General features: G+C 39.2%; 2 protein-coding genes across 6 annotated transcripts; both read left to right on the forward strand.

Annotated features, from left to right (window-relative positions):
* Positions 1–42531: 42531 nt before the first annotated feature.
* KLHL2 (kelch like family member 2) lies at positions 42532–174476 on the forward strand. Of its 5 annotated transcripts, none has more exons than XM_060114462.1 (15): positions 42532–42667; positions 54371–54496; positions 69019–69125; positions 85551–85672; positions 115062–115224; positions 146489–146598; positions 151188–151304; positions 152490–152639; positions 157601–157718; positions 165968–166165; positions 166542–166643; positions 167812–167940; positions 168577–168717; positions 172028–172171; positions 173367–174476. In XM_060114462.1, exons 1-15 carry the CDS (start codon positions 42642–42644, stop codon positions 173393–173395), a joined length of 1782 nt encoding a protein of 593 aa, XP_059970445.1. In that variant the 5' UTR covers positions 42532–42641; the 3' UTR covers positions 173396–174476. The 5 variants fall into 5 exon arrangements, with proteins under 5 accessions (XP_059970445.1, XP_059970456.1, XP_059970465.1 ...); XM_060114473.1 differs by having other exon boundaries at positions 151188–151265; XM_060114482.1 differs by lacking the exons at positions 172028–172171; positions 173367–174476 and adding an exon at positions 171676–171986.
* A 4477-nt stretch (positions 174477–178953) lies between these two features.
* Positions 178954–202245, forward strand: MSMO1 (methylsterol monooxygenase 1). Its single transcript, XM_060093582.1, has 6 exons — positions 178954–179047; positions 184526–184811; positions 190327–190475; positions 191410–191536; positions 193173–193327; positions 201307–202245. The coding sequence occupies exons 2-6, from the start codon at positions 184557–184559 to the stop codon at positions 201500–201502; spliced, it is 882 nt and encodes a 293-aa protein (XP_059949565.1). The 5' UTR covers positions 178954–179047; positions 184526–184556; the 3' UTR covers positions 201503–202245.
* The last annotated feature ends 21232 nt before the right edge of the window (positions 202246–223477 follow it).

Raw genomic sequence — 223477 nt, forward strand, 5'->3', positions numbered from 1 at the left:
CATTAACATGAACTCATCATCTGTTCTTCTTAGCAGATTACTGCTGTTAGCACAGTAATTGGAGAAGTGTGTTCCCTGATGTCATTCAACCTCCTTCCAGCAGTCATGTGAACAATAAACAGTATGTAAAATACGTTCCAGTGCCCTAATTTGTTTTTTTTTCCTCCACTATCGTTCTCTTTTAAAAGGAACCATGAGTTTTCAAAACATCTGATCCTGTGTCTTGCAGCAGGAAAAGTCAAGTTGAGCCTGCAAATTTCTTTTTCCAGAAAGCAAAGACACTTCCAGAGGCACCTGTGGTTCATTGGGTAAGGAGGCTAGCGGGAAGAAAGGGAAGCAACAAGCACCATCAGTTACCATGCATCCTAATTACCATGTTGTTCCCTAAGATTTTGAATCCTTACAATTATTTTATTTTTTGATCTTCAGCCCAGGCATTCTGGAATTGCTTCCAACATATGCAGGTCCAGAAGAGCCTTCCTCAGGAAAAAAACCACAAATCTAACATAGGCAGACAGTATGATGAGTGGAATCAATAGACACGTAATTAAAGATAATAGCATCAGATACGCAAATTATTGGTTTCCCAAGTTATTTCTCTTAAACAATCCTTCTGTAACTTTCTGCTTTTGAACTGATTTTTCTTTATATACATGCTACTGTTTGTTTATTCATCTATTTTAAGGCAGTTTTAGGGCTGAGTTCCAATTCCATAAGCTAAGTTTAGTAGAAGAACCTTGACTCTGTTGATAGTCAAAAAGACCAAGATAACACACAGCATGCTACAAGATCATTGCAATGTAGGCATATTTCCAATATCGTCTACAAAAAAGGCTGAGGACTGAACAATCCAAATTATGTGATTTTTTTAACCTCCAGGTTAAACCTACAAATGTGAGCTTCTTTCCTTAAGTGGATAAAAATGTGTAAAGGTAAGTGTAAAAAGAGAGAATATACTATAGAAAGAGGGACAATGCTAAATGTATGGAACTGAACAGAAAACTAGCTAAGACACTATGTATATTTATCGTTAAGCCAAAGATTGACTCTAACTCTGGTAAAACCAAACTCAAGGTAGCTCTTGGTCAGAAAACTAAGACACCATTAAACTGAGAAAAATATGTTAGAGAATGGAAAAGAAATCTAAATAAAAGATAAGGAGAAAAAGTTAAATATCATGTAAATCCAAAAGAGATCCTCTTGCACAAAGAGAGAAAATTTAGTAATTATGTCAAATAAATAAATTTAGGAATTAGTGGTAGAACAAGCTAAATGATAGAAATAAAACTGACAGTAAAACATTTGAGTACGAATATAGTATTTTAGAAATAAATGTACTTAACTACTGAGGAAAAACAGTGAGAAAAGAGAAATACAACAAGGCTTACTGCAGAGAAGGCACTCTGAGCTTCCTAAGCCCGCCTAGAACCACATTCCCGGAGCCTCTGTGAGCTGGTCCCCGCAGCCCTGTGGGCCAACCACAGGGGACCTGGTGTGGAGAGGCGGGAGGGAAGCCAGCAGTTCTTCATAACTGCTGAAGCTAAAAGCCGAAGAAAGAAAGAAAAGAGAAAATCTAGTCTTGAACATGTGAACGTGATAAAAATCAGAAACATAAAAATGTTTGTTCTGAAGTCTGGCTGCAGAGTGTCGACACCTCCACTCCATTTAGCGTCACACCGAGGCAGTGGTCCGTTACAATGATTCTCCAAATGTTAAGACTCAGTTCAATTTAATTGCCTTTTCCATGTAATTCTAACCATTCTTTTCATTTTTATAACTAGTATAACACACATATTATCACATGACTATTAAATACCTAAGAGAAGTAATTTTTATAAACAATTGGTTGATAAAATGCATATTTAAAATCAATCTGTGTATGACTCCCACCCTCCTCCTTGACAATAAAGTCCCACTTGTCCATGCTGTATTTGGAGTTGAGTTCAACCTCTCTCCCCCACTGTAAAATCCCATTGTAGTGGTACCCATACCTATCACAATGGTCCTGAATAAAATCTGCCTTAACATAAAAAAATAAATAAAATAAAATCAATCTGTGTAAATTAGTCACCATATCGTATTTTAGAAAGTACTTTTTTATCCCAGTTATTTTGGGGGGTTTGGTTTACCTGAACAATGCTCTAAGCCTCCGCTCTGCCTGTGTAGGTGGTCTGAGGCAGACTACTGAAAGCGCAGGTGAAGGTAAACTTCATAGCAATTAGTACGCCCTGTTCTCATTTGAACGAGTACAAACCAAATATCACTGCTCCAATTCACTGATCTCTGGCTGGATTTCTTGCATAAAAAATAATAACAGAAGGCAATTAAACACATGAACAGACTGAGTAAAATTGTAGTGTGTTAACCCTGAAAGAGAATACACCTAAATGCCATTCTCCTGATTGTGCTATTTCATAACGCGTCTGTTCTCAAAAGGTATTGCAGATGTGTGTCTTGCAGAAAAACTGGTTTAATTTCATAAACATACATAAGCTATCTATGTATATATAAATTTCAAGAATACAGTCACAAAATTGAGGCATCTTTTCATTCTTCTCCTTCTAATTAGGGTACTTTTTCCTTTTGTATTATTCTTGGTTGATTATTGAGTAAACTCAACAGAGATTTTGCTATTTGTTTAACTGAGATAACATTGATTTATAACATTATGTGAGTGTCACATGTACAACATTATCTATCTACTTCTGTATACCCTACAGCATGCTCACACCAAAAATTTAGTTTCCATGCATCACTATACAGTTAATCCCCTTCACCCATTTCGCCCTCCTGCCAACCCCTTCCCCTCTGGTAATCACTACTCTGTTCTCTGTATCTACATGTTTATTTTTGTTTTGTTTGATTTGTTCATTTATTTTGTTTTTGTTTGTTTATTAGCTTTTTAGATTCCACATATAAGTGAGATCATACAGTATTGGTCTTTCTCTGACTTATTTCATTTCGCATATATCCTCAAGGTCTATACATGTTGTCACAAATGGAAGGATTTCATCTTTTTATGACTGAGTAATATCCTATTGTGTATATATACCACATCTTCTTTATCAAGATTTTACTATTTTTAATTATTACATAAACAATTTACCTAGCTTTAAGAGCCAGGAAAATCAGGGTTGTAGACCAGTCATATGATCTTGTATATTTTAACAACTAAGTTGTATGAAAGTTAAGAGGCTTGGGACCTTGAAGGCTCAGAGGGACAGAGACCCAGTGCAAGTACAGTTGGAAGCCTGGGCAGAGCCTAGACAGGACTGAGCTTCCCAACACGCCCAGCCTCAGTGCTTTACACCCATCTAGATTCTGAAATTTATTTTTCAGAAATAAAATGGGACTAAAGGAATATATGTCCCCTCTCCCACCTCTTATGCAGAAGACTGGCAAATATTATGTGGCGTACACTTCAATTTTAAATGTTGTAAACAGGTAAGTCTATAATTTTAGTTGTGGTTGTATCTTCTTATCCAACCAAGATTTTAGTTTTTCAAACAAACCAAAATATGCTTACCGCTGCCCACTACTGGTCTACTTCATATGGGTTTCCGTTTATACAACTGTTTTACTGAACTGGTATATTTTGTCAACACATCAGTAAAGATCTTAAAGCACATATTTTACTTTAATCCTTTGTAGAGTAACCATGTGCTTTAATGTGATTATCAAGGTTGGAATAAATCTAGCTTCAAAAACAATAATAAAATAGAGGATTCTCTGTATGTTTATATTTCTCTTTCCAGATACTTTCTGTTTGGAAGTAGATGTTGTCTGGAGACAACATATAGAGAAATTAAGAGGTAAGGATAGTAAGGGGATAATGAGGTATTCTATATTTGGAAAAATGACTTTTTTCTTTTAAGATAGAGTTTTGAAAGAGTGTATTGTTTCAGGGAAGAACTAAGATCACCTGGAATCTGAAGAGCTGCTATGAATAGATTATCCAGAACTATTTTATTTGCCAAGTTGATACGATTTCTCTTTTTCCCCTGGGTTATTTTCATCCCAATTCTTTACTTTTTCTTTTTGGTAAAAGCAGATTTTTTTTCTTCAGGCATAGAACACTCATTTTGTTATTTTGAACTATCAGAGACTTGGTTTATAGGAATAATAATGCAAAAGTTTTCATTAAGATTTTTTGTTGGGGTGTGGGGAATGTTGCCCAAATATGTGATAAAGGCAAATATTTTCAGTGAACAAATTACATATATTTTTATGATGCAAACATTTAACTTAACATATCTACTCCCCAGACTCTGAGCAAGTAAAAGCATATTGAGAAAGCATGAATTTAAGCATTTATAGTTAGTGATAATTAGCATATTTATAGTAACTGTCACTCCACTTATAAAGATCTAGGTTTTACCAACCATTTGCATCACTACACACACCCATCAGCTCTAGCCCTCCTATCCAAAGCAGACCCAGAACCAATGGAAAATCAAATTTGACCATTCCAAAGTTCTTAAAAAGTAGTGGATTCTGTATTTCTAAAAAATCTGAACTACATGTTTTGGTTTTCTTAATGCCCTTATGATCACTCAATCCACATCTTCTTACTGCAACACGTTTAGAGCTGTTTGTTAGAGGTGGTTATAGTTTTTCTAAGGGTTTAAAATGAGATTAAACACCTCTGACTCCATTTAACACTGCTGCTTCCACCGTTTTTCAGCCCAAGATCACCACCACACTGCCTTTCGAACTTGCTTAATATTTATGATATGCCAAGAGCTATATGGAAGACAAAATATCTTCCCTTGGGATAACAACTTAAAGAACCACATTACTTTCATCTTTCATCTGTGGGTGTTTGGGGAGCATTTTTCTCTAACAAGGATTTATGTATTATGGTATCTGTCCGAGCATGGAAAATTTTATGAGTATACTCGACAAGCTAATTGTGAAAGGGCTGGTGAGCAAGGGCTGTTGCTCCCAGTCTGCAGTGCTGGACTTGACTCTGGTAAGACACTGGCAGAAACGAGACAACGGGAATGTGAAAGGGCCATGGAAGGAGGACGGAAAAGGGCAAAAAACTGACGTCCACGAGTGAGAAAGGAAAAAGCAACCCTTCACAGCTGAGAGCAGGCCTCATCCTACCAGTTGGCCTTGGGGTTGACAGCACTCGCCGCTGGCCCTGCTGCTCTGTTGAACCCATGCAGGCTGTTGGAGCACCAACACTGGGTAAGGTGGATCGGCGTCCGTGATGCAGGGAAAAAGGCGCAAGACCACTCAGTAATCGCCTCTGAGCTCAACAACAAACAAGGTCACTGTGCAGTCATAAAACTGGTCAAATGCCCTCTGTCCCAGCAGAGTAATTACTGCTTCTTTACCAGTTGCAACTTTAGCCCCTCCTTTCTCCTGCCTCCTAGACAAAAATGATTATGATACCCCATCATAGAACTGTTCTTACTTCCAGACAACACCTAATCTGTGGCAAAGGCCTGCTTTTTGAGCCTTCCCCCAAAACGTGTCACAGAAGCCAAATTCCCATAAAAATCCCTTCTAACTCTTTCTTGATGAGAGACCCCATAGTTCCCCGCAGTGTGCGGTCTCCATGGTTGCAATGAGCCCAACCAATAAACCCCAATTCGTTTGACTTCAGGTGTATTACTGGTGGTTTTTGGCGGCAGTGCATGAACAAGAATCAGGCTTAGATTTTAAATTTCTAAATATTTCATTTTCAAAATGTGTCAGAATCACTTGAGCCTGTTTCTTAAAAATGAAGATTCCTGGGCTCAATCCTACATCACCTGAGCCTCAGCTGAAGCCCAGGATCTGCAGTTCACAAGCTCCCCAGGTGATTCTTATGTGCATGAAAGAGTGTGAACAACTCCATCTATTTCCACGCATGTTGAAGAAGAGTCCATCCAAGTAAAGCCAGCAGGGGACTGTGCACCTCACCCATTCGGGTACCTCTGCTTTGGAGGTCACTTCCAAAGCCTTGCAAGCTTAAAAATATAATTTTGTAAATACAGTTGATCCTCATTATTTGCAGATTCCACATCTGTGAATTCCCCTACTTGCTAAAATTCATTTGTAACTCCCAAATCCATACTTGTGGCCCTTTGAGGTCATTTACAGACTTGTGCAGAACCTCGAAAAATCTGAGTGGCACACATTCCCAGCCGAGGTGGAAGCAGGTGCTCCCCGCCTTGTTCCAGCTCCTATGGTGAGAGGACCACAAGGTGCAGGCGGTAGGGCAGGGTCGCGCACAAGGCTGCCGTGCTGGGGCCAGCTGGAGGGGGCTTTAATCCGTACCCTGGCATCTGTTAGTGACGCAGCCTCGGGCAAGTCACCTAAGGCTTCTGAACCTTTGGTTCTCTGTCTCTGTCTCTGTCTCTCTGTGTTTGTGTGTGTCTCTCTCAATTTTTTTTTTTATTGTGATGAAATAGATATAACACATTTTAACCATTTTAAAGTATACAATTCTCTGGTGTTAAGTACATTCACAATGTTCTATGATCATGATTGCCATCCATTTCCAGACCTCTTTCATCACCCTAAACAGAAGCTCTGTATCCATTAAACAATAACATCCATCTCTTTCTGCCCCCAGCCCCTGGTAACTTCTATTCTACTTTCTGTCTCTATAAATTTGCCTATTCTAGCAAATTTATACAAGTAAAATTATAAAAACAGTTGTCCTTTTGTGTCTGGTTTATTTCACTTAGCATAATATTTTCAGATTTCATCCACATTGTATGGATGAGAATACATATGTATGTATGTATTAGAATTTCATTCCTCCTTACAGACAAATAATATTCCATTGTACATATGTACCACATTTTGTTTATCCATTCACATGGACATTTGAGCTATTTCCAACTTTTGCATATTGTGAATAACACTACCATGAACACTCACATACAAGTATATGTTTGAGTACCTGTTTTCCTACACACCTAGGAGCGGAATTACTGGGTCATACCATACTTCTATGTTTAACTTCTTGAGGAACCGCCAAACAGTTTGCCACAGCAGCTGCAACATTTTACAATCTCACCAGCAGTGCACAAGGTTTCCATTTTCTCCACATTCTCACCAACACTAATTCCCCCCTCCTCTTTAAAAAAAAAAATCGCCATCCTAATGGGTGCAAAGTAGTTTTATTTTTTGTAAAATAAAGAAAATAGGATCTACTAGGGTGAGTTGTTTTCAGATTTGAAGATTGTAATTTGTGAAATATATATATATATATATATATATATATAAAATTATATATATATAAATAATTTGCTTCCATACCCTCTCAAAGCATATTACCCTTTTAGCCCTGTGATATATCCACCAACCCAGAAGCTCTCTGAACTCTTTGTTCAATAATTTTTATAGAGCTCAATCTCTAATGCCTCCTTCTTCCCTCCCCTAGGTCTGTGTGGGCCCGAGAGCTCCAACCCTCTAATCACTTGGTCCTTCTGGTGACCAGCCTCATCTTAAGGCTATCTAGGATCCCCATTCTAAGTCACTTCATTAACATGAACTCATGTGTGCTCTGAAAGGACTCCTCGTGAATACCTAAAAACACTCCCATCACTCAGGAAATTCCAAGGTTTTAGGGGCTCTGTGCCAGGAACCAGGGACAAAAGATCTAATATTTCTTATACCACAACCTCAAAACTGATCCATTTAGTGCTAGTGAACATTTGGGAGGTTTCCAGTTTTTCACCATTACAAGCAACGTTGTAATAAATATCCTTGAACACATCTTCTGATGCATGTGTACAAGAATTTCTTTAGGACATTCTCTCTAGAGATGAAACTGAAGGGTCATCCAGATTATGCACATTTTCAACTTTACTAAAAATTGGCAAATTATTCTCCAATGTGCTGGTTGTGCTTATTTGTACTCATACCAATGCTTGGGATTGTCAAATTTTCTCCCATCCCCAATTCCTTCTTTTGTGCCTCAGTGTATACAAAAGGATGTAGGAAAGAAGGAAAACTAACATTTATTGAGTTGCCTACTTTGTGTGCTAAGTAAGTATTACTGGGGTTCAGGACACACTACCCCAAAATATAGCACTTTGGTATATTAAATATCTTAAGCTGAAGGAGCTTGAGAAAATGGTAGGAGCAGGAAGGTCACTCTGAACCACCCCTCACCTTCTGTCCTGAAAGCAGAAGACAAACCTCCCCTGTGAAATGTACCCTCCCTGTACCAGGAAGGTGGAAGGTAGCCTTACTACCAGAGAGGGAATTTAGGGCCAAGAAGTCTACGTAAACAAACCTGTTACTTCTTCACCATTATGCTGCTCATAAGCCAAACCCCTTTTTCTTGTCAATTCTTCACAAATTTATTGTTTCTTTGTCTAAATGGTATAAAAGCTTCCTGCTTTGGTCACTTCTTTGAGTCTCATATATTTGTGGGGCTCCTGTAAATACACATGAAGTTAAATTTGCTTTTTTTTCCTATAAATCTGTCTTTTTACTACAGAGGGGTCTGGAAGGGTAGAGGGAAAATTATTTTCCTCCCATACAGTGTTCACTGTCTGTTTTCATATGTGCTATTTCATTTCATTTGACCCTTCCTTGTTCTGTTTATTCCCCTTTATCCTCATTTTCTACACCTATTCTCCACCCTCCTCCCATATCCCTACAACTTTTCTACTGTGTTTAAGGTATATCCTTCTATTTGTATGAGAATATGTGTTTTGCATGTATGTATTTTTTTATTCACATAATAGTAAGTGTGATATATCTCATTCTGTTTCCTGCTGTTTGTAGTCAGCACCGGTTGTTGGGATAATCCCCACTGCTACTTGTTCTCTGGTCCTTTCCTTCTAACTGCTATACTTCAAGCTATGTATCCACCTTAGTTTGCTGATCTCTTCCTCCAGTGACACATACTCAGATGGCTTCCAACCACCTCCACCACCATCACTACTACAATGAGAACAGTTATACACACCCCCACAGAGAAAGTGTGAGAAGGTCTATGGGGTATACACCCAGGAGGGAGATTGTTGGGCCACCGATTATTAGTGTACTTAAGTTAACTAAGTACTCAAGGTATGATTCTGAAGATTGATTTACATCCCATCCACAGTGCAGGAGTGAGTGCTTTTTTATCCTACAACATCTTCTGATCAACATTCCCAGATCACTAGGAAGAAAGGAAACTCAGAATTTCTGTGCCTTGCTTTTTAAATTTTCTTAACCATGTTTTTTAATGATAAAAAGTTTTAAATTATGATGAAGAGCAGAAGCAAGAAGAACTACAATCCTGCAGCCTGTGGAACAACAACCACATTCACTGCAAGATAGACAAGATGAAAAGGCAGAGGGCTATGTACCAGTTGAAGGAACAAGATAAAACCCCAGAAAAACAACTAACTGAAGTGGAGATAGGCAACCTTCCAGAAAAAGAATTCAGAATAATGATAGTGAAGATGATCCAGGACCTCGGAAAAAGAATAGAGGCAAAGATCCAGAAGATGCAAGAAATGTTTAATGAAGACCTAGAAGAATTAAAGAACAAACAAAGAGAGATGAACAATACAATAAGTGAAATGAAAACTGCACTAGAAGGAATCAATAGCAAATAACTGAGGCAGAAAAAAGGATAAGTGACCTGGAAGACAGAATGGTGGAATTCACTGCTGTGGAACAGAATAAAGAAAAAAGAATGAAAAGAAATGAAGACAGCCTAAGAGGCCTCTGGGACAACATTAAACACAACAACATTTGCATTACAGGGGTCCCAGAAGGAGAAGAGAGAGAGAAAGGACCCGAGAAAATATTTGAAGAGATTATAGTTGAAAACTTCCCTAACATGGGAAAGGAAATAGCCACCCAAGTCCAGGAAACGCAGAGAGTCCCATACAGGATAAACCCAAGGAGAAACACGCTGAGACACATAGTAATCAAATTGGAAAGAATTAAAGATAAACAAAAATGATTGAAAGCAGGAAGGGAAAAATGACAAATAACATAAAACGGAACTCCCATAAGGTTAACAGCTGATTTCTCAGCAGAAACTCTACAAGTCAGAAGGGAGTGGCATGATATACTTAAAGTGATGAAAGAGAAGAACCTACAACCAAGATTACTCTACCCAGCAAGGATCTCATTCAGATTCGATGGAGAAATCAAAAGCTTTACAGACAAGCAAAAGCTAGGAGAATTCAGCACCACCAAACCAGCGCTACAACAAATACTAAAGGAACTTCTCTAAGTGGGAAACACAAGAGAAGACAAGGACCTACAAAACAAACGCAAAACAATTAAGAAAATGGTCATAGGAACATACATATTGATAATTACCTTAAACGTGAAGGGATTAAATGCTCCAACCAAAAGACACGGGCTTGCTGAATGGATACAACAACAAGACCCATCCATATGCTGTCTACAAGAGACCCACTTCAGACCCAGGGACACATACAGACTGAAAGTGAGGGGATGGAAAAAGATATTCCATGCAAATGGAAATCAAAAGAAAGCTGGAGTAGCAATACTCATATCAGATAAAATAGACTTTAAAATAAAGAATGTTACAAGAGACAAGGAAGGACACTACATAATGATCAAGGGATCAATCCAAGGAGAAGATATAACAATTATAAATATATATACATCCAATATAGGAGCACCTCAATACATAAGGCAACTGCTAACAGCTATAAAAGAGGAAACTGACAGTAACACAATAATAGTGGGGGACTTTAACACCTCACTTATACCAATGGACAGATCATGCAAAATGAAAATAAATAAGGAAACAGAAGTTTTAAATGACACAACAGACCAGATAGATTTAATTGATATCTATAGGACATTCCATCCAAAACCAGCAGATTACACTTTCTTCTCAAGTGCACATGGAACATTCTCCAGTATACATCACATCTTGGGTCACAAATCAAGCTTCAGTAAATTTAAGAAAATTGAAATCATATCAAGCATCTTTTCTCAACACAACGCTATGAGATTAGAAATGAATTACAGGGGAAAAAATGTAAAAAACACAGACACGCAGAGGCTTAACACTATGTTACTAAATAACCAAGAGATCACTGAAGAAATCAAAGAGGAAATCAAAAAATACCTAGAGAGAAGTGACAATGAAAACATGACAATCCAGAACCTATGGGATGCAGCAAAAGCAGTTCTAAGAGGGAAGTTTATAGCTATAGAAACCTACCTCAAGAAACAAGAAAAATCCCAAATAAATAATCTAACCTTACACCTAAAGGAACTAAAGGAAGAAAAACAAACAAAACCCTAAGTTAGCAGAAGGAAAGAAATCATAAGGATCAGAGCAGAAATAAAGGAAATAGAAATAAAGGAAACAATAGCAAAGATCAATAAAACTAAAAGTTGGTTCTTTCAGAAGATAAAATTGATAAACCATTAGCCAGACTCATCAAGAAAAAGAGGGAGAGGACTCAAATCAATAAAATTAGAAATGAAAAAGGAGAAGTTACAACAAACACTGCAGAAATACAAAGCAACCTAAGAGACTACTACAAGCAACTCTATGCCAATATAATGGACAGCCTGGAAGAAATGGACAAATTCTTAGAAAAGTATAAACTTCCAACATGGAACCAGGAAGAAATAGAAAATATGAAAAGACCAATCACAAGTCATGAAATTGAAACTGTGATTTAAAATCTTCCAACAGGGCTTCCCTGGTGACGCAGTGGTTGAGAGTCTGCCTGCCGATGCAAGGGACACGAGTTCGTGCCCCAGTCCGGGAAGATCCCACATGCCACAGAGTGGCTGGGCCAGTCAGCCATGGCCTCTGAGCCTGCGCATCCAGAGCCTGTGCTCTGCAACGGGAGAGGCCACAACAGTGAGAGGCCCGCGTACCGCAAAAAAAAAAAAAAGCAGAAGTAAAACTGTCACTGTTTGCAGATGACATGATACTATACATAGAGAATCCTAAAGATGCCACCAGAAAACTACTAAAGGTAATCAATGAATTTGGTAAACTTTCAGGATACAAAATTAATGCACAGAAATCTCTTGCATTCCCATACACTAATGATGAAAAATCTGAAAGAGAAATTAAGAAAACACTCCCATTTACCACTGCAACAAAAAGAATAAAATACCTAGGAATAAACCTACCTAGGGAGACAAAAGACCTATATGCAGAAAACTATGACACTGATGAAAGAAGTTAAAGGTGATACCAACAGATGAAGAGATATACCATGTTCTTGGATTGAAAGAATCAATATTGTGAAAACGACTATACTACCCAAAGCAATCTACAGATTCAATGAAATCCCTATCAAATTACCAATGGCATTTTTTAAGGAAGTAGAACAAAAAATCTTAAAATTTATATGGAGACACAAAAGACCCCGAATATCCAAAGCAGTCTTGAGGGAAAAAAACAGAGCTCGAGGAATCAGGCTCGCTGACTTCAGACTATACTACAAAGCTACAGTAATCAAGACAATATGGAACTGGCACAAAAACAGAAACATAGATCAATGGAACAAGATACAAGTCCAGAGGTAAACCCACGCACCTATGGTCAACTAATCTATGACAAAGGAGGCAAGGATATACAATGGAGGAAAGACAGTCTCTTCAATAAGTGGTGCTGGGCCTAAAGCAATTAGAGAAAGAAGAACAAAAAACCCCCAAAGTTAGCAGAAGGAAAGAAATCATAAAGATCAGATCAGAAATAAATGAAAAAGAAATGAAGGAAATGATAGCAAAGATCAATAAAACTAAAAGCTGGTTCTTTGAGAAGATAAACAAAATTGATAAACCATTAGCCAGACTCATCAAGAAAAAAAGGGAGAAAACTCAAATCAATAGAATTAGAAATGAAAACGGAGAAGTAACAACTGACACTGCAGAAATACAAAAGATCATGAGAGATTACTACAAGAAACTCTATGCTAATATAATGGACAACCTGGAAGAAATGAACAAATTCTTAGAAATGCACAACCTGCCAAGACTGAATCAGGAAGAAATAGAAAATATGAATAGACCAATCACAAGCACTGAAATTGAAACTGTGATAAAAAATCTTCCAACAAACAAAAGCCCAGGACCAGATGGCTTCACAGGCGAATTCTATCAAACATTTAGAGAAGAGCTAACATCTATCCTTCTCAAACTCTTCCAAAATATAGCAGAGGAAGGAGCACTCCCAAACTCATTCTACGAGGCCACCATCACCTTGATACCAAAACCAGGCAAGGATGTCACAAAGAAAGAAAACTACAGGCCAATATCACTGATGAACATAGATGCAAAAATCCTCAATAAAATACTAGCAAACAGAATCCAACAGCACATTAAAAGGATCATACACCATGATCAAGGGAGGTTTATTCCAGGAATGCAAGGATTCTTCAATATATGCAAATCAATCAACATGATACACCATATTAACAAATTGAAGAAGAAAAACCATATGATCATCTCAATAGATGCAGAGAAAGCTTTTGACAAAATTCAACACCCATTTCTGATAAAAACCCTGCAGAAAGTAGGCATAGAGGGAACTTTCCTCAACATAATAAAGGCCATATATGACAAACCCACAGCCAACATCGTTCTCAATGGTGAAAAACTGAAACCATTTCCACTAAGATCAGGAACAAGACAAGGCTGCCCACTCTCACTACTCTTATTCAACATAATTTTGGAAGTTTTAGCCCCAGCAATCAAAGAAGAAAAGGAAATAATAGGAATTCATATTGGAAAAGAAGAAGTAAAGCTGTCACTGTTTGCAGATGACATGATACTATACATAGAGAATCCTAAAGATGCTACCAGAAAACTACTAGAGCTAATCAATGAATTTGGTAAAGTAGCAGGACACAAAATTAATGCACAGAAATCTCTGGCATTCCTGTACACTAATGATGAAAAATCTGAAAGTGAAATCAAGGAAACACTCCCATTTACCATTGCAACAAAAAGAATAAAATATCTAGGAATAAACCTACCTAAGGAGACAAAAGACCTGTATGCAGAAAATTATAAGACACTGATGAAAGAAATTAAAGATGATACAAACAGATGGAGAGATATACCATGCTCCTGGATTGGAAGAATCAATATTGTGAAAATGACTCTACTACCCAAAGCAATCTACAGATTCAATGCAATCCCTATCAAACTACCACTGGCATTTTTCACAGAACTAGAACAAAAAATTTCAAAATTTGTTTGGAAAAACAAAAGACCCCGAATAGCCAAAGCAATCTTGAGAACAAAACACGGAGCTGGAGGAATCAGGCTCCCTGGCTTCAGACTATACTACAAAGCTACAGTAATCAAGACAGTGTGGTACTGGCACAAAAACAGAAAGATAGATCAATGGAACAGGATAGAAAGCCCAGAGATAAACCCACGGACATATGGTCACCTTATCTTTGATAAAGGAGGCAGGAATGTACAGTGGAGAAAGGACAGCCTCTTCAATAAGTGGTGCTGGGAAAACTGGACAGGGACATGTAAAAGTATGAGATTAGATCATTCCCTAACACCATACACAAAAATAAGCTCAAAATGTATTAAAGACCTAAATGTAAGGCCAGACACTATCAAACTCTTAGAGGAAAACATAGGCAGAACACTCTATGACATAAATCACAGCAAGATCCTTTTGGACCCACCTCCTAGAGAAATGGAAATAAAAACAAAGATAAACAAATGGGACCTAATGAAACTTCAAAGCTTTTGCACAGCAAAGGAAACCATAAACAAGACCAAAAGACAACCCTCAGAATGGGCGGAAATATTTGCAAATGAAGCAACTGACAAAGGATTAATCTCCAAATTTTATAAGCAGCTCATGCAGCTCAATATAAAAAAAACAAACAACCCAATCCAAAAATGGGCAGAAGACTTAAATAGGCATTTCTCCAGAGAAGATGTACAGACTGCCAACAAACACATGAAAGAATGCTCAATATCATTAATCATTAGAGAAATGCAAATCAAAACTACAATGAGATATCATCTCACACCAGTCAGAATGGCCATCATCAAGAAATCTAGAAATCTAGAAACAATAAATGGAGAGGGTGTGGAGAAAAGGGAACACTCTTGCACTGCTGGTGGGAATGTGATTTGGTACAGCCGCTATGGAGAACAGTATGGAGGTTCCTTAAGAAACTAAAAATAGAACTACCATATGACCCAGCAATCCCACTAGTAGGCATATACCCTGAGAAAACCATAATTCAAAAAGAGACATGTACCAAAATGTTCATTGCAGCTCTATTCACAATAGCCCAGAGATGGAAACAACCTAAGTGTCCATCATCAGATGAATGGATAAAGAAGATGTGGCACATACATACAATGGAATATTTCTCAGCCATAAAAAGAAATGAAACTGAGCTATTTGTAATGAAGTGGATAGACCTAGAGTCTGTCATACAGAGTGAAGTAAGTCAGAAAGAGAAAGACAAATACCGTATGCTAACACATATATATGGATTTTAAGGGAAAAAAATGTCATGAAGAACCTAGGGGTAAAACAGGAATAAAGACACAGACCTACTGACAATGGACTTGAGGATATGGTGGGGGGGAGGGTAAGCTGTGACAAAGCGAAAGAGAGGCATGGACATATATACACTACCAAACGTAAGGTAGATAGCTAGTGGGAAGCAGCCGCATAGCACAGGGAGATCAGCTCGGTGCTTTGTGACCGCTTGGAGGGGTGGGATAGGGAGGGTGGGAGGGAGGGAGACGCAAGAGGGAAGGGATGTGGGAACAGATGTATATGTATGACTGATTCACTTTGTTATAAAGAAGAAACTAATAAAAAAATTTAAAAAAAAGAGGTGCTGGGAAAACTGGACAGCTACATGTAAAAGAATGAAATTAGAACACTCCCCAACACCATACACAAAAATAAACTCAAAAATGGATTAGAGACCTAATTGTAAGACTGGACACTATCAAACTCTTAGAGGAAAACATAGGAAGAACACTCTTTGACATAAATCACAGCAAGATCTTTTATGATCCACCTCCTAGAGTAATCGAAATAAAAGAAATAAATAAACAAATGGGACCTAATGAAATTTAAAAGCTTTTGCACAGCAAAGGAAACCATAAACAAGATGAAAAGCCAACCCTCAGAATGGGAGAAAATATTTGCAAACAAGTCAATGGACAAAGGTTTAATCTCCAAAATATATAAACAGCTCATGCAGCTCAATATTAAAGGAACAAACAACCCAATCCAAAAATGGGCAGAAGACATAAATAGACATTTCTCCAATGAAGACATACAGATGGCCAAGAAGCACATGAAAAGCTGCTCAACATCAATAATTATTAGAGAAATGCAAATCAAAACTACATTGAGGTATCACCTCACACCAGTTAGAATGGGCTTCATCAGAAAATCTACAAACAACAAATGCTGGAGAGGGTGTAGAGAAAAGGGAACCCTGTTGCACTGTTAGTGGGAATGTAAACTGATAGAACCACTATGGAGAACAGTATGCAGGTTCCTCAAAAAACTAAAAATAGAATTACCATATGATCCAGCAATCCCACTACTGGGCATATACCCAGAGAAAACCACAATTCAAAAAGACATATGCACCCCAATATTCATTGCAGCACTATTTACAATAGCCAGGTCATGAAAGCAACCTAAATGCCCATCAACAGACGAATGGATAAAGAAGATGTGGGGCATATGTACAATGGAGTATTACTCAGCCATAAAAAGGAACGAAATTGAGTCACTTGTTGAGATGTGGATGGATCTTGAGACTGTCATACAGAGTGAAGTAAGTCAGAAAGAGAAAAATAAATATCGTATATTAACGCATATATGTGGAACCTAGAAAAGTGGTACAGATGAACCGGTTTGCAGGGCAGAAATTGAGACACAGATGTAGAGAACAAACGTATGGACAACAAGGGGGGAAAGCCGCAGGGGGGTGGGGATGGTGGTGTAATGAATTGGGTGATTGGGATTGACATGTATACACTGATGTGTATAAAACTGATGACTAATAAGAACCTGCTGTTTAAAAAAAATAGAAAAAACCTCTTTATTAAAAAATAAAAAAATAAATAATAATAAAAAAAATTATGATGAAGTCCAGTTTATCAATTTCTTCTTTTATGGTTTGTACTTTGACCTTGCCTAACTCAAGATCACCAAGGTTCTCTCCTGCTTTCTTCCAGAAGTTTTAGCTTTTACATTAATTCAAGTTAATATTTGTTTATGTGTATAAAGTTCATTTTTTTGCCATACAGAAGTCCAATTGTTCCAGTAATGTTTGTTGAAAAGACAATTCTTTCTTAATTGGCCTCGACATCTTTATTGACAATCACTTGATCATATTTGTGTGGGTCTATTTCTAGACTTAGAGTTTCTATTCTGTTCCACTAATCTATATCTATGTCTCACCTTATTTCAATACCCTATTCTCTTGATTACTATAGCATTATAATAAGTCTTAAAATCACTTAGTGTAAATCCTTAACTTTGTTCTTCAAACCATTAAGCTTTCATGAGTAAAAACTGATTATTAGGTAATTTGAGAAACAGACACTCTTCCCTTTCTATGAGCCTCTAAACATCTCTGTGTTTCTCCCCATCACTGAGCTTCACTGAGTTCAGTGGGGTTAGGAAGGAGTGAGGAGAGGGATGATGGAGCTGACGCTGTTTGGCTGACCCAACTTGAACCACAGCCCTGATCTTCCCAGCCAGCCTCCTCCAGGTAGGTTATCCATGGGACCCACTTCTGGCTAATGAGAAATGATATTTCAGCTGTCACATCTGTCACACAAATATTGCTTTTATGAGAAAATCTTGGCAAGAAAGTGGTAATAGGTCAGTACAGACATCTTCACCCTTGAAGACATATTTTGTAACAATTTTCCCCTCTGGGAGACTTGTTATCATAATAAATGTTCCAGCTACCACTTATTAGATTGATTACCAGGAACTCCATCTCTCTTTTTTGTTTAACTAATAGATTCCAGGTATATTGGACTAGGACATGTCGAGCCCTACATAATTATTATTAAACCACTACTACTAGTAGTGGTAGAAGTGTTAGTAGTATAGTACTTACTGTTTATAAAATACAAGCACTTGCCATGTGTTTTTTCTTTCTCCAAACAAATCTGTAAGGCAGGTACCCCGCCCTAACAACTATTAGGTAATATAACCCTTTAAAATGGTATTTCAAAAACTAAATCCAAGTTTCTTGAAGGCAATTTAGCTGAATCTACATTGATTGCAGGTGAGGGCAAACACGGAGGTATAATTTTTCCTGTGTGAGAATTGAAATCAGTGCAACTGCAACCTATAGAACTATAATTTCCAAATTAGTCAGTGTTCATTAACATACCCTCCTAAATTCAGAGTTAAGTATTAAACACAGACTTGAATACATTTTCCTACAAGTTCCCTAGACAAGACTCTGACTGAATATGTAAAACAACAGGACCCTTTAGACAACAACAGCAGAAGGATAACTTGGGTCTTGACTGGTGACTCTCACGAGTTGATGTGATCTTCCAGGGATGGTGGGGAGGACCAGGTGCCTCAGGACGGATCCGAGGTCTGACGACAGGGACCGTAGCCTTCCCAAGAAGGGACACAGCCTGGAGAAAATGTTCATGGATTAGAGCACCATTCTCTGTCAAACATATCTGGTCCTCCCACCTCTCCTCTTTCTTTTACCCTCTGCAGATCCTTCCCACACCTCCACCTGCCAACCCACTCCCAACAGATTTGTCCTTACCCTTGTCATAATAGCAGTAAGACACAGAAGGTCAGCTGGATTTGTGCAAATGTGTTTTAAGTTTATATCTTCAAAAATATAAAGCCCTTTGTTATCAAAATTTCATAGATCAGGAAAATTAAACTATTGTTCAGTAGTGCAGGTCTATGGTTGGGGGTTGGGAAGCTCATACATGTCTCAATCTGAGTTAATCGAGACTTTTAGAGTGTTCTTTTTTCTTCTTGCCCCAGAGCTTCAGTTTTTAACAGGGGTCTTCAAAATTCCTAGGCTAGCCTTTGGAAAGAGTGGAAAAATGGAGTAAATAATTGCTTCCTATCTGTGGTTTCACTTCAATACCTTTCAGTCATATAATTCTTTTCTTAAATAACAACTTTATTGAGACGTAATTCACATATAATGAAATTCAGTCTTTCAAAGTGTACAATCAGTGATATTTAGTATATTCAGAGTTGTGCAACCATCACCACTATTTAATGTCAGAGCATTTTCATCACCCTAAAAAGAAACCTTGTACCCATTAGTAGTCACCCCCCATTCCCACCAGTCCCTGTCAACCACTAATCTACATTCTGTCTCTAAGGATTTGCCAGTTCTGGAATTTCATATGAATGGAATCATACAATATGTGGCCTTTTGTGACTGGCTTCTTTCACTTATAATATTTTTTGATTTTCATCCATGTTGTAGCATGTATCAGTACTTTATTCCTTTTTCTTGCTGAATAATATTCCATCGTATGAATATACCACACTTTGTTTATCTAGTCATCAACTGGTAGACACTTGGGTTGTTTCCTGTTTGGGGCTATTATGAATAATGCTATGAACATTTGTGTACATGTTTTTGTGTGGCCATATGCTTACATTCTCTTGGGTATGTACCTGTGACTTCAAAATTTTAATGTAATTAAACTATTGTTTAAGCAAATTCATATAGACAGTTTCACTCTCTAGGACTGAATTCACATGTGAGAGTAGTTCCATTTTATGACACAGACATTATTTTAAATGAGTTGACTTTGAATTTACTACTTAGAATAGGACCAAAAAAAAAAAAATGATGGGACTGTTAAGACACATTGCTTACAATCAAATTGTAAACGCAAAGATAATCTTGCATATCTTGAACAGAATCCAGAAAATATATTAAAAGACTGATACTTCATGACCAAGTGGGATATATTCCAGAAATGCAAATGTGGCTTATAGCTTTTTATAAAACTATGAATATAATTCACCATATGTATATTAATAAATCAAAGGATTTATGGAAATAAACATCCATTTCCAATGAAAATACTTAGTAAGTAGAATTAGATGAATATTTTCTTAACTCTTTAAAATCAGGAATAAAATAGTGGTGTTGTTTATATATCAAGGAATCAAATAAGAGCTGGAATGGAAGCAGCAAAGCTATCATTATTGTAGGTGATTTAAAATTATATATATAAAATTAGTAGTTGGCTTATATTTTAAAAATATCTAGTCAGAAAATATATTGACAGACAACACCAATTTCGATAGCAACAAGAATGTAAAATAAATTAAAAAAAACTTTAACAAGAAGTGCTATATGAAGAAAATGATCAGACTTTATTGAGGTATGTTTGACTCCAAATACAATGCTTTAATCACTATTCTAGATGTATCCATACATTTCTCTCTTTTTTTTTTTTGGCTGTGGAGGGGCTAAGATGCAGCACGCGGGATCTTCATTGCCTCATGCAGAATCTTCGTTGCGGCATGCGGGATCTTTAGTTGCGACAGGTGGGATCTAGTTCCTTGACCAGGGATGGAACCCGGGCCCCCTGCATTGGGAGCACAGAGTCCCAACCACTGGACCACACAGGGAAGTATCCATACATATTAACTTATATAATAAAGTTAGCATTTCAAATAAGTAGACCATTCAGTAAGGGTTTGGACAGCAGGTCAATCATCTGGAAAAAGCAAAACAGACCAAGATTTCAACTCCTTACATGCTAATACCTTCCAGATGGATCACAGATGTAAGTGTGACAGATGGAATGTCGGAAGCACTAGAAGAAAACATGAATAACTATTTCCCCCTTTGGAATACGGCAAAACTATGTCCTGAAAAATCAGGAACCAAAAAAGGCTAAAATTGATAACTTTGACTTTTTAAAGTTCTGTGTTGCAAACAACCAAACAAAAAACAAACTCACTACTTATGCTACAGAGAAAGATAGATGACAAATTGGGAAAATGTTTTGCAACATGATGCAAAACAGAGGGCTAAGAATAAAAGTATATAAATTACACATATGTAGGAGGAAAAAAGACAAAAGAAAGATGACAAAAGAACAGGAAATTTACAAAAAGAAGAAATCCAGATGACCAATAAAGCATATAAGATATTTAACCTTACTAGGTAGGATCAAAACTAGCCAATAAAATATCAATGAAATATCACTTTTTGGCCCAATTGACAAATATTAAAAGGTTAATGATATTCAGAGTTGGAGATGGTTTCAGGAAATGGATACTTTTATGTCCTATTGGTGGGAATGTAAGTTGATACAATGTTGCTAGAGGATAGTTTGTCAATATGCATAAAAATGACCAAAAAACCTCATATATAGGAATTTATTCAAAAGAAATAAATGAATAAGTGAGAACAGATGTCACCAAGGGATACTCATTGTGGCTTTGTTTATAGTAGTAGAAATTCAGAAACAGCCTAGATAATTAAGTAAATTATGGTACATGGATTCAAAGGAATATACTGCAGCCTGTCAGACGAGAAAGTAGCTCTGTATTGTTGGGTATGGAAGAATGTCTGGGACAAATGGCTGACTGAAAAGAAGTGTGTTTCAGAATAGCCGGTACAGTGTGATTTCCTTTATGTAAGATAGTATTTGTCTGCAAATGTGTAGATATGCATAGAGAAACATTGGAGGGTGTCACCACACTGTGAGATGCTTTCTCTGGGAATTTTGGTATATTTTTATTTTCTTCTTTGTACCTTTCTGTCATGTTAGAATTTTGTTCATAATGAGCATGTATCATATTTTAAAAACAATAAGCTAGTTTTCATATATTGACTGTAAAGGCAGCTCCTTTCAGCGTGGCAATGCATGTGTTAGCAATGTGGCACAGATATGGGAGCAGTGATCATGTCAAGGACATTTCTCCTTTAAAACACCCTCAGTCTAAAGAAAAGTATAAAAAAGCTCAGAGTGTAGAAGAGATATTGGGAGGGATTTAGTATAGGGTGATTTGTACGGAGTCAGATAACTCTGTACCCAACAGTTTGGCCTCAAAGAGTTCACCTACCATCTGTGTATCCCATTAAAACAGCCTGCCAGCAAAATTTATACTCAAATATACCACATTTATACTCAAAAGTGACATTCACTGTTCAAATTAAATCTCTTGAATTGGTACATACTCCTGTGGTGAAATACCTAAAAGCAAGGTCAGGAAAGCCATCACTGACTCTCATGAAGGAAGCTTACATTTGCAGTCAGAGGACAAACATATCAAAGGACAAAAAAATAGTGTCAGGCAATAGTATTGGGCAAAGCCAAATACATAGCACATCATTGCCAGAAACAAGGGTTGGTAATGGAACTATCAAATATATTTCAAGAGGATATTATGTTCCAGAGGAAATGGAATAGATTTAGAAGTAGATTTGGTCTTCCCTTCCCTGACCTGAAGCATTTCTGAGCACCAGCAACTATTAGGCAAGATCTCCATACTATTGGAATCAATAAACGTGTGCTTTATGTTTCATAAATACTTATTTAGGATTTATTTTTTTTCATGTAATTATGCCAACAGGCAACCTCTAAAGAAAATGCTGTCTTTAATAAGCTTCCTTGACACTGTAGATTGAGTCAAATTTCGTATTCTACTACAACCTTGAGAAGTTCTAGGTTCTGCTGTCTTGAATTCTATTTCCAGTTGCAGCACTATTTTGCTGTTACGTTTGGACAAACTCTTGTATTTCTAAGATTTGGTCAGCCCAATTTGAAAAACAAAGAGAGCAAGAGCATCTCCTTACTTCACAGGGGGTCAGTAAAAGTTAATGAGATAATATTGATAACCATTTTTAGGAAAAAGGGAGAAAATGCTATGCATATGTTTATTGCATATCGATAACTAAAAGGAAAAATATAGTCCCACAAATAAAAAGCATGTGTAAACTTTAATACCTTCAATGTTTCAAATTCATAGATAAATTCAGTCTCTATGCTTTGCCAAGAAGGTTAAAAAACAAAAACCAAAAAACCCTCAGCTTTAGAAACACCAAAGTTCCCAAGGTCATATAAATGCTAAGAAGGCAAGGTTTCCACATTGTTCCACTGTTGCTCAGCCTTATCCCTTAGTCACTAACTTCTGGCTCTCATTTTTTCAGGAATGTGCATAAGCTAGTTTGGTATAAAAACTGAAATGCAGAACTACGTATTCTGGAAAATGGGATTGAAAATAGAAAACTCTTTCAGACTAATCAAAGAGTTCTTTAAATTCTGTTTTGCACGATGGGAAACACAAGGATTATCGTGGGCTGCTAGTTTTTATTAGTTACAAAATCGAAAGTCATTACTGCAGGGTTCTAGAACCAACTGTAGAACCTCTAAGAAACCTGAACATTTTCCCCAGGGACCAATTAAGTTCCTATTTTATAAGTGAAGCTCTCTGTTTAATGCAGTTTGGGATATCTACAACAACTTTCTCTTTAGAATTTCTTTTTCAATTTTGGCAGATTTACTAACCAAGCTCCAGGGAGCAGTACAGTTGCACCAGTGATTCTCAAGCGGGACCATGTGGGAGGGTCGACAGTCAATCCCCACCTTCCTCACTCAGGGTTGGCTGAGAATCTCTAGGTGTATGTAAGTGGGAAAAAAAATTCAATTATAACTTTACATTTTGGGGGAAATACTCTTACTTTTGTAATGACGAGAGAAGGTAAAAACTCTGGGAAAAAAATAGGTGTACAGGTTAAAAAGCTTGAGCATTAATAAATACTGAACATTATTGTAAAAGAAGGAGGGTTAAAAAGACCTGGTCATTTAGCTGGGATCTGAAGAAAATTTTCTTAGTAAAAGGGGTGACAGAGGGACGGGGAGATCTCCAGCACCCAGTGTTCCAGTTTCCTCCCTTCCCACGCCTGTCTGCTCACAGCAAGCTGTGAATTTGGAAGACAGAGCTGCAACTTGATTAGCTTCATTAAAGGCCAACTTCAGTTGAAATCATGGGCACTGCATTTCAGAACTGAAACAAGTGGCAATTACAAAAGGTTAAGGGTTTTGATTGAGCCTAACGGTGACTGGGAAAGTAAAGATAACAAAATAAGGAGAGGGAGGGAGGGGGACAGAGAGACGGAGAGAGAGACAAAGAGAATCAGAAAGAGACTGGGTGGGGGTGGGGAGAACCGTGTGGAAGAGAGCCCAAGCAAGCTCTAGAAGAGAGGGAGAGAGAAAACTAAGAAAACGTTTTCTTGAATTTTAAGTTTATGAAGAAACACAGACTCTCTAACGATAGATCATCATACAATTAAGTGTATAGTAATCAATAAAAAATGCTGTTCACTACAATGTACAGGGATTTAGCATTTTAAGGTAACAAGTCTACTGCTGCCAAAAGCTAGAATTACAAGTAGTGTTCAAAAGCATGTATTATTTGGAGGCAAGTAGCGTAGCAGGCACACACACATTTTCATACTCTAACCATTTGCTGCACAGTAATTACTCTAAACTGCTAGAGAAATACAGAGAGCCCCTGGAGAACAAATAGGGACACTCCACCTATATCCCATGGAAGAAGACATTTTAAGAGTCACTTCTGGAAGGAGAATGCTTGTATCTTTTGGGTTTCTCATGACCTTTCTTTGCAGGCCATGTGGTACAACTGGGTCACTGTGCAGTGAAGCCTGTCAGGGTTGACTTATCTGGGTTAAAATATGGTCCGTTACAAGTCATCCATAGGTGGGTAAAGTTACTTACCACAATTATTCAGAATTATTGTCTGGAAGACCCAAGTGAATCAAAGTTTGATTTATAAAGTTCTTTTTGAGATCTACAAGTTTGTGTTTTAAAGGTCCCCTGGAATATGGGCTAATTCCCGCAAAACTTCCAAGGAGAGCGTCTTTGGGACCTTTTTAACAGACAGATAAAAATCATTTTTAATTTGTTATCATTTACATGCAAATAAATGCTGCCACAGAATTTCAAGGGTGCTGGAATGGTCTTCTTGAGGAAGGCTAATAGTCCCCTCTGGATTCTTTTTCATTAATAATTTACTTAGTAAACACCTTCTTCCAAAAAATACAAAGGTGGTGATCTTACCATTGTAGAACTATCCCATCTTCTTAAACACTAAGTTTCTTTAATGAGAAATTACTGGTATCCTCCTATTACCTTTATCACACAAGAATGGTAATTGTGTCATGTGTATCAACCTGTGGAAAACAGTCCAGATGGCAGTTCCCTATGGTTTGATTAGCTATTTCTAGAATATTCATTTCAACATTAAACAAGATTTGGGAAAATTCTGTGGATTTATTTAGCTAATAAATATTTATCTGAATCTTTTTCCACATGAGCAATGTGTTGGGAGATGGTGTAGACAAAGGTAAAGATCCAAAACATTCTTTGAATGTGATAATGAGAACAAAGTAGAACCTAGTAACTTTGGAGGGGGAAGCAGAACCACCCAGCAAAGCCAGGCTGGAGCAGCTCCCCCAGAAGCTTGTGGAGTTGAGAATTAATGTCATGAGGCACTGAACTGTGGCTAGTTTCTATGCAGCATCCTCATAGCAGTGCTGACAAATATACTTACATAAGCTGTGATCATTTCATTATTAACTTAAAGAGGATAAATGGGAGCAAATGGAGGAAGACAAAAAGTGGCATAAAAGGGAAGGCGAGTGGGAAAAATCTTGGTCAAGATCCAGAGTTCAGCTGGAATCTGAGCAGCATGCAGGAACAAGAGCTGAGCTGGGGGAAAACTTCTACACCCTCCAGTCCTTGCTTTTAGAGAGGAAGATACTGGATCTCGGGGAAGCAGAGTCACAAGCTCACACCATGGCAGAAGCAGGTCTTTTATCTCTCACCATCCATTATTGCTGGGTGGAAACCCTACCCATCCTTCAAGGCTCAAGTCAAAAGCCACCCCTTCCTCATTTCTCTTAACTAAAAGTTGTCTCTTTCGCCTCTGAATTTCTACAGATTCCTGAACTCTGTCTGATTTAAAAGAGCAACAGTTTTGTGTTGCTCTGTGTTGCTTGTCCTGGTGTGCTATCCTTTCTTTTCTTGTCCTGGGCTGCTTCTCAGCTGAGGCCTGCTGGTGCTGGAGGAGAGAGGCTTACATCTCCTTCAGGACACTACTCATGTGTGTGCAGGCGGGAAGGCTGTTTTACATAGAGGGTTGTCTTGCTGGAGGGAAGAACAGAAAAATAAGGAAATGTGCCTGGCCCCATCCCGTCATCCCTTCTTTTCAGTAAATGACCTTCATAAATTCTGTTTTATGTCTTCCTATTCCTATGAACCCAGGCGCTAGCTTATTTAAGGTTTCCCCTCAGAGCATTCTATTAGCTCTATGCTATGATCCAAAAAGAAAAAAAAAAAACAAAAAACAGAAATCCCAGGACCTGTGGGAGACCAGAAGCCAGATGACTTCAGCTTTTCTCTGTTTCCACTTTGCGTGACAGGTAGTAGCAGACATGGCATGACATTGTTGGTGTCACAGGGCCACAGTGGTCATGTGTCAGATTTAAAAGAGCAACAGTTTTGTGTTGCTCTGTGTTGCTTGACTGACAGGGAATTTAAAAGTAAGAAAGAAGCATCTATAACTTTTGCTATTATTATGCTAAAAGAGAGCTCATTATGTATCATGTTTGAAGAGAAGACGGTTTATACCTAAAGGAGGAATTAACAGCTCGAAAAAGAGAGATGTCATCTCTTGTCAGTGAGCTTTTGTGAATTTAGAAACCCTGATGAGTGAGTCACTGAAAAGCCCCAACGGGTAACATTGTTAATCTGTCTCTTCTTCTCCAGAGAAATCAGATACAAGAGACTTGAAATAAAAACTAAAGTCCACCACCCATCACATATCTGAAGAAACTAGTGGCAGCACAGTGATAGACTAAAACAAAATAAAACAAATAAGCAGACCCAATTCCAAGAAATAGGGAGAGTGTGCTTTAGTTGCTGCAAAGTCCTGGAAAGCAAAGCAGATAGTCAAATTATCACTGCCTTGGGGAAGAAGCTGTGTTTTGTTCACCGGTGAATTCCCTGTTCACTCAGCAGCACAGAGGAGCAGCTCAGTAGATGTCTGGTGCATTAAAAACTTTTAGGCACACTTGGTCTAGGAAAGGTCAGCTCATGCCTGTGTTCTCTCCCGGAGTGAGCCAATCTTTTCTGTTCTGTGCACTTCACTAAATTGGTGACAGGAAAGCAGATGCCCTCAATCTTTTGTACTATCTGTTCCAAGCCTGGGTCTCACAGTAATTTATTTCCCTTTCTTTCTGCTGAGTGAAAATTGATGACTTTTCTAGTAAACGATGTACGTCTCCATTGCCACTAAAAGTGACAAATCAGAAGGCCAGCAGGGCCCCTATTTTTCATGCCTAGACACTATTATTTGTTGGAATGTGGTCCTTGAGTTTAAGGGTTTCATTCCCAAACCCTGGGGCACCGGGTGTCAGGGCAGCGTCCCCTGAACTAAGTACTCACCCCTCCGGTTGCTGCTGTGGACTTCTCTGCCTTTCACACCAGCAGAGCCAGACAGCTCTGTCCAGAGAGCCTATTACTTTTTAAAAAATAAAGTATTCATGATCAGAAAATCAATATATTTTACTGTTAAAAGTGATGGTAGAGAACTGTATGGAGTAAAAAGAAAGAGCTCCAACCCTTTGCCATTCTGTCATCAATCCATTCACTTGAGGTCACAACAGAAATGTCTTGAAAGATTCAGACAGATTATGTCAGGGTCAATGTGGGAAGGAAGAAAAACCTTGCATTCAAAATCATTCTGTCTACAAGGCTTCCAATCACTCATCTTACAGCTCTGTTAAACCCTGATCAGGTACTCTAGAGGATCTTTAACTGATGATGCCCGGCACACCCGTGTGGGGTACATCCCACCCATGTACACCTTGTACTCCTCTCCCCACTCCTGGATCCCTGGGAGCGGGTGTGTGGTGTGGGCGTGCTTCGTGTGCTTGACATCTATAAATACACTCAGAGCTGCTCAGAGCCTCTCACTGGTATTTCAGCACATTCACTCTACCCGGTTTTTACATACATCCGCACCCTCACAAAAAGGAGAAAGGCAGAACTTTATTTCTGCTATGATGACCATGACTCCAGATAAATTGCTACGAAACCAGATACCGCTTTTAAGTGTACCTCATTTGTCTGCAGCCACACAGAGCACACTCTGCTCTCACTCTGTTGCCTCCACCTCTCTCAGTGCCGGCTTCCATTTATGCCTCCACCTGCCTCTACAGTTTAGTTCAGGGTTTATTTTTCTCCGAGCCTGTAGCTCTGACTCTATTTCTTGGCTAAAGCTTTATTCTCTCCTTTTCCCAGGAATCCCACCCACAAGTCCTCTACCTGCTGCTGCCCAGACCTGATGTCACAGTCTACACTGACCTGCAGAGCGTTCCGGGCCTGTCACTCTCTGTCCCTTCTCACCCTCTGGACTCGCTGCCTGGTTCCTCCTCAGTCTCTGGAGCTGGACTGGGTCCAGGCCTTGGCTTTGCCTCCTGCTGGGTATGGGCTACTCAACACGTGTTGGCTTCAGTTTCCTCATCTGAAAAATGGGGATATTAATAGGGCCTACCTCTCGGGGTTTTTATGAAGACTGTGGTAGATTGCTGAAGTACTGGCAAACCCAGTGAGTCATGCCTCCCTGAACACATGCCCTTGGGAGATCCCCTCCCACATCGATTTTTTTGCTTGGCCGTGTGGTCTCTTTGGCCAGTGGCAGAAGCAGAGGCTTGATCAGTGCCTGCACATTGAGTTTTTACACTCTCTCGCTTGCTGCTGTTTTGAACCCAGCCACCACCCAAAGAAGCCTGGGTAGACCTCCTGGATGATGAGAGACACCTGTTCAGCTGACCCCACCCTACCCCACCTCCCCTTGGTCAACTACTAGACATGTGAATGAGGCCACTTGGGACTAATCAGCCCGGCTAACTTGCCAAGTAAATGCAAAAACATGAATGATTCCAGCTGACACTAAATGGAGCAGAGATGAATTTTACCAACTAAATCCAAATTGCCAACCCACAGAATCTTCAGCAATTAAGTGGTGATTGAGTCATTAATTTTTGGAGTGGTTTGTTATGTGGCAATAGTTAGCTGATACAAGACAAATGAGTTTTTCTATGGTACATGAAAGGTATTTAGAAAAGTGTCTGGCACTGTCGGTAGCTGTTTGTTATTCTTTAGCAATGGTTCCAGCCATAATGGTGATCTTGGAGACCTGTGAATATGCTGAGCCTTCTTATATTCCTGTACCTTTGCACATGACTAAAACTTTCATGTCTGCATTCATTGACTGCCTACCTCCTCCTTGTCCCTTGAGCAGGGGGATATTAAAAATATTTAAGAACTGGTATGGCATGGGCAGCAAGCAATCAAATGTGAATGACCTGAATGGCATGCCTGTCTTTGAGTCTCAGTTCAAGCATCCTCCTGCCTGGATTATTAGAACACCTCATATGATTTCCCTGCTTCTGCTCTCACACTCCCCATCCCATAGTTTGTTCTCAACATAATTATCTTTTAAAATATAAATGATCAGTTAAAAACATACGTCAGATTATGCACCCTCTCTCAAAACTGTGCAGTGGTTCTCGGGTTCACTCCAAGTAAAATCTAAGGCCCTTAAAATGGTCTGAGCCCTCTGTTCCCGCCCCTTACCTCTCCCACCTCCTCTCATCTGCTTGCCCCTCTTACACTCTGCAACAGCCACACTGGCCCCTTTCTTCAAAGCTCCCTACCTTAGGGACTTTGTTCTAGCAGTTCTTTCTGCCTGGAACGACTGTCCCAAAGGAAGACTTGCGTCCCTGCCTCACCTCTGCCAAGTCTGCTCAGATCTCACTTTCTCAATGAAGCCTAAGCTGACTCTCTTATTTAATACTGCAACCTGCTCTCTCCTGCCACGTTACACTCTCACTCACCCCCGTACCCTATCATCTTTGGTATCAGTCAGGGATCCACTAGAGAAACAGAACTAGAAGGAGATCTATATCTAAGAAGCTGGCTTCTGCAGCTGTGGGGTCTGGCTAGGCAAGTCCAAAACCCACAGGGCAGGCTGTCAGGAAGGGGCAGGCTAGCACTTGTCCACAAGAGTCAAAGCTGCAATCCACAGGGGGAATTTCTTGTTCTTAGGAAAGCCTTAGTTCTACTCTTCAGGTCTTTCACCTGATTGAATCAGGCCTTCCCAGATTATCTAGGATAACCTTCCCAAGAACACTTAAATTAGTGTTTGATTGGATAACTAAGGACTATACCCTAGCCAATAGGCACATAAAATTGACCATCATACCTTCTAACATCCTGTATAATTTTCTAATTTTTACAACAGTTGTCTGTCTCTTCTACTAAAAATAAGTCTCATGAAGTTTGGAGGCCTTTGTTTTGCTTGCCGATGTATTCCACAGTAAACATTCAACAGGTACTCATTGGACGAAATAACATCACACCCTCAAGAAGTCTTCTCTAACTATCCACTGTTCCCCCAAGAGACACCCACATCTGCCAAGTTAGGTGCTGCTCTTCTTCTCATTTACCTAAAGTTAGTTAAATCCACTCACTTCAATCAGACCGATCTAATCTTACAGGATAGAGCACCAGAAATAACTAAATATCTCATATTTAATTTGTTTCACTTTTCTCTTTGCTCACATTAGTCTCTTATTTTGCATCTATTCCTTTAGCTTTCTTCTGATTCCTTCCCCTACTCTACTTTGACGGGTTGGGAAAAATACAAGGAAGGATTGTTACAGTTAAATGTACATATATAAAGATCCCTTATGCACAAGGCCAAAGGCAGTGTCAAGTTGTGAGACATCTTCACCTGCAGAAATAGTCTTTCAATTTAGCCGCATGCACCACAGTTTTACCAGCATTTACTAAGCACCAAATATGTCAGACATTGTATAAAACATTGAGACCACAGAGAGAAAAGTCAAGGTCTCTGCCTTCAAGTTGTTTATAGTCTAGTGCAGAATGATGAAGTGATGTCCTGGGGATTGGATCTAGCCCTTATTCATTATTATCAACGGTTCAACTCACATATTGTTGGTCTATGTGGTATTTGATATTTTAATTAGTTATTAACATTGGAAAATTAGAAGATTTCACATAAAATTCAGACTTTCGGGCTTCCCTTGAAATATGAGAGGATCTAGCATCATTGGCCCTAGCTGCCCAGATCCAAGGAGGAGCTGCTCATGGAGCATGACTGCTCCATCTCTAGTTCCCCATCTTCCCTACCAGTGCTTTCCCAACATCACGAGCAGATGCCAGTTGCTGTCTGTCATCTTACACCTGGCCTGATCTGGTCATTTAGGTTACCTTCCCGGTTGCTTGTGGGCATCTGGGTTATTTTAGATCTCTAGACTAGTGAGTTGCATTTGATAATACACTACTAAAACACTATTTAACTCTGCAAAATAATTCTGCTTCTATGATATTATTTGATATTCATAGTAAATGTCAGACTTAGGCCAAGTATTAGTTCCATTTTTCACAAGAGGTGATGAAACTTTGGAGAGGTTAATTTACTAGTCTGGACTATAGAGCTGATTCTAGAAATCAAATTTCCTGGTGAGTCATCCTAAGTCTGAGGAGTATTGCAAAGGGATCTCACCCCTTCCTCAACTGTCTTCCCTACAAGACTTCAGACTGAAGTAGTCAAAGATTGGGGAGGGAGAGAAAAATTAACACAAAGTTAAGTTTGGAATTTTGACTATTACTTAAGACTGAGTTGTGGCTTGTTAGGACTATAATTGGCTGAAGGACTTTTTATTATCTAAGGGTGATGGGCCTGTTTGACACTTCACCTTAGGGCAGGAAAAGGTAACACCAATGAATGCATATTTAAAAGGACAAAAATTGCATTTTCTATACATTTAAATTGTGTCATATTTGTTTAACTTACCCGTTATACACAGACATGCACACGCACACACACACACACACTTTCCTCCTTGTACATGACTAGATCATACCATACAGAATATTTTGTTACTCCCTTTTTTCTTCCAACGGTATCATCTTTTTGTGATGTTAAGTAGTCTTATCATGTAACAATTTTAATATAATATGATGATATTATAATAATATTTCTCCAGTCACCTTTTGGTCAATTTAAATTTCCAATTTATTATTGTATGAATATACTGATTTACTATTCTGACAGCTGACTTATTATGTGCATCTATGATTACTTCTTTAGGATAAATTCCTAGAAGTGGAATTCCTAGAAGATGTGTCCTGTCACAGGACACATCTAGCTTTTAAAATTTTTGATGCATATGTAATGTCTCCTCTATCAATGTCCTTCCTTCTAAAATCGCCCAACAAGGCTGTCCATTTCAGCCAGATAAATCTCATCAAAGTCACACTTGCATATTTTACTCCCTTGTTAAAGAGCCTCAGTGTCTTCTAGCTTATTAGATTAATTTCAAACCACCACTCACTCAGGCTTTGGGGTTCTCCTGGCAAAACACCTTGCCTACCTGTCCAACCTCACTTATTACTTTTCAATTCCAGTTAAGGCAGATCTATCATTTCTCCCAGGTGAGCCATTTGTTTTTTCCTTCCCTGTATGAGGAAACTGCTCCCTTTCTTCTCCACTAATGTAGATCCTATATGTCTCCCAAAGCCCAGATCAAATTAGACCTCTTCCAGAAAGGGTTTCTGGGATAATCCCACCCCAAAATTATCTTTTCACTCATGAATCATATTCCCCTATAATTTTAGGTATGTATATCTCATTTCCTCAGGGTGGGCAAGCTGTTCCCAGGCAGGTTGTTTTTTGAATCTGTCTCCAAAGCAAACACAGAGCTAGGTGCTGAACCTTAAAAAGGACTGTAAAAGTGTGGATTGAGTTGCTGGAGAAAGTTCTGAAATCTTCCCCAAATGCCTTTAGAATTGGTCATACTCCCATATGAAATTGGGTGAATAAACTGGATGAGTTTTCAGAGTGGCTTCAGGCATCCTTTTCTAATAACATGACTATAAAATTTTTGATGAAATATAAATATTTTTTAGCTAGTCATTTGAAAGACACTTTTGCTTACTTACAAAAATTATTTGGCATGAAGTTCAGTATATGAGAAAAAAAACCTCTCAAAAATGATTTAATCACCACAATTACAAAGTAGTTAGTGGTGGCCATATGACACAGATTTTGAAAACCACATTAGTGTGATTCCATTGTGTAAAGATGTTTTTATTCACAGATCATAATATAAAATAGAAACAATTAATTTTAAAATTACCCTAGACACTGAACATTAAAAAAACTTTAGTTCATTTAAAAATACATAAATTATTTTCATTCCACCCCTCCAAAAGTATGGTACTTCACTGTTCCAAAAATACTACATATTCAAATAAACTGTAATTATGAATATATATAGCTTCTCACAGTTAGAACTTTAAAAGTGGATTGTGCTAAATAAAATGCATGTTACTGAAATATTTATACATGCTTTAAAGTAAATCATTATAAATAGGCATGTAATTACTACAGTTTTAGGAAGGTTTAATCAGGAACTAAAACACTAAAGAATAAAATTTCAGCAGCTCTTGACCAACAAAAAATGCACAGATATTCTTCAAGACCTTCCTCACACCCTGAGTTTCAAAGAGAAAGCCTTCTTCTTAGATGAGGTAATTGGAATAAAAAATTATGGAGAGAAAAAGTACAGACTGAAACAAAAGATATGAAAAAAACAGAAATAGAGAATCTAGAAATACTAAGGACTTCTGGAAATGTAAGTTCAATGAAAAAAAAACTAATTTATACTGGGGAAGCAGTGACTTTGAATCTTGCTCCCTCAGGATTAGAGTAAAAATAAGATTTACAAAAGAGTATGTGTGTTTTGGTGAGAGGGGAGGGAAAAATTGTCTGTGGCACTAAGATGCAGTGGAGTATCTATTTGGCAGGGTACTGTTTAATGTAATGCATCAGCCAAATTTCTGATGTTCAGAATCTTCCCTGAAATTAGCATCAGTTAAAATCCTGGATGCACTGGCAGCTGGCAGCTCAGCTCCCCCTGACTGGGTCCCGCAGCTACAGCAAATTGGCAGTAAGGCTTCCTTAGCAGTTACTAACAGGCTAATGGTACCACACAGCATGATTCCTCTTAGGTAAAGCAAACAAATACAAACTCTTGTATTTATATATGTACCACACATGTATGTAATTGTGTAGAACAATATTTGAAAAGACACACATAAAACCATTAAAATGTGTAATCTCTGTTTACACAGAGGGGATTGGAAGAGAGGCTGATGGATACTTTCATTCTATGGTATGAATTTTTACTATAAGAAAGTAAGCATGTAGTTTTGCACAATTTTAGAACTTAAAATTAAGAAAACAACACTGGGATGCCAACCTATGTAGAGAGAAATGTGAAGAACATACAGGAGGCTTTTTAAAAAAATTAGTTAATTAATTTGGCTGCGTTGGGTCTGAGTTGCTGCCCACGGGCTTTCTCTAGTTGCAGTGAGCGGGGGCTACTCTTCCATGCTGTGTGCAGGCTTCTCATTGTTGTGGCTTCTCTTGTTGTGGAGCATGGGCTCTAGGTGTGCGGGCTTCAGTAGTTGTGGCACGCGGGCTCAGTAGTTGTGGTGCATGGGCTTAGTTGCTCCACAGCATGTGGGATCTTCCTGGGCCAGGGCACGAACCCGTGTCCCCTGCCTTGGCAGGTGGATTCCTAACCACTGCACCACCAGGGAAGTCCCCATACAGGAGAGTTTGCATCTCTTTTTTTTTTTTTTTTTGTGGTATGCGGGCCTCTCACTGTTGTGGCCTCTCCCGTTGCGGAGCACAGGCTCCGGATGCGCAGGCCCAGCGGCCATGGCTCACGGGCCCAGCCGCTCCGCGGCATATGGGATCCTCCCAGACCGGGGCACGAACCCGTATCCCCTGCATCGGCAGGCGGACTCTTAACCATTGCGCCACCAGGGAGGCCCTGCATCTCTTTTTTTTGAGGTTACATCTTGTAACAAAGAAACTCCCCACAGAAAGTTGCCCTACCAGTTTCTTTAAGGGTCAATAATTTTATGAGTGATTCTATCTTTGTACCAAGTATCCTTGTCCTGGCTTATCTACAATTTCTTGCTGGACATTTCGCTTGGATATCTTGCCATTACTGACAACTTGGCAGGTCTAAAACCACACACATCCTCATCTACCTCATGTGACTTTCTTCTTCTTTTTTTTTTTTTTTTGCTGTACGCGGGCCTCTCACTGTTGTGGCCTCTCCCGTTGCAGAGCACAGGCTCCAGATGCGCAGGCTCAGCAGCCATGGCTCACGGGCCCAGCCGCTCTGCGGCATGTGGGATCTTCCCGGACCGGGGCACGAACCCATGTCCCCTGCATCGGCAGGCGGACTCTCAACCACTGCGCCACCAGGGAAGCCCGACTTTCTTCTTTTTATCAATTCTGTCTCCATAGTCTCAGGTTGAAAACCTTAGGATATTTGACTACCTTACCTTCTTTGCCCCCATTTCAAATTAGTTATCATTCTTATTTCATCTTTGCCATTTGGCCATTCCTTTTCATTTATAGCACGCTATTCTACTTCAAGTTTTATCTTCTCGTGCATGAAATCTTGCAGTTGTTTCCCAACTAATCTCTCCTACCTGTCATTAATTTTGCACACCCATGCCAGATGAAAAGTCTTAACAGTAGAGTTTGTTTATTCTGCCTGCGCAAACACACACACACACACACACTCACACACAGACACACTCACACACAGGCATACTCCTCCAATACTTGACTATTACTCCACATAAAGCCTAACATCCATTCAAGGATCCCCAGGATCTGACATTAACATTAACATCTTGGCTTTTTCTTATTACCCCACCCTTGGAATCGTTTGTCTAAAGTCTCCTTTACTGTCCACTGAACATGCTCTCTTTTCCTACTATATGCCTTTCTCTTTCTTACGTGCTCAAGTCAGCATTCATCTTATTTGTGAAGACTTTCTTGTCTGATATTTTTGTTTAATTAATTTGGTTTAAGCATTGAACTTACTTCTTGTATCTCAAGTTAGTTACAAATTTCTTAAAGGTAGAATCCTTGCCTTAAGCTTTTTCTTATTTATATCACCCCCTACTACCCACCTATCACAGTGTATTCATCAAAGAAATCATTCAGCAAATGTTGGCCGATTGACTGACTGAAATCAAAGAAAGTTTCTCTGTGTCTTCCTTATTTCCGGGGAGCATTGGTTTTATGCTTCCAAAAGTAAAAAGAAATGAAAACTAACATATAGATGTAGTTTATATCTGTTAAAATGCACATTGCATGAACTTGAGTTAAAACGTATGTTTCTGGAGGTTAACTTTTTGGTTGGTGTACACAATAAATCATGCCAGTTTGTTCATCCAACAGTATTGCTGTGGGCATACTATTTGCAGTACTTTCTAGGCCCTGAGGGTATGGCAGTGACTAATCAGACAAAATCCATGCTTTCATAGAGTTTACATTCCAAGGGAGAAGATAGACAATAAATGAAAAAATAAGTAGAACCCATAGTTTGTCAAGTTGTGATAAGAGCTTTGGGGAAACATAAGTCAGGAAAGGAGTTTAGGGAGTGCTGGGGGTGCAGAGGTAGCTGCAACTTGAAATAGGGCTGCCAGTATTTCCCCTATCTGGCATAAAAAAGGTTGATATAATACCTAAGTATAATACAATACAATTAAGATTGGCTTGAATCAGGTTGCTTCAGAAAATATGACTAGGAATATTTTTCTCATGATTTACTTTTAGTTGGCTTTTAACAAGGACTTCAAAATGGCAGCTTAGGTTCATTTTTAGTTCAATGTAGAATAGTTCTCATACATATGCAGTCTGGATTCAATCCTTTTCTTGGGTTGGATTATTACCAAGATCTTAACAAGAAAAATGAAGAGATATGGATGCCTCAAGAATTGACTAACCACTTATATCCTGCATTAAACGTGCTCCTCTGCATCCAGAAGCTGATTTTTAGTACCAGATTGGGAATGAGAAAGGATTTCTTGGCAAAGTATCTTTATTTGCAAAAATAATTCCAAGACTTGGGCTGAGCTCAAATTTTAGGATTTATGTGGAAACTCAAGACTTATCTTTTCACATTACCATGTGATCAATTTGAACAAATAATACAAAATCCTAGAGGTTTGGTCTCAAAAGGTCTAGACTTTAAGAAGAATATTTTTCATCTTTCTCAGCCTGGTCCTTTATTAAAGCATTCCTTTGACAGTGTTATACAGAAATACCTCTATTAATGAAAAAGACACATTTCAACATCACACTTAGTTGTCAAAAATGTTGTGATTGAAATAATACAGAAGGCATTGGAATGCACTTCAGGAGGAAGGAGAATAGGGGATAGGGTATGAAGATATTATTTGGCTAAAATAATAGCATGAAATAATACCAGTATTACCCATTGTATTATAGTGTAATCCACTAATCATTCTAACTGATATTAGATAATTTCTAAGTTTGATTAGGGATGAAGAGAGGACAGTGGAGTCCTGCGGATGGTGAGGGTCAGAGGTGATAGATATATCAACACCATAAGGAAAAAAGTGAACACTGGGGGAAAGGAGAATGGCAAAAAAACCCTTATTTCACAATTTAGCTTAGGGTCCATGCTATTAACAGTCATCGGTGATGAACAAACAGAAACTGTGGGTAGAAGTGTGTATGTGTGTGCGTAACCTGAGATGAATGACACCAAGCTCATAATGATTTGCATAAGTTATCAAGATCTTTTACTTGCTTTTTCTTCTCCTGGCATTGTTGACTGTGTAGATAGATGTTTAGTCCTAGATAATTCTATAATGGGGTATTACATCACCAGACTACATAAATAGATACCATATAACTATATACAAGTAAAAATAGATTAAGTAAATTTCCTTTTGTTAAAAAAGCACAGAGAAATTGCTTACCTGATATACTGAAGTCTATATGGGGATACTTCCAACAGATTTCCAATTGAACTTTGCACTAAACAATTTGCTTTCATCTTTCCAGGAACCTCTGATACAGGATAATGGGCAGCTGTGTTGTGCTGGATGTAAGGTTTGTATCTTAAAGGTTACAGAAACAAGGAAGCAACTTTTGTAGAGTAAACTGGACTCATAGAAATGAAAGATTCCTTCAATTAAAGATTTTCTACTGGTCTGAAGCAGAAGACTCACATCACCCCCATTTAACACCACAAAGCCTGTAATAAATACCTTCGTGTATTGACAAGTCCGTTTGCTAAATAGCAGTCTCACAAGAATAATTTGAAATGCTTCATAATATATTACATACACTAAGCTGCTTCCAAATCAAAAGAATAAAAGCAAAAACCTTGATTTAAAGTTAGAAAAGCAACTCAAGTAATGCATTTTAGACTAACTCTTTAGGATAGAAACTAAGGCTTTTTAGACGGTCTCCACCTTCTTTAATGTGATTTTTTTTTCTTTTTTGCCACGCAGCTTGAGGGATCTTAGTTCCCTGACCAGGGATTGAAGCTGGTCCTAATCACTGGACACCCAGGGAATTCCCTAATATCCCATTTTTGAATGAGTGATGCTTTTCATCCTTGCTACCTTTACACTGGATGGAATCACAAAACAGACTCTTTACCATTTTATATATTCTTTGGTGAAATTGTCTTCTCTTTACAGGAGCAATTCTCAGTTCCCAGATTCTTGCCATGTGTTATGTTTGTGCTTGCCATGTCATGTCATTAGTTCTACTGCACCATCTGATTTTGACTCAATTAAGTAATTTTTGCTACCAGCTACTGTCACAGACTTGTTCCTCTGCATGGTTGCATCTTCTTTACCAGTGATATAGTCCAGCTACTTAACTTAGCCTTAGGTTATGGTCACTAATACAGCCAAGGAATTGTTCTACTTCAACAGTATAACAAATGAATGGACTTCTGTAATATTTCATCCCTCTTTGGGGAATTGAAGAGCTCATCTAAAGAAGAATTGGTAGGTGGTCGGAGCTAATAACCTGAACAGGGAGAGGTCAAACACATCAGCATGGCTAGTTAGTTCTTAGGCCAATGGAAATGGAGACAGGAAGTCCTTGGTGGCCGTGGGTAGCTACTCCTAATCTTTTAATTCAGAATATGGTGAAACTGACATACAAAGGAAGACATATTAAACGTTTTTTTTTTCCCCACAGATGGATTTGTGTTCATCCTATCAAGGTTTTTTGTTTATTTTTCTTGTGTTTGGTGAGACAGGGTTAACTGTTGAGGCTATATCTGGCCAAGGACCAGTTTTGTGAAGTTACTTGGCCCACACAAAGATGAAAATGGAAACTCTGGCCTCATAAATTGCTACTGCTCTTAAGCAGGTCTGCCTATGTCTGAAAGCTAAAGGTCCCATCACCGTCTTTTCAGAAAACAACAAAGGCTCAGTGTAAATTAACATTTTCAAATTGCTTCAAGATTCACAGATGAGATGTTGACCTGTGGACCTAGTTCTTCCTCTTCTCTGCATGGAGTGGGGTCAGGGCAGAGAACTGAATTAGGAACACGAATGTCTTCAAATCTACCTGGTGGTCACCACACTAGGATACCAGAGCTTGTGGGGTTGACATTTAACTCCTAGCAAGGTTGAGGGTAAAAAAGTACCCTTTCCCAGGCCTACAAATTTAGGGATGTGTGTGAAAAAGAAAAAGTTTGAGTAGATATTTAGCATGCTAGCTGAACTGGATCCCTTAAGAAGCAGAGAATTGTACCAGACAAAACCAATCCAGGAGAGGATGTGAAAGGGGCTATGGTTTGGAGTTGTGTGCCTATTTGTCATATTGATATAAGCCTCACTTTTCAGTATTCACTTGCACCTATAACACTATTTGGGGTGGGAAGACACAAAAGCATTAGAATTTTATGTTTTTGTTTTGTTTTGTCCTGAAAGATCTGCTGAAATGGCTGATTGAACAGTCCTGCTCACTCTGCTTGCATGCAGAAGGTCAGGCCAAAGGATTGATCAAACCTAAGTTAGTGTGTATCTCTTGGGTTTAGAACTTAATCTCAATTCCTAGCTGAGTCAAGTAAAACTGATGGTCATGGAAATATGCAGAAATAACGAAAGCAATAAACATTTATTGTTTCTCTTATACACTTAGTGCTATATGCTTTACTTTTTTTACTTTTTATTTTTTGAATTTTATTTATTTTTGGCTGCATTGGGTCTTTGTTGCTGCCCGTGGGTTTTTTCTAGTTGAGGTGAGCGAGGGGCGGGGGGGACTACTCTTCGTTGTGGTACACGGGCTTCTCATTGTGGTGGCTTCTCTTGTTGTGGAGCATGAGCTCTAGGGCACGTGGGCTTCAGTAGTTGTGGCATGTGGGCTCAGTAGTTGTGGCTCACAGGCTCTGGAGCGCAGGCTCAGTAGTTGTGGCGCACGGGTTTAGCTGCTCCGTGGCATGTGGGATCTTCCTAGACCAGGGATCGAACCCATGTCCCCTGCATCGGCAGGCAGATTCTTAACCACTGCACCACCAGGGAAGTCCGTTATATGTTTTAAATAGATTATTTTATTTAATTCTTACAATGACCTTATAAAGTAGGAAGTTTTATTATGGATCTGAACAAAATCACCACTAACACTTGAGAAATAACTCAATCAGGTATGCCCTCCTCATGGGGGGTCAATAATGCCAGGAGGTTATGGAAGGGTGAGTTCATGCTAAGGCTTACTAGATCCAGCCTTTTCCTGGAACACATCAGTAGGCTACCAAGATATTTCTCCTACTTCACTACTGCTCCCTTTTCTGTCTCCTTTGCTGAACCCTCCTTATATTATTGTTTTAGTGTTGGAGTGCCCCAGGGCTCACTTCTTGGTCTCTTGTTTACTCTAGTTACATTATCTAGTTGATCTCAACCAGTCCTTAAATGCCACCTGTATGCTGCCAACCCACACATTTATGTCCACCCCGATACCTAATTGTCTACACTTATCTTCACATGGATGTTTAACAGACACCTCAGACGTAACTATGTCTAAATCAGAACTGGCAAATACGCTCCTTGCCCCACCAAATCTGTTTCTTCTCTATTTCCTCAATCTCAGTAAATGTCAACTCCACTCTCCCAAGAGCCCAGACAAAAACCCTTGGGATGATCTTTCACTCTAGTCTTTCTCTTATATCTAATCTATCAGCAACTCTCATCTGCTATATCTTCTCTCCATCACTCTGATCATCCCAGCCAGGTAACTCCTTGTTTGCTTTCTTGCTTCCCTATATCTATGGCTCATATAGCAACATAAAAATCAGTTTTTATTATGAACCTTTTAAAACATACACATAAATACACATAAATGACTACCCCCATGCACTCATCGCTCAGCATCAAAAATTAACATTTTGCCCATCTTCTTTCTTCTATTCCCTATCCTCCCTTTTTTTGAGGAGGATTTTAAAACAAATCCCAGCAAAGTCATCCTTTTAATGATCAGATCACGTTGCTCACAACTTTTCATTGTTCCTCTTCTCAGTAAAAGCCAAAACCTTTTTGATGGCCTACCACGCCTGTGTGATCTGTCACTATTCCCCGAGACCAACTCCTCCAACTGTCTCCTGTCCTGACTCTGCTTCAGTTACCGCAGAGGTTCTTAAACCTTAGCGGGCACCAGCATCCTCTGGAGGGCTTGTCACAGCACAGGCTGCTGGGCCTCACCTCCAGAACTTCTGATTGAGATCTGAAGTGGGCCTCGAGAATTTGCATTTCTAACAAGTTCCCAGATGCTACCGCTGCCCAGCGGCATACTTGGGGAACCATCAGCCACACTGTACTCTTCCCGCTCTTCGATGGCCAGGAGTCTCTGCACTGCTCTTCCCTCTGCCCTGAGAACTCTGATTTACTCAAGATTCGCTTTCTTCCATCTCTTTTAAATGACACGTTTTGAGAGGCCTTCCTTGACTACCATTTAGCATCCTGTCTCCTCGCCTTGATTATTTGGTATTTTCACGGCAGCCATCGTCGTTCTTCTGTTCCTCTTGTCACGTCCAGATGGACAGGTGCGCGGGCACGGAGACCTGGTTTTGCTCTGCATCCCATCCCAGCGCCGAGACCTCACCCAGCAGGTGCAACGAGCGGATCACTGCCTGAGCAGGGAGGCTGCAGTTCCTGCTTGGGACCCTGGACAGGCGAGTCATTTCTTCTTGCCTCAGTTTCACCATCCGTAGAGGAAGGATCGGCTACGCCCACCCCTCCCGCCTCCCTGGCCGCTGGCTGGGAAAGGACAGAGCGAACGCGCCTGTGGAGCGAGACAGTCAGGGAACGCGGAGCGGAGGTACGCCGCGCTTTCCGGCGAGACCGCACCCTTACGTCTCCAGCCCCAGCGTTTGGGCCGGCGGACCCACCCAGTACTTCGCGGTTGCAGGAAGGGGCGGGGCGGGGCGGGGCCTCGAGGGCCCGTCACACCCGGAAGTGCCCGCCTGCAGCCCCGCCCCCAGCAGCGCCGGCAGGCAGAGCGAGCCAGCCGAGCGGGGCTGGCGGAGTTGGGCCACCTCGGGGGCGGGTGTGGGTGCGGCGCGGGTGAGGGGCGGCGGGCGGGTGCCCGGGCGGATGGGACGCGGCGCGGCGCGGCGGGCGGGCTGGGCAGGCGTCCGCAGCTGGAATGGTGCTGGCGGCGGCGGGCGCCCGCGAGCTGAAGCCTGAGAGGAGCCGCCATGGAGATGCCGCCGCGGCCTCCCGCGTGAGTGAGCTGACGGGCGGCGGGCGGGGCCGCTGCGGCCGGGCAGGGCCGGCGGCGGGCCGGGCGGCGGGCGGAACCCAGCCTGGCTGGCGGGCGGGGCGTCACCGCGCGGTGTGCGGGGAGGTTCCTCCGCCGGTGAGCGGGAGTCTCGGGAGGGCCGGGCGTCCGCGGGATGGAGACAGGATGCGCGCGAGGCCGTCGGAAAAGGAAGCTGCAAAGTACAGACGCCGGTGCCGAGAGGAATTCCTCTCAGCTTGCCTGCTTCTCCGAATTCCTAGCAAAATTCTGTCCGAGGAGCTTGCACATCACTCGGAACGAGCCGAGCCGCGGCTGTACAGGGCATGTGACCTCTTTTACCTGGCACTGCAGAAAATCATATCCAGAAATCACAGCATCTTCTGTTTCTTTGGCACCCTGGGCGAATTAGTGTACGACCTGTCAGGCACAGGTGTCTCTTTCCTTGGTACCCAAGTACAGTCAAGACCACCTGCGACAAAATTGCTTCCAGAAATAAGCTGAACAGTTATGTGGGAGACATTGAAGATATTGCATTATTCAATACAAGATTTTTTTTAAGCATTTTGTTAAAAGTGGACTATAAATCCCCAGGAATTTTGAACATTTCAATTTTGATTTGCTTTCCTTAGTTTAACCTTTATGAAGTAACAAGAGCCCTTTGAATCTGACTTTTCAAACCGCCAAAAAATCTCATTCTAAGAACCGTGTACCTTTTCATGACAGCTCATTCTTGGAGCATTATTGTTTTTCACTTAGATTTGGCCAGCTTCACTCCAGGGCAGTTGTATCACACCAGCCTCTTGTGGCTATTTGGCAGAATACCAGCCAAAATATAAATATTTGGCTTGGGCTGAAAATTTTTTTGATGTTGAGTCTTTTTAGGAGCGCTCATAGGATTCTGGCACTTTTTAAAAGTGCCTTACAGAAATTTTAGCTTGAGTGGAACAGGTCATGGAAATCTAAGGGAGTACCTACGACTCTTGAATTGACCCTCCTGGGCTGGTAGGAATAAGAGCTCAGTTGCTTGGTGATGGCTGTCGCTTTGAAGACTTTGTCACCTGGTCATGTTCTTCAGCAGGTTTGGGAAGGCTCCTGAAGCTCTAGGAAACATGATGGTGGATTGTTAGCATCATGTGTGAGCACAGCATCAGCACATGAGTTCTGCCCAGGCTCAGAGGCACGCAAGGCAGGAAATGCTACTTGTGTATAGACAACACATAGTATAGAGGGTGTCCCACATAGGATGATATTTGTCGTAAACCTGCCCCCTTTATGTCAGTTCTCTGCAGTCCCTGTTTTGCTTCTGGAGCAAAGGGAGCTAAAGGAAAGAAAAGGGGGACCTTAGAATGCAGGTGAGAAAAGGGTGTGGAAAAGCAGGCTCTGGAGGGAGGGAGGAGAGATATTAAAAATCATTTAAATAGAGATAGTTAAAATGAAATAAATGTGTGCATGCAAATATTGATAAACTGAATCTAAGACATCAACTAATCAGAATTTTGGTGTTCAGCGCAGTTCTTTGCTATTGAGACTTCATCAGTAGTGCTGGAACAATGAGAGGCTGAGATGTAATGGAAAGCCTGAATGCCAACAGGGATGAAAGAATAGTCAAAGAAAACCAAAACCCAAAAAACTCTGTTCAGCCATGGGTGGCTGAAGTTGGTGAGACTTTTGTTTCTGTTCATTTAATGGTAAATACAAACAGGTTTTATTTTCATTTGGTCTATCTAGGAGGAGCCCTAATTCCAGAACTATAGTGTTTTTTTACCTTTCTGTGCATCAGAATAGTTTTTCTTCCCACCCCTTGACCTATTTGCTTCTACTCCCAATAATTTTTTTTCCTTCCACACTGAATCATGGGTGCTGGATTTGAGAAATGGCAGTTCTTAGGGAAGGAGCTCTGTCAGGCCTCACTGTGCTAAAGCTTAGCTAGGTCAGAGGCCAGTGCAAGTTATTGGGCGGGCTCAGCTTTTCATAAGGTTAGATTTTTAGCTTGAGCTTAAAGGCAAAGAACGTTGTTTGAGGTGGACTTAAAGTGCCTTGGATGATGTGGTTGGAAGCAGGGACTCAGATCCTCTTTGCATAAATGTCTGTTTATTCATTCCTTCTGCAAATGTTTGCATGCTAGTCTCTCCCTGGCACTGAGTGTGATACTTTTGCTTGCCCTTCTCTTTTAACAGCCAGTTTTGCATCATTTTCAAATCCCACCTTGCTCCCTTTCAGCCTGTTAGACATTGTCTTGGAGGGATGCAGGTGACTACTAGTCCAGGCTCCCTAGTTCCTTCAGATGGGCATGTTGAGATTAGGTTTTTAAAATTTCTTCTGCTCTTTTTACTCCTTGCCTTCACATTCTTATCCTTTTTCATTCTCATGTTGATTGCCATGGGCTTTATATCTCTATTATTTTTTGCATCCTTGAGTGTATGTGGCTTTTAGATTCTCCTGCATTTTCGGATCTGGGTGATATTAAGACCATGGAACATTTATTTGCCTGATTGAACCTGAAAAGTGTTCAACTAAAATTATATGTAGGTTAGCAAAGGAGTTGTCTCAGGCAATAAACTGAGATGTGTGAAAGGAATTGTAAACTGATCAGACCTGACCTCAGGAATGTTTTATACATTCTAGCTTTTACAGTTATTTTTGTAAAGGATTTTCATAATTACTAAGTTGAAGGAAGACTGTGAGTATGGGACAGAGTGCATCCCTTTGACCTCACTGAAAAGTTTTCTTGGCCTTCATTTTCCTACTGGCCCTCTTTCACAAGTTGGCTTTCTCCCTGTAGGCCTTGCTTTTTTGCTTTCCAAACATGCCTCAGATATACAGCCATGTCTTTTATTCAGTGCATTCCACATCACTGGAAGCTCTTGAGCGTTAGAGATGTTCAGCATAGGCAGACAAACATCTTGTTGATTGTGTTTCTGAGGGATTTAGGCAGCAGAAAATTAGTTGGATTAGAGCAGAGATTCTCATAGTTTTGGATTTCACTGACTGTATAATTAAAAAAAAACTGAAGTCCAACATAGAATTGCTAAGTTTTTTGTTTTGCCAAGTTAAAAAAAAAAAGATAAAATTATCAACTATCATCATCTTTTTGTAAAAGAAAGGACATTTTAGTGCCCCTCCCCAAATACAGAGAAGTACATAATCTCAGGCCAAAGGATAGTTCTCAAAGTGAATACATTTAATTTTATGAAAACTTACTACATTGTCCTCATTTTGTCACAGATCAATAAAAAGTTCATTGAAACCTGATGTTTGCGATCCACTGGACCAGATGACCTTTAATGTTCATTCTAATTCTAAGATTTAATTACTATGAATTTGGAACCTTGGCATGGGTTACCCCAGTATTCATTTGTTTGCCTTTTACAACCCTTTGGAATGTATTCTTGTTTTTGTTTAACTAGTCCTAAGTGTAAATTGGGCATCTCTCAGATCATAAGCCAATCTCCTTAATGACAGACAAAGACGTTTAAAATATTCAGGAACGATAATGGCCCACATGGTGATGTTCAAAGAAGACGTGTGCATCAACATGTGTTGAAGTGTCATATATAAGGAAAATTTTGAGGTGCATTTGGGAACTTGAGAAGTGGATTCTGAAAATAGGTAGCATTTATGTAGTAGTCTCTGATTCTGGGAAATCACTCCTCCCCCTCCCACCAAATAGTCCTAAACCTCTTGTTTCTAATTTACATTTTCTTATGCACATAGTAGGCATCAGTAAATATTAGTAAGTGTGCTTTTGTGAAGGTGATTGTACATCTACTCAGCTGTGGTTGTTACGGAACTGCACAAAGAGTGTTTACGAAAGCAAGTGAAATTCTTTCTTAAGATCAGGTGGAAAGTCCTTTCGAGGTGATACAGAGAATGGAAATTGCCTTTCAGATGCTGTTCTATAGAATTCTACCAAATTCCAGATGTATTTACTGTTTATAATGAGGGAGTTCAGGTTTTTTATTCATATTTATTGGGTGCCTTCGGTGACCAGGCTTTGGGAATATCTCAGAAAACAAAACAAAGTCCTTCTCCTCATGGTTGAAACTGACAGTAAACAAATACATGTTACTGTAGTGGGTGGGTCTGTGTACTTTGTGTTGTGTGCTTTTCTGTCTCGCATTTCAGGCTATGGGCATTTGCTAAAGTATTTTTTGACCAGTTCTTTTCACTGATCCTGCCTTGAAAAACAGGCCCTTGCTTGCCATGACACTACTTTTTCTTGGTTTCCTGCTCTAGTTTTTAGGTGGTTAAAGGTGATTTACTTTATTTATATTTTAGTACTTTATCTCATTTAATCTTGTCAACAACCTACCTTATGAAGTGTAGGTCTCTTATTATTACTAATTTTCAGAGGTTAAGTTACATTCCCAAGCTTATCAAGTAGAGGAGAAACTGGGACTCTAATCTCTCTTGTTGATCGCTTTTTTGGCTTACATGGCTTCTGTTCGTTGGCAGTAGCTGTTTCTTCCAGATGCAGGCCTTGGCCAGTTCTTCTTTTCAATCGACTATTAATCACTAAGTTGTGGCTCCATCTGTATCTTAAACCTGGGCTCTAGATCTGTGCCTCAGTTTTGAATTTTGAGCTTCTTACGGAACATCTACCCTTAGCTTATACATCAGATTCAACATGTCTAAAACTGAGTTTTCATAATGTTTGTTCTCAAACTGACTTCCCTTTATAACATCTCCACTTAGTGGAATAATCATTCTTCTGGTCCTGGATACACAAAGCCTTGGAATGGTCTTTGATTTCTCTTTCTTTCATCATCCTCCACATTTCATCAGCTCCCAGGAACTGTACAGTGTTGATTTCAAGTGTCCATTCTGATTGCTGATACTCTGATGATACTCAAGTTTTTATCCCTTGATACCTGGATTATTTCTCCTGTTGAACTCTTAGGTATTCTCTCATCACCTTTCAGTCCACCTATTGTTTTGACATCCCCCCCCCCGCCACAACATCGAGTCAAGTCACACACTTAACAAAACCAGATATCTCAGCCAGGAAGTCTCAGTCCTCCATCATTTTGGCCTTATATGTTCAAAATCATTATGTGCCTTAACCTCCCAAGGTAAATTATACCTTATCACAAGCCAGGAGTCTCCAGCCTTTTCCTATCCTGTCCTCGGTTAAAACAACTTAGAATTCCTCCAAGGCCCAGTGGAGCCCCATCCCCTTCACAGAGTCTTCCCTGCATACATCAACTCATTCTAGCTCCTCTTTGCAATTCCTATACTATTTATAATTGGTAGCGCATAATCTTGCACTTGTGTGTGGACTTCGTGCCATTCCCTGGTGGTTTCTGAAGTGCCTCCTCACTTGGCTGGTAACTGGAGAAGGTTTCTGTGTTCAGCATCCTAAGCCCTCACCCTGCTTAGTATAGGGCAGCAGTGGGCTAGGCAGTGCTTACCTACTTGATTTATTAACAGTGGTGGTGGTCTGGAGTATTGCCAATAACTTTTAATTTAGTGTTGCAATTAAAAATGAAGAAGGCCAAGAAAATCCATAAAAATGTATCTCTATGTTCAGTTTAGCTCCTAACCCCAACATTTTTCTTCTTAACTGTGTTTACATTCACATAGTGTTTAGTGCTTATATAGCTCCTGAGGCAAGTAGGTGAGGTGTCACTATCTTTGACTTTCATATTACATTTCCTATTAGACATATCTGTGGAATAACAAAAACCTTATTTTATAAGTACACAGTCTGAAGCCCAGAGAGGCTAAGGGACTAATCCAAGGTCACTTGGTTAGTATCTACAGGCTAGGATTGCAGCTCATGTCTTCCAGCTGATTTTGCTCCTCTTCCAGTGCCTTTTCATTAAATGCGGGAAAATGTAGCCCAGTCAACTGAGTGTGTCAAGTCAAGGTGCTGCCCCCTTACCAGCCAAGTGATGGTAATAGGAAAAGTGGCAAAAGAAAGGTCAGGAATGAGAGTGATAGAAGACATGGAAACGTTTGAAATGGATGTCAATCTTCTCCTCCCTATTTTAGCACCTCACAGGTATCCCACTCTGACAATGCTGTGTTAATTGTTTATAACATATCCTTTAAAATAAGACTGATCTTGCATAAGACATGCTTTTACCCTGGTCGCTTTCCTGGTAGTAGTCACTATCAGGGACAAAAAGTGCCAGGTTGTCCTCTGTCTGTCACGTAGGTGAGAGGAAGCGGGGTTGACCTGAAGCAGAGCATTTTACAGCTCTGTTGTTCTAGCATCAGAGAGCTTCGTCACCTCTGCACCTCAGAGTCCCAGCTACCTCCACCTGCCGGTGTTTCTCTCGAAGGCCACGTCCTGGTCCTGGGGGAGGACAGGGCGAAGGCCCCCCTCCATCCTCCGGAAGGTTCAGCACTCTGCTTTAAGTGCTAAGCCGTTTTAGTAAAATTGAGCATGGCCAGCTTTTCTAGACTTTTCCTTTCCAGCTCTGGGAAATTGGAAACATAACTTTTAGCAATACTTGTACTATACTAATGTATTCAGTGGCATTGTTATGATGTTGTCGGTATGGTGTTCTGTGACTGGAGAGGAGTTTTTTTATCTCACAAGATGCTTCACATTCAGTTCCAATATGTCATATTAGGTCATATTTGGTAATATGACCATATGTTCATTGATTACAGTTAGTCTGCTGGGTCTGTACCTAATAAAAGTGTAAGTTCCAAGCACTTGAAAAAAATTTGCAGAGCAGGTCTTTTTGCATGTAGCTAATTGCAAAAACTGAAAGCACAACTCTACCACGAAGCAAAATGTTTCCAGTGGAGAAAGCCTCCCACTTTTACAACTCTAAGTAATACGATGGTTACTTGGGTGAGGTGAAGAATGTGAGTGTATTTTGTTAGGGAACTGTAGAGTGGCACAACAAGTATTAAAGTATGAGTTATGGTTGAATCTCTACTTTTTATATCCTGGACTTGTTATGGGAGCAATGTTCTTATGATAATCAGTTTCCAAATGCAAGTTTAGCTCAGAAGACAGCAGAGAAAATAGAAGAGATATAAAGTAATGGAGAACTTCATAGCAGTATAGCATGGATGGTGACTTTGAAAACGTCAGCTGCTGACGTGAACTTGACAGAAATTTATAAGTAATGGTGGGTGACTCATTGCAAGCAGGGGAGTCTTGTAGCTTTTGAGGTGAACAGGCAAAGGGGAGAGTAGAGATGGTGGCCACCCAGGGGCTGAGTATTTGTCCTGAATGTGAAAATGTCTGGTCCCCTGTTCAATTTTTCAGCTGCATCATTCACATGACTTACAGCATTATTTCCACCAGAAAACCTTGAAAACATAAACAACCTATTTCCTAAAGTGTTCGTTCTCGATCTGAGATGATTGTCCTGTGGTGGGAGGTAAGTGGGTGGTGGGGCATATTACATCATCCTCTTTTTAAAAAAATCATACACAGCTGTCTTTCCCCCCTACTCCTGGAGATGCTGTCATTCTGATATGCCTAGACCTGTAAAAAGGGCTTGCCTGAATCTTCACATGAAGAGTGAGGGTTATGGGTAGTTTAGAAAAATTGCTTGGGTCATGTGGTTGTTCTGTCCATCGGAAATCACTATTCCAGAGCAAATAATATGCATCTAAAGAAACTGTATGTTATTTCTAAGATGTTCTCAGAATTTTTGCAGGAGGTTTAAACCTTTGGTTGGTTATGGAATCTTGACTGTTGGAAGGAGACAGCCCTTATTAGAGTCTTTGCCTCCTCCCTTGAGAATTCAGTTATTGGCAGTAGTGTGTTCTTAGGCAGAGTTAGAAAGTTACCCGGTCTGAGAAGCCAACCTTGCCTACAGCTGGGAATTTGTAGAAGAGTCAGTCGTGGAAGGAAGCCTGTCGGATTATCTGTTAGCAGTGTTCTGGGATCCAAACCCTTGAACTCTCAACTATTGTAGAATACGTGTTGTAACAACAGGCTGTTGGGTAGTTTTAACACTGGTTTATGGGATGTAGAGTTGGGGGAAAGACTTAAAAATGAAAGAACCTTGAAAAAGTATCTCCTCCAGATAGTTTAAAGAATATGGTTCTCATAGTGAGGAGCTTTTCTGGAAAAGGCTAGCCCTTCGCTTCACAAGGGAAGCAGGGAGGTGTAACTGTGCTTAATGGTGTAACTTAAAAGGTAAACCTTTCCCTCCCACTTGGTTGCTTTCTAGTGGATGTTCATCTTCCACATCTGTAATTTTAGATATGATGTATCATTTTCTGTTACTCAGTCCTGCTTCTGAACGAGAGACCATCTGACACAAAACCATATAGGAAATAGAAAATTGTGGAAAGGACTTTAGTGTTGAAAATGTAGACCTGTGGCAGGGTGCTGCATTTGTAAGGGGCTCTCAGTACAGACAGCCCTTAAAAGAATGCGGTGTTGGGCTTCCCTGGTGGCGCAGTGGTTGAAAGTCCGCCTGCCAATGCAGGGGACGCGGGTTCGTGCCCCGGTCTGGGAAGATCCCACATGCTGCGGAGCGGCTGGGCCCGTGAGCCATGGCCGCTGAGCCTGCGCGTCCGGAGCCTGTGCTCCGCAACGGGAGAGGCCACAACAGTGAGAGGCCTGCGTACCGCAAAAAAAAAAAAAAAAGAATGTGGTGTTATTTCTTATTTGTTCCTTTAAGCCTTCAAATGGAATCTTTTCTTTGCAGAGTTTCTGGAGTATTAGAGAAGTGGGAGCTAAAAATATTTAGCTTTAAGAAAGAAAGCAGCAATATAAACATTGGTTGTTGTATGGTATCTGTCTTAAAGTTAATTCTTTCATGCAGGAAGTTTTAATTCCCAGTTTCTTAAGCAAATATAAACACTCTTGACTCTTTAGTGATATTCTTTGTAGGGCAGAGTTGCTTTTGTTTCCATTCTGAGCATTGAAAGGCCTTCTATGATAGTTTTGCCAGTCCTCGATATTATATTTTCCCTCTGTTGTAAACTTAAGTAATTAAATTTGAAGCAGATATAAATATCATTAACTTGCTACATACGTGGATATTTGGTGTTACATGGTCAGAAAGTTTGTGTCGGTTGCATATACCTACATAATTTCCCCTTTTCCTACGGTTTTCTTAATGAAAAGGTGGTGGAAATGGCATTACGAGAATACATCTTATACTAAAGAGTGTGTCCCCACTTCCCTCTGCCAGATCCGGATGTTCTTTCTTTCCTGGCTTCTAGCTCTTTTTCTTAGGCCGGGTGTAACTCACCCCTCTACGTGTGTGTGCATGCGCACGCAGTCACAAGTAGAGTGCACCATCCTATACTCCCTTCCCCTCCAGCTGTGGACTCACCCACTGGAGGCAGCAGTAGCACGAATCCGTCTGTAAGGTCCCTGTAGAAACGCGGTTGGTGGGGTCGCAGCTCTGATGTCCACTCCAGTGGGTGAGCCCTCAAAGGATCAGGCATCCCTCCACAAGTGTTGATTCTGGGGGAGGGGGAACAAGCAAGGATAACTTCTGTGGTTAATGCTGGGTTATCTTAATGGTCAAGTACCCAAGTTTCATGGCTTCATGTACCACATTTCTGTCTCCAGCTAGATTTTTTTTCTCTCAAACTCTAGACTCCTGTAATCATCTGCCAATTTGAGAACATCTTCACTTGGAAGTCTGATATCTTAAAACCAACATGTGTAAAAACGGAGCCCTTGATCTTCCAACTTCCAGACTGGTTCTCTCTGCAGCCTCCTCCATTCAATTAATGGAAAGTCAATGCTTCTAGCTACGCAGGCCAAAAAACTTGGAGTTATTCAGACTTCACTGACATGGCACGTGCCTTCTGTCAACAGGTCTTATTAGCACTCCTTTAAAATATATCCAGAACTCAGGCACTTCTCATCACTGCTCCTGCCTCCACTGCTGCTACGCTGTTCTGAGCCACTGTCACCTCCTCCTGCGTTACCCTTCTCAGTAGCTTCCCTCTTTTCATCTTTGACCCATAGAGACTATTCTCAACCAGCAGCCAAAATGATCCTTTGAAAACATAAGTTGGGTTGTGTCACTGTTCTGCAGTACCTTGCCATTTCACTCAGGGTAAAAGCTAGTGTACCCAAATTGTTTTCTGCCTCAATCTCTTTATCTGTTATATGGGGATAAGAATAGTAATTAGCTCACTCAGGGTAAAAGCTAGTGTCCTACATGATCTGTACTCCCCTCTCCAGCCCTGCTCTCATGTCCTGGAACACACGAGGTGCATACTGGCCTTTGCTCTAGTTATTCCTTCTGTCGGGGCCTTCTCCCACCTCCTGGTCCTCATTCTAATCTCAGTTCTCAATTTGGCCTGCCCTGATCACCCTGTTTAATACTGCAAGTTCCATCACTCCATCACCATCACCCCCATACTCCTCACTTGCTTTACCCGGCTCTCTTTCTTTTTTCCGTAGTTCTTAATTTCTAACGTGCCACTTACTCTACTGGTCTGTTGTGTGTATTGTCGATGCCCCCCACCCCCGCCTGCCCCCCGACTCCAAGCTCCCTGAGGACAGGGATTTTTATTTTGTTTATTGATGTATTCCTTGTGCCTAGAATAGTGCTTGGTACATAGTTGGCACTCAAAAATTATTTGCTGAATTAATAAAATAATATTTAAAGAATGAATTATCCTTTCAGAAATGAGTCAGGAAAGGAAGAGGTGTGAAAAGAAATGGTGCAATAAATATGATTTTTGCCTTATGTTCTTTGTGTGATGTATATACAAATATGATTTTTTAGACTTAATTTGGTATCCTAATTTATTAAACTTTAATAACTTTATTAAGGTATAATTTACATACCATAAAATTCACCCATTATAATTGTGATCGTGGTAAGTTTCTAGAGTTGTGCAACCATCTCCTCAAAAAGTTCCTTTTGTCCGTCCATATGCAGTTAACCCTCCCCACCATGGCACCCTGATTTCATTTGTTAATTTTTTCGCTCCCAGATTTCGAAAGAATAATTTATACAGCAATACTAACATAGCTTTGTACTCCTAAAAATTACACATTTAAATATGATATTAACTATCCATTGCTTAATGTAGGAAATGGTGTTGAACATTAGTGAAAAGAATGGCCTTGAAGGTCAGACTAGCTGCACTCTTATCAGCTCTACCATTTACCCAGATTGTTTTCTGCCTCAATCTCTTTATCTGTTACATGGGGATAATAATAGTAATTAGCTCACAGAGCTGTTGTGAGGATTAAACAAACAATGAAAGAAAATTTAGTACAGTGTCTGCCTTAAAGTTAGTACTCAGTGAACAGTTAAAGTAGGTCCAAAGTATATGGGGTAAATAAACTTGCAGGTAGAAAACAAAATTCAAATCAGATTCTAAACTTCTGAAGTGTGTGTAAAATACAACCGAGTTCCTGTCTTGGTTTGTAAATAGGCCCACTGCAGAATGTAAAAGCAGGTTAATTTCTAACAGAGAAAATCATTTCTCAGCATTTCTTTTGAAGGTATCTGCTAAACCATGTTTACTGAATTTTCTGTGCCCATCTTTGAGAGATCTTTGAAACCAGGGAGGTAATTATCTACTTTTTTGTTAAAACCACAGTGACCATCAGAAAGTGTTCTGAATTGTGTTTTAGTCTTGGGTTGAAAAATGCTGTGAGACTTCCTCTAAATGAGTAGGGGAGGAGGGCATTCATTGTATCTCTTGTAGCCTGGTAAGTCTGAACTAAACTATCTTTAATAAGATCTTTTTCTGTGTTTTGTTATTTTCTTCTATGTACAGATGCACAAAGCAGGGTCATCAGAAGCCTCTCGATTCAAAAGATGATAATACCGAAAAACACTGCCCGGTGACAGTGAATCCTTGGCATATGAAGAAAGCCTTTAAAGTCATGAATGAATTAAGAAGGTATTATTACGTTAACATGCCTTTATTTTTCACTATAAAGTGACTATATTCCCCACCCCTCATTTTTGCTTTGTTTGACACAGAGAACATTTAAAGGTTTTTCTGCAAGTTTTTTAAAGGAAGGAAGAGAGCAAAAAACTTTTTCAGAAGTGTGAATGGTATAAGGCTGCTCTGTCCACTATGGTAGCCACTAGCCACATGTGGCTAGTCTGAATTGAGGTGCTCTGTAAGTGGAGAATACATAATGGATTTTCAAGACTAACTACAAAAAAAAAGTAAAATATTTATGAATAAGTTTTAAAAATAATACACTTTGAAATGATATCGATTATTCTAATATTGGATATTTTGGGTTAAATAGAATTTTACTTAATTCTATTAAATTAATTTCACTTGTTTTTATTTTTAAATGGGATTACTAGAGAATTCTGACTTGCATTATATTTCTATTGGACTGGCTGGTCTAGGGTTTCTAACTTATCATCGCAAAGCATATGAAAACTTTTATTAAAATTTTTTTTATTGAATAGTTAATTTAAACATCATATTAGTTTCAGGTGTACAACATAGAGACTCAACATTTTTATAGATTATACTCCACTTAAAGTCACCACAAAATAATGCGTATATATCCTTGTGGCCTATCCATTTTATACATAGTAGTTTGTACCTCTCAGTCAAATCCACTACCCCATCCTGTCTCTCCCGTTCTTCTCCCACTGGTAACCACTTGTGAGTCTGTTTCTGTTTTGTTATATTCACTAGTTTGTTTTCTTTTTTAGATTCCACATATGAGTTATAACATAGAATATTTTTCTTTCTCTGACTTATTTCATTTAGCATAATACCCTCTAGGTCCATCCATGTTGTTGCCAATGGCAGAATCTCATTCTTTTTTATGGCTGAGTAATAGTCCATTGTGTATATATACCACATCTTCTCTATTCATTCAACTGTTGATGGACAGTTAGGTTGCTTCTACATCTTGGCTATTGTAAATAATGCTGCTCTGTACATTCAGATGCATGTATCTTTTCGAATTAGTGTTTTCATTTTCTTCAGATGTATACCCAGGATTAGAATTGCTGGTAGTTCTATTTTCAGTTTTTTGAGAAACCTCCATAGTGTTTTCTGTAGTGGCTGTACCAAGTTATATTCCCACCAACAGTGTAAGAGTGTTTCCTTTTCTCCACATCTTTGTCAACATTGGTTATTTGTAGATTTTTTGATGATAGCCATTCTGACAGGTGTGAGGTGATATCTCATTGTGGTTTTGATTTGCTTTTCTATGAAAATGGCAGATGTTGAGCATCTTTTCATGTGTCTGGCCATTTCTATGTCTTCTTTGGAAAATGTCTGTTCAGGTCCTCTGCCTATTTTTTAATCAGATTGTGTTTTTGATATTGAATTGTATGAACTGTTTGTGTATTTTGGATATTAACAGCTTATCAGACATATCATTTGCAAATATTTTCTCCCATTTAGTAGGTTGTCTTATCATTTTGTCAATGATTTCCTTTGCTGTGCAAAAGCTTTTAAGTATAATTAGATCCCATTTGTTTATTTTTGCTTTTGTTTGTTTTGCCTTAGGAGACAAAAAAAATATTGCTACGATTTGTGTCAAAGAGTGTTCTGCCTATGTTTTTTTCTAGGTTCTTTATGGTTTCGGGTCTCTATTTAGGTCTTTAATCCATTTTGAGTTTATTTTTGTATATGGTTTGAGAAAATGTTCTACTTTCATTCTTTACATGTAACTGTTCAGTTTTCCCAGCACAACTTGTTGAAGAGACAGTCTTGTCTCCATTGTATATTCCTGCCTCCTTTGTTGTACATTAATTGACCATAGATGGGCAATTCTTTATGCTGTTCCACTGATCTATGTTTCTGTTTTTGTGCCAGTACCATGCTGCCTTGATTATGGTACTTTTTAGTCAGGGAGTGTGATACCTCCAGCTTTGTTCTTTTTTTCTCAAGACTGCTTTGGCTGTGCAGGGTCTTTTGTGGTTCCATATAAATTTTAGGATTATTTGTTCTAGTTCTGTGAAAAATGTCATGGGTATTTTGATAAGGATTGCATTAAATTTATAGATTGCTTTGGGTAGTGTGGACATTTTAACAATATTAATTCTTCTTATCTATGTACATGGGATATCTTTTCATTTCTTTGTATCATCTTCTTTTCCTTCGTCAATATTTTATATTTTCAGAGTGTAGGTCTTTCACCTCCTTGGTTAAGTTTATTCTTAGGTATTTTATTTTTTTTTGGTGTGATTTTGAATGGGATTGTTTTCTTACTTTTTCTGATAATTCATTATTAGTATATAGAAAAGCAACAGACTTCCATATATTAGTTTTGTCTCCTGCAAATTTACTAAATTCATTTGTTAGTTTAATATTTTATTGGTGGAGACTGTTAGGGTTTTCTATATATAGTATCATGTCATCTGCAAGTAGTTAGTAACAGTTTTACTTCTTCCCTTCCAATTTAGATTCCTTTTATTTCTCTTTCTTTTCTGATTGCTCTGGCTAGGACTTCCAATACTATGTTAAATAGAAGTGGGAAGAGTGAGCATCCTTGTCTTGTTCCTGATTTTAGAAGAAAAGCTTTCAGCTTTAATCGTTGAGTATTATGTTGGCTAACGGTTTATCATAAATGGCCTTAATTATGTTGAGATATGTTTCCTCTGTACCCACTTTGGTGAGAGTTTTTATCATGACTGGATGTTGAATTTGTTGAATACTTCTTTTGCATCTATTGAGGTGATCATGTGATTTTTATCCTTCCTTTTGTTAATGTGGTATATCACATTGATTTATGGGTGTTGGACCATCCTTGCATCCCTGAAATAAATTCCACTTGATCGTGGTATAAGATCCTATTTATATATTGTTGAATTCGGCTTCGTAATATTTTGTTGAGGATTTTTGCATCTGTATTCATCAGATATATTGGCCTGTAATTTTCTTTTTTTGTAATATCTTTTTCTGGTTTTGGTATCAGGGTAATTAATGGTGGCCTTGTAGAATGAATTTGGGAGTGTTCAATCCTCTTTAATTTTTTGGAATAGTTTGAGAAAGATAGGTATTAGCTCTTCTTTATATGTTTGGTAGAACTACCCTGTGAAGCCATCCTGTCCTGGACTTTTGTTTGCTGAGAGGTTTTTTTTATTACAGATTTAATTTCATTACTAGTGATTGGTCTGTTCAAATTGTCTGATTCTTCTTGATTCAGTCTTGGCAGTTTGTATGTTCCTGGAAATTTGTCGGTTTCTACTAGGTTGTCTAATTTGTTAGCATATAACTGTTTGTAGTATTCTCTTATGATTTTTTTGTATCTCTGTGGTACAGGTTGTTATTTCTCCTCTTTCAGTTTTTATTTTATTTGAGTCCTCTCTTCTTGCTGGTGAGCCTGGCTGAAAGTTTTATCAATTTTGTTTATCTTTTAAAAAAGCTCTTGGTTTCATTGTTTTTTGTTTGCTTTCTTTTTTGTTTGTTTAGTCTCTGTTTTACTTATTTTCTCTTTGATCTTTATTATTTCCTCCCTTCTGATGACTTTGGGCTTTGTTAGTTCTTCTTTTTTTAAATTTCTTTAGATGAAGATTAGGTTGTTTGAGATTTTTCTTTTGTCTTGAGGAAGGCCTGTATCACTATAAACTTCCCTCTTAAAACTGCTTTTGCTGCATTCCATAGATTTTGGAAAGTTGTGTTTCCATTTTCATTTGTCTTGAGGTATTTTCTGATTTTCTCTTTGATTTCTTTATTGACCCATTGGTTTTTTTAGTAGCATGTTTAGTCTCCATGTGTTTGTGCTTTTCCCATTTTTCTTTTTGTATTTGATTTCTTGTTTCATACTGTTGTGGTTGGAAAAAATGCTTGATATAATTGTGTCTTCTCAAATTTGTTGAGACTTGTCTTGTGGCTTAGCATGTGATCTATCCTGGAGAACATTCCATGTGTACTTGAAAAGAAAGTACATTCTGCTGTTTTGGATGGAATGTCTTGTAGATATCTTTTAAGCCCAACTGGTCCAATGTGGTGTTTAAGACAACTGTTTCCTTATTGATTTTTTGTCTGGATGATCTGTCCATTGATGTCAGTGGGGTGTTAAAGTCCCCTCCTATTATTGTATTGTCAACATCTCCCTTTATGTCTGTTAATATTTGCTTTGTATATTTAGGTGCTCCTGTATTAGGTGCATATATGTTAATGAGTGTTACATCCTCTTCTTGTATTGATCTCTTTATTTATAATGTCCTTCTTTGTCTTTTGTTATAGACTTTGTTTTAAAGTCTGGTTTGTCTGATATGAGTATTTCTACTCCTGCTTTCTTGTGATTTCCATTTGCATGAAATATAAGAAAACTTTTAGACAGAGAAAAATGTAAATCTCTCTTTGGTGGTGGTGGTGGTGGTAGTGTTAGTAATTTGGGGAAGTAGTGACCTGCCCATTGCTAAGTACTTCTCAAATATGTTAAGAGTCACTGCAATGAAAGAGTGACTTTAAAAGCTGATTGAAAAATGAGTAGGTTTTTTTTTGTGTGTGTGTGGTACGTGGGCCTCTCACTGTTGTGGCCTCTCCCGTTGCGGAGCACAGGCTCTGGACACGCAGGCTCAGCAGCCATGGCTCACAGGCCCAGCCGCTCCACGGCATGTGGGATCTTCCCAGACCGGGGCACGAACCCGCGTCCCCTGCATTGGCAGATGGACTTTCAACCACTGCACCACCAGGGAAGCCCCCGAGTAGCTTTTTTTTAATTAAAAGACTAATGTGTGTATTAACAGGCTTGGTTTTATTTTCTTAGCATTTTGTGAAAGACATATATTTTCCCATCATTCCCTTTGTGAAAGTACATATATTTAAAAGCTTGGGCTAAGAAGGAAGTGACTTAAACTTTCCTTTCATCTCTCTATGCTATATCTTCCTGAAAGCCCATCCTTTTTTTTTTGTTCCATCATTTGTTTGTTTCTTCTTTAATTAAAGATTCAGTAAATATTCATCTGCTGGGTGCTGGAGATACAATGGTAAGCCAAAACAGACATGGCTGCTACCCTCATGGGGCTTATGATTGACTGCAGGAAGCAGGCATTAATCAAAGAATCACACAAATAATTTACTGTAAATTTTAATTTTAAAATTTTAAATTTTAACTGCTACAGGGAGGGCTATGAAGTTAGATAACAGTGGTCAGGGAAAGCTTCCCTGAGAAGATAAGAATAATTGTGCTGAGATCAAAAGGAAAAGAGAAGTAAGGAAATGAAGTCAGGCATAGGGAATGGCAGTGTTCAAGTCTTGTGGTGGGAGTGAGCTATCCTCCTGGAGGAGCTGAGGGGTAGCTGGAGTGCAGATGGCTGGAGGGTCATGGCAAGAGAGGAGGCTGAGTGAGTAGGTGAGGGCCAGCATTCTTAGAGCCTTCTGCATTTTGGTCTTTATCAGGAGTTGCCGTGGGAGAAGCCATTGGAGAGTTTTAAGCAGGGATGTGACATGATCAGATCAGATTTGTATTTTGAAAAGAACACACTGGCTGCTGGGTGGAGCGTGGATTGGAGAGAGAGAGATAAGAGAAAATTAAACTAAATAATAGATATTAGATTTGTTTCCTAGTGCTGTTCTGACATCAGTTTCAGTAAGTAGGTTTTCATTTAGTTTTTGGGAGAAAATATAGCTGGGGTAATCCAGCAGGTCTGCCCATGCTGTTTCAGTTAATCTCGTTGCAAAAGTAGTTATTAGAATGTAAAATGCAATGGTTATTAAGTGACACTGAAGGAAAAGTAAGAAAAATAGTCTGGTTATTTTGAGACATTTTCTTTTTCTTTGAAAAATCTAGAAAGACTGACTTTTAATAGGCCTATTCATGTTACTTTTCCCCCCACTCCCATGGGGCTGGTAGCCAGACCTTCCACTGATGTGTGAGTGGGCCCCTGTTGACGAAGGTCTCAGTCACTAAACTACAGGGAGTGCCACACCTAGCTCTCCTTCCTGAGGTGAATGACCCGAGTTTTCGGACAAACTCTTTGGCCTTGGGCCAGTTGTTTTACTTTTTTGAGCCTTAACTATAAAATGAGGGGAGCGGATGGAATGCAGTCTAAGGTTCATTGCTGCTCTGACGTTCTTTTAGCCTGTGAGGTTTTTTCCTGCTTCCCTGCGTGTGGTGCACCTTGTCTCATCCTGGGATTACTTAGCTGTAGCCGTCATTCAGCTGTTGGTACCATTTTGGGGGTGAACTGTATGGCTGTGGAACAGTATGTTTTTGATCTTTGTGTTGCACCATTTCAGTAGCTAGCATGTAACCAGGCTGATAGTTGATGTTGATTTTCAGAACGAAGCATGACCTTTGAATAGCTGAGTCTTGGCTGCCACATCCACAACAAGGATTGTTTTAATGAAGTCAACGACTGCTAGTTTTAAAAAATGAGCTCTCTTTGAGGCTCATCAGCACTTTTTTTTAAAAATGTCATTCCCTTTTCTCTTACCCCTTATTGCCAATTTTATGTAATTCTGTTTTTTAAAAAATAAATTTATTTATTTATTTTTGGCTGTGTTGGGTCTTCGTTGCTGTGCGCAGGCTTTTCTCTCGTCACGGTTAGTGGGGGCTACTCTTTGTTGCAGTGCGTGGGCTTCTCATTGCAGTGGCTTCTCTTGTTGCGGAGCATGGGCTCTAGGAGTGTGGGCTCCGTAGTTGTGGCTTGTGGGTTCTAGAGCGCAAGCTCGGTAGTTGTGGCACATGGGCTCAGTTGCTCCGTGGCATGTGGGATCTTCCCAGACCAGGGATTGAACCCGTGTCCCCTGCATTGGCAGGCGGATTCCTAATCACTGCACCACCAGGCAAGTCCCAGTAATTCTTAAAAAAAACAAAACAAAAATAAATCTCTCAAGAAACCTACTCCTTGTACAGCTGAAAATCTTTTGTCATTTCCTGTCCTTGCATCAACTTCCTGCTGCCAGAAATAGGAGCTGAGAGTGGCTTCCTGACTTCTGGGAAGGGAGAACTTCCTTGTTCTCTCCATTCTGCTCTTGGGCTGTCACCTCTAATAGGTAGAATATCAGCTATACCCTAGAGAGTGTTGTTATTAACCTTTGGCTAGTGAAAGAGAAATTTTAGAGGTAAAAGTCACTTTTCTTCCAATTATACTTGGTGTAAGGTATGGTTATGGGAATAGGAGGACAGGAGTTTTGTAAAGTTTAAGTTATAGAATTTTTTTTAATATAAATTTTATTTATTTATTTATTTATTTTTGGCTGCGTTGGGTCTTCGTTGCTGCACACGGGCTTTCTCTAGTTGCAGCGAGCGGGGTCTACTTTTCGTTGCAGTGAGTGGGCTTCTCATTGCGGTGGCTTCTCTTGTTGCAGAGCACGGGCTCTAGGCGTGCGGGCTTCGATAGTTGTGGCCCATGGGCTTCAGTAGTTGTGGCTTGAGGGCTTTAGAGCGCAGGCTCAGTAGTTGTGGCGCACGGGCTTAGTTGTTCCTCGGGATGTGGGATCTTCCCAGACCAGGGCTTGAACCCATGTCCCCTGCATTGGCAGGCAGATTCTTAACCACTGTGCTGCCAGGGAAGCCCCAAGTTATAGAATTATAACTTGAGTTTAACTTAAGAATTATAATTTAAATTTATAAAAATGGAATGTTACATTTTCTTTAAACTAGTTCTTCATTTCTTTTAGACAGGAGGCCCAGATATAGCTCTATGCCTCAGTCCAATACGAGTTTGAATAACTTGCAATTATTGGTTTTAAAAACCCTGTGGTCACTTCTAAACGGTGTAGTCAGCAAGTATTTATAAGTACCTGGTTCTCCTTTGAAGTCAGCTAGCACACCCAGAGGCTGTGTGGGAGCCAGAGCCAGTGTCTGATGTGGCCCCTGCCTTTCGAGTGACCTGATTGTGCAGGAGATGTAGAGAAGAGGATGAGGTGGTGGAATATCGTGTGCAAAATGTGGGTCCTGAAAAGGACTCTCACAAGAGAAATTCACAAAGGTGGTTTCGGTTGGACCTGATAAGGATGCAGTAGGATTCATACAAAGGACTGGAGAGTAAAGGCAGTTCCTGGTCTGGATAATTGCACAAGCTAGGGTCGGGCTAAATGTAACCTGTTTGGTAAAATGAATCAAGAAGAGTTCATGCTGGGGAGTCTGTAGAAAAGGTCAGAATTATGGCAGGCTTAAACAGTGTGATTCATTGGGATTTAATTCCAAGGACAGTGGGAATCAGTGAAGGTTTTTGAGAAAGGGTGTAGCATCGTAAGACTAATGATGTCGAGAAACAGCCTGGCAGCGTAGTGAAAGGTGAGTCTTGTACAGCAACACATCTCTGGTGGGGAATTCAGCTCTGTACATTTCCTAGGCATGGCTTGGCAGGAGGAGGAGTTTTTCAAAGGACTAACACACTGACATTTTCAAAATCAAAGGAATAGACCTTTACAGAGTGCTTACTCTATGTATTGGGCCTGTGGAGCAGACAGAGAAGCAGGCTGTGCCCTGGACACACATTTGCTTGAGGACATTACACCGTGAGCTTTTTGAGATGACCAAAAAGGAACTGTCAGATTTAATGTTTTGTGTTTAAAGTAAATTAAAAAAAAAAAGTCTGTTTCCTAGGATATGGGATAAGACCGGACTTGAGTTTTAAAAGTTCCAATGAGTATTACTGGGGGGGTGGGGGGGGTGGAGGGCAACCTATTATTTGTTTAGAAGAAAGCTAATATTGATCCTTAAGTTGCATTTAGGAGTTGAAACTTTTTAGTAAGGATAAGTCTTATGAAGCAGTTTGAATGTTTGCCTGTATATCACACAGAAGCCATAAACATTTAATCGTTCAGTTACAGTAGCATTTCTTACATTCCAGAAGATAATTTAAACAGAAGATCCTGAATCCCTCTCTTAAGGGAATGCTTACTGTATTTTTCCCCCAGGACTTTTAGCCATTGTGGACCCAGATCACTACTAGGATTATATCTGTTGTGCATCTATGAAAACTTAGAGTTTGTGGCTCTTCTTTGGTTATTTGTACTTTGTTGCTTAGGTTGCAAGTGAATTAAACAACAAACTGAAGTGAGACTACCTTTTCATAGCTTTATATTACTGTTTTTGAAAGAGATTTAGGAAATTACACAGGGTGTGAATTTTTTTTATCACTAATGTATGTATATATATTTCTGTAGTAAAACATTGTCAGTTTCTTTTGTTTTTATATTGTACTAAAGTAGAATATAAAACATTCCTTGAAGGACAGAGCAGTTGGGAAGGGTCCCTAAATCAAGCAAACTTGTTTATTTAAGAAAGTTTAAGAGACATTTTGAAGCTAACAGTTTCAATTTAACTGGTAATCTTCTACAGTGTATCTTAAGTACTTGTGATAGACTTCTTATTAGGTGGTGTTTGTTGAGCATGGATAGAATCATTAAACATTTCAAAGATGTGAAGAATGGATGGTAGTGAATGAATTTGCTTCTGTTTCGTCTTCTCTTTCCCGGTGTGGGGTACTGTGCTGCCTCAGGGTTTGCGTTCAGCATCCCCTCCTAAGTCAGAAAATCGGAAGATGCCACCTTGGCTGTTTTTCTTTTAAATTATTATAGCTAAGAGTATCTAGCTCATGTTTTATTTCACCCAGTTTTTTTAAAAAGTAACTTTTAATAAGGAAGTTTTCTTTGTACATATTCTCCATTTTCTACATGTAGTCGAGCTTTTATCACACATGTTCAGAAACTCACTCCTGCCATTTCTGTTTCCCCTCTCTGAAATCCCCATCTCTCCATTTTGCCTCCTCCCCATCACCTTTTCCCTGTCACTCATATCTTCTTTCACTTTATTTCTAATTATTCTTTTCAGCTCCTCTCAACTGTGACCAAGTATTCTTAGAAGTCCTCAAGTCTGGAGTTGTTACCTTCCCTTCTCGACAAATACTCAGTAATGTGCTTCCCTCCACATCTTCCTGTGGCTCAGTTTTGTCACTTTTCCCTGTCATTCTGTTCTCTTGATTCTATGTGAGATTCTGTATTCTGGGATCCTTTTCTAGTTTAAGGCAGTTTCTAAATCACTGACTGTAGTAGGTTTTCTTACGACTTTCCAAGTTGACTGTCATCCTTTCCTGCTTCCTGTTAGAAAATCTCAGCAGGTGCAGATCTGTTGAAGGGGCTGTGCTGTTTTTCAGGACTCTAATTGTGGTGGTGAGTCTTAGTAAGCCCAACAGCTAGGTTTTCCCTGTGCTTCACTGCCACAGAAATTCAAATTCAAACCATCATTGTTTTCAGATGAAGAAGGTGATGGTGGTGACACTTGTTATGGAGTTGTGTTGCTCTTCAAGATTATTGACATTTTAGCTAGGTTGCATCTCCCTTGTCTGTAAATGACACTGTCGGGTTTTGGAGGTTTGGTTAAATATAACTGATTTAAGTCAGTGATCAGGAAGCCTTTCACCTTTAAAACAGCTTGTTTTCATTCCCCACCTCCCTTCTTCCTGAGCAGCCAGAACCTGATGAAGTAGCTGATCAGCAGCTCCGCATCTGGCTCATCCTGTGCTTCCTCACTAGGTTTTAACTTTCTTGGCTTCTGACCTCTTGCCTAACTTCTTTTTCTGTCTTGCTCTTGTTTCTTTATCCTAACACTGATGCTGCTCCAAAGATGCCTTTGGGCATGTTCCAAGGCTGTGGCTTGTGTTTGCTCTGTGGACTCTGGCTAAAGCTTATCTCAGCAGCCTAGAACCTCAGCCGTTATTCTGATTCTGCTCCATGTGGCAGGCGGTGCCTCCAGATCTCACACAGCCTGGCACCTGAGGAGGAAAGGTGGACAGATGCTATCTATGTAATCTCTCTGCCACCCCCACTTCCAGTAGAAAGTAAATTCTTGTTTCGTGAAACTACCAATTATTTTAGATATCTCAGAGCCTAATGGCACATTTTACTTTAAGAAGATACACATTAGTCCCCCCTTATCCAAGGTTTTAGTTACTGTAGTCAACCACACTCTGAAAATATTAAATGGAAAATTCCAGAAGTAAACAATTCATAAGTTTTAAATTGAGTACTGTTCTGAGTAGTGTGATGAAATCTCACTGTCCTGCTTCATTCCACTTGAGACATGAATCATCCCTCTGTCCAGTGTGTCCCGGCTGTTAGCCTTCTTGGTTATCAGGTTGACTGTTGCAGTATCACAGTGCTTGTGTTCAAGTGACCCTTATTTTAACTCATAATGGCCCCAAAGCACAGGAGAAGTGATGCTGGCAATTCAGATGTGCCAAAAATATGCTGTAAACTACTTCCTTTAAGTGAAAGGGGTGAATGTTCTTGACTTAGTAAGAAAAGAAAAAAAATCATATGCTGAGGTTGCTAAAGATCTATGGTAAGAAGGAATCTTCTATCTGTGAAATAGTGAAAAAGGAAAAAGAAATTTATGCTAGTTTTGCTGTTGCACCTCAAACTATGAAAGTTACAGCCACAGGGCATGATAATTGCTTAGTTAAGATAGAGAAGGCATTAAATTTGTTTAGTAAGATATTTCGAGAGAGAGGTTACATTCACATAACTTTTATTACAGTATAGTTATCATTGTTGTATTTTATTACTAGTTACTGTTAATCTCTTACTGTGCCTAATTTATAATTTGAACTTTATCATGGGTATGTATGTGTAGGAAATAACATGGTACATATAGGTTTCGGTACTATCTGTGGTTTTAGGGATCCACTGGAGGTCTTGGAATGCATCCACCATGATTAAGGGAGGCTTCTGTATATACAGCAGTGATAGGGTTTTCTAGTCTTAGGAATTCATTCATTTGATATCAGAAAACCAAAGGGTGTCTAGATATATTTGGATATGATTCATTTTCAAAGCAATTTTTTTCTTGAGAAGGACCGATTTTCATGATGTTTCACTTGGGAGATGAGTGCCTATCTTTTTTTCTGTGTCATTTGAGTTTTACATAAGGCCTGTGTAACTCCTGTTATTCTCCAGACTTGAGCTTAGAAGCAGTTTTCTTTCCAAAGCTTTCCTGTATGTTTGGGCTTGACCTGTCTCCTGCGTACTCAAACACCCCACACTTGCCCTAATAGCTATCAGTTCATTTTGTAAGTACCTGTCAGCTTGTCTCTTTCCCCAGCTCCACTGTAAACTCCTTGCTATCACGGACATTGTCTTGTTTACTGTGGTAAACTGACATAGTCCTTGGTGCCCAGTATGCACTTTAGATATTTGATGAATGAGTGAATAAATTTGGATTTTGCTAAGTAGCAACTTTATTTATACCATTATTCTGAAAGACTTTTCCTTCTATAGTCCATTCCCTCATTAGATTTCACATAATAGGAATATAAACTCACCATGTAGACTTTGGGTATGGGCTGCTAAAACAAGTTTCTGTCATTTTTATTGCCGGATTTTATTTGTAGCCCTCTTCTCCTCACCTAAAGTCACTCAGCTTCTTGTGAGCATGCACACTTGGAATGAAGAGGTAAGGGCCAGAGTCAACAGACACACACTGGCTGAATGATAAGAAGGTTGGTCAAATCTCTCTAGTCTGTGAGTGCTGTTTTAAAAACATGTTATTGCTAGAGACAGAAAGATAAAAAATTGAACACTAAAACTAACCATGTCCTTGATCTATAATGTGGCATTAGACTCCATGTGACCTAACCCAGGGTGTGGCTACATACTGGTTTGGCAGTGTTTTTACTCTATTAGTTAACTAACATCAGCTAATAAGCCAGTAAGGCCAAGATAATTATGTGATAGTCAGCGGGTGTTATGCTAGAAGGTTTGGATCAATGAGTAATTATAATTGAAGTTGAATAGAATTAATTATGTGATTTGGAGGCATTCAAGTGTAATTCCACTTGAGTTCCATCTTGAAACCAGAGCACTAGGAAGGATTATTGACAAAAGGAAAATAGACATAAAGATGCACTTGACTCACGTTTGAGCTGTGTCCAGATGACCTGGTCACCGTAGGAAACCTAGATGGCCCTGCTGACCCCAGCATCCCTCTTCTCCTTCTCGCCCATGCTTCTTGTGCTACACACCCCGTTGTGCTTTGCTGCTTCATGTCTCTGTCCAGCAGCATCTGCTGTTCTCTCTGTGTGGGGTTCTCTTGTCCTTTTCCATCCACCTAACACTTACTTGTGTTTAGAACTCGGCCAAGGGCAGTAGCTGCAGGACACCTTTTCTGACCCCCAGTCTGATTTAGATGCTCCCCTGTTCCCCTAGCATCTTCACTCTGGCGCTTTCCACTTTGTCCTGTAATCCTTGCATTGTCAGTCCTTTCTGCTAGTCTCCTTAATGGCAGAGATGATCTTGCAGGACTTTGTTGAATTTGATTTTTTCTAACTATTCTTGTAGAGGTAGTGCTAAAACCCCACTAAAACTGGCCCTTTTATAAACTATATATAGAACTTTAAAAAATAGCTTCTAGTATACAGTATGTCAAATAATAATTGGGTGTTGTTTCTTTCTTTCTATTCCCTGTTTTATTCAAGCTTTAACAAGTCTTAAAACCACATAGCTTTAGATGGTTTTGTGAGCCAGACTCCATAGATTTGAATCCTGGCATTGCCACTAGTGGTGACTTCAGGCTTCTTATTCATCTTTTCCTTGGTTTCCCCAGCTATACATTTTAAGGGTAAAAATCACAATAACATGAATCTCATAAGGTTTTGGTAGGGTCTAAGTGAAATAATACATGCGGGTGGAGCTCCTGTATAACACCTTCCTGAAAACACCACTGAGTTCCCCCTGCTTAACTTGTGAACCCATGGAAGTCATAGAATTGCAGAATGATTTTATCTGCGCAGAGCAGACTGTAGACTTTGTCAGTTTTCCACAGTGATCTGGAGGAACTACAGCTGAGTGATGGCCACCTCTTGAGTCTAACACGTGGCCTGCCTGATGTCTCATATGGCATCGTGACCCGTGCTTCAACTTACAGGGCACAGCATTAAAATTACATTTAATTTTATGTGTGGTAATATTTTCTGACCTTGAAGAATGAGATATTTTGCATTGGGAAAATGTTCTGATTAAGTTAAACTTCAAATGCTCAAACGCCTTTCAAGCAGCAGGTGTAGCTGAATGTAATTTTACCTTTGCTTGATGACCCAGGGCATTTCCTATGTCTGTATAGTTTTGATACTTTGACCCAATTTAGTTTTCTCCCTGTGTTTTATTTTGTCTTTATCTTAGTGTCATACCACCATCTGCCACTTCTGCTGACGCAGTTCTTAATGCAAACAGCCTCCCCTTTTACACCCCATTAATGGTTTGCTGCCAGTAATTTTTATTAGGTTGAGAAATCAGTAATCAAGTTTGGAAAGATTTCTCTGTTAAACAAAGGCAAGATTCTGAGTGAGGGCCAAGGTATGTTGGCCTACGTCATGACTGTTTTCTATGTTCTTCATGTTTGGGTATCCTCTTTTTAAGGATGGCAATTTTTAGTCTTAACTTCAGAAAATTGGACTTTTACTGTAAAATTATTGCATAGGGTGTTGAATACACTTACTCTTGTTATCATTAAAATTATTCTCTCCCTGTTTTGTAAACAGTCAGAATTTGCTGTGTGATGTCACGATTGTGGCTGAAGACATGGAAATCTCTGCTCACAGAGTGGTGCTGGCCGCCTGTAGTCCTTACTTTCACGCCATGTTTACAGGTATGAAATGTTTTAGTTATGGATGTTTATAAAATGTATACAGATCTGGGCTTTTCTTTCCATATTTTCTTTCCTTATTAACATTTTATTGTTATGAAGTTAAGCATTGTAATGGAAGAAAATGCTCTTGCTTTGTTTTAAATTACTCCTCATCTTTGTTTTTCATTCTTGTAATGGTGTTGTGTACACACATGTGTCCATTACATACATGTATATGTTGCATACAAATGCAATTTTATGCTCAGTTTCCCCCCTTCACAATTATATTTGCATATATTGGCTAAGTTTGCCCTCTTGCCATTTATAACAGCCTTTGGCACTTTCTTATTTTGACAAAAGTAAATTGCTTTTACTGTTTCACATTTCTTCAAATGATTTTCACATTTGCCTCATCCAGTGTTTATAGTGAACAGAGATGTTTATTTAATACCTTTTGATTCAGAAATATAAGAAAATAGAGTGGATACTTAGGCAACTGTAAAAATACATAAAATGGTTTTAATATCTCTGGCAAAAAAGCAATTTGTGCTTGCCACACTGGAAGCCTTTAAAAATATACTTGATGCGCAATATTATGTTTCAGGAGCACTATGTAATGGTTTGACATTTGTGTGCTTTATGAAATGATCACCATGATAAGTCCTTTAACCATCTGTCCCTGTACAAAGTTACTATAATATTATTGTCCTTATGCTGTATATTACATTCCCATGGCTTATTTACGTTATAACTGGAGGTTTGTATCACTTAACTATTCACCTAATTCTCCCACCCGACCCCACCCCCACCATACTCCCCTCTGTGAACCGTTTGTTCTCCCCGTTTGTTCTCTGTATCTGTTGAGTCTGTTTTTATTTTATTTATTTATGTTTTTATTTCACATATGAAATCATTTGATATTTGTATTCTCTGTCTGACTTATTTCACTTAGCATGATACCCTCTAGGTCCATCCATGTTGTTGCAAATGGCAAGATTTCATTCTTTTTTAAGCCTATTAATATTCCATTGTGTATATATATATATATATATATATATATATATATATATATATACACACATACATACACCACATCTTCTTTATCCATTTATCTATCAATGGACAAAGGTTGCTTCCATTTGTTAGCTATTGTAAATAATGCTGTGGTGAACATAGGGGTGCACATATCTTTCCAATTACTGTTTTTGTTTTCTTCAGAAGTGGAATTTCTGGATCATATGGTAGTTCTATTTTTACTTTTTTGAGGAACCTCCATACTGTTTTCCATAGTGGTAGTACCAGTTTACAATCCCACAAACAGTACACAAGGGTTTCCTTTTCTTTACATACTCACCAATATTTGTTATTTGTTATCTTCTTGAAAATAGCCATTCTGACAGGTATGAGGTAGTATCTCATTCTGGTTTTGATTTGCATTTCCCTGGTGATTAGTGATGCTGAGTATCTTTTCACCTGTCTGTTGGCCATCTGTATGTCTTCTTTGGAAAAATGTGTATACAAGTACTCCTCCCATTTTTCAATTTTTGTTGTTGTTGTTGAGTTGTATGAGTTCTTTGTATATTTTGGATAGAAACTCCTTATTGGGTATTTCATTTGCAAATACCTCCTTCCATTTGGTAGGCTGCCTTTGTTGATAGTTTCCTTTGCTGTGCAAAAACTTTTTAGTTTCATGTAGTACCATTTGTTCATTTTTGCTTTTTTGCCCTTGCCTGAGGAGAAAGATCCAAAAAATATTGCTAAGACCTGCTGCCTATGTTTTCTTCTAGGACTTTTATGGTTTCAGGTCTTACATTTAAGTTTTTAATCCATTTTGAGTTTATTTTTGTGCATGGTGTTAGAAAGTAGTCCAGTTTGATTCTTTTTTTTTTTTTTTTTTTTTTTTTTGCGGTACGCGGGCCTCTCACTGTTGTGGCCTCCCCCGTTGCGGAGCACAGGCTCCGGACGCGCAGGCCCAGCGGCCATGGCTCACGGGCCCAGCCGCTCCGCGGCATATGGGATCCTCCCAGACCGGGGCACGAACCCGTATCCCCTGCATCGGCAGGCGGACTCCCAACCACTGCGCCACCAGGGAGGCCCCAGTTTGATTCTTTTGCATGTAGCTGTCCACATTTCCCAGCATCGTTTATCAAAGAGACTATCTATTCCTCATTGCCTCCTTTGTTGGAGATTAATTGACCATATAAGTTTGGATTTATTTCTCTATTCTCTATTCTGTTACATTGATCTATGTATCTTTTTTGTGTGTGCCAATACCAGACTGTTTTGATTACTGTAGCTTTGTAGTATAATTTGAAATCAGGGAGCATGATACCTCTAGCTTTGTTCTCCTTTCCCAAGATTGCTTTGGGTATTTGGGGTCTTTTGTGTTTCCATACAAATTTTAGAATTATTTGTTCTAGTTCTGTGAAAAATGTCATGGGTATTTTGATAGGGATTGCATTGAATCTGTAGATTGCCTTAGGGTTTATGGTCATTTTAACAATATTAATTCTTCCAACCCATGAGCACAGTATATCTTTCCATTTGTTTGTGTCGTCTTCAGTTTCTTTCATCAGTGTCTTATAGCTTTCAAAGTACAAGTTTTTTGCCTCTTTGGTTATGTTTATTCCTAGGTATTTTATTCTTTTAGATGAAATTGTTAATGAGATTGTTTAATTTCGCTTTCTGATAGTTTGTTATTAGTGTATAGAAACACAACAGATTTCTGTATTACATTTTTATCCTGGATCTTTACTGAATTCATTTATTAATTCTGATCTTTTTGGTAGCATCATTAGGAATTTCTATATATGGTATCATGTCCTCTGCAGACAGTGACAGTTTTCCTTCTTCCTTTCCAATTTGGATTCCTTTTATTTATTTTTCTTCTCTGATTGCTGTGGCCAGGACTTCTAAAACTATGTTGAATAAAAGCGGTGAGAGTGGACATCCTTGTTTTGTTCCTGATCTTAGAGGAAATGCTCTCAGCTTTTCATCATTGAGTATAATGTTAACTGTGGGCTTGTCATATATGGCCTTTATTATATTGAGGTAGGTCCCCTCTATGCCTGCTTTCTAGAGAGTTTTTATTATAAATGGATGTTGAATTTTATCAGTAGCTTTTTCTGCATCTATTGATATGATCATATCATTTTTATTCTTCAGTTTGTTAATGTGGTGTATCACATTGGTTGATTTGTGGATATTGAACCATCCTTGCATCCCTAGGGTAAATTCCACTTGATATGGTATATGATTCTTTTGATGTATTGTTGAATTCAGTTTGCTAGTATTTTGAGAATGTTTGCATCTGTGTTCATCAGTGATATTGGCCTGTAATTCTACTTTTTTGTGGTGTTTTTGCCTGTTTTTTGTTAGGGTGATGCTGGCCTTATAGAATGTGTTCCAAAGTGTTCCTTCATCTTCAATTTTTTGGAATAGTTTGAGAAGAATAGGTGTTAACTCTTTAAATGTTTGGTAGAATTCACCTACTGGTCCTGGACTTCTGTTTGTTGGTAGTTTTCTAAATTACTGATTCAATTTCATTACTGGTAACCGGTCTGTTCATATTTTCTGTTTCTTCCTGATTCAGTCTTGGGAGATTGTACCTAGGAATATATCTATTGTAAATTGTTCATTTTGTTGACGTATAATTGTTCGAAGTAATCTCTAATGATCCTGTGTATTTCTGTGGTTTCATTTGTAATTTCTCTTTCATTTCTGGATTACTTATTGGGCCTTCTCTTTTTCTTATGAGTCTGGCTAAAGGTTTATTAATTTTGTGTATCTTTTCAAAGAACCAGCGCTTTCATCGATCTTTTCTGTTTTTTTAGTCTTTATTTCATTTATTTCTGCACTGATATTTATTATTTCTTTCCTTCTACTAACTTTAGGTTTTGTTTATTCTTCTTTTTCTGGTTCCTTCAGATGTAAGTTTAGATTGTTTTGAGATTTTTCTTGTTTCCTGAGGTATGCTTGTATGGCTGTAAACTTTCCTCTTAGAACAGCTTTTGCTGTGTTCCATAGATTTTGGATTGTTGTGTTGTTGTGTTTGGAATGTGTTTCTTTTTCATTTGTCACCAGATTTTTTTTTATTTCCTTTTAATTTCTTCAGTGACCCATTGGTTGTTCAGTAGCATATTGTTTAGACTCCATGTGTTTGTGTTTTTTCATTTTTTTTCTTGTAGTTGATTTCTCTGCTCATACCATTGATATGATTTCAGTTATCTTAAATTTATTCAGATTTAGTTTGTGGCATGTGATCTGTCCTGAAGAATGTTCCATGTGCACTTGAAAAGTATGTGTATTCTACTGCTTTAGGTTGAAATGTTCTATATATATCAATATTTATGAAATCTGTCTAGTCTAATGTGTCATTTAAGGCCATGTTTCCATATTGATTTTTTTTCTGGATGATCTGTCCATAGATATAAATGGGGTGTTGAAGTCCCCTACTATTACTGTATTACTGTCAGTTTCTCCCTTTATGTTTACCTGTATTTGCTTAATGTATTTAGATGCGCCTATGTTGGGTGCATGTACATTTACAGTTGTTGTATCTGCTTCTTGGATTGATCCCTTGATCATTAAATGGTAATGTCCTTCTTTGTCTCTTGATAACATCTTTGTTTTAAAGTCTGTTTTGTCTATAGAGATACAGATGTAGAGAACAACATATGGACACCAAGGGGGGAAAGCGGGGGTGGGGGGTGGTGGTGGTGGGATGAATTGGGAGATTGGGATTGGCATATATACACTAATATGTATAAAATAGATAACTAATAAGAACCTGCTGTATAAAAAATAAACTGAAATAAAATTAAAAAAAAATAAAGTCTGCCTTGTCTGATGTACATTTGCTACCCCAGCTTTCTTTTCATTTGCATTTATGTGGAATACATTTTCCATCCCTTCATTTTTAGTCTGTGTGTGTCTTTAGATTGGAAGTGAGTCTCCTATAGGTAGCATATAGATGGATCTTGTTTTTTAATCCATTCGGCCACTCTGTCTTTTGATCACAGCAGTTTGTTCATTTACATTTAAAGTAATTGATAAGTATGTACTTATTGCCATTTTGTTAATTGTTTTCTGGTCGTTTTTATGGTTCTCTTTTGTTCCTTTTTTCTTTTGCTCTCCTCTCTTGTGACTTGATGACTCTCTTTAGTGTTATGTTTGGATTCTTTTCTTTTTCTGTTTCTTTTTTTTTGTGTGTATACATCTATTAAAGGTTTTTGGTTTATTATTACCATAAGGTTCATATATAACAACCTATGTGTATATATGTGATTGTTTTAAGTTGAGGATCTCTTCAGTTCTAATGCATCGTAACAACCCTGTATTTTTACTTCCACCTCCCCATATTTAATGTTTTTGATGTCATATTTTACATCTTTTTGTTTTGTGTACCCCTTAATTATTTATTGTGAATAGAGATGACTTTTGACTTTTAACCTTCCTTCTATCTTTATAAGTTGTTGATCTACGACTTTTACTAAATGTTTGCCTTTACCAGTGAGAATTTTCCTTTCCTAATTTTCATGTTTCTAGTTGTGGTCTTTTCTTTTTCACTTAGAGAGATCCCTTGAATGTTTCTTGTAAAGCTGGTTTAGTGGTGTTTTAGCTTTTGCTTGTCTGCAAAGCTCTTTCTCTGTCCTTCAAATCTGAATGAGAGTCTTGCAGATAGAGCATTTGTGGTGTACATTTTATCCTTTCATCACTTGAAATATATCATGGCCGTCCTCCTGGCCTGTTAATTTTCTGCTGAAAAGTCAGTTGACAGTCTGTGGGCATTCTCTTGCTGCTTTTAAGATTTTCTCTTTATCCTTAATTTTTGCCATTTTAATTATAATGTGTTGTGGTGTGGACCTCTTTCAGTTCTTCTTGTTTGGGACTCTGTACTTCCTCTACCTGGATGTCTGTTTCCTTCCCTAGGTTAAGGAAGTTTTCACCTGCTATTTCTTCAAGTAAGTTCTCTGCCCTTTTCTCTCTTCTTCTGGTACCCCTGTAATGTGAATGTTAGTGTGCTTGATGTTGTCCCAGAGGTCTCTTAAACTACCCTCATTTTTTCAAATTCTTTTTTTTTCTGTTCATCTTGGGTGATTTCCACTAGTCTGTCTTCCAGATTGCTATTCCACTCCTCTGTATCATCTAGTATACTGTTCATTACTTCTAGTTTTTTTTTTTTTTTTTTCTGGTTATTTTATCTTCGGGTCTGTTTGGGGCGTCTTTGTATTTTCTAACTACTTATCAGTTAAAATTCTCACTGTGTTCATCCAATTCTTCTCCCAAGTTTGTGGAGCATCTTAATGATCATTACCTAGAATTCTTTATCAAGTAGATTGCTTTTCTCCATTTCATTTAGTTCTTTTTCTGAGGTTTTCTCTTGTTCCTTTGTTTAGAACATATTTTGCTCTCTCATCATTTTGCCCAATTTTCTGTATTTATTTCTGTGTATCAGGTAGATTGGTTAAGTTTCTGGATCTTGGAGAGGTGGCCTTATGCAGTTGACATCCTGTGGGGCCCAGCAGCTCACTCCCCTCCTGTTCAGAGCTGTATGCTCTAGGGGTACCCCCTGTGTGGGCTCTGTGACCCCTTCTGTTGTGGTGGGAAGAGTACTGTGGGCGGTCTGGTAGGCAGGCTGGCCCCTGGCCTGGTTGGCTTCAAGGCTGTGCCTTGCACAGTGGCTGTGGTCAGGCTGGAGGGTGGGGTAGGCTTCCCACGTGGCTGTCTGCATGGTCTGGTTGGGGCACATAGCTGCCGCCAGCCCAGTGGTGGGAAGGTAAGCCCCTGGCACTAATAGTCTATAGGGTGGACCCCAAAATGGCACTTACTAGCACCAGTGTCCTTGTGGAAGAACGAGCTCCCCAAAATGGCTGCCACCCGCATCAGTGACCCCGGGGTGAGCTCTTGCCTCTCTGGGAGGCTCTCTGAGATCAGAAAATAGGTCTGACCCAGGCTCCTTTCAAACTACTGCCTCTGTCCTGGGTCTCAGAGTGTATGAGATTTTGCACACACCCTTAACAGATGAGTCTCTGTCTCCTACAGCCCTCTTGCTCTCATGTAGCCAAGCCCTTCTGGCCTTCAAAGCCAGATGTTCTGGGGGCTTGTCTTCTCGGTGTAGGATGCCTGGACTGGGGAGTCCAATGTGGGGCTCAGAACCCTTGATCTTTGGGGAGAATCTCTGTAATTGTGATTATCATCTTGTTTGTGGGTTGCTGACCTGGGTGAGTGGGTCTTGACTAGGTCATGTCATTGCCCCTTCTGTCCTTCTCATTGTGGTTCCTTTTCTATGTCTTTAGTTGTGGGAAATCTCTGCTAATCTTCAGGTCATTCTCATTTATAGTTGCTCTGTGAGTGGTTGTAATTTGGTGTGCCTGTAGGAGCTGGTGAGCTCCAGGTCTTCCTACTCTGCCACCTGGCCACACCCTCCCTTAACCTCATTCTTAAAAAAACAAAATTTAAACATGCAGTACTGTACAAGGATATGAAGTTGTTATCTGTTCCAACAATGAGCTTATAATCTTAGATTATTGGTAGGACAAATAAATACTTGTAAATACATATACAGTTATAGAAAAAAGCACAAATACAGATCTATTCATACTTTAGAAACTTAAATATATCCTGGGTCTAACATTTTGCTAGATACTTCAAGGAATACAAAAGAATATTAGCATACTTCCTGCCCCAGTAGTTTATTATATCACTGGGGAAATGAGATGTGCACACTTTAAATACATAATAGTTTATGGAAGATCTGTGTGTGCAAAGGAGTAATACAGATGGTGAGGACTGTGATGGGCAGCATTGAGAGAAGGGAATCTGACATTTCTTGAAACATAATGAATGTAAAGTTTTACACAGATGAAGAAAAGTGCAGAAAGCAATGTGGAGAGAATGGGCTTAGTGTTTTGGGACTAGAGAGGAGCCTGGAGGCACCTTACTCTTCAGCCTATTACATTCTGGCTGTTCCGAACTGAATTAAATAATCAAGAATTTAGGAAAGATAGTAGAGGGGCTGTGAGCCACGTTGGGCAAGTGATTTGGGGAGGGTGCCTTCAGCTGAGGCTGATTCGAAAAGTTGAAATGGGGTTAGTCAAATTTTTATGTTGTGGATTCACTTCAGTCTTTTGGTTTACATCTTATTTATTACTCCTGAAGTCTTTTCTAAACAGAATCTCTAGTTTGCAAAAGGGGTATTTGATCTGCATTGGCCTAATTTAGGAATTCACTAGTAAAGTGCTGTCCCTGTAAGTGGCCTTCCTTCAGGTGACACTGTTACTGCCACTTCCTTGGCAGAGTTACTGGATCTTTGGGATCATTAATCACTTCATCAGTCTGGGCTTCAGTTTCCTGTTCTGGAAAATGGGGATGATAATATTTACTTCCTAGGATTCTTATAAAGATTAAGTGAGATCATGTATGTTAGCCCTTTATTTGGCACATAGGAAATGTTCAATTAATGTTGGCAGTAGTTATCATGATTATCATTATTATTTTTTACCCTCAATTCCTAAATGTCTTTATATTGTAAGACTATAAGATTGGAAATGTCTTACACTAGACTTTTTTTGATAAATGTTTTATTTTCCAGTTACAAAATGTAGTGATTAACTTAAAATTACAAGATCAGGGTTAGTTTCCTTTCCCTTCAAAAGATGATACTTAGAGTCTGCAGACTCCCTGAGCCTCCGACATCCAGAGACGTGGATGCTGGAGATAGGAGATCTCATCATGTCTCTGTTTTTCTTCTCTGTTTACTTAAGAATCTGAACTATATTTCAGCTTCCCTCTTTTCTTTCTTTTTTCTTTTCTCTCTCTCTCTCTTTTTTTTTTTTTTTTTTGCCTAATGGTTCTCACCTCTTCATGTTTCAGCTAACATGCAATTTCTGAATAAGTGAGTTTTGCTTAATGATGGGAATGAGGCCCTGAAGATGTCTTGATTATATAAGTATTCCTAAGTATGTATCTCAGTTAACTGGTGGGTGGGTCCTTGCAGTTCAACCTGTTTCTGCCTGAGAATACTTGGTCAAATCTTAGATTGCTAGGTGCTAAAGTAGATACAAAATAGGGATTCTGTGTTAATTTCTGACACATATAAAATGTGAATTGAGTACCTCAATTGTGATTTTTTTACAACTTTATTGAGGCATATTTTATATTGTAGTGGTCAGTGATTTTTAGTAAATTTACTGAGTAGTACTTCCATCACCATAAATCAACTTTAGAACATTTTTGTTCCCACATAATAATTTTGAGGTTCATCCATGTCATAGTATGTATCATCAGTCTGTTCCTTTTTATTGCTAAGTAAATTCCGTTGTATGAAAATGGCACATTTTGACTATTCATTTACCAGCTGATGGACATTTACGTTGTTTCCAATTTTTGGCTATTAAGAATAATGCTGGGGACTTCCTTGGTGGCACTTCCTTGGTGGTTAAGAATCCACCTGCCAAGGAAGGGACATGTGTTTGATCCCTGGTCTGGGAAGATCCCACATGCCGCGGAGCAGCTAAGCCTGTGAGCCACAACTACTGAGCCTGTGCTCTAGTGCCTGCAAGCCACAACTACTGAGCCTGCGCCCCACAGCTACTGAAGCCTGTGTGCCTGGAGCCCATGCTCCGCAACAAGAGAAGCCACTGTAGTGAGAAGCCTGCGCACTGCAACAAAGAGTAGCCCCTGCTTGCCACAACTAGAGAAAGCTCACGTGCAGCAATGAAGACCCAACGCAGCCAAAAATAAAATTAAAATTAAAATAAAGAATAATGCTGCTATGAACATTCATGTGCAGTTCTTTGTGTGGACAAATGTCTCATGGTGGTAGATACCTATGTGTGGAATTCCTGGGTCATATGGTAAATTTATATTTAACTTTAAAAAAATTGCTATGCTATTTCCCCAAGTGGCTGCATCATTTTATATTCCTATGTTATGTATGACTGTTCCCCTTTCTCTACGTCCTTGCCAACACTTGTTGCTATCTTTTTTGTTTTTTCAATTGGGGTCATTCTAATGGGTGTGAAATGGCATCTCTTATAGTTTTAATTTGCACTTCCCTAATGACTAATGATGTTGAGCATCTTTTCATTTGCTTAGTAGGTTAGACTTTTATGGTTCTTCAGCAATGGATGCTATTTACCTTTCTGGCAATCTTTGTTCATTTTCTTCTTTTGAATCCACTAAATAGTCAGCAGTTTGGCAGAGATTACTTTAGATTTTTTACCCAAAGAAGACATGAAAATCTGGTCTAGGTGGTTTAGTGTACATGTATTCATTTAAGATTTGCTAGACTGTGAGCCCATTGTTTATCTGTTTTCCTGGTCTGAAGTCCTATTATATTTATATTATCTGTCATAAAAAATATGGCGAGGCCCACAAGTAGACCTTGGCGTGCTTCCATCCCATCACACACCGTGATGTTTGTGTACTCTGGCTCAGTGATCAGCAGTAAGCAGAAGTGTCTGCAGTGGCACAGGGCTGCCTTGTACTCCCCTTGTTCCCTGTGACTCGCCTATTAGGAAATGGGGACTCTACAGATATTCTTTTTGGCCCTTGTTTTTCATCTCCCCTAAACTGTAGGTGAATGTTTCATTCAGATTATATCACCTAAAAAAGAATTCTCTTATTGTAGTTCCAAGTATTTGGGTAGAAGAAGGGAGGTGAAAAGTAATTCTGTGATGTAGTCACAGGTTTTTCTTTTGTGAAATACGGGCCAATTTAGATCAAGGCCTGGTTGTTTAACTGTTACTTGAGAAAGAATAGATCAAATTGCGTTCCTGTGTTTTTATTTATTTATTTATTTTATCATCCTTTTTTGGTTTTGTTTGGGTTTTTTTGGCCATGCCACGTGGCATGCGGGATCTTAGTTACCCTACCAGGGATCGAACCTATGTCCCCTGCAAAGGAAGCATGGTCCCTTAACCATGGACCTTCAGGGAAGTCCTGAGTTCTTGTGTTTTTAAATTACTTGTTTGTGTACAAATGTGGCATTTAAAATGCCGTTTTTCTTAACAAATATATTTGAGGCTTCTGTGGTGCCACAGGCTAAAATACCTGAAATCTAGTGGGAAATACTGTATTTTTATTTTCACTCTTCTTTTTTTGGGGGTGCTTTTTGATAATTTCTTTTGTCACATTGAACATGATTTAATAAGGTAAATTAGAATAGGAAATGACAGATTGTCATTTGAATGATTAAGATGTGAGATATTTTAAAAGTTGTGTGCATGTTTTATTTGTCTAAGATTTGTGCTTTCCTTCATGAAGGAGTACTCATTGAGCATCTTCTGTGTGCTAGGTGTTATCCTAGGCTTTGGGGAGAGGAGGAATAGTTAGAGAGGAAACATAAAGAAAAGGTAATTTCTTATATCGCTGACTGCTGTGAAGAACATTAAATAGGGCATTGCACATAAAGTGCATATAACTTTAGTCTGCATATAACAGAAAACTCCCCTTAAGCTGGTTTAAGTAGCAAGGGAATATATTCTCTCATAACTGGAAAATAGGCTGGGCACCAGCTATGATCGGGTCATCAGGGATCCTCTTCCTTCTGTCTCGCCACCCGGCTGTCCTCACTAAAAATTTTATCCTATGGTTGCTTCCCCCATGAATGCAAGATGCCTACGAGAGTGGACCCAACATCTCAAGGAAGGAGAGGGGTTGTCTCTTTCCTATTTTTCTCTTAGGAACTGGGAAGCCTGTTCCAGAAGTTACTCAAACTAGAGCCAAACTGGTGGGGTAATGTAGTTACCATGTTTGCCTTAGATTAGTTGTAGAATTGGGGAATTATGTACCATGCCACCATAGCCAGTGCCTGGCAGGGGCATTCGGGTCATCTTGCCAGAATGAAGATACCATTGTGTCAGTAAGTTCTTTGTAACCTGAAACTAATAATGAGCAAAAGGGCAACAATGATTGGAGTAGGTGACAAGTATAACTTGAAGAGTAATGTAATAAAATTTATTTATTAAATGTGGCTGTAAACTTGTCATTCAAGTCTTAGGGTTTCAACATAGTATAAAGTGTACTGTATTATATTTTTATTATTTTTTCCATTTATGTGCTGAGCAGTAACTGAAATTAGAGTCACATGAGTTTTTAATTGATCCTAGGGTTTGCCCTCTTAAACCTGTTCACTTTTTAGAACTTCAGAATGGGTAAATACAGTCACTCGTTTGTTCTGGGCTTCAGGAGTCCTGATTAAGGTCCTTGAGATGGAAATGTTTCTATCCATACACGTGTCCGTAAGCTTTTACGATTTGGAGGACTTCATTTCTTTTCTCAAAAACAGTAGAGATGGTGCAGTGTTCATTAGTGAAAGTGCTTAGTTCGGCCTGTATAGTGGATGTTCAATAAATGTTGGTTGACTGAAATCCTTCAGAGCTAGAATACCCATATTCAAGACTAACTTAAGTGTTAGTAATTGTGTTAAGTAAAGGTGCTACATTTAAAATTGGTACTTGTGGGCTTCCCTGGTGGCGCAGTGGTTGGGAGTCCGCCTGCTGATGCAGGGGACACGGGATCGTGCCCCGGTCCGGGAGGATCCCACATGCCGCGGAGCGGCTGGGCCTGTGAGTCATGGCCACTGAGCCTGCGTGTCCAGAGCCTGTGCTCCGCAACGGGAGAGGCCACAACAGTGAGAGGCCCGCGTACCGCAAAAAAAAAAAAAAAAAAATTGGTACTTGTTTTACTTTTCGCTTTTCTAGTCATTCATTCAAACAGCCATTATTTATTGGGTATCTACCATATGTCAGGCACTGTGGGATACAGAGGTAAGAAAGATGTCATCTCTGCTCTCAGGAAGCTCAAGAATCCAGGTGGGGAGAACCAGATATTATTATGACAGAGTGGATTTGCAGGAGGTAACCTAGGGTGAGAACCTAACCCAGCCTTGGGTCATCAGCAGGCAAGGCTGCTTGGAGAGGTTCCAGCTGAATCTCTAAGAATATGTGGGAGTTAGCCTGGGGAATGAGGGCATGGGGAGACAGAGATGAGGAAGCTCGACAGAGGCATCGAGGTAGGAAATTGCTGGGTGTGTATGGGAAACTACACAAAGTTCCTTCCTTATATAAATTAAGACTAGAAGTGGGAGAGAGAGAGAGGAGGCTGGATAGCGAGGCAGGGGTGGGACATGGACAGGCCTGCATGTCTGGACTGGGAGTAGCTGAAGGCTTTTGAGTGCTATGGTCAGAGGTATGGAGTCCATCCTGGAGGTGAGGAAGAAGGAAGAGGTGGCACAGCGGCAGGAGGGATGGAGAGGAGGTGAGGGTGGCGATATCTGTGTGGATATCATAGTACAGCTTCAGTTCTATAAAACATGATTAAACACAGGAGAAGAACACTAAGACAGGAAGTTAAAAAAATGTTACGAGATTAAACTCTTTACAGTATCATTGGGTATGGTTTTTGTTTTTTGTTTTTTTTGCGGTATGCAGGCCTCTCACTATTGTGGCCTCTCCCGTTGAGGAGCACAGGCTCCAGACACGCAGACTCAGCGGCCATGGCTCGCGGGCCCAGCCGCTCCGCGACATGTGGGATCTTCCCGGACCGGGGCACAAACCCGTGTTCCCTGCATCGGCAGGCGGACTCTCAACCACTGCGCCACCAGGGTAGCCCCATTGGGTATCTTTTTAAAATTCATTATCAGGAATTCCTTGGTGGTCCAGTGGTTATGACTTGGCGTTTTCACTGCTGTGGGCCTGGGTTCAGTCCCTAGTCAGAGAACCAAGATCCCACAAGCCACATGGCACGGCCAAAAAAAAATAAGAAAAAAAGAAAAACAAAACTCATTATCAAAAATAAATCTCCTCTATAAACACAGCAAAGGACAGAAGTAAGATAATATTTAACAACTAGAATTAGCTCTAAGTAGCTTTTACAACTCTCTTTGGTATGTGTTTTGATTCTTCGTAGTTACTGGAATTTTTAAACTATTAACACAGTCTGCGGCAAGCTATTTGTTTTGTAAATTATTTAAAGCATTTCTAAAGCAGTATGTGATAGAGATAGAATTTGTTGGAAGTAGATACAGTTTTCTTGGGAGAGAAATAATTAATATTAAAAATGACACTTAAGGAATGTATGAATCAGCACAGTGCATCTTATAGCAATACCTTAAAAACTATAATATTAAAAACTGCTTGGCAGAGAACTGATAAGTTTTCAGTCATAAATGTAAATGAAAGTCAAACTTGTTTTTGTCTAAATCATACCTAAGTCCTGGGGAGTGAATTCCTTGAGAACTAAGTACATGGCTTTATGCTTGTGTGGCCCCGGGCCCTGTGGGGCTTTGCACATCGCAGGGGCCCTAGAGATGAATTAGAGTGGCCTTTCACTAAAATCCAAGTGGGAATTACCAAAGTGTCCTCACTTCACCACAAAAGAGCTTTCAGATGACACAAATCCCATCTAGCTACAAGATCCAGAGAGACTAGGACAGAGGAAGGTGCCTTATATGTAGATGAAGAATTATGTTTCCATATTCTTTGCCCCTACTTTTTTTACCCTTTTCTTTAAGGGGGGAAAAAAACATGCTTTCCCCTTTTTCATGAAAGGAAAAAAAAAACCAAAAAGCAAAAAAACGTGCTGAGGCAGCAGATACATAGCCCAATCCCTTGTCCTCCTGCCATATAGGCACATAACAGGAGCATATCATCACCTTTCTCTCTTCCCTTGTAATACCAGTGGGTGTTTTCCCCCCTGGGAAGTAGCATAATAGTTTTTCAGATATTTTAGCTCTTAGGAGAACAGCTTTTTTTTTTGAGCTTTTTTCAGAGAGAATCTCCAGGGAAGCAGGTAGTTAAATATACATCACTATTATTATTTCTCTCTTCCCAGTGTTTATGTTTGCAAAGGAATTTTGTATAATTATGGGTTCCTATAGCCTTTTCTGATAATTTATGGTTACTGACAGTATACCGTACCTGAAAAAGAAATGAACTTTCAAGAAATCTTGAGGCCATTGTGTTGTTTTTCTAACAGGTGAGGGATGGTGGCATTGTTTTTCATACTTCCTTTATCTTTGAAACCTGATGAATGTAGAACTAAACCTTTTTGCTAAGGTGTCCTCTAACACTCAACATTATTTTTAGACTGTCTTGTTTTTAATTGAGTTTTCTTTCCGCATTCAGTTGCTTATGTTTCCCTATTCTTGGGCCATTTTATGTTCGCACATATGTGCCCAAGTAACTTTCCATGAGTCCCCTGGGTTTAGGGGCCATCCCTTCTTTTTTCTGCTTCCCCATTTCTTTATACAAGAGAGGATCTTATTTATGATCCCTGAATGCTTAACTAGTTCAGTGGATAGTAAGAGGGAGGTCTTGTACCACTTATTTAGCAGGCAGTGATGTAGAAGGGCATCTGGCTTTAGTAATAAATGCTGGTGTGGAAATGACTTCAGGATGAAGTTGCTGCAGATGACAAATAGGAACGGAACTTGGGCTAGAAGGCCCATTACCATTTGCCTTGGCCATTGACTCACCTCTTTAAGACCCCTCTTTTGTCTTGCATTTCCTGGGCATCTTCTGTAATTTGTGTTCTGGTTGTTTCCTATCTGAGAGGTGTGTCTTCCCAGAGGGCAGGGGCAGGCACTGGCGTGCTTGTGAGTGAGTACCGGGAACTTGGAAGTTAGCCTCACGGGGTAACGCTGTGTTCTAGTCTTGAATAGAAATTCAAAAGGAAAAGAAACTGCTCTAAAGCATTGTCAACTAAAAAAATGCACACTCTAGAAGCTGCGAATTGTTTTATTCAGCGGACTTTCGGAGGACTTCAGCCCAGGAGGCAGCCTCTCAGATCTCTCTGAGGGACTGCTCCAAAGAGGTCAGGGAGGAGCCAGAATATGTAGGAGCTTTTGCAAAAGAACCAGGTAGTCGGAACATCAAAAGATTATTGTTAATTAAAGAAAACCAGACAAGTTAATAAATTTAGCACTTTTCTATGTATGGGAAGATAACAAGCTTCTAGGCTCATTGAAATCATTCCTTTGATACACACCGTAACTATCTAGGGCCAGTATCCTTTTTTTTTTTTTTTCCCATTCTGAATCCCCTCATGGTGCACAGTCTGGGGTGGCCTGCAATGGCTGATGGCTGCAACATCCTTTGTTTACTGCTATGGCAGGCGACATTCTTTGTCCACACATTGGACCAAAAAAAGGCATGGACGGCATTGGGTCCTGAACCTATAATTCTACAGGTATTAAGAGTTCATGCAGTTGGACACGTGGCATATTCATCACCATGATGTGATTTCCAGGTACAAGTGGGTAACGGAAGTACCTTGTATGGTTTCCTCAGGTAAGCTTTTAGGGGAGGTAGGGGAATGTTGTGGGCCTGCTGAAGTGGCTGACCATGTTGCCTCCTGAATACAGTGAGTGGCTGTCTGACTGGGTGTTGGTCTTCCTGCTGGGTGTCTGCTGCAGCGTCAGCCTTGCTCCTTGTGTTTCAGGTGAGATGAGTGAGAGCCGAGCAAAGAGAGTTCGAATCAAGGAGGTGGACGGCTGGACCCTGAGGATGCTGATTGACTATGTTTACACGGCGGAGATTCAGGTGACAGAAGAGAATGTACAGGTAAGGGTGACGCCCCATATCACTTAATCCTTTACACATGTCAGTGTTCTAATGCAAAAGGGCATACCTATACATAGACACTTTGTACAAAAGTAATAGAATTTGTTGTTAAAACTGTATTTTTAAGAGACATTATAATGATTATAGCTTTTTAGATACTGACTTCAGTATCTTTTATATTCTCAAAGTTCTAAGATACAAATCCTTTAGTTCTCTGAATGATGCTTGTTCTTTTATGAAGACATGGTCATGTTCATTTATAACTACAGTGCTACCCATATTTTCCTTTATTCCCTAGAAGGTTAAGTCTGTAAAGGGTGTTTTTGGCGGCCAACAGCCTTTACTTCCTTGACTATTTCAGCATCCTCTATTAGTGATTCTAGATTTTAGCTAAAATTTGGCATCACACCTCTCTTACTTTCTATAAAGAACAAATGTTTTATATATATGATGTAAATGTTTAACTAATACAGGTGGATGTGGAGTAGAAAGTGAAAGTCCCTCTAAAACTGTACTTCTCTTTGCACTCACCAGTCCCACACTCTGTGATTTACTCTCTTTCCCCAGAGGGTAGCCTCTGTTATCTGTTTGGTGTTAATCTTTAAGAATATTTTCTATGTAGTTACACACACACACACACACACACACACACACACAATTTTCTTGACATAAGTATACTTTTACTATACCTGTTGTTCTGTAACTTTGCTTTTTTCCCTGAACAAAGTGTCTTGGAATTCTTTACATGTCAATACATATGAGTCCAGCTCATTCTTCTGTGTGGTGTCCTGTATGTTAATCAGCATATATGATTTTTCACCTTTCCAAAAATGTTGCAGTGAATGAACATTTTTATATTTCCATCCAAAAATTTCATGGGATAGATTCCTCAACGTATAATAGCTGGATCAAAAGGTACATTCATGTTTTAATTTGATAGATATGCCAAATTGCCATCTAAAAGTTTGTATTTATTTATACTCCTTCCAATAGGTAGACTGTATTTTGAGGACAGCAAAAAGAACTAGGACTAACTTCTTAAGAAATAATCTCTAAATTCTACTTGTGCAAATAGGAAATCTTTTGTCCCTTGTAATTAGTTGAAATATGCTGCAAAATATTTGAATTTGGAGACAGATCTTTTCACTTTAACTGTTAGAGCATGCTGTTATTAAATCTTAAATACTGGCAGTGGTAAGGCCTCCTGGTGATCCTTAGATGGCCTCAGTTAACCTCTGCTTAGAAGTCCCATTCATGAGGTAAAGCATTTGAAAAGCCTTGGTTGATCCTGAAGTCATGTACAAAGGTGTGAATCAGATGCTACGTGAACCTTTTTTTAACATGGAGGAAAATGTTTAGTATGTGTCATCTCATTCTGGTCTTTTCTGTACAGGTGTGCTATTTGCTGGATTCTGGGACATTGGTTTCAACAAGACCCTTATCTTGGGTTTCTTTTGCTCCTTCTTTTTACTCATTTGAGTGCCTGAGTCTCACTGTACCCTATATCTGACCTTCAGTAAATGAATTACTGATTGGTTTCTTTGATTCACATAATGTGTCACATGGGGGAAAATTGCAAAAGGTGGTTTAGGCCTACAAGACTGGAGTGTGTGAATTCAGCTCTGAATGCTGTTTGTAGTACCTCTTGCAGTAGAGACATTGGCCTGTGAGGAACTGGGAGAACGCTTCTCATGTTTCTTTTAATAACTGTCATGTTCCAGTCCTGTCATCACACCTTTCAGAAAACCTCTTGCCCTGCTAATTTGCCCTTGTGTATATTGCTAGCTCTTACAGGAATACATTGAAAGAGTGGTATTTGGCAGACTCATTAAATGCTTAACATTCACATTGTTTTTGTTGTTTTTTGGAAGAGGGATGTTTCTTCACTGTAGGGGTATCTTGGTATATAAAGCCTTATTTTATACTCCATTGAAAAATACTTGTTTTGCAAAAGTCAGTTTGGAAATAAAATTGATTAAAATAAGCTACCTTTTCCATAACAAGTATTTTTAAAAATTCTTTCTATTATTATTTTTTAAATTTATTTATTTTATTAATTTATTTTTGGCTGCATTGGGTCTTCATTGCTGCACGTGGGCTTTCTCTAGTTGCGACAAGTGGGGGCTACTCTTCATTGTGGTGTGCGGGCTTCTTATTGCGGTGGCTTGTCTTGTTGTGGAGCATGGGCTTTTAGGCACACGAGCTTCAGTAGTTGTGGCATGTGGGCTCAGTAGTTGTGGCTAGTGGGTTCTAGAGCACAGGCTCAGTAGTTGTGGCGCATGGGCTTAGTTGCTTCATGGCATGGGGGATCTTCCCAGACCAGGGCTTGAACCCGTGTCCTCTGCATTGGTAGGTGGATTCTTAACCACTGTGCAACCAGGGAAGCCCCATAACAAGTATTTTTTATTGAAATACAGAGTAAGGGCTTACCTATCAAGACACACTAAGCTGCTCTTTCCTCTATTTTGTGTATTTTTGTCTGTCTGTACTTTGTTAAGTCTTTCTTCTAAGTGCTGTTCACCTTAAGGAAAGGAGCAGTTCTGGGGAGGTATCTGTTATTCTTATTAATGTGAAGCTAAAGTTTTAAATGGCCCCAACTAGAAGCTCTGCTCTGAGTATATCTACTCTGAGAGTGTTGACAGTGGGGACAGAACTTTCTGTAATTCAAAGGTTTATTGTTGTCGGTATATTTTCTCATTAGACCTAGAATCAAATCTCTTGTCAGGTAACCTGCCTTTTGTACATTTCTGTTTTAGTAATAAAGTATAGTCTTAGGATAGCAGGTATCTTAGTCTTCTGCTTTGGGACTGCATGTTTTTTTTTTTTTTTTTTTTTTTTTTTTTTTTTTTTTTTGCGGTATGCGGGCCTCTCACTGCTGTGGCCTCCCCCGTTGCGGAGCACAGGCTCCGGACGCGCAGGCTCCGGACGCGCAGGCTCAGCGGCCATGGCCCACGGGCCCAGCCGCTCCGCGGCATATGGGATCCTCCCAGACCGGGGCACGAACCCGTATCCCCTGCATCGGCAGGCGGACTCTCAACCACTTGCGCCACCAGGGAGGCCCGGGACTGCATGTTTTTATGTAGAAGCATAGTGCCATAGAATGCTGAGGTCCAGCTGTCTTAGAGTCAGTTGGTGACAGAACAGGACCATAACCCTGGTTTCCCTGATACCTAGTTAAGGGTCCCTTCTGTGATACTACGCAGTCTCCTTATTACATAGATTTAAAATATATATATAATAACTGTTTGAAGTGAATATTGTTAACTTTGAGTCAAAATGAAGGAATGAAGTAGTTTGAAAGATTAACTCTAAAGAAGGGACAATTGTCATTTTATTATATAAGTAATAGGGTTTTAATTCTGGTTGTTTAGGGTTTCCTGATTATTTTTTTCTTTTGTTATTGCTGTTGTTTTTTTGTTTAGGTTTTCAAACTTTGATTTTGAGTTTGGATGGTTGCTTTTAATTATGGTAACGTTGGGGAATGTTTTGAGCCAAATGAATTTTTTTTAGAAGAGAAATAAAAGGAGAATACATATTTTACCATGACCACACTTTAATTGAATTTTTTTGCTGTTGTTGCTGTTGAATAATTTAAATTACTTGTGTTTAAAGTATCCAATCAAATATTATAAACTTTATATATATGGGACCAAAGAAAATAAAGCCAAAGCCTACTATAAAAGGAGGTAAACTTTTTTGGGGTCATGGATTCCTTTGACAAGCTAATGAAAAACTGAACTCTTTCCCAAGTAAAGGGCACTAAAGTATATATGCATGAAGTTTCACATACGTGTTCAGAGAATGCATGTACTTTGTCTCCTCCCACCTTCCCCATTAAGAATACTTGACTTTGTGTGCGTGTTTGTGTGTGTGTATTTGAAGGGTTTTCACATGGGTTTATCTTCACCTGTGTGCTAGGCATTTTACGTATGTCTTAGTTGATATTCACCAGCATATTAGATAGGTATTACTCTATTTTGCAAATGAGGAAACTCAGGAAGGTTAAGTAATTAGTTCAGCATCACACAGCAACTATTAAGTTGTCATTAAATACTAGTGTTATTGAAAAAGAGAGTTTGTATATTCAAAAATAAAAGTATATTTATAACTGAAAAATTTTTTTTCAGTATCCCCCAAATTATTGAAGGTTTATTATTCTTCATTTGATGTGTTGATGAACATTTTGGAGAATCCTAAAGGATCTTGAATTTTTTAAAACATTTACTTTATTGCTAAATTTGTGGTTTTGTTACATATGTTTTTACTTCTCAGCTTTTGGGCATTTGTTTTGGCTTGCTAAAAGTAGATAAGAGTTTTTTACCTGATGTAAGTGTGAAAAACTAAGGTAAGGCTATTAATAGACAGTGCCAATGTAAGTAAATGATCTTATTCCCAAATTAATATTATAAGTGTTCATCTATAGGTTCTGTCTACATTAGAACTTTTATCATCTCAGAATTGAAGAAGCATCTGATAATTTTGAATGGATGGGTTTTAAACAGTTCATGAACTGTTTAAACTTTATGTTGCATAAACTGGAATTACTTGAGATAGAAAATCTCATCTCTTTAAAAAAAGAGCAGAATTTATTTATTTATTTATTTTTTAATATCTTTGTTGGAGTATAATTGCTTAACAATGTAGAGTTAGTTTCTGCTGTACAACAAAGTGAATCAGCTGTATGTATACATATATCCCCATATCCCCTCCCTCTTGAGCCTCCCTCCCATCTTCCCTGTCCCACCCCTCTAGGTCATCACAAAGCACCGCGCTGATCTCCCTGTGCTATGCAGCAGCTTCCCACTAGCTATCTGTTTTACACATGGTAGTGTATATATGTCAGTGCTACTCTCTCACTTCATCCCAGCTTCCCCTACCCGCCCTGTGTCCTCAAGTCCATTCTCTACATCTGCCTCTTTATTCCTACCCTGCTGCTAGGTTCATCAGTACCGTTTTTTAGACTCCATATATGTGCATTAGCATATGGCATTTGTTTTTCTCTTTCTGACTTACTTCACTCTGTATGACAGACTGTGGCTCCATCCACCTCATTACAGATAACTCAGTTTCGTTCAAAAAAGGAACAGAATTTAAACAAGAGATTTTCAAGAGATAGTTAAAATTAATTATTGGTAATAAACACACTAGAGTGTTTAACACAACCTCAGTACAGTAGAAAATCGAAGCTCGTGTGTCCATTTCCTTGGTGGTGTAGGTCAGGGTGTTGTTTGAGATGGGACCAGAAGTGACAGCAGTGTGTCATTGTGGAGCCTTCTACCCCTGAGGGCTCCTGAAAGGAGGGCATCGTAGGAGGGGCTTCCATGGTAGGAGTCCTGTTGATATGGTTGACCACTTAATCAAAAAAAGGCTGAAGGGGAGAAACGGTTAAAAAAGAGTACTTATATACCCTAAATATTTTATTTTAACCCCAAACATGTAACTGTACAATTGTATGCTAGTCTTTCGTTGTAAAACTAAGTATGGCCCGCTGCTTGGAGAGCCACACGCTTGTTCTTGCACATACCACACCACACTGGTACATCAGCTCTAACTACCCTGGACTTTTAAAGTGCGGCGAGAGCTCAGACACTTGAAAAGAAATCTCAATGCAAAGTCATCTTCGGACTATACACTTTCTCTGACATTCCTCACATGTCTAATTTGATTTAGAAATTCTTTTGTGGTAACACATTGATCAAATCATTCTAAAGCAATCAAGTTACTTTTCTTAGAAAAGCTCTCTTTTTACATGCACTTGTCATTGGATTACATATATTTATTCAAGTTATATAATTTTAGTAACAAGTGCAAGTGTTCCAAACAAATTGGGAGCAAACCTAACATGCATGAGTTGATGAGTTGCATCTCAGCTGGAGAGGAGTGGTAGAAGTGTGTAAGCCTGTTAGAGTGTACAGAGGGTGTGGGAGAGTTGGTTAGTCAGGCCAGTAGGTTAAACAGGGAGGTTGGTAAAGGGTGCTTTTGCTGTATTTCTGCATTGTATAAATAAACATTGAAATGAGATTCCTGTTGATGGATATTTATTTTAAAAATGGACACTGAAGACACCCTATGAGTTAAACAGACATTGACGGAATATTTGCTGAGTAGTCAGGCCTATGCTGATGATGGTCCTGATGCTACAAAAAATGAACAAGGAACAAAACGTAATGGAGAGAGTATAGACTTAAACTGAATTTGAATCTTGGCTTTGCTATTTAAATGCCGTGTGACCTTGTCCATATCCCTTAACCTCTCTGAGCCTGATTTTCTTGTCTGAAAAAGGGGGATGATTCTGTTCTTTCTTATATAAGACCTTGTGGAACACTGTGATTAGATAACTAGTTTATATAGAGGTGAGACATGCTGGGACTTCATTAAGAGCCCGGTTGGGATTGAGGCTTGAGCCAGAAATAAATGGGACTAGGAATAAGGGTGTAATTTGGGGCAGGGCAGGTGGCAAGCACTCAATGAATATTTTTTAAATTGAGGGTGGCATGAATTCCAAATTAAAATGTTCAAGGATGAGTGACAAATTCAGGTATGAATGAGGTGCTTCAGGATGCATGGCAGCAGGGTCTTGTGCTGGTGCCTACTGTTAGGCTGATGACAATGTCTTTGATTCAGGAAGAGCTCCCCTGAGTGAACAGTGATCTGAGCGTACAGTTCCTGGCTTGTCTGGAAAGAGACTTGGTAAGGGCTAGGCAGTTGTAATGACCAGAGCTAAATAAGTTTGGGATTGTGGTGTCTGTTAGGGAACAGACAGCAAACCCAGAATCTGGGGTCATGCTCAGTTCTGTGGGGCTTTAGGGTTCACATTGTGGCTTGGTAAGCATGGGGGTGCTTTGGGGGAGCACACCACATTTAGCGCAGCAGGCTTAATGACGGACCATAATCATTGATTAGGCTCCTAATAAACTTTGCAGTCTTGGTCAGGATTAGTTTAGGACTGAATTGGACTGAACTTGAAGATTTAAGGCTGTTAAGGTCTGCAGCTAGACCAGGCTAGTTCACATAAGGATTAATAACGATTTTACTGCTTTTTATACATGGCTTGCTCTTTCTCTTTCATACTTCTAAGCTATTGAGCTTGCCTGTTTTTCCACTGCCAGTATTGATCCTGATAAATTCCAGTTTTCAATAATAGTTCATTAAAAATTTATGGAGGGCTTCCCTGGTGGCGCAGTGGTTGAGCGTCCGCCTGCCGATGCAGGGGACGCGGGTTCGTGCCCCGGTCCGGGAAGATCCCACATGCCGCAGAGCGGCTAGGCCCGTGAGCCATGGCCCCTGAGCCTGCGTGTCCGGAGCCTGTGCTCCGCAACGGGAGAGGCCACAGCAGTGAGAGGCCCGCGTAACGCAAAAAAAAAAAAAAAAAAAAAAAAAAATTTATGGAGCATCCATTTTGTGCCAGACAATGTTCCAGCTGTTGGCAATGCAATATCAAGCAAGACAGACAAGGCCTCTGTCCTGAGAACCTTTACAGCCTATTTTCATGTAATTGGGTGCTTCTAGTGACTGTATATATGTGTACATTAACCAGTGTGCATCATTCTTAGGATCTAGGTACCTAAGTGATATAATTAGTAATCAGAGGATTGTGTGGTTAGTGTGGAGTCACAGAGGAGGGGGTTTGCTTCAGATGGATAAGAGAGGGCTCTAATGAACTATCAAACACACATTTCTAGTCACTAGAATATTGATTGAGTGCCATCAAATCCAGTGTCTCTCCACGCTGTGTGGTTTCCAGAAAAACTCTGACAAATAACTGCTCTTCAGATAACCCATTTCTGAACGTTTGATATTCAGTAATTGTCTTTTCTACTCTCAATCACTTGAGCATGTGACAAACTGTACCAGCCACAGTGCTTGTTGAGGCTAGAATTCCAACCAGAGGGTAGAGGGCTGTAGTATTTTTTTTTTTTTTTTTTTTTGCGGTATGCGGGCCTCTCACTGTTGTGGCCTCCCCCGTTGCGGAGCACAGGCTCCGGACGCGCAGGCTCCGGACGTGCAGGCTCAGCGGCCATGGCTCACGGGCCCAGCCGCTCCGCGGCATATGGGATCCTCCCAGACCGGGGCACGAACCCGTATCCCCTGCATCGGCAGGCGGACTCTCAACCACTTGCGCCACCAGGGAGGCCCGGCTGTAGTATTTTTGAACTCTCCATCTGTCTCCATATGGAAATTGAATAACATAGACCATTTTGCACCTTATGTTAAAAATAATTTTTTTCTGGCAGAGACTATAACTGTACACTTGATTATGGTTTAAGCTTGGTTACAGTCATGTTCTAGATCTGCCCTTTAGTTATCCTGATTGAATGACCATTCTCCATTCTGAGCCACACATTTAGAAGTTGTCCAAGTACCAAAGGAGTTCAGTAGAAGGAAGGCTCATCTTCAAGGTGAACAAAACATCTACTGAACAGTTTTACAAATTTTTACAGTGGCATCTTAGCATAAAATTACTTAAGTGAGTATATAATACTGCATATTTAAATTATTGTTGAACAACTCAGAACATAATAAGGAGCCCTTAGATTGGCTGTCTGCTAGAAACTTCATGGGCCAGTGGACTCTGGCTAGTTGTCCTATTAGAATTCAAAGCTCAAATCTTGAACTTACTGTTGACTTCACTAATGGCCTTGAGTAAGACATTAACCTTTCTGTCTCTTTTACAGCTATTAAATGAGGCTAATGATGCTTTGACACCTCGTAGAAATGTTGTAAAATATACTAGTTAAAGCTTCTAAAAATATTAAAGTGCTCTATGAACGTTAGCCAGAAAATGGAACAGCAATAAAAAGACTTGAGGCCGTGAGGAAGAAGAACTCATTTGAGATTGTTTGGGATCGCTGGATAAAAAGTGCTCATGTGGGCTTCCCTGGTGGCGCAGTGGTTGAGAGTCCGCCTGCCGATGCAGGGGACACGGGTTTGTGCCTCGGTCTGGGAAGATCCCACATGCCGCGGAGCGGCCGGGCCCGTGAGCCATGGCCGCTGGGCCTGCGCATCCGGAGCCTGTGCTCCGCAATGGGAGAGGCCACAACAGTGAGGGGTCCGCGTACCGCAAAAAAAAAAAAAAAAAAAAATGCTCATGTAATCTTTCCCTTACTCTATATTCTCAGTCTTTATAACCAGGATGTATTATTTGTGACCAAAAAATAAATAAAAGATTCTTAATTTGCTATTGATTTCTCTCCACCCAACAAGTCTTGTGTATTTGGATTAGTGTGGAGACAGCACTCTGGAGTGATGGCAGTACTGTTTTATATCTTCGATTTATAACAGCCTTTTCCATTGGTTTGAATGTGGTGGCTGCAGATATTTCTCATAGCAGAGTCTACAGAAAGCTTACTGTTTTTCCATTTGAGTTTTGTTTCTCTTATGAGGTAGAGCATTAAGTCCTTTGTGTCTAAAAGGGTTTTGGCAGAGGATGTGCTTGGAAAACACTTGTTAAAACTTAAAAAAAAATTAAAATGCCTTGAATCAAACCTTTAGGATTAGTGGTTGTTTATGGTATAGCAATGAAAATCCTATTATGGGAGTGAATTTATCTGACATTCTAATACCTAGAGATCTGTTAACTTAGTATTTTATCACTTTACCAGAATAGTGATAATTTTAGTTTATTGTTATTATCCAGAGGCAAAAATGATGACTTTCTTTTATATTAATAATTACTGTAAAATTTTAAATTATTTACAGCTGAGTTTTGATCTTAATTGTATTTTATTGTTTTAAGTTAGAATGCGGTAAGCCTCATAATTTTAATCAAAATATTTGACCAATGAGAACATCCATTTTTAATCATGCCAGTTAAATTGCGTTTTACTCTATATAAGTTAAGAGTATAGAACAGATGAAGAACTTAATTAAAATTTAATATGGAAGAAGCCATTGAGGTCAGCTAGTTTGAGAAAACCTAGTAGCTTTATTATAAGAATATCCTATAGAACTAGATGGACATCACACTTGAAGTGGTTTTTTAAGTTCTTGTTTGGAGAAAAGCTAGTTACTCCAGAAGCATTAGGCCATGTTATTTGCTGTAACCTCATATCATTAAAATACATAATCTTTGAAGATGTCCAGGTGATTGAGTCATTTTGGAGTTCATGTTTTAAGGTGCTGCATGTGGTATATAAAAGGTATTTATCTTGATGAACAAAAAATGACTCTATCCTGATTATGACTTAGCATCTTATAAGCAACATTGAATAATTTGTGCAAGGATGAGAAAAATTCGAAATAAATCCTTATCAGGTGGATTTTTTTTCTTGATCTTTGATCTTTGCCTCATGTTTAGGTATGGAGCCTGTGTGGGAGATAGCATGTTTGCATCTGGCATGTGGCCAGTGTTAAGGGTCTGTCTCTCCAAACCAATTTAGGTGGTTAGAGTCTAGAGCTGTTAATTTATCTGTGATTCTGGCATATGTGGTTTGAGATAAGCCAAAGGTTTTATAAGCCCTAGCATTATTGACATACAATTTTTAAAAATTATTACCTTTTGAACCTTGATGTATTAATCCCATTGTCAGGTTAGTAAAAATTAATGCACTTCTGATCATCTGGGTTTTTTTTTAAAATTATTTATTTATTTTTGGCTGCGTTGGGTCTTTGTTGCTGCGCGAGGGCTTTCTCTAGTTGCAGCGAGCGGGGGCTACTCTTCCTTGCGGTGAGCGGGCTTCTCATTGCAGTGGCTTCTCTTGTTGCGGAGCACGGGCTCTAGGTGCGCGGGCTCAGTAGTTGTGGCTTGCGGGCTGTAGAGCGCAGGCTCAGTAGTTGTGGCGCACGGGCTTAGTTGCTCCGTGGCATGTGGGATCTTCCCGGACCAGGGATCAAACCCGTTTACCCTGCTAATGCAGGCGGATTCTTAACCACTGAGCCACCAGGGAAGCCCTGATCATCTGGTTTAAGTGTACTTGTGCCTTTCCCGAGGACATATAATTTATGATAACTTACTTTGTGAAAGCATAGCTGTATCACTAACATGTATTCAGAAGCCTTATGATGACTAGTGTAGAAATTTGGTCCTGTAAGTACGTTTGATTTTTTTGGGGGGGTTAGTTTCTTATTTAGGATTCTATCAGATAGGATTATTATTTTCCATTAAAAATTTTGTTTCATAATTTATAAAGGCCTTCCACTGACCTCTGGTTAATCTCAGTGTTGGCTTAAAACAATCGTTTCCCCCCACCTGGTGGGCTGTAGTTTACATTCCATAGATTTTAACTGTTCAATTTGCTGTTCAATTTGCTAAGTGTTAACAAATGCATACACCTGTTAACCCCACCCAAATCAAGATATTGAACATTTATAACTTCAAGCCCCTTCCCTGTAAATCCCTCACCCTAACTCGAGGGTGACATGATCTCTATTTTAATATATTAGTTTTGCCTCTTGAACTTCATATAAATAGAACCACACAGAATGTATTCTTCTGAGGCTGACTTTTTTGGCACAACATAACATTTGTGAGATTCACGTATGTTACCACATGTTCCAGTAGTTTGTTCTCCTTTATAAATATGCTGAGTACTCCTTTGTGTGGATTTACTGCAATTTACCATGTTGAGGAACATGTGTTTAAAGTTTTTGGCTGTTATGAAGAAAACTTAAAGCACTTTGATAAGGGACATTAACAATAACACACTATAATTAAGCTCTAGTTGGGGTCAGGTAGTGGCTGTTATTAAGATGGATGAACTTATTTAATTGCCTATTAAATATGATTTTATTTTTTTTCTTTTTCTTTGTTTTGCTTAACATGTGTTTTCTTATCATGTATTTTCTCACTTTTCATTCTCCAGCAATAATTTGATTTTATCTTACAATCTCTTTTTTATGTTAAGTCTGGGCTTTGAGAAACAAAGTTGAGAGATGATGTATGAATATTGATTGCAGACAAGGTTGAGAGGAGAGAATACAGAATAATTTCTGATGAAAAATAACATGTACCTGAAGAGAGCTATTTGTCTAAGGAGTAAGAGTGTATGACGTGTGTGTGTGTTTGTGTGTATGAGAGAGAGAGAGAGAGTGTGCGCACATATGCACATGCATGTATGTCTGGTTTTTTTTTTGTTTTTTTTTTTTTTTTTTTGCGGTACGCGGGCTTCTCACTGCTGTGGCCTCTCCCGTTGCGGAGCACAGGCTCCGGATGCGCAGGCTCAGCGGCCATGGCTCACGGGCCCAGCCGCTCCGCGGCATGTGGGATCTTCCCAGATCGGGGCACGAACCCGCGTCCCCTGCATCGGCAGGCGGACTCGCAACCACTGCGCCACCAGAGAAGCCCCTGTATGTCTGTTTTGATTTAGCATTATATTTACAGAAAAACAAAAAAAGTCTTTAAAAATTATTAGCAGTCTTTTCAGCCTTGAAAAAATCCCATTGAAATAAATTTGGTAATCTGTGGGGTCCTCTGAATAATATAAAGCAATTTAGAAAGAAGATGGAAAAGGAATAGGCATGGACCAAAAGGGTGAGAGGAAGGAGAGGACAGAACGAGAAAGAGAGGAAGAGGAGGATGTAGGATGTAACTGAGTCATACTGTGCCCTCACATGACCCAATATTTTTCTTTAAAATAGAGATCTTGCTTAAGGCCTTACTCATTTTATTATACATGTAAAGTTGTTCCCCATTAACTATTCTATGATACCTACTGGACAATGATGGCTGGATAAAGACTCTCCCATTTTTATCAACATTACAGATTTTGGAACAAGGAAGAAATATTTGTTGGTGGAAGAATAATGAACCCTTGGTAAAGGATCTCTCAAATTGATCATATTAGGAATTTTCTTTTTTCCTTCATTTAAAAAATTTCTGGTTTTCAGACATGTTTGAATGAAAGTTTAATCCAATCCTATTTGTGCTTAGACCAGATGACTGACACAAAAGGGAAATAATGAATATGAACTATTTTGACAATTATATTTGGCAGTTAATTTGGTGATTATCATCCATAGTTGTAAATATATCCATGCAACACCTTTGAAAAGCCAGAGGTGTCCTTAGTCCCCTGTATTAAGAGATGTATATCTTACTTCTGTTCTTTGCATTAACTGATAATCTTGGCCCTTTAAACTTGCCTGTTTTTATTTTAATTTAAAAAATATATATTTCTGAGGCCCACTGATGGCACTTGTCAGTCTCTATTTTCTTCTTTAGACAGTGGGTCGATGCCTTAACCTCACAACCCTGATCTAACCAGCTTAAATTCTGGTTATGAAATTCTGAGGTTGTGAAAAGGAAGAGTCTTAGAGGATCTGATGGAGATACAGAAGGGAATTTTGACGTATAGAAGTAAAAATATATGTTCAGTTTGTCGAGAGACCAGCAGTCATGTTTTTTGATTTGTAGTGATTATGGAGAGGAGATTAAAATGGATTAATTCTGATTAATGATAGGAGAAATAGAATAAAATATTCTTCTTGGAAGAAGGGACTATCTGCCTTCTGTGTTTCAGTTACTTTGCTAAATGCTGACCTCATTTAGTCTTTGTAACATCCTGGACAGAGGGTTATTTTATTTTTTTTACAAATCAGAATTCCAGCTCTGAGGGGCTAAGTGACTATGGTGATACAGTGAGTATGGAGCTTATCCAGCCTTCAAGGCCAGAGCTCTCTAACTCTAGAGCTTGTGGTAGAGTTTCCATTCTCCATTCTTTACACACTAACTCTATTCTGCCCCTGAGGCTTTACAGGAACTCAGTGACAGATTGGGGATTAATATCTACAGCTCCTGAGTACTCTCATGCCTGTGAACTTTAGACTTTGTGATCCAGAGACCACTGTGAAGGGCAGGAGCACTCGACTAGTGGTTGGTATTAATTAGAAGCTCAGTAAACGTTTTTCAAATGAATAATGAGGGAATGCCCATAGGATAGGTTGGCCCTGTTTGATGAATCGAGGCTGAGCCAGGCAGGAGGTCCTGGCAGAACAGGAAGAAGGGGACCTGGGAACAGACATTTGTACTTTCTGGGCAGGGACTCAGGGTCATGATTTTGGTTTCTTGGAGAAGTGGTCAGTATACAGTAGAGTAGGGTCCACTGGGAGAAGGGACCTAGTTAGGGGGGCATGTGGGCTGGAACTGGGTCTGGGGAGCAGAGCATCACAGTGCCCAGGGCCACATCAGTGTGGGGATAAATTAGTGCCCACAGGTTGAGCTGCTTAATTAGAGCCCCAACGTTCTCTCTGCTTAGAGATAAGATTAGATTGAGATCTAAAGCTTCCAGCTATGGAACTGATGGATGCAAGGGCAGGGAGGCGAGCTGTCATTGAAGGATCCATGGACCACTTTCTTTACTTATGTCCACTATGTGTTAGGAAAAATGAATCCTGTGGGAATGTTCAGGTGTTTCGTTTGTTCAACATTGTCTTACTAATCAAGTTCCTTGAGATCAAAGGAACATGATTGATGTCCATTAAACTTTTTCTGGAATGATTATAGGTTAAAGCTGTGTATTCACTTAATTTTATAATATGATTGTACCTTATTGCAAACATTTTAGAAATATTAGTTTTTTCAACCATTATTAGTTTTCATTGTCATTGATTATAATATTTCATTATGTGAGTGTAACATAATTTAGCTAATTGTCGTACTGTTCAATCTTTAGTTGTTTCTGTTTTTTTCCCTACTCTTATAAGTAATGCTAAAGTAGAATTCATGGATGTAGCCTGTTTCATTTTTTGAACTATTTTCTCAAGGTACATTCCCAGAACATACTTTCAGGGTTAAAGGCTTTAAACTTTTATATTTTTTGGTAGCTCTTTATGAATGTTGCCTGTTTCCTTTCTAAGAGAGCTGACTAGTTTACAGCGACAGCAAAAATGTGCTAGGGGCCAAGGTCTACTATACCTTGACCTGAATGTTTGATGTTAATTTTTTAAATCAGTAGTCATAAAATGCTCTTATTTTAATTTATATTTATTTGATAATTAGTGAGGTATCAAATATATTTTCTATTTTTGTATGTTGTGTTTGTTCTTTTCCAAATTGTCCCTGATTATATCTTTTACTTTTAGAATATTTGATGCAAAAAGAAAGCAACCTTATGCTTATTGTGAATGATCTGGCATAGAACGTCATCTTGTGAGGGAGAAAGGAAATCGTGGCATTTCATTGTAATGGGATTGAATGTTCAAACTAAGAACAAAAGCCTTGAATTAGCGCTAATGTGCTACTCTGGTCATGTGCCAGGCACTGTGTTGAATGGTTGACGAACTTTTTAAATTTTTTCAACAACTCTGCAAGGTAGGTGCTGTCTTCATTGTACATTTGAGTCACTGTTGACTAAGTTGGAGACTTTAGAGAAAACTTGGGTTAAAAATAATGGAAGAAGCAGCTGTAAAAAGGGTAGTATAGGAGAGGGGGCTTTCATCCTGCCTGAAAGCCATATTGCCCCCATGTTTCTTCTTTCAGTGCTACCTTTGCCTTTCTCCTTCATTTATTATATCATTGGAAATCACATCAATTACAGACGTGTTCTGCTTAAGAGTCAGCCTCTTTTAAAACTTTAAATACCTCTGGAAGGTGATGTGTTATTAACTCTTAATATGAATTAATAATAAGATGGCTTTCCTTTTGACCCTGCTGGCAGTAGCTATCCCAAGGAATGGAGCTTGGGTGGGGGGGAGGGTGTTCGGAGGGGGAGGTGAGGTAGGTGTATTTAAAGGATGAAACACTTAGCAGGAAAGGCAGATCTGGGTGGAGAATCATAGCTGGGTACACAGCACAGAAAACTGGCTGCCTGTGGCCCAGCTTTAGGGCTCTGAGATGTAGAAGTGAGAATGAGGTGGCAGGATGCCAATGACAAACACTTCCTATTTCAAAACTCTGTCCCTGGCCAGGCCTACATCCCAGAAAGAGGAAGGAAACTTTCTTCTTCCTTCTCTGCACCCACTGTCCCCTGAGTTCATAGCAGTCAAGTAGTAACATTATGTTCAGGTCATAGCAGTCAGTTAGTAATACTATGTTCATTGCTATTGTGGTTTATAACTATTTTTAGTACTGTTTCTATGAGTAAAGGTGCAATGAGTGTCATGTAGCCAGTTGAAAAAATAAACTTGTGGAACATGACTTTTTTATAAATTGGGGACTAAATGCAGATTTTAGAAGACATGCTAATGAAAGTTATAGGTTATATTTCATAATGAGACTTTTTGAGTCTAACAACATATAGCTTCTTTAACTTTGGGGGTAATTTCTACCCTCTGCTCTTGCCCTTCGGACAGCTGTTTACATGTTTTCACGTCACGTCACACAAGGCCCTGGCACTTTAAATAAACAGGTGCTTCTGATATGACTATAAGATGGCTGGGAAATTAATAAAAATTTTCTTTTTAGCAATACACTGACTGTAACGTTAATAGGGACTGAGCTGTGAGCATCGTGTTTGCATGTTTTCCTAGACATCTGGAAATCTTACATCTATGGAATAATCAGACCCCATGGTAGTATCTTCTAATAAACACACTGCTAATGGCTCAGGATTTAAAAGATTTACTACATAAATTATTTCCCCCTATGGAGTAAGTACCCAAGCTGAAAATAAACTACAGATCCTAATAGCCAAGCAGAAGGAGTGTACATCTTATATGTAATTTGGCTTGTCAGACAACGTGAAGTAGGATGAAAGCTTCTTACTTTAAAATGTGCAGCTGGTGTAAGAGTGTCATATGGGTGCTCATTGTTTGGCCCGGGTGTCTTCCGTGCCAAGTGTTCTACTTGTCTTCAGGAGTCAGTGGTAGCTTTCCCCCCACTTCTTTGTTCATTGCAGAAAACATCTCCACAGCATAAAATGTTTAGGCTTTATGTGTCTCCATATGTTGGAAATCAACATATCTAGATGGAAAATTTTTTTTCTGTTTAACAAAATGATAGCATATGGAGTTAAGTTTATTTAATCAGCTGGCATGTTCTTTTACTTCATGTTTCTCCAAGCACTTAAAGAGATTGCTATTCACATGAACAAGAAGATGAATGTGTAGAACCTCTTACTGTTCTACAAAACACTAGCTTTATGACTAAAGGCCTTTCAGCTTCATGGTACTCAGAGGACCGGCCAAACTGAGGCAGTTTATGGTAAGTGGTGGGTGATAGTCACTAAATAAACAGCTCACTTACCATTGCTGTATTGGCTAGAGTTCTAGAGGTCCAGAAAGGCACTTCTTTACTTGCTTCTCCCTGACTTTCTTTAGAATAATATGTGACCATTTAAATGGTGCATATTCATGATTGAAAATTTAGAAAATACAAATAAAAAGAACAAAATAGAAAGCCTCCATACTACTGTTAACCAGAGATAACATCCCCATTAACAATTGTGGAATATTCCTCTAGTACTGTCTCTGTGTTTATGTGTATGTGTGCTTACAAAAAAGGGGACTGTTTAGAAATTAGCTTTTTATACTAAATATATTAGGAACATTCTTCCTAGTCATTAACTATTTATCTACTATATTTCTTTTAATTCAGTGGGCCCTCCATATCTTCAGGTTCCACATGTACGGATTCAACCAACCAGAGGTTAAAAATGTTAAAAAAAAAAAAAAATTCCAGGAAGTTCCAAAAAGCTGTGTGCTGGTAACTATTCACATAGCATTTAAATTGTATTTACAACTATTTACATAACATTTACATTTTATTAGGTATTATAATCTATAGATGATTTGAAGTATATGGGAGGATATGTGTAGGTTATACGCAAATACTACACCATTTTATGTAAGGGACTTGAGCATCTGTGGATTTTGGTATCCCTGGAGGGTCCTGAAACCAGTCCCCAGTGGAAACCGAGGGACATCTGTACTTACAAAGTATTCAATTTTATTGATAATATAGAATTTGCATAATCTACCCACTGTTATTGGACATGTAAATTCTTTTCAATTTTCGATATTATAAACAGCACTGTAATTAATATTATAACTAAATATATCCACATTCACAGTTTGTTCCATGTGTAGTATAATAGACTGGGGTTCCCCCGAAAGCAAAGCTTTTGGGCAGTTAGTTTAGTTAGAAAGTGATCCAAGAGAGTGACAGTGAGTAAATGGGGGATTTGAATTGAAAAGGAGGGAAAACCATTTCAAAATGTGGTATAGATATAAATGTGACATGTTTATTTTCACCAGGACCTTTTGAGGAGCCTTATGAAATGTGTCTCAGAGCTATCTGCTTGGGGAAGAAAATGGGGAAGCATTTATCTGTCATCTTCCTTTGAACCATTCTCCACTGGTCCAAGGTGGTCCCACAAGCATTGTTTCCCCTGTGCTTCCAGGTTGTGCAGGTGTGGGTACCTAAGTGCACCCCCAGTAGGCAGCCACAGACAGGTATGGTAGGGGCTGGGGTGAGACACTGTTAAGTTACATCTTCACAAAGGTGATCAAGTCCTACTTGCACTTGGTTGTTGCAGTGGTAGTAGCTTGAACAAGACGTGGGACTGAGAGGATTTGCAGAAGGACACAGGTGTCCCATATACATTTTAGAATAGTATTTCTGGGTCAAAAGACATCCAAAATTGTATACCACCAGAGTAACAAAATAATTTACTTTCAGGTTGATTTATTTATTAAGCACCTATATATTCTGCTGCTACCTGAGGATACAACAGAGGGTAGAACAGATGTGACTGTGGTCTCAGAGTATATGTTCTTTTGCAGGGATAGAGAGAGTCCATGTGGGAGCAGATACATAAAGACTGATTCTGACAGTGCTGAGTGTTACAAAGCAAATGAAATGGAGCGATGCTGTTAGTAGTGACCTGCAGGAACTGAGACCCTGGTGAGAGCACCAGGGTCTGAGTGGAGAGCATCAGGGTTGATGGAATAGAACTAAGGGGAAACGTAGGAGGAGTCCATAGGAAGGAGTGGTGAGGGCCAGCCCCAAGACAAACTGCCTACTTTACATTTTTTCGTAGGGTTTGGCATATCCAAGAGAGATGTTTTAGCTTTTGGAATGTGGTCCTCTCTCAATATATACACTGTATGGGAATTAATCACTTTTACATTCTTAGAATATATCATTAACATTCAGACTATATTAACAATATAATTGCTTTTTCTTTGACATTTTGGAATACACTTCAGGATCTTAGAGAGCCTTAGGATTTTTAAAATCAATCTCAGAGTTAATACTAGTGAAGCATATTGAAAAGGAAACAAATGGAAATTTTCTATTAGCTCATAGTGCTTTGTGGCTATGAAGGTTTATTGTATCAATATACTTCCATTTTGAGCTGAACCAAGATGGCGGAGTAGAAGGATGAGCTCTGACTCCCTCTGGTGAGAACACCAGAATCACAACTAGCTGCTGGACAGTCATCGACAGGAAGACACTGGAACTCACCAAAAAAGATACCCCACATCCAAAGACAAAGGAGAAGCCACAATAAGATGGTAGGAGTGGCGCAATCACAGTAAAATCAAATCCCATAACTGTTGGGTGGGTGACTCACAGACTGGAGAAAACATATACCACAGAAGTACACCCACTGGAGTGAAGGTTCTGAGCCCCACGTCAGGATTCCCAACCTGGGGGTCTGGCAACGGGAGGAGGAATTCCTAGAGAATCAGACTTTGAAGGCTAGTGGGATTTGATTTTAGAACTTCAGCAGAACTGGGGAAAACAGAGACTCCACTCTTGGGAGGGCACACACAAAGTAATGTGCACATCGGGACCCAGGGAAAGGAGCAGTGAACCCAGGGGAGACTGAACCAAACCTAACTGCTAGTGTTGCAGGCTCTCCTGCAGAGGCGGGGGTTGACTGTGGCTCACCGTGGGGACAAGGACACTGTCGGCAGAAATTCTGGGAAGTACTCCTTGGCGTGAGCCCTCCCAGAGTCTGCCATTAGCCCCACCAAAGAGCCCAGGTAGACTCCAGTGTTGGGTTGCCTCAGGCGAAACAACCAACAGGGAGGGAACCCAGCCGCACCCATCAGCAGTCAAGAAGATTAAAGTTGAGCTCTGCCCACCAGAGCAGCAGTCAGCTCTACCCACCACCAGTCGCTCCCATCAGGAAACTTGCACAAGCCTCTTAGATAGCCTCAGCCACCAGAGGGCCCAGGGCAGAAGCAAGAAGAACTACAATCCTGCAGCCTGTGGAACAAAAACCACATTCACAGAAAGACAGACAAGATGAAAAGGCAGAGGGATATATACCAGATGAAGGAACAAGATTAAACCCCAGAAAAACAACTAAGTGAAGTGGAGATAGGCAACCTTCCAGAAAAAGAATTCAGAATAATGATAGTGAAGATGATCCAGGACCTCAGAAAAAGAATGGAGGCAAAGATCGAGAAGGTGGAAGAAATGTTTAACGAAGACCTAGAAGAATTAAAGAACAAACAGACAGAGATGAACAATACAATAACTGAAATGAAAACTACACTAGAAGGAATCAATAGCAGAATAACTGAGGCAGAAGAACGGATAAGTGACCTGGAAGACAGAATGGTGTAATTCACTGATACGGAACAGAATAAAGAAAAAAGAATGAAAAGAAATGAAGACAGCCTAAGAGACCTCTTGGACAACATTAAACAAACCAACATTCGCATTATAGGGGTCCCAGAAGGAGAAGAGAGAGAGAAAGGACCCGAGAAAATATTTGAAGACATTATAGTTGAAGACTTCCCTAACATGGGAAAGGAAATAGCTACCTAAGTCCAGGAAGCGCAGTGAGTCCCATACATGATAAATCCAAGGAGAAACACGCTGAGACACATAGTAATCAAACTGGAAAAATTAAAGACAAAGAAAAATTATTGAAAGCAACAAGGGAGAAACAACAAGTAACATACAAGGGAACTCTCTTAAGGTTAACAGCTGATTTTTCAACAGAAACTCTACAAGCCAGAAGGGAGTGGCAAGATATACTTAAAGTGATGAAATGGAAGAACCTACAACCAAGATTACTCTACCCGGCAAGGATCTCATTCAGACTCGATGGAGAAATCAAAAGCTTTACAGACAAGCAAAACCTAAGAGAATTCAGCACCACCAAACCAGCTCTACAACAGATGCTAAAGGAACTTCTCTAAGTGGGAAACACAAGAGAAGAAAAGGACCTACAAACACAAACCCAAAACAATTAAGAAAATAGTCATAGGAACATACATATCGAGAATTACCTTAAATGTGAATGGATTGAATGCTCCAACCAAAAGACACAGATTGACTGAATGGATACAAAAACAAGACCCATATATATGCTGTCTACAAGAGCCCCACTTCAGACCTAGGGACACATACAGACTGAAAGTGAGGGGATGGAAAAAGATACTCCATGCAAATGGAAATCAAAAGAAAGCTGGAGTAGCAATACTCATATTAGATAAAATAGACTTTAAAATAAAGAATGTTACAAGAGACAAAGAAGGACACTACATAATGATCAAGGGATCAATCCAAGGAGAAGGTATAACAATAATAAATATATATGCACCCAATATAGGAGCACCTCAATACATAAGGCAACTGCTAACAGCTATAAAAGAGGAAATCGACAGTAACACAAAAACAGTGGGGGACTTTAACACCTCACTTACACCAATGGACAGATCATCCAAACAGAAAATTAATAAGGAAACAGAAGCTTTAAATGACACAATAGACCAGATAGATTTAATTGATATTTATAGGACAGTCCATCCCAAAACAGCAGATTACACTCTCTTCTCAAGTGCACATGGAACATCCTCCAGGATAGATCACATCTTGGGTCACAAATCAAGCCTCAGTAAATTTAAGAAAATTGAAAACATATCAAGCATCTTTTTTAAATACAGCGCTCTGAAATTAGAAATGAATTACAGGGGAAAAAACGTAAAAAACACAAACACATGGAGGCTAAACAGTACGTTACTAAATAACCAAGAGATCACTGAAGAAATCAAAGAGGAAATCACAATATACCTAGGGACAAATGACAATGAAAACATGATGATCCAAAACCTATGCGATGCAGTAAAAGCAGTTCAAAGAGGGAAGTTTATAGCTATACAGTCGTACCTCAAGAAAGAAGAAAAATCTGAAATAATCTAACCTTACACCTAAAGGAACTAGAGAAAGAAGCACAAACAAAACCCAAAGTTAGCAGAAGGAAAGAAATCATAAAGATCAGAGCAGAAATAAATGAAATAGAAACAAAGAAAACAATAGCAAAGATCAATAAAACTAAAAGCTGGTACTTTGAGAAGATAAACAAAATTGATAAACCATTAGCCAGACTCATCAAGAAAAAGAGGGAGAGGAATCAAATCAATAAAATTAAAAATTAAAAAGGAGTAGTTACAATAGACACCACAGAAATACAAAGCATCCTAAGAGACTACTACAAGCAAATCTCTGCCAATAAAATGGACAACCTGGAGGAAATGGACAAATTCTTAGAAAGGTATTACCTTCCAAGACTGAACCAGGAAGAAATAGAAAATATAAACAGACCAATCACAAGTAATGAAATTGAAACTGGGATTAAAATTCTTCCAACAAACAAAAGTCCAGGACCAGATGGCTTCACAGGTGAATTCTATCAAACATTTAGAGAAGAGCTAACACCCATCCTTCTCAAACTCTTCCAGAAAATTGCAAAGGAAGGAACACTCCCAAACTCATTCTATGAGGCCACCATCACCCTGATAACAAAACCAGACAAAGATACTACAAGAAAATAAAATTACAGACCAATATCACTGATGAATATACATGCAAAAATCCTCAACAAAATACTAGCAAACAGAATCCAACAACACAGTAAAGGATCATACACTGTGATCAAGTGGGATTTATCCCAGGGATGCAAGGATTCTTCAGTATATGCAAATCAATCAATGTTATACACCATATTAAGAGACTGAAGAATAAAAACCATATGATCATCTCAATAGATGCAGGAAAAGCTTTTGACAAAATTCAACAACCATTTATGATAAAAACTCTCCAGAAAGTGGGCATAGAGGGAAACTACCTCAACATAATAAAGGTCATATATGACAGACCCACAGCAAACATAATTTTTTTTTTTTTTTTTTTTTTTTTTTTTTTTGCGGTATGCGGGCCTCTCACTGTTGTGGCCTCCCCCGTTGCGGAGCACAGGCTCCGGACGCGCAGGCTCCGGACGCGCAGGCTCAGCGGCCATGGCTCACGGGCCCAGCCGCTCCGCGGCATATGGGATCCTCCCAGACCGGGGCACGAACCCGTATCCCCTGCATCGGCAGGCGGACTCTCAACCACTTGCGCCACCAGGGAGGCCCTAAACATAATTTTCAATGGTGAAAAACTGAAAGAATTTCCTCTAAGATCATGAACAAGACAAGGATGTCCACTCTCACCAACATTATTCAACATAGTTTTGGAAGTCCTAGCCACAGCAGTCAGAGAAGAAAAAGAAATAAAAGGAATATAAATTGGAAAAGAAGAAGTGAAACTGTCACTGTTTGCAGATGACATGATTTATACATGGAGAATCCTAAAGATGCCACCAGTAAACTACTAGAGCTAATCAGTGAATTTGGTGAAATAGCAGGATACAAAATTAATGCACAGAAATCTCTTGCATTCCTACACACTAACGATGAAAAATCTGAAAGAGAAATTAATGAAACACTCCCGTTTACCATTGCAACAAAAAGAATAATATACCTAGGAATAAACCTACCTAGGGAGACAAAAGACCTGTATGCAGAAAACAGTAAGACACTGATGAAAGAAATTAAAGATGATACCAACAGATGGAGAGATATACCATGTTCTTGGATTAGAAGAATCAATATTGTGAAAATGACTATACTACTCAAAGCAATCTACAGATTCAATGCGATCCCTATCAAATTACCAATAGCATTTTTTAAGAAAGTAGAACAAAAAATCTTAAAATTTCGATGGAGACACAAAAGACCCCAAATAGCCAAAGCAGTCTTGAGGGAAAAAAACGGAGCTGGAGGAATCAGACTCCCTGACTTCAGACTATACTACAAAGCTACAGTAATCAAGACAATATGGTACTGGCACAAAAACAGAGATATAGATCAATGTAACAGGATAGAAAGCCCAGAGATAAACCCACACACCTATGGTCAACTAATCTATGACAAAGGAGGCAAGGATATACAATGGAGAAAAGATAGTCTCTTCAATAAGAGGTGCTGGGAAACTGGACAGCTACATGTAAAAGAATGAAATTAGAACACTTCCCAACACCATACAAAAAAATAAAGTTAAAATGGATTAGAAACCTAAATGTAAGACCAGACACTATAAAACTCTTAGAGGAAAACATAGGAAGAACACTCTTTGACATAAATCACAGCAAGATCTTTTTTGATCCACCTCCTAGAGTAATGGAAATAGAAACAAAAATAAACAAATGGGACCTAATGAAACTTCAATGCTTTTTCACAGCAAAGGAAACCATAAACTAGAAAAAAGGACAGCCCTCAGAATGGGAGAAAATATTTGCAAACGAATCAGTGGACAAAGTATTAATCTCCAAAATATATATACAGCTCATGCAGCTCAATATTAAAAAAATAAACAATCTAATCCAGAAATGGGCAGAAGACCTAAATAGACATTTCTCCAGTGAAGACATACAGATGGCCAAGAAGCACATTAAAAGCTGCTCAACGTCACTAATTATTAGAGAAATGCAAATCAAAACTACAATGAGGTATTACCTCACACCAGTTAGAATGGGCATCATCAGAAAATCTACAAACAACAAATGCTTGAGAGAGTGTGGAGAAAAGGGAACCCTGTTGCACTGTTGGTGGGAATGTAAATTGATACAGCCACTATGGAGAACAGTATGCCAGTTCCTCAAAAAACTAAAAACAGAATTACCATATGATCCAGCAATCCCGCTACTGGGCATATACCCAGAGAAAACCATAATTCAAAAAGACACATGCAGCCCAATGTTCACTGCAGCACTATTTACAATAACCAGGTTATGGAAGCAACGTAAATGCCCATCGACAGACGAATGGTTAAAGAAGTTGTGGTACATATATACAATGGAATATTACTCAGCCATAAAACGGAACGAAATTGGGTCATTTGTTGAGATGTGGATGGATCTAGAGACTGTCATACAGAGTGCAGTAAGTCAGAAAGGGAAAAACAAATATCGTATATTAACACATATATGTGGAACCTAGAAAAATGGTACAGATGAACCAGTTTGCAGGGCGGAAACTGAGACACAGATGTAGAGAACAAACGTACGGACACCAAGTGGGGAAAGCCGCGGGGGGTGTTGGTGGTGGTGTGATGAATTGGGCGATTGGGGTTGACATGTATACACTGATGTGTATAAAATTGATGACTAAGAAGAACCTGCTGTATAAAAAAATAAATTAAATTAAAAAATTAAAAAAAAAAGATTAGGAGTCCAAGGACCTGAGACCCTGCACACACCGTAATCTTGTCAGCAACCCCTCCCTTGGGAAGTATTGTTATAAAACGCCTTATCAAATCCTCCTGGGTTGGGACACATAGTTTTTTGAGGCAGGAGCCTGCTGTGTCCCCCTTTGCCTGGCAAAGTAATAAAGCTATCCTTTAAAAAAACATATATATACTTCCATTTCATATATGAAGCAGCACTATTCAACTACTTCTTTAGAGAGCTCAGGAAAATTAGTTTTAGAGACATAAATGTATTATTCAGATTTCTTAATTATAATGCCTAAGATATTTTTGTGACCTGAATAGCACATTAAGAAACCACCTCTTCACAATATAGGTGTTTCCCACATTTGTTACCAACTGTACAGTTAATCCACTTTGTAGAAAATAAGCCATGGGATTATGATCACCCCAGATTAAAAAGCACATCTTCCTTTTCAGCGATATGTAAAAACCACAGAAGCCAGAATGATACCAGATATTGAAAGATTAGGATACTAAATCTGATCTCCCAAAGCAGTGATTTGTGTGCCACCTTCATGATTTTCTATATTCTGTAGTGCTCATACTATTAAATACTTAATGTTTTTATCTTCATGACTCAGTTTTTGCTTAAATTTATTTAAGAATTTATTTTATTGAAATAAATAGTAACTTTAAAGATGTATTCCCAACTATTAACATGAGAATGTTCGTCTGTGCCATCTAAACATTATACCCACTTTGGTTAATACCTCTCTCCTAGCAGATTCAAGCTATCCCATCCAGGTGTGTGACCTTGGGCAACTTACCAGCTTCTCCCACCCTCTGTATTCATTGTGTCTAATGGGGGTAATGAGGTGTTGTTGCCTGTCAAGTGCTTAAGACAGTGCCCGACACAGTAATTAGTCAGTAAACGGAAGCAACTGCATGAATTCAGTTGAAGTGATTTTCGTCTTTATTACTCTTCTGAAAAGAGCAACATTGCAGATTTAGAAATTAGACAAGCACTTCCATTCTGCATCTACAGATGGGGCTCAAGGTAGTGGAAAGAACAATAGACCAAAGAGTTGGTGAATTTTGTATCACTAGCTCTGTGCAACTTGTTCAGATCTTTTGGCCTCTCTAGGATTTGGTTTCTTCATCAGACAAATCAGGAGGTTTGATTTGACTTGATCCCAAGGCATCTAGCTCATAGGCTGCCAGCTGTTTGATTCTGACTGTGGGATATGGTTCATCTGTAATTTGAGCATGTTTTGTTTGTTTGGTTTTTTAGCTGGTTGTCTGATACATAGAGTAATCTGGGCATTTGGTGTGGTCCCAGCTGCTTTCCTGTTTTCATCATGTTAGTAAGCCTGGGCCAATTATTAATTGTTTTTGAAGCTGTATATAATTATTTAATAATTATGAGCTATTGAAGTTTAATCCTAGTAAAATTACATCATAAAACTGAAGCATTTTTGAAGGATTTACTGATAAAAGGAAAATATAAATAAATTCATTTTACACATGTTACTAACATTTAAGGTGTACTTAATATATGTTTGCCAGTCATGGAACCACTTAACCCATCATTGTCATCAATAAAAAATTATATGTGAATCTCTAGCCATGTGGCCTACAATTAAAATAACTTTTATATCTCTGGCCTACATGACTTGCCATATCCTTTCCAGATCTGGGATTCTACAGTTTTATGAATTTCAGTCTCCTGATAGGGTAGGTCTAGAGTTGGTAGTGATGAAGTCAAGGAAGCAAAATAAATTTTTAAAAGTCTGCTATAGCTGCTTTTTTAGATGGATATGTATATAAATATGGGTGTGTATGTGTATGTCAGCATAGTATGAACCAATTGCTGATTTTTTTCCCTTAAGAATATATCTTAGAAAATTTCCCATTCATATAGTTTCCTCATTCTTTTGAATGGTTGCAGTGTTCCATCGAATGGATAATCACCAGTGTTTAACCAGTCTCCTTACGGTGGACATTTAGGCTTTTTTCTAACTTCTGCTATTACCCACAGTAATGCTCTAATGAATGTCTTGTGTGTGTGAGCTTTTGTGCATATGTTAGTGTATCTGTAGGTTAAATTGCTGGGTTGGAGGATATGTGCATTTGTAATTTTGATTAAGTAGACAAATTGCTCTTCATGGAGGTTGAACCAGTGTACACACCCACCAACAATGCGTGAGTGAACCTGCTTCTGCTTGGCTGCTTTCCCCCTCAAGGATCCCTGTCTTTCTGTATTACGAAGCAATTTGAGTACTACTGTATTATACTTTGTTGTCTCTGGGAAAATGCTGATTAGGTGGGTGATCATTACTATTGATATTTGTGCAAATTTCACAGAGATTGAATCTTACACTGAAGACCACTTAACTATACATATTTGCTGAATTAAATGGCTGCACAGTTAAGCATCTTGGAATGTACTTTACGTTACTTCAGAGCACAATTATACCAGTGTAGAAAAACTCCAACTTGCAAATTGTCAGCAACTAAAGCCTTCCATGGAGATTCATTCCCATAACATAACGAAACACACTATATATATTATACAAAAGATTTGGCTATAAGCAGAGTTATTTACATTTATTTTTCTTAAATTTAGAAGGAAAAGACATTATCACCAGATACTGTTGCCTTGTTTTCAGAGAAAACTAATATTAGTTGGTGGACTTGGACTAAAACACAAAGAGTTGTCCTCTTAGTCCTTGCTTCATAACCATTTGATTGTGTACATGCGGGCCCACAGCCTTTAGATCTGAGAGTTAAAGCTGCTGTGGTTCCTTTAAGAAAATAGAGTAGTTTGTGTTACAGAAAGATACGAATGCACTCTTTCTCTTCCACATTTAGGACTTACTACATACATTTAGGAAAATTGTAAAGGATATTCAAAACTACTATCTCTTTTCTCTTTTTCTCTTTGGGCTGCAGCTTGGCATATATGAAAGTCAGTTCCTGAAGGAACTTAGATCTTATTTATTTTTTATGCTAATATGCCAATGTGACCTTTTCTTAAATTGACTATTCTGATAGTTTTTTTTCCCCCCTTTGGCTTTTATAGAAGGACTTGCAAACTTCTTTTTTATGAAGTTTTATGAAGTTTTTTTTTAAGAAGTTTTCCAATTTGATTTTCAAATATGGTTCTTTACATAGCATCATACTAATTCACTTTTTTTGAAATTTTTTATGAAGTTTTCCAATTTGATTTTCAAATATGATCCTTTACAAAGCATCATACTAATTCACTTACAAGGAAGAATTTTTCCATCATTGACCTATTTGAAAAGCAGTTGTAGTGTTGGATGTAGTATTTCTAGTAAAGATACTGGTTAAATCCCAAAGAATAACCTAATTAATACAAAATCTCTTGGAGTTATTGAAATAAAAATACAAATTAAAAAGTTATTATTAGGCAATTACTCTTTATGGTTTTTTTTTAGCACATATATTACATTTCAGAGAAACTGTTTGATTGTAGTTAGACTGTTGAGTTTCAACTTGTTCTATCCCCCTAAGGAAAGCAGTTTGTGGTGTTACTCAGAGACAGTGGAAAAACAGAATGAGGCTTTGTTGTGGCATTTATTACTCTGTGCTCACCCCTTCCCCATAAATTCACTGAAGCTCATGACTCCTTGAACTAAGGGAAGAAAACCATTTTCACTGAACCATAGCACCCCCTAACAGCCTAATAATTTATGTTTTTAAAATTCAAAGGAACATTTTGTTTCTGCTTATGAAAAGAATCATTAATCTAATATGATCTGATATCTCTTATATTCTTGTGACCAAGAAGAGATCTTTGAAAGAGTCCATAGAAATTATGGGGAATGGAAGGAGGCATCACCCTTTTTGCAAATAATTGTTACATTACTCTTCTATGGGATGCTGGGGTCTGGATGCAGATCTTGAGCTGTGGCTGGACCCCTAAGCCCTCTGTAGACACAGTGAACAGTGAAACTTTTTCTAGCCAGTTGCCTAACCATGCTTACTTGTGTGTTATAGGTTCTTCTCCCAGCAGCTGGTCTGTTACAGTTACAGGATGTGAAGAAGACTTGCTGTGAATTTTTGGAATCTCAGCTTCACCCTGTCAACTGCTTAGGAATCCGGGCTTTCGCTGATATGCACGCATGCACAGACCTCCTGAACAAGGCCAACACCTATGCAGGCAAGTGGAATAAACCTCGGCTGAGTTTGAGACAGGGAAGAATGTGGAACTCTTGATTTCTGATATGATTCTATAGTGAATCTGGAAAGTTGTGTCATATTTCTGGACCTGGACTTTATAAAAATATATTTACAGTCTTATAATGGTATGGTAGCACTGCATAATTGAAGCATGTTCATGGAGTTCTGAATTGAAAAGAAAAAAGAAGAAACTGTGTGTGGTATTAGGCCTAGTAGTTTTATGTAAATATTGAATCCCTATGTATTTTTCTTTCAAATTATCAAATTAACAGGCATATAAGAAAGTGTTTACATATGAAATTAAGTCATTTTATCTCTGTGGCTTTTTACACCTTTTTCTTGTATCCAAGAAAACATTCTGTGGCATAAAAATACTCAAAGCAAAGAAATCTAGTTGCCTTTGAGTGGGGTAGAAAAGTTGATCCCAAATAGAGGCAGCCCTCTCCTTAGATTAAACACTCGTTTCCAGGACCTCCTGCTGGCATCCTCTCCCTGTGGTGGGTGGAGGGAGGCCTGTGTCTGTCCAGGCGGGGAGAAGAGATTATTGTTATAGCTTAGGATGTAGCTAAAGTACACAAAAGTAACCTATCATTTATTTTGCTCTGAGTTTATAAACATTTAAAAAATTCATATTAAAAGTGATTATTAGGAAGTGTCTAATTTTTTTAAAAAATGGTTTTCTAGAAGATAAACCTGGTGGAAGTTATAATCCCTCATCTCTGCCCTATATCTGTGACACCCAGTAGGAACAGTTACCATAGAACCTCCCAAGACTATTGCCCCTTAGTAAGCTCTAGAACCCCAACTTCCTGGAGCCTTCAAATGCAAGAGCCCCTCATCTAAACTCTGCTCCACTCTGCATACTCTGATAACTAAGGAACATTTTGGCACATAGACCCAGGTAAGGGGTGTGTGTGTATGTGTACACAGACCTTCTGACAGGAGAAGTATTCCTAGAATCCCTGTTGCATTTATCAAAGAAATAGTCGTACAAGGTGGTTAGTTGGAAAAAAAAAAAAAAAAAAGCCCACAGCGCTGCAGTAAAATATAATAGGTCCAGTAAGTTTGAACTTTATAGATTTCAGTGGGGTGGCCTGATTGACCTAACTACCTTTTATAAAATTGTTTCAGTGGGAAAATGTGATATAAGTCCCAAAATGCTTATTTACAGATAAACTTTTAGAACATAACCCTTCTGTAAGTTGGGGAATGCATATAATATGTAATCTGCATTAAATATATCTTTCTCGGGCTGCTGGTTGTCTCACGGTACTTGATAAATATTACTGAATCTTAAGAGATAGAGAGGGAATGAATAAAATAGAATTAATGCAAAACATGTCCATACATAGTTCTCATGATATATATACTAGAACTGTTAGTTTCACTCATATCAGAACCAACTCATTGACTGTGTCTTAAGGAGACAGATTTTATTATTTCTTTCTTATTTACAATCATAAATTTATTGTAGTATACGACAGAATGTGAACAATTTTCCACAAGAATTACACCTATACATCGTAGTTGATAGAGTCTTCCTTCATAATTATGACAAGAATTTTTTGTGGAAAAATTGTCAGTTTCAACAAAATTGCAAAGAAAATTTGATTTTTCATTTTTAATGCACTAAACCTTAAATCAAAGTCTTATTTAAAAGATATACTGCTTTTATACCATGCATCTGAATCTTAAAGTTGCTCAAGTTTCTAAAGTAACATTTTATAGCATTTTTTATTATGAAAAGTTGCAATACATACAAAAATAGAATAGTACTCACCACCCACCTCACCATCAGTTGTCAATTAATGGATAATCTTGTTTTAACTACACCCTCTTAACTACTCCTCCTCTGTTATTATTTTTTATATGTAAACTTTTTAATAAAGTCTAATGAACATATAAAAAGTATGCAAATCATACATCTACAGCTTCATGAATTTTTGTATCCTCTTGTGCAATATTATTATTATTATTTTTTAAACATCTTTATTGGAGTATAATTGCTTTCCAATGGTGTGTTAGTTTCTGCCTTATAACAAAGTGAATCAGCTATACATATACATAAATCCCCATATCTCCTCCCTCTTGCGTCTCCCTCACACCCTCCCTATCCTACCCCTCTAGGTGGACACAAAGCACCGAGCTGATCTCCCTGTGCTAGGCGGCTGCTTCCTACTAGCTATCTATTTTACATTTGGTAGTCTATATATGTCCATGCCACTCTCTCACTTCGTCCCAGCTTACCCTTCCTCATTCCTGTGTCCTCAAGTCCATTCTCTATGTCTGTGTCTTTATTCCTGTCCTGCCCCTAGGTTCTTCAGAATGTTTTTTTTCCTTTAGATTCCATATATATGGGTTAGCATATGGTATTTTTTTTTCTCTTTGACTTACTTCCTCTGTATGACAGTCTCTAGGTCCATCCACTTAACTACAAATAACTCAATTTCATTTCTTTTTATAGCTGAGTAATATTCCATTGTATATATGTGCCACATCTTCTTTATCCATTCATCTGTCGATGGACACTTAGATTGTTTCCATGTCCTGGCTGTTGTAAATAGAGCTGCAGTGAACATTGTGGTACATGCCTCTTTTTGAATTATGGTTTTCTCAGGGTATATGCCCAGTAGTGGGATTGCTGGGTCGTATGGTAGTTCTATTTTTATTTTTTTGAGGAACCTCCATACCGTTCCCCATAGTGGCTGGATCAATTTACATTCCCACCAACAGTGCAAGAGGGTTCCCTTTTCTCCACACCCTCTCCAGCATTTATTGTTTCTAGATTTTTTGATGATGGCCATTCTGACTGGTGTGAGATGATATCTCTTGTAGTTTTGATTTGCATTTCTCTAATGATTAGTGATGTTCAGCATCCTTTCATGTGTTTGTTGGCAATATGTATATCTTCTTTGAGGAAATGTCTATTTAGGTCTTATGCCCTTTTTTTTTTTTTTTTTTTGCCGTACGCGGGCCTCTCACTGTTGTGGCCTCTCCCGTTGCGGAGCACAGGCTCTGGATGTGCAGCCTCAGTGGCCATGGCCCATGGGCCTAGCCGCTCCGCGGCATGTGGGATCTTCCCTTGCCATGTCCCCTGCATCGGCAGGCGGACTCTTAACCACTGCACCACCAGGGAAGCCCTTCTGCCCATTTTTTGATTGGGTTGTTTGTTGTTTTGATATTGAGCTGCATGAGCTGCTTGTATATTTTGGAGATTAATCCTTTGTCAGTCACTTCATTTGCAAATATTTCCTCCCATTCTGAGGGTTGTCTTTTGGTCTTGTTTATGGTTTCCTTTGCTGTGCAAAAGCTTTTAAGTTTCATTAGGTCCCATTTGTTTATCTTTGTATTTATTTCCATTTCTCTAGGAGGTGGGTCAAAAAGGATCTTGCTGTGATTTATGTCATAGAGTGTTCTACCTATGTTTTCCTCTAAGAGTTTGATAGTTTATGGCCTTATATTTAGGTCTTTAATCCATTTTGAGCTTAGTTTTGTGTATGGTGTTAGGGAGTGATCTAATCTCATACTTTTACATGTCCCTGTCCAGTTTTCCCAGGACCACTTATTGAAGAGACTGTCCTTTCTCCACTGTACATTCCTGCCTCCTTTATCAAAGATAAGTTGACCATATGTGTGTGGGTTTTTCTCTGGGCTTTCTATCCTGTTCCATTGATCTATATTTCTGTTTTTGTGCCAGTACCATATTGTCTTGATTACTGTAGCTTTGTAGTATAGTCTGAAGTCAGGGAGCCTGATTCCTCCAGCTCTGTTGTTCTTTCTCAAGATGGTTTTGGCTATTCAGGGTCTTTTGTGTTTCCATACAAATTGTAAAATTTTTTGTTCTAGTTTTGTGAAAAATGTCTTTGGTAATTCGATAGGGATTGCATTGAATCTGTAGATTGCTTTGGATAGTATAGTCATTTCCACAATGTTGATTCTTCCAATCCAAGAACATGGTGTATCTCTCCATCTGTTTATATCATCTTTAATTTCTTTCATCAGTGTCTTATAGTTTTCTGCATACAGGTCTTTGGTCTCCTTAGGAAGGTTTATTCCTAGATATTTTATTCTTTTTGTTCCAATGGTAAATGGGAGTGTTTCCTTAATTTCTCTTTTAATTTTTCATCATTAGTGTCTAGGAATTCAAGAGGTTTCTGTGCATTAATTTTATATCTGGCTACTCTACCAAATTCATTGGTTAGCTCTAGCAGTTTTCTGGTAACTTCTTTAGGATTCTCTATGTATAGTATCATATCATCTGCAAACAGTGACAGTTTTACTTCTTCTTTTCCAATTTGGATTCCTTTTATTTTTTTTTCTTCTCTGATTGCCGTGGCTGAAACTTCCAAAACTATGTTGAATAATAGTGGTGAGAGTGGGCAACCTTGTCTTGTTCCTGATCTTAGTGGAAATGGTTTCAGTTCTTCACCATTGAGGATGATGTTGGCTGTGGGTTTGTCATATATGGCCTTTATTATTTTGAGGTAAGTTCCCTCTATGCCTACTTTCCAGAGGGTTTTTATCATAAATGGGTATTGAAATTTGTCGAAAGCTCTTTCTGCATCTTTTGACATGATCATATGGTTTTCCTCCTTCAATTTGTTAATATGGTTTATCACATTGATTGACTTGCGTATATTGAAGAAACCTTGCGTTCCTGGGATAAACCCCACTTGATGATGATGTATGATCCTTTTAATATACTGTTGGATTCTGCTTGCTAGTATTTTGTTGAGGATTTTTGCATCTATGTTCATCAGTGATATTGGCCTGTAGTTTTCTTTCTTTGTGGCATCTTTGTCTGGTTTTCGTATCAGGGTGATGGTGGCCCCTAGAATGAGTTTGGGAATGTTCCTCCCTCTGCTATATTGGAAGAGTTTGAGACGGATGGGTTTTAGTTCTTCTCTAAATGTTTGATAGAATTTGCCTGTGAAGCCAACTGGTCCTGGGCTTTTGTTTGTTGGAAGATTTTTAATGACAGTTTCAATTTCAGTGCTTGTGATTGGTCTGTTTATATTTTCTGTTTCTTCCTAGTTCAGTCTCAGAAGGTTGTGCTTTTTAAGAATGTGTCCGTTTCTTCCAGGTTGTCCATTTTATTGGCATATAGTTGCTTTTAGTAATCTCATGATCCTTTGTATTTCTGTAGTGTCAGTTGTTACTTCTCCTTTTTCATTTCTAATTCTGTTGATTTGAGTGTTCTCCCTTTTTTTCTTTTCTTTTTTTTCTGGTACGCAGGCCTCTCACTGTTGTGGACTCTCCCGTTGCGGTGCACAGGCTCCAGATGCTCAGGCTCAGCGGCCATGTCTCACGGGCCTAGCCGCTCTGCGGCTTGTGGGATCTTCCCGGACCGGGGCATGAACCCGTATCCCCTGCATCGGCAGGCGGACTCTCAACCACTGTGCCACTGGGGGAGCCCTCCCTTTTTTTCCTAATGAGTCTGGCTAAAGGTTTATCAATTTTATTTATGTTCTCAGAGAACCAGCTTTTAGTTTTATTGATCTCTGCTATTGTTTTCTTTGTTTCTATTTCATTTATTTGTGCTCTTATCTTTATGATTTCTTTCCTTCTGCTAACTTTGGGTTTTGTTTGTTCTTCTTTGTCTAGTTCCTTTAGGTGTGAGGTTAGATTGTTTGTTTGAGATTTTTCTTCTTTCTTGAGGTAGGCTTGTATAGCTATAAACTTCCCTCTTTGAACTGCTTTTGCTGCGTCCCATAGCTTTTGGATCATCGTGTTTTCATTGTCATTTGTCCCTAGGTATATTTTGATTTCCTCTTTGATTTCTTCAGTGATCTCTTGGTTATTTAGTAACGTACTGTTTAGCCTCCATGTTTGTGTTTTTTATGTTTTTTCCCCTCTAATTCATTTCTAATCTGATAGCATTCTGGTCAGAAAAGATGCTTGATATGATTTCAATTTTCTTAAATTTACTGAGGCTTGATTTGTGACCCAAGATGTGATCTGTCCTGGAGGATGTTCCATGCGCACTTGAGAAGAGAGTGTAATCTGCTGTTTTTGGATGGACTGTCCTATACATATCAATTTAATCTATCTGGTCTATTGTGTCATTTAAAGCTTCTGTTTCCTTATTAATTTTCTGTTTGGATGATCTGTCCATTGGTGAAAGTGAGGTATTAAAGTCCCCCACTATTATTGTGTTACTGTCGATTTCCTCTTTTATAGCTGTTAGCAGTTGCCTTATGTATTGAGGTGCTCCTATATTGGGTGCATATATATTTATTATTGTTATATCTTCTCCTTGGATTGATCCCTTGATCATTATGTAGTGTCCTTCTTTGTCTCTTGTAACATTCTTTATTTTAAAGTCTATTTTATCTAATATGAGTATTGCTACTCCAGCTTTCTTTTGATTTCCATTTGCATGGAATATCTTTTTCCATCCCCTCACTTTCAGTCTGCATGTGTCCCTAGGTCTGAAGTGGGGCTCTTGTAGACAGCATATATATGGGTCTTGTTTTTGTATCCATTCAGCCAATCTATGTCTTTTGGTTGGAGCATTTAATCCATTTACATTTAAGGTAGTCATCAATATGTATTTTCCTATTACCATTTTCTTTATTGTTTTGGGTTTGTTATTGTAGGTCTTTTCCTTCTCTTGTGTTTACTGCTTAGAGAAGTTCCTTTAGCATTTGTTGTAGAGCTGGTTTGGTGGTGCTGAGTCTCTTAACTTTTGCTTATCTGTAAAGGTTTTAATTTCTCCATCGAATCTGAATGAGATCCTTGCTGGGTAGAGTAATGTTGGTTGTAGGTTTTTCCCTTTCATCACTTTAAATATGTCCTGCCACTCCCTTCTGGCTTGCAGAGTTTCTTCTGAAAGATCAGCTGTTAACCTTATGGGGATTCCCTTGTGTGTTAATTGTTGCTTTTCCCTTGCTGCTTTTTTTTTTTTTTTTTTTTTCTTTTTGCGGTATGCGGGCCTCTCACTGTTGTGGCCCCTCCCGTTGCGGAGCACAGGCTCCGGATGCGCAGGCCCAGCGGCCATGGCTCACGGGCCCAGCCGCTCCGCGGCATATGGGATCCTCCCAGACCGGGGCACGAACCCGTATCCCCTGCATCGGCAGGCGGACTCTCAACCACTGCACCACCAGGGAGGCCCCCTTGCTGCTTTTAATATTTTTTCTTTGTATTTAATTTTTGAGAGTTTGATTAATGTGTGTCTTGGCGTTTTTCTCCTTGGATTTATCCTGTATGGGACTCTCTGTGCTTCCTGGACTTGATTGACTATTTCCTTTCTCATGTTAGGGAAGTTTTCAACTATAATCTCTTCAAATATTTTCTCAGTCCCTTTTTTGTTTTCTCTTCTTCTTCTGGGACCCCTATAATTCGAATGTTGGTGCGTTTAATGTTGTCCGAGACGTCTCTATGACTGTCCTCAATTCTTTTCATTCTTTTTTCTTTATTCTGCTCTGCAGTAGTTATTTCCACCATTTTATCTTCCAGGTCCCTTATCCCTTCCTCTGCCTCAGTTATTCTGCTATTGGTTCCTTCTATAGGATTTTTAATTTCATTTATTGTGTTGTTCATCATTGTTTGTTTGCTCTTTAGTTCTTCTAGGTCCTTGTTAAACGTTTCTTGCATTTTCTCCATTCTATTTCCAGGATTTTGGATCATCTTTACTATCATTACTCTGAATTATTTTCCCAGTAGACTGCATATTTCCTCTTCATTGTTTGGTCTGGTGGGTTTTTACCTTGCTCCTTCATCTGCTGCATATTTCTCTGTCTTCTCATTTTGTTTAACTTGCTGTGTTTGGGTTCTCATTTTTTCTGGCTGCAGGATCATAGTTCCTGTCATTTTTGGTGTCTGCCCCCAGTGGGTAAGGTTGTTTCAGTGGGTTGTGTGGGCCTCCTGGTAGAGGGCACTGGTGCCTTTGTTCTGGTGGATGAGGTTGGATCTTGTCTTTCTGGTGGGCAGGACCATGTCCAGTGGTGTGTTTTGGGGTGTTTGTGACCTTATTATGATTTTAGGCAGCCTCTCTGCTAATGGGTGTGCTTGTGTTCCTGTCTTGGTAGTTGTTTGGCATAGGGTGTCCAGCACTGTAACTTGGTGGTCATTGCGTGGAGCTGGTTCTTAGCATTGAGATGGAGATCTCTGGGAGAGCTCTCGTCATTTGATATTATGTGGGGCTGGAGGGTCTCTGGCGGACCAATGTCCTGAACTTGGCTCTCCCACCTCAGAGGCTCAGGCCTGACACCAGGGCAGAGTACCAAGACCCTTTTGGCAAGTTTGAGGGCTTCTGCCGGCATTCAGTAGGTGTTCTGTAGGAGTTGTTCCACATGTAGATGTAGTTTTGATGTATTTGTGGGGAGCAAGGTGATATCCACGTCTTACTCCTCTGCCATCTTGAAAGCGCCCTCTCCAATATTATTTTGAAGCAATTGAGTAATATTATTTCATATACATATTTCATCCTTATAATTTTAAAGAAATAAAATTGCAGTGACCAACTTCATGTAATCAAGCTATTTCCATAACTTTGGGGTATTGTTAACTAGTTGCAACAAACTTTCTAAAATAAATAATCCAGTATAATACTAAAGTAAAATAGTTGTTCTTCATAGTGAAAATATCTGATTGTTGTTTATATCTTAAGCAAGCAGGAGGTGGGGAGGTAGGGAATCAACACAGGAAGATACCTAGAGTTCTCTTTTTCTGCCATAATAAATCATTGTTTTTCAGTCCTTCCCTCCTTTATTTTTACAATTCAAACATTTTATGTCTCCAGAAGGGCTACCCAAACTCCTAAATTACTTTTAAGTTCAAATTTGAGCATATAAATCTAGGAAACTGAAGGTATTCCCGGAACAGTGACATAGAAGAAGTTAATATCTTAACTTTTTTCCCCCGTCGTAGACAGTGGGCTTATAAGTGGACTGTGTGACATACAGGCAAGAAAGAAGGAAAGGAAGAAATAAGGAGCAATAGAAGAGTTATTAAATACATAAGTACATATGTACGTGGAAAGAAGCAGGGAGGAGAAAGAGGGGCTGAGGGAGAGAGAGGGGAAAGGGAAGAAAGTTGCATAACCTCAGGGTACATCCTGATCCAAGGTGTGACTGCACTTAAGAGACTGGAGCACTCCTTATCCTCTGAAAACTCACCAGAGCTTCTGGGCAGAAGATCTGCTTCATTCCTTTCTTTTGCAGATTGGAAATGAGCTGTGTCTTATTCATTATAATTGAATTAAATTGTACAGGTGTAATGAAAGAATTAAAATGGTCCATGGGAATCTCTTCTGTGAACTCGTGTTCCTTTTTCATTTATCAGCATCTTTAGAAAAAGTAAAAATATGGGAAACCTAGTGGGGAAGGTCGAAGGTCTCAGCACTGGGGGAGAGTCTGCACTCTCCTGGTGACCCCCTCCCATCCTGGTGACCCCCTCCCACTGCTTCAGTCACAGCCCTTCCCCCCGGCCCACTCTGCTTTTCCAGGGTCGTGAGCAGCCTCAAACCATGGACCACCGAGGGCCACCAGACCAGTCAGGCAAAATGACCTGCATGTTGAGACCTGGTGTTCTGGACTGTAATCAGCCTTTCTTATGCTCTTGAGTAATTGTTTTCTTAGCAGAAAAGCTGTGTGAAATTATTTTTGCTCTATACCTGAAAATGCAAAATTTCACACCTATGCCAAGAGTATGAACTTGTTTGGAGAATGCTGGTTTATGGACTTGTGTTTTGATTGGTGTTCATGTTTTACTCATTTCCCAAATCATTTAGACCTTTGTTTTGAGCATTTTTGCTGAACTGAAAATATAGAGGAGATAAAAACTGAACTTATGACTTCAGGGGCATTTTTATAGTCCCAGCAAAAGATTCTTTTGGAAGTTAGATTTTAACTTGAAATATGATTTTTATTCAGCCTTCCTTGTTGATAAACAAAAGTTACCAGTGGTTAAATTGTGAGAATTTCTAACAAATTTAAGGGAAACAGTAAGTTCTCGATTCTTAGTCATTCCTACATCTCACCACTCCCCACATTAAAAATTTGAGAAGCTGCTTAATATTGGTTCTAACTGACCTTTGGGGAAATTTTTAGTATCATATTCAAACCAGTGCTCTAGCTGAAACTCTGAGGAACCTGACATTCCTCAGTAACAGGGCTACCTGTGGAGAAGTCCTCAGGTCACTGACATGCTTTCAGTTTATTTCCTGTTCTCTTCTTATTCTTAACCCTATTATCTGTTTATATATCCTAGGCCTGTCCAGGCACCCCATAGTGCCCTACTTTTTTTGTTTGTTTGTTTGTTTGCGGTACACGGGCCTCTCACTGTTGTGGCCTCTCCCGTTGCGGAGCGCAGGCTCTAGACGCGCAGGCTCAGTGGCCATGGCTCACGGGCCCAGCCGCTCCGCGGCATGTGGGATCTTCCCGGACCGGGGCACAAACCCGTGTTCCCTGCATTGGCAGGTGGGCTCTCAACCACTGCGCCACCAGGGAAGCCCCATAGTGCCCTACTTTAAGAGCCTTCCCACTATGCTTGGACACTGATCAAACATTTTTATATGCCCAGCTGTTTTCTTGTGTGTACCCTCTCCCTTTGTCTTAAATGAAACTTTGCTTTGTCCCATACCTGCATGTTGGGGGCAAACTTCTTGAAGGGGCACTCCCCCCCGACTCACCAGGTGGGTAGGAGGGTAGACTTCCAGACTGTTGTTCTGTCACTGTCACTGTCCTCGGTTCTGCACTTTCTGACTGTCAGTCTGCAGCATTCTCTCTAGGACTCCAGGCCTCCAGTCATACTAAGTCTGACATCTGTATTGTCTTTTCCCTCTGTACTTTGTTTCTCTTGCCATCAGCAACTTCAAAATCTATACTGTTGTCTCCCTTGAGCCTCCCTCTTCCTACCTCCTTGAGACTACTGTCTTCCGTCCATAAACCCATTTGCCACCTTAGAGCACAACTCTAGGGCATGTTGAACCTTGTTGGTATTTGGAACTCCCAAGGTTTCAACCTTTGTGCTGACCATATTCCTGCCTTCTCATGCTCTTGTATTTCTTCATAAATATGTATTCTCTGGTGCCAGTTCTCCCAGTCATCTCTTGGCTGCTCAGCTTAGACTCAGTGGTCAGTCCTTTCAGAGCTACCCTCTTTATGTACCAAACTGCTGTGGGTGATGACAGGCTCAATACGATTTAACCCCTGCTTCAAAGGAGTTTATAGGCCAGTAGTAGTCAAGTCACACCCAAATTTGGTATATCTAGATTATGCCTTATTCTCTCTGAGAGCTGGTCCCATAACATTTTTTTCTGCAGTCAGTTTACTTCAATCATTTGCCCACCCTTCCGTAATTTAGGCTAGGAATCACTGCTTGGGGTAAACATCTGTCAAAATAAGCTCATGATTTTGAAATCTGCCCTCTTGAAGGAAACTTGAAAGAGTGGTTCTAAGAATGGTATCACCAGCTTTGACTTTGTGATATACATACTAAAGAATAGATGCTGCTTATTCGAGGGTCTGTCGCAATGTTAATTTAATGATATCCTTTGCAGAACTGTGAAAGCATTTGATGTACACCACTTCTTGATTGAATTTAAGCTGACTTAAATGACACTTCTTAAAAGAATTAATCATTTTTATATTCTTAAACTTATTATGGTCTTCATTTATGTCCTAACAAATTACATGCAGTTTCTCTGTTCTGCTTTGTTGACAGTTTTTCTGGCTGAGGTGAGTTAGCTCTTTTCAGGTTTCACCAAACTGTCTGTGTTAATGGAACTGCTGGAGATATATATATGAATTTTTTTTCCCTTAGAGACTAATAATATTCAGAATGAAAGACTCATGGAGTATTAGCACTAGTTGGGAACCTTAGCAGTTATCTAGTCTAACACTGTCATTTTATTAATTAAGAAAATGAAGACTAGAGATATCTTTATTTTCCCCCAAACACTTTGTCTCTCAGGGGTAAGCTGTTTGTGGGTCTAAAATACTGTTGTTGTATCCATGCACTTAACCTCACTTCTCAGATAGATTCTGCACTGGATGGAGTATAGAGGAATTATAGGAGCCCCTTGCAGCATTTAATTTTGATCAAAAAGGTGCTTGTTGTGTAGAAATCAGATATAAAGACTACTTTGTACCTTATCACAGGGTACAAAACAGAACAAGCAGAACTTTGGATTTGTATTGTTGACTTCATTTGGGATGAGGGACCTGAACCCTTTAGACCTGGTGTGACAGACCTTACAGCCTATCTCTCATTTCTTGATATGCTTATTTTATTTGTAGGAGGGAAGCAAACAGCAAAGTTAAACTACTCTACAGAGTGAAGACATTCCTTATATATAAGGAAGAATGCCTATGTACATTATATATGTACAAATATGTGTTCAATGTATGTTGCATATCCACGACATAGTCCATACGACTGGGAATCATGCTCTGTTGCAGTTATGGGGTTTGTTGAGAGAGAAGGAACTGATTATCAAATGCCTGTATATTACTGGTTGGCTTTACTCAGTGCCAGAGTAAACGAGTAGTGGCAAATCAGTAATACCACAAGGCAAGCTCTGTGCTATAAACAGAATAGTCTGTCAACATGTGGGTGAGAGGACTGGAAAGAGTAGTTGAGGTTGGTAACGGTGAGAACTAGGGTAGTGAAGATAGAGAGGAGGTTGTGAATCTGGGAACTAATCCTGGATAAGAGTACAGGAAACAGACTAGACTCTGAGATGTTCTGTCCTGTAGCATTACATTTTAGGTAATGCTTTGTAGGTACATTTCAGTGTGTATATTTATTGCCAATGTGCAGTAGCTGCTAATTTTTACTGTACCTTACTGAGATACAGTAATCTGAATAAAAATTCATTTAGCAAAAAGGAAGAGTTTCTTATCTCAGCTTTGTGACAAGTATTAGGCTTGTATTGGCCAAACCAATCCAAAGTTGCTAGGGTTTTTGTTGATAGTGGATTCAATAGCAATCAGTAATGTAATCGTGTCTAGAAAGGTGTAAGGTGATTATCTCATTCTGTTCTGCCTATCTATGGAATTGAGTTCATTTAATTTCTTTATTTTTATTATTTATTTATTTATTTGGCTGCATTAGTTCTTTGTTGCGGCATGCAGCCTTCTCCCTAGTTGTGGCTTGTGGGCTCTAGAGCCTGCTGGCTCAGTAATTACAGCACATGGGCTTAGTTGCCCCGCGGCATGTGGGATCTTGGTTCCCCGACCAGGGACTGAACCCATGTCCCCTGAATTGGAAGGCGGATTCTTAACCACTGGACCACCAGGGAAGTCCCGAATTCATTTTCAGTTGTTGTTTTCAGAGAGACTGATGAACTGAAGCACCGAATTCACAGCCAGGATGATGATGAAGACCCCAAACCATGTTGTAGAAGTAGTTGTCAAAAGACTTAGGAATTTATAAACCATAGAAGGAAAATTCGGGAGAATATAATGCTCTCTGTAAAAGTTCGAAGGAATTTCATGAGAGAAAGAACTTAATCTTGTTCTGTGGTGGGCATAAGTAGTATCAATGTTACAAAATAAGGAGAAACATAAAGAAGCTTATAGTAAATGCTCAAGGGTGACTGCTTTGCTCTCTGCTGATATGTGCAAACTGTAGCTAGATATCCCTTGAATGTAAACATTTTAGAGGTTACTCTTACATACGAAAGTTGCGGTCAGGTGACCTTTCAGATCCCTATACCACTAGATCTTATGATTCCTGTGGCACTAGAGAAAGGTTCCCAGGATTTGTGAAACAATTTATCTTAGGGTTTATAGAGAGGAAGGGATGGAGGAGGAGGAAAGGGGGAGTTTTTTTTTATTATATGTATTTTTTTTATTAGTTTTTGCTTTATAACAAAGTGAATCAGTTATACATATACATCTGTTCCCATATCCCTTCCCTCTTGCGTCTCCCTCCCTCCCACCCTCCCTATCCCACCCCTCCAGGTGGTCACAAAGCACCGAGCTGATCTCCCTGTGCTATGCGGCTGCTTCCCACTAGCTATCTACCTTACGTTTGGTAGTGTATACATGTCCATGCCTCTCTCTCACTTTGTCACGGAAAAGGGGAGTTGTTTAACAGGTATAGAGTTTTAGATTTTCCAGTGTGAGCATATTTAACACTACTGAACTATATGTATACTTAAAAATGGTTAAGGTGGTAAATTATCTTATGTTTTTACCACAATAAAAAGAGATAGAGGGAGTGGGGAATCAATTGTGACTGAGAATTTATTTAGCCTTGGAGTCAGTGTGGATAACAGAGTCATTAATACCCAAAAGAAACATGGGAGGTCAGGAGGCAGGTGTCTGGAGGAAGGTGTATGTAGGTCTTAGTCTTGATTGCTCAAGGGACAACCAGCAGTGAAGTGCAGTATCACTTTAGAGGTTCTCAGACTCGGCAAGATTATTAGCAGTAGCCAAAGACAGCTTGGCCAACAGAAGACATTAATTTGTTTTGAGGAGATAATCAGCACACTCAGCCAGAGAATCTTTGCTGAGCATCAAGCCAAGAAGTGAAGCAAAGCCATCAATGGAAAGATGTATGATGATTAAAAAGTCGGACCACAGAGCGCAAAAGAAGCCAAAGTAAGTGACCTATGGCAATGAATAATGTGAGTTTTACAGGACTGCTTGTATGTGTTGCAGGTGAATGGTGTTGTGGTGGATCTGTTTGTTTAAAATAGCTATGACGGTTAGAGCATATGGAGACTAACAGATAGCTGGAAATTCAGTTATTGGGGTTTGGGAAAGAGGTTGACTCTGGAATTGTCAACTGTTGACAGTAACTGGGGACACACAAATGTGGATGAAATGGTTAAAGGAGAACAAGCAGAAAATGAAAAGGGGACTTGGGGCAGGCAGGACTGTAGGCAATACCTAGCTTTAGGGAGCTGATGGAGACAGACTGGGTAGTTAGAAAGGTAGAAAAATGTGTTATAGAATCCAAGCTAGGAGAGAGTGTTCTTAGGGTGAAACACTGCACAGGGGTTGAGAAATACTAATCTTAAGAAAAGAACTTCCAAAGAACAATTTGAGGGGAAAATGAGCCAGAGCCTGTGTTTCAACAGATAAAGATGTGTGTGCATCAGTATGTAGAGGCTTCAGTATTAAGGTCTGCTCTAAAGAACTTTAGAGGCCAGCAAGTAAAGGCCAGCAAGGTAGAGCAGTGGCCCAAGTAGGAGAGGATAGCAGATGATTGTTCACGGAAGTCAAGACAATAAAATGCATTGACTGTTTACTGTAACACTTTTCTTTCTCACTGGGGATAGAAACTAGTTAGACTTAGTTTGGGGATATTTTGTTCCTTTTTTTGTTTTTAAAATTTCAATCACTGATGTTTTCACATGGTTATAAGTGTTTTCTGGTCGTGGGCATAAGACATCCCTCATTCTTGCTTTCCCTCCCTGCACAACAAATATCCTGTATCCATCCACAAATGAACGTACCTTTGTGGGAGCTGTGGGATCCAGCATCATACCCTAAGGGACCCAGAAGGAGCCTTGCCCACTGTGCATTAGGCAATAGGCAGGCAGACCTTGGTACTGGCTGTAGATCCTGAAGTGATCTGTGAACTGGTTCCAGCCCCTCTTGACTTCAGTCTGGGAGCCCCTGGAGAACACTGAGCCAGACTATCCCCTACAGATGAGAGAGCCTTCTTGGAAGTCCAGGTTTCCAGAGGAGATGATATAGCATTACATCAGAGCAAAAACAACAATACCAGCACAAATTTGGACATGCTGGAGAGGGTGAGAGGAGCAGTTTGACCTCACCTGTGTCATCCCTCCCACATGGCAGCATGGCTTAGTGCCAGGAGTGCCCTTTCTTAGTCCGTGATTCAGAAATGAAGGAGAGATAAAGGCTTTCCCAGACGCAAAGGCTGAGGGAGTTCATCACCACTATTTCTGCCATAAAAGAAATGCTGAAAGGAGTTCTTCAAGCTGAAATAAAAGGGCACCTATTAATAACATGAAAATGTATGAAAATATACAACACACTGGTAAAGGTAAGCGTATAATCAAATTAAGAATACTCTAATATTCTAAAATAGTGGTATAAGGTTGAAGGATAAGAGTATTAAAAAAAACTATAGCTACAATAATTTGTTCATGAATTTACAATGTGAAAAGAGGTACATTATACATCAAAACCCATAAAAGGTAAGGGGGCAGTAAAAGGGTAGAGTTTTTATATATGATTAAAGTTAAGTTGTTATCAGCATAAAATACATTGTTATATCTATAAGATATTTTATGTAAGCCTCATGGTAACCACAAAGCAAAAACCTAAAGTAGATACACAAAAGGTAAAAGAAGGGACTCAAAGCACACCACTATAGAAAATCATGTTTACTAAAGAAGACAGTGAGAGAGGAAGAAAGGAACAAGGGAACTGCAAAAATAGCCAGAAAACTGTAAGATGGAATTAGTAATATCTTACCTATCAATAATCACGCTAAATGTAAATGGATTTGATTGGAGAATCAAAAGGCATAGATTGGTTGAATGGATTTTTTAAAAACAAACAAATAAGTAATATGTGGTGCCTACCAGAGTCTCACTTCAGTTTTGAGGTCACACATGGGCTCAAAGTGAAGAGATGGGAAAGATATTCCCTGCAAGTGGAAACCAAAGGAGTACAGGGGTACCTATACTGATGTCAGACAAAATAGATGTTAAGCCAAAAATGGTAACTAGAGGGCCTCCCTGGTGGTGCAGTGGTTGAGAGTCCGCCTGCCGATGCAGGGGATACGGGTTCGTGCCCCGGTCCGGGAGGATCCCATATGCCGCGGAGCGGCTGGGCCCGTGAGCCATGGCCGCTGGGCCTGCGCATCCGGAGCCTGTGCTCCGCAACGGGAGAGGCCACAACAGTGAGAGGCCCGCGTACCGCAAAAAAAAAAAAAAAAAAAAAGAATGGTAACTAGAGACAGAGAAGGTCATTATATAATGATAAATGGTTCAATTCATCAAGAAGATATAACAATCATAGATATAAATGCACGCAACATTGGAACACCTAAATGTATTAAGAAATACTAAAAGATCTGGAAGGAGAAATAAACAATAATAAAATAATCTTCAGGAACATCAATATGCCACCTTTAATCAACAATGGGTAATCATCTGGACAGAATATCAACAAGGAAACATTGGACTTGAGCCGTACTTTAGACCCAGTGGACCTAACAGACATATTCAGAACATTCTATCCGAAAATAGCAGAATACACATTATTCTCAAGCACACACAGAACTTCTCCAGGATAGACCATATGGTAGGTCACACAACAAGTCTTAACAAATTTAAGAAAATTAAAATCATACCAAGTATATTTTTTGACCACAGTGGTAAAACACTATAAATCAGTAACAGGAGGAAATTCAAAAATTCACAAATGTGTGGAAATTAAACAACACAGCCCTGAACAACCAATGGGTCAAGAAAAGAAATTTAAAAAAAAAAGAAAGGAAGAAAAGAAAACAACTGAAAAGAAATCAAAAAGGAAATTAAAAATATCTTGAAACAAACAAAAATGAAAACACACCATACCAAAATCTATGAGATGCTGCAAAACCAGTTCTAAGAGGGAAGTTAACAGTGATGAATGCCTATATTAAGAAAAAAGATCTCAAACAACCTAATTTTGTATCTCAGGGAACTAGAAAAAGAAGAACAAACTAAGCCCAACGATAGCAGAAGGAAGGAAATAACAAAGATCAGAGTAGAAATAAATGAAATAGAGACCAGAAAAACAATAGAAAAAGGTAAATGAAATTAAGGGCTGGTTGTTTGAAAAGATAAACCAAATGGACAAACCTTTAGCTAGACTAGGGAAAAAAGAAGGTTCAAGTGAATTAAAATTAATAATGAAAGAGGAGACATTATACTACAGAAATGCAAAGGATTGTAAGAGACTATGATGGATGTTTATATGCCAATATAACCTTGAAGAAATGGATAAATTCCTAGAAACATACAATCTATGAAGACTGAATCATGAAACAGAAAATCTGAACAGACCAATAACAAATAAGGAGTTTGAATCAGAAATCAAAAACTTCCCAGCAAAGCAAAGTTGAGGACCAAGTTGGCTTCACTGGTGAATTCCATCAAACGTTTAAAGAAGAATTAACACTAATCCTTCTCAAACTCTTACAAAACATCAAAGAGGAAGCAAAACTCTCAAACTCATATTACAAGGCCAGCATTACCCTGATACCAAAGCCAGATAAAGACATTACAAGAAAAGATAACTATAGGCCAGTATCCTTGATGAATATAGATGCAAAAATTTTCAACCAAATATTAGCAAACTGATGTTAACATCACATTAAATGGGTCATACACCATGATCAAGTGGAGTTTATGCATAGGATTCAACATATACAAATGAATTAATGAGGTACACCACTTAATAGAATGAAAGATAAAAATCATACAATCATCTTAGTAGATGCAGAAAAACCATTTGACAAAGTACAGCATCCTTTCATGAGAAAAACTCTCAGCAAATTGGGTATAGAAGGAACATACCGTAACATAATAAAGGCCATATATGGCAAGCCCACAGCTGATGTCATACTCAAAAAGCAAAAAGTTGAAAGCTTTTCCTTTAAGATCAAATATTAGACAGGGGTGCCCACCATTACCACTCCTATTCAACACAGTAGTGGAAGTCCTAGCCAGAGCAATCAGGCAAGAGAAAGAAATAAAAGGTACCCAGTCAGAAAGGAAGAAGTAAAATTGTTTGTTTGCAGATAGGATCTTATATGATATGATCTCCACCAAAAAAAAAAAAAAACCTGTTGAAACTAATCAACAAATTTATTAAAGTTGCATGATGCAAAATCAACACATAAATCAGTTGAATTTATATATAGTAACAATGAAATACATAAAAAAGAAATAAAACAGCCCCATACACAATAGCATCAAAAACAGTAAAATAGTTAGGAATAAATTTAACCAAGGAGGAGAAAGATCTGTACATTGAAAACTACAAGACTTAGATGAAAGAAATTGAAAAAGATGCAAATAAATAGATATCCTGCATTGATGGATTGGAAGAATTAATATTGTTAAAATGTCCATATTACCCAAAGCCATCTATGGATCCAATGCAATCCCTATCAAAATTTCAATGGTATTTTTCACAGAAATAGAAAAAAGATCCTGAAATTTTAGTGGAACCACAAAAGAACCCAAATAGCCAAAGCAGTCCTGAGAGAGAAGAACAAAGCTGAAGGCATCACACTTCCTGATGTAAAACTATATTACAAAGATACAATAATCAAAACAGGGTGGGTACTGGCATTAAAATAGACACATAGACCAATGAAATAGAATTGGGAGCCTGGTAATAACCCCCTTGTGGACACCAACCAGTATTTGGCAAGGAAGTCGAGAATATTCAGTGGGGGAAGTACAATCTCTTCAGTAAGTGGTGTTGAAAAAACTGGATAACCACATACAGAAGAATGAAATTGGACCCCTATCTTACAACACTTAACTAAAATTAACTCAAATAGATTAAAGACTTAAACATAAGACTGGAAACCATAAAACTCCTAGATGAAAACAGCTCCTTGACATTGGTCTTGGTAATGATTTTTCAGATATGACACCAAAAGCACAAGCAACAAAAGCAAAAATTAATAAGTAGGACTTTATCAAGCTAAGAAAAAGCTTCTGCACAGCAAAAGAAACAATAAATAAAATGAAAAAGCAGCCTTCAAAGTGGGAGAAAATATTTGCAAATTATATATCTGATAAGGGATTGATATCTAAAATATATAATGAACTCACACAATTGAATAACAAAACATAATTACTATTACTTTTTTGTGGTGAGAACATTTAAGATTTACTCTCCTAGAAACTTTCAACTGTGTAATGCATTATTGTTGATGGTAGTCACCATGCTGTATGTTAGATCCCCAGAACTTATTCATCTTGTTACTGGCAGATTATCCCCTTTGACCTAACCCCTCCAAGCCTTGGTAACCGCCACAGTCTACTCTGTTTCTATGACTTTGGCTGTTTTAGATTTCACATATAAGTGATATCATATAATATTTGTCTTTATCTGACTTACTTCACTTAGCATAAGGCCCTCAAGGTCCATCCATGTTGTTACAAATGGCCCAGTTTTCTTCTTTTTCTATTGAGTGTGTGTGTGTGTGTGTGTGTGTGTGTGTGTGTATCATATCTTTTTTCATTCATTTGTTAATGGACACTTAGGTTGTTTCCATATGTTGGCTATTATGAATAGTGCTGCAGTGAACATGATAATACAGATATCTCTTCAAGATAGTGACTTCATTTCCTTCAAATATATACCAGCAGTGGGATTTCTGGATCATACAGTAGTTTTATTTTTAACTTTTTTGAGGAACCTCCATACTGTTTTCCGTAGTGGCTGCACCAGTTTATATTTCCACCAGCAGTGCAGGAGGGTTCCCTTTCTCCGCATCCTCACCAATACTTGTCTCTTGTCTTTTTTTTTTTTTTTTTTTTTTATTTTAACATCTTTATTGGAGTATAATTGCTTTACAATGTTTTGTTAGTTTCTGCTGTATAACAAAGTGAATCAGCTATACATATACATATATCCCCATATCTCCTCCCTCTTGAGCCTATCCCCCTCCCACCCTCCCTATCCCACCCCTCTAGGTGGTCATAAGCACGGAGCTGATCTCCCTGTGCTATGCAGCTGCTTCCCACTAGCTATCTATTTTATGTCTGGTAGTGTATATATGTCCATGTCACTCTCTCACTTCGTCCTAGCTTACCCATCCCCCTCTCCGTGTCCTCAAGTCCATTCTCTAGTAGGTCTGTGTCTTTACTCCCGTCTTACCCCTAGGTTCTTTTTTTTTTTTTTTGTGGTACGTGGGCTTCTCACTGCTGTGGCTTCTCCCATTGCGGAGCACAGGCTCCGGATGCGCAGGCTCAGCGGCCATGGCGCACGGACGCAGCCGCTCCGCGGCATGTGGGATCTTTCCAAACCGGGGCACGAACCCGTGTCCCCTGCATCGGCAGGCGGACTCTCAACCACTGCGCCACCAGGGAAGCCCTACCCCTAGGTTCTTCATGACCCTTTTTTTCCCCTTAGATTCCATGTATATGTGTTAGCATATGGTATTTGTTTTTCTCTTTCTGACTTACTTCACTCTGTATGACAGACTCTAGCTCCATCCACCTCACTACAAATATCTCAATTTCGTTTCTTTTTATGGCTGAGTAATATTCCATTGTATATATGTGCCACATCTTCTTTATCCATTCATCCGATGATGGACACTTAGGTTGGTCTCTTGTCTTTTTGATGAGCCATTCTAATAGTTGTCAGGTGATGTCTCATTGTGGTTTTGATTTGCATTTTCTGATGATAAGTGATGTTGAGCATCTTTTCATATGCCTTTTTGGCCATTTGTATGTCTTTGGAAAAATGTCTATGTAGATTCTCTGCCCATTTGTTAATCGGATTGTTTGGGGGTTTTTTGCTATTTATTAGGTGTAGGAGTTATTTTTATATTCTTGATAGTAACACCTAATCAGGTATATGATCTGTAAATATTTTTCTCCAGTTCCCATAGGTTGCTTTTGCACTCTGTTGATTGTGTCCTTTGATGCACAAAGTTTTTAAGTTTGATGTAGTCCCATTTATCTATTTTTGTTTTTGTTGCCTGTGCTTTTGGTGTCATATCTAAGAAAAAATTGCCAAATCAAACAGCATGAAGATTTTCCCCTGTGTCTTCTTTTAGAGTTTTATAGTTTGGGGGTTTAGGTTTAGGTCTTTACTCCGTTTTGAATTAATTTTTGTGTATGGTATAAGATCAGAGCCCACCCTCATTCTTTTGCAGGTGGGTATCCAGTTTTCCCAACCCTGTTTTTTTTTTGTTTTTTGTTTTTGTGGTACGCGGGCCTCCCACTGTTGTGGTCTCTCCCGTTGTGGAGCACAGGCTCCGGACGTGCAGGCTCAGCAGCCATGGCTCACGGGCCCAGCCGCTCCACGGCATGTGGGATCTTCCCGGACCGGGGCACGAACCGGTGTCCCCTGCATCGGCAGGCGGACTCTCAACCACTGCGCCACCAGGGAAGCCCCCAACCCTGTTTTTTGAAGAGACTGTTCTTTCCTCTTTCAGTGGTCTTGGCATCCTTATCAAAGATCATTTGACTATGTACACAAGGGTATTGAAAGGTGTATATTGAAGAAGTCTCCCTTTCACCCTTGTCCGTCATTCCCCCTTACCCCCCGTCTCCCGACAAATGTAGTTACTAGTATTAGTTTTGGGTTTTTTGTTTTGTTTTGTGGGGGTGAGGGAGGCTAGGTAATCTATTCACATGGTTCATATAACAATAAAATGTACCAAGCTATCCACTGAAAAAATTTGTTTCCACATCTGTCCTACTTCCCTCCTCCTTAGGTATGCCCTCCTCTATAGGGAAGTGTTTTTATTAGTTCCTTTTATAGCTTTCCAGTGTACATGAATCTTTAGTGTTATCCTTCCCCTTTCTTTACACAAAAGGTAGCTAATATGCTGTGTACTCCTTCGGTAGTACCTTTTCTCCCCTCAAACTGGCAACATTTCCTGAAACTCTCTTCATAGCATGAACTTTCTTATTCTTTTTTATAGATGCAGAATATTTTATAGATGCAGAATATTGTGTAATTGTACCATTTTTAATCAATGCCAACCAGTTAACTCTTTTGCAGTTATTAAAAACAATGCTGCAGTGAATAACTTGGAATGTGTTATTTCATAACTGGTAAAGTGTATTTCTAGGATGAGATTTCAGTATTGAAGCTCTGTAGAGCTTGTACTAATTTATACTCCTACCGGCAGTATGAAATAGTACACAGTTTCATAGTAGGGATATGTTTTGGGGTTTTTTGTGTGTTTTTAATTTTGATCTTCATGGTTTTGTAGCTTGAGGCCAGGGAAGAAATTGTTCATATATCATTTTTATTAGCAGTAGTGGTAATATTAGAGCATTTAACAACAGGAACTAAGCAGCAGAGAGACAAATAATGATTTGTATAAAGAACACATAAAATGACAGGTAGCACTAACCTTCTTGCCTTTCTTCCTACAGAGTTCCTGTGAACAAATTTCTATCTAAACATGTTTTCAGTTGCTTTTGGTGCCTAGAAATTTGAATATACATATAGGAATAGTAAAATTGAGAACTGCCACTGTCAGGTTCATGTCATTTTAATGTTTTAGAAATACATGCAGGATTTTACTGATTCATTAAAGGTATTGTTAGGAGTCCATGCTGTTTTTTTAAATATGTATTGGGGAAATGGCTTGCCGTATTGTAAGTGTCTTACATTAGTTGACTAAAATTTGTGATCTCATCACACCCAAAGCTCTTCCTTCTGAGATGGCCTAGCGATTCCCTTTATAAATGTGGTTTGAATTTTATATGTTCCCATAACAACTTTGTAAAGCTCCTTTTGCCCTTACAAGTTTGACAACAGGGTTTTTTTCCTCTAGCAGATACAGAATTATACTTTTTCCCATTCAAATGACAAGACTTGCTTTATTTTAGCTCAAGAGAATTGGTTATAGGTACTGTAAAACAAACCACTTCCCATTTTCCTTACCCCAGAGCATTCTGAGGCATAAAACTGAATGGCGGTGGTAGCTAATGGACCCATTTCAGTATGCACATGTCTGTTCACTTGCACAGATGTGCAGTGGTTCCTCTTGATAGTGGATCCTGTCCATGTGGTAATACTACTCTGTATTTCTCACAATTGTTCCATTTCTAGCCCACAATCAAAAAGCAGGATGGTTTGATGGCAACAGTGGAACTGTCATCTTCAGCATAAGGTTTGAGAATGACCATTGTGAAGGTAGCAGATTAAACTACACTCTAATGTCATTTAGAGTTTATTAGTATATTATTTAGATGTGCTATATGTGTTCTCTTGGCCGTTCATTAAAACTATCTCATTAACTGAGTAATAATTAATTCCTCCTCTATTCTCAGTTTCCAGTAGTACTTGCCAGAAGCTTAAATCACCAAAGTGTTTTTCACTAAAATATTTTTTTTTCTTATAGCACAAGGGTTACAAAGAAGAAAAGAGAAATGTTATATGCTTTTGAAAATAATGTAATAGGTTTGGATGCTACTTTTTTTGTAGTTATTAAAAACATTTTTTTTAATTGAATGAAAGATTCTTTAAATTCTGTAGTGCTTTGCAATTTCCAAAAGTTTTCCTGCCATAACAAAATACCACAGACTGGGTGACTTAAACAACAGAAATTTACCTCCTCATAGTTCTGGAGACTGGGAGTCCCAAGATCAAGCTGCCAGTAAGGTTGGTTTCTGGTGAGACCTCTCTTCCCAGCTTATAGATGACCACCTTCTCACTGTGTCCGCACATGGCATTTTCTCTGTGCATGCACACCACTGGTGTCTTTTTATAAGGACACCAGTCCTATTGGATTAGGGCTGTCTTATGACCTCATTTAAATTTAATTACCTCCTTGAAGGATCTATCTCCAAATACAACCACATTAAGGGTTCAGTCTTCAAAATGTAAATTTTGGGGGAACACAATTCAGTCCACAGTAGTAATCCATAATGTCCAACAGTGAGCAAAGAGGTATCCTAGGAGAGATATCCTAGGAGTAGTACTTTGATAGAGACTTAGAACAGGCAACTGAAACATTTGTTGTCTAAAACTGGGGGAGGTAAAGGCATGAAGGGCTGGCTTATACGTCTTCACAAGTGTGTGCTCGCACTCAACATGGGGTAAGGACACCCCATGTGGGTGTGACCAAGGGAGGGTCTTCAACAGATAGATTCCTTCACTTTTCAGAAGAATCTGGGGAAGAGGAGGTGGGAGAAGATGCTGGTATGACTATACAGTTTCCCCCACAACACCTCAACTTCCTTTTATCCCTACCTGATTCAGTGGTTCCAGGACCAGGGCTGCAGTTGCAGGGGCCAGAAGCAGGGGTGATTTCTAAGCAAGAAACCTTAACTGTACTTTTAAACTTTTACGTCAGGATTCCTAAAGGCCTAATGTGATAGACTGTGTGTTCACCCCATCTGGCAAACTTGGGGTTGACAGTGAATACAGCTGTATTACCTAGTGGTTGAGATAGACCACTAGTTCTATACCTATGGAATGATACCCTATGTAAATGGGAGTGGGCTGAAGGGGAAGCGTTTGCTAGATGGTATTGCTGCTGGCACTCGGGACCAGCCCAGTAGCCAAACCTATTGTCCCTTCCTGTCCCTTCCAAAGGTGGAAAAGTTAAAATTCAATGAGAAATAGAGAGAAGCTCCCAAGACTGAACCAGGAAGAAATAGAAGATATGAACAGACCAAGTAATGAAATTGAATAAGTAATTTTAAAACTCCCAGAATACAGAAGTCCAGAATCAGATGGCTTTACAGGTGAATTCTATGAAACATTTAGAGAAGAGTTAATACCTATCCTTCTCAAACTATTCCAAAAATTGCAGAGGAAGGAACACTTCCAAAGTCGTCCTGTGAGGGCACCATCACCCTGAAACCAAAACCAGACAAAGATATCACAAAAAAAGAAAATTATAGACCAATATCACTGATGAACACAGATACAAAAATCCTCAACAAAATACTAGCCAGTCGAATCCAACAGTACATTAAAGGATCATACACCATGATCAAAAGGGATTTGTCTCAGAGATGCAAGGATTTTTCAGTATCCACAAATCAGTCAGTGTGATACACCACATTAACAAATTGAAGAGTAAAAACCATATGATCATCTCAGTAGATGCCAAAAACGATTTTGATAAAATTCAGTATCCATTTATGGTAAAAACTCTCCAGAAAGTGGACATAGAGTGAACGAACATACCTCAACATAATAAAGCCCAAGTATGACAAACCCACAGCTAACATCATACTCAGTGGTGAAAAGCTGAAAGCATTCCCTCTTGAGATCAGGAACAAGACAAGGATGTCCTTCTCGCCACTTTTATTCAACATAGTTTTGGAAGTCTTAGCCACAGCAATCAGAGAAGAAAAAGAAATAAAAGGAATCCAAACTGGAAAGGAAGTAAAACTGTCACTGTTTGTTTGTGGGGTTTTTTTGGCTGCGTTGGGTCTTAGTTGCTGCACTCAGGCTTTCTCTAGTTACGGCAAGTGGGGGCTACTCTTGGTTGAGGTGCATGGGCATCTCACTGCGGTGGCTTCTCTTGTTGCAGAGCATGGGCTGTAGGTGCATGAGCTTCAGTAGTTGTGACACATGGGCTCAGTAGTTGTGACTCGCAGGTCCTAGAGCACAGGCTCTGTAGTTGTGGTGCACAGGATTAGTTGCTCCACGGCATGTGGGATCTTCCCAGACCAGGGATCAAACCCGTGTCCCCTGCATTGGCAGGCAGATTCTTAACCACTGCGCCACCAGGGAAGTCCCAAAACTGTCACTGTCTGCAGATGACATGATACTGTACGTAGCAAGTCCTAAAGGCTACCCGAGAAGTATTAGAGCTCAGTAATGAATTTGGTAAAGTATCAGGATACAAAATTAATATACAGAAATCTGTTGCATTTCTATACACTAACAACAAAGTATCCGAAAGATTAAGGAAATAATCCTATTTACCATCACATCAAAAAGAATGGATGCTACTTTTAATGTTTTTAGTTTGATACTGAGTGAATTGGTTAAAGTTTTAAGGTTGGTAGGATCATGCAGAGCAAGCATGGACTGATAAGAAACAATAGGATCTGGAGACCAAGGCTTCAGAACATATAAAATAACAGACAATTGGCAGTGTCAAGCGTAAGCTGTTCTGGAAACAGAGGGTTGGGCCAGGGATAGTGGCCCTAGGATAACCGTGAGTTCTGCTGGTGTGTGGGATGAAGTCAGGCCATATAAATTATGTGAATTGTTGTAGGTAGGTAGGTAGGTAGGTGGAATCTTCAGGTTTAGTGGGAAAGATCAGTAAATGCTCAAGTTAGGTGACATTAAGTTAAGAATATTATTCACAGGACAAACCTGTGTAACCAAAGACATTTAAAATATCACTCGTGCCCTAGAGTGCCTTACAGTGACTGAGCCCGTCATCTGGTGTGTCTGGGTGCCTGGGGTGTATTAACCAGCAATAGTCCTGCCAAATTGCCTGTCAGTTAATACAGCAGAACATTTGAAGATTCATACTGTTCATATAAATAGAGAAAAGGCAGGCCTTACAGTAAACTCATTTACTCCTGATGTTGCCAGATACTGCCCTCCATATTTAGTGATGCTCCACATAATTGCCAAAACTTTTCCAAGAAAGCTTAATGTGAAGGGGTAAACATTAGACACCAATACCGAAAGATTTTACTGAGGAGGAGAGGTTGTTCAGGTAGAAAGTAGAACATATGTGAGGGTTGGAACTATTTAAAAATATGTATATGACTTTCTATAATGAAAGTTCCCTTGAACATTTCATCTTTCTCCACTTTTCGTTTAGACTAGTTTTTTTGTAATTGGTGAGGGTCCTCAGGTTCATTTGTTTGAATAACAGCTATGTTATGGTTTTTGCAATACCATCATCCCTGTGTATCCTTGGGGGACTGGTTCCAGGAGACCCGCTGATACCAACATCTGTCTATACTCAGGTCCCCTGTATAAAATGATGTAGGATGAATACAGTTGAGTTTCACAGCCCTGGATATGGGAAGGTCGACGGTACAGTTGTGGTAGTTGACTACTTTTCCTGCCCTCTTAACGTCCTTTGATCACTAGTAAAGAGTACACAATGAATTTAGAGCCCAAACTTGACTTTGGATAAAGTTTACTAATGCCCTGAATTTACTTCTAAATTTAAGTAATTGATTATTTTTAAAACGTCACCAGGTTTGTTTTTTATTAAGTCCATTTTTCTGATTAATGAGGCAAGAGTGTAGGGTAACTTATACAGTCATGATATAGAAAAGTTACGTTCTCTCTGTTGTGTTTGTTACCACTAGAGATTTTTTTCCCCCGTGAAAAGTATAGGGAGGCCAGTAATCTCTTTCTTTGATTCACATTTTAAAATTGTAAAAGAAGCTTGGTGCAAAATCATTACAGACCTATATTTGGAAGTGAAAATATTTTATGACTAGGAAAAAGAGGTTTATATTCACTTGTCTTTTGTTCAGTAGCTATTGTGTATTTATCTTTGAATTTCCAATTTGCTGTCATAAACATTTTTTTTTTTTTTTTTTTTCTTTTTGCGGTACGCGGGCCTCTCACTGTTGTGGCCTCTCCCGTTGCGGAGCACAGGCTCCGGACGCGCAGGCCCAGCGGCCATGGCTCACGGGCCCAGCCGCTCCGCGGCATATGGGATCCTCCCAGACCGGGGCACGAACCCGTATCCCCTGCATCGGCAGGCGGACTCTCAACCACTGAGCCACCAGGGAGGCCCTGTCATAAACATTTTTAAGTTTATATGCTATTTGCCAAATTTTCACTAAAATGAATTTCTCAATATTTGGGAACTTTAAATACAAAGAATTTCTGTATGCTTTTCTTATGTTCATTCTTTAAAAAGCAAATCCAACCACTGAAAAAAAGTTTTTCCTTATTTCTTTATGTATAAAAATTTCTGAAATGATTTTTTTGTGTAAACTTCTTGTGAGGTCAGGAACTATTAGGATCATATTTCAGATGTAGAAAGGACCTTTGTAATTAATCATGATGGTTTATTAAAATCTATAATCCTATTAAAAATTTCACACTAGGTTTTGAAGTACTATTATGAAGTAATATGTTATAAGGACTAGATATCTTAAAAATGTAAGTTTAAGCTTTAGTTTGTATTTTTTCGAATACTAATCTTAGTTTTTTTCATTGACTTGATTAATTACAAATTCAGTTACAAATTAATCATTTATGTTGTTCTTTATCATTGCATTCTTTTTTAACTAATAATATTTGTTAGAGCAGTTGTAGTTTTATAGACAAATTGAGTGGGCGGTGCAGAGAGTTCTTCCTGTGTCCTCCCTCTTCCTACAGTTTCTGCTATTATTAACATATTGCATTAGTGTGGTACCTTTGTTACAGATTATGAGCCAATATTGATACATTATTATTAACTGAAGACCATAGTATATATGGTTCACTGCTTGTGTTGTATATTCTGTGGGTTTTGACAATGTATAATGACATGTATCCACCATTTTCCTCAAACCCAGAGGTTGCTTCCTCAGCCGTGTCCAGTCTACTAATCAGCCCATCAGAGACATTCTTCATTTTTCTTACCGTGTTTTTGATCTCTAGCATTTCTTTTTACTTTTTTCTTAGAATTTTCCATCTCTCTGTTTACATTGCCCATCTGTTCCTGCCTGCTGTCTGCTTTATCCATTAGAGCTCTGAGCATATTTATCATAGTTGTTTTAAATTCCCAGTTTGATAAATCCAGCATCCCTGCCGTGTCTGGTTTGGATGCTTGCTCTGTCTCTTCAAGTTGTGTTTTCTGCCTTTTGTAATTTTTTTCTTGGTAGCCAGACATGATGTACCCAGTGAAAGGAACTGCTGTAAACAGGCCTTTAGAGATGTGGCAGTGAGATGTGGGGAGGGAAGCCTTCTGTATTCCCATGATTAGGTCTCCGTTTGTTAGTGAGCCTATGGCTCTGGACTGTGAACTTGACAAATGTTTCTCGGGTTTCTTTCTCCCTTCCTAGGTGGGCCAGGATGGCTGGAGTGGGCTGGAGTTGGGTGTTTCCCTTCCTTGGGTCAGTTAGGCTCTGGTTAACTAGTTTCTCCTGAGGGCAGGCTTTATTAAGAACAGACTGCTTTGGGTATTTCAAATTGTTGAAATTCATTTCTCCTCCCCCTACCAGAAGCCAGAGGGGATTCTTCTCTCATATTTACTGTGGAAACCTGGTTGAGCTCCTAGAGGAAATCTCACAATATTGTGGGGATCCCCCTATGACTGGGACCCCCTGGAGTTTTTAACTCTCAGAGTTGTCCACGCTGAGATTTTCCTACCCTCGCACTGATTCGCATGCAGTTTCCACTTGTGAGTCTCTGTTTCAATCAGCTGCAGCTCCCTGTGTTCTCCTGTTGATCTCTCCAATCTTGGGGGCATTGCTTTGCTCTGTGTTCTCTGCAAGGGAAGCCAACTAACCCTTTTTATGGTATGTTGAAACATACATTTGAAATGAAATCTTTTATTTCACCTTAGAAAAAAAAGGCTTTGAAAAAACTTACTATTAGAATATGGTTAATTGTAAAGACCTAGAAAATACCTAGAATTCCTAGCAGATTTTTACTTTAGAATATAGGGATCACAATACAATAGGAGCTAAATTATTGAGTCTTTACCCTTTACCACACACAGTTCTAGATGCTTACAAGCCATTAATTTATTTAATCCTCACAGAAATCTTGTTATGTAAGGTATTTTTATTATCCCCATTTTATAGATGAGGAAGCCAAGGGTTAGAGAAATTACAAAACTTTCCCAAGGTTTTACACACTAGCACGTGGCAGAGCTGGGATTTGACCACCATATTTCCTTGTTAGCTCACACTTTAAAATGAGAGCTAGATTTGGAGGAAAGGATACTTTGTAAATGATTAGGTTTTTTTTTTAAGTTTTTAAGTCATTGATTATACTAATAGTACCCCCTCCCCCCCTCCTTTGGAGGAGTGGGTATGTTTGTGAAATCAAAGAAAGGGTTTCTTTTTCAGTTTTAAGAATTACTAATTTCACTGGTTTCTGGAAAGTAATTGAGGGTATAAAATAGTGTAACTTGACCCCCAAGTAAATTGCTTACATAGAATTCAGAGTTATCTATTCAGACTGACCAGCATTTAAGATTTCCTTGTTTAATCTTTAGTTTTCAATTAAAGCAGCTTCCCCTCCTTACCCCGTTATGTCCTAAAGCCCTCTAATGTTTTACATAATACATTTAAGTGTGTGAATAATAACACAATGTACTTTATCTAATTTATGTAATCAAAAGGTTTTACAAATTTCAACACCGATAGTCTTATTACCAGATAAGGAATAGATAGATGTTTAACTCTAAAACACCCCCTTATAAAACAGAAGTGATTCAGCCGAGTGTACAGTAAGGCTACCTTCCTGCCTGTGCTTCCACTTTGTCACTCAAGTACAGACCACTTCCCCAGGAGAGTTTGTTTGGGTTTGTCTTGTTAGTTCTTGCCTTAAGGAAGTACACTTGGTTTTCTCCTTCATAGGTTACATTAGGAAAAACCTCTTCTTTTTTAAGCAGTTTGAAACTATGGTAATAGAATGTGGCGTTAATGGGTTTTCTTTGTAACCTCCAAACAGAGCAACATTTTGCAGATGTCGTACTTAGTGAAGAATTTCTCAACCTGGGCATTGAACAAGTGTGCAGCTTAATCTCGAGTGACAAACTTACCATTTCTTCAGAAGAGAAGGTAAGTGTATTTTTCTTTTCCCAGTGTACAGTGATATAGTATTTTTCCTTTCTTTCACTTTGTTTTGTAACTTTTTGACCCTGTATGTGTAGTGACAGCCAGTGATCTTTGATCTGGAAGTTAAGAAACTCAGCTAGTTGACTTGTTGGTTGTGTAAATAACTGTGTTCTCACTCCTTAGGAGCTTCCCTAAATGGTTAGACACCAGAGTTTTGTGCTTGACCCCACAGCAAGAGCTTGCGTACATTGAACTATCTGAAACAAAGGGCCTTTGGGGAACTGAGTTTCTTCTCACAGCTAGATACCTGGGAAAATTGTGATCTAAACATAATATTCTCAGACTTCCCTGGTGGCGCAGTGGTTAAGAATCTGCTTGCCAATGCAGGGGACATGGGTTCAAGCCCTGGTCCGGGAAGATCCCACATGCCGTGGAGCAACTAGCCTGTGTGCCACAACTACTGAGCCTGCGCTCAAGAGCCCATAAACCAAAACTACTGAGCCCGTGTGCCACAACTACTGAAGCCTGCATGCCTAGAACCCGTGCTCCTCAACAAGAGAAGCCACCGCAATGAGAAGCCTGCGCACCGCAACAAAGAGTAGCCCCCTCTCAACACAACTAGAGAAAGGCCGCGTGCAACAACGAAGACCCAACACAGCCAAAAACAAACAAATAAATAAATAAATTAATTAATAAAAAGAAGCCACTTAAAAAATAAATAAATAGGGCTTCCCTGGTGGTGCAGTGGTTGAGAGTCTGCCTGCCGATGGAGGGGACGCGGATTCGTGCCCCGGTCCGGGAAGATCCCATATGCCGCGGAGCGGCTGGGCCGTGAGCCATGGCCACTGGGCCTGCGCGTCCGGATCCTGTGCTCCACAATGGGAGAGGCCACAACAGTGAGAGGCCCGTGTACTGCAAAAAAAATATATATATATATAAATAAATAAATAAATAAACAAACATAATATTCTCAAACCAGAGTAATTTCACCATCATGTGAGTTGGACGAAGTCACCCAGGTGGCAAAGTTTAGCTAGTTCCAGACTGACCTCTTCTGTCCGACTGGCCCCTACAGCTTACACTCTACCCTCCCCACGTGTCCTTCCCCCCTTCCAGAGCCCTGTGCAGCTGCTTTGTCTGGTTGTAGCCTGTCTCTCCGAAGTTGGGGTTGCCTTTTTCAGCCACCTGCACCTTTTGTATCGGTGGAGGGAGAGGCTTCTCAGTGGGTTTTATTCTTTGGGTAGGTTTTGTAGCTTGTGGGAATCAGGGTGCAAAAGCTTATGAACCTGCAGTGTTTGGAAGAAGTGAAACTTAAGTTTTTCCTTTGTGTGATTTGTTGTATAAACTTTGTTGTTCTTTTCCTCAAGGATATTCATACTGCTTGGGGGCAAAAAGACACATTTCTTATAATATTTACCAAATAAAAAATATGTGAAAGTGGTTGTGAAATGTATAATCTTAACACCCCAGAAATATAGAGGAGAGGAAGACACTACTATTCATGTTTAATAGATGTGTGTTGAGTGCGTACTGTGTACCAGACACTGCCATGGAGTCCTACATACAAGAATATTGACAAAATGAAATCCTTTACTCATGACTAGAGGGACAACCAGTGGGGTAATAAGTGATCACAGAATGCTGTAGAGGGTTCAGAAGGAGCCTTTAATCATTCCTTGGATACAGATTGGAGTTCAGTGTGGCTCAGATGTATGATCCAAGTTTTTTAAAGTGCGTATGAGTTTGCCAGGGAAACAGGGATGGGTTGGAAGGAGAAGGGCAGCCCAGGTAGAGGGAACAGAATATGTAAGTGTAAAGAGGTGTGAAAGAATGATTGCATTCTTTTAGTTCAGTACAGTTAGAGTTTACAGTTTGTTTGGCACAGTGGTAGGAGATAAGGTGGGAAGATGACATAAAATACCTTCGCAGCCATGTTAAAGAAAATTGACTTGGACTTCCCTGGTGGCACAGTGAATAGAATCTGCCTGCCAATGCAGGGGACACGGATTCAAGCCCTGGTCCAGGAAGATCCCACATGCAGCAGAGCAGCTAAGCCCGTGCACCACGACTACTAAGCCTGCTTTCTAGACCCCGCATGACACAACTACTGAGCCCGTGTGCCGCAACTACTGAAGCCCACATGCCTAGAGGCCGTGCTCCACAACAAGAGAAGCCACAACAAGAAGCCCATGCACTGCAATGAAGAGTAGCCCCCGCTCACCACAGCCAGAGAAAGCCTGCGCACAGCAACGAAGACCCAACACAGCCAAAAATAAATAAATTTTTTTTAAAAAAATTGACTTTACCCTGGTGATGAAGAGCCTCTGAAGAGTTCTAATCAGTAGAAGAGTGCTACGATAATGCCTTCACTGTAGAAATGTCACGGAGGCTGTTCTGGTTTTCTACTGCTGCATAACAACCACCCCAAAATGCAGTGACATAAAACAACCATGTCGTTATGCTCACAGTCTGTGGGCAGAATTCATGCAGGGCACATAGGGACAGCTTGTCTCTGCTCTGCAGTGCCTGGGGCTTCAGCTGGGTTGGCTTGACGGGTGACATTATTCTACTGGAGCCACATACCCAAGGCTTCAGTCCCTCTGCACATGGCATCTTATGTTTCTGGAACACCCAGGATGGTTCCTTCACTCGCTTGTCTGACTCCTGGGCCAGGTATTGGTTGGTAGCTCACCCTCCCCACCCCCCTTCCTCTCTATGACTGGCTTGGGTCTCATAGCATCTCATCTCCAGTAATCAGACTTTTTACATGACACCTGGCTTCCCCCAAATGAGCATTTCAAGAGACCAGAGGCATCTTATGACCCAGCTTCAGAAGCCCCACAGCACTGCCTCCACAACCTTCTGTTGGTTACACAGGGCCAGCTTAGATTCCTGTGGGAGGTTACTACATAAGGTGTGGACACCAGAGAAGTGGTTTATTAGGGACCATTTTTGGAGACTAGCTCCAAAGTGGTGGTGTGCAGAATGGACCAAAAGTGGGGTGAGGGTCATATAGGAGGATGTTGAAGTTACCAGTGAGCAATAGGATCTGGTATAGGGTGGTAGAAAGAGGGGTGGAGAAGAGAAGACAGAGCTGAGAAATAGTTAGCAGATAGAATTGACAGGACCCTCTTTATCTTCTAGCATCTGGCACATAGAGGTACTTGGTGACTGAATGAATTAAAGAGGCTCATTAATTATAATATAGATTATTTTTAGCTTCTTGCTCTATACCTGCATCAAAATAACCTATTTTTTGCTTCCCAGTTATTCATTTACATATCATCGAACATTTTCTACAACCCTTTAAAGATTACTGGGTAGTATATTCATCAGTCTGGAAGGAAATTATGTATTCAAATACTGTCTTCATAATAGCTTATTAACTTTCTCATATGTATATGTTGTAATGCCCTTATTATTTTGATAATTTTTAATATAAAATATTATATTTTAATACATTCTACTGTTGTGACAAAAGAGAGTTAATGTATTCTGCAGATCCTTGATTTAGAAGTATATGGTCCAGCATTTGTTTGTAAACCCAAGGAAAAAGCCAAAAAATGAGTTGTTGCTAAGAGCACATGATTTTCATTCTAGATATCACTTTGCTTTATTATTTCGGGTGCTTTATTCAAGAGGGACTTTAGATTTAAATCTAAGTAAGTAGAACCAAATTCAATTTGGAAAGGTTGTCAACAATGAATTAGATCATATATCATCAAATTATCACTGCTACCACTCAAGTTCAAGAAGATTAGGTAATGTACTTGATGAAATATGTAGTAAATACCCAGCAAAAAGTACTCACTAAATACGTAAAAGTACTAAAGTACTTATTAAAGTACCTACTAAATTAAAAGTAGATCTACCATATGATCCAGCAGTCCCACTTCTGAGTATATATCCAAAGGAAATAAAAACAGAATCTTGAAGAGATATCTGTATTGCTGTGTTGGCTGCAGCATTTTTCACAATAACCAAGATGTGGAAACAACCTGAATGAATAGATAGAAAGGTGCTATATATACACAATGTATATAAAAAGAAGGAAATAAAAAGCCATAAAAAGAAGGAAATTCTGCCTTTTGTGACAACATGGATGGACCTTGAGGGCATTATGCTAAGTGAAGTAAGTCAGAGAAAGACAAATACTGTATCATCTCACTTATATGCAGACTCAAAAGTCAAACTCATAGAAAGAGAGTTGAGTGGTGGTTACCAGGGGCTGGGAGTAGGGGAATCCGGGAGATGTTGGTCAAATGGTACAAACTTCTAGTTATAAGATGAAAAAGTTCTAGAGACCTAATGTGACTAACAATTAACAATACTGTATTATCTAAAAGTTCCTGAGAGTACCTCTTAAATTAAGTACATACTAAGTACCAAATGAAAAAAATAAAAAGCAAAGAAAGAAATGGAGTGGATGTACTTTTCAAGTGCATCATAAGTCAGGATTTGAAAAACTTGAGCCATGGATTATACTTGGATGTCTTAGCAGAGTTGTATATAAAATGTAATATTGTATTTTATTCAGATGCCTTGGTACATAACTCATTACTTATTTTTCTTTCCCCCATATTTTCGGCAAGGTATTTGAAGCAGTAATAGCTTGGGTGAATCATGACAAGGATGTAAGGCAAGAATTTATGGCTCGGCTGATGGAACATGTACGGTTACCTTTACTTCCTCGGGAATATTTAGTTCAGGTAAAAGCTTTGCAAAACACAGGAGTACACCTACTCCATGTCACTGGGCTGACAGCGTGTAGATTCCTGTTACACAGTGGTAACTAGGCAGAGGGCAGTAAACGCACCTGCTGTCCTTGGCAGCTGCTAACTCTTAGGGCAGTTCCCAGTCTTACAGGTTTGCTTCTTCCCTATTTCTGATTTGAGTAAGCAAGTACTAGAGCTTATGGAGGCAGTATTTGTGGTGACTTAAGTACATGTAAATAAATGCATTTGTGGCTCTGTGTCACTGCTCTGCATCTCCTTTGCTTTCCTTTTGATAGCCCACTCTGACTGCTCTGTAGAAATGGAATTTTGATGTTCTACCCAAATACTTTTTAGTTTTCCTTCACAGTTTCAGTGGCTTGCATTTGGTTTCTGTCTTTACTTCTAAACTGAGGAAAACCAGGTTATTTGAAATAAATAGCAATAAATGGATCTTTAGTAGTCTCTGAACAATTTTAAATTTATTGTTTTATTATTAATATTCTACTAGGAACATTTCAACATTTTAATTTATAATTGAAACCATCTAATCAAACATTTCTTTATTAGGAGATGAGAGCTGATCATTTTAGAATTTCTTGAAGCCTCATTATTTGTTTTAATACGTGTAATCATTGGTACTCTGCCTTTAAGAAAATGAACAGAAAAAATCTGTCCTGCACTTGATGTCAGGGATAGCAAGGACAAGTTTTATTTGTGGTGTAGGCACATTGTTATAAAGTATTTTGAATTCCTTTTCTGGGTATTTAGTTTGTGTTTTAAAAAGATGTCTTTAATTTATAAATATTTCCTCCCCCACCTGAAGGACTCATTATCTAAATTTTCTTATTTTTCTTACTATTTGGCTTAATGTTTAAAGATAACAAATAGGTGAACATAATATTATCCAAAGATTATTCTGTAGCTGACATTGAAGTATATAATTTTCATTGCATTCTTCTTTATTACTTATAAACATTTTGCTCTGCAGACCAGATACTTGAGCATTTGGGGGCATCATTTACTTTTGTTTTAGTGATATGTATAAACTTTCCTCTGTAACTTTTAGACTGAACCAGGGAGGATAGTTATTGCTTTTTTCCTCTACTTTACTTGTTTCTTTGTCAGTCTTATCATGAAGTAGCTATCCCCTCATGGGGTGGGTCTGATTTCTTCTTCCAGAGGGTTGAGGAAGAAGCACTGGTGAAGAACAGCAGTGCTTGCAAAGATTACCTCATTGAAGCTATGAAGTATCATCTGCTACCAACAGAGCAGCGTATATTAATGAAGAGTGTCCGGACCCGACTGAGGACACCCATGAACCTTCCCAAAGTAGGATCTGCTGTTCATACTTGTTACTACCTCATCTGAAAGGCCCATAGTGAGGCTGTTAATATTTTACTCATCTGATTTTCCATGTGCCCAGGAATTCATTGAAGTGTATATAATTCAGCTTCTCTATTGATTTTGTCTGTGGAGGGTGGGGATTGTTTGACGCACTTAATCTTTATAAACCGCATGATGTCACTCTTCTGGAACAGACGCAACTGGTATTTGTCCCTTCTGAGTTTTTTTAGCTCTTTACAAAGGTTTCTTTGTAAGCTACATGTTTGGATAATAACTGAAAACCAACTAGTTTCACAGAATTGCTAAGAACTTAGGATGCTAGCTTGTTCCTTTTGTTCCTTCCTATTGTCTGTTGTGTACTATTTGATGGTTCACTCACACATCATACATAGCCATTTCAGTGTAGATTTTCCATATGTTTTCCCAGATCTCCAGTGTTCATGTAATTCCTCTGTGAAAGTTCATATTCTACCTTTATCTTTTTAGTTGAAGCCATTCATGTCTTACTGATTTAATTTTCCTTACGAATAACCCCTCATTTCTGTCTCTCTGTTTACAATTCCTTCTGCTCTGTTTGCATCTTTACAGTACTAGGAGACCAGCACTTTGAGCACCATTTTGTGTATGGTCTAATCAGAATGACCCATAATGTAATGCTTTTATTTATGTATTGATTTTTAGCTCTCATGTGTGTTTGGGGCAATGATGAATTAAGAAATGAGAATTAATCTGTTATCCACTGTTTTCTTATATCACCTTTAGTTATTACTTTACCTTTTTATTAAATTAAATCTTTTAAATTCTTTCACTTTAATGCTTTTATTTAGTGTTTTTTCAATTTTATTTTTTTTTGGAGTCTACATTTTAATTGCTTCAAATCCATATTAGTAGTGTTTTTCTGTTTTGCCCAGTGTTAACAAGAGTTCTCAATTTAGAACCAACTTATTTTTCCAGTGTGCTACTCCCTCCTTTTTTCTAGATCATTAGTAAATATTTTAATTTAAAATGGACTTCAGTACTCTCCCTGGTGATACCTCATTAGAAATACCCACTTACCAACATAGTCCGTTTGTAGGAAGTTTCAGTCTATATGATTATGTTTATTATCTAAGCCAAAAAGTAAATAATTTGGCATATAACATCTGTTGAGATTCAGGATCATATAGATTCAAATTTGGCCTGATTTTTTTTTTTTTACATCCCTCTGCGTGTTGCTCATCGTTTCATAGGCTCCTGGAAGTTCAAATGCTTTTCTCAAAATATTCTAAATTTTTACTGAGAATATTATCACTTAAAAAGTATTTACAAGGCGCTCACTTCCTACCCTATTTTGAAAATTGGTATTTGCCGTTTTTAAATTTTCTGATCTCTCCTCAGTTCTCCAAGATTTTTCAAAAATAATTGTAAGTGGCTCAGTAAGTACATTAGCTAGTTCCCTTAACACCTTAGTATGCATGCCATCTGGGTCTGCTGATTTTATAAGTGTTCACATTTCCCAAATACCCTTTTACCTCCTTTTATAAGTAGCCGTCTCTATAAGTCTTCATTACTTCATATTTGTCCATATAATTTGGTGTCAGTTTTTGTTCTTACAAAAAAAATAGATTTATAAAAGTTGTTCATAGCCTTAGCCCATACGAATTATTATTTCTTTTATGCTGGTCTTTTTAACTTCCTTCTAAATAGCTTGTTTTATCTTTAATACTTTTTAAACATTTCATATTTGTAAAAGATCTCTTCTTAACTTGCATATTCCCTCTGCTGGCATCTTTAGCTTTGCTATCTTTAGCTATGCCTTAACCTTTAGAGTGAAAACTAATTCTCTTCTAATTTCTGTAATAAGCATGTCACTTTTGAAGACATTCTAAAGAGTCTTTGGTAAAATCCTATCAAGTATTTTCTCTTATGTAGAGTTGTGATCATCTGTTCAGTTGACACTCTCTGGGCTTCTCTGGTTATGGCTTTGGAGTGACCCTCCTAACTGTATTAAACTTTCAGTTTCTCAGTTCTTTAGCTCCGATTTTGTGGTGGGTATGCTGATACATGAAGGTTCTCTTCTGTTCTCTCAGGGTGGCTGGGGAGGAGGGTTGCAGACCTGACAGGTAGCAGGGAGCCACTCAGCTCCTGATTTTGTATTTGCATAGTCTCTCCTCAAAGTTTATTTATCTGCACATGTTTTTGCAAAAGTGCTTGTGTTGGACACTTTTTTCAATAGCACTGTTTGTCATTTTAGAGTGGTTGTACTCAAGATTAATTCTAAATAGGTAGGTAAGAATGAGGCAAAGATTAATTTCTCTTGCTGACATATCATAATCATGGTAAGACCTATGAGACAAAATGTGGTAGCAATGCTGGAAAAATAATGTTTCTACCATGACAGTGACTAATTAGGCTCTGATTCTGTGGACGCATACTAATTTGCATGAAAGATCTTTTTATATCTCAGATATTAGTTTTGTATCGTCAGTAAACCGTCTTGGGATTGTGTAAGGCACTCTTGGATTTGGACAGTGTAATGAAAAACTGTATATGTTTTGCTTCTGTGTTTTGTTGTTAGCTTCTTTTTATCTTTGGAATCTGTATTTTTACAAATGCTATCTTATTATTTCTATATATTTATTTTTCTTTTTTTTACCCAGGATATCTATTAAGATTTCCAGTTGGAAAATTATGAAACTTGGTATTTCAGGAGGCAAAACTAATATTTAATATGTGAAGAAAATGAAAGAACAAAGTTTAATTGATCTACATTTCAGGATGGTCACTTGAATTTGTGTAACTCCCGACCCCTCGCCTTCCTTAAATACGTCACATTTAACTTTTCCATACAAATGTCTTCCCAGTTTTCTATTCCTTTGCATTAACATAAACTAGTATGATGTTTCTCAGATCAGGCGTCACAAATAATCAGGGTGTCAGAGTCATGACATCTCTTTTGATGCTAGTAGCACAGTGGTTTTTATCACCGTCTCTTGATCTCATACAAATACCCCTGCTCTCCTGCTCTTGTCTTCCCATTATACATTCTTCCTTTCCCCATTATCTCTGATTTCTGGAGTTCCAAATCCTCACCTCATTTTACTTCTCTTGGGTGAGTAAAGAACAGATATTACTACCTTTCTCTATATTCAGTAGCACATATTCCCTTCCATCCTCATTTTGATCTATAAGAAGTGAACTATTGTGTGGAAATCACAGGATTCATAGTTGAGAATCATGAAATCTAATAAACTGTATTGTTTCTCAAGGATTATTTGAAAAGTATTCCCTTCAGAGATTTTTTTAAACTGATCTTCATCAGAGATGTTAAGCAAACCTCTTTCAACTGTTGTCTAACTGCCGGGCAGAGTTTAAAAGTTAAGCACAGGTAGGTCTTCTATAGACCTCTAGATACAGGATTGATTTTACTGTCTGTTGCACCTCTGTGATTTCATAACCTTGCCCCTCCCTTTTTTCCCTTTGGGATTAGGAGGGAAGGGTATTGCAGATTTTCTTTGTTAATTCTTCCTTTTATTTATTTGTATTCAACACTAGAGGAATGGCAGGTCTGAAAAAAAATTATATAACTGTGCTACATTCAGTCTTCTTTTTAAGACCTTTAAAATTCTTTATACTTTCCAGTAAATAAATTACTAAAATAGGCTTCTTTTCGGAAACAAGATTTATTCTGATTTCTGTGTACCCATCTTTCTATAGTTCCAAGTACAGGTAGGTCATTGCTCAGTCAAGGTTGCAAACCTTCCCTTTTTGTATGCATGAGTCATTCCATCTTCTGTTTGTTTTGATTTTTTGTTTCTTTTGAACATCCGTTTTTCCTGTCATCTCACTTTTCCCTTGACAGGTCCTTGCCATTCTTTACAGTGTTCCACACGTGACATCATTAACTTTTACATTCTTCTGAATTGACAGCTGTGTTTTCAGTGTTTCCAAAGAGTGCCCAGTGTGCCCACTTATACTCATTAAAAGACAAACACATTGATGGCTAAATCCCATCTATCTCTCAAGGTTCTACTCCCTCCAGGAAGCTTTCACTAAATTATGGCTATGTTTCATTTTCTGATCAGGAATAGCAATTAATGTCTATAACTAATCATAGCTCTCTGGTCACATATAATTGTATATAGTTCTTGAAGTACTTTAGAGTCCTGTCTCCTTAGTGATATCTAAGAGCTCTTGGGGGTAGAGATCCTGTCTTACATTTCTTATGTAGAACATCTTAGCACAGTTCTGATCAAATATGGAAGATAGACACTTAATAGTTGTTGGATTGAATTGAATTGAAGAAGTTTATGGACCTCACTTATTCTCAGTGCTGGACTGTTCTTCATTCATTCGTTATGATTTCTAGTATCTCCATTATCTGTCCTCTTGGTTGTTTTATTTGTGGGGCATCCAGGGAGGTCTCTTTACTTGACATCTGGGAATCTGTGCTCTCTTGTGAACTCCAATTCAATTAGTCCTCCTTTTTCAATAGGTTTTTTTTTTCCTTCTTCCATCTTTCTTTAATACCTTATTGTCCTTTTCATCCCACCTACCCACTAACATAAATTTCACTTCTGTCTGCTTTCCTAGATTGTGGAGATCTAGTCCCTGGTCATTACAAAGCTGGGATCTAGTTTATAGCAAGCCCTATGACACTGCAGCCTTGCCAGTGCTGACTGCCTGCTGTTTTTGGCTTAAATACTGCTTTTGCTTGAAGGATCAGAAACTTAGTTTCTGATATCCTTATTTTTGACTAAATGTGCTAGAAAATAGAATTGTAGTTCTAACATACATGTGTCCCCTTTGTTGATGTTTATTAAATGTTGATGAGGTGGTTGTTTTCCCCCAGCTTCCCCTACCATCTTCATCCTAATATTCTTCATGTCATTGTCTTTGTAAGACATTTTAAATCCCTGAATATGCAGTAGTTGTTGGTTCAAGTGCCTCTACTTCTGCCCTTGCAGTTAATGGTGGTGGTTGGGGGCCAAGCACCAAAGGCTATCCGCAGTGTGGAATGCTATGACTTCAAAGAAGAACGATGGCACCAAGTAGCAGAATTGCCTTCCAGGAGATGTAGGGCAGGTAAGCATCATGCATTGCGGTCATTTTCCTATTGCTGGGTCATTGGGAGCTTCCCTCTCAGGTCTTATTTTATTAACTAGAAGAATCTTTATTGGAAAAGCTTGGATTAAAATAGCCACGTGATAACAGAGTGATTGAGGAGCCCCATGCAACTCATAAGACATCGATGGGGATAGCTGCTCTGTCTTCAATTTACATATTTTTCTGATTCTCTAGTATAAAGTGGAGTAGCTAGCAATTTGCTGGATATTTTCCTTGTTACCTTTGCTGAAGTGTTGAGAATTCTTTAGGTTGGGACCCTTAGTTCTAAGAGATTCCTGACTTAGCTAATAAGCCACAGTTTCCTTCTTCCAAGCATTCGTTTTACAAACATTTGTTGAAATAGACTTTATTTATCCAAAACTGTAATCAGAAGAGGCAGTTGCAAATTCTAAGGATTCTTCCTGTGACTCAAACCTGGATCCATAAATCATAGCTCCCATAGCAAATGAGTTCTAAGTGTAACAGAACATTTCTATCATGGTAGTCCTTTAACAATATATCCTAGAAATTGTTACGTAACAGCATAAAGTTAACCCATTCCTTTCGAGCTGTCTAGTATGTTGGACAGGGATCTGGATGTAGTATAATTTTTACTAGTTTTTAATTGAACATTAAAATTGTTTTTAATCTTATGTTATAAATAGTACTGCAATGAATTCCTTATACATATATTATTATGTATGTATGCTAATATATTTTAGTGGGATAAAACTCTAGAACTAGAATTAATTATTCAAAGAGTATGCAAGGAAGATATACCAATTATTACTTCCACTAACAGTAAAATATGAAGGTACAAATTTCCCTACATACCCTATAACACCTTATAATTAAATTGAGTTTTGCAATCTGGTAGGTGAAAAATGCTATCTCATTATCTACTTTGCACTTTTATTATGAGGAAAGTTAAACATCTTTCTGAATGGTCAGTTCATGATTCTTGCCATTTTTTTATTAAACTATTTTATTGATTTGATACGTTAAGGGAAGTAGCCTTTTTGTCTGTCATTTGTGGTGTGAATGTTTATTTGTATTAATCTTTTATCTTCTGACTTTACTTGCATTATTTTTGTGTTATTTTGGCCATTTAACAATGTTACTTTTTATGAATTCCTGTACATCAGAATTTTGTCCTTGGACTTAAAGATTTGTTTCTTGTATAGAAAAGCGTTACTCAGAAATTATTTGTGTGTGTGTGTAATTCCCTAATATTAATACCTTATAAAACTGTGATGCAGTTATCAAAACTAAGAAATTAGCATTGGCATATTACTATTACTTAATATGATATTCTCTAGGTCCATCCATGTTGCTGGAAATGGCAGTATTTCATTCTTTGTTATGGCTGAGTAATATTCCATTGTATATATAACACATCTTCTCAAACCAATCATCTGTTGACGGGCAGTTGGGTTGTTTCCATGTCTTGGCTATTGTATTGGGTTGGCCAAAAAGTCCGTTCAGGTTTTTCCATAAGGTTACAGAAAACCCGAACGAACTTTTTGGCCAACCCAATAAATAGTGCTACTCTGAACACTGAGGTGCATGTATCTAAACTACAGACTTACTTTATTTTACCATTCTTTCCATTAATGTTCTTATTCTAGTTCAGGATCCCACGTTGAATTAATGCATGCATTTATTTATAATTGAAGTATAGTTCATTTACAATATTGTGTTAGTTTCAGATGTGCAGCAAAGTGATTCACTTATATTTATTTTAGACTATTTTCCATTGTACATTATTACAAAATATTGAATATAGTTCTCTGTGCTATACAGTAAATCCTTGTTGCTTATCTATTTTATAAGTGGTAGTTTGTATCTATTAATCCCATACTCCTAATTTATCCCTTTGGTAACCGTAAGTTTATTTCCTATGTCTGTGAGTCTCTTTTGTATGTAGATTTGTTTGTTTCATTTTTTGGGGGGATTCCACATTTAAGTGATGTCATGTAGTATTTGTCTGTCTGACTTTACTTAGTATAATATTCTCTAGGTCCACCCATGTTGCTGCAAATGGCAGTATTTCCTTCTTTGTTATGGCTGAGTAATATTCCATTGTATATATGTAACACATCTTCTTAAACCAGTCATCTGTTGACGGGCACTTGGGTTGTTTCCATGTCTAGACTGTTGTATTGGGTTGGCCAAAAAGTTCGTACAGGTTTTTCCATAAGGTTACAGAAAAACCAGAATGAACTTTTTGGCCAACCCAATAAATAGTGCTACTCTGAACACTGAGGTGCATGTATCTTTACAATTTACAGTTTTCATCCTTTCCAGATATAGGCCCAGGAGTGGGATTGCTGGATCATATCGTAGTTATATTTTCAGTTTTTTAAGGAAACTCCATGCCATTTTCCATACTGGCTGCATCAATTTACATTCCCACCAACAGAAGGGTTCCCTTTTCTTCACATCCTCTCCAGCATTTATTATTTGTAGACTTTTTGATGATAGCCATTCTGACCACTGTGAGGTGAGACCTCATTGTGGTTTTGATTTGCATTTCTCTAATAATTAGAGATGTTGAACATCTTTTTCTTGTGCTTGTTGGCCATCTATATATCTTCTTTGGAGAAATGTCTATTTAGGTTTCTGCCTACTTCTTTTTTTTTTTTTTGTTTTTTTTTTTTTTTTTTTTTTTTTTGTGGTATGCGGGCCTCTCACTGTTGTGGCCTCTCCCGTTGTGGAGCACAGGCTCTGGACGCGCAGGCCCAGCGGCCCTGGCTCATGGGCCCAGCCGCTCTGCGGCATGTGGGATCTTCCCAGACTGGGGCACGAACCCGTGTTCCCTGCATCGGCAGGCGGACTCTCAACCACTGCGCCACCAGGGAAGCCCCTGCCTACTTCTTGATTGGGTTGTTTTTTGAATAGTATGAGCTATTTGTATATTTGGGTTATTAACCCCTTGTCAGTCACATCGTTTGCAAATATTTTCTCCATTCCGTAGGTTGTCTTTTATTTTGTTGATGGTTTCCTTTGCTGTGCAAAAACTTTTAAGTTTGATTAGGTCCTATTGTTTATTTTTGCCTTTATTTATTTTACCTTGGGAAATTTCTCTAAGAACATAATGCTATGATTTATTTCCAAGAATGTTTCACCTATGTTCTCTCCTAGGAGTTTTATGGTATCATGTCTTACATTTAAGTCTTTAAACCATTTTATGTTTACTTTTGTATATGGTGTGAGGGAGTGTTCTAATTTCATTGATTTACATGCAGCTGTCCAGCTTTCCCAACACTACTTGTTGAAGAGACTGTCTTTTCTCCATTATATAGTTTTGTCTCCTTTGTCATGGATTAATTGACCATAGGTGTGTGGGTATATTTCCGGGCTCTCTGTTCACTTCCATTGATCTATATGTCTGTTTTTGTGCCAGTACCATGCTGTTTTGATTACTGTAGCTTTGTAGTAGTGTCTAAGTCTGGAAGAGTTATGCCTCCAGCTTTGTTCTTTTTTCCTCAGGATTTCTTTGGCATTTCTGGGTCTTTTGTGGTTCCATATAAGTTTTAGTATTATTTGTTCTAGTTCTTTGAAAAATATCATGGATATTCTGATAAGGATTGCATTTAATCTGTAAATCGTATGGTCATTTTAACAATATTAATTTTTCCAAGAGCATGAGATTTCTTTCCAGTTCTTTGAATTATCTTCAGCTTCCTTTATCATTGTTTTATAGTTTTCAGTGTATAGGTCTTTCATCTCCTTGGTTAAGTTTATTCTTAGATTGTTGGGATTTTAAATGGGATTTTTTTTTTTTACTTTCTCTTTCTGATATTTTGTTGTTGTGTAAAGGAATGCAACGGATTTCTGTATATTAATCTTGTATCCTGCCACCATGCTGAATAATACTAATACTTTTCGTGTGGAGTCTTTAGGGTTCTCCATATAGCGTGTCATGTCATCTTCAAATAGTGACAGTTTTACCTCTTCACTTCCATTTGGATACATTTTATTTCTCTTTCTTGTCTGATTCCTGTGGCTAGGACTTCCAATACAATATTGAATAGAAGTGGTAATAGTGGACATCCTTGACCTGTTCCTGAATTTAGCGGGAAGTTTTTCAGCTTTTCACCATTGAGTATTATGTTGGCTGTGGCTTTGTCATAAATGGCTTTTATTATGTTGAGATATGTTCCCTTTATACCCACTTTGGTGAGAGTTTTTGTCATGAGCGGATGTTGAATTTTATCAAATGCTTATTCTGTGTCTATTGATATGATCATGTGGGTTTTTTCTTTCCTTTTGTTAAGGTGGTGTATTATAGTGATTGATTTGCATATGTTGAACCATCCTTTTTACCCTGGAATGAATCCAGCTTGATCATGAGATATTATCCTTTCTCTGTATTGTTGGATTTGGTTTGCTAATATTTTGTTGAGGAATTTTGTATCTATATTCTTCAGCGATATTGGCCTATAATTTTCCTTTTTTGTAGTGTCTTTGTTTGTTTTTGGTATCAGGATGATGGTGCCCTCGTACGATGACTTTAGAAGTGTTCCTTACTCTGTAATTTTTTGGAATAGTTTGAGAAGGATAGGTAAGCTGTATGGCCCTGGCCTTTTGTTTGCAGGGAGTTGTTTTCATTACAGATTCTATTTCACTTCTAATAATCAGTCTGTTCAAATTATCTGTTCCTTCTTGACTCAGTTTTGGCCAGTTATATGTTTCTTGAAACTTTTCCATTTCTTCCAGGAGGTCCAATTTGTCATTATATGTTCACAGTATTCTCTTCTGATTTTTTTGTATTTCTGTGGTTGTTATTTCTCCTCTTTCATTTCTTACTTTGCTTATTTGGATCCGCTCTCTTTTCTTCTTGGTGAGCCTAGCTAGAGGTTTGTCAATTTTGTTTATCTTTTCTAAAAACCAGCTCTTGGTTTTATTGATCTTTCCTGTTGTTTTTTTGATCTTCATTTTCTTTATTTCCTCTTTTATCCTTATTATTTTTCCTTCTGCTGACCTTGGTTTTGTTTGTTCTTATTGTTCTGATTCTTTTAGTTGGTAGGTTAGGTTGTTTATTTGAGTTTTTTTCTTGAGGAAGGCCTGTGTGGCTATGAACTCTCTTAGAACTGTTTTTGCTGCATCCCATAGATTTTGTAAGGTTGTGTTTTTCATTGTCATTTGTCTCAAAGCATTTTCTGATTTCTTATTTGATTGCATCAGTGGCCATTGGTTTTTTAGTAGCATGTTGTTTAGTCTCCATGTGTTCGGTTTTTTCCCGTTTTTCTTTTTGTGGTTGATTTCTAGTTTTATACTGTCGTGGAAGGAAAAGATGCTTGAAATAATTTCTATCCTCTTAAATTTGTTGAGGCTTGTTTTTTGACCTAGTATCTCTTTTGCCATTTTAATTATGAAATGTGTTGGTGTGGGTGTGATTGGGTTCATCTTGTTTGGGACCCTCCATGCTTCCTCTACCTGGATATCTGTGTCCTTCTTAAGTTTGGGAAGTTTTCAGCCATAATTTCTTCAAAAACATTTTTGAGCCCTTTTTCTCTGTCTGCAGCCCCCCCTATTTTGTGTAGGTATGCTTTATATTATCCCATAGATCTTGTATGTTACTTTGGGGGTTTTTTATTTGGTTTTTTTTTTTTTCATTTGTCTTTCTGTCTGCTGCTCTGATTGGGTGATTTCCATCATTCTATCTTCCAGATCACTTATTCGTTCTTCTGCATTATTTAGTCTACAATTCATTGCCTCTGGATTTGTTTTTATCTCTGCCATTGAGTTGTCTAGTTTTGACTGGTTCATTTTATAGTTTCTAGTTCCTTGTTATAGTGATCTGCATTTCTATCGATAATCTTTAATTCCTTCAACATCTTTATTACCTCCTTTTTAAACTAGGAGTCTGGTAGATTGGAGAGGTCTGTTTCATTATTTGTTCTTTCAGGGGATTTCTCTTGTTCTTTTAATTGGGAGTAGTTCCTCTGCTTTCTTATTTTACTTGACTTGTCTGTCTCTATGAATTTAGGAGAAACAGTTGTCTATTGTGGTCTGAAAGGGCTGTTTTTATGTAGGAGCATCCCTGTGTAGCCTGTGTAAGTCCAGTATTTTTGGTGCAAGGGCTGTATGCCAACCATATCTTTCCTCAGAGTGTGCTGGCCATTATCCCCTTGATAAGGGGGTGTGATTGGAGTTGTGGTGTCTAGAACCTGCCCTGGATATTGGGCACAGCCTCCTCTTTTCTCTGTGGATGTCACAGCCTTGTCAGGGGCAAGGTCTGCTCCCCAGTTGTTTGAGTAGAAACCCTGAGTCTCAGATTTGATATGGCTCCATTGCCCTTGCTCTGTTGCAAAGGAGGTGAGTGCTGAAGCAAGTGAGGCCCATGTGGTCACAGTGAACCTATGCACCGCCTCTGCAGTCATCTGCAGTTCTGCCCAGAAGCAGCCCAAGGTCGTGTCCCTTTCTCCACTGTGTTTGTCCCAGATCCAGTGCTAGGCTATGGTGTGTGGTGTGGAGTGGGCTGCTGCTGGGGGCTAGGGTGCTGTGGCTGTAGGAGTCAAGGTGGTTGTGCTGCCACCTGGGATCTGGGCTGCCTCTGTGCAGGCCTCTCCCAGGACCTATCTGCACTAGATCTGGCTCCAAGCTTCAGTGTGGGCTGGGCAGAACTAGAGTGCTCCAGACAGAAAAGGAACCCCTGTATACTCCTCCCAAGGGGCTGTCCACCCAAAACATGCATTTCTGTGGTGTGACCCAGTGTGTGCACCAACAATGTCTGCTGGATCTGGACCCTCCCCCATGGTGTGAATGCTGACAGTGGGCTCTGAGGTTTGATAAGGCCATACCCCAGGCCCTCCAAGCTGTCTCCATGCAGGTAGACAGAGTCCTCTTCCTGGGCCCATCTGCCCAAGACTCAGCATCTAGCCACTGTGCATACTAGCCCATCATACATTTCAGACTGGGAAGCGTGGCAAGGTTGCAGCTATCAGCTGTGCTCTGATTGCTAGTAAACCAGCACCCACACACTCCTTGAGAGCAGAGACCAGGCCCCTCTGAGACAGGCTGGGACCTGGGACTTGGGACCCTTTACTACAGTGCTTGCACCTGGACAAACATCTCCTTGAGCAACAGAATACAAAGAAACTCTAAGGGACTAAAAATAACTGCACACGTGTGTAGTCAGGGTAATTATGAATAATAAGGTCAAAACCACTTCTGAACTGCCACTTCTGAAGTGCTAGGAGCAAAAGCAGGGTACTGGGCATGATCCCTGCACACACCACCCACCAAGGGGTGGGCAGACCACCTAAGCCACGCCTCCAGCCCAAGCCACCAATGTGCCCCCACTCTCACCCCATTTAAGGAAACAGCTCCCCTCTCCCTCGTGCTAAGCACAAGTCCCAATAAAGCCTTGCCTGAATTCCTCATCTGGCCTCTTATCAATTTCTGTTGCTTAAAGAGTCCAAGAACCCAGGTCTGTAACACCTCCAGTCCCTCTATCTGTCCTGGCAGACTTTGTAGCAGGCAAAGGGGCTCCCCAGGGCGAGGTCCTGCCCGTGTGGACCTTCCCTCCTTCACAGATCCCTCCCAGGGGTGCCAGTCCTGTTCTGAATGCCTTTTCCCCCCCATCCTGCTGGGTTACGTGGAGATCTTTCTTGCAGCTTTGGTTGTAAAAGAGATCTTCTGCCAGTTTCCAGTTGGTTTTCTGTGAGAATTGTTCCACATGTAGATGTATGTTTGATGCGTTTGTGGGTGAGGTGAGCTCCATGTCCTCCTACTCTGCCATCTTGATCCTCCCTTGTTAGATTGCATTTAGTTGTCATGTTTTCTTAGTCTCTTCTGATCTGTGACAGTTCCGTAGTCTTTCCTTATCTTTCATGCCCTTGATTCTTTTGAAGAGCACTTGGTCTGGTATTTTTGAGTAGAAGGTCCACAATTGAAAACCATGGGAGATGTGTACAGGTTCAAGTAGTTGGAAAATTTTGGCTCATTGTTTACGTCTGTAAGTAAGTCTTTGAAGAAGCCAAGAGTCAAAATAGTACCTCAGCCCATGCCATTGCATTTTTCAGTAGTAGTAAGGAGCACCGTCTATTCATTCTATATTCTCGCTAATGAATAGCATTTCTTAGGACCTATTCAGCCAGGCTTCTCCTAAGGGGGACTTCTGTTCTGACAACAGCTGTAGACTGTTTGGAATGCAGTCTTTAGATGTTGGTAGCATTTGGGTTGCACATGCATCATTAACTGCTGTATTTCTTTTTCAGGGATGGTCTACATGGCTGGACTCGTTTTTGCTGTCGGTGGCTTTAATGGCTCCTTAAGGGTCCGCACTGTGGATTCCTATGACCCGGTGAAAGATCAGTGGACCAGTGTTGCTAACATGCGAGACCGGAGAAGCACCCTGGGGGCTGCTGTGTTGAACGGACTGTTATATGCCGTGGGAGGCTTTGACGGGAGTACAGGCAATTTTCTTTTATCTTTCCTGCATTGCTGTTAGAATTAACATAGCAATCACATTTATGGAACAAGGCCTAGCAAAATTAGGAGGCATTTGAATGTTTTAACAGGTATTGTGAAGATAAGTTTAAAATTTCCATCCAGAATTCCTTTAAATGATGTTAAGAGTGCTCAGTATGTAAATTTTCTTTCTCATGCTTCAGTGTCAGTCATCTTCTCAAGTTTAAAAAGCCAGTAAATGTCAGTAGCTTGCGTAGGAGCTCGCTATTCCTCTTCGTCACATAATTGGATTTTGACCCACTTTAATGCAGCTGAAGTATTTCCCCTACTAATACATATAAGGAACCTGAGGTGCAGTGCGTTGTGCTTTGTTTATTACAGGGCTGTCCTCGGTGGAGGCTTACAACATCAAGTCTAACGAGTGGTTCCACGTGGCCCCCATGAACACGAGGAGGAGCAGCGTGGGTGTCGCCGTAGTTGGAGGTGGGTCGGCTTCCCGGTGGTTGTGAGTGGTTCTTCCCGTAACCCGGACTCTGGTTTTCTAAATGGGCGACCAAAGGGCCATTTAAAAGGGAAATAGTGGCTATTGGAAAACGCTAGTTATCCCTTTTTAAAATAAGGCACGCCCACCCTCTGGTCCCCCTCCCTCTCTCTCTGTCCCCCTCCTTCTCCCTCTCTGGGTGTAACCTGTGTAATATTATTAACTGACTTTAATACAGTCATCTGGGGAACAAACCAGATGGCATGAATATGAAATTTTACATCTGGAGAAGGGCTGTTTAACATTTAAGGGATGGGTTGCCACAGTTATTTATTTATATCCTACTTTGTCCCCCAAAAGAGTTTAATTAGTATGATTTTTTTTTTACTTGGTTGGGCGAATTTGTGGGTTCCCACCACCCTCCCCATGGTGGGTATAATCCTCTGAACCAACTTTTCTTTTACCAGCTTTACTGAGATAGAATTCACATACCATACAATTCATGCATTTAAAGTATACAATCCAGTGTGCATCTGTCATAACAATTAATTTTAGAACACTTTTATTACCCCCCAAAGCAGTCCTACTCCCCTTGGCTATCATCCCCATCCTCCCAGCCCTCAGCAAACACTATCTACTTTTCTGTCTCTCTATAGATTTTCCACTTACAGACATTTCATATTAATGAAATCATACAGTATGTGGTCCTTTATGACTGGCTTCTTTGACTTGGCATAATGTTCAAGGTTTGTTCACGCTGTAGCATTTTACCAGTACTTCATTTCTCTTTATTGCTAAATAATATTCCATTGTATACTGGTACTGACTCTTGATTCAACTTTTTTTTCAATTTACTAAGATAACTTTGATATTTAATTTGGTTTTCCAGGCTGTTCACTTACCAAATAGTGTTTATCCAAAGGTATACTGAGTGTACTTTCTTGTTCTATCAGTCAGATTATTGATGAAAGTGTTAAATTAATATCATATATATTCTGCCGATCTTCATAATATGATTTGGTAAGTCCACCTATCACTATTAGGCAAGATTTTAAATAGTTCCTAATACTTTAAAGGTAAACTCTGCTACCAAGGAGGAAAATATATTATTTCCTGACTTGAAAAAATAGCTTTTTATGAATTTGGCTTTCTCTGTGATTCCATGTTTAGGTCTGCTTTATGCTGTCGGGGGTTATGACGGAGCTTCACGTCAGTGTCTCAGCACAGTAGAATGCTACAGCGCCACAGCAAACGAGTGGACCTATATAGCAGAAATGAGTACCAGACGGAGTGGAGCAGGTGAATAGGAACCTCATTTAGAAATTGAAGCATGGAAATGATGGAAAAGAATTAAACAAGTGAAATGATGGCATCTCTTTATATTATCAGAAAATATATACTGATTTTAGTGACACTGTTAAAATGTCTTTTGTATTATGCAGGTAGAGTTGGTAGGTAGCTGCACTTAAATTTCACTTTGTAAAATTTCTAAAGTCCTATATTAAAGGCTTCTGTTTCGTTTAATTATTTATATTGTTTGGCATTACTTTTAGGTTTTTGTTTTTAGTGCTTATTGGAGAACTTGCTTAATAATCAACTCCATATCCATTGCTTACAGATTTTATGCTCTAATACTGGTTTGCTTTTATCACGAAAGTTGTTTTCAAAAGAATTGTGTAAAGGACTTCCCTCTCCGTGTTTCATCTCCATATTATTTTTATTGTATTTGACATGCTTTTTTAGAACAATAGTTCTGAGATTCTCATTTGTAATTCTATTTGTTTCTATTTCTTAGGCTGTATGCTTTAATATTGACTTTTAATATGAATAATCATTTCAGAAGTTTTGTTTACAAGTCATTTGAAGAAACCCTAATATATTATAAATTTTTTGTCCCTTTTACTCTACTGTTGTTTGGTTCTTTGTGTTTTACAGGTGTTGGCGTGCTAAACAACTTATTGTATGCTGTCGGGGGTCATGATGGCCCTTTAGTACGAAAAAGTGTTGAAGTGTATGATCCCACCACCAACACATGGAGACAGGTTGCAGATATGAACATGTGTAGAAGAAATGCAGGTATCTATCTAGTTTATGATTATGAAATTTATACTGAATTGTATTCAGAGTATCACTGTGTATTTCCATTGTTCTTTTACTGATCTGGGTTCCCTAATAGACTTGCTCTTTAAAGGCAGAAACTTGCAGAAACTTTTGTAATAATCCTATATAGTGAACGCCTAGCATAGTGTCTGGACATACAGGTTGACGTGATCCTTCTGTTAACTTATAATTTCTGTCAAAGTTTACTTTTTGGTGATGAATGTAGAGACTTAATTAGAGGAAGAACCCTCTTTATTTGATACTTGAATTCATTCATTCTTACCACAGACATTTTTGAGTGTCTACCTGTATCACATTCTGGAGCCCATTTCTCAAGGAATTTAGTCTAGTTGAGTAAATATTTATACCAGATAAAAAAGCTAGTTGTTTATCTGAATCTGGAGGGGAAGCCTGAAGAAGCAACCTCAATTTAATACAGTTCAGGGTTTCTAGAAAATGGAAAAGCTAAAATAACAACAACAATAACTTTAAGAAAGCTGATGTATTCAAGATATCTTAAGTAAGTAGGGAACTACCTACTTAAAAAGAAGATCTGTAGGGGGCTTCCCTGGTGGCGCAGTGGTTGAGAATCTGCCTGCTAATGCAGGGAACACGGGTTCGAGCCCTGGTCTGGGTGGATCCCACATGCGCAGTGCAACTAGGCCCGTGAGCCACAACTACTGAGCCTGCACGTCTGGAGCCTGTGCTCCACAACAAGAGAGGCCGCGATAGTGAGAGGCCTGCGCATCGCAATGAAGAGTGGCCCCCGCTTGCCACAACTAGAGAAAGCCCTCACACAGAAACGAAGACCCAACACAGCAAAAATAAATTAATTAATTAATAAACTCCTACCCGCAACATCTAAAAAAAAAAAAAAAAAAGATCTGTAGAAGGGAAATAGAAATGGAAAATAGATTCAGGGTACCTGGGTAGTCTTTTGGGGCAATTCTCATTTTCTTAAAAATGCCATTGTCTTCATGCCAGTTCCCATAATACAAAATAAGTTCCTGATGATTCTCATACTCACTGTATACCACTGGATGATGTTGCAAGATGCACCCTCCATCCCCCCAGAAGTGTTCTTCTTAATTTCTCTTTAATTTAAATGTGATCACTAAGGGAGATAAGTATATGGGACTGCAAGAACTTGCTCAACAAAGCAAAATATAAAATTAATTTACTTGACCTTTTACCTCATCCAACTGGTACAACTGGTACTTGGTGAAGTACTAAAACTCTCTCAGCTATGGATAGTCCAGAACTATTAATAGTAAGACCCACAAATCTGGGCCCCAGCACATATGAAGTTAGAAAAGCATATGTGCATGTGCTTCCTGGATTAGGAAATTTATTTGCAATTTGAACTTTTGTTATTATTTTCCTAAAGATTATTCTAGTCTTATTTTTTCTCTACCCTTGTTTTATTGTTTTCAAATCAAAATTAGCTCATTTATTCTAGCCAGAAGAATAAGGAGATACTTTGTGTATGTAGAGCTATTGTCATCCTGCTCTTGCTTTTCAGGTATTTGAACTACTTTAAAATGATATGAGTTTGCTTCCTGTCGAGAGACTATCATAGTAGCACAACAGAGCTTGAGTAAAGGGGATCCACTCCATCTGCACAGAAGATACTATTGCTTTTAAATGCTGTGTAGAGACTTGGGCTCATTATTTTGTTACGTTAAAAATCTACAGGGCCTCCCTGGTGGCGCAAGTGGTTGAGAGTCCGCCTGCCGATGCAGGGGATACGGGTTCGTGCCCCGGTCTGGGAGGATCCCATATGCCGCGGAGCGGCTGGGCCCGTGAGCCATGGCCGCTGAGCCTGCGCGTCCGGAGCCTGCGCGTCCGGAGCCTGTGCTCCGCAACGGGGGAGGCCACAACAGTGAGAGGCCCGCATACCGCAAAAAAAAAAAAAAAAAAAAAAAAAAAAAAAAATCTACAAGCACCTATTAATTGTGTTAGCAAAACTGTCTGTAAAGAGACCAGTGTGTGGGCAGCACCCTTCTGGATGTTTTGATGCCCTGTAGTACCAGTTCATAAAAGCTCTGAATCGTGTTTAAAATTATTAAATACGCTTTTTAAAAATAAATTGAAATAAAGAGCTTTTAAAAGGTGTTTATCTTTTCACTCAGCAGTTTTCTTTGTAAACATTTATATTAAGAAAATCGTTGCATAAGTATGCAAAATGTGCAAGAGATCCTTGTTCATTGTAACATTATTGATAAGAGCAAAAAAGCTGAGGGGCTTCCCTGGTGGCGCAGTGGTTGAGGGTCCGCCTGCCGATGCAGGGGACACAGGTTTGTGCCCCGGTCCGGGAAGATCCCACATGCCACGGAGTGGCTGGGCCCGTGAGCCATGGCCGCTGAGCCTGCGCGTCCGGAGCCTGTGCTCTGCAACGGGAGAGGCCACAAAAGTGAGAGGCCTGCGTACCGCAAAAAAAAAAAAAAAAAAAAAAAAAAATGCTGAAAATAACTTAAAATCCATCAGTAAAAGACAAATTATGGTATTGTCATACATGGAATACTATGCAGCCATTAAAAATTATGTAGATCTGTATTTATTAACTTGGGGAAATGTCCAAGGCATATATTGTTTGGCGGGAGTGAGTAAAAAGTAGCATGTGTAGTATGAGCTACTTTGGGGTTAAAAAAAAGGAGTGTCTGAGTAGATACATGTAGAAAAGAGCCAGAATTTCGATGATCAGGATTCTAAGCGGTATAGGATTAGTGGTGGGCTTTTTTTCTTTATACTTTTCTAGATGTTTTGAATTTTGCAAAAATCCAAAAAATATGTTATTCTCATAATAATTAAATAAATAATACTGTTTTCCCTTTTAAAGGAGATAAAATAGTTGACCAGTCAGTGTAATAATTAAAATTCAGAATCATTTTTACTTTCTACTAATATATATATTTATTTTTCCTTTTTCCTTAGGATTTCCTTAGAAGCTGACTTTGGGAGAGTTCTTTGACTTTTAATTTTCTATTGTTTTTTATAAAATGGGGATTAAAATAGTTTCTAACCTGTAAAGTAGGGTTATTGTGAAGGTTAAATGAAATAATGCATATATAAAGCATCTACTGCATAAGTAACATGAGTAGGAGCTTACAGTTAGTATTAGATTCTCACATATAAAGGAATTCTTTTTGGGTTCCCCCATCTTCTCTCCTTGCCTCTTTCCAGGAAGTACATGTCTCTGGATCACCTTACCAGACACGTTCAGGGATACTTATATTTATCCAAATTTTTAAAATAATTGTTTTCTCTCTGTGTAATTTTTTTAAAGGAGTTTGTGCAGTTAACGGTCTGTTATATGTAGTTGGAGGGGATGATGGTTCCTGTAACTTGGCATCAGTAGAATATTATAACCCAACAACTGATAAATGGACAGTTGTGTCATCTTGTATGAGCACAGGGAGAAGTTACGCAGGTAATAATTGTTCAGTTTTCTTATAGTCTTCTATTATAATACGAAAGGATTACATCATTATGATTTTTACATTAAGAATGTTTTTCTCCTATATAAGAAGGAAGTCTTTTCTCAAAGTATATCTTATTTCTTATTCTCAAAATAATTAATATCAGATATGTATATTCTGAAATAAAGCACTAGTATCCTTTTGTCATTCTGTAGTCATTTGTATTCAAAATTACAAATCTTTCCAGTGTGGAATCATAAAATTTAATACGGCTACATCTGTATGCAGTGTCATGGAATTCACAGTGTGGCAAGGCTTTAATTACTCAGATATCCAAAAGATATGAGCCCTATAACATCTCCCCTGGCAGGGCTCCATGTGATACTATTACAGTGAGGCTACAGAGTAATTTTCTTACTTAAGCACAGCACTGATTGGATTATAAAATATCAGTTTGGTCCATTCTCTTCGTAAGAGAAATGGTAATACTCTTTAATAAATATAATGATGAATCTTTAAAAGTATATGTTGCATGTAGTTTATTCTGATGATAGATATTTATATTGCTTTAAAAATTAGAATGTTTCAGTAACATTCTAATATAGATTTAGTAGTGGGGAAAAAAGAAATTTATACTTATTAACCATCACTGTTACTTGTCATCTAAAACAACACCTAATAGAACTATTGATATATAGAGTAGGATCCCAGGATAGCATTCCTCAAAATTACGTGAAATTTTTTAAAACTGCTTTATTGAGATATATCTGACATAGAATAAATAACATATATTTAAAGTGTACAGTTTTATTAGTTTTGACATATGTATATAACCACAAAACCACCACAATCAAGGTAATGAAAATATTCATCACTCTTAAAAGTCTGTTGGTGCCCCTTTGAGTATTAAGTGGATCTTAGTATTTCTTGAGTAAAATTATTTTCCCTTAATTGTAACTGTGAAGAGCAAAAGATGAGCTCTGGATTAAATAGTCTTATGTAATTTTGGTCCCTAATTTTTAAACAAAGATTTCATTGTCATTTAGATTAAAATGATAGTAATACTAAATTTTCTAAGAAAGAGATTTTGAAACATCATGATCTCTTGAGTCCCTCTTAAGTAATAATATAAAAACTTCAGTATTTTCTCAGAGATACAGAATGCTTCCTGTGACTTCTGTTTTATTTCTTCGTTTCTTTGTTCAGGGGTCACAGTTATTGATAAACCATTATGAGCCTGAAGGACATTTTCAGCACATTTACACATGAGAAGAAGCAGACTTCAACAAGTACTTCTGAAGTGACTGAGAGTCTAGCACTTCTCCACTTGTAGCTGCACTTTAAGTCTCCGCAGAAGATAAGATCATCTGCCTTTATAGGCCTCAGATATTGAAGATTATTTTTGGTAGATGCACAGTGTAAGCTTTTCTGCAGTGAGCAGCAGCTGACTGAATTTTAATAAGAAACTTAGACTGCAGTATTATTCTGTAGTCTTTGGACAATAGTTGCTTTCACAAAGACTAGTTACCAATCTTGAATGACTGGATTATTTTGTGAAGGGGGATAAATACGTGCTCTTGTAAAATTAAGTTTCATCTTTATTCCTTCTCCTGAAAATCTGTATACACAGGAAGTGAAAATCTTTGAAAAGGTATTAAACTCTGTGTAAGTATACAAACTAGTTGAGGGATAAAACTGTTTGCTTTTATAAAATATGTTTGATTACATGAGTATAATAAATTGTGTGCATATAAATGTGTGTCTATATGCTTTCCTTTAAATATGTTTGAAAAAATGTTTGAAACTTGATTATACTATTTATAATTGGCACAGTACTTTGAATTATGCCAGTACTACATTGTAAAACAGAGTTGTATTTTTTGATATTTAACAATGCTTAACACTTTAAAATGCCACTTCTGAGGAATGAACTGGTGTAACACACTTGAATACATGTGTGATGCCAAACTTTTTAAAATAAAATATAAATTATGCTTATTTATTATTTTCTTTGGTTTAATCTTGGTCATGTTTTGGTGTGTATTTCAAATTTTTTTCTTAACAGTTTGGCATGAACATTACTGCAGGTTTTTGATGAATATAATGAATGTATGGAATTCAACTGAATTTGCATGGTCTTAAGAATTTTTTCTGTGTGTATAAATTTAGCTGCTGTTAACAGAAAAGAGAACTTTCTGTGAGTAGCCATCTGTGTTGATCAGATAGAATTTTTCTGAGACCTTCAATTAATCTTACTTTAAAAATGACCAAAATATGTCTTTCTTGAATTAACTTTGAATAAAAGTTTGTATATTATTTGTTTCACATTGTCCTTGATTTTTATCTATTTAGTTTGCTACTAAGAAAGTTGCCTGTTCACTTTTTGTATTCTTTTATAAAATTTGCATTTTCTAACTTCATAAAGCAATCTTTAAAACTTGTTGCCAAAGAAAGCTACAAGGCAAGTCTGTTAAGTTCAACAACTGAAGTCATGGAAAACTGTTCTCCAAGAAAAAGCTACCTTAATAATCAAGGAAAAAGTCTCACAAGGATTGGTGAAATTTAAAGTTTTATATTCTTCTGTCCCTAATATGGGCAGGGCACAAGATAAAGATAAAACAAATAGCACTGGACCAAAAAGAAAGTCAAAGAAAAAATACCTACTTTAAAACAACTGAGAAAAAATTGTGGTTTTGATACCAAATAAAAGGAATTGAGGAAATGGGCATGGGGGAGTGGGGTGGACAGCTGAGGTGCTGGACACAGGAGGAGGAGGAGATGGAAGGGGGCGATGGGGTATGGGAGCTGTTTCTCAGGAATTTAAAAGGTAGGCATGAGCTCTTGCCAGAACAGTCAGTAATCAAGAGGAAAGAATTATACCTGTGATAAAATTTCTGTTTAGTTAATATAGAGTATTCACATTTAAACATAGAACCACATTTATTACCAACTTAGTTGAATTTTCCATTGTAAGTGGAAATATGAAGACTTTATTTAATCAGAAAAAGAAAAAGCCTGTGTTCACCTTATGAAAACATGAATTTCTGCATTAGTGTGGCTCCAAGCACATCCATTGTCAACAAACATGTTGAGGATCTAATGAACTTGGAGCAATGCTAGCTGCTTCTGACAGTGACACCAAGAAAAGTGTGTCATTACGTTTCCTAATCACTTCCAAACTAATTTTCCATGAAACTCTCCATGAATCTGTCAATTAAAGATTTATCTAAAAATCTTTAAAGCTTTTCTTAAAATATAATCTATTAGGGTGACAGTCTTAAAAACTTAGCATGTCAGATACCTCTTTGTCTTTTCTTTCTTTGAAGCTTTAATAGCTATACCATAAAACTGTTTGCCAAGATTTGTCAGTAGCTAGATTCATAACTCCATGATTTCAGAGACTTTGAATGTACTCCCTGCCCCGCCCCCGCCAGCCTTTGTCTCTCCAGTTTGAAACATCTTGTTTTGTTTTGTTTAGGCTTATAAAAATGTTCCTGACTGGGCTTCCCTGGTGGCACAGTGGTTGGGAGTCTGCCTGCTGATGCGGGGGACACGGGTTCGTGCCCCGGTCCGGGAGGATCCCGCATGCGGCGAAGCGGCTGGGCCCGTGGGCCATGGCCGCTGAGCCTGCGCGTCTGGAGCCTGTGCTCCGCAACGGGAGAGGCCACAGCGGTGAGGGGCCCGCGTACTGAAAAAAAAAAAAAAAAGTTCCTGACTTGTTCAGATTATTGTACAAAAAAGAGAGGTCAGAAGTCTTAGAAATCCTGACAAGGGAACCACCAGGTGTGAGCAGAGTTCAAGGTTATCTCCATGAAAATGCATTGTGAAGCAACTCTGCTGCTCGCTTTGCTTGGCTGTACACCTTCTTGACTGAAAGCAGTGATGACTGGGGTTGAGGTGAATGGTGTGTATACTTTCAGTTCCCCTTCCATCCCTTATGGACTCTGGCATGTGATTCCTGGTTTTTATTATCATCCCTTATAGACAGCATGAGGACCCATGTATTTATAATGTCAGCTGTTGATGAGTTATGAGACAGGGTAGCCTAATATTACATAGTGATGTAATGGATTAGCCCAGTGGTCCCCAACCTTTTTGGCACCAGGGACCGGTTTCGTGGAAGAAAATTTTTCCACAGAATGGTGGTGAGGGTAGGGGGATGGTTTCAGGATGATTGAAGTTCATTACATTTATTGTGCACTTAATTTCTATTATTATTACATTGTAAATATATAATGAAATAATTATACAACTCACCATAATGCAGAATCTGGGAGCCCTGAGCTTGTTTTCACTTGCCACTCACTGATAAGGTTTTGATATGAGTCTGCAAGCGATTGATTTATTATGGTCTCTGTGCAAACCTCTCTGCTAATGATCATCTGTATTTGCAGCTGCTCCCGAGTGCTAGCATCACCGCCTCAGCTCCACCTCAGATCATCAGGCATTGGATTCTCGCAAGGAGCACACAACCTAGATCCCTTGCATGCACAGTTCACAGTAGGGTTCGCGCTTCTATGAGAATCTGATGCCGATGCTGATCTGACAGGAGGAGGAGCTCAGCAGGTAATGTGAGCGATGGGGAGTGGCTGTAAATACAGATGAAGATTTGTACTCTGGCCGGCTGCTCACCTCCTGCTGTGCAGCCCGGTTCCTAACAGGCCACGGACCAGTACTGGCCCGGGGGTTGGGGACCCCTGGATTAGCCTGCCTCTTGTTTCAGTTTGGTCTTGAGCAAATTGTGTCCTACTGGCTTTTACGGCCGCCGTGTCTCATTTTGGAGAGGAGGCTACATGGGAAAGTTGAATCACACCTTGAATCAAGTTTCTGGCATTTTAACCCTGGCTTCACGACTCTAAGGAAAAAAGCAGTGTGTGATGTATTGCAGAGCCCATGGGCATAGGCATCAGATGGCTCTCAGTTTGCATCCCCCTCTGTCAGTTGCTAGCTGTCACCACTTTAAACACATTTCTTAACCTCTGACATTTTGTCTTCTCTAAAATGGCAACAGTAGTGTCTATGTCACTTACAGGGTTATCGTGGAGTTTGAAAGAAATGGTGTATATTAGTGTGTTTGACATACAGAAGACCCTCAATAAATTATCACTATTGTTGCAGTTCTCTGAAACTCCCATTTCTTCATTGTAAGGAAATAAGTGAGTTGAGCTTATTTCTGTAATTTTGGAGCCATCTCTGTATTTCCTTTCAGCTCTGAATCTCCAAGATTTAAAATAATAATTTGACCCCTTCACATACATACATCTGCTCCGATATAAAAAATATATATCGCTACTGTGGTAGGATTTTAAGTCAGATAACATAGTATTACTGAGCACTTCCTCTATTTCAGATACTGTGCAAAGGGCTTTGCATACATAATCACATTTATTGTCATAACAAACTTTATTATAATACCCATTTTACAGAAGTACTAGATAAAATTTGAGAAATAAGTTATCTAAGAGCACACTGCTAATGAGTGACAACCTGGTAGGTCTGACCCCATAGCGCATGCTCTTAACACTCCTTGACAGAAGGCGGCACGTTTGGGCAAAGGGAAACTTGGGCTGCGGTGCAGTCACACCCACAACCTCTAGGGGGGCGTCTAGAGCTAGGCCGGCCAATCAAAGGAATCCTAAATTGGACTGAGGGGCTAGGAGGCACTCCTGCATCAACCAGTCACTGGATTTAGGCTGCCCCCTGGAAAGGGACTTGTGCCATGGGAAAGTGGCTCTTTTTGCCAACATTCAGTAGCTGAAGACCTGCTTTAGTCCTGAAGGGGGGACCTAGGTGGTGCAGCACAGCATCCACCCCAGGGCACCATAGACCTCCTAAAGACAGGGCTCTGAACACCCAAGGGACAGATCCCGTTTCTTTTCATTTGATGTGATTTTTCTGTCATGATACTTCACAAAGAACGTGGGTGTCAAACACATGGGACAGTTGGATGAATGGGTAGAGGTCACTGGACCTAACAAGAGACACATCCCTCAAGAAGGGGCCTCCTAAAGCAGATGGTACCTGACCCCTTATTTCAGGCAGGAGAGCCAGTCCGATCACAGACATGAGAAGCGACATTATCCCGTTTGTAAAAAGTCCTGCATAGAAAGAGCCTTCAACTAGACCGCGTGTTGCCCTTGCGGAAGTTTTAAAAGGCTCTCTTAAGCGAAAGCTTAAATTCGTGTATGACCCCCATCCGTGCACACTCCTGCACCCCCGCAGGGGCGGAAGGCGGCCAAGCCGGGCTGCAAGTGTGAGCCCAGTGCGGGTCCGCGGCGGCGGTCTCCCCGCGGGCCGAGCCAACTGCCGCGTCCAGTCTCTCCTAAACCTCCCGGACCCTCGGCTTCCCGTCCGGAAACAGGAATGGCGCTGCATTTGAAGTTCCCCATCTCCCACGTAAACGTGGGAGTTATCAAGGGGCGCTGGGGCTGGGGAGTAGAAAGAGGTGGTCTAAACTCGGGGTGCACCAGCGAAAGCAGCGACCTGTGAACCCAGCGCGGCGAAAACACTTTCACAGCCCGCAGAATCGCTGCCTCCCACGACCGCACAGCCTCCTGGGAGTGGGGCCGAGGTTGATACGCGACCCCTCACTGTCTCACCTCCGCCCCACCTACCTGGCTGTGCGCTCCCGCCCCCAGGCTCCGCAGCGCCGCTACTGGTCTGACGCCCAGCTCTCACGATCCTCACTCCATACGCTCAGCCAATGGCCGCGGCTCCAGTGCTCCATTCGCGCGAGTCACACGATGCCGGCAGCTGCTCAGACCAATCACAGCGCCCGGAAGGCGGGGCGGGGGCCCTCGCAAGCCAATAACGGCGGGAGGAACCGCCCGAGCGGCTGAGCCTAGCGAAGCTCGGGAGGAGACGGTAGCAGGTACAGCGGTGTGCAGGTGAGCGGCCGGGTTGGAAGAGGGTACGGCCTCTGCCCGCGGGTGGAGGCCGGGATGGAGGGCGTGGCGGCGGGTACGGGTGGAAAAGGGTGAAATCCCTCAGTGTCGGAACCGGGCACGGCCCTCAGCCGTCCGGGACAGTGGTCACAGCCCAGCGTGCCAGTGTGACCAGAGTTGTACAAAAGGAGGGGGCAAGATCTGTTTGTGTGCGCGGCGGGGCGTGCGGTTGGGAAGAGCGTCCGAGGAGGGTACTGAAGGATGAATGAGAGTTGGGCAGAGGACGTGCCGGCAAGGGACGCTGTTTCGTGGGCAGAAACGCCCAAGCGGAGGGCGGTCAGAGGCCTTCTTGTAGGAATACCGAGGGTGGGGGCGAGAAGGTGAGAGAGGAGGAGAGCCTAGGTCTTTATCTGTGGGGAGGCGCTCCCTGGAACTCTAAGGGTCTGGAGAAGGGGTGGTGAACCCTGTTTGCTGTTTAGATGGATGCCAGCATCCGTGTTCTGGAGGGAGGGTTTAAGAAAGGCACGCTTGGAGGCGCGATCCGGGCACAGCGAAGGGCGGGCACTGCTGGCGGCACTCCGACAGCTAAACTTGAAGGTTTCTAAGGGAATCCACAGGTGACTACATTTCTTTTGTCTGAGCCTGTAGCAGGCCTCCAGTCAATCCAGTTGTGCAAGGATGAAAAAAGGAAAAGAAAATCCACTCTTTATTTCCCTTCCCCTTTCCTCTTTAATTCTTATTTTTTGCTTCAGTTGTCGACAGTGTGTCCATCTCCCTCCCTTGAGTCTGGAGAGTAAACTCCTGAATGTTAATTAAAGCAGTTATCTCTAAATTGGGTAAGCGTGTGAAGACTTAACCTGGGCGGCAGAGATAGAGATCTGGAACATTCTGTCCCAGATGGCTAAGTAGGTGGTGGCACCAGTTCACTGCGTGGTACAGGAGGTAGGGAGTGTGTGGGTAGGGTTGCGAGAGGCAGTGGCGGAACACGTTGGACACGTTGACTTTGACGTGCCTCTGAACTGTCTAGATTGGAGATGGCCAGTAGATTTTTGGATAGTCACAACCTGGGGTTTAGGAGAGAGGCCTAGAGAGAGAGATTGTGGATATCAGCATATTGCAACAGGAACAGATTAGCTCACTCCAGGTAATCTAGAATAGTTGGAAGGAGTAAAGAAAGCATCTCTGGGAAACTATTCAGCCTCAATTCTTGAGCCTTCCTTTCTCAAAAGCTGTACCACAGACTTAACTAAATTAGATAGTACTGTATCCTTTCTCATCTCCTGGTTGAGTCTTTGGAACTGATGTTTCCTCTGTTCAAAACTATCCCCCCCAACCCCATCCCACCCGACTTTACTCTCTTTTAATCTAGTCACCTCCCCTCCATGCTCCAGGCTTGAGTTTAGATGCCTCTTTCTCTAGGATGCCTCTTTCCCTGGGCCTCTCTGTTCTATATTTCCAACCCTTTATTGTTCTTGTCACAGATTTTGTGACAGTTTGGTTACTTCTTTGTATTCCTCACTAGATTTTATGTTTTGAAGTCAGGGGTGAGGGCAGCAGGGAGCACAGTGGCTACACATCGTACCACACATTAAATCCGAGTGAATACATATGAATCCCAAGAACCAAGAAAGGCGAGCATTTCAAAGTGAGAAGTATCGAATCTTCCAGACTGGCCAGATAAAATAAACTCAAAAAAATGTTTGTTGGATCTGGGAGCTAGGAGACTTAGTGATTTTACTTAGTAAGAGTAAATTCAGTGCATTGATTAGAATAGGAAACATATTGTAATTGCTGGAGAATGGATGGGAAATGTGAAAATGAAGGCAGTCTATATGGAATACTCTTTCAAGGGGCTTGGGTAAACTCTGGGAATTATTCTCCTCTTACTATAATATTTATGTGCTTTATTATTTCGGATCACAATATAGCATAATGAATGTGAGCACAGGCTCCCCCACGTAACATTTTTGTAATTTGGGAAAGTTACTTAATCTTTCTAAACCTCAGTTTTTCATTTGTAAAATGGGGATAATAAAAGTGCCTACCTTGAAGGTGTGGTAAGGATTAAAGTCTTTAATATAGAGAGAGCGTGTAACACTCTTAGAACAGTTAGTGGCCTATAGAAGGTCCTTAATAATTGTTAGCTTCTTGTAGCTACCATGTCAGGTCCTATGTTAAGTACTTCACGTGCATTATTTCTTGGACTCATGAGAAGAACTATATTGTTATTCCCTATTTTTTCAGCTTTTTTGAGGTACAGTTGACAAATAAAATTGTAAGGTATTTCAAGTGTATGTTGTGGTGATTTGATATACATGTACATCATGAAAAGATTCCCATCATCTAGTTACTACTGTTATTCTTTACATTCTGCAGATAATAAAACTGAGGCTTAGAGAAGTGACTTAACTTGCTCAAGGTCACACAGCTGGTAACTGGTGTTGGTTTAGCATCATCAGATTTGGTAACGACCTCATGAAAAATGAGGATTGGAACAACTTTTATTTTGTAGTTTAGAATATTGAAGACATTTTGGTGTGGATGGGCACCTAGACTGCAAGTACAGTGGGCCCTTGAACAACATGGGGATTGGGGCGCCAAACCCCTGGGCTGTTGAAAATCCACACATAACTTTTGGCTCCTCGAGAACTGTACTACTGATAGCCTACTGTTGACCAAAGCCTTACCAATAACATAAACAGCTGAGAAAAGAAAACGTTAAAAAATTAGGAAGAGAAAATACATTTACAGTACTGTGCTGTATTTATTGATACCGTAAGTTTATGTCTTTTTACAAGATGAATGGTCTGTCAGTACCTACATCAACATTGTCTTATATGATACAAAACACTGTGGATGTTATGAATATTACTAACACCAGACATCAAAAATGAAAAGATAATGTGAAAAAGAAATTCATATTTATTTACATGTATAAGGATTCATGCATTGATAATGAAGAAGCAGCAATATGATTGCTTTGTGGTCACCTCGTGTAGTCGATACTATTGCTTTACAGTAGCTCAGCCTATACACTAATAAATGAATCATAAAGTTTTATAGCATAGTATTAGTCATATTCATAATACAGTATTGGAAACATTGTTACTTTTTTTAAAAACTACTTCACTGATAATAGGCTGGTTTTCAGTAACACATTAATTTTATATTAAATATCACTCACTTTATGCCTGTGTAAGAATAGTATTTACATATATTTTATGCATTCATGACATACCTAACTTTTATTTTTTTTGATATTTCTAGGCTATGTGGTTTATCTGTGAATTTTTTCAAATTGTTGCAAATCTCCCCCAATTTTTCCAATATATTTATTTTAAAAAATCTGAGTCTAAGGGGACCTGCACAGTTCAAACCTGTGTTATTGAAGGGTCAGCTGTAGTTGAGTGAGTTGTGTGTGTGAGAATTAACCAGTCAGAGGCTGTATGTTGATCTCTCCCTTGAGACAGAAGTTGGTTGGTCCAAAGAAAAAGAGAAAGGGAACAGTGGCTTGCGGAAGAGGTGATAGAGGTTAGGAAAACTTTTCTCAAGAAAGGAAGACTTGAGTATGTTGGGGTTTTTTTGTTTGTTTTTTTTTTTTTTCGGTACGCGGGCCTCTCACTGCTGTGGCCTCTCCCGTTGCGGAGCACAGGCTCCAGACGCGCAGGCTCAGCGGCCACGGCTCACGGGCCCAGCCGCTCCGTGGCATGTGGGATCTTCACGGACCGGGGCACGAACCTGTGTCCCCCGCATCGGCAGGCGGACTCTCAACCACTGCGCCACCAGGGAAGCCCTTGAGTATGTTTTTCAACTTGACCGGATGAACTCAGTGAAGAGGGAAAGATGAGAAAGAGTAAGTGATGGACAAGTTCTTGATGAGGTAGGATAAGAACACAAGACCAGACAGTCTTAGAGGAGAGGGTGAGTGAGCACAGGCTGTGGCACAATAGTCCCCGTGCTGTAAGTCACTTGAGAATGAGTAGAACAGAGGAATAGGAATGCAAAGTGAATTCAGAGTCCTGAGGAAGCTGGCTAAGCTTCCCGGGATCCTCTATGATAAGAGGTCTATGGGGGAAGGGGGCATTTTAAATACTATTAAGAGTTTCCGAGGCTTAACATATTTGTTTTTAGAGTGGCCCATCATAATTCATAAATTACGGACATCAGTAAACATTTTTAGGAAAGTGACATTCTTCATAAGTTTCTCTGTTTTTTGATTTGGTGACCTATTAAACTTATTTATTAAATAAGTAAAACATGCTCATGAAAAAAATTAAAATTGTAAGAAGGTATAAAATGGAAAGTAAAATCTTTCTCCTCTTCATAACCCCCCCAACCATATATACATATGCATTTTCTGTACATTTTCTATGTTTGTGTGTGTGTCTGTCATATGTACATATGCACGAAAGTGCATAAAGTATATAACCTTTTCACAAAAACGTAAGTGGGGTTCTTGCTATACATTCTACAACTTGCTGTTTCACAACACTGTATCTTAGACACCTTTCTATGTAGAACATGTAGATCTTCCTCCTTTTATGTGGCTGTGTGTCTTTGGAAGGACCTGATAGAATTTATTTAATTCATTTCTTGTTGATGGACTTAACATTTTGTTTTACTTTTTTCTCTTTCTTTTTGCTATTATGAGCAGTGCTTCTTTCAGTCTTAGTGTGCTCATCTTGGTACACTTGAGTGAGAAAATTGCTGGGTCAAAAGGTGTATTCATTTTGAGTTGTAATAAATACTGTGAATTTTATAGACTAATCCTCCCATCAACAATGTACAATGGTGCCTGTTTCCCCAAATTGTTACTGGGTATTGGGCATTATGAAACTTAAAGATTTTGTTTTAGGATGCACTTCCTATTTGAGTCAAATTGAACTGCTTATTTGCTTAGTAAGCGTTTGTATTTATTTTTCTGTGAACCTTCCGTGAATGGTCTTTGTCATTTTTCTGTTGGGTTTTTAGGCTTTTTCTAAAGCACTCATTGTAGCCCTTTGTCATAATTTTTGGAAATATTTTTCCCAGTTTGTCATTTGATCTTTGACTTTATTTATGATTGTCTTTTTATTCCCCATTATCAGTATTTAATTTTTATGAAGTCATGTTTGGCAGACTTTTTCTTTATAGATTCTTTTAGTTTTAAGTGACCCAACTATTGCTCATTGAAATTACAAGTTTTTCCTGGAGACCACGCTGAAAAGTCTCTAAAGATGGCTTGAAATTTCTTATCCACTATTGTTCTTTAGATCCTGCTCTTGAAAGTTAACAGGTGACTTTTAAATCATACAGCACAAATGGAGGTGGTGATGACATCCTGTAGACTGGGGTTTTTAATCATGTTTAGTACCTGAGCGATTGGCACTCCTCTAGTAATTTAAAAATTAATCAGAAGCATTTTAAAAACTGTTTTCTTAGAATTTCATTGTTTAGCTTGCTTATTTATATATTTACTTATTTATTTACTTATTTTTGCAGAATTATAAGGCTGTCTGCAGAGATTTGAAAAATGGCAACAAATGAAAGTAGCAGCATCTTTAGTTCAGCATCCTTGGCTGTGGAATATGTAGATTCACTTTTACCTGAGAATCCTCTGCAGGAACCATTTAAAAATGCTTGGAACTATATGTTGAATAATTATACAAAGTTCCAGATTGCAACATGGGGATCCCTCATAGTTCATGAGGTCCTTTATTTCTTATTCTGTTTACCTGGATTCTTGTTTCAATTTATACCTTATATGAAAAAGTACAAAATTCAAAAGGTGAGTATGATGGACTTGCAATGGAGTATTGTCATTAGTCTTGTTGAATATTTTTAAGGTAAATATAACTCAAAATAGACTAGATCAGGGCTGTCCAATAGACATACAATGACGCCACATGTGTAATTTTCTAGTAGAATACATTAAAATGTAAAAAGAAATAGGGAAAATAATGTTAGCAATATATTTTATTTAATCCAATAAATCTCAACTGTTGCATTTCAGTAAGTAATCAAAATTTAAAAGTTTTAATGGGATATGTTATATTCTTATTCTTATAATAAGTCTTTGAAATCCAGTGTATATTTTACACTAATTTCAGCCCGTCTCAGTTAAGACTAACTGTATTTAAAATGTTCAATAGCCACATTTCTAGTTGCTACCATATTGGATAGCACAACCCTAGAGCATTTACTGTTAAGGTTTCAAGAATAATTTGTTAAATTGTGCCTTAAGTAGATGTGATGTTTATCTAATTTGGGTTTATAAGTTTTAATTAAAAATTTTTTTTTACTGAGATATAGTTGATATACAGTTTATTAGTTTGAGATGTACAACATTGTGATTCAAAATTTTTATACATTATACTCCATTTAAAGTTATTATAAAATATTGACTGTATTCCCTATGCTATACAATATATCCTTGTTACTTATCTATTTTTTACATAGTAGCTTGTACTTCTTAATCGCCTACCTCTCACTCCTTCCCCCTTTCCTCTCCCTGCTGGTAGCCACTAATTTGTTCTCTATATCTGTGAGTCTGTTTTGTTATATTTGTTCATTTATTTTGGGTTTTTTTTTCCCACATGTAAGTGATAATATACATATTTGTCTTTCTCTGACTTATTTCACTTTGCATAATACCTTCCAGGTCCATCCATGTTGTTGCATATGGAAAAATTTCATTCTTTTCTATGGCTGAGTAGTATTCCATTGTGTGTATATGCCACATCTTATTCATCCATTCATCTGTTAATGGACACTTAGATTGCTTCCATATCTTGACCATTGTAAAGAATGCTGCTATGAACGTTATGGGTGTTTTCAAATTAGTGTTTTTATTTTTTTCAGATATATATACCCAGGAGTGGAATTGCTGGATCATATGGTAGTTCTGTTTTTAGTTTTTTGAGGAACCTCCATACTGTTTTCCACAGTGGCTGTACCAATTTAGATTTGCACCAACTGTGTACTAAGTTTCCCTTTTCTTCACAACCTCGCCAGCATTTGTTATTTGTAGTCTTTTTGATTATAGCCATTCTGACAGGTGTGAAATGAAATCTAATTGTGGTTTTAATTTACATTTCCTTGATGATTAGTGGTGTTGAGCATCTTTTCATGTGCCTTTTGGCCATCTGTATGTCTTCTTTGGAAAAATGTCTGTTCAGGTCTTATGCCCATTTTTTAATCAGTTTTTTTTTTGATGTTGAATTGTATGAGCTGTTTGTATATTTTGGATATTAACCCCTAATCAGTTGTATCATTTGCAAATATTTTCTCCCATTCAGCAGATTGTCTGTTTTGTCAAAGCTTTCCTTTGCTATCCAGAAAAGCTTTTAAGTTTAATGAGGTCCCATTTGTTTATTTTTGCTTTTGTTTCCTTTGCTTTAGGAGGCAGATCCAAAAAAATATTGTTACAATTTATGTCAGAGTATTCTGCCTATGTTTTCTTCTAGGAGGTTTATGGTGGTTCCATACAAATTTTTAAATTATTTGTCCTACTTCTGTGAAAAATGCCACTGGTGTTTTTTGTTTCTTTGGTTTTTGGGGGGTTTTTTGCAGTATGCGGGCCTCTCACTGTTGTGGCCTCTCCCGTTGCGGAGCACAGGCTCCGGACACACAGGCTCAGTGGCTATGGCTCACAGGCCCAGCCTTTCCGTGGCATGTGGGCTCCTCCCGGACCGGGGCACGAACCCATGTCTCCTGCATCGGCAGGCGGACTCTCAACCACTGCGCCACCAGGGAAGCCCACCACTGGTGTTTTGATAGGGATTGCATTGAATCTGTAGATTGCCTTGGGTAGTGTGGTCATTTTAGCAATATTGATTCTTCCAATCTGTGAACATGGTATATCTTTACATCTATTTGTGTCGTTTTCAGTGTCTTTGATCAGTGTCTTACAGTTTTCTGTTCTGTGTATTAATTTTGTATCCAGCAACTTTACCAAATTCATTGATGAGCTCCAGTAGTTTTCTGGTGGCATCTTTAGGATTTTCTATGTATAGTATAGTATCATGTCATCTGCAAACAGTAGCAGTTTTACTTCTTCCTTTCCAATTTAGATTCCTTTTATTTCTTTTTCTTGTCTGATTGCTGTGGCTAGGACTTCCAATACTATGTTGAATAAAAGTGGCAAAAGTGGTCATCCTTGTCTTGTTCCTATCTTAGAGGAAATGTTTTCAGCTTTTCACCATTGAGTATGTTGTTAGCTGTGGGCTTATCATCTGTGGCCTTTATTATGTTGAGATATGTTCCTTCTGTACCCACTTTATGGAGAGGTTTTATCACGCATAAATTTTAAATTAGCTGGAAGGGAAGGCTATGGGGATTCATGAGTATTATTTTGTAGTTCACTCCAGCCCTTGATGTCTCAACTCTTAAATGTATGTTAATATGATAAGACTTTGATCAAGACTGTTAAGGTTTTGTTTTTACCCTAAATATATCATGGTAATTCTGCAGCATTCGTGTCATTCCCCCAAAAATGATGATGCTCCTAGCTTCTAGGTATCGCTTCAGTGTACTAACTGTTTCTTGAGAGCTTGCTATGCATGACAAAGTGTTGAGATATACGCAGTGCCTTTTCTCAGTTATAAACATAGGGAAAATAGTGAACTCCAGTAATGTGTAGACTAATGAGTTTGACACAGTTCCCAGGAAGGAATCTGCACCAGCTTGTTAGAGAAAGAAATGATAAGTGGTAAACCCACGATAGTTTCTAATGCTTACTGTTAACTTTTTTCAAAAAGTCATGCCAAACTCAAACTCAAGGGCACACAGTCTTGGTGGAAAGCAAGCATCTTGGGAGTGTTCACCTAAGGAGACTGGTTTGTACTCATTGAGTCCATGTCGGGTGGCGGTCAATGCACACATCCTCTCCGACCAGTCTCTTCTTTTTGTAGCCTCTCCCAGTGAGTCTCACTTTAAGCAAGTACTAACATTGATTCTCTCTGGGGATAGTGCAGAGGGTCAGCTGCCTGTGGACTCCCAGCCAAAGGAGGGAAGAACAAAGGGTAAAGGGAGAAGGAATTAAAAGGGCTGTGGCCTAAAGGAGAGTATCCTGTTACCGTAAATAAAGGGCACAACATTTCCAGAATACTTCTTATAAAAAGGCCTGCTTTGAAAGGCAGAATTGAGTTTGGATGTCAAAGTTCTCATGCATGTTTGGAATTCTGGCTGCCATGGGTCACCCATTGGTTTATTTATGGGGCTGATTTGTTGTATGGCTGTCCAGGCCAAAGTATCCCTGTCTGTCTTTTGCCCTCTACAGTTGACTCACTGGTCAGAGGTGGTAACTTATTCGGAGGGAGAAAGACCTGTTTCATTCAAGGTTTTATGAAGACTTTAGAATAAAATGTGGCAAAAGAAAGGACAAGAAGTAATCTAGTTTACAGCTAGTTACTGATAAACAGAGATCGAAAGCCTTCAAGTCTGTACTTAGCATGTCTTCCTTGAGTTTCACAACCATTAAGGTCCCTGCTTTGAGATTTTTGGATACTAAAATTAGTTGTGAAGATAATCAGTGCAAGTTTTCACAATATAAGGGGGTTTAAAAACAAGCCAAAAAGTCAGTGTACACAGGTTTACACATTTTAAAGGCAGATACCCTGAAACAGTGAGGGTACAGGAAAAAGCTGCTGGTGGAGCTAACACTGAAGACTCTGCTTTGAAACAGAATAGACAGCTAATGCACATGCTTGCTAGTGGGGAGAATATTCACAGGAATGAGAGAGTAATGAAGTAGACCTTGCAAGATTTTTTTAAGTCTTACATCTTGATAATTCTCTAGGAATTTTCCTCAAGGATTTATACACTAAAAACATTCTTTCTGAAGTCTGTGGGCCTGGTAAACAGTAAAGCATGTGATTTTTTAGTTACAGTTGATTCATTTTTGGGTTAATTTCTGCAGCTACATCAGTATTAGAGTCTAGCCAGGATATCACAAGTCAGTTAAACATAGTTCTATGAGAAAAAGAGTGCCTTTGTCGGCCCAAGCCAGAATCTTCCATTGATTTTGTCCCCAATCACAGACTGGAAGTTTGGAGGAGCGGGGTCAGATCATGCTCAGAGTAGAAATAGACAATTATAAGTTATCTCGCCTAATTCCCTCATTTTATTGTTGAGCAGACTGAGAGGTGAGCTTCACAGAGCCCCTGAGGTTAGAGCCAGCTCTCCAGACTGATTACCAGTTGAATGCTGTTTCTTTTTTGTCAGGGAAGGTAACTCTCCCAAAGAATTTCAAGAACAACACTGGAACCCTAGATTTTAGTTAGTCCAAGTTCTGCTAATAACTGCCTGTGTGATCCTGGGCAGGGAGGTTGACCTCCGGGCCTCTTCTGAGGTCAGTGGTTTCATCCTTGGGATATTATGGTTCAGTTAAAACACTTGCATTGGTAGGTTTCTGAATTTTTAGGTAAGGACATTTAAAACAAAGCAATAACTATTTATTATCACCATCTTTTTGTAAAACCAAAAGCACTTTTTAACTAATTGCACCCCTTTAAATTGAATACATTTTAGACTTTCATATATGGCTTGCTACGCAAGTCAATCCTGATGAGTTTTTGTGAACGTTTCACTACATTAATCTCACTTCCTCATTTTGACTTTAATCTGTGAACTTCACCTGTGGGCAGCAGCTCTCCGTTCTTTGGGAACCACTGAACACATTTGTTTTCTAAGTTCTTCCAGCTCAGAGAGTTTCTAATTCTGTCAATGTATAAGAACAAAAATGCACTTATTTCTGGGAATGAAAACCGCTGAATGGCTGGCAGTGTTGATTTACCTGTGTCACAAGGCTTCCAGAGCTATGTGTGCAGCTGCCTCGGCAATTGGGAGAACCCAACTGTGATCTTAGCGTAACACATTTCTTCCTCTCTGGCATTCCTGATAAAAGAAGTAAATGATCTGTGGGCAGCAAAGACAAGAGTTATTCATTCTGTAGTGCTTCTTTGGTTTGTAGAGATCATCGGGACCATTATGCCTGGGTTTGTCTATTGACAATTTCTTCACCTATTTAAGGTAGTGATAATATCGATAGTTGTCAAGGTTTTAGAAGTGGGTGCGTGTGTGTGTGTGTGTGTGTGTGTGAGTGTGTTGTGGTTCCTGGACCTTAGTTACTGTAACACAGCAATTATAATATAGAATTCACATAACATAGGATTAATTAAATAACATAAACTTAAGTCCCCATATAAACATTAGAGAAAAAGCTAGGAATTTATTTCTAGTTTTCAGATGAAACTCCTGATAGCAGAGGCTAATACTAAATATTTTGATTTTTTTCTCCATAGGATAAACCAGAAACGTGGGAAAATCAATGGAAATGTTTTAAAGTACTTCTCTTTAATCACTTTTGTATCCAGCTTCCTTTGATTTGTGGAACCTATTATTTTACAGAGTATTTCAATATTCCTTATGATTGGGAAACAATGCCAAGATGGTATGTAGATGAAGATTTGCTTTTTATACTCAGTCATGGTTTATCATTCAATTAAAATATCCTTAATGTTATTTTCTTTCTTCATTTGGTCAATGTTTGTTTCTTCTAAACTTTGGAAATAAATAAAATATAGAAAAGTAAACTGTAACAGAAACTTAAAATGTTCCCATTTTTATATGTGTCTATATTTTAGTGTAATATTTTTATTGGAAAGTGAGTTTCTTGCATCAGAAGTTTCCATAGCATCCTTTATATGATTGTATACAGATACACATGCTTATGCCAAGAAAAAATATATTGCATTTTAAGTCTAAAATGAAAGAAAAAAATGAGAGAGTAGTTTGTGAAGTTTATAAAAATTGTGTCCATACAGACACAAATATATATTATCTGAGCATAAATATTTGTGTTCAAATAATATTTGTATTCAACTCTCTGTTCTGACTTAACCTGAATACAGATGTACAGTATATAGATATGTGCTTTTCCTATTACTGTATATTCAACATATAAAAGAATTTCTGTGTATGTGTTCATAAAATATATTTTGCCCATTGCACTTATGTGCTTCTCTTTGTCAGGAAAAAAACGATGATTTTACTATTATTAATCTTAATTCAAGTCCCTTATCAATGTTACTCTTTTCCTAGAACTTTTGAGTTTTGTTTCTTAACTCTGATTTTATACCTGTGACTGTTTTTTAAGCGAATTAGAATTGGTATGGTGGTCAGCTTCTTTAACCCTTCTTCAGGTGGTATCATATAGCTAGCTTGCATCTATATGTATTGTTTTGAGAATTTGTTGATCAATAAAACCAGTTAGGTCAAGCTGGTATTTGGTTTTATGCAGTGTCTCCAGCAGTGATCCCAGGTAAAAGTCTAAATTGTTTAAGTAAAAGTTATTTAATCCTCATTACAGTATTTTCATCTTAAAGGTACATGCTTTTGGCAAGATGCTTGGGCTGTGCAGTGATTGAGGATACCTGGCACTATTTCCTGCATAGGCTCTTACACCACAAAAGAATATATAAGCATATTCATAAAATTCATCATGAGTTTCAGGTATGTTAGAACTGTATTTAATACATTTTCTTCTATTAGAGGCAAAAATGTCATTAAAAAAAAAATCTCCTGGACTTTAAAAAAAAATGTCAGTGATGTTTTTATTTCTTTTTCCTTTGGCATGATTGTTAAGAATATAATACACACACACCTAAACACAAAGGGAGTTCTACAGATTTTCTTTAATATCTTAATTTCATGGTAAATTGAGACCTGAAAGAAAAATGTTATGTGAAATCGTTCATTTTTGTCTTTGGGTCCAGAGCACTATCCTCACACAGTTGGGTACCTGGCAGTTTGATAGAGGCCTCTAGTGCTGTTAAGGTCATTTAAGTGGGACCCCAAAACAACAAACCTTGAATCGTTAAATTCCTAAAACAATTTCCAAGTTAGTTTTAACACATTTCCACATCATTGCTAACTCCTTCCCACAAAACAGTGATTTTTATCAGAACTGCTTTGAAGTTAGCTTTGTCAAATTTGTTATTTTGGTATGTTCTGCATTGATCCTAATTACATGATATGATAAACCAAACATCCCTTTCTTGGCAGAACAAATTCAGGTGCATAAACCAAAATTAGAATTCAAGTCAATTGTTTAATGCCTTTATCTCAAACCATCAAAGACAGTTATTAAAATAGATTGTTTTAAGGACATCCCTAGACCTTTTAATGTTTGGTAAGAACAAAAAAACATTTTTATTGAGAATTACTGTTAATGTTTATATATGTATGGCTAGATACATAGTTGATCCTCAGTATCCATGGGTTCTGAATTCATGAATTCAACCAACCGAGGATTGAAAATATTTGGGAAAAAAATTCCAGAAAGTTCCAAAGGCCAAACTTGAATTTGCCTCTAGTGGACAACTATTTACATAACATTTAAATTGTATTTACAACAATTACACAGCATTTACATTGTATTAGGTATTATAAATAATCTATAGATGATTTAAAGTATATGGGAGGATGTGCATAGGTTATATGCAAATACTGCACCATTTTATATAAGGGACTTGAGCATCCTTGGAGTTTGGTATCCACGGGGGTCCTGGAACCAATCCCCCTGGGATACCTAGGGATGACTGTACTATCATAACATATAGAAGAGATATAATTTTATAAAACGATATACATAAATAAATTAGAATATATATATATTAGGGTTCTCCAAAGAAACAAAATCAATAGGAGATACACACACACACACACACACACAGATTTATTTTAAGGAACTGGTTCATGCCCTTGTGGGGGCTGGTGAATCTGAAATCTGTAGGGCAGCTCACAGGTTGGAAACGCAGGTGAGAGTTGATGTTGCAGGCCTGGATCTCAATTTCTTAGGGTAGCAGGCTGGAAACCAGGCAGGGTTTCTGTATTGTAGTCTTGAGAATTCCTTCTTTCTTGGGAAGCCTCAGTCTATGCTTTTAAGGCCTTCATCTGATTGGATGAAGCTCACCTGGGTTATGGAGGGTCCTCTTCTTTACTCATGGTCTACTGACTTAACTGCTAATCACATCTAAAAAAGACCTTCACACCAGCATCTAGACTGGTGTTTGACCAAGCAGCTGGGCACCATGGCCTAGATAAGTTGACACATAAAATTAACCATCACAATTCTTACTTATTTTAGGCTCCATTTGGAATGGAAGCTGAATATGCACATCCTCTGGAAACCTTAATTCTTGGAACTGGATTTTTCATTGGAATCATGCTTTTATGTGATCATGTTATTCTTCTTTGGGCCTGGGTAACCATTCGTTTGTTAGAAACTGTTGATGTCCATAGGTAAGCTATCGTTTCTATTCAGGTAAAAGTATCATAAAATATCCTTTTTTCATGGTCATAGATTATCTTTATTTCTGTTTTTTTTTAATTGAAATGTAACTGACATATAACGTTGTGTTTTAGGTGTGCAACATAATGGTTTGATATATGTATATATTGCAAAATGCTCACCACACTGTTCATCTCTACACAGTTACAAATTCGAGAACTCTTAAGATCTACTCTCTTAGCAACTTTCAGATTCACAGGATTGTTGATTTCAGCCTCCATGCTGTACATTACATGTCCAAGACTTATTCATCTTATAACTGGAAGTTCATACCTTTTGACACCTTCACCCATTTCATGCACCGTAATCATTGTCATAGGTTATCTTTTTTCCTAAGTAGAGTAATAGGAGAAGTTAACCTTGTTAATGTTACTATTTTTAATAAACAGGACAACATAATCATTGGATAAAAGTTCAAATAATAATTTTTGGGGTTTTTTTACGTTCCTATCTATGGCTGTTGTCATTTTTATGGTGAGAGTATATTCATGTATCATTTGAGAAAATGAAGTAAAATTTTGATAAGTGCTGCAGAACTGCCCTCCAAAAGGGCCCCTCTCTACACGCCCAACAGGAACCTGTAAGAATGCTTTCCCTGCACCCAACACCCTTTGCAAACTGGACATTACAGCCTTGTTAATCTTGGTCAGTAGGAGGGCAGAGAGCCTTCAGGGTTATATACTGCATTCCCCAGGGGCTGGTGAGGCTGCATGGCTGTCTTTGTGCTGGGTTCTTTTTTTTTTTTCCAATCTCCTGATTCATCCCACCACCACCACCCCACCCCGCCTGCTTGGTGTCTACGTTTGTCCTCTACATCTGCGTCTCTATTTCTGCCTTGCAAACCTGGTTCATCTGTACCATTTTTCTACATTCCTCATATATGCGTTAATATACAATGTTTGTTTTTCTCTTTCTGACTTACTTCACTCTGTATGACAGTCTCGAAGTCCATCCACGTCTCTGCAAAGGACCCAATTTCATTCCTTCTTATGGCTGAGTAGTATTCCATTGTATATATGTACCACATCTTCTTTATCTATTCATCTGTCGATGGACATTTAGGTTGTTTCCATGACCTGGCTATTGTAAACAGTGCTGCACTGAACATTGGGGTGCATGTGTCTTTTTGAATTATGGTTTTCTCTGGGTATATGCCCAGTAGTGGGATTGCTGGGTCATATGGTAATTCTATTTTTAGTTTCTTAAGGAACTCCATACTGTTCTCCATAGTGGCTATATCAGTTTACATTCCCACCAACAGTGCAAGAGGGTTCCCTTTTCTCCACACCCTCTCCAGCATTTGTTGTTTGTAGATTTTCTGATGGTGCCCATTCTAACTGGTGTGAGGTAGTTTTGTAGTTTTGATTTGCATTTCTCTAATAATTAGTGATGTTGAGCAGCTTTTCATGTGCTTCTTGGCCATCTGTATGTCTTCTTTGGAGAAATGTCTGTTTAGGTCTTCTGCCCATTTTTGGATTGGGTTGTTTGTTTTTTTTAATATTGAGCTGCATGAACTGTTTATATATTTTGGAGATTAATCCTTTGTCCGTTGATTTGTTTGCAAATATTTTCTCCCATTCTGAGGGTTGTCCTTTCGTCTTGCTTATAGTTTCCTTTCCTGTGCAAAAGCTTTTAAGTTTCATTAGGCCCCATTTGTTTATTTTTGTTTTTATTTCCATTACTCTAGGAGGTGGATCAAAAAAGATTTTGCTGTGATTTATGTCAGAGAGTGTTCTTCCTATGTTTTCCTCTAAGAGTTTTATAGTGTCCTGTCTTAACATTAGGTCTTTAATCCATATTGAGTTTATTTTTGTGTATTATTGTTGGGGAGCATTCTAATTTCATTCTTTTACATGTAGCTGTCCAGTTTTCCCAGCACCACTTATTGAAGAGACTGTCTTTTCTCCATTGTATATCTTTGCCTCCTTTGTCATAGATTAGTTGACCATATGTGTGTGGGTTTATCTCTGGGCTTTCTATCCTGTTCCATTGATCTATATCTCTGTTTTTATGCCAGTACCGTATTGTCTTGAATCCTATAGCTTTGTAGTATGGACTGAAGTCAGGGAGTCTGATTCCCCCAGCTCTGTTTTCACCCTTTAGGATGCTTTGGCAATTTGGGGTCTTTTGTGTCTCCATACAAATTTTAAGATTTTTTGTTCTAGTTCTATAAAAAATGCCATTGTTAATTTGATAGGGATTGCACTGAATCTGTAGATTGCTTTGGGTAGTATAGTCATTTTCACAGTATTGATTCTTCCCATCCAAGAACATGGTATATCTCTCCATCTGTTTGTGTCATCTTTGATTTCTTTCATCAGTGTCTTATAGTTTTCTGAGTACAGGTCTTTTACCTCCTTAGGTAGGTTTATTCCTAGGTATTTTATTCTTTTTGGTGCAATGGTGAATGGGATTGTTTGCTTAATTTCTCTTTCTGATCTTTCATTGTTAGTGTATAGGAATGTAAGAGATTTATGTGCATTAATTTTGTATCCTGCTACTTTACCAAATTCATTGGTTAGCTCTAGTAGTTTTCTGGTGGCATCTTTAGGATTCTCTGTGTATAGTATCATGTCATCTGCGAACAGTGACAGTTTTACTTCTCTTTTGCAATTTGTATTCCTTTTATTTCTTTTTCTTCTCTGATTGCCATAGCTAGGACTTCCAAAGCTATGTTGAATAACAGTGGTGAGAGTGGACATCCTTGTCTTGTTCCTGATCTTAGAGGAAATGCTTTCAGTTTTTCACCATTGAGAATGGTGTTTGCTGTGGGTCTGTCATATATGGCCTTTACTATGTTGAGGTAGGTTCCCTCTGTGCCCACTTTCTCGAGAGTTTTTATCATAAATGGTTGTTGAATTTTGTCAAAAGCTTTTTCTGCATCTCTTGAGATGCTCATATGATATTTATTCTTCAATTTGTTAATATGGTGTATCACTCTGATTGATTTGTGTATATTGAAGAATCCTTGCATCCCTGGGATAAATCCTTTTAGCCCAGGATAAGAGGATTTTATCCTTTGATCTGTCCATTGGTGTAAATGAGCTGTTAAAGTCCCCCACTATTATTGCATTACTGTTGATTTCTTCTTTTATAGCTGTTAACATTTGCCTTATGTATGATCCTTTTAATGTGTTGTTGGATTCTGTTTGCTAGTATTTTGTTGAGGATTTTTGCATCTATATTATCAGTGATATTGCTCTGTAATTTTCTGTTTTTGTAGTATCTTTGTCTGGTTTTGGTATCAGGGTGATGGTGGCCTCATAGCGTGCATTTGGGAGTGTTCCTTCCTCTGCAGTGTTTTGGAAGAGTTTGAGAAGGATGGGTGTTAGCTCTTCTCTAAATGTTTGATAGAATTCACCTGTGAAGCCATCTGGTCCTGGATTTCTGTTTGTTGGAAAATTTTTAATCACAGTTTCAATTTCATTACTTGTGATTGGTCTGTTCATATTTTCTATTTCTTCCTGGTTCATTCTTGGAAGGTTTTACCTTTCTAAGAATTTGTCCATTTCTTGCAGGTTGTCCATTTTATTGGCATAGAATTGCTTGTAGTAGTCTCTTGTGATGCTTTGTACTTCTGCAGTGTCTGTTGTAACTTCTCCTTTTTCATTTGTAATTTTATTGATTTGAGTCCTCTCCTTCTTATTCTTGATGAGTCTGGCTAAAAGTTTATCAATTTTGTTTATGTTCTCAAAGAACCAGCTTTTACTTTTATTGATCTTTGCTATTGTTTTCTTTGTTTCTATTTCATTTATTTCTGCTCTGATCTTTATGATTTCTTTCCATCTACTAACTTTGGGTTTTGTTTGTTCTTCTTTGTCTAGTTCCTTTAGGTGTAAGTTTAGATTGTTTATTTGGGATTTTTCTTGTTTCTTGAGGTAGGATTGTATAGCTATAAACTTCCCTCTTAGAACAGATTTTGCTGCATCCCATAGGTTTTGGGCCGTCATGTTTTTATTGTCACTTGTTTCTAGGTATTTTTTGATTTTCTCTTTGATTTCCTCAGTGATCTCTTGGTTATTTAGTAACATATTGTTTAGCCTCCATGTGTTTGTGTTTTTTACTTTTTTTTCCCTTGTAATTGATTTCTAATCTCATAGTGTTGTTGTCAGAAAACATGCTTGATATGATTTTGGTTTTCTTAAATTTACTGAGGCTTGATTTGTGACCCAAGTTGTGATCTGTCCTGGAGAATGTTATGTGTGCACTTGAAGAAAGTGTAATCTGCTCTTTTCAAGTGGAATGGCCTATAAATATCAATTAAATATCTCTGGTCTATTGTGTCATTTAAAGCTTCTGTTTCCTTACTAATTTTCTGTCTGGATGATCTGTCCATTGGTGTAAGTGAGTTGTTAAAGTCCCCCACCATTATTGCGTTACTGTCGACTTCCTCTTTTATAGCTGTTAGCATTTGCCTTATGTATTGAGGTGCTCCTATGTGGGATGCTTATATATTTATAATTGTTATCTCTTCTTCTTGGATTGATCCCTTGATATTATGTAGTGTCCTTCCTTGTCTCTCATAACATTCTTTACTTTAAAGTCTACTTTATCTGATACGAGTATTGCTACTCCAGCTTTCTTATGATTTCCATTTGCATGGAATATCTTTTTCCATCCCCTCACTTTCAGTCTGTATGTGTCCCTAGGTCTTGTAGACAGCATATATATGTGTCTTGTTTTTGTATCCATTCAGTGAGCCTGTGTCTTTTGGTTGGAGCATTTAATCCATTCATATTTAAGGTAATTCTCAATATTTATGTTCCTATTACCATTTTCTTAATTGTTTGGGCATTGTTTTTGTAGGTCCCTTTCTTCTCTTGTGTTTCCCACTTAGAGAAGTTCCTTTAGCGTTTGCTGTAGAGCTGGTTTGGTGGTGCTGAATTCTCTTAGCCTTTGCTTGTGTGTAAAGCTTTTGATTTCTCTGTTGAATCTGAACGAGATCCTTGCCGGGTAGAGTAACCTTGGATGTAAGTTCTTCCCCTTCATCATTTTAACTATATCATGCCACTCCCTTCTGGCTTGTAGAGTTTCTGCAGAGAAATCAGCTGTTAACCTTATGGGGATTCCCTTGTATGTTATTTGTCGTTTTTCCCTTGTTGCTTTTAATAATTTTTCTTTTTCTTTAATTTTTGTCAGTTTGATTACTGTGTGTCTTGGCATGTTTCTCCTTGGGTTTATCCTGCCCGGGGCTCTCTGTGCTTCCTGGACTTGGGTGGCTATTTCCTTTCCCATGTTAGGGAAGTTTTCGACTGTAATCTCTTCAGATATCTTCTTGGGTCGTTTCTCTCTCTCTTCTCCTTCTGGGATCCCTATAATTCAAATGTTGGTGCATTTAAGGTTGTCCCAGAGGTCTCTTAGGCTGTCTTCATTTCTTTTTGATCTTTATTCTGTTTCATGGCAGTGAATTCCACCATTCTACCTTCCAGGTCACTTGTCCATTCTTCTGCCTCAGTTATTCTGCTGTTGATTCCTTCTAGTGTATTTTTCATTTCAGTTATTGTATTATTCATCTCTGTTTGTTCTTTTATTCTTCTAGGTCTTTGTTAAACATTTCTTGCCTCTTCTTGATCTTTGCCTCCATTCTTTTTCCGAGGTCCTGGATCATCTTGACTATCATTATTCTGAATTCTTTTTCTGGAAGGTTGCCTATCTCCACTTCATTTAGTTGTTTTTCTGGGGTTTTATCTTGTTCCCTTCATCTGGTACATAGTCCTCTGCCTTTTCATTTTGTCTGTCTTTCTGTGAATGTGGTTTTCATCCCACAGGCTGCAGGATAGTAGTTCTTCTTGCTTCTGCTCTGTGCCCTCTGGTGGCTGAGGCTATCTAAGAGGCTTGTGCAAGCTTCCTGATGGGAGGGACTGGTGGTGGGTAGAGGTGGGTGTTGCTCTGGTGGGCAGAGCTCACTAAAACTTGAATCCATTTGTCTGCTGATGGGTGGGGCCGAGTTCCCTGCCTGTTGGTTGTTTGGCCTGAGGCAGCACTGGAGCCTAGAGGCTCTTTGGTGGGGCTAATGGCAGACTCTGGGAGGGCTCACACCAAGGAGTGCCTCCCAGAACCTCTGCTGCCAATGTCCTTGTCCCCACAGTGAGCCACAGGCACCCTCCGCCTCTGCAGGATACCCTCCAACACTAGCAGGTACAGCTAGTTCAGTCTCCTATGGGGTCAGTGCTCCTTCCCCCTGGGTCCTGATGCACACACTACTTCGTGTGTGTCCTCCACGAGTGGAGTCTCTGTTTCCCACAGTCCAGTCAAAGTCCCACAGTCAAATCTTGCTAGCCTTCAAAGTCTGAATCTGGGACTTTCTCCTCCCATCGCTGGACCCCCAGGTTGGGAAGCCTGATGTGGGGCTCGGAACCTTCACTCCAGTGGGTGGACTTCTATGGTATAAGTGTTCTCCAGTTTGTGAGTCACCCACCCAGCGGTTATGGGTTTTGATTTTATTGTGATTGCACCCCTCCTACCGTCTCATTGCGGCTTCTCCTTTGTCTTTGGATGTCGGGTACCTTTTTGGTGAGTTCCAGTGTCTTCCTGTCGATGATTGTTCAGCAGTTGGTTGTAATTACAGTGCTCTCGCAAGAGGGAGTGAGCACATGTCCTTCTACTCCACCTATCTTTGTGCTTGTTGACCAACAGTAATTTTTTCTTTCAATTACCATTTTATATCATTTGCCAGTTTTTCTGTTAAGGCTATACGTTTTATAACCTATTGGTTCATGTGTAAGCTTTGTTTGTTACCTATGTTGTAAATATTTTCTCTCCATCTGTCATTTGAATTTTAACTCTTGATGATTTTTTTCAGTTGTGAAGTTTTAAATTTTTATGTAGTAAAATCTATCGGGTTTTTTTTAATGGCTTTTGGATTTCATGCCTTGTAGAGTCTTTCTGAAACATTGTTCAAATGAAAATATTCTTGTTGTTTTCTTAAAAATTTGGTTAAATACTGTAATTCAGGAGCAGCAATTACTTTGTCCTTCTGTAATGAACCTAAACCTAACTCTTACTTGAAAAAAATATTGAAACATCCACAGAATGGATTCACTGAATAAAACATTTGTGTACTCCACTTCACAGCACTGATGAAACTGCTTATGATATGTTCATATTTCACATGCTTCCTTTCTGTTGATTGGAAGGCATTTTTTGGTAAATTATTTCTATTAAATGCCTTTTCAAATTCCTAATATCCTAATTTTTCATGATTTAAAAATGATTATATATTTATTGCATTTTTATTGGGGAATTTTCATCTGTGAAAGCAGAATATGAAATTCTAGGAATTGTTTCTGAGTCACTAAAGTAGCAAAATTAATGCTTCTAGTCTTAGGCAGAAAGTGGTAGATGGTGTCTCCTTCGATCTTTCCTTCCATTGCTCTTTTCTCCTTCCTTCCCCCTTCAGACTCCTCAAGGGAGGGAAGGATTGGGGTGATTCAGACTGGTATAATTGTAGATATCAGATTTTAGACTTGTAGTTAGAAATAAAGGTGGGTTCTCTAAAAGAAGTTGCAAAACAGTAATCCTCAGGTTTAACCTTTGTAATGCTTGGTACTGATTTCATATAACTTTTCCTAAAAAAAATATGTAGTATTATGGGTGTTACAAACTATGGTGAGAAAGTGCTCTAAAACAGAAAATTAAAAAAGTCAAAATCTATGTCTAAAGATTCATTACTATAACCCCTCTTTCATCCCCTGATGTGTAATATTAATGTCTATTAATTGTTCAAGTTTTTAAAAAATTTCTTAAAGTGGTTTCTAGAATATGCACCGTTTGCTGTGAGTTTTTGTCTTTTGTAAACATGTCAGAAATAAGTGACTTAGGTAAAGTGGAATGTTATTTGAGTGGTTAACCAGCATATTACTATCAATGAAAATGTCGATTGTTTAAGGTGTATTTACTCTCTTAATATTCTTTATCATTTTTATTTCAGTGGTTATGACATTCCTCTCAACCCTTTAAATCTCATTCCTTTCTATGCTGGTTCTCGGCATCACGATTTCCACCACATGAACTTCATTGGAAACTATGCTTCGACATTTACATGGTGGGATAGACTTTTTGGAACAGACTCTCAATTTACTGCCTACACTGAGAGAATGAAGAAGGTTGAGAAAAAGACTGAATAAACATCTCACATAAACCTTCCTGCAGATACACATTTCCTGAATTGAAGCTAGTAGCTATAACATTGCTTCTGGGGAGTGGAAATAAACATGTGTCTTGGTTGCTAAGTGATAAAAAGAACATTAACAACTTTTAATTATCTTCCTAGTGGGAACTTTTATATGTTTAAGTACAGTTTCCCTGAGGAAGCTTTAAAGGCCATGTTGCTAACTTTACAAAAAGGATTTAAGTAATGGAAGGAATATTAATGTATATCTTTTCCCCAAGTTGTACCATAGGCCTGAAGCTGAAATTGGTCTTCAAACCTTTTAAATATATAGTGGCCATTTCAAGAACTCTTAGTAGTACTGAACTTTAAACACTCTTTTGGAATTTGCTTAAAGATCAAATGCCATGGGTTGAACCACACCAATCTGTATAGTGTGAGTGAATGCTAACTCTGAAATAGCCAGCACCGGGAATTTCTGCTCTTATCTGGAGCTGACCAGTTTGGGGTGATTCTCTTTCTTCGAGAAGTCCTTTTTGACTGCAATGTACTACTCATCTATAAATTAAGGCATTTCTGAATTGATGAAAGACTATTTTAGTCTAAAGGTTTTCAGGTTACTTGAATTTTTTAAACATTGAGCTTTATTTCTGCTATTTACCCTTTCTTTTTTGTATATCAAGTTTTCATTATACTTAAAGCTGTATCTTGAAACTTTGTGTACTGACTTGCTGTATTTGCACTTGGAGCTATTGAAATAAATGTGATTTTGTTTGATTATTTGGTTTCCAATTTTGAACATCATTTGTCACCTTTTATTCTTATCAGGAAAAGTACAGAAATCACTAAATTATTAAATTTTGTCATAAAAGGAATAGTTTTTATCTTTTTAAGTACTTCATTTGCTAAACTTTTGGCAGTTTCAACATGTATTTATCAGGCTACCTATTGTGGGAAATTCTGTTGACCTAATAACATGGAGGATATCGAAGCAGCTCTTTTCTCCACTTAGAAAATGTACAGAAGAATGGAGCTAAACTTTTTAGGGCTGGTTTAATTTCAAGTATCTAGAGTCTAATTTAAAGCAAGAGGTGATAATTCTAACTTTATATATGGTAGTACCAAATCGTAATTTTTAAAAAATATGGAGCCATCTTCTGGTAAGTTTCTTTTTTTTTCTTTTTTTTTTTTCTTTTTTTTTTTTTTTACACTTATACAGTAAAGAGGTTCAAATAAGAGTTGAGAAAGTTACAGCTGAGACTCTTGCTAGACCATGTTTTCTAACTAGTACCTGGTTCTATGGCCTTTTTCATTCTCCCTTTCCAACCCTACTGCCTCTGTGTGTGTGTGTGTGTGGGGGGGTGTCTATTTAATCAATCTCTTAACTCTCAAACAGCAAGTTGGAGGCTGTAGCTAAAACTGTGCTGTTTAGTTGTAAGGTATCTAAGGGAATTCTTTTATCGTCTGCTTTCATTCCCTAATGCTCCTGGAACACACAGGTGTCTGAACTAACAGTAGAAGGCAACTCCTTCCAGCACTTAGGGAGAGAGCGACACCTACTGTTGAAAATGGTGCTAAACGTTTTTAAACAACTTGGTACATTCTAATTTTCTTTCATACTTAGTTATCTTTTACTGAGCACTGACAGTACACCCTGAATTGTGCGTGGTCTCACTTATCGCTCTGACGTAGATGCCATTTTTTTCCATTTATATTTGTGGGAATTGTCTGAGAGGTGAAGTTACCTCAGAGCCACGGGGCCAGACTTGACTTCAAAAGCCATGGTTGTGGCCAATACATTGACCATTCATGCACTGCAGACTTGCATCTTCTGAGAAAATCTCAGGGGATACTTCCCAAATACCCCCTCATTCTTATGCACAGTCTTTAAGAAAGACACTTGAAAAGAAAGAAAGTTCTAAGCCAGTAGCCATCCAGAAAGTAGTAAGACTCATTCACAAGCACTTTAGTACAAATGGATTTTGATATGATTCACTGGCCAGACTTAAAGTTACCTGAATTAAGCGTTCTGTCTTTTAGCACTTGATGGTGAGACAGAAATAAATACGAAGACTAGAGTACAAAAACAATACATAGATCTGAGTCTATTCTAGAAAACAAGAGATTCTTTGTTTCTTAGATTATCTATTTTGGATTTTGCTAATGTAATTTGAAAGCTTAAAGTTAATATTGTAATTAAAATGGGTAGGATATGCTTAGAGTTAGTATCTACAAAGTCATAATTAACTAGAAGTTTATTTTTTTCTATATAATCTAGCTAAAGACATGTAGACCTTTGGAAAAGCTTGCGTCTGCAATACTTAAAGAAATTCTCATCCCAACTTCCGATTCCTAAGCTCTCGCATAAAGCCTAGGGCTATTAAATACCCCTAGCTGGAGAAAGACGCTGTTCAAGATCTTCATGCATGAGTGCACAGAGAGCTGTATGTTCGTCTCTGAGGATTTAGCTTCTAATCCATTCTTCGAAAAGAACAGAATCTTTCAGCTAATGTTCAGAAGAGTGACGTGCCCTTCGTCAAATGGTGGCCGTCAAATGTTGACATTCTTCCATAAAATCACCAGAGGACCATGGTAAAATGTCTTTACGACACACTTAGGAGTACTGTTGTGTTTCAAACATTGAAAGGAAGGATGTGAGAGGGTAGAACCCACTATATGAAATACTACCTTCAAACTATTGAGAAAATAAGCAAAAGTCAGGATAGGTGGAGGCTCACTGCATACTCGGAGGCTCGGAGCCCAAGGTACCTTCCCAGGAGACCTGCTCACAGGAGACTGAACCCATCACCAGGCCGGACAGGGGACTGAGCTGCAGCTGCTGGGACAGCAGGCCTTGCCCCTGGGCTCCAGGGAACTGGACCACTTCCTAGAAAGCCCTTCCCCCTCCTGCTACTCTACACTGATTTCCTCATCCGTGAAATGAGGATGATAACATTTCATAGGGAGTTTGTGAGGATTAGTAAGATGCTCCATGTGAAGTATGTGTTGCTGTGCGCAATAAACATTAGCTATTGTGTTATAAATTCCCTCCCCTTCTCTAATGAACCAGCTCCAGCCTCCCCCCATCCCCAGCCCCACCTTCCTTACCGAGGTCCTATCCCTGCTTCAGGTGACAGCAACCTCTCGCCACTCTCCCTCACTCCTCGTTCTGTATCACTCACCTCTATCACACCTCAGCACGTGCTGCCTTGTATTGCTACCTCTTTTAATTCAAAGATTTCTATTTTGCCCTATGTAATTTCATTCTCCTGTACCTTTGCTCATGCTAATCTCTTAGCCCGAAACAGGCTCAGTGAGGGTTATTAATAAGGTCAAAGTCATGCAGGTCATGAGTGGCTGCCCTGACTGCAGAGCTGGGACTTTGCTATTCTCCATCTTGCCTCCCGTATCCTCTGTTCATCTGGCGTGATGCCTTGTACATGGTAGGAGTTCAAGAAATGTCTTACTGATTTTTAAAAGGGGAGAATATTGTAACAGCAACTTAATGTAGGATTTGGCAATTACATTGCCATTTAAACAATCAATTCAGAAAGTTTAAAATAATAACAGCAAATAGTGGGGGTGTCGGAAGAGAGAGAGGGGGGTGTTTGATGTGCACTCCAAAGCCAGAGCCAGATGTGGGGCTGCCGGGGCCAGTTGAAGCCTGACTGAGCACTGATGCTTCGGGATCCTAAGGTTTGACTTAATAAGTGCAAATTCTCATGGGATATGCAGCTTGATGTGTTCTTTTAGGGAACAAATTACAGGTTAGAGGGCGTGTGTGTATTTAACTTGAACAAAGACTGTATCTACTTGATAAGGAAAACGTAAAACTTTGTTTAGTCTTTTGGAAGATTTGAGCCAGACTTCTTGTATTCCATGAAGAGTCTCTGAGGGCTTCCCTTGTGGCACAGTGGTTAATTATCCGCCTGCCAATGCAGGGGACACGAGTTCGATCCCTGGTCCAGGAAGATCCCACATGCCACGGAGCAACTAAGTCCGTGCGCCACAACTACTGAGCCTGCACACCTAGAGCCCGTGCTCCGCAACAAGAGAAGCCACTGCAATGAGAAGCCCCAGCACTGCAATGAAGAGTAGCCCCCACTCGCTGCAACTAGAGAAAGCCCGCGTGCAGCAACAAAGACCCAACGCAGCCAAAAATAAATTAAAAAAAAAAAAAAGAGTCTCTGAGATTTTTTTTTTTTTTTTTTTGCTGTACGCGGGCCTCTCACTGCTGTGGCCTCTCCCGTTGCGGAGCACAGGCTCCGGACACACAGGCTCCGCGGCCATGGCTCGCGGGCCCAGCCGCTCCGCAGCATGTGGGATCTTCCGGGATCGGGGCACGAACCCGTGTCCCCTGCATCGGCAGGCGGACTCTCAACCACTGCGCCACCATGGAAGCCCTGAGATTTCTTTTGCTAGAAAGTAATTCATCTGCTAGTGCTAGAAGAAGGTAAAAAGGAAGCTGTGAGAATAAAGCAGGGGCCACTCCTCAGAGGTAGGTGGCACACCATTAACATGCTAGGGGGCTTCAGAACAACTCAATTCTTGCACTCCTTTATCAAGGGAAAGCCATGTTCAAGGTGGAAAAGGAAGCAAAATAGCCCTGTTGAGAGGCAACTGAATCCCAATATAGTGGAGGAGATATTTCATCAAGCATCTAATAGATTTAAATTAACTTTGAAGTGTCCAGCTTCAAATGAGTTACATTTCTGAGGAGGGAAAGGATTTGAAATGTGATTCTGAAACCATTTTAGATGATCAGGCAGCACTCCATCTTTTCAGACTTTGTGTTTTTCTGTAGGTTGGTTTCAGTTTCTCCGGAGAAGAATCTCCTAATCTGTCTGGGGAAGAATATGCCCAGACGCCATCATTCTGGGGATCAGGTATGGAAAGGGGGCGTAGGACCCCAAGTTCAGCAGGTGCCCTTTCACAAAATCCTTCTGTTCTCAGCCTCATGCCCACCTCACACGAGGCCTCCCTGGTATCTAGAGAGTCCTGAGCCTCTCTTGTTCAATTTCTATTCAATTTCTCCAGAGAATAAACCTGCTCCCTAGGAGGGGTGGCCATGCAGAGCTGGGGAAGAAGCCTGTGACCTAAAGCCTTTGTGAACAGAGTTCTGAATAGAGATTGCAATGCTGGATGTCGGTATTTTTCAATACTCTGTTAGAAAGTTTTAATTGAAGTACCCCTTACAAACAAAAGCCCACAGCTTGGTGAATGATCACATCCATGAGTCACTATCCAGATCAAGAACTTGACTACCTCCTTGATCACTTTTGACCAGGAATATAGTTAGATTCTTACCTGGTTGAACAACTGAATACAAATTATCTTGATTAATGAGAGTTTCTAGTGTCCTGACAGGGGGCTTTGCTGTGGCCTTGTCCTGTTAAACACATGTATCTTCCTTGCATAATGCCATTGAAGGTGAGCTTATCAAATTTATGATCAAGGCCAAGGAAAAACAGAAAGTTAACACTTTGTCCTACATGACAGAGTCAAGAACAAATAAATTTTTGCCTTCATTTAAAGATCAGCTGTTCAAATGGAGACTGAGAGTTACAGACTTGGATTAATAGCAACACATATCCAAAAAACTTAAGAATTTTAGTAGACTACAGGCACTAACTTACCCCAATGTTAAGACAATCTTAAACTGAATTATTGGCAAGCCCAAACTGCAGAGAAGGTAATCAATCATCTTATTTGACTGTTTGGTTGGCTGCACACAGAAAAGCATATCATGTTTATTGTGGTGCATTTTGATTCAAAACAGTAACGACACAAAAATAGTGTAAGTGAATGTAGAGACCTAGTCTAGAGCAGCTCTATCGAGTATGGGAGGGACTGGCTACATGTCGCTACTGACATACTTGACAGAGGAGATTACAGAACATTTTCGTCATTACAGTAGGGCTTTTGGAAAGCACTGGTTGGTGACAATAGGACTAAATAGAAATATCAAAGTTGTCTTCAAATATCTGAGATGGTTTTCTGTAAAAAAGGGTGAGGCAGGGCCTCCCTGGTGGCGCAAGTGGTTGAGAGTCCGCCTGCCGATGCAGGGGATACGGGTTCGTGCCCCGGTCTGGGAGGATCCCATATGCCGCGGAGCGGCTGGGCCCGTGAGCCATGGCCGCTGAGCCTGCGCGTCCGGAGCCTGTGCTCCGCAACGGGGGAGGCCACAACAGTGAGAGGCCCGCATACCGCAAAAAAAAAAAAAAAAAAAAAAAAAAAAAAAAGGGTGAGGCATTCTTTATTGCCCCAGATGGAAGAACTTTACTAGGAAATAAAGTTATAGAAAATTTTTTTAATAACTCAAACTTTGAAAGAACTTTCTAACCACTAGAGCTTGTTGCCTACTCCTTCCTTGATGGTTTAGGCAGCAGCTATAGGATCCTTAATCATGTCACAGAGAGATCCGGGAAATGAGGGAGAGTTTGAACAGAGTTGTTTCCAATGATACTTCCAGCTCTGTCCGTGGTTCTAGCGGAGATATTTTACTTTATTGTTATGACAATTTTTCATATGGTTACAAGGTTTTGTCCCAATGGATCCTACTTGCACCGCTCCAGCTGGGTCCGTACAGAGCTGCTCAGCCCTGCAAACAGCCTTGTTCTCTCCTTCCTCTTGGCATTTTTATTTTCTCTTCCTGATGCCTAGAACAATCTTTCTTCTCTAAGAACTTTTGTCCTCTTCACCTAACTAATTCCCACATGTTCTCCTGTCTCAGATCAGACATTTCTGGCGATCATTTTCTGATCTCTTCTCTCCAAGTCTGACATGGGCACTTCTCTGATGCACTCTCCTAACACTGTTCTTCCCCTATCATGGCTCTCAGCACACTGCATTGCAAAGGCCACTTTACTTGTCTGTGTCCCCCAGTAGACTGGAAAATCCGCAAGGACTGTCATAGTGGTTATCTCACTCATAGCAGCCTCCCCAGTTCCTACACAGTGTCCGGGGTTGCTAAGAAAGCTAAATAAAATGAAAACATGACTATTTGGGGCTGAAACCAGAATGCGTTGACAAAAAAATGCCTAAAAGTTATTTCAATGTAAATATTAAGTGGATGAATGTTCAATCAATTGTTGACCAGAATCAGAATACCTGGGCTTCCCTGATGGCGCAGTGGTTGAGAGTCCGCCTGCCGATGCAGGGGACACGGGTTCGTGCCCCGGTCTGGGAGGATTCCACATGCTGCGGAGCGGCTGGGCCCGTGAGCCGTGGCCACTGAGCCTGTGCGACCGGGGTCTGTGCTCCGCGGCGGGAGGGGCCGTGGCAGTGAGAGGCCCGCGTACCGCAAAAAAAATAAATAAATAAAAATCAGAATACCTATAGGTACACAGAATTTTCAAGAAAGTGAAAATACTTGGCAGTGACTTGAAAGAGAGAGAGAGAAAAAAAATAGCAAGTTTATCATTCAGTTAACACACATTCTATGAGACCAGTATTATGCTGATACCAAAACCAGGCAATAATATCACAAGAAAGGAAAATTACAGACCAATATCCCTTATGACTATAGATGCAAAAATCCACAAGAATATACTAGCAAACCAAATCCAGTAACATATAAAAAGGATTATATACCAACATCAGTGGAATTTATCCCAGAAATGTAAGGTTAGTTTAACATCCCCAAACCAATAAACATCATGTTAATAGAATAAAAGAATAAAACATGTGATCATCTCAATGAAAAAAGAGAAAAAAGCATTCAACAAAAATCCAACACTATTGTGATGAAAATACTCAACAAACTAGCACTAGAAGGGAACTACCTCAACCTGATAAAAGGCATCTACCATAAACCCACAGCTAACATATTTAATGGTGAAATACTAACGGCTTTTCCTGTAAGATTAGGAACAGAACAAGGATGTCTGTTCGTGCCACTTCTATTTATCATAGTAATGGAGGTTCTAGGCAGGCTAATTGAGCAAGAAAAAGAAATAAAACATACCCAGATTGGAAAAGAAGAAGTAAAATTACCTCCATTTGCAGATGGCATAATCTTTTATATTAAAAAATCCTAAAGAATCTACTAAAACTAATTAGAATAACTAAATGAGTTTATCCAGTTGCAGAATACAAGACCAATATACAAAAATAAATTGTGTTTCTATACACTAATGAAACCAAGCAGGACACTGTGGGAAACTCCCAGGTACAAAAGCCCTTCCATGTCCCCTGTTTCTTGTTTGCAGAAAAAGGCTTTAGTCACTAGGGGCAACCCCTGAGTCACAAAAACATCGCTCAAGAATTAATGATTGAAAAGATATAGACATGTATGACAAAAATAGCTGTTAGGCCAAGAGAACTGGTAACAATTTAAACAGTAAATTGGCCATATAGCAGTCACAGAATCTTTAGTTCCTCCCTAAAGGACATAGATAACACTGTCAGATGCATATTCCTGAGTTGTTTTGCAGATACTAAAACCGCCACCAGAGGGAAAAAACTAACTGCATGTTGACCAGACTGTAGCCATGACATAAGCTACTCCATCTTGAGTAGTACTAGATCTATGGCTAGGACAATTCCAGGAACTGGCCTCAAGGGAATGGGAAAAAATCCAACCCTGGAGCTGAAGATTAACTGCTTAAAACAATCAAGATGACCTTGACCAGAACATTGCATGACAAATTTTAAGATGATTCTCGGAACTGACTGTGCTGTTCTGCACATAACCCCAACCTGCATGTCCTTGCAGATTTACTTTAAAAGCTCTTGCACTCTGACTGGCAACTTGGAGCTAGTTTGGGGGATGCTAGTCTGCCATCTTCCCAGGTTGCCAGCTTCCTGAATAAAGCATCTTTCTTTTTCCACCAACCCTTGTCTCTCAAACATTGACTTTTGAGTGACAAGCAGCTGAACCTGAGTTCAGTTCTGGCTCTGGCCAGTAACACTAAGAATGAACATTCTAAAAAATAAAATTAACAAAAAAATTACATTTCCAATAGCATCAAAAAGAATAAAATACTTGAGTATAAATTTAACAAAAGAAGTACAAGACTTATACACTGAAAACTATAAAACATTATTGAAAGAAATAAAGATCAAAGTAAATGTAAAGACATCCTATATTTTCAGGGATCACCAGACGATATTGTTAAGGTACTTCCCAAATTTATCTATAGATTCAGTGCAATCCCTGTCAAAATCCCAGCTGTCTTTTTTGTGGAAGATGGTAAGCAGGATCCTATAATTTATATGCAAATGCAAGAGACCCAGAATAGTCAAAATAATCTTGAAAAAGCACAAAGTTGAAGGACTTGCATTTTCCAATTTCACAACTTACTATGAAGTTACAATAATCAAGACAATGTGGCACTGGCTTAGGAAAGACATAAGTAAAGGGAACAGAATTGAAAATTCAAAAATAAATCCTTAATTGATAATCAATTGATTTTGACAACAGTACCAAGACAATTAAATGGGTATAAAATAGTCTTTTCAACAAATGGTGCTAGAACAGCTGGATATCCACATGCAAAAGAAAGATGTTAGATCCCTACCCAGTTCATACATATAAAAGTAACCCCAAATGGATTCTAGCACTAAACGTAAAAGGTTTAAATATAAAATTCTTAAAAGAAAACATAGGAATTGGGTCAATCGTTCCTTAGAAATGACCCTAAAACACAAGCAACAAAAGAAAATAATAGATAAATTGGATTGTATCAAGGTTAAAAACTCTTGTGTGGCACACAATACCACCAAGAAACTAAATCCAATCAAAAGAATGGGAAAAAAACATTTGCATATTCTATATCTTACAAAGGACTTGTATCTGCTATATATAAAGAACTCAAATTTAATAATAATAATAAATAGCTCAATTTAAAATGGGCAGCAGACAATATTTATCTAGCAGACTGAGTTAAACAGATGAGGCTGCTTGCCATCAGGGACATCTGTACCTCATTAATAGTACACAGGCTGCAGCACACTGATTGGGAAGCTCTGGGGTAGTAAACGCAGTTTTCCAAAGTGTGGACAAGTAGTTTTTAATAATTACAGATTTACCTTAACATATTAGAAAACAACTAGTCAGTACATCCTACACATCATTTCCTGGACATTACTGCTTAAGATAAAATTGAGTTAAAAAAAATGGGCAGAAGTTTTGAATAGACACTTCTCCACAGAAGATATACAAATGTCTAATAAGCACAGGAAAAGATGCTCAATATCATTGGTCATTAGAAAAATGTAAACCTAAGCTGCAGTGAGGTATCACTTCACACCCATGGAGATGGCTATATCAAAAAGACAGACAATAGCAAGTGTTGGCAAGAATGTGGAGAAATTGGAAGCTTCACACAATGCTGGTGGGTGCAGCTGCTTTGAAAAGAGTCTGCAACATACTGAACATAGTTACCATATGACCCAGCAATTCCACTCGGTGCATATCAAAGAGAAATGAAAATGTATGTGAACACAAACACTTGTAAGTGAATGTTTATAGCAGCATGGTTCACAATAGCCAAAAGGTGGAAACAGCCCAAATGTTTATCAACCAGTAAATAGGTAAATAAAATATGCAATATCTGTAGCACAGAAATCATTGTCATAAAAATGAATGAAGTACTGATTCGTACTACAACATGAATTGTTGAACCTTGAAAACGTGCTGAGCAAAGGAAGCCTGTCACAAAAGGTCACATATTGTATGATTCCATTTTTATGAAATGTCCAGAAGAGGCAGTTTATAGAGACAGGAAGTAGAGTACTGGTTGCTTAGGTCTGGAGGTGGGTGAAGGATGGGAGTAGCTGAGGAATGGGAATTGACTGTTATTGGGTATGTGGTTTCTTCCACGGGAAATGAAAATACTCTAACATTAGACTGGTGATGTGGCACAACCCTGTCAATACACTAAAACACATTGAATAGTATACTTTCAAAATGGTGAATTGTATGGTATGTGAATTATATCTCAACAAAGCTGTTAAAAACAAACGAACCTTAGTTAACAATGTGTTAATTTGTCATAACAAAAGTACCACAAACTGGGTGGGGGTTAAACTAGAGAAATTTTTGTCTCACAGTTCTGGAGGCTAGAAGTTGAGATCAAGGTGTTGCCAAGGTTGGTTTCTTCCAAAGTCTGTTCCATGAGGAACAGTCTGAGGGAAAGTCTGCTCCATGCCTCTCTCCCAGCTTCTGGTGGACTACTGGCAATCTCTGCTGTTCTGTGGCTTATAGATGCATTCCCCAGACCTATGCTTTCACGTTCACATGGTGTTTTGTGTGTGTGTGTCTATCTCTGTGTCAAAATTTCCTCTTTTTTATAAGGACACCAGCCCTATTGGATTAGGGCCTCACCCTAATGACCTCATCTTAACCCGATCTTCTGCAAAGACCCTATTTCCAAGTAAGGTCACATTCACAAGTCCTGGGGGTTAGAACTCCAGTTTCTTTTGGGGGAACACATTTCAACCCATAAGCAACAGTAAGGACATTATTATTTTCTTTGATTCTAAATAGAAGACCAGGATGCTAGAATCTTGCTTCCTTCTAAAGAACACATCCCATTCTCTTTTTAAGACTGTAAGACTGTAATACAGAGAGAAGATATTTTTCTACCACCTGTTAGCTTGAATACTTACCTGGAGAAAGTGGAGCTTTTCCAGAGTTGGTGATGAAATTTCAGAATGTTTCTGTATCCTTCAATGACCTTAAAAGTCATTTAATTTAATCACCTACCTAGACTTGAATCTCCTTTCTATAATGGACAGACATGAAACAGGGCTTGGAAACGGGACCACTGGCAAGCAATTCACCATCCAGCAGTAGCTCCCTTGCCGATAGGTGACAGTATCTTGCTTGAAGCCCTGAGGTCTGAGGAAAGGGCACAGGAACTACAACGGACCCTGGTTTGGAGTCAGTTTATTGTGCGGCCTGTCTGTGTGACACTGGGTGGGTTGCTTAACTGAGTCTCTGCTTCTTCGTCTATAAAATGGGACTAGTAATGCTTACCTTGAACAGTTAGCTATAAAAAACTTTGTTATAGCAAAATGCCCAAGACAAAATAGAAACAATAGCAACAAAAAGCTGCAAATTAAACAAAGCAACTGAGGTTTGACTTTCTAAATTAATTGACTAATGTTTTTCAAATGCACTGTCAAGGAAATGAAAAATTTTGAACCAATACTGATCCTTTTCATTGGAAAGTCCTATTTTCCCATATGCACGCTAATTGATAATATACAGCCTTTACAAACATTTTTCTGTAAAATGTGCTGGGTAGATATACTCAATAAATTAAATTGATATAAGTACCAAATGCACATTTAAACTTATAATAGTTATTAGTTCACAATACTATAACTTAGCATATTTATTAAAAATAAAAACTTGAAAAATTTGTCTTCAACTTTTTTGACTTTTTTTGGGCGGGGGGCATGCTGTGAAGCATGTGGGATCTTAGTTACCTGACCAGGGATTGAACCCGTGCTCCCTGCAGGGGAAGCATGGATTCCTAACCACTGGACTGCCAGGGAATTCCTGATTTGTCTTCAATTTGATTGGAAAGTTTATGCTGGAATGATGTTTATCAGCCATTTTACCAGGTTTTCTTAGTCTAAACAAATCATGTTTTATTTTTCAGCATCTCTTATAACACTTCAAAAATGAAAGTGATTTTCCTGCTGGGAGGAGGACTATCCTGGACTGAAAGCATAAAATAACTCTGGAACTAGATGGTCCAGGTGGCTATTCCCCCTGACAATTTAGTTGACCAAAGTTAATGGTCTTCTTAAATTGTGTTCATTCTATTCCACTTGATTTTTACCTTCCCTTCCCTCCCTTCCTCCCTCTCTCCCTCCTTCCTCACTCCCTCCCTCCCTTCCTTCCTATTTACTTATGCAGTTTTGAATTCAGTTTATTTTAGTTGCAACAAAACGAGTACTGATCAGTTCACCTACTCAGGACCTCACAGTCACTGGACTATATTCCAGGTTCTGTCTGGTTCCAGGTGTATTTCCACATAAACTGGCTGAAGTAGGCAGTGAGGAGGGGGTCCTTCCTCAAGCTCAGAACGCCACTCCTCTCAGATCTGCATTCATCCATAACTATGAGCTGCTTCCTGTGGTGATGGAAGTGGTTGCAGCTTAGTGAACACAGATTTTAACCAAGTTATTTTTGAATTGTTGAGGCTTAACCGGTGGTGTATCAGATGTCAACTGAGAGCAGAGCTTGATGTCTAAGAATTTATATATTCTTTCAGTCAAATATTTACTTAGTTTCAATTATGTACCAAAATCTTCTAGGCACTGGGATACACTAGGAGGCTTGAGAGAGGTGATTCCTGCCTTCACAAAATGTATAGTATAAGGGAGATAAAAGTTGATTAAACAAGTAATTATGAAAGAGCTCTGAGAAGGGAGAGAGGCACAAAGAACTTTGGGGTCACAGAGCAGCAGGATCTTTCTTGCCTGATGGAGGCTGTTAGAGAAGGTTCACATAGGAAGTCATGTTTATCTGAGACCTGAATGACAGCAAGTTACCCGGGAAGTGGGGGAGAGGGAGGGCAGAAGGGGATGATTCATCCAAGTCAGGGGACTGCATGCTAAGATCTGGTGGTGAGAGAGTATGGAATACACTGCTACACACTAAAAGAAGGATGGAAGCAACAGGGGTGAAGGTGAGAGAAGCTGGAGAGAAACCTCACGTGTGCTTGGAGTTGTTCGGGAGACACTTTAGACAAGAGAGAGTGCCCTGCCCTGAGGCTGGCAACTAGAGGCCAGCTAGATGGAAGAATGGCCGAGGGCCATGTGGCTCATTTTCCATCAGAGCACCCGTGACTCTCACTGGCTCCCTCTTTCCTCTCCTACGTAATCCCATCAGTTCAAGGTACCGTTTCTGTGGTGCTGTTGCTCAGCCCCTGTCGGCTGCCCCGCTGAGCCTGGGTCACTCATAGACATCCATGGGTGGATGAGTTAAATGGCTAACAAAGTAGCAGAGGTGGGGAGGCAGCCTGAACAAGATAAGGAGATAAAAACTAGCTCCTAGGAAAAGGTGAAACTAGACTAAAGATGGGACAGTAGTTGGGCTATCAGGGTTTCGCAAGTGTAAAATAAAATATAAGCAAAGTCAAGGAGTCAAAAGGATAATTTCCTGAGGCCAGGAATCAGACAGAAGTAAGACACTGAAGTTTGGAAGAACCTTTCATAAAACAATTTGAGCAATGTGGTGGCGGAACCTAATTTATTTACCCAACTAGGAAGACTTAATGACTCAGTGTGTTTGGTGACACTTTCTGCCACAAGTGGGTTCCCAAACAGCCAGAGTATAGTGCATTCTGAATCTGTGAATTAACTACTTGACCAATCTAGTTATTGGATATTTATTGTATATCGCTTTCCAGGTGTTTAAAACACTTAAGTCACTTCTTAATAGTATGTGTTTTTCCCAGACTTTAATTCTGCTAAATCCCAATTGAAACAAACTCTCCCATTCACAGTGAACACACTCATCATGGACAAGACTATCTTGGGTTTCCACAATGGAGAGTGAGCTCTGAGCTCCTCTCTGGCAGGAACTATGTGTTAATCAATTTTGTATTCCTCACTGACCACATTCCACCAAGTAACTACCAAGTACCTGGTTCTAAATAAAAGTTTGTTGGATGAACGGGTGAATTTAAAGCCCTACAGTACTCCATGGAAAAAAAGCCATGTTTCTCTACCAACTTGCTCTCATCACTTTCTATTCATATAAACTTGTACTAATTATTTAACCTCTCTAAACCTTAGTTTTCTTATCTGTAAAGTGTGGTAAGATGCTGGAGGATTAAAGCCAATAATTAGTACAGTGCTTAGTTCAAAGATTTTAGATATTGAGACTATTAGAAATGACACTCTTCTTTTAGAGGTAAGTTGGTTATTTCCATGAAATCTTTAAAGTTTAAAAGGCACAAAGTTCTTGTGGACTTAAATTAACATGTTAGGATATATCTCATTTTTCAACAAATATTTATTATATTTTTTATGGGTTAGACTCTGGTGGTAGGAGCCTACCATTAAGTTGCTCACCTTCTCAAGGGAAAAGAGACAACGCAAGTAAAGAAACATCACCTTGTGATGAGTGTGAAGAGGGAAATGAGCCTGAAGACTTGACAGGTGGTAAGAGGGGTGCCTGGGAGACCTAGGAGAGGAGATGGGAGAGAGGAGATGGGAGAGGGAGGAAGAGGGGAGAGGTGATGGGGGAGAGGAGATGAGGGAGGGATGTGCCATGCACACCTGGGCAATGTTTAGAGTTACCACTGTAGATTCCTGAGCAACTTAACTCACACCATAAATAAAGATCTTATTTATTTACAAGACTGGTTAATTTATAATATTTAAAAATTTGTAAGATGGTCAACATAAACATCGTAGCTAAAGAGAAAACCGGTCATCCTTTGTGATATTTGTCTGATAAGAGCATGGCATTTGATTTTTATTTTGGTAACGTCATTCCCAAATGTGAGTGTATAATATTAGTGGAAAAATTAAGGCCTATAAAGTAATACACTCCTCTAGCTACTAGGGTCTAGCATAATATTTTATATGTTTCTATATTATCTTTTTTACTCCATTTTTGGAATCTTGTTTTAAATAGCGAAGTATATCATTTTAAGTTAAATCTGATGAACACCATACCCCATTTTATAGTTGTGAAAGACATATCACAGTTTATAGTTGGTAAAGGTGCAGCAACAATTTCTTCATAGCCAGAGAGGAGAACACAGAAATGCAATTCATTCTTGGCTCCTAGTAACATGTTAAGACTCTAGATTTATAGTATGTTTTCCTAAAATACAGTCAGAAAGATCCAAAAGATTAAATGAAGGAGTAATTATAAAACATATCTTTGAGTTAATAATATTTCTCTTTGACCCAGTGTATCCTTGCTTTAGAATTTATCCTCCATAAATTCAGGTGGCTTGTCTGTAAAATGTGGATAATGAAATGAGGTCATTGTGAGAATCAAGTTAGAAAATGCAGGGGGAACACTTTGTAAATGTTCCCATTTTTATTTGTTGTTGTTGTTATGCTACTGTGTATTGCAAATAAGATACAGAGATTCCTCAGTTTGATTTAGGACTAATCTTCCAAACTTCCCATGCTTATCACACCAAAGCAGATGAAGTTTATTAAGTTCCTTGAATAGAGAGATTACCAGATTTTCAACTGCCATACTTTTGCTTGTTTTCTTCCCCTCTTCCTCTTTTTTTTCTTCTCCTCCTCTCCCTCCTCCCTCTCTTTCACTATTTCTCTCTCTTTCCCACTCCCCACCCTCCCACTCTTCCTCTCTTAAACAAATCCCACCTAGGTTCTCAGCTACAGTCTATTCCTTTCACCATGGGATTCACCCTAAAGGAGACAGTCCACTAAGTTACTCATGAGATGGCATGACCAGCAGGCCTGCAGGACCTGCTGGGCAGCCACCACTCCAGACCCCCTGGCCCCTCACCTCTTAGTGTATTAGATTCTGCCCTCTCCCTCTCTGGATGCAGAGTCCTGGAGTAAATCATGCAACCAAGTGGGAAGCAAAACAAACCGTCTTCTTCTTTAACTTGGAGCAAGACTCAACCTATGAGTTACTTTTCAACAAAAGGGCCAACCCCAGTCTTATGTTTGGAGGGTAGGAGAAGCCTGATTTAACTTCAAAGACTTTCATCAATCCATACCAAAGTGCACAATAGCAACGACTGTGATTGTACCATGTTAAAGTCATAGATGTCCATGAATAGTGTTTGAGCGTCCACTTGATGAATATGCTGTATTTTTTTCTTTTTTCTTTTTCCCAAAAATAGTGCTGTAACTGACTGCTCACCCACTTGCAGGATGATATAAGTCATTCCTTCAGAGTGGTTGGATTTGTTGTCATCCATAGAGCTTCTTTGAAATTAAGGGTGCAGTCCTGGTAATGAGTGAGAGATTTGCTTGTTGACTTGCTCATTTTTCTCTCCATACAGGAGTTATCAGTCAGCCTCAGTTTTGACCTCATTAGCACCTTGGTCAGTCCCTCTAGAAGCAGAGGCTTCCAAAATGTTGGCCAAGGCAGAAGACACTTTAACTCATATGTGTCGACACAACTATGTTTACTTACATTTATAATTTTGAGCTTACAGGGAACTGGGTAGCTTCCACAGATAAGAGACAGTTTCACTTTGACATCTTGTATGTTGTATAAAACAAAGAGGTGAATAGTTTTCTTTCTTGGACGTTTGAGATTTAAAAAGGTACAAGAAATCTTGTGGATTGATGAGTCACATAGTAGATGAGGTATGGTTGTCGTTTATAACGAGGAATTTCAGTACTTCTTTGTACATCTACATAATGCTTAATACTCCCGAGCTCCATAAAGTTGGCGTCCTACATATGAAGTTGTCATGTATTATTCATGTTGGTTGGCTTCCAGCAGCTGAAGGGAAAACCAATCGTTCTTTGAGGGGTTTACCTGATGGAAATTGGCAATTTGATTTTCATTTCAGTAATTTGGTTTCCAAAGGTAAGAACATCATAGGAAACTCCAGCTTTCTCCTCTGAATATTGTATTTGTGACGCGGTAGACATAAACTGACAGCATGGACAATAATAATGAAGACAGAAATAGGAACTACATTATGTAAAAGGAGAACATTAGCAAACGACTTGTTACATGCAAGCAACTTGGTAAATATGATTGATGAGTGCAGAGGGAACTGAACTGGCTGTGTCACACCTAGGAAGGGATCCTGCAGAGAATGTAAGAGCCCAGGAGTTTGCAGAGTGAGCAAAGCATTAAAAACACGGGCATAAGTCTGAGTGCCAAAGGTAGAAGGTAGATGGGGGCAGTAGTAGTTCGTCCACTCATGGCAAGCATACGGAGCCCCAGTGGCCGTGGCTCTCACTGGGCTGGGCTGTGGAGGCAAACACACAAGCAGGCCAGTCTCTGTCTCTCAGTGGGAGGGAATGGGTATAGGACTCAATCTTAGGAGCTACAAACAGGGCAACAGAGAGGTGATACCTGACACCATGAGCACGGATAAGGTCACCCAGACAGATCCCGTGAAGAGAGAGCAGAACAATAGGCTGAGTGTGGGCTCGAGGAAGCCCAGGCAAGGCCAGAGGATGTTAAGTCTGGTTGGGTGGGTAGAACCCACAGAGTAGAAGTTGAGTGGGAGGGGAATGAGCTATGAGAAACTTGAGGTGTTTGGATGATAACTAATGGGGAAAGGAAACTCAAATGAGAATTTCAGTTTTTTTCCAGAGGAGAGAAGAGGGTTGACCAAAGGGAAATGCAAGGAGAGCAAAGAGGTGCAGTTTCAGGAGAGAGGAAGCCTGCCTGGTGGGGACGTGGGGCAGGAGTGGGGTGGGGGATTAAGGCTGGCCTGGGGAGGGGGAAGGATGGCACAGGGTAAGGATGGGGTAGGTGTAACTACGTTGTGGCTTGAGGGATGACGGTGCAGGAATTTGAGAGAGAAAGTGTGGTAGTGAAAGAAGCAGGAGGGGGCGCAGGAAGGAAGTGAGCTTTCCTAAGGCTCTCTAAGGAATGCTCGGAGGAAGAGGACCACGGCTTTGGCTTTGATCACTGAGTGATGGACAGGACAGGATGGTGGATGGTATAATCAAGGTGAATGATGGAGAAGGTGGTTTTGGCAGCAAGATTAGAAACTGAGATTAACTGGTGATGAGAGGAATAATCTTCAGGGGAGGAGGTTGCCATAGTCCAGGCAAGAAATAACCAGAGCCTGGACTAAGGCATTAACTGGGAAGATAAAGCAGGAGGAATAATTTTAGAATATAGGAATATAAGAACAGCAATATATCTCAACTGTCCAATACAGCTGTCACCAGCCACTTGTGGCCAGTGAGCTCTGGAAATATGGCTAGTCTGAATTGCACTGATGTGCTGTGATGTGAATGACACAACATATTTTGAAGACTTAGTATGAAAAAAGTATTTCATTAATATATTTCTATTGTTTACAAGTTGAAATGATAATAGTTGGAATATATTGGGTTAAAAATTTTACTATTAAAATTAATTTCCCCTCTTCCTTTTTACTTTTTTTTTTTTTTAACAACATGGCTACTAGAAATTTCCAAATTACATATATGGCTCAAAATATATTTTGTTGGGCAGTGCTGCTGGGAGGTCAGTAATACTGGTGTGGCCACTGGGATACGGAGGAATTGGTACAAGGCAGAGCTGTAGAATAACAGTGATAAACCGTATTTAATTTGAGTTGGTAAGTAGGTTTCAGGCTGTGATACCTATACATGGAGTTTTGTCCTGCTGATTCATTCAGGGGGTTCAGAGTGCCTTTGGCTGTTACCTGTCTGCTATGGTACATCCACCCTCTTGGCTGATACAACTGGAATATGCAGTGGGTGGTTAATGGAAAAAAATCAACTAAAGAAGAGAATCATAAAAAAAGAAGCACAAAGCACACTTTAATTAGTTTATTTAAACTTAAAACATGTGTCCACTCATCCATCAGTTGGTTGTTGGTTGTTGGAACGAGGCCTTCTCCCCACAATGTGTTTTCTACTATTACAGTTTCTTTAAAGTGACAGGTTTTGAACAAATCTAAGAGCAGAATCTTTAAAGATTTTTATCTTTTCCTCAGTCCTTCACTGTTTTTTCATTCATACCTAATTCCATTTTTAAAATTCAAGTGTTTTCTGGACTTTCCTGGTGGTGCAGTGATTAAGAATCTGCCTGCCGATGCAGGGGATATGGGTTTGAGTCCTGGTCTGGGAAGATCCCACAAGCCGCAGAGCAACTAAGCCTGTGCTCCCCAACTACTGAGCCTGTGCTCTAGAGCCCGCAAGCCACAGCTACTGAGGCTGCGTGCCACAACTACTGAAGCCCACGTGCCTAGAGCCCATGCTCCACAACAAAAGAAGCCACCGCAATGAGAAGCCCACGCACCGCAATGAAGAGTAGCCCCCGCTCATTGCAACTAGAGAAAGCCTGAGCAAGCAACGAAGGCCCAACTCAGCCAAAAATAAATTTATAAAACAATAAAAAATAATAAAAAATTTCAAGTGTTTCCAAAGCATCCAACTTTTTCTACTCTTATATTTTATCAGTTTACCCAGTTTTTAACTTAATTACACAATGACCAGTAAAAGTGGCATGAACATTTTGGTGACACCTACCTGACGCTTGGTTTGCACACAACCCAGTGATGAAGGAAATGGGAAACGGGAGAAACGAGAGACCGGTGAGACCAGCTGCAGCCCCGGTCAGGTTAGGGACACAGGCTCCCGACAGTGGCTTCATGGTGTGGACGGGAGAAGGTCAAGCAGAGTTTGGTCAGAGAATTTCTTCAGGGCTTCCCAGGAACGCCCGGCACTGGTGCTGGGAGTTCACAGGGGAGGGAGGATTCTGAAGCAGGATGTGTGGATGGGGCTGCAGTACCAGTGAGACGTACCACCACTGGAGTCTGTCCCAGCAGGGAGTGAAGGGGCTCGGCACTCCTGTGCGCGCCTGCCTTGCAGGCGTGGGAGGACGGGTATGACGTGGAGCTCAGCCCTGTGGGCCAGGGCGCACTGAGTCTCCGCTGGCCCAGAGCCCCTTCTTCGAGGCGCTGTCTGGGCTGGGAGTCGACGAGCTGTACAGGAGTGCGGGGACGACCACCTGCCGCCCTAGTGACCCGCGCCCGCCTGCGGGGCGTCCATGCGGCCTCTGTGTCAGAAACAGAACAGTGTGGTCGTTGAGCTCTTTTACAGAAAACGAAGTGCGTTTGTATGTAGATAAATTCTTATTTATTCAGCACACAAAAAAAGGCCTTAGTTCGTTTTCCATCTTCTTTCCCCAGCCTTCCTTGGCTTGGAGGCTCTTTCCTCCATCTTCCAAGCCAGGAGCATAGCATCTTCTCTCTTTAACTCTGTTTCCATTATCACGAGTTTATGGGATGCTCATCGTGCCCCTTATTTTGGGGTGAAGTCACTGAGCAGCTTCCAGAAACAAGCAGACCTGGGATTAGAATGCTGTCTGTCAAACCTCAACACCAGTCTCCTGAACCAGTGTCCCTCCAATCCTACTGTGCATCAGAGTCACCCTGAGGGGATGGGGGTGGGGGGAACTTATTCAAGTGCAGACTTCCAAGTCCCAGACCCAGCTGAAAATTGGATTCAACCGGTCTGGAATGTGGCCATGCTCACCAGGTGATTCTGATGCAGTAGGTTCATGAACCCTGAAGTTCAATGCAACATGGCCTCTCCGGGGGGGCCAGAGAGGAGGGCCAGCCGGAAAGGGATACTGCTGAGTGAGGAATGGGGCCTGGAGAGGGAAGAAGAGAGATTTGCTGGAGCCGGTCATACCAGCTTGTGTGGAAGGAAAATCAAATGCAGGCGGGACTGCTAAGAGAGCTCTGAAACGAAGCCTTAAGGCCACTGAGGAAGTGATTCCGGATGAAATCTGACCTTCTGACCACTTATTCTCTTAACGCGGGCATGCAGAACATCTGCCCAATGTTCCAGAAACTCGAGACCCTTATTAGACCCTTACCCTAAATATCTCCTTCTTGCACCGGGGTCAATCATGATTCTTGCCAGACAACTTTAACAACCTTGTGGCTTTTGCCTTTATAAGTCCCTGACTCTTTCTCTTCCTTGGAACACTCGGTTTTATCTGAATCTGTCTCCAGTATTGCAATTCCTAAGACCCCCAAACAAACTCTTTTCTTATTTGCAGCCTTGTGCGTATCTTGGTTGACACTTGCAAGAGCCAATTGTTAAAATTAAAGGAATCTTATGAGTCACTTGTTAAACACAGCCATTATTTATAAAAAATAAATTATATAAACTTGCAGTTAAATAAATTATATGAAGAAAAAGGGAATAAATACTCAAAACCCACCACTTGTTCATTATGCTGCTATATTTTATTATCCTCTGTGCTCTCGAGGTTTTCTGTGTCTGTTGTATCTGTACAGGAGAGATGCTGTATGTATTAGTTATCCCCAGCCTCTGGAGCTTGAAACAACACACATTTATTCTCTAA

The sequence above is a fragment of the Mesoplodon densirostris genome, chromosome 1 (genome assembly GCF_025265405.1).
Source record: "Mesoplodon densirostris isolate mMesDen1 chromosome 1, mMesDen1 primary haplotype, whole genome shotgun sequence".
NCBI lineage: Eukaryota > Metazoa > Chordata > Mammalia > Artiodactyla > Ziphiidae > Mesoplodon > Mesoplodon densirostris.

Bases quoted from the DNA above. Each gene is read 5' to 3' on its own strand.
- MSMO1 (XM_060093582.1), top strand. From the start codon at position 184,557: ATGGCAACAAATGAAAGTAGCAGCATCTTTAGTTCAGCATCCTTGGCT. The intron at 191,537-193,172 runs GTATGTTAGAAC...TACTTATTTTAG, and splicing joins AAATTCATCATGAGTTTCAG to GCTCCATTTGGAATGGAAGC. The intron at 193,328-201,306 runs GTAAGCTATCGT...TTTTTATTTCAG, and splicing joins GAAACTGTTGATGTCCATAG to TGGTTATGACATTCCTCTCA.
- KLHL2 (XM_060114462.1), top strand. From the start codon at position 42,642: ATGGAGATGCCGCCGCGGCCTCCCGC. The intron at 54,497-69,018 runs GTATTATTACGT...TTTTGTAAACAG, and splicing joins GTCATGAATGAATTAAGAAG to TCAGAATTTGCTGTGTGATG. The intron at 168,718-172,027 runs GTATCTATCTAG...ATTTTTTTAAAG, and splicing joins CATGTGTAGAAGAAATGCAG to GAGTTTGTGCAGTTAACGGT.